The following is a 231,233-nucleotide window of genomic DNA, read 5'->3' as shown; positions in this document are numbered from 1 at the left end:
ATAGTGATGATGATGGTGATGATGGTGATGATGGTGATAATGATGATGGTGATGGTGATGATGATGATGATGTGGTGATGGGGATGTCTGATGATGTGATGGGGATGTCTGATGATGATAATGGTGGTGATGATGATGATGGTGGTGGTGGCAGTGGCAGTGGTAATACAACTGTAATTACATATAAATGTTTAGGAAGGAAATGCTTTTGAGATGACAAAGATGATAATAGTTCTGGTTATGATGTGGTGGTGGTGATAAAATGATGATGCACATGTAGCAATGATCTATTCTCTCTCTCCTTCTCCCTCTCTCTCTCTCTCACCCTATCTATTCTCTCTCTCCTTCTCTCCCCAAGTATATTTTTTTCCTTTTTTTTTTCTTTCATTTGCTATTGGAAGGTGATTCTCTGTATTACACTTGTATTATCAGACTACAAAGTAGCTTGAATCTGAAATCTTGAAAACCCATCCCTCCCTCTCTTTCTTTCTAACACTCTCGCCTGACAGTAATCATGTGGTATATTTAAACAGTTAGCATTCATGACTCGGAAGCTTGCTGTTTTGTTCCCTTTTCATTTCTTTAAGTTTTTCATTAGTGATTAGTAATACAAGTGTACCACGTACTGCAAAACAAGAACTCTTTCAGTGCAGTTTAAGTTTTGCAAATTTCGCGAGAGCCAAGATTCGTGAAAATATTAATTAAATGCATGCCAAATTCTTGTCTACACTGTATGCATTGAATGCCAGGGGCAATTCACAAAAATTCCATGCCACGAAAAAGGCTGTTGGCTCCAATTCACACAAATTTCTTGCTTTGCCGTGTACTGTAAAAGTGGAAATTTTCACGCAATCCGTGCAACCAGAAACTAGTGCGAAATTAAAAGCACGCATATATTTTTGCGTGCCATATGTTCCAGTAGTTGATGTCTTGATTCCGCAAAATTAAAAACACATGAAACTCTTTTAACCCTGCTGAGCACAAAAAATTAGTTGCACAAAAATATCCACTTTTACAGTATCAAATAAAAAAATATCCATGTTGGAGACAAAGGCAAATAAAAAGCTATTGACAAAGCAGATTGAGGAAACAAAAACAAGTTTAATTTGAAATGGCAGAAATTCAATGCATAATATTTACGCCACATTAAATAACTCTTCAATCAGCCAATAGATATCTCCCCAAAACAAATGCTTAAAAGGAACATCTCATCATACTCGCATGCAGAATTACATTAAGTACGGTACTTTCACAGCATCAATGTGCGAAACAAGCACATACTCAACAGCCTTGATATGAACTGAATATTCTAATATACGGACACATTTCTTTGCCAATTACCCTATTAATTATGTGAACCACATGACATACATTGATACATAACACTCTTTGGACAACATCAGTGGAGGCATCTATTTGCTTTTCAAGCTGTGGCTAAATACAGTTTCCCAATAAAATACAAGTATCTTTTTGAAAAATAACAACAACAACAACACTGCCTTTGCTCTCTTGAGCCTCTCTGCATTACATACAAAGTAGAAGAGAAAAGAGAAATAGCTAAGGAAACAATTACAAATGCAGAAGTTCTCTTTCATACTATTTTGGTTCTTTGAAATACATGTAATTTAAAGCTTTCAACATCATATCTTTTATTGCCATTAAGATTTTATCACCCTGTTTATCTTTGGTCGTTTTTTCCACATTTTTTTTTTTTAATTGGTTGGAAATTTCCAATCTGACATACCACTCTGGTATCAAGTGCCATAGCCAGTTACACCTTGCTTAGCCTTTTGTCAAGGCCCTCTCGCTGTATGGTGAAGAGAGCCCAGTACTGCAGGAGGGCCTTGACCAAAGGCTACATCTTGCTGGACTGCAGGGCATACACAAATACTAACATCCATTTTACAATTAAGAAAAACAGCCACATTTTAAAGATACATACAAGCAGTGCATCTGCTCATTGTTCATCTCCATCAAAAGAACATAGTCATGATCATAATTACTTTTTTTCCCTCTCCTTCAAGGTCTGTCTGTCTGTCCGTCCGTCTGTCTGTCTGTCTGTCTGTCTGTCTGTCTGTCTGTCTGTCTGTTTGTCTCTTTCTCTCTCTTAATCTTTCTCTTTTCAAAATAGTAGCACATAGTTTTACTCTAAAATACGGGTATTTTACAACACTTCGCACATCATGGCTTCATAAACCAAGAGCACATAACAAAGCACTGAGCACAACTTTTTAAGTATGGTAATGGTGTACAAAAAAAAAGATAGAGAGGTGAAAATACAAAAACCAATCTGCAATAAACATATCATGCTAGGAAAATCACAAAACTCTATCTAAAACTATTAATAACAGATGTTTTACCATTAAAGGCAACACTGTAAGCAGTATAATGTACAAGAACAACAGAACATACAAAATAAGAAAACTGGCTTTGACTTATTGCAGTCTGATCAAATTGTGCTCTATGGTGTTCATGTATGGAGAGAAATCTTTGATCATTCTGACTTGTTAATTTCCTTGTTATTTCCCTGATTGTTTGGAAAATTTGAGCGAGAAAAGTAATGTTTTTTGTAACTGATATGAAAGCTGTCTGCTTATTAAAGGCACTTCAAAATTTAAAAAAAAAATTTTTCAATCTCATTTTTTCGATACTATGAAAATAGATACACTGTACAATCTTCTCCAGTTTATAAATCATTGTAACTACAAAGTATATCACATGAACAAATGAAATAATAGACTTGAAGTACTAATAATACACAAATCATGAGATTAATTTAAAAAAGCCTTTCATTTTATCCTGGAGTGTAAAATAGATACATGGAAAGAAATCTTGCTAGGTAAGATCTATGAAAGTATGTTTTGCATCATAGTATCATGCTTAAATGAGAAAAGCATGAAAGTGTTAATTGATTGTAACTTTCCAGTGGAAAACAAATTCATCTAGGCAAAAAGCCTAGCCAAATCAAATTTGAATTCATTCAGTAACAGGTCACACATGATTTCAAATCACTTGAAACTAAGATGGGCTCTCAAATTCTTACTAAGGACTGTGAACCACAGTCAGATCTGCACAAATCCATTTGGCCTTGAAATGGATCATTGTGAGTTTTTGTAATAGCATTAAAGTTTTTCACATACACTTAACACATGGGAAAGCCTTCTAAAGCACTAACTGGTCAATACAATTACCGAGTTTGTTTCTTACGAACAGAGCACCGCACTATTCAGACAGCTTGAGGCAGACAACTTTAGGTGATGGCGATTTCTGTTCACATTGACTCATTGGACACTTAACCCTAACTAGGCTGGGCCGGGGGGCTTTTTTTACCTTCAAGTCTCCTACATCTTTTGACATCAAACTTGCAACCCCTAAGTACATGTCAAACAAGAAAAATGCTCAAAAACATGAATTCTTGTACAATTTCAATGCAAATTGTGCTTACAGTCAAATTCCCCCCCCCCCAAAAAAAAAAAAAAAAAAAACATAATTATTTTTGGGCTTTATAGTTTAAAATCAATTAATAACATATTTTCATGCTTGCAACAAATTTAATCAGAAAAGAAATGAAAAACAAAAAGTTGAAAAACAAAGAAATACATAACAAATGTTGAAAAACAATAAAATACTTCTTCTTTTTTTTTTCTTGGCACAATCTTTTTTTACTTACATTTGCCAAGGACATAAGAAAGAATACTTACAAAAAAAAATGTGCCTGTATTCAGGGTTAAGTTGCCAGTCCAGCACAGCATTCCTGGCGTGAGTGTTGGACATGATTAGGTGACTGGGGGTTGGCAAGACTTTTGTTGTTGTTTTTAAAATGCTGGTTGCTTGCTGTTTATACTGGGGCAAGTTAATGGCCACCTTCAAAAGCACCTGGGTGGCATTCTCTCTTGGCACAACCTATAGTCTACATCGTTGAACCATGCAAGCTCATGCCTAGAAAGTCTACCAAATAACTTCTTCAAAAGTTGTTGTCTTTCAGTTGTATTCTGTACAGTTGTGTCCTGTACAGTTGTGTTCTGGTTTGGGCCAAAACTTTTTTTTTTTTTGGCAGTTAGCACCCATCAAATGCGTAGCTCCAAACTGCAAAAAAAATATGAAGAGTGTAAAAACCGATAAGTCCATTTTTGAAAATTTTGAAGTACGGTCTCTGTCATAAAGTACAAAATAATACCTTTTAAAATGATATATTGGTCACTACATATAAAGGTACATTTTTGAAGTTATGGTCAAAAGAAGCAAAAATGTTCTTATTATTCTCTTTATTTTTCTTGACCTTTAATCGCAAATATCTCCATTTGACAAATATGGACTTATCGGTTTTTGCGAACAAACTCTTCATATCCTGGCCAAAGTGCTAAGCTCAATGTTTGTGGAAGTGATGCCAACAAACTTCTAAACAAACGAAAATAAATTATGAGTTTCTTTCGGATCTATAAAAGGATTGGATAAACAGCTCATTTTGCTTTTTAAAAGGTGATCTGAAAAAAAGCACATCTCTTAAATGAAAGTTGGTGCTAATGTAATGAAAGTTGGCACTGATGTAACAATAGCTGCTCAAGAATCAAAGGGAGAATGTATGTACAAGGAATTGGCACGTAAACACACCTTTAAGAAGGGAGAGAGAGAAAAAAGTTTAGGCATGAAGTGTAAATGCATCTATGGGTTTTTTGGAATAAGAATTTAGCTAGGTGCAAATACATTACATGTGGCAAGAGGCAAACGAAAAAAAGAGTGTGTGAAACTAACGCTACTACGGTCACACTTTTCAAAGGATTGGGACTACCTAAGTTGTCCCACTGAATATTAGGACTTCCTGTTTGATCAACCACATACTGGAAAAGTGGAAATTTTCGCGGTGTTGAAATTTTCACGCATTTCGCGCAATCAGAAACTCGCGCGAAAATAAAAGCACACGAATATTTTTGCTTGCCATATGTTCCTGTAGTTGATGTCTTGATACCGCGGAATTAAAAACACACGAAACTCTTCTTATCCAGCTGAGCGCGAAGATTAGTCGCGCGAAAATATCCACTTTACAGTATCAAAAAACGGTTTCCTCACTCACAATCTGAGGGATGTCTATTAAAAGAACCATTCTCAAAGAAACGTGAATAAGTGAGCCATAAAAGTGGAACTGAACATACACACACACACACACACACACACACACACACACACACAAAAAAAAACCTGAGGAGGAATCAGAGTACCACATATAAAAATGTTAATACTGTAAACGTGGAAATTTTCGCGGTACATTAATTTTCGCGGATTTCGCGCTACGTTCGGCTAGCGCGAATTCAAAAACGCGCGAACATATCTTCGCAATTTTCTATGCACATTTTGAACGGCCTGGTGCGCTTCGTCGATGATACTGCTACGTAGTACAGACATGTTTACCCATATAGCAGTATCATCGCACGCACCGCATGCACCGAGCCCACGGCCGATTGGTGTGCTACATCCCCGCGACTACAGTACTAGTCCTACAGAACATGTATCGAGTAAAATACATGTACTACGTAGTTGAGCGCTTGTACTCGCACTCGCGCCGCTCGCTACGTCGCTTATCGTATGTAACGTACGCTGGCATCGCTGGATGAAAACAGCGACTGTGTATTAACCCGCTGCCGAGCGCGAATTTAAGAACCCGCGAATATGTTTTCGAGCCGCTCAGCGCGAAAAATTAATCGCGCGAAAATATTGACGTTTACAGTATGCAAAAGAGTTTTGTTCAGTACTGGATATCTGAACATATCAATACATACAGAACCACAGATGAACTCAGTCCAGAAGTTATTTAGAAAGGGTGCAGTACCATTTCTTCAGGCTCTTTCTAACATTTCCATCCTAAATTGTGTACTCATCTCTGTAGACATGACACACTACAGTCTACACAGTCACTATGTCCCTGCTGATTGTCAAGATTGTGCATTATGAATTTTAGCGCCATATTTACAAGGGAAAGAGCAGGCATACCTGCTTATTGTCAAGTTTGTGCATTGTAAATTCAAGCGTCATATTTACAAGGGAAAGAGCAGTATAATATGGCATACCTACACAGTCAATATATGTACCTGCCTATTGTCAAGATGTGCATTATGAATTCAAGTGTCATATTTACAAGGGAAAGAGCAGTATTATGGCTTTTACAAGGCTATAAGCAGCTGCCAAAGATACTAAAGCACACTGTATACCCAATGTCATTGGTTTTTTTCAATTAGCATATAGATATATGGATGAAAAAAAATCCTTTTTTCAGCTGACACATAACAAATAGGAAAGCACAAATTGCTGAAAACAATTTTGAGGCCTCTGTCACCACTCACTCCAAGCAATATGTGCAAGTTTTCAGGAGAGAGATTAAATTTCATTGATAGCCCAAATAACAGACGTCACACCACACTCATCCCACGATACTACATCAGATATTCTTCAGTAGAATATGATTCGTTCTTCATCATAAGTCTATCGAAAACCATCAGTCAAGTTTAATAATGAGAAACTGATGGCCCCCCAGTCTTTTCAAACTGTGAGATTTCAACAGACGTATGGGCGCACAAATCCGAGATGCTTTACACATCAAAAGACTTGGTCCTCAGTTTCTAATACCACTGATCCCATATCCTCAACAGTGAAACCAAAAGCAGGGCTGCACACTAACCCATTTTTTCTACTGGTCTTTAAAACCTGTCTGTCAGACCAGTAGGTACCCAGTTTTTCTATTTTGTACTGGTCCATTCCTGAAAAAGTTATACTGGTCCGACTGAGTTTTTACTGGCCCTGAGCCGTCGGACCAGTGCCAGTGTACACAGTTGCCAAAAGTGATGGCCCCACATATTGATATCTGTGTATGTCACTCTGTTGACGTGGCAGTTTCCAAGCTTTAACTTTAATGGCTTGCAGGAATAAGCACACATCTCTGCTTATCCTCAGCTGATACCACTTTAGAGCAGCTTCCACTACATTATTGTCACTGCAATGTATAAGTATAAAAGCCTGATTACAGAATATACACATTTCCATCACTTCAATAAAGTATAAGTCATCATTCCCACTGGTAAAACAAACCAGAAAGCACTTTCACATTTGAAATACTTGAGTGTGCGTATGCCAAAGTACAGACGTACACAAGTAATTTCAAGGAATACAAAAATATCACCCTGTTAACCTTTCAGCAATGAAATAACATTCTAATTCATTCATTCCCTTATATATCTGTAAAAAAATAACAAATGAATTCATCAGCATCTCTCTATTTCTTTTTTATCCATAAGAGCAGGAAAATCCCATCTTCAATTCACACTTAGTCCCATTCATGTGTTTTAGTGCACATGCACTGTGATGCCTTAATCAAAGACTGCTAGCAACAATTTTCATATGTGACATATGCACAGAGTCTACAGACCTAGGATCTCCACACTTGTGATACTCAGCCTCGCTGCATTTCATCCCATTCTTTGCTTGGTTTTCAGGATACTTCACAAGACTAATGCTTAATACAGATGCACTTGGCCTCTGTGTAGAAGTCCATGGATTCGTTGACCCCCTCGCGACCGATGCCAGACGCCTTCATGCCTCCGAAGGGCATGTTGAGGTCACGAACTAGCCAGCAGTTGGCCCACACAGTACCAGCCTGAGATAACAAACAGAAAAAATCTAATATGACACATCTACATAGCAAGAAATCAAACAAATTCTAGTCTATTACTGCTGTGGTTCAAAAGTTTCCAAACCAAACATTTTTTACATAAAACCACAAACAAATCATTTTTTGAGTTGTTGTCTCTACACAGTAATTCTCTTCAGATTAATTTCATGAAAACCAAATTTTGATCTCTGACCTTAGCCATCATCATTTCCTACCCTATACCTCATCTGCAACCAGCCTTTCTGATACAAAATCCTTGAAAGCAGCTTCTATGCCATATATCAAGAGCAGAGATGCGTAGGTCAGCAGAGCAGCTGGGAGTGAAAATTTTGTGGCATAAATCATCAATACTACCCAAGGGAGCAAATCAACAGAGTAGGGGGGAGGGTGTGGTCCCCCCTACAGTCAGAAGGACCTTTAGTCGGTTTTAAACTTAAAATTATGCCACCTGGTGATATGTAGGCCTACTATCTATATTATTCAAGCTTATTCTGACAAATTTCAAAAAAGATTGTTTGGTTTGGGGGGTTTTCTTGTTAAGGCACGAGAAAAAGTTGTAGGGCATATATGGATTTGATAAAGACGGATGAGGTGTGACTGTAACACCTGATGTGGGAGACTTGAAAGATCTAGAAGAAGACGTCTTAAATGTGCCATTCTTCTTATTGGTGGTACGACCCTCCTTCATCTTACCATGAGCTGCTGTGAGACACGGTGTGTGCGACTCACGTCCTTGGTCCAAACACACGCTGCTAGCCCATACTTAACATCGTTGGCTTTCTCAATGGCCTGACATAGGAGGAAATCATCAAACACAACACCATTATCAATACATGGGGATAGGATTCTGGTGGGGGGTGGGGGGAGGGGTGAATTGGCTGAAACTATGTATGAGTGAATGGAATGATCATGAATTTGCTATTTTTGCCTGTTCCAAGGTAGTTTTTGCTATGTAAATCATTCTTGAAATATTGTTTACATTCAGAAGTTGCTGCTTTATTAGAAGAACATATGAAGAACATATGAGTTACTACGAGTACAAGGTATATGGCATTGTTGGGTTTAAATACAATATGCAAGAGAAGAAAATTCTCTTTCTCATGCAGAATAATTACTGAATATGATACTTTTACAATTTCACATATAGATACATTTACCTTTTTCAAACAAGAAGCAAACTTCTCAAGATAAACGAAGCCCTAAATGTCCTTTAAAGGTCATATCAGGTTAAGAGCAGCTAGATCAAACTACATTATAAAATGATTTCCTCTATCATAGAATTCGAACAAGCCATGATCCAAGCCATTTTAAAGGTTAGTATTATTGCAGTGACAAATCTTAAATCCTTGCCGTAAGCAGTTCCATTATACATAAAATACTATTTTTCTTTTCTTTGTGACAACATTTGATGTCGTAAGTGATAGAATGCAGTTTGTTTTATTTCATTTTGTGGGGAAGTTGCCAATTTGGCTGTCCACTTTATCATGTGTATTTGTCTTTAATCAAAGGAAGGTCTACAACTTATATATGGCAACAAATCAAAATGAGCAATCTCACTAAATCTACTTCGCATCTCTTTTGTTCATGCTGTAGTTGCATTGCCAATTTGACTGTTGACTTAGTGATTTTTAGTCTACGCACCTCCTCTTCTGTTGTAAAGGGCAGGATGCAGACGACAGGTCCAAAGATCTCCTCCTTGACACACCGGGAATTCTGGGATAGCCCTGTGACGACAGTCGGTCTCATGTAGTAACCCTGTAAAGGATGGAGGCAATATGGTCCAAGCTTTGTAACAGGGCAGTGATGTGAAAGCACAGTACTAGATTACCTATATGATTGATGCATATTCATGCACATTCAGTGCGGCCTTAAAATTGAAATTGAAATTGAAATTGAAATTGAAGTCGATCAGGTTTATTGCCATAAAAAAAATATACATATATTTTTCAAATAAAAATCACAGAAATGCTTACTATGTGTTTGGTTGTGTGTCGTCTGAACAGTTCATGACAGATCATATATGTCATCTTTAAGACAATATATGCACATCCAGTTTAACATTTCCAGACCTGCAAACATTCGTCCATTCCAACAACAACAAAATTAGGGAGGTTTCTAGCTTTTGAGGGGATACTTGCCTGTTATACATATGCATAGAATTAAAAAAAAAATGAAATAAAATAAGTCTAAAAGCAGAGAGGCTCATACTTTTGACAAAATATAAAGAGATACCTCAAGTTTCAGGAGCCTCTTGCAGAATCAAGACATTGTAGCTCTTGTTTTTTCAGTTAACTTGAGATTCCAAAATGTATGGCAGTGCACAATTATGAATCAATGCCAATGATTAATTTCACATGAGGGGGTGGGGAAAGGATGTCCATCTGACTGCCAGAGACTCCAACCCAAAGCACCTTCTGATCTGGAGATTCTACCGCCCGAAACCCCTATCAAACGGGAGACTCCAAGTTGATGTGTGCGAAGCGCAAAATTCCCAGGGTTCTAGATACTCTCTGGTGCTATCTAAGGCTTATTTTTTCAACATACGATAGAAATAAGTAAGAAATCCTTTCCAACGGGAGACAAAGAGCCAGGGCGTGAGAAATTAAATCTCAAGCCGGAGAACAGGAGATTTTGCAAAAATGGGTTTTCCACGGGAGATCTCCTGTCGAAAACGGGAGAGTTGGAGTCTCTGGATTGCTACAGCTCTCACTGGGGTAAGAACCACCAGGAAAAGGGCCTCTTACCTTTTCTGAATAATTTTTATAGTGTTGTTATTGTGTTTAGTGTTGTTATTGTGTTTAGTATCTTATTTTGCTAAGTGTGTGCGTAAGTGCCCTCTTCTGTTTCTTGCATGTGTTTGTCAAGTAAACAAAGTATATAGTCAGATATTGAAAGGCTTCGATGGGGAAACATGCGGCTAACAATGGAACAGTCTGCTTGCATATTTGTGTCAGTAAAAAGCAGCCATTTGCTCACATTTTCGTAGCCTTCTGGAAGCGTCAGGTCGTCCACCCCTTCTCCGCAATGGACTGTGCCACCTTCCTCCTTGGCAAGGGCTACATAACCTCTGACCTTGTTGAGATGCTCCTGACTGATGAGGGCGCCAAGCTTTGAATCATTGTTGGTAGGTGGTCCAACAACCATTTCTCTGTTGAATCAAATTAACACACACACACATCATTTTAACTGCATGCATGGATTTAAAAAAACAAACTGGAAATGTCGCTACAGCGACTGGTGTATGCCTCTGCCATAATGCATGGTTCTCCTAATAGGTCTATAGTACAACGTCTTGACAATGTGTGATGACAGTTTCACACAATTGGCAAAATATTAAAATGACAGGTTTGCCACAAATGTGCTGAATGTTCACTTTCCTAGAACTAGATTCAATTGGATGAATGATTAAAACGTCAGAGTGCAGGTATTTGGGGGAACTGATGATTTTTACTTGACTTTTGACCCTTTTATAAGTTTATGCATTGAGTAATTTTCAAGGTATTGAGAAAAAGTATAATTTCAGTATCAAATAGTAAAATAGTATTATCTAAACCTGGCCTTTGACCTTTGACCTCACAGTTCCAAAGAGAATCACTGTTAGGTAGAACATGCATAAATATGTAAGTTTCATGATAATACCTTGAGTTACTTTTGAGATATGGAGGAAGAAGTGCAATTTAGCACTTTCACTTGACCTTTGACCTTTTGACCTTTGATCTTTTGGCAAGAAACTTCCCACAGAATATATATTGGGTTATACATGCATAAGTCAAGTTTAAAAAAAATCCTTCAGGCATTGCATAAACACAAGGAAAGTAGTGATATTTTGAGGAGTTGACCTTGACCTTTGACCCCCTGACCTTTGACCCATGACCCCAACTTCCCTAGATAATCACTGCCCATCAGTACATGCATATATACTAAGTTCCATGAAGATACCTTGAACCATTTGCGAGATATGGAGAAAAACATGAAATTTCAACCTTTTTTTCACAAAATAACCTGTGACCTTTGACCTTTGACCCCGTGACCCTAAAATCCAAGCAAAGTATCATCCCCCCAGGATATACCCTCATACCAAGTTTGATGCAAAACCACCACACGGTTCTTGAGATATCGACAAAAACAAAACAGGACGGACGTACGGACGTACAGACGGACAGGCGGACGACCCGAAAACATGCCGCCTCCGGCCACTTCGTTGGCGGAGGCATAAAAACAAACTGTTTTAAAAGTCATAGCCTTAAATCCTTCCTGTGTGGGTGTTTGTTTTTTTTTTCATCAATAATTCAGGCTGGAGTACTTTCTTTGCCGATTGGCACAGATGTCCGGAAACTAATTGTCAACAAAGAGAGATTACATGATCCCTCTAATCAATATAGTATCACCATGGTCTTCCTGCTAGACGAGGTATATGGCTACGCATCAGAGGGCCTGCTAACATTATAGCTAGATCAAGTTTGGATGGACAGCTGAATGCTGATGAATATGCTTGAGCTATGGGTTAACTAAATACTTAAACCAAACTCAAACAGGGATATCTTTCTGATGTTTTATTCTCTAGTCTATCCCCATTGTCGCCTTGGATTACATCTGTAATTTAAGGGATGGCATAAAACAATAAATTCTGGCCCCATAACAAATATCAACCAAATATCAAGAAACTTGAACTGCCATCAAAATCTTCCTCATTCTCTTGTGTGAAATACGTCCAATACATATGCATGGTACATCTACAAAGTCACTACAGTCGCCTTTATACCTTCAGAGATGCACAATAAGATTGAAGGATGGTCACACTTTCATTTGGTATGAATAGACAATCATTTTTAAAACAGCCGAAAAAAACGATCAAATTGAAAGTCTGCTGACGTGAATTCATAAAATAGCAAAAGTTTAAATTGATCTGTTTCAGCTGTTCTTCATTACACTTTTTCTCCAAATATGAGGCAATTTATGGCCTCCCCATCAAAAAAAAAAGGAAAATAGACTTGAACCTCTAGCTCTCACTCACCTGGCCGCGGCGACAAACTTCTCCACAAACTTGTCAAAGATGGTGTCCTGGACGTAGATTCGGCTCATGCACAGACAGATCTCCCCCTGGTTGATGAACCCCGATTTCACCGACGTCGGCATCATCCCATCCACATCCGCATCATCGAAGACCAGGGCCGCGTTCTTCCCCCCGAGCTGCACGCACGAAGAACCAGATTCCGCGAACACACGCAAACAAACACACACACACAGAGGAAGAGCACAAAAATGTTAACAATGTGTTTCCATGTGAGTTAGGCCACACAATCGTGACACAAATGTAAAGTAAAATTTCATGAAATCGATGAAACTGAAAGAATGAGGTGCAGAGTGCCAAAGTTGGTGGCAAAACACAAGAAGAAAAGAAAGACATTAACAAAAAAATGTGTGAAAGCAGACAGAATGGAATGCCTACCCTCAAAGGTAAGACCCTCCTCTGCAAAGCATCTTGGGAGAGAAAAAGAAAAGTTTTGTTGACTTGTTGTACTGCAAGATGCCATCTCCTGAAGGCATATCATCTGAATTGAGGTATCAACATCTCTGATTAATATGAATCCTCATTTTGAATTGATTGCAAAAGAAGAAAATTTAAGTGCTTCCAGAGCACAACTGAAAGACACTTTCAAAAAAATGAAGAAGTTTTTATCGCGGCTCCTCATCAAAGACAGGAGCAAGACTTGTCTTAACATGAAAGCTGTGACGATTCTGGAGGGGACTGGGAAAGACACATGACTGTGGATTTCAGAATGCCGGCAAAGGAGGGTGATTACCTTTAAGACGTAGGATTTATGAAAGATGACGGGTATAAGGGATACAAAAGGAGGTAGACTGTTTTTAAAAAAAAGAATCACATGTGAGCAAAACAAGTAGAGAGGAATCTGGTGCAGCACTGTAGAACCTTGACGAAAGAGGGAGCACTGTATTAAAAGGATCTGATGACCTTGTGAACTCGACCCTAGGTCGGTTAAGATGAACCTTACAGACGCCATCGCTGGACTGTGCATGAAATTTGCACTTCTCTTCATATCAGCATATAACATACACACACACATTATACAGATAAACATAATACAGGCACAGACAGACACACTCACATGCACTTGTATTTGCCTTCAAACATGACAAAAAGATAATTAATGCAATTTCCCTCTCCACTATTTCCCATATGGTGTACTTCAGACCAAAGTGTGTTTCAAAAGGAATACAGTAATAGACAAAAAGGAAGCTGAACAAAAGTTATAATAATGGTGAAGGTGAAAAAGACAAGTTTTGGACACATTTACCCCTCCAAAAAGATATTTAGGATTCAATTTGAATTTTTGACAATCTGACAATTTGGGCATTACTTTGAACACACTATAAACCATAGTTCTTAGTCTTTTTTCCCCATGGTTAAAGACATTTACAAAGACACAGACGTGCACATACAGAACACAGAAATAGTATACACCACAGAAACAGCATACAGCTGCATGCGTGTATACACACATTCACACACACACACACACACACACACGCACACATACAAACATGCAAAGAAACGCTCTACGTTCCTCTTTCCACACTTCTGGATGAGGATCACTATTCACGCTGCATCATATCGCGGGCTGCCGCCGGCATGGAGACGAACAACGGGTGCTCAAAGAAACAACAACAACAGCACTGCAGAGAAGGTTCAAAAACATGAAAGACAGGACAAAGACAAAAACAAAGACAAAAACAGAGACAGAAATACAAATTATTTAAACACCTTTGCTGCGGGTAACTGGCCCAAGTGCAGAAAAGCATGAACTGTAAATAAAATATATAAAAACAGAAAAAAAATATCTACATGTACATACACACACACATACGAGATTTCTGTAAAATGTGTCACATGCTGCAGGAACTAAAAAAAAAAAAGAAAAAAGAAAATAAGAAGCCCTGCTTCATCCTGATCTCTTTCCTCTCCAACTCTTAATTTTTCTTGGAGAGAACTTTGTCCTTCCTCTGCAAAAATATGACAGAAAGGACACAGAATATCAGGGGAAAAGAAGACACAAGCACATGAAAAACAAACAATTAAAAAAGGTTAAATCGCCAAATACTTGGCGACAGTCTTCCACGCTACGATTAAAGAATACCTCCAGTGATATTTTTTTGCAGTAGGGAGCGGAGAGCTCGGCGATCTTCAGGCCGGTGGCGGTGCCTCCGGTGAAGGAGATGAGCGGGACATCTGGGTGTTGGACCAGGGCTGCGCCAGCTTTTGGCCCATAACCATACACCATGTTTACCACCCCGCTAGGGAGACCTACACACACACATTTGTGTACAGATTTGCAATGTACAAAGCAAAGCGTTAAAGTGAGATGGCTGGTTAGTTCTCATAAGCAAAACAAAACAAAGTAAAAAATGCTTATGAAAAGAAAATAACTCCACCAAAAATGAGTCTCTCCAAAACTCAATATTCTAGAATAGATTCAAACTGATGCATTATCTGATTTTGAATACGATATGTGATTACAAATTAATGAGTCCATACTGAGTTGCTTCATATATCAAGAGATTTCACTGATTCCAAAACAGACAGATTGTTTTCATTCTCATAGTAGTAAATTGCCAGACTGCTTCATATGCAAACAAATGATTCATCGTCCATTGGTTAGCTGAACAGCAGAAACAACTGTTACATCATATCATATTTTCAGTTACAAGCAACAAATTTCTGCTGTGGTGAATGGTGAATACAGTCACATCCAACTTGAAAACACAGACCATTCTCAATGCTTTGTTCTGAGGGACATTAAAACTGCATTTAAACTACAAAAATTTCGTACGTGGAAATGCTGTGCTACATAATTCCACTGTGGAGCAATGATTGATGCTGGCATTCCACATTTTTAAAATCATTTTATATTTGAAGACTCGACCTCAGTATGAATTCAAACTTGTAAAACACACAATGAATATCAGTCTTGGCAGCATTGCACCAAGTGTTTTGTCAGATATTTCTTCTGACAAATTTGCTCTCACCCGATTAGACACAAGGTTTTAGTAGCTTAAGACAGTTTGTCAGAAAAAATATCTGACAAAACTCTTGATGAAACACTCCCATGAATTCAAGATGACTCAATAGAGCACCAAAGTGATGATGTCACAGTCCTTTGTTAGGATGGGTTGGAACAAAATTGGAGCACGGTTTATAGCAACAATTGTCTTCACAGATATTTGGGCCAGATGAGATTGTTTAGAACCAGTTTCCATAGCGATGAATGACTATGACATCATACTTTGGTACTCTACAATACAATGACGGAAAATTAGAGTATAGCATCTCTTTATTCTTGTTTTTATTGCATTCCTTTATTACCAATAGGCCTACATTATTCATTAACCTTTGTTGTTTAAATTTTGATAAGTTAGGCAGCTTTTGGTATGAAAATAGACATAAATCTTAAAACGCAGATTTAAAATGAAATATGTGACATCCATGAAAACATTTTCCATCAAAGGCAATTTAAACATCATGTTCGAAATTGCAAAGAATCTGTAGGAATTGCTGATTATAATGTTTGTATTGTGACAGCTACTTTTTGGTTCAAATCTTGGTACCGTATCTTTGGATTAACTTGAGGAGTATTTTGAATTTATTCAAACTAAACAGATGCTTATCTCTTGAAGGGAGGCAGTTGTCGCAGTGAACACCCTGTTGCTCGGCTGAAGCAAAGATCATAAAGAGCATGGAAAATGTGCACAACATTAAAAACAGTTTGGGCACACAACCACCTGTGGGGTGGGACTTGGATATATCACAGTCCCTACTTTTTCCCCCCACTGACGCTAGTTGTAGTTTGTTGCCACCACACTCAAATGTGCACAACATTAAACAGTCTGGGCACATGACCACATGTAGGGCGGGACTTGGATATATCTCAGTTGCCACTTTCCCCCGACTGTGGTGTCTAAGTTGCAGTTTGTTGCTACCACACTCAGCTTGCATCATCATGTACACACACATCATTCACATACAGTACTCATACATGACACAAACCATGTACACACATAAAAAGACACAGGCTCAATCGAACACTTGTAGCAGCAACCTGACTGCAAAGATTGTATGTAATATTTACAGAGCTGTTCAGCCCCAGGCAACCCTACACCCATCAAGTCCCAGAAGAATTTTGCAGCAAAAATCATTGTCTTCTCCTCATCAAATTGGCAACTCTAAACTTCACTACATATCTGAATTTATTGAAGAAAGATTAAAGGAAACTGGTTGATTTCATTAAATCCAGAAAAAAAAGACTTTGCCAATTTGAGATAGACATATCAACCTTGATTTTTGTGAATGTGGTCAATCATAAATACAAACAACGGAGAGGCTTTGAATATTCTGCAACCAAAACAAAAAATCGTATCAAATGAAAAATAATGCCTTCTTCTACCTTATGAATCACTAACACAGATGAGTAAGGAGGAAAAATAAGATAAAATAAAGGAACAACATCAAACCATATGGTTTCTGGGACTTGGTGGGTTGCGGTGTTACGCCACGATTTGATGTCATGCGACAACTGCCTCCCTTGGTACACGATGGAAGCCCAGATTTGACAGAGCAGCACGCATGCTGATTTTTCCATGCCATCAGTAATGCATGATTGTGGAATTTGACATTTCTTCTCCATCATAGTCACCCCTTCCTGGTTGGAAACAAGATTAAAGGATTTGCAAGTCATCGTTCCTGTGTTTTATATATGCCATTTTGTTTACATTTTTGTATGCACACGATGCCACATCGTGGCTCCATGCAGAAATGGGCTAAAAATAAGTGTCCAGTTTCAAGGCCCACCTCTTCTCCACCCAAAGCATGATGTATTAAGGATAAAATCTAACAATCTAAAGGCTTGTTTGGCTCTACCCCACTCTACATCCCACAATGCTTTGCAAATGAGGGCTTCCAACAATAAGAGTTACTACGAGTGGTATCGAGATACGACAAGCTACGGTGGACCCACGGCCCCAAAGCCTTCACCTGCTTTCTTCATGAGTGCCGCCAGCTTCCACGAGCTCACCGAGGTCATCTCGCTGGGTTTGCACACGCAGGTGTTGCCGGCGGCGATGCAGGGCGCGATCTTGAAGGTGAGCAGGTAGAGGGGCAGGTTCCAGGGGCTGATGAGGGCGGCCACGCCCACGGGGATCCGCATGGTGTAGTTGGTAGCGTTGACTTCCGACAAGATGGTGGAGCTGCCCACATGGAAGGAATGGTTAACTCTCTCGTTTAGGTATACCATAGGTAAACTGGCACTGCATACATGTCAACAATAAGGTAGAGGTACTTTGATGGTTAAACAGAAATGGGGTCCTATAAATTTTTGAGAAAAATAAAAGACTTGCTTAGATCTTATGATTGGGGGAAGGGAGATTATACATCATCTGTACAAGAATTATTAGATGGATTAACTTTTTAAGACTAAAATTTGACTACCAATAACTGACAAAATTACTTTTTTAATAAAACAGAACATGTGCTGTACATGTATATTTAATTGTCCACTCTGTCATTTCAGGAAAAGGACAATTTTTTGATATGTCTGCAAAAGTATTATGTCATCTTTTGCTGTACTGTCGGATTTTTCACAATATCCCTCCAAACAATTTTAACCCTAATCAGGCTGGGGGGGGGGGCGGAATCCGCCCCCCCTCGACGTTTCGCGCAATATCTTCGCAGCGCGATAAGCTCCCGCCGCGATGTTTCATGACTTTTTTCTTTCAAGTATCGCGCAACTTTTGAGACCAAAATTGTTGCGCCCGCGCGTACCATTTTGACACGATGCCCGTTCGAAAAAAATTTGTCAACCCCAAAATTGCTCCAAAACGTGATTTTGTGTACAAATCCAATGCAAATTGTGTTTTTTCAATTAATTCACATAAAAATTCATATCTTGACTTAGAATGGACGAAATTAATTTATTTTAGCATAATAAAGGTTCAAAAAATGTCTGTGACAAATTTTGGCCACAAAAGAAACAAAAACAAAAGGTCGAAAAACAGAGAAATACACAAGAAATTCAAAAAACAATCAAATACATAAGAAATCAATTTCGATAGATTTTTTTTTATCCTAAGGCTCTGGAGAATGATACAAGAAACATTTTAAAAAAGAAATTAGCTTAATTAGAGCATTAATATGTGATTTAGAGCCCAAAACTGATTTTATGCATAAATTACAAAAATATAAGAAAAAATTTTCGGAGAAAGCAACCATACATTTTGATAGTATACGTCGCGGGCGCTGCGTGTGTCGATTTTCGGCGCAATCACGCGTTCCATAGGAGAGATCTGAAGGGGGGGGGGGGGCGGAATCCCCCCCCCCAGATATAGCATAGCCAAAAAAGCCCAACCTGATTAGGGTTAACCCGTTGAAGACCAGTCCTGAGGATACTCGGGCAGGTGTCCACGGGGAATGTGTGTTACATAGCAAAGTCAGCCTGTCCTCAATGGGTTAATGCTTTGCATGTATATAGAAGTATCTTACAATGGAATATTCTTAAATACAGGTTGAGAGGTAAAAAGAAAAAACAGTCTGCTTTATTTCAAAATCTTCCTTATGCGCATACCTGTTTCTTGTGTGTAAGATGAAGGACGCAAAGAAGCGAAAATTGTGCACTGCACGTGGAATGTCAATGGCTCTGGCCAACCAGACGGGCTTGCCTTGGTCACGTGACTCCAGTTGAGCTAGTTCATCCAGGTTGGCCTCAATCACGTCTGCGATCTTGTTCATCACCTTTGACCTTTCAGCTGGACTGCTCCTGGACCATCTGCACAACATCCAATGAAATTTTGACAACCATGTAAAACTTTTCTTTCATTTTGAATTTATTATGTCACTATTTGTTGTTGTGATTTTTTAATGTTGTTTTTATTAGCACAAATTACAATCAATTACAACATTTACAAAAATCATTAAATGATTACAAATCGCACGAAGACAAAATGGTTACACAAAATAGAATGGTACGTCAACAAAAATATAATACCCTTCATTAACATCCATCACCTGAAGATAGATCTAATATCTGGAATAAATGTTCTCATGGAAATTATCAATTTGATTTGAAGAGATATTCAGTGTCCTTAGAAAGCGTGTGTGTCTTGATACCAAAAACATTTTGTAAATTGTCTTTGGTGAACAAGCAACTTTGTGATGTGTGCCACTTGTTACCTCCGCCAAGAAAGGAGGTTATGTTTTCATCGGTGCTTGTTAAAAGTTTGTATTAAACCATTTGTTTGTTTGTTTGTTTGTGTGAAAAATAACTCAAAACGTTGTAGACAGATTTAGATAAAATTTGCAGGAAAAATTGTTAATGACACATGGAACAAATGATTTAATTTTGGTAGTGATCTGGGAATTTTATGGACTTTACATAGATTTTTTTATCTTTTCGCAGATAAAGTCAATGGACTCGGGAGTCCAAGCTATGCGTATTTGAGATTTGCATATATATGCGCACTAAAGCGTGTGTTCTGCTTGGGTGAGGCGGCGTGCAAGTGGAAGATGATGTCGTAAACAAAAGGTTTCTATATTGGGTAATTGGGTGATTTTCAGCAGCATCGAGTGTGTGTATGTGAAAATTAGCTGCTTGGCGGAGGTCTGCGCTCTCAGAGTGCTGTTCTAGATTTGTTTTTTATTCTTGCCTGTTTCAGTATTAAGTACCGGTAGTTCTTTTTGGAACATGAATAAAGGTTCGGTTCTCAGTAAGATAGAAGATGCAGCATTACTGCCCATTACATTCAAATCTAAAGAAGCACTCTGGGAGCGCAGACCTCTGCCAAGCAGCTCATTTCCACCACTGATCTTGTTCTTCCACAGAGATCAGTGATTTCCACCCATACGTACGCATGCTGAAAATCGCCCAATTTCCCAATATACGTAGAAGTCTTTTGTTATGTCATCAACTTCCAGCTGCATGGCACGCCTCGCTCTAGTAGAAACTAAAGCATGCACTTTAGTGCGCGTATGCAAACCTCAAAAAATGTGCAGCTTGTACTCCCAAGTTCATTGACCCTACCAACCAAAGTATAAAAAATCCTTCATGAAATCCATAAAAATTTCTGGATCAGTACCAAAATTTAATTATCTGTTCCTTGAGTTATTCTCAAACTTTCCTTTAAGTTTCATCCAAATCTGTTCATAACTTTTTAAGTTATTTTGCACACAATCAAACAAACAATTAAACAAACAAACAAATAAACAAACGCCAAATAAAACATAACCTCCTCCATTGGCAGAGGTAATAAATGCAGTGAACTCATTCAACTCACAGGTATCCTTTCAAGGATTTACTTAACATATTTCTTTGTGTTTTGGACTGTGTCCTTACGAGCAACACCAACATCGTACTTACGACTTGAATGCTCGCTTGGCCGCTGCCACCGCCAAATTGACTTCTTCCTTGCCGCTGTCTGGAATTTTTGCCCAGGCTTTTCCCACCGAAGGGTCGTAGCTGTCCACGTGGCAGGACGTCGGAACGAATTCGCCGTCGATGAAATTCTCAATGGTCACTTGGATCTGACCGTTGGCCATGACTGATTGAGAGACTGAGATTTGTGGAAAACAAGTGGAATGGAGGGATGGGTTAAAAAAAGAAAAATGGAATCAGAACACAAAGCTCCAGTGCTACCTTTCGCTCATGTTGATAATCATAATACCATAGTACAAGTAAACTCGGCCTAGCTGGTAAACTCGTCCACTTGTAATGCGCATGCTGGGGGCCAAGTTTACCCGTACGGTACATATGAAAGTTTAACAAATCTGAATCAGGATCTGGATGTAGTGCAGTGCAGGACCTTTCGGTATAAGGCACCGGGTGAGAGAGGGCGCGTGGTACTTTTCTCGAATCGAAGATGACTTTTCTCAATCTTTGCTTTGCATACTTCAGAAAAACAATCAGGTGATATGCTATTGACAACTTCGGTGGGGAGTTGGTTCCAAGCCAAACCAGAGTTATTTTCACACAAAAAGGAATTTTTCAGTTGCTCTGTTTTACAAGAGTCTTACCGAGTAACACTTTGTAATATTTGTAGAAGATCTAACATATTTCTCTACAAGTACAAATGTTGTCTATGTTACAATCTTCGAATTTCTTTGCTGTAATATTTTGCTTTGGTCTTACTTTTGAAAGAAACTTTTCAACAGGTAGTTCTGGGACCAACCCCTCGACCACTTTGAAGAAGGATGTTAATCTCAGGACCTAGACCTCGACCTGGCGTCTCTAGGCAAGAATTGGCAGATTTAGTTTTTCCTGCTAAATCATGCTATTTTTTGTTTTTCTACAGGATGACACTTTTTGCAGTTACTGTTACTGTCAAAAATGCTGTCTGTGCCCATAATTCAATGCCATCAACAATTTGACCACCTGCTACAAGTAACTTTTAGATGTAGAAATATAGAAATTAGAATTACTAAAAACCTTTCCTGGCCTTATATTATTTGGACTTCCGCCCTGATTGAATTACTTTAACGTTAGTATAATACATTGAGGGACAGTTTGCGTACTTGTAGTAAACTAAAAAACTTAACATTAACGTCAGACATGTCATTAGACTGTGTGCAGAATTGTAGATTAATCAATCATCAAGTACATTTTTGGCTTCTTGACCGACAAGTAAAGAAAGTTTATGTCTAATTCCGCGAAAAACTTCTCATTTAACATTACAAAGTAACTGTTATAGATCTAAGTAAAGTTTAATGACATTTACTGGGTCAGTTAAGAAGGAAAAACTGACCCAGCAAATGTCATTACTATAAATGAGAAGTTTTTCGCGGAATTAGACATAAATTTACTTGTCGGTCAAATTTTTGGCACGTTAGCTAGAGAAATAATTGCAACTTCATCAGCACTCAGCTCATTTCTGATACGTATACTGCGCACTACGCCCGCCTCTAAAAAAGACAGAGCACACCGCAATAGATGTGAAAACTGCGTGAGATTTTACCAACGTATACACTTACCTATTATTCCGAGATAATGGTGTTGCGCTCAAAATGCGAGTTGTGCCTTGTGCCAGTTGTGGGGGTTAATTGTTCTTCCTTCAACCGATTATTTTATCAGCTAGTTTCGCTGGTGCATGGTGTGAGGTTCAAATATTTCAAGTCCAACGACGCTATGCCAGCATTAAATTACAGTAATTCCTATTACACACACAGCACGTCGTCATTTACAGCAAGTATTTTGTGGCAATTAAAATGATTTCCGAACTACAACGGAATGTCTCTTCACACGTAAACGTATAAAAGGCATGGTCTACATGTATGTGCTTCATGCTTCTCCCACGCCCAGGCGCACAGCAGAAGCCATGTACGAGTAGTTCTGTTGGCGCGTTTGTAATGACGTTTGGTCGAGTTGTTCGACCATAGCAATAATCGCCCCTAATAGCTCGCCACCCGGGTGCAGTCTGTCACCAAGTAGATCCTTTGCGGAGTCCAGTTTCTCTTTCAGACAAGAGAAGTGACGTTTTAGAAATACATTTTGTAGCAGGTAATTTGTAAGATATTTGTAATGCTATGTAAAGGAAATACCCATCAGTAATTTTGACAAAAAAGGATGTTAGATGAAAGGATGACAGTTCAGCGTACGCATTCGGTACCCTGTGATTCTTAGGATGAATGTCGATAGCAGAAGCCGATATATTTAGGGCGAGTTTAGATAGGCAGACACACAATTGGCACAAGTTACAAGAGCTGATCGTAGTATGGTACATTGTTGTGGAAGTTCGCGTTGGCAAATTGCTTCGATACGATTGGCTGACACAAAAGGTGTGTCAAGGGTGTGTTACTGGGCGCACCCAGGGGCAGGACCACCAGCAGGAAATGGAATGCACTCAAGGTCAAGGAGGATCCGGCTAACTTCCCATTTAATACCTTCCTGCATCCAAGGCATTACGGGAAGTCAAGTTGTAGCAAGTACATGTACTGTATTCCTCCGATGAATTTTAAGTGTGTACTGAGAGCCAAAGAGCTGAGTGAGGAGAAAAAAAATCTCTTTGACTGAGAGCCTATAAACGCTCATGGTTTGATTGATGTGCACGCACCACTATACAGTGTGATTATGTGAAGCACACACTACAAATGAAAGAAGAAGAAAACAAAAAAGGAGGAGGAGGAGAAGCAGGAGAAGGAGGAGGATGAGGAGAAGAAGAAGAGGAAGAAGAAGAAGAAGAAGAAAACCAAGAACAAGAAGAAGAAGAAGAAGAATACACTAAAGATTTAATGTATTTTTTTTGTTTCGTATCCCATCCTTCGTAGTCTATCTTCATTGGTTGCCCGTAAGAGCTCTTATCTGGTTTAAGATTTTGACCTTTGTATTCAAATGTTTTCATGGAAATGCCTCAGCATACCTCAATGAACTCATCAAGCCATATCATCCTGGTCGTATAACTGATTGCCCTCAAAATAAGAATTAAAAAAGTCCTCTCTGAATGGCGTAAGTGTCAAATCTAAGACATTTGGTGATAGGGCTTTTGGAAAAATGGCACCATGATTACGGAATAATATCCCTCTCAGTACTAGATGCATTACAGATTTTGATAAATTCAAATCTGTGTTCAAAACTCACCTGTTTGATAATTGTTAATTACATGTGGATAGAAAAATATTTGAAAGATTTCTTTTTCATTAATTTTGTACACGCATAGAGACTATCTTATGGTATTATGCGTTCAAAGAACCGACTATAATTATTATTATCTACTTTAAGCAACTTGTTTCAGTTCAGTCCTAAAATTGTCAAGAGGCTCATTAAAAAAAAATGAAAAGAGGTCGCACCTTCTGTTTCACTACTAAAAAAAATGCATGTGTTTTCTTAATCGACTCAGAAACAAGTGTAATCCCCCTATTTAGCTAAAAAGAAGCGTGTCCAGTCGTGTCTGGACACAATATACATTTTAAAGTAACATACACACATAATCATTCACAAACATACCTACGAAGTACAATATTTACGGTAAAATTTCTGGCTTCATCTTTCATATTTTTCATTTTTCTTTTTTTTTTTCTCTCATTTTATAATTTTTCTTCCTCATTATCATCTTCTTCTTTCCCGTGTTTCTTTTTTGGATACGAATTAAAGCTCACATTTTTTAGTTAACTCTGACAGCAACTACTTGAAATTGCGTGATAATTAACGAATTTAAATGCCTGCATTTCAGAGGGGAATATTAGAAGAGTTTGTTCGCAAAAAGTCCATAAGTCCATATTTGCCAAATGGAGATATTTGCGATTAAAGGTCAAGAAAAATAAAGAAAATGATAAGAAAATTTTTGCTTCTTTTGATCATAACTTCAAAAATGTACCTTTACATGTAGTGATCAATATATCACTTAAAAGGTATTATTTTGTACTTTATGACAGAGACCGTACCTAAAAATCTTCAAAAATGGACTTATCGGTTTTTGCGAACAAACTCTTCACTGATTGAGTCGTCAAAGTGGAACACAAGTTTGAATTATGATTAAAGAATAAAATCGCTTATTGTGTCAAATTAGTTTGAGTTGCCAAAGACAAATTTGTGTTTTTGCCTTTTTAACGGCGATCCAATTTCCGACAAAATTGTTTATTAGACAGAGTGAACTGAGCAGAGAAACCTGTCTATGCCAGGTAGTGTGTATATGATACAATGCTACGGTGTTTTATATGCCAATTTAATACTCAAAGCTGCACACAAAGGATTCACAGTACCGCTTCAGTGGACCAGATGATAAAAGCGATTATTATATTGCATATAGGCATATAAACATAAACGGGTTACATGGAAACCCCACAAACAGATAAAAGTCGTCCACTGTATATTTCATAGACGACAATGCATTGTTATATCGGTTTTTCTCTCTGTCAATCTGATGGCGGTCCCGTTTGTGGGTTAGCCTCTACTCACGCACGTATTAAACGATCCCACTTCATTCATTCATCGCAAAGAGCAGGGTGCTAACCCGGTTAATTGGTTCTTTATAATAACCCACCGACACAAGAAAAGAGGCGAATGATGCCGACCCCTCGTGGCTCGCCCCAGGTGACTAGCGATAGTCAGTAAACGGTATCAACCAGGCACAATGTGCCATACGCTTGAATGAATTGCATGGTTTTTTTCTCTTTACACAGATATCGTGAGCGACATGATCATTGCCATGATTGGTCTCTTTTTTTTTTTTCAAAAAATAAAAATAAAACAGGGATCCGTTTCATGAAGGCCTAGTCATCACATAAATGTCTTTACGTAGATCGCAGAATGGCCGAAGTCGCTCATTTTGTAGTTATGTGAGACTTTCGAAGAGACGGTAGAATCGTTTCTATGAAGTCTCTCATAAGTGTGTCTTATGAGCGCAACCATAAGAGTCTCTCGTATAAGACTTTCATGAATCGGACTCCAGGTCCCGTTTACAATCATGACAATGCTGCTGGTTGAATCCATGTATACCGCCCTCTCTAAACGGGAACTCAACAACAATTGCCATGTTTAGTTACAGTTTTATGATATTAGGAATTTACGTATTCTTAAAGGGGAAATCCAGTCCAAATACAAGTTAGTCTGATAAGAAAGAGTAAAATATTACGAGTTCAACGGTACAAATTTGATCGAAATTGGATGGAAAATAAGGACTTTATGATCTTTTGAAGTTTCACTATTGGGGGGGGGGGGGGGAAACAGTTCTTGAACAGTCAATATGAATATGCAAATAACGAAGTGAGCGTGTCATACCCTCACAACTTATATAGTTTGTACACAAAATTATGAAATTTCCCATTTTTCGTTCAAACGCAATTATGCCCGAGGCTCAAATCCTCATTATATCTCACTGATCACTATTCTAAAGCTATTCAACCAGTAATAATGTCATATTTCAGTCTTCAATGACAGAAACATTGAATTTTCGTCATTTTTTGTTCACGATTAATGGAAAATTGTAAGGGTATGACATGGCTAGCTCACTCATTTGCATATGCATATCCACTGTACAAGAACTATTTCGCAGAAATTAGCAAAACTTCAAAATATCATAACTTCCTTATTTTTCATCCGATTTCAGTAAAATTTTTACCATTGAACTTGTAAGATTTTTTTCTTTTTTATCAGACTAACTTATATTTGGACTGGATTTCCTCTTTAAGAATGTCACGCTTTAATTGAAAACACACAAATTTCATCGACTTGTTACTAAAAACATTCTCCATATAACCCTCTAGAGGAGCCTTCTACAGGCAAGACTTAGTGCTCTTTTGATATTCTTTACTATGACATTTTATGAAATTCTTTTCAGATTTGGTCGATATCGCTAAAATGTTGTAAATTCATTCAAGTTCCCATCTAAGAGAGGTTTATTATTTTACAAGCACTTAAAAACAAAATAACAAAAACAACAACAGTTTTAACAGTTTGCTAAATTTTCTACAAGTGATTACCGATGTATTCAATAGTGTTTGTATGTGTGCCTTCAAAAAAAAAAAAAACCGCAATTCTTGGGGTTATTTCGTCTTAAAGGGCTCGTATAGTTTTGGTTGAGACCTAACTTCAGGTTTTTAACATTTTTGGGTGAGATAATGAGAAACCTCTTATGAAATATAAAAGAGCATGTAATTCCAAGAGGAATTCAACGTTTATTTGTTGAAATTTGGTTATGAAATGGCTGAGATACTCAAAACAGAGCAGTACTAATAAAATGTGGGACCCACATTTTATTACATTCCACATTTTATTACATTCCACATTCCATCGACTCCAATGGGCCATTCCATCGACTCCAATGGGGGAGGACGTTTATTCGTAGCGCTCTCCGACCGACGGCCACCGCCCTTCGTTTTACGCTTGGAATGCAGGCACTACTCTACTGGCAACGTAACATGGATTAACAGAACTGCATTTCTGTTATCTGCTGATTTTGATAGTCCATATAACGAAGAACTCATCACTTCTGCAAATTTTCGTTCATTTATTTGAACATTTTGTTACGTTTACTCCCAACATGGCTGACCGCCCAGACCGCATGCCTACCCGTTCTACACGCCCGAAGGAGAAGTCTAGGGCACCACATGCCAACCAACCCGCCCCGCCCGCAAGTGATAGCAGCTCTCACAATGATACCACTGAAACGCCATGTGACGCTTCTAACCTAACTCTAGCTGACATTCAACGGTCTATTTCCCGCTCATCCGCTTCAGTCTGCGAAAAACTGGACGCCCTAAAGCTAGAAGTTACTGCAATTAATGGCAAGCTCACGGAACTGGAAGCCTCGGTTTCAATGAACTCCGATAAAATAATCGAAATTGAACAGAGGAAGCTTCCAGATATCGTGAACAAGATGGCGGACGAGATCTCCAAACTCAACGATAAGCTGACCGCCATGGAAATTCATGGCCGACGGAGTAACCTCCTATTCTACGGAGTAACGGAAACACCGAACGAACAAATTGACCGGGTTCTTCGTGACGCCTTCATTCATCTTGGGTTCAGCGCGACCGATGCTGATGGCATCCAGCTAGCCAATGCCCACCGGCTTCCTCGCCGCGACTTTGGTTCCAACCAGGCCTCTGGAGGCCCATCCCGCGACCCTCCCCCAAGAGCTATCATCGCCAGATTTGTGTTCATGCGTGACAGGAACCTCGTTCTCAACGCGTTCGAGACACGGCAGCGTCAACCGCGGGCTGGCGATGACCCAGGACTCTCCAACCGCAGAATTACCGTGCGTACCGACCTGCCTCCCAGTCTAAAAGCTCGGAGAGGTGAGCTCGCGAAGATTGCCTACGACCTACGAAAGCAGAAAGGTGTCTCTACAAAAATACTTCTCGCTGGAACCAAGGTTGTGCTAAAATGGAAAGAAAAAGCTGCGTCGGACTGGAATCTATATCATGAGTAATATCCTTTCATTTATTTCGTCTTTTTCATTCATGCATTCTGCACTTAAACTCTGCCAGTTCTGAGTTCTTATAACAATACACCGTGTTAGTGTTTTATACTCTCTGGCTATAATTGTATACAAAGGTGATGATGATACCCACATTATTACTGTTACAATAGTAAAAAGAAATGACTCACAACTTTGTATTGATAAATTGTATTTTGATATTTTACCGATATGTGCATCGGTTACGGGTCGGAGAAGTAGACCGACCGCCATGTTGTTTTAGAACCAGGCTTTGCTTGCGGGGGTTGCGAGTTTGGCGGCCTAGCTGCGACTCCATGTATTGTGTGTGTAGGTCTGGAGCCTTTCGGGTGATTTAAGCAACGATTAACTGAAGGTTTAATAACTGCAAGTTATTAGCATTATCTATTCGTTGTCTGTTTTTGCTCCTCTTAGAAAGGAAAGACTCCCATAACTTGCATGTTCAAGGCATGCATTTGTATAGTACATTTTTCTTTCACGCCTACCGGAGTATATTCCCTCCATGTTTTAAACCTACATTAACTCTAGCTGGAGCCTTCGGGTGATTTAAGCAACGATTAACTGAAGGTTTAATAACTTCAAGTTATTTGCATTATGTATTGGTTGTCTGTTTTTGCTCCTCTTAGAAAGGAAAGACTCCCATAACTTACATGTTCAAGGCATGCATTTGTATAGTACATTTTTCTTCCACGCCTACCGGAGTATATTCCCTCCATGTTTTAAACTCATGTGACATGCACAAGGTATAATGTAATGAGTCCCTTTTTTGGAGGGGGTTGTGATATTTCTTTTTGATACCGCTATGTACTACATAATGAATCAAGGTTGTGTTAAAATGGAAAGAAAAAGCTGCGTCGGACTGGAATTTATATCATGAGTAATATCCTTTCATTTATTTCGTCTTATTCATTCACGCATTTTGCACTTAACCTCTGCCATTTCTGAGTTCTTAACAATACACCGTATTAGTGTTTTATGCTTTCTGGCTATAATTGTATACAAAGGTGATGATGATACCCACATTATTACTGTTACAATAGTGAAAAGAAATGACTCACAACTTTGTATTGATAAATTGTATTTTGATATTTTACCGATATGTGCATCGGTTACGGGTCGGAGAAGTAGACCGACCGCCATGTTGTTTTAGAACCAGGCTTTGCTTGCGGGGGTTGCGAGTTTGGCGGCCTAGCTGCGACTCCATGTATTGTGTGTGTAGGTCAGGAGCCTTTCGGGTGATTTAAGCAACGATTAACTGAAGGTATAATAACTGCGTGTTATTAGCATTATGTATTCGTTGTCTGTTTTTGCTCCTTTTGGAAAGGAAAGTCTCCCATAACTTGCATGTTCAAGGCATGCATTGGTATAGTACATTTTTCTTCCACGGCTACCGGAGTATATTCCCTCCATGTTTTAAACTCGTGTGACATGCACAAGGCATAATGTATTCACATGAGTCCCTCTTTTGGAGGGGGTTGTGATATTTCTTTTGATACCGCTATGTACTACATAATGAATCTTACCATAAACCTGGATAATTAGATTTTAAAAATTTATTTTATATAATGGATTAAGAGAGGAGGGTGGGTTGGCTGTCGATATCTTCGAAAGAAATGTGTAGTTTGATATTTTTTGTCACTCTACTATCATTAGTGAAGTGCTCTAAGGTAGAGCTAGTGATGTACATGCTTATTTTTTCGTTTGTCTCTGCATTGATGTTTAAATGTTTCATCCTTGTATTCATTGGCAACGCCAAATGTGCACATTTGCCCTTAAGGAAGGTCACATGTTTACAATTTTTAATTGAACGTACCGAAGTGTCACCCGCACAGGTTGAACCTATGCATCCCTATGTTCTCATATTTACCTATGGAAAATTGTTTCATACATTATCCCACCTAGTGTCACATTCCATTCGCATTTGCAGTGCCCCAGTACTTCTTAATTGTTCACTTGTTATTCGCATTTCCGAATTCCATGCATTCACGCTGGTGTATTTTTCCTCCTTCTTGCATAAACATGTTTTTCCAATGTCGGCATCAACTGTCCAGGTGCATGTATGTCTCAAAGACAAACATGTTTACGTGTCTTCTACCATTTTGTGTCCAGGTCAACGGCAATATGGCTTGCCCAACATTGCTGTACATTCTGTTACATTTCCCAACGAAAATAGGATGAATTGCTTTGAGTTTTATCACAATGAATATGAGTAATGCTTTTGTAGATGTTCGGTCATTGGAAGGTGAAAGTTCTGTAACCATTACAAATAATGAGAACGGTGATAATTCTGACTTAAAACTTTTTTCAACCACAGAAACCGATGAATTAAAACTTGATTTTGATCCTAATGATATTCCACCTCACATGTTTTCTACAAGTTACTGCTTAGAAAAAGATGTCATTACATTATCCAATTCGGACCCAAATCAAATCTTTTTTTCTCATTTTAATATTAGGAGTTTAAACCAACATTTTGATCAACTTCGCTTATTCATTGATGAATTACGATTCACATTTGGTGTCATCGGCCTCAGTGAAACATGGTTACAGGAGGTGTCTCCTTCTTCATTGTTTCATATTGATAGATTCAAACTGATTACAAATAATAGACCGTGCAAGAAAGGAGGTGGAGTTGGTTTTTATGTAACAGAAAATTTAAACCATCGGTTATTAGAAGAGTTCAGTTTTATGACAGAATTTTTTGAAAGTATTTTCATTGAGATAAAAGTACCAAATAAAGGAAATGTAATTGTTGGAGAAATTTATAGGCCACCAAACTCTAATTTTACTGAATTCGGTGAATTAATCCACGGTATTTTGTCGAATAACTATTTCAAGAATAAATTATGTTTTCTTATGGGTGATTTTAATTTAAATCTTTTAAATTATGATAATCATAATTGCCAAGAGTTTCTTAATCAACTGTTGTCTAAGTCTTTTATTCCTCTCATAAGAAGACCTACAAGAATCACCGACCTCTCTTCTACTTTAATAGATAATATATTTGTTAACAAGTCATTTTCTGATATTTCGTCTGGTATTGTTGTTACGGATATCTCTGATCATTTTCCTGTGTATGCACTTATTGGTAGTATCCACCCTCTTGCTGACAGTGTGCAAAAAAAATCCGGTTTTCGTGTTATGTCAGACTCGAACCTGAATAGTTTTAGAGAAAGGTTGAAACTCGTTGATTGGTCGATTGTATATAATCAAAATGACGTAAATCTATCTTTTGATATTTTTATAGATATTTTGATAACTCAGCTTAATATTGCTATCCCTTGTCGTAAATTCTCTAACTCAAATCATAAAAAAGTACCCCGGCAGCCATGGGTTACAAAATCACTTTTAAAATCAATCAATAAGAAAAATAAACTTTATCATAAATATCGCAAAGTACCCACAGTTACAAACAAGTCCAGATATACTCAGTATCGTAATATCCTCACTTCTGCATTACGGTCAGCCAAACGGATGTATTTTATGAATCAATTCGACAAATGTAAATTTGATGTGAAGGGTACGTGGAGGGTGATAAACCGAGCGTTGAAACGTAATACTGATAATAACGTGCCTAGTTATATTCAAGAGGATGATGTTCGTATTGATGACCCCATAGATATAGCTGAAGTTTTTAATGATTTTTTTGTAAACATTGGGCCAAATCTGGCTGATAGAATTCCTGAAGCACAGCGAGAATTTCACTCTTTCCTGGGTAGTAGGAATATGGAATCTTTATTTTTTGTCCCAATTGTCGAAGATGAAATAATAAAGATTGTAGATAAGTTAAATAATAAAAAAAGTTCGGGATATGATGGAATCACAAACTTCTTGGTAAAAAATGTGATTCATGAAATAATCTCGCCTCTTACTTATATTTTCAATCAATCTTTGTCTACTGGTAAAGTTCCTCAAAAAATGAAAGTAGCCAGAGTTGTTCCCATTTTTAAAAAAGGGCGAAAAGACCGTGTCAATAATTATCGCCCCATTTCTCTTTTAACTTCTTTTTCAAAGATACTCGAAAGACTTGTGTATAAACGCACCCTTAATTTTTTTCTTCAGGCAAAAATATTTACTGAATCTCAATTTGGATTTCGGAAAAAACATAGTACAACTCACGCATTACTCAAGTTTATTGATAAGATAGCTCATGCTATAGATGATGTTTCTCACACTGTCGGTGTTTTCCTTGACTTCTCCAAGGCATTTGATACAATAGACCATGACATTTTACTTTATAAGTTAAATCATTACGGAATTCGGGGAAGGGCGCTAGAATGGTTCACTGATTATTTAACGAATAGAAAACAATTTGTAAGTATTCACGGTCACGATTCCCAACCAAAACTGATTTCTTGTGGTGTTCCACAGGGTTCCTTGTTAGGCCCACTTCTTTTTATTTTATATATTAATGATATCCAGAACTCCTCTAAGATTCTCTCCTTCGTTTGCTTTGCAGATGATACAAATTTGTTCTTCTCTCATCAAAATCCTGATGCGCTTATAAACATAATAAATAAAGAACTTGTTTCTGTCCAATCTTGGATTTTTGCGAACAAATTATCCTTAAACATTGATAAAACTCAGTATATGTTATTCAGTAATTCGCTACCTGTGTTACCTCTCTCTGTCAAGATAAACAACATTGATCTGTCACAGGTCAACAATACAAAATTTTTGGGTCTTCATATCGATAGTGATTTGTCTTGGAGAACCCATGTTAATTATGTAAGCAGAATTATTGCTAGAAATACCGGGGTTCTTAACAAACTTAGCTATTATTTTCCAAGTAATATTCTACAGAGCATATATTCAACTTTGATATCTCCCTATCTCAACTATGGGATTCTGGCGTGGGGAAATGCTTCTAAAAACCTTATCGATTCGTTATTTCTTGTACAAAAACGAGCTGTTAGAATTGTTAACCACACTGGATATTTATCTCACACGAACGAACTTTTTGTAAGTAATAAAATTTTGAAAATTCCCGAGTTATTTTATTACAACGTCGGCCTGTTTATGTTTCAATTTTCAACTGGCCAATTACCAGACGTATTTTCCCAAATGTTTACAAGAAATTATACAGTTCATGATTATCCAACTCGTCAACGTTACGCATATCACCTTCCACGTACCCGAACAATTTTCGCGAAAAAAACCATTATGTTCGCTGGGCCCAAATATTGGAACGAACTCCCTATGGAACTTGTAAGTTGTACCACTGTAACCTCATTCAAACGAAAACTGAAGCAATATCTTCTTAGCAGCTACATTGTACGGCATGCATAGTGTATAGTTCTTGTTACTCTTTACATGTTACCCCTTGTCTATCCCACCTTAGTCCGGCGGGATCCTAACCATGAACACTATTTTTGAACAGTCTGCCTATTGCGCAGTTCATGCACCTATTGTTCCACTCGGTTATCGAAACTCTCGCGCGTGACAGCTGTCGGTTACTATGGTCACACGGAATGCTTGGTTTTAGGACCCATGCTGGAATGTTACTCCTGAGCTTTCGGTATTGTTTACATTCACGACAAATCTCATTATCCCACCTTCTACTTATGTATTTATGACATACAGTTACGCCATTTTCTATACTCTGCAACACACCCCTTGAATCTCTGCAGTTGTTGCTCACTGCTGCAACATGTGACCTTTCAGCTTTCTGTTTTTCTGTATTTTTATTTAGTGATATATATTTAATTGGATTTTTTGTTTTGTTTGTTTTAATCGGTTTCCCCAGATATAGTTGGTCTTAAAAAACATCCGTACTTTAAACTTCCCCTAATCTGATTACTCACGGGACCTGCGGCTGTACAAGCTAATGCTTTTACGCAGGCCCCATCATATTTCTTTTCGCATTATGACCACAGTGTAATTCGCATGCATACAGACCTCATGTTTATACCAAATCAAACTTCTGTACATTCTGATGAAGTCTCATCTGAATTATGTTTTGTATAATTTTCTTATTTATATACTTTATTGTGATATATGTGAGAAATATGAAAATAAATTGAAATGAAATGAAATGAAAAATTACGATCGCTTTGTTTTACTTTGTTTTTGGATGTCTCAGCCATTCCAAAACCGATTTTCATCAAATAAACTTTGAATTCCTCTTAGAATGGCATGCTCTGTACCATTTCATAAGTGGTTTCTTGGTATCTCGCAAAAAGTTAAAAGCCAAATCCTCAGCTCCACCAATACTGTACCATCCCTTTAAATCGCCGAAAACTATGCTAACCAAAAGGACTGAAAGAGCTGTTATCTTTGCTTTATTTACACTAATATATAAAAACATACAAGACATGAGGTGCAGATGACGATAAAGTGATAGTTCTATTTGACAGATTGATAGATAAACAAACAGATAGGTAAGACAAATATCAGCTGGCTAGCTAAATGTTGACTGATCGATTAGAGAAAATATATAGGAAACTCCTACGTTGGTACTTCAATTGCAATAAGTGTATAAAATTTACGAGTCAAAGTAGAGAAAAAGGTCTGTATAAACTTTACGAAAAATATTGGAAAACACTACCAGAAATACCAATAACGTCCACTCAGCACCCCAAATTTCTGTAATATCATTCCTGTATATTCGCTCCGATTAACTATGATGAAAGATGAGTTGACGGATATTGATGAAAAATAGTATATATGCATTGTACATGTGTATAATTTTTGGATATATACAGTGCGTATTAGAAAAAAACCAAGGTCATCCAAATTTTGAGGGCTGCTATTTCATAATTATCAGCTATGGAGAGCGAAATATCGGTTATGAAGAAAAAGGATCGCTTCCTCCTTCTAGTGATACCTAATTATGTTGACAAAAACGTCGTGCATGACTGAGCCCACGAACTTTAAGACAACAATGACAAATTGCTCTTTTTTTTCCAAGTTTGAGTGTTATCGTGAAGGAACAATGAATATCTCACTGAATGAATGAGATTTATGAAAGTAGTCAAATTAACAGGCCAACCTGCACGACTGCAGGTTTCTTCTAACATCGGTGTCACTTGAAAGTGGGGTGAAGGTTGAGGCATGAAAGTTTCCTTGTTGTTCTTTAGTTATTTTGTCCACAAGGAGACTGCAAAAAAACAAAAACAAAATTGGCTTTTCAGCACGTCTCCTCCATTTCATGCAACTTGAATCTTAATAATTCATTTTCATCTACTTATGTGATAAGTAATATTGTTAATTTCACGTTTTTCTTTGTTACTACGTATATACATTGTTGGAAATAAAATAGAATGAAATGAAATGAAATGATATGAAAGTTGTAAGATCGCAACTGGTGCTCGAACAGGTTCGATTCCCACTGGTTCATTTTCCCCCGACATGTTTGTTACAAAATGTAGGTCAGCAAAAATAATGTAGGTTAGATTTATTTGTTTTATATTAGTGTCTGGGGCAAATTATTTGATGTATAGTGCCCCATTTTTCTCTCTTTCTCTTCTTTCTTTAAAACAACAACAACATAGGTCAGCATTTGCGATCTTACAAATTTCCTTTGCACATAGCAGAGGGCAGACAGATTGAAGAAAACTCAAAACCTCAATAATGTCACTTACAGCCAAAAATATTAGTAGAGAGGAATTTAGGTAGGTATATACACATTACAATTCCATAGCTTAAAAAGAATGAACATTATTCAGGCGATCCACTGTGAGATAAGTAATTAGAACAATGGTCTTCACATTTTTGGCTGCCACTTCTCTTCCAAGATCAGATGACAAGCAATAAATAATGGTAATGATATTAATACTAGTAATGATAATAATAGTAACAATAATAATAATAGTAATAATAATAATAATAATAATGATGATAATAATAATGATAATAATAATAATAATAATAATAATAATAATGATAATAATAATAATAATAATAATAACAATAATTATAATCATAATACAGGACTTTATATATTTTGCTGCCACTCCAAAAATCGGCTGACAAGCACAACACAGAACAAAAAAAGATCCGGGGGCCGGGTTAACCCCTTAAATCCCAAACAAAACAAAGAAAAACAAAAAAAGGAGTCCAAGGGGTTTAAACCCCCTATAACCCCTCTAGATCCGTCACTGGAGAGAGCGAGGGAGGGAGAGGGGGTTGAACTTTGAGCATGACAGCACGAGGCAAGGAAGATAACATCGATAGTGCCGAAGTTCACTGCGGTGTTGGAGGAAGTAAGCATTTAAAAACAACACGTGTACATTGTTCTACTCATTTTTTATTGCGTGTATGCATATTATACAGACATAATAATAATACATTTTCGTACATACCACAGCCAACTCTGCTATCATGGCTTAACGCTAAACGTTAGACTTTTTTTTTCGCCTGTCATTTTTATCTTTCGAGTGCAGAGGGTATCTTTAAAGCGCCTATATACAGCTGAAGGACAGTTTGATGGCCGATGAAGATACTAGTATCACGTTTTTGACCATGGACTGAAATGTTGTGATGTTTGTATTAAAGCCTCGATCTGCTCTGAGAGTAATGACATGGGATATGGACTTTTGGAAACCATTTTCTGGCATGGATCTTTATGTATAACCAATATAACATAATAGGGACCTATATCTGGATGTATTGTCTTTTGTGCCGAGTACTAGTATAATCCTTTCAGTTTCATTTTGTATATTACTATTCAACACTGTTACCAGGTGAGAATGACTAGTCTGCGTGGCTTGATCCTCAATGCCATACTGTATATCTATTTACTGTTTGATTTTTCATACTCATTTTCTCCCTTAGATGCATAGGAATTGGCGTTTGAATGAAGTATTTCGGAAACGCGTATTGTATAGTTTGATTGAAGACAGTGGTGCCACTAGGCAGTAACAGCACATTAAGTTTCCAAAACTATTGTATATACGCCTGAGTGTTTCTTGTATCGTCCATATTGAACATCCAGTTAGCGCAGTTCGATCATGCGCGTGGGATTATTAGGCCAACACGATCTGTCCAGGGAGGTGATCTGTCACACGGCGTCTTTAATAACCTAGGTTTGGGGCGCGTTCTGATCCGGAGTAAAAATACAAACAACAATCGGAAGATATACAACATTAAATCACCTCGGTTACAGACATATCGGATGTGGGCCGACTTGTACCGCGTCTTCCGGACTTCCTACGCATGTTTGCGAAGCGGATCCACGAAAGACATATAGCGCGAGAAAGAGATTGTCTTGGTTAGCCATTACGTGACATACTGATACACAATAACAGCGGACCTTGGCGTGTTTGGATTAATGCGGAACCTGCAAAACGGTGCGCTGTGAGTGTCCGTCTTCATTGATATTCTTCGCGTCACTATTATAAAAACTGATCCTTCTTCAATTCGTCCGAGTGTGCCCCTTGATGTGGCGTACACGGCGACCTCCTTCGCTGCTCACCGCAGATCCTTGAATAGACTGACAAGTCTTGTTTGAACTGGGATCGATTCCCTTTCATTGGTCACAAATCAGCAACACACATACGCAGAAAGAGGAGGATAAAAGGTTGTATCTCCCACTGTGATCGAAACGGCGGACTTCTTTCTCTGTCGCCGACATTGCGTTGTCTTGGAAGTTGAATCTTGTCTGATTTTTGTCTTTTAACGACGTTTCAGAGAGTTTTGACTTTCAGGAATCATGGGTGGATGCCAGAGCAGCGACCAAGGGATGGGAGGTAAGTTGGTCTTCCGTACATGATCGCCTGCCGACTAAATTTTGGCGCGCATTCTCTCTTATTCATTTAGAGCATCGTCTGAAGTATATCGTGTTCTCTGCATGTTACGGATAGTCCACAAGTATCATAATAGATAGCCTACTCTCTAAAAAAAATCGAGTGAAAATTTTCACTCTAAAAAGAGTGAATACAAAAAAGAGTTAATTTCGAATGAAATTGGAGTGAATTTTGAGTGAAAATGCTCATTTTCACTCATTTTGGAGTGACGTCAGGGATCACTCCAAAATCTTCGAGTAATCCCTGACGTCACTCCAAAATGAGTGAAAATGAGCATTTTCACTCAAAATTCACTCCTGAAGGCCCATTCTCAGTAAAAGTGTGCAAATACGGAATTTTGGTGTCGCCGACATTCCATGACCGTTTGCGGTTCCCTGAAACCTATTAGATACTATCTAAATGTTTATAATATATCACGAAGACATTATTTGTTAAAAATAAACACGATCAAATGCGGTTGTCTGCCTTTTTGTATAAAATTTTGCTGTTAAACTTCGTTAAGACCCCCAAAACGCAGTGTCGCCGGCTATTTTAGAATTATGTTTTATTGCTCCTCTCCGTCCACAAACACACTTTCCAAATATCATTTGCATGGACGATAAGCAAATCACATGTGCTAATCACAATACTCGAAAAGTTCCAAAATTTCTATTGACTTTTTTTTTTTGCCTTTTGAAACCTGTCGCCAAATTCACCGCCAGATACGTTACCAGTTTCTTTAGTGTTACAGCATTGCGAAAATAACAAGACTATGCACTGACCCTGAGTATATGAAACCCTGAGGATATACTTCATACATTGCAAGTACTTAGATTTTTTGTGCAACAGTTTTTTATTGAGAATACGGTACAATGTTTGAAATATCGGTTTTCTACATTTTTATTTGGACAGATACGTTACATACATTTCACGCCACCCACTGCGACAGATATTGCAATGTCAGAAAAATTGTATATTATACGCTACTCCTCGGAATGACGCATCGATTCAACATTAAAGTTTAGTACAAGTGAGAAATATTCGGTAGATATCGCTCTCATAATATCATGATCGACCATATACGTTACCACAGATACGTTACCGCAGATACGTGACCGAATTTTGTTCATTGGTCTTGTGCTTCCACGGGATCAAATCTGGTCAAAATTCATCCCTTCACATTACATGCTTCGTTTTGTTGGACCTCAGGATTATATTCTTACACCAAAAGGACAGGAAGTTGAAAAAGAGCAACACTTCCACATGATTTTTCTTTCTGCGTCAGTGTCTCACAACTTAATGCCAAGTTTTCCGACAGATACGTTACCACATAATCAAAATGCTGAAAAAAATTGTACATGTTTTGACAAACAAATCTTTGTGTGTTCACAAATTCCAAAGTTCTAATCTATAAAACCCAGCCACTCTCATATTCTATGCAACAACTTTTAATGTTTATTTTACAAGACGAAGCTATGATTCAGCATAGCAGTTTTTTGCTTTTCAGATTTAGCAGATACGTTACGTATTATTCAGGGCACCCACGGTGACAAATAATGTTATGTAAAACAAAGTGTTTATAAAACAATTCTGCATAGAATGACGCTTCTATAAAAAAATTAAAGTTATGTTCAAATGAAGAATATTCAGTAGATATTGCTCTGTAACTTCACCGACGGATTCATTTACGGTACGCCAGATACGTTACCTAACTTTGAAAGAGTAAAAACTAGTTTATGAAAAGCTTCCGAGAAAAGTTTCAGTGTTCTGTTGCATATTTATTCTAGTGTTTTTCAACATATGAAGAACTACTCAAGATTCATTGATAAGTTGAACAATTATTTATTCATTTTCATTAAAAGGGGTGAGCCAAATACGTTACCATAGATAAAACAACGTTTTAGTATATCAAGTTCATAGAGACTGTACCTACTTCCTTCTAAGTGCCTGCAAAAATATATTTTTTAAACCTTGTTTGCATTATCCATCAAAACTTAATGAATATTTATAGTCAGATGGATAAATACATTCAAACGTAAGATGAGAATATTCTGTGAATGAAGAACTCAGCTCTCATATCTAGGGCTCTTTTCCACTACATTTCATAGTTTAAATATTACGTACAATGTTTAAAATTGTTAATTTGGGCTTACATCATTCATATTTACATCAATTCATAAAGTAAATAACTAAACAGGTAATATTTATTAATTCATACACAACTAAAATTATTAGTTATATTTTACCAGATACGTTACCAAAGGCAATTCGATGTTTTTCAATAGTTATTTCCCCAGGAAAGCAATTCATATTTGTTTCCTGTGCAAATTCCAGATCGGATCGTTCCCTTTGCATGATTTGTGGCATTCAAAACTTTATTTGTAAGCGAAATTTGTTAAAAATACAAAGTGAGTCTTAAGGTTTTATTTTATTTCAGCAAAAAACATATTTCAACCTACCACACAGAAATAATTTCTACCAACTAGCAAGGGATGACAACGTCTTTACCTCTTGAAAAATCCCAATATCTTTAGGGGGGACAGATGTCTTTTCCTGAACAGAAATTGGATAAAAACAGTAAATTTAATTCAAAGTTAGGAATCCATTACAACATGTAAATTTGCGGTAACGTATCTGATTGGTGATCAAAAATCATATATGATGCTCTATTTCAATCCATTTTAACTCAATGAATGGCCATCATTTAGAATGTTCCACTTTTTGTTTCGTATTTGACTGGTTTTGAAGTTACCAAAAACACATCTTTGAATGTATTACTTTGTGGTTGATTTTTCGGTTTTACTCACGTGGAATTGAACACTTAATCTGAGAATGGCCCCCAAGTTCACTCGAAATTCACTCTCTTTTGTATTCACTCTTTTTAGAGTGAAAATTTTCACTCGATTTTTTTTTAGAGAGTAGATTGCCGAGACATTGGTTATTTGTTCATTTACGAAAGTATCAGTGATGAAACAACTTAAAAGACTCACGGGTAAATTTACATGTGTGCGGACTAAGTCGCTTTAGTCCTTTGTGTGTGTAATGGGGCAGTTATAGTATCGACGATTGAGAATGTGCTTCGAAACATTTTCTGTTATATTTTTATTCTAAATGTTTACTGAACAGTGAAAGTGGATTGCGTAACTCATGCACTGCCTATTATTGACAATCCTTGTCAATGCGAGGACATTCACACTGTGGTAAACTACGAATGTTCGCTCTCTTTTCTACTTTCTTCTCCCCTCCGCGGGTCTCTCTTTAACTTCTTAATAAACGAACAAATAATCAATCAATCAGTCAATCAGTCAATCAATCAATCAATCGATCGATCAATCAATCAAACAATCAATCAATCAATCAATCAATCAATCAGTCAATCAATCAGTCAATCAATCAAACAATCAAACAAACAAACAAAAAGATTAAAGTATAATATCGTTCATCTACTTCGCTTCTCTCTCCCTTGGTTTCATGAATCTTCACTTCTCTCTCCTATCTCATTATTAATTTTCCAACCTTCAACTTCCAGCTCTCTTCTGTCCCTCAATCGTTATACTATATTTGAAGAGTTTGTTCGCAAAAACCGATAAGTCCAGTTTTGAAGATTTTGAAGTACGGTCTCTGTCATAAAGTACAAAATAATACCTTTTAAATGATATATTGGTCACTACATTAATTATAAAGGTAGATTTTTGAAGTTATGGTCAAAAGAAGCAAAATTGTTCTTATCATTCTGTTTATTTTTCTTGACCTTTAATCTCAAATATCTCCATTTGAAAAATATGAACTTATCGGTTTTTGTGAACAAACTCTGCATTTGCCTTTCTTACATTCTTCCTATGTCGCTTCCCTCCTCAACTCTCCGCTTTCTAGTCTCTTCTTTTGCCAAGCCACGATCCCTTGTACACATGGTGTTATTAATTGCTAACGCAAATCTTTCTCCCTCAATATGTAATGTCACATTGAAATTATATTCGTAGTGGATTTGTTACGATCCATAGTAACAACAGTGTTACAACAGTGTTGTTGTTGTTGTTGTTGCTGCTGCTGCTGCTGTTGTTGCTGTTGTTGTTGTTGTTGTTGTTGTTGTTGTTGTTGTTGATGATGATGTTCTTGTTGATGATGATGTTGTTGTTCTTGGTGGTGGTGGTTCATTTCATATCCTTTTCCATATCCTCCCTGTCTCTCCGTTTCATCAATGCTTACGGGTTGTTGTGGGTTGCAAGATATGACTATCTAAAATGATTATATTAATTGCTATATAACATAAAGTCGACAACACAGACGTTGCAACTGATTGACAAATTGCCCTACATCGACGTAAATAAACACTGAATTGATCAGTGTTTTAGTAGTAGCCATGATAAAAAAAACACCTCGACGGAAGAATTTCATGAATTTGAACACAGACGTTGTTATGAATGAAACGAAACAAAACAATGTTGGCAATCCTGTCGTCATTACATGAGATAATTTATATTACTATAGAAATCTACTCATGATTTCTGTTTCTCTTTGAGAAAAGTATCTTTTCGTTATCTGCTTGGTTTGTTACAACTTCAGGGATCATAATTTTTTGGCCCCTAAACGACATTATCACTATGAAGACAAACTCATATCGGCTACGAGCTGACTTGAATGTCATACCGTGCATTGTTCACTTTTCTTGTTTTCTTGCTTTCCCATGCACAATCTTCACTGTTATTTAGAGTTTTAGTATTTAGGTTATGCAATAAATCCTCTCAACTCTCATCATAATGGGTAATAAGGCACTTTTTTACTTTTCCCCATATATTTCTGACTTAATCCGTGCAATAGATTGGCACACATGCAGACAACGCAGAAAGAAATAATTAATCACATCGGCCTTGTCTAAATGAATTCATAGAAACAAGAGGCTGTAGTGCAATCGTGGAGCTACTGGCTGCATGGTGCAATACAGTGCGTGAATGTGTCTTCATGTGTTTTTGAATGTATGTGTGTGTGTGTGTGTGTAGGTGTGTGAGTGTGTGTGTATGTGTGTGTGTGTGTGTGTGTGTGTGTGTGTGTGTGTATGTGTGTGTGTGTGTGTGTGTGTGTGTGTGTGTGTGTATGTGTGTGTGTGTGTGTGTGTATGTATCTATTCATACATGTTTGTGTGTTTTAGTTGTCATGGGGGAACTGTCCGACTCTCCGATAATTATGTTTCATAATCGAAGGTCCGACCCTTTCACGAAACAGGACTTTTACAATTCTGAATTTCTGAGAATCTGCTATGGTCACCTGACAAACCATTCTTCCTTTTGTCATCATCTTAATTGTTTAATCAAACATTTTATTAGTCCGATATTAGTCCGATTTTTTCCGCTTTCTGGTGGGGATTTTCAATACCATTTTCTTCTTCTTCTTCTTCTTCTTCTTCCTCGCATATTATATGCCTTAGAAGTAATTCTATTACATAACTATGTTTGGCAATTTTTCCCGTTTACTGAGAACGTGTTGTTTTATTCTTCTCTCTTTGAAAGTGTATATGTGACCGTGCACCACAAAACGAACAAAAAGTCGCATCCCATGATTTTACGTGAGGACTCAAAAAAAGGTGAAATGGGTCAACCAAGTCAATATTGGCTTTTTCATATTTTCTGAAAGAGCTATTCTTCTTTAACGTTTTTCTTAAGTTTGGAATCATAAAATGAATGGGAAAGTACATATTCAGCAGTTTTTCTACAACCTTTTTTTTTTGTAGAGAAGTGAGATCAGATATGGCTTAGAGGCCCCTTTTCATTTCTTGATAACCCTTTCCATACTCTTCACTTTCAAGTCTAATAACTTTTGAAGGGAGAATGTTACTGCTTTGAAAATTGGCATTACCCATGAACAGAATATGTTAATAAGGCATCTTTAATTTTAGCCTAATTTGATAATCTTTTCATAGTTGTTGCTCCGGTGGTTTACACCCTGTTTTTTGTCCCATTCATGATCGCGAAGGTAGCACGGTTTGGTGAAGATTAAACGCTTGAATAAACCCTGTACTTTAGAGCCTCTTTACTCGGTTCACACTTTTTTTAGAATGTGTGCTTTCTTTCCAATATTTAGATATGTTAGGAGAGTCCATTTGAAATGAGCTATGCATCATTTTAAAGCTTAGAGTCTGCTCTTTCAGAATCTGCCCTTAACTTAAAATCTGTGTCTGGCGACTTTTTGTTGGTTTTGTGGTGCAGGGTCACATATGCTCCGTGACTCCCACGAAGGAGATTGGTTTTGGAGCCGGGGACTCTTGAGAAATCATTTTTATCTTTTCGACAAATAACAAAGATGACAATGCAATGTTCATGTCATTTATACGAGAAAAGAATTCAGCCTTTACAGCAATCATATCGATCACCACAAAAAAGAAAAGGATCGGCTTGTCATCGTGTACATCGTGTGGTATTTTTCCCCTTTTAAAGTTACTATGTGCCATTGTAACCTGTAAAGATACAGAACAACGACAATGCAGTAACACCCGACGGCCAAAAAGGAGTGGTTCGGGGTAAACATCGCACTGGGTGATAATATTAACATGGTTAAAGTATTATTGTGTGAAAAGATACCAGAGTGATAATAGCAGTGCACGAGAACCCAACTTGAATGCGAGAGCTGAGAATGTTAGTGGCTATAATGTCAGAGAGTAAAATGTCAGAGATGTAAAAAAAAAATAATCTGGGATGAAAATGACAAAGTTATTGAAAAGTGTCAGAGTAGAATTTACCCTACCGAAGGGGGAGAAAGGGAGGGGAGGGGAGGGGAGGGAAGGGGGATGGGAGATTGCTATTAAAGATTGAGTATAAAAATATACTTCACGGCGCACCAAGGGATAAAGAACTCCCATGCTTCGTTCTCCAAAAAGGTTTTACCAATAATGCCCCCCAAAAGAATCCATTGTCAGTGATTCTACAACTTTGTCTTTATCTCTATCATCTTTCTCTATAAGTCTGTATAGCTTAGAATGCATCCCTGAGTATACTCGTAGCTAAAGTTCAAAATAATTCAAAAGAGAAAAGATTCTTTATTGATTGATCCATTACAAGATCACAATTGCACACAGTAACTTTAAAAGGGGAAAAATACCACACGATGTATGACAAGCCAATTTTGTTTTTATTTTTTTATTTTTTTTTTGCGGTATGATCGATATGGTTGCCAGTAAAGGCTGAATTCATTTCGCGTATATAAATGACATAAACAGTACATTGTCATCTTTGTTATTCGTCGAAAAGATAAAAATGATTTCTTCCCGGCTCCAAAACCAATTCTCTTTCGTTGAAGTCACGGAGCATCTCTACTTTTAAAGAGAGAAGAATAAAACAACACGTTCTCAGTAAACGGGAACGTGCCAAACATAGTATGACTTCTAAGGCATAAACTATGCGAGGAAGAAGAAAGGAGAAAGAAAATATAGGTATTTCAAATCCAAACTAGAATGCGGAAAAATTCGGACTAATTAAATTGTTTGATTAAACAATTAAGATGATGACAAAAGGAAGAATGGTACACACACAACCTAAATGGGTCAATTCCTGGCCTGACTAGCATTAAACTAGTCGAGCACGGTTAGTAAAAATTGCTATACGAACATGATGATAGTAAAATGCGGCAATGCAGCTAGTAATGCTCTGCTGGATTAAATCAGGCCATGGTTTACTAACCCAAAGCTAGTCAATCAAGTCTGACTAGCATAAAATTGTATGCTGTACTAGTTTGCAGTGTATACGCCAAGAATTAGTCAAAGTGGAGGAACTAGTGTAAAGCTAGTCGAAGTGGAGAAACTATCATAAACTCGTTGATCTTACGAAAACAGCCCATGTTAGTAAAACTGAAGGAACTACCGTGAACTAGTGAGTCAAGCTGGCAGAACTAGGGTGAATTCCAGTGAATACATATTTGAATGCATTTGGCTAGGCCAATAGAAATTGAGAATTCCCCTGTCATGTGTTTACTTTAAGCCAATCACCAGCCGCAATTTCCCCTGGTTTGGGCGCGGGAAGGTTTACCTGAGCGACGCGTCTGTCGCCTGTGCGTGGACGTACTGTGTGCATGTGTATACGATGTGCTGTGCGTGTATTATATGCACAGGATTTACGTGCTTGTGCAATCGTGAGAATCAGAGCCTGGATGTAATGGACGTGAGAAAATGTCTGTCTTCAAATGAAGTGGGGCGGAGATATTATTCACATTTTTGAAGGTAAGCAAACCATAGATCGATCTAATTATAACTTGTTGAGTTTTTCCAGTATTATGGGCTACTACCTCTCCGTAAACGACCATCTAAGTTACCTTACGAATAACCCCGGGCCAGGGACGCTCCTTGTAACGTTAGTGTACACAGTTAGCTATGGGGCTGGTCGCAGTTACCTTACCATAAACACCTAACAGCTAGAATCCGAGGCCGAAACTCAACTGTTAGGTGTTGGAATCTAATACTACAGTAATACTTTGAGTCTTTGTGCATGTTGGGATGGGGCTCGGCCTATTCGCGGACTATAAAGTCTTTAACTTTTTAACGTTAGAAACGCATTTTTCAAACAAAATAGAGTCTAGACCAGGTTATGATTTCCAAAATTAACAAAAATGAGTGACGAATGTAACCGTCATTGACATTGTACATTCGACATTGTAACTGTGTGAGGGGGCTACTTGTACTTTTGTAGGCACCTATAGAGCGAAGTTGAAAAAATGCCTCTCATGATACATCGATCATCAGGAGCTATCTTCTAATAGAGTTCTAAAAGTTCTAACGTTAACATTATGCGTTTCAGAAAATATTGGGACACACTAAACTCTGAGTCTAAATTCTCCAGAACGTTAGTCGTAGGCCTAACGTTAACTACTAACAGTGTAATGTTAGATCTTAGAGAAACTAATAGAACTAGACACGGTCTAGTCTACATGTACTTAAGTTGGGGTTCTACCGAGTTAGGGCTTACTCTAAGTCTAGCTGTAAAAGTCTAACCGTTGGCGTTAGTCTAAACAAGTCTCACAACCATTGGCGTTAATTGTAGGCCCTACTCATTTATTCTATTCCAACTAGAACAGCATTAACGCGAAATAGGCCTACTATTACTAACGGGTTAGGCCCAACTAGTATTAGTAGGTAGTCTAGAACTCCGGTTAGGTCCCCACTCACCCTTCACCGCTATAGCTGGGGACTTCTTTCAACCTCCATAGACTTTGCGCATTAGTGGAGACACACACGCAGAATGAGAGGGGACCGATATCACGATTTAGCCCTAGAACGTAGTAGAAGCAGAACCTAGACCACTGTTAAACATCTAGGGCCTACATTGAACGGTTTTCCAGGATAAGCTATACCCTAGGGCCTAGGTCCGGTTCTCATTGCGGTATTATAGACCTAACGTTAGGTCTACAGTGCAGTGGTATGAACTCTACATGGACTACAAGCATAGCATCATGCACACAGAGATGATCACTGTAAAGTATGTAGAGGGAGACGTCTGGTCGAGTTTAGACCACGGTTAGAGATCGACGTATATAAAGCTGTGCTATAATTAACCCTATTTTAACTGGGGGGGGGGGGGGGGGTCAAATTGACCCCCTTCTCGACATTTCACGCCACGATTCCGCAACGCGCAAAGATTTTGCCGCGTCATTTCATGACTTTTTTTCATTGAAGTCTCCCGCATATTTTGAGACCAAATTTGCGATGTCCGGGTACACCGTTTTGAAGTTACGCAATGTTTTGCATATGCATGTCAACCTGAAAACAGCTCAAATTCATGATTTCTGTGCAAATCCTATGCAAATTGTGGTTTGTTTGTTGTTTTTTTTTTGTTTAATTGATATAAATTAGATTATTTCAACTTTTAACCATTGAAATTAATCAGTTCTAATGTAGATAAGCTTGAAAAAGTGCCTGCAACAAATTTTGGAAAAAACAAAAAACAAACAATGAAAAACAGAAGATCAAAAAAACAGTAAAATACATGAAAAATTAACAAAACAATAAAAAAACAAAAGAAACTGATTTTGACTGCGCTATTTTTTTAAAAGAAAATTGTTTGATGTGTCTTGAGGAACTCTGACACAAAAATTTAGCAATCCTTCAGTCTTTTTGTTGGAGTTATATGTAAAAATATAATTTCATGCATAAATTTGCATAATTAATTTATTCAAAAATATAAAATCAACATTTTTTCTAGTGTATGACCGTGTAATCTTGTAGTTGACATCCGGCTCTATTTTCAGGCAAAATTTTGCGGCGATCGCGCGATCGGCGGCCGAGATCTGAAGGGGGGTCAAATTGACCCCCCCCCCCCCCCCGTAAAAACTTGGTCTCCAATAGCCCAGTTGAAATAGGGTTAATGCAATAGACTAGAAGCGTCTAGAAACTCTACATTGCTATTGAGTCGACAGCCGAATCACTGACACTGTGTTGCCAGAAGGTGATCTCGATTGATACGGTAATAAAAAAAACTAGAGATTGTAATTTGTCATCACTGACAAATTAAGGTGATCCGATCTTTTTTTTAATCAATGATTCGAGTCCTGATACTGCAAAGTCTCAGCTACAACATATTAAAATCTGAGAGAAATTCACCGAAGCATAAGTAAGATAGTGCTCGATAAAGAGAGTCATGTCAATCTTCACATCTAAAAAATTCCCTCCCATAGAGATAACACGTCATAGCGAAGATAGAAAAAGAAGTACATATGACCTTTGACCCCACTTTGCACAGACAAGATGGCATCTGAGCAAAAAGTGGTTATTTTATGAAATGATCCCTGTAACATGGTCTTTGCGTGTGCAAAATATGGGAAAGATAGGACATGTATTCACCAAGATACAGGATGAAACATTTATGACCTTTGACCCTAATTTACATACCCAAGATGGCGTCTGATCAAGTAGTTGTAATTTTATGAAATTATTTTCGTGACATGAACTAAACATGTGCAAAATATGAAGGTGATAGGGGCTGTTTTTCTTGAGTTATTGCAAAGAAAGTTGCAAAAAGAAAGAAATATTTCAATACATCAAAGATAAATTTTAATTTCAACCAAGTTTTTTCACGTGATCCCGACAACGTATGAAAAAACAAAGGGCACACTTACGATAGCCCTACATCTCAGCTACAACATATTAAAATCTTAGAGAAATTCACCGAAGCATAAGTGAGCTAGTGCTCGATAAAGATAGTCATGTCAATTTTCATTTCCATAAAAATTGCACTCCCATAGAGATTACACGTAAACTGGTCAAATTTGACAAGGTTACCTTCAATCCATTTTTTCAAGGTAATGTCGTCATCAAATCAAAATTGTTTTATTACATTAATGAAAGAGTATTTCATAAGCTATAACATATTGAAATTTGGGTGAAAATTGGCAAAGGATTAGTGAGATACGCTCGAGTAAACTTGAAATTTGATGACGTCATTTTGAAAATTTACTTTTTTTACTTTATTAAGAAATTTGATATCTTTTAGTCATTTTATCAGCATAGCCAGCCCATGAAATGACATGTACAACTCATCAGCTTTCAGAATATGTAAAGAAAATGGGGGGTCACCGTCCATCCTGACGAGTAAAATCCGATTTAAAATTGGCGTTTTTTTTGGCATAGTTGCACTGTGTATCCCCATTGACGCACGCGCGGAATTTTGAATTTGACGGGCCCGTATGACGTCATATTGAGTCGGATCGACTTGAAACTTGGTAGAAATATTCCTTGACATTTCGGACATCCGATCCGTGTGAAAAAATTGAAAATTTCTATTTCATATTAGCTGTGCGTGCGTATATGTGCGCGCGCGTACGCGTCCGTCCAATTTTTTCAATTTTTCAAAAAATGCTCCAAATGGTCTGAAACGTGTGCAAAAAAAATTTGAGCTGGATTTGAGCATACAAATATTTCAACGCGCGCGTACGCGCGCGTTTTAAGAGAAAAAATGAATTTTGAGAATATGAGTAAAATGCGCATAACTTGAAATATATGTGACGTAAATTTCATTGAAATATTTCATTCCATTAATGAGATATGCATGAAAATGTGTTTTCATATAATGACGTCATAGTGACGTCACGGTCGACTGATCACTATGATTTTACTTGCGCTGTCGTCTTTGGGACATGATACATATATGGTATGAGTTTGACATTGAGAGGCAATGCACTTTCTGAGCTAACCTCTGCACAACTTTTGAGGAGAAATAAAGAAGAAGAAGAAGAAGAAGAAGAACTAGAGATTGTAATTTGTCATCACTGACAAATTAAGGTGATCCGATTTTTTTTTTTATCAATGATTCGAGTCCTGATCGCAATAGGCATGACCATACAAGTTTCATCTGTGTTTAGAGACATTGGCCGTGTGATGTTTGCATTCTCATTTAGAAAAGGGAGTCATATCTGCCATCTTTGGTACCAAATTCTGTATACACTGAATAACGAAGATACAGCAATGAATACATATGACCTTTGACCCACCTTTGCACTCCCAAGATTGCATCTGATGAAATAGTGGTTATTTTGTGAAATGATTCTCGCGACATCGTCTATACGTGTGGAAAATATGGGAAAGATAGGACAGGTATTCACTAAGATACAAGATGAAACATTTATGACCTTTGACCCTAATTTACATACCCACGATGTTGTCTGATCTAGTAGTTGTTATTTTATGAAATAATGTACGAGACATGAACTAAACATGTGCAAAATATGGGGGTGATAGGGCGTGTTTTTCTTGAGTTATTGCAAAGAGAGTTGCAGAAAGAAAGAAATATCTCAATACATAGAAGATAAGCTTTAATTTCAACCAATTTTTTATCGTAATTCCGACATCGTATGAAAAAACAAAGGAAATGAAACGATAGCGCAAAGTCTCAGCTACAACATATTAAAATCTGGGAGAAATTCACCGAAGGGTAAGTGAGCTAGTGCTCGATAAAGACAATCATGTCAATTTTCACATTAAAGAAAATTCCCTCCCATAGAGATAACACGTCATAACGCAGATACAAAAAGAAGTACATATGACCTTTGACCTCAATTTGCAACGACAAGATGGCATCTGAGTAAAAAGTAGTTATTTTGTGAAATGATCCTTGTAACATGGTTTTTGCGTGTGCAAAATATGGGAAAGATAGGACATGTATTCACTAAGATACAGGGTGAAACACTTATGACCTTTGACCCTAATTTACATACCCAAGATGGTGTCCGATCAAGTAGTTGTTATTTTATGAAATAATGTACGTGACATGAACTAAACATGTGCAAAATGTAGAAGTGATAGAGGCCGTTTTTCTTGAGTTATTGCAAAGAAAGTTGCAGAAAGAAAGAAATATCTCAATACATCGAAGATAAGCCTGAATTTCAACCCAATTTTTTGACGTGATTCCGACATCGTATGAAAAAACAAAGGGCACCCTTACGGTAGGGTAAAGTCTCAGCTACAACATATTAAAATCTGGGAGAAATTTACCGAAGCTTAAGTGAGCTAGTGCTCGATAAAGATAGTCATGTCAATTTTCATTTCCAGAAAAACTGCACTCCCATAGAGATAACACGTAAACTGGTCAAATTTGACAAGATTACTTTTAATCTATTTTTACGAGGTGATACCGATATCCAATCAAAATATTGTAATATTATGTTTGAAAGAACATTAAATAAGCTACATCATACTGAAATCTGGGTGAAAATTGACAAAGGACTAGTGAGATACGGTCGAATGAACTTGAAATTTGATGACGTCATTTTGAAAATTTACTTTTTTTACTTTATTAAGAAATTTGATATCTTTTAATCATTTTGTCAGCATTGCCACCCCATGAAATGACATGTACAACTCATCAGCTTTCAAAATATGTACAGAAAATGGAGGGTCACCGTCCATCCTGACGAGTAAAATCGGATTTAAAATTGGCAGTTTTTTGGCATAGTTGTACTGTATATCGCCATTGACGCGCGCGCGGAATTTCAACTTTGACGGGCCCGTATGACCTCATATTGAGTCGGATTGACTTGAAACTTGGTAGAAATATTCCTTGACATTTCAGGCAGCTGATAAGTGTGAAAAAACGGGAAATTTCTATTGCATATGAGCTGTGCGTGCGTATATGAGCGCGCGCGTACGCGTCCGTCCAATTTTTTCAATTTTTCAAAAAATGCTCCAAATGGTCTGAAACGTGTGCAAAAAAAATTTGAGCTCGATTTGAGCATACAAATATTTCAACGCGCGCGTACGCGCACGTTTAAAGATATAGATGAATTTTGAGAATGTGAGTAGAATGCGCTTGACTTGAACTATATGTGACGTAAATTTGATTGAAAAAATCCATTCCATTAATGAGATAGGAATGAAAATGTGTTTTCATATAATGACGTCATAGTGACGTCACGGTCGACTGATCACAATGATTTTACAAGATTTGTCGTCTTTGGGTCACCATACATATATGGTATAAGTTTGACATTGATAGGCAATGCACTTTCTGAGCTAACCTCTGCACAACTTTTGGGGAGAAATAAAGAACTAGAGATTGTAATTTGTCATCACTGACAAATTAAGGTGATCCGATTTTTTTTATCAATGATTCGAGTCCTGATACTGCAAAGTCTCAGCTACAACATATCAAAATCTGAGAGAAATTCACCGAAGCATAAGTAAGATAGTGCTCGATAAAGAGAGTCATGTCAATTTTCACATCTAAAAAATTCCCTCCCATAGAGATAACACGTCATAGCGAACATAGAAAAAGAAGTACATATGACCTTTGACCCCACTTTGCACAGACAAGATGGCATCTGAGCAAAAAGTGGTTATTTTATGAAATGATCCCTGTAACATGGATTGTACGTGTGCAAAATATGGGAAAGATAGGTCATGTATTCACCAAGATACAGGATGAAACATTTATGACCTTTGACCCTAATTTACATACCCAAGATGGCGTCTGATCAAGTAGTTGTTATTTTATGAAATAATGTTCGTGACATGAACTAAACATGTGCAAAATATGGTGGTGATAGGGTATGTTTTTCTTGAGTTATTGCACATAAAGTTGCAAAAAGAAAGGAATATCTCAATACATCGAAGATAAACTTTAATTTCAACCAAGTTTTTTCACGTGATCCCGACAACGTATGAAAAAACAAAGGGCACACTTACGATAGCCCTACGTCTCAGCTACAACATATTAAAACCTTAGAGAAATTCACTAAAGCATAAGTGAGCTAGTGCTCGATAAAGATAGTCATGTCAATTTTCATTTCCATAAAAATTGCACTCCCATAGAGATTACACGTAAACTGGTCAAATTTGACAAGGTTACCTTCAATCCATTTTTTCGAGGTGATGTCGTCATCTAATGAAAATTGTGTATTTAATTTATGAAAGAGCATTTCATAAGCTACAACATATTGAAATTTGGGTGAAAATTGGCAAAGGATAAGTGAGATACGCTCGAGTAAACTTGAAATTTGATGACGTCATTTTGAAAATTTACTTTTTTTACTTTATTAAGAAATTTGATATCTTTTAATCATTTTTTCAGCATCGCCAACCCATGAAATGACATATACAACTCATCAGCTTTCAGAATATGTAAAGGAAATGGGGGGTCACCGTCCATCCTGACGAGTAAAATCGGATTTAAGATTTGCGGTTTTTTGGCATAGTTGCACTGTCTATCGCCATTGACGCGCGCGCGGAATTTCAACTTTGACGGGCCCGTATGACGTCATATTGAGTCGGATTGACTTGAAACTTGGTAGAAATATTCCTTCACATTTCAGACATCTGATCACAGTGAAAAAAATGGGAAATTTCGATTGCATATGAGCTGTGCGTGCGTATATGCGCGCGCGCGTACGCGTCCGTCCGATTTTTTCATTTTTTCAAAAAATGCTCTAAATGGTCTGAAACGTGTGCAAAAAAATTTTGGGCTTGATTGGAGCATACAAATATTTCAACGCGCGCGTACGCGCACGTTTTAAGAGAAAATATAAATTTTGACAATATGAATAGAATTCGCTTGACTTGAAATATATGTGACGTAAATTTCATTTAAAAATTCCATCCCATTAATGAGATATGATTGAGAATGTGTTTTCATATAATGACGTCATAGTGACGTCACGGTCAACTGATCACAATGATTTTACTTGATCTGTCGTCTTTGGGACACGATACATACATGGTATAAGTTTGAACTTGATAGGCATAGCACTTTCTGAGCTAACCTCTGCACAACTTTTGAGGAGAAATAAAGAAAGAAACAAAGAAAGAAGAATAAAGAATCAGTACAGATACAGAAGGTGATCCGAGAGGATACTCGGATCACCTAAAAAGAAGAAAGAATCCGTACAGATACAGAAGGTGATCCGAGAGGATACTCGGATCACCTAAAAACAAAGAATCCGTACAGATACAGAAGGTGATCCGAGAGGATACTCGGATCACCTAACTAGAGATTGTAATTTGTCATCACTGACAAATTAAGGTGATCCGATCTTTTTTTTAATTAATGATTCGAGTCCTGATACTGCAAAGTCTCAGCTACAACATATTAAAATCTGAGAGAAATTCACCGAAGCATAAGTAAGATAGTGCTCGATAAAGAGAGTCATGTCAATCTTCACATCTAAAAAATTCCCTCCCATAGAGATAACACGTCATAGCGAAGATAGAAAAAGAAGTACATATGACCTTTGACCCCACTTTGCACAGACAAGATGGCATCTGAGCAAAAAGTGGTTATTTTATGAAATGATCCCTGTAACATGGTCTTTACGTGTGCAAAATATGGGAAAGATAGGACATGTATTCACCAAGATACAGGATGAAACATTTATGACCTTTGACCCTAATTTACATACCCAAGATGGCGTCTGATCAAGTAGTTGTAATTTTATGAAATTATTTTCGTGACATGAACTAAACATGTGCAAAATATGAAGGTGATAGGGGCTGTTTTTCTTGAGTTATTGCAAAGAAAGTTGCAAAAAGAAAGAAATATTTCAATACATCAAAGATAAATTTTAATTTCAACCAAGTTTTTTCACGTGATCCCGACAACGTATGAAAAAACAAAGGGCACACTTACGATAGCCCTACATCTCAGCTACAACATATTAAAATCTTAGAGAAATTCACCGAAGCATAAGTGAGCTAGTGCTCGATAAAGATAGTCATGTCAATTTTCATTTCCATAAAAATTGCACTCCCATAGAGATTACACGTAAACTGGTCAAATTTGACAAGGTTACCTTCAATCCATTTTTTCAAGGTAATGTCGTCATCAAATCAAAATTGTTTAATTACATTAATGAAAGAGTATTTCATAAGCTATAACATATTGAAATTTGGGTGAAAATTGGCAAAGGATTAGTGAGATACGCTCGAGTAAACTTGAAATTTGATGACGTCATTTTGAAAATTTACTTTTTTTACTTTATTAAGAAATTTGATATCTTTTAGTCATTTTATCAGCATAGCCAGCCCATGAAATGACATGTACAACTCATCAGCTTTCAGAATATGTAAAGAAAATGGGGGGTCACCGTCCATCCTGACGAGTAAAATCCGATTTAAAATTGGCGTTTTTTTGGCATAGTTGCACTGTGTATCCCCATTGACGCACGCGCGGAATTTTGAATTTGACGGGCCCGTATGACGTCATATTGAGTCGGATCGACTTGAAACTTGGTAGAAATATTCCTTGACATTTCGGACATCCGATCCGTGTGAAAAAATTGAAAATTTCTATTTCATATTAGCTGTGCGTGCGTATATGTGCGCGCGCGTACGCGTCCGTCCAATTTTTTCAATTTTTCAAAAAATGCTCCAAATGGTCTGAAACGTGTGTAAAAAAAATTTGAGCTGGATTTGAGCATACAAATATTTCAACGCGCGCGTACGTGCGCGTTTTAAGAGAAAAAATGAATTTTGAGAATATGAGTAAAATGCGCATAACTTGAAATATATGTGACGTAAATTTCATTGAAATATTTCATTCCATTAATGAGATATGCATGAAAATGTGTTTTCATATAATGACGTCATAGTGACGTCACGGTCGACTGATCACTATGATTTTACTTGCGCTGTCGTCTTTGGGACATGATACATATATGGTATGAGTTTGACATTGAGAGGCAATGCACTTTCTGAGCTAACCTCTGCACAACTTTTGAGGAGAAATAAAGAAGAAGAAGAAGAAGAAGAAGAACTAGAGATTGTAATTTGTCATCACTGACAAATTAAGGTGATCCGATTTTTTTTTATCAATGATTCGAGTCCTGATCGCAATAGGCATGACCATACAAGTTTCATCTCTGTTTAGAGACATTGTCCGTGTGATGTTTGCATTCTCATTTAGAAAAGGGAGTCATATCTGCCATCTTTGGTACCAAATTCTGTATACACTGAATAACGAAGATACAGCAATGAATACATATGACCTTTGACCCACCTTTGCACTCCCAAGATTGCATCTGATGAAATAGTGGTTATTTTGTGAAATGATTCTCGCGACATCGTCGATACGTGTGAAAAATATGGGAAAGATAGGACAGGTATTCACTAAGATACAAGATGAAACATTTATGACCTTTGACCCTAATTTACATACCCAAGATGTTGTCCGATCTAGTAGTTGTTATTTTATGAAATAATGTACGAGACATGAACTAAACATGTGCAAAATATGGGGGTGATAGGGCGTGTTTTTCTTGAGTTATTGCAAAGAAAGTTGCAGAAAGAAAGAAATATCTCAATACATAGAAGATAAGCTTTAATTTCAACCAATTTTTTATCGTCATCCCGACATCGTATGAAAAAACAAAGGAAATAAAACGATAGCGCAAAGTCTCAGCTACAACATATTAAAATCTGGGAGAAATTCACCGAAGGGTAAGTGAGCTAGTGCTCGATAAAGACAATCATGTCAATTTTCACATTAAAGAAAATTCCCTCCCATAGAGATAACACGTCATAACGAAGATACAAAAAGAAGTACATATGACCTTTGACCTCAAATTGTACAGACAAGATGGCATCTGAGTAAAAAGTGGTTATTTTGTGAAATGATCCTTGTAACATGGTCTTTTCGTATGCAAAATATGGGAAAGATAGGACATGTATTCACTAAGATACAGGGTGAAACACTTATGACCTTTGACCCTAATTTACATACCCAAGATGGTGTCCGATCAAGTAGTTGTTATTTTATGAAATAATTCACGTGACATGAACTAAACATGTGCAAAATATAGAAGTGATAGAGGCCGTTTTTCTTGAGTTATTGCAAAGAAAGTTGCAGAAAGAAAGAAATATCTCAATACATCGAAGATAAGCCTGAATTTCAACCCAATTTTTTGACGTGATTCTGACATCGTATGAAAAAACAAAGGGCACACTTACGGTAGCGTAAAGTCTCAGCTACAACATATTAAAATCTGGGAGAAATTTACCGAAGCTTAAGTGAGCTAGTGCTCGATAAAGATAGTCATGTCAATTTTCATTTCCAGAAAAACTGCACTCCCATAGAGATAACACGTAAACTGGTCAAATTTGACAAGATTACTTTTAATCCATTTTTACGAGGTGATACCGTTATCCAATCAAAATATTGTAATTTTATGTTTGAAAGAACATTAAATAAGCTACATCATACTGAAATCTGGGTGAAAATTGACAAAGGACTAGTGAGATATGCTCGAATGAACTTGAAATTTGATGACGTCATTTTGAAAATTTACTTTTTTTACTTTATTAAGAAATTTGATATCTTTTAATCATTTTGTCAGCATTGCCACCCCATGAAATGACATGTACAACTCATCAGCTTTCAAAATATGTACAGAAAATGGGGGGTCACCGTCCATCCTGACGAGTAAAATCGGATTTAAAATTGGCAGTTTTTTGGCATAGTTGCACTGTATATCGCCATTGACGCGCGCGCGGAATTTCAACTTTGACGGGCCCGTATGACGTCATATTGAGTCGGATTGATTTGAAACTTGGTATAAATATTCCTTAACATTTCAGACATCCGATCAAAGTGAAAAAACTGGAAATTTCAATTGCACATGAGCTGTGCGTGCGTATATGCGCGCGCGCGTACGCGTCCGTCCGATTTTTTCAATTTTTCAAAAAATGCTCCAAATGGTCTGAAACGTGTGCAAAAAAATTTTGAGCTCGATTGGAGCATACAAATATTTCAACGCGCGCGTACGCGCACGTTTTAAGAGAATATATGAATTTTGAGAACATGAGTAGAATGCGCATAATTTGAAATATATGTGACGTAAATTTCATTGAAAAATTTCATTCCATTAATGAGATATGATTGAGAATGTGTTTTCATATAATGACGTCATAGTGACGTCACGGTCCACTGATCACAATGATACATTAGATTTGTCGTCTTTGGGACATGATGCATACATGGTATAATTTTGAAATTGATAGGCAGCGGACTTTCTGAGCTAACCTCTGCACAACTTTTGCGGAGAAATAAAGAAAGAAAGAAGAAGAAAGAATCCGTACAGATACAGAAGGTGATCCGAAGGATACTCGGATCACCTAACTAGAGATTGTAATTTGTCATCACTGACAAATTAAGGTGATCCGATTTTTTTTATCAATGATTCGAGTCCTGATCGCAATAGGCATGACCATACAAGTTTCATCTCTGTTTAGAGACATTGGCCGTGTGATGTTTGCATTCTCATTTAGAAAAGGGAGTCATATCTGCCATCTTTGGTACCAAATTCTGTATACACTGAATAACGAAGATACAGCAATGAATACATATGACCTTTGACCCACCTTTGCACTCCCAAGATTGCATCTGATGAAATAGTGGTTATTTTGTGAAATGATTCTCGCGACATCGTCTATACGTGTGAAAAATATGGGAAAGATAGGACAGGTATTCACTAAGATACAAGATGAAACATTTATGACCTTTGACCCTAATTTACATACCCAAGATGTTGTCCGATCTAGCAGTTGTTATTTTATGAAATAATGTACGAGACATGAACTAAACATGTGCAAAATATGGGGGTGATAGGGCGTGTTTTTCTTGAGTTATTGCAAAGAAAGTTGCAGAAAGAAAGAAATATCTCAATACATAGAAGATAAGCTTTAATTTCAACCAATTTTTTATCGTCATATCGACATCGTATGAAAAAAACAAAGGAAACAAAACGATAGCGCAAAGTCTCAGCTACAACATATTAAAATCTGGGAGAAATTCACCGAAGGGTAAGTGAGCTAGTGCTCAATAAAGACAATCATGTCAATTTTCACATTAAAGAAAATTCCCTCCCATAGAGATAACACGTCATAACGAAGATACAAAAAGAAGTACATATGACCTTTGACCTCAATTTGTACAGACAAGATGGCATCTGAGTAAAAAGTGGTTATTTTGTGAAATGATCCTTGTAACATGGTCTTTGCGTATGCAAAATATGGGAAAGATAGGACATGTATTCACTAAGATACAGGGTGAAACACTTATGACCTTTGACCCTAATTTACATACCCAAGATGGTGTCCGATCAAATAGTTGTTATTTTATGAAATAATTCACGTGACATGAACTAAACATGTGCAAAATATAGAAGTGATAGAGGCCGTTTTTCTTGAGTTATTGCAAAGAAAGTTGCAGAAAGAAAGAAATATCTCAATACATCGAAGATAAGCCTGAATTTCAACCCAATTTTTTGACGTGATTCTGACATCGTATGAAAAAACAAAGGGCACACTTACGGTAGCGTAAAGTCTCAGCTACAACATATTAAAATTTGGGAGAAATTTACCGAAGCTTAAGTGAGCTAGTGCTCGATAAAGATAGTCATGTCAATTTTCATTTCCAGAAAAACTGCACTCCCATAGAGATAACACGTAAACTGGTCAAATTTGACAAGATTACTTTTAATCCATTTTTACGAGGTGATACCGTTATCCAATCAAAATATTGTAAATTTATGTTTGAAAGAACATTAAATAAGCTACATCATACTGAAATCTGGGTGAAAATTGACAAAGGACTAGTGAGATATGCTCGAATGAACTTGAAATTTGATGACGTCATTTTGAAAATTTACTTTTTTTACTTTATTAAGAAATTTGATATCTTTTAATCATTTTGTGAGCATTGCCACCCCATGAAATGACATGTACAACTCATCAGCTTTCAAAATATGTACAGAAAATGGGGGGTCACCGTCCATCCTGACGAGTAAAATCGGATTTAAAATTGGCAGTTTTTTGGCATAGTTGCACTGTATATCGCCATTGACGCGCGCGCGGAATTTCAATTTTGACGGGCCCGTATGACGTCATATTGAGTCGGATTGATTTGAAACTTGGTATAAATATTCCTTAACATTTCAGACATCCGATCAAAGTGAAAAAACTGGAAATTTCAATTGCACATGAGCTGTGCGTGCGTATATGCGCGCGCGCGTACGCGTCCGTCCGATTTTTTCAATTTTTCAAAAAATGCTCCAAATGGTCTGAAACGTGTGCAAAAAAATTTTGAGCTCGATTGGAGCATACAAATATTTCAACGCGCGCGTACGCGCACGTTTTAAGAGAAAATATGAATTTTGAGAACATGAGTAGAATGCGCATACTTTGAAATATATGTGACGTAAATTTCATTGAAAAATTTCATTCCATTAATGAGATATGATTGAGAATGTGTTTTCATATAATGACGTCATAGTGACGTCACGGTCCACTGATCACAATGATACATTAGATTTGTCGTCTTTGGGACATGATGCATACATGGTATAATTTTGAAATTGATAGGCAGCGGACTTTCTGAGCTAACCTCTGCACAACTTTTGCGGAGAAATAAAGAAACAAAGAAGAAGAAAGAATCCGTACAGATACAGAAGGTGATCCGAAGGATACTCGGATCACCTAACTAGAGATTGTAATTTGTCATCACTGACAAATTAAGGTGATCCGATTTTTTTTTATCAATGATTCGAGTCCTGATCGCAATAGGCATGACCATACAAGTTTCATCTGTGTTTAGAGACATTGGTCGTGTGATGTTTGCATTCTCATTTAGAAAAGGGAGTCATATCTGCCATCTTTGGTACCAATTCTGTATACACTGAATAACGAAGATACAGCAACGAATACATATGACCTTTGACCCACCTTTACACTCCCAAGATGGCATCTGAGGAAAAAGTGGTTATTTTGTGAAATGATTCTTGCGACATCGTCTATATTCGTGTGCAAAATATGGCAAAGATAGGACAGGTATTCACCAAGATGCAAAATGCAAAGTCTTAGGTACAACATAAAATCTGGGAGAAATTCACCGAAGGGTAAGTGAGAGCTAGTGCTTGATAAAGAAAAGCATGTCGATTTTCACATTAAAAAAAAATCCCTCCCATAGAGATAACACGTCATAACGAAAATACAGAAAGAAGTACATATGACCTTTGACCTCACTTTGCACACCCAAGATGGCGTCTGAGCAAAAAGTGGTTATTTTGTGAAATGATCCTTGTTACATGGTCTTTGTGTGTGCAAAATATGGGAAAGATAGGACATGTATTCACCAAGATACAGGATGAAACATTTATGACCTTTGACCCTAATTTACATACCGAAGATGGTGTCTGATCAAGTAGTTGTTATTTTATGAAATAATGTACGTGACATGAACTAAACATGTGCAAAATATGGGATTGATAGCCATTGTTGTTGTTCATCTATTGCACAGAAAGTAGTAGAAAGAAAGAAAAATAAAGAAAAAAATATGTTATTTTATAGAAATTTGAAGGAGAAGCATAAAAAAATCAGAAAAAGATAAAGTTAGGAAGGGAGATTAAGACTAACTAAAGAAAAAGAAGAAAAAAAGTGTTTAAAAAAATGAAAAAAAAATATTGGCAGGGGTGAGCCTCGAACCAGGGACCTTAGGATTACGAGTCGGATGCGCTATGCAATGACCTATTTCATGCTCCATAGGCCCTGTGTATTAAGCAAAATGACGCTGCATCGAAGCCACGTGCCATTTTCAACCAAGTTTTTCGACGTGATGCCGACGTTGTATGAAAAAATGAAGGGCACACTTACGATAGCCCAAAGTCTCAGCTACAACATACTAAAATCTGGGAAAAATTCACCGAAGCAAAAGTGAGCTAGTGCTCGAAAAAGAGAGTCATGTCAATTTTCACTGCCAGAAAAACTGCTCTCCCATAGAGATAACACGTAAACTGGTCAAATTCTACAAGGATACATTCAATCCATTTTTACGAGGCGATGACGTCATCCAATCAAAATGTTGTTTTTACATTAATGAAAGAACATTTCATAAGCTACAACATACTGAAATATGGGAGAAAATTGGCAGAGGATAAGTGAGATACGCTCGAGTAAACTTGTAATTTGATGACGTCATTTTAAAAATTTACTTTTTTTACTTTATTAAGAAATTTGATATCTTTTAATCATTTTGTCAGCATTGCCTACCCATGAAATGACATGTACAACTCATCAGCTTTCAATATATGTAAAGAAAATGGGGGGTCACCGTCCATCCTGACGAGTAAAATCGGATTTAAAATTGGCAGTTTTTTGGCATAGTTGCACTGTATATCGCCATTGACGCGCGCGCGGAATTTCAACTTTGACGGCCCCGTATGACGTCATATTGAGTCGGATTGACTTGAAACGTGGTATAAATATTCCTTGACATTTCAGACATGCGATCAAAGTGAAAAAACTGGAAATTTCAATTGCATATGAGCTGTGCGTGCGTATATGCGCGCGCGCGTACGCGTCCGTCCGATTTTTTCAATTTTTCAAAAAATGCTCCAAATGGTCTGAAACGTGTGCAAAAAAATTTTGAGCTCGATTGGAGCATACAAATATTTCAACGCGCGCGTACGCGCACGTTTTAAGAGAAAATATGAATTTTGAGAACATGAGTAGAATGCGCATAACTTTAAATATATGTGACGTAAATTTCATTGAAAAATTCTATTTCATTAATGAGATATGATTGAGAATGTGTTTTCATATAATGACGTCATAGTGACGTCACGGTCGACTGATCACAATGATACATTAGATTTGTCGTCTTTGGGACATGATGCATACATGATATAATTTTGAAATTGACAGGCAGCGGACTTTCTGAGCTAACCTCTGCACAACTTTTGAGGAGAAATAAAGAAGAAGAAGAAGAAAAACAAAGAATCCGTACAGATACAGAAGGTGATCCGAGAGGATACTCGGATCACCTAAAAAGAAGAAGAAAGAATCCGTACAGATACAGAAGGTGATCCGAGAGGATACTCGGATCACCTAACTAGAGATTGTAATTTGTCATCACTGACAAATTAAGGTGATCCGATCTTTTTTTTTATCAATGATTCGAGTCCTGATACTGCAAAGTCTCAGTTACAACATATTAAAATCTGAGAGAAATTCACCGAAGCATAAGTAAGATAGTGCTCGATAAAGAGAGTCATGTCAATTTTCACATCTAAAAAAATTCCCTCCCATAGAGATAACACGTCATAGCGAAGATAGAAAAAGAAGTACATGTGACCTTTGACCCCACTTTGCACAGACAAGATGGCATCTGAGCAAAAAGTCGTTATTTTGTGAAATGATCCTTGTTACATGGTCTTTGTGTGTGCAAAATATGGGAAAGATAGGACATGTATTCACCAAGATACAGGATGAAACATTTATGACCTTTGACCCTAATTTACATACCCAAGATGGTGTCTGATCAAGTAGTTGTTATTTTATGAAATAATGTACGTGACATGAACTAAACATGTGCAAAATATGGGATTGATAGCCATTGTTGTTGTTCATCTATTGCACAGAAAGTAGTAGAAAGAAAGAAAAATAAAGAAAAAAATATGTTATTTTATAGAAATTTGAAGGAGAAGCATAAAAAAATCAGAAAAAGATAAAGTTAGGAAGGGAGATTAAGACTAACTAAAGAAAAAGAAGAAAAAAAGTGTTTAAAAAAATGAAAAAAAATATTGGCAGGGGTGAGCCTCGAACCAGGGACCTTAGGATTACGAGTCGGATGCGCTATGCAATGACCTATTTCATGCTCCATAGGCCCTGTGTATTAAGCAAAATGACGCTGCATCGAAGCCACGTGCCATTTTCAACCAAGTTTTTCGACGTGATGCCGACGTCGTATGAAAAAATGAAGGGCACACTTACGATAGCCCAAAGTCTCAGCTACAACATACTAAAATCTGGGAAAAATTCACCGAAGCAAAAGTGAGCTAGTGCTCGAAAAAGAGAGTCATGTCAATTTTCACTGCCAGAAAAACTGCTCTCCCATAGAGATAACACGTAAACTGGTCAAATTCTACAAGGATACATTCAATCCATTTTTACGAGGCGATGACGTCATCCAATCAAAATGTTGTTTTTACATTAATGAAAGAACATTTCATAAGCTACAACATACTGAAATATGGGAGAAAATTGGCAGAGGATAAGTGAGATACGCTCGAGTAAACTTGTAATTTGATGACGTCATTTTGAAAATTTACTTTTTTTACTTTATTAAGAAATTTGATATCTTTTAATCATTTTGTCAGCATTGCCTACCCATGAAATGACATGTACAACTCATCAGCTTTCAATATATGTAAAGAAAATGGGGGGTCACCGTCCATCCTGACGAGTAAAATCGGATTTAAAATTGGCAGTTTTTTGGCATAGTTGCACTGTATATCGCCATTGACGCGCGCGCGGAATTTCAACTTTGACGGCCCCGTATGACGTCATATTGAGTCGGATTGACTTGAAACGTGGTATAAATATTCCTTGACATTTCAGACATGCGATCAAAGTGAAAAAACTGGAAATTTCAATTGCATATGAGCTGTGCGTGCGTATATGCGCGCGCGCGTACGCGTCCGTCCGATTTTTTCAATTTTTCAAAAAATGCTCCAAATGGTCTGAAACGTGTGCAAAAAAATTTTGAGCTCGATTGGAGCATACAAATATTTCAACGCGCGCGTACGCGCACGTTTTAAGAGAAAATATGAATTTTGAGAACATGAGTAGAATGCGCATAACTTTAAATATATGTGACGTAAATTTCATTGAAAAATTCTATTTCATTAATGAGATATGATTGAGAATGTGTTTTCATATAATGACGTCATAGTGACGTCACGGTCGACTAATCACAATGATACATTAGATTTGCCGTCTTTGGGACATGATGCATACATGATATAATTTTGAAATTGACAGGCAGCGGACTTTCTGAGCTAACCTCTGCACAACTTTTGAGGAGAAATAAAGAAGAAGAAGAAAAACTAGAACCGGAATTTGTCAACACTGACAAATTAGGTGATCCGATTTTTTTTTTTTTAATCAATGATTCGAGTCCTGATCGCAATAGGCATGACCATATACAATGTAGGTTTTATCTGTGTTTACAGACATTGGCCGTGTGATATTTGGATTCTCATTTAGAAAAGAGAGTCAGGTCTGCCATCTTTGGTACCAAATTCGGTGTACACTATAACGAAGATACAGAATGAAGTATATTTGACCATTGACCCAACTTTGCACAGCCAAGATGGCATCACATTCTGAGCAAAAAGTGGTTATTTTGTGAAATGAATCTTGTAACATGGTCTTTGCGTGTTACATTCATATGCTATACAAATCAGCACAAAGTACACAACTGTAATGATGAAAAATGGAATGCACATAAGAAAGCCTTAAATGGCTTGTAAGACTGTGCATACCTAATAATGTATAGAAACAGATTTGAACTGAGAAAACAAACAAGCAAAAACATACAGAAACAAACAAACAAACAAATTAACATGGTCAAAATACATAAGGATATCACCCAAAATCTAAAAACGATACTTTCACATAGAACTTCAGTATAAACTCAGAAGAATCTTTTTATACTGTTTTTTAAAAATATTATGAAATTGTACATTAAAAACATGGTTCACGTTCAAATCCTTCCACAATACAGGTCCAGTATACCGTAATGAATATTTGGACCTATCATTTGAGAAAGACCATCGGTGAATCTGGTAACATGATCTAGTATAATGAGTGTGAAGATGTAGTTGATTCTTCCTGAAAAACAGATTTTAAGGGAGAAACCCTCACATCATCATGCACTATTAATGGAGTATCTGTATATAAAGTATCCGAGGTTCCGTTGTCTTCGACCACTTGAGTAATCAAACTATTACAAGGCTCAAACATTTGGGGGAAAAAAAGTAAAAGAAAAGAAGTGCAAAAGTTATACAGAAAATCAGAGATATACAAGTGTGTACATATAATTCAAAAAGAAAAAAAAATACACAAAATTCAACAAGTTACCCAATATCTGAGTGCCTATTTGGGATCAATTTAGGCCCATGTCAAAGCTTTCCAAGTCACATTTACTAAGGATGGTCTTCTTTATTGTCTTTCTGTTTGTTGCTGGCAACAAAGTTTGACGGCTGGGATGTCGCGATGTCGTTGCGGGGGGGCAACACGATGCGATCTGTCAAGATCATTGAGAGTAATGGGCACATCGAGCTGGTCGGAACAGAGCTGGCGGATGAGTTGGTCTGTGTCTTCTAGTCTGCTCTCTTTGACACCATGGAACTTCAGGGAGTTGCGGCGAGAATATTGCTCTGCTTCATTCATCGTCAGTTTGAGATTGTTGACAGCTGTTGCTTGATCATCAAGAGCGGTGGTGAGACGTTTTATTTCAGCATCTTTTGCTTTGAGGGATACTTCCAGGTCAAAGATGCAGCCATCATGTTGATCGGACTTCTCCTTGAGACTGGTGCACTTTTGCTCAACTAGGTCAAGGCGCTGGACAAACTTTGTTGTTTGTTTATTCATGGCTTTCTCAACAGCTTCTTTGATGGCTTTAAGGAAATCAGGACTCTGGATATACTCTCCAAAAGCCTGAATGATTGCTTCAGTACTTGTGGCTTTCCCTTTGCGGGTCTCCATATTGGGGTATCAGGTGCGACAGACAGTGTGACAGTAGTACTGGAATCTGGAGTGATGACTATTAGTACGGTGCTATACTCAGTGACGAACAGAAATGGCGAGGTCAGGCATACTGACTGCAGAGAAGCAGCCAGTGGACTGTAGCTGTATTAAATCCACATTGGCACTCTGAGACTATGATTGTAGAGCATAAGTCAATTCATCTTCACTTCGAGGTAGGTCTAATACTCTTATATATTGTCACGTGAAGAACACTTGTGATAGTCATTTGGTGATAATCACGGGAGGTTTTGAGTTCTGAGAAGATGAGGCTTAACTTCAGATGTCACATGAGATACTCAGTAGTCTACAAGCAGTGTAGCTAGGCGACTGAAGTACGTACAACTTGCTTGCACATAGCATTCAGCACCGCTACAGATATAACACGTATGCACAGTACACAGTTCAGTAGCCGTAGGACATGTATATGTAACAGTAACACTCAGTATCAGTTTATCCAAGCACACTGTGCATTGACATTGATTAAGTTCAGGGTTTCCACGGATATAAGGCTGAGAGACACAGGTCACTGTAGCAAGAGGGCATGTAATATTGGTCCTGTGGTGTATGCAATATCAGAAAAAAACTTACAGCAGATCGTCATTGTCACTGCAATTTCTGCATGATGAACTGGTGGTCCATGACACGAAGATGAATGTGTGGGACTATAGCGCGAAAGACTGTTGTTTGCAGCGGTGTTTGCAGCAGGGACAGAACCACAAAATTCATGTTCAGCAGGTCCAGATGCATGAAATCACAGATAAATCAGTTGCATTATGTCTTTAGCTCTCAGAATGTGAGGCAGAGGCACAGCGATGGCATGTCCATCCGTGAGATTGTGATTTTCTGGCATACATAGGCATACACAGGCATACATAGGCACACATACGGTTAATATGGTGAAATCGGTGAAATTCACCGAAAAGGGTACATGTACGTACGTGAGCTACTGCTCGATAAAGACAATCTGTCCTCCGTAGACAGACGGAAGGTACCGGTACCAGTACCTATTGCTGTGTGGATATTCTTAACCACTGTCTCTATGGAAAATTGGGTGAGGTACCTCACCCTTCTCGATTGCGTCTAATTCACTGCCCTAGGTCGGCAAATTTAAGCTTGTACAGTTAAATCAACTATTCAAGAATAGACTTCACACACCACATTAATGAATAATCCAACATTTCGGTCGAATTTTCAACGTAAAACACACATCAACCAGCCTGTTCCGTCGTCACGTTCAAACTTGTTTGAATGTAAAAAAGCTGTCAGAAATTTGGTTTACAACGACGTTTGATCTGTGCGCGATGCTCCACACAGGAGCCGGGATCATTGACTTCGGTGTGTATACGGAGGGGATCCGTGATACAGACCGATCTTTCGGTCAAGTATTCACCAAGATACAGGATGAAACACTAATTTACATACCCAAGACGGTGTCCGATCAAGTAGTTGTTTTTTTATGAAATAATGTACGTGACATGAACTAAACATGTGCATAATATGGGGGCGATAGGGGCTGTTTTTTTTTTAGTTATTGCAAAGAAAGTTGCAGAAAGAAAGAAATATCTCAATACATCGAAGATAAGCTTTAATTTCAACCAAGTTTTTTGACGTGATCCCGACATCGTATGAAAAAACAAAGGGCACATTTACGATAGCCCAAAGTCTCAGCTACAACATATTAAAATTTGGGAGAAATTCACCGAAGTATAAGTGAGCTAGTGCTCGATAAAGATAGTCATATCAATTTTCATTTCCAGAAAAACTGCACTCCCATAGAGATAACACGTAAACTGGTCAAATTTGACAAGGTGACTTTCAATCCATTTTTACGAGGTGATGCCGTCATCCAATGAAAAGGTTGTAATTATATTAATGAAAGATCATTTAATAAGCTACAACATACTGAAATATGGGTGTAAATTGGCAAAAGATAAGTGAGATAGGCTCGAGTGAACTTTAAATTTGATGACGTCATTTTGAAAATTTACTTTTTTTACTTTATTAAGAAATTTGATATCTTTTAATCATTTTGCCAGCATTGCCAACCCATGAAATAACATGTCCAACTCATCAGCTTTCAGAATATGTAAAGAAAATGGGGGGTTACCGTCCATCCTGACGAGTAAAATCGGATTTAAAATTGGCGTTTTTTTGGCATAGTTGCACTGTATATCGCCATTGACGCGCGCGCGGAATTTCAACTTTGACGGGCCCGTATGACGTCATATTGAGTCGGATTGACTTGAAACTTGGTAGAAATATTTCTTGACATTTCAGACATCCGATGAGTGTAAAAAAACGGGAAATTTCTATTGCGTATGAGCTGTGCGTGCGTATATGCGCGTGCGCGTACGCGTCCGTCCGATTTTTTCAATTTTTCAAAAAATGCTCTAAATGGTCTGAAACGTGTGCAAAAAAATTTGGAGCTCGATTTGAGCATACAAATATTTCAACGCGCGCGTACGCGCACGTTTTAAGGGTATAGATGAATTTTGAAAACACAAGTAGAATCAACTTGATTTGAACTATATGTGACGTAAATTTCATTGAAAAATTCCATTCCATTAATGAGATATGAATGAGAATGTGTTTTCATATAATGACGTCATAGTGACGTCACGGTCGACTGATCACTATGATTTTATAAAATCTGTCGTCTTTGGGACATGATACATATATGGTATGATTTTGAAATTGATAGGAAGAGCACTTTCTGAGCTAATCGATGCACAACTTTTGAGGAGAAATAAAGAAGAAGAAGAAGAAGAAGAACCAAAGAATCCGTACAGATACAGAAGGTGATCCGAGAGGATACTCGGATCACCTAACAAAGAATCCGTACAGATACAGAAGGTGATCCGAGAGGATACTCGGATCACCTAAAAAAATGGTGAAATTTGGTGATTTATATAATTGTGATGACCTATGTAGTAAAAAGGACTTTTATTTGCCACCACATTCGAGCATCCACACAGCTGGGAGAATACCATAGTGCTATTGCACTCCCATGTCATGTGTGGCAATCATCTAAGCAGTAAGAAATACGATGCATGCACTGTTAAGTGTTAGTCCACTGTGACATCACACTTCTAGCTGAAGATCAACGTGCTCACACATCATGGAGATCGATCCCCCTTTTAGCAGACGACAGCGGGTACTATATTTGAACATTGTTTTTTATGAAAGTTACAGGTGACCTTAGGCATTGAAATTTGGCAGAGATCATCTTTGGGTCTTTCTAAATATGCTGATCGATGTAGCTAAAAAGTAATTTCTAGCTTTTCTATTGATGCACACTAAGAATTTGTGTGGACAAAACGGAACTGCATATTGTCTTGTGGAGATGAGTTCTAAATCCATTTCTGAACATTGTGTTTTCATGCTTTCCTCCAGATAAAAAGACGTAACATGACAGTTCTTGGGGAGTGATGGTGATTTAAAGGAACTCGGTATAGGGGTCATCATTTGGAGAACGAAGACAGATTGATAGCTGTACAGTCTCTGTCACACCACGAGGGTGCAGATCACCAGATTGAAGAAGTACATGTAACAGATGTGGCCAACGACTAGCCATTGAATGCAGGGTTGACGAATGCTGGAAACACCGGGCCAACATCAGCGAAGGAGCCTCTGAGATATGGACTTCCATTGCACTAACCCTGCTGTAAGCTATTCTGTTGTTTTCCACGATGATTAATGAAGGGAGACTAGTTTGAAATTGATTCACATTTATTTTACATTCTAGAGTCTCAGTAATTACATAAGAGGCTACATTAAGAGACTGAAAGCTTTGTTGGTTTTGTTTTGTTTGAAGAAATGATTTTCAAGTATTAATTATTCTTCATGGAGCAGTTTTGGAGCTGTCCTCTCTGAAAATGAAAGCCTTGAGAGGTTAGTACTCGTATTTAAGAAAAATGTGTACTTGCTGTATCGACAGAAGTGAAAACCATGTTATGGTCAGTCTTATGTTTGTGTAAGTAGAGCTGAACGTTGCTTATGGCAAATATGTATATTAAATGATTTTGCACTTCAAGTTTATAATGTAAACTGGAGGGACCTATTATCCTCATGCCATAATTTGTATGATTTGTAAAACCTTTAAATTTTACTTATTTGCCCAGGAATTCAACACACACATCACTCCAAGGGGGAGGAGATACTTCAATAACTGATGGAAGGAGTTCTGACTGCTCCAAGGAGACACCTGCTTATCCAGATCATCATAGCATATTTCTTGTTGATAATGGAAGCAGAAAACTGTACAGCGTAAGTTCAATTGTTTGAATACTGGTCTGGAAAACCAGTTTCCCATTGTCATGTCTTGTACTATACATTTCCATGCAATATAGCACCATCTAATTTGCCTGTTCACTTTTGTTTTTGTCTTCTCAAATATAGAGAATAACAGTCTAAAATGTGCCCCCCCCCAAAAAAAAAAAAAAAAATAATAAAAAAAAATGAAGGGACCGGTAAGTATAACGTTGTAAATGAAGTGATGGTTATAGATTTAAAAATAAAGACTGATATACTTGTATGAAACATGTAAACAGAGTGTACCTACAAGACTCCGCGCTGACTTATTTTCTTGTTAGCCCCATTGGGCCACATGTAAATGATAATAGTCCTAATACTTATGATATAATTATAATAATGATGAATAAAAAAAATGGAAATTGATTTGCCATAAAGTTCGATGGATAATCACATCTTGTATTTTTCTACTAACTGTGCACATCCACACTTAACCCATCTGCATGAAATTTTCATTTGTATTAACTGATATTTGGTGTAAGAAGCACATGAATAAATGTACTTGAAACAGCGGTACTGAATAGCAATAGAAATTAATGCCAAGAAAAAAAAAAACATGAAAATAGTTCAGCCCCTTAAAAAGGTTGAAATGAGGGTCAATTTTTTGATGTTATATATTTGCTTCGTAGAATATGATTAACATTCTTCTTGCTTCCTTTTTAAATTCAGATACCCAAGTAGTGAGCAAAAGACGCGTTGAAGCCAAGGCAGTTGCGATGCAGTACCCCACTTTATGAGACACCACACAAGGTGCACAAGGATATGTAAGTTTATACTCATAAGTTTATGTGATCTACAACTTTTTAGCCCTCTTTAGCAGAAAGCTTAAGTGACATACATGGTATCTTATTCATCTAGCTTGCAAAAACTTGAACATTTTCAACTTTTCTCCAGAGATAGTGGACAGAATTCAACCATACTAGGAGTTGATCATCCTTGTTTAGTTAGGGGGCAAGGACCCAAAGTTGTTCAGGATATGGTCATGAGCCCCCCCCCCCCCCCCCCCCCCCAAAAAAAAAAAAAAAAAAAAAATGGCCTTTACAGGGAAATTAATTGCATCTATGTCTTAATTAAATCATTAGGCAAATATACAGGCAATGTGGGGGCTTTTGATAATCTTTGATGTACATGTTCATAGATGTCTAATAAATTTTGTGTGCAGATTGGTCTGATTCCATGACTTAGGTTGGATGTACGTAAACTCCAACGTAACGTAATGTAACGTAAGCTCCAACATGCCAGTTGCGCCGTTCATTTATTATAAACCTATTCTCGTTTTCTTCCATAAGAATGCCACTACATGTATTTCTACTGCTATCAGATCTTCATCAGTTATAGTCAACTCTGTGCCAAAGTGAAATTTGTTGAGACTCGAGAAAAAGCTTTGACCTACAATGCATTCTTATATTTCAGGAGTACCTGTATGACAAGGATCTCGGGATTCATTGAGTATCGTTTGGAGACCTTGAGGAGCTATGACACCACTCATCAACTCAGGCAGAGAGAGAGTAGTTGCAGCTCCCACCAAGCCCCTGACTGAACACAATTCCAACGTTAGATTAGAAGCCCAACGAGAAGAGACAGCTACCATCGGTGTATAGGCCTACGTACATATCCTTGCTTTTTCCTCTTTTGAGATACATTAAATGCTCCTCTGAAGTTGGAACTTACATTCTTGTTGAAGAGTCAGCCTCATCAGGCTCATCTGTAGTTGAACATGAAGCTGTTACCAGGACGTACTGCAGCACTTCAACACTAAAAGTAGAACAGGGCTCGTCGATGAAAAGAGTTTGTTTTGAAACTTCAAGCTGCCCTGAAAACAACCTTTATAGGGAAGATTTTATTTTTCCCAAACAACTGGCAGTATTCACCAAATATTGTGATGACACAAAACGATCCAAATTCTGTATGTTCATCCATGCTTCCTTCCATGTGTCCATCTGTTACAGTTTCAGTAACTTTTTTGAACTTCAATCGTAACCAAACTTGGATAATAGGTGCACTATGGTAACTTTCCCCTTATGACACACTTTGAAGTCACATGACAGGGTCAAAGCCTCAAAAGTCAAAAAACAAGGTCATTTGAGGTATAATTGTTAGTTTATTTTGGTTAACTGTTTCAAATTTTGTCAATTAGTGCTAGTTGATATTTAATTTGAATATTAGATGATCAAATATCAGTAACACAATAAACTGCCTTTAGTCAGAAACTGGCTTTCTGGTGAAAAAAAAAAATTGATCTATTTTTAGGACAGAGGCTGGTCGATCCATGTACTGTTTTCAAAATGTGGTCTTAACAACTGCTAGTGAAGTGGGTAATGTTCATTGTGTCTATTTTAAACTCAACTGAGCCAAAGGCTTGAGTGAGCTATTGCGATCTATTGATTACTTTTTGTTCGTCATGCGTCGTGCATAGACTTTTACATTTTCATCTTCTTCTCAAGAACTGGTGGGCGGATATCAACCAAACTTGGTGGGGATCATTCTTAGGGGGTAGGGACCAAAAGTTGTTCATGTGGAGCATGTGGCCCAGGGGGACAGCCCCAAGGGGAAAAAGGGGGTAATCTTTAAAAATCTTCTTCTCCAGACCCCAAAACAATGCAGTTAATATGTTATTTGTAGATCTATACATTTACCTATAAAGAATATAGTTTGTTCATGGAAAGACCCAAGTTTCGGTGGTGGGGGCCAAGGGGAAAAAACACATGTCCATCTTCTTCAAACCGGAGTCCAGATTTCAGTCAAACTTGGTTGGGATCATCCTTAGTGGGTAGGGTCCCAAGGTTGTTCATGTTGAGCATGTGGTCGGGGGGGGGGGGGGGGGGGGGGGGGCAAGGGAAGATGGGAGAAACTTTTGTGCTCCAGATCCAAAAGCATTATAGGCAAGATATGGTGTATGTGGATATCTTTATAGGTGAAGAATATACGTTCATGACAATGCCTCAATACCTATGATAACCTCCTTGGAGCTCGGGGGGGGGGGGGGGGGGGGGCAGAGGATAGGGCCCCCAAGAGACAGACTGTTTTGTGTACTAACATCGGTCTTGTACTAGTCTGATTTCATACCTTGATACCACCTTCAGAAATGCATCCTTTCTGTAGAAAATGGCATGATATAAAAAGAAAGTCAAAATCTGAAATTTTTAGAGAATTTGTTCCGTTTGTTGTATTTTTAGATCAGATTAATACATTACATGTACCTACATTTGTATTGGATGTTACATCACTGCAAGCCTCATTACATCTTATTCTTATGGACAGTAATGTGTTTGTGTGTGAAAGTTTATGAAATATACTCTGTAATAACGAAATTGTATAGGAACCACACACATTATCTCAATGAGTTATTACTATATGCCTATGTTATAATCATTTGTAGGAAAGCAACCAGAGTCAGATTTCTCTAATTAAATTCCAAAATACATGTACTGTACATTTAGTACACAATCCTTGGGAATGAATTTCTGCTTTAGTTTCAGACTTTGCCTTGCGGCTACTCCTTGACACAGATTTCGAGTTGTATAACCACATATAATTTATAGTTCTTAATACACTGTACAATAAAACATGCGTTATGAAGCTGAAATAATGAGAAGGATGAGAAAGACTCAAATCAAGTTTGTAGCCCATATTATACCAAAATTATGAATTATAATAAATTTGCTCTCATAGTGTTAAGTTGACTTGGTCATATGATTAAAGCTTTTGTGACTTGATTTGAGATAATTATCATTGAGAAATTTATAATGCATTTGGAGTTGGATTATTATACCTGTCCTAGCTGTAAGAAAAAACCAAAATCAACTGCCTAGTTCCTAGTATAGCAAAGTTATTCACATAATTAAAAAAATCGCTCCCATAGACTTTATGTGTACCGTTTCTCTCCCCTCTCCCCCTCACCTCCCCCGCACCTTCATCGTTTTTTTTTATTCTATCACTTGCCGTGTCACAATTTCATGTGCTTAATGAGCTCATATAACAATGAATCATAACATTTTTTTTTTTTTGGTCCACCCTTTTGGGTTGCAAGTTCAAGACACATGGCCATTTACGGGTTCAATTTTATATAAATGTTGTATATAAGGAGATATGCAGTTGTAGAGCTCGACTCTTGATTTATTTCATGCTTCCCATTGTGCATTGAGTGTTTTTATGTAACCCTGTATATTCATATGTTTATTCAATGCTGCAATTCAATTTCTTTTCAATTATGAAAGATTCATTTGTGATATTCATGATGCCTACATTAATTTGCTGCATTCGTTGGATGAATAAAATTTGAGATTTTTAACCTGATATTATTGCTTTTGTTTTAATGTATTTTCGTCACAGTTACATTATCTGCATACATGTAATTTCATTTCAGATTCATCTCCGAGACCTTGACTAGCTTTCGCTTGTCACGCATGCTGCACTAGGTTTGGTGAAAGCTAGTCAAAAGGGCCAGACCAGCAATAAGCTAGTCTAGCTGTTTGTACTAGCTCTATGTTAGTGTAACTTGGCACCATCTACACTAGTTTAAAGCTAGTCGTTTTCTAGTCAAGCAGCAATGACTAGCCTTACTCAGCATAGTCCAGCATCCATTACAAGTCTCATGCTAGTCCAGCAGTCATGACTAGCATGGAAATCCAAAGCTAGTAACTTAGTTCAGCAGACATGACTAGCTTTGTGCTAGTCCAGCACTCTTTGACTATCTTTTGCCTAACTAGTCCAGCAATCACTACTAACATGATGAGTAGTTTTATGCTCATTACTAGCTTGATTTCCCTAGTCCAGCAGTGTTAACTAACATCATGACTAGCATTATGCAAGTCCAGAAGTCATTACTTGCCTTGGCTTACCAAGTCCAGTAGTCATTACTAACTTCACGGTAGTCCAATAAGCAAGTCAAGCTAGCATTACTAGAATAACACTAGTCCAGGGTGACACCATCTGGACTAGCTTCTTATTAGTCCTGCCCACCAATTTAGGTTGTGTGTGTATGTCAGGTGACCATAACAGATTCTCAGAAATTCAGATTGTAGAAGTCCTGTTTCGTGACAGGGTCGGACCTTCGATTGTCTGACAAACATCAAAGAGTCAGACAGTAGACTTTGCCCCACTGAAGGGAGAGAAAGGGGAGGGGTGGGGAGAGGGAGAGGAGATTGTTAAGATTGAGTATAATTTAGATATAGGATAAAGAACTCCCATGCTTCGTTCTCCACAAAGATTTTACCAATAATGCCCCCAAAAAGAATCCATTGTCAGTGATTCTATACAACTCTATCTTTATCTCTATTATCTCTCTCTATAAGTCTGTATAGCTTAAAATGCATCCCTGTGTATCTGGTAGCTAAAGTTCGAAATAATAATAAGAAAATAGGTTTTATTGATCGATCTATTACATGGAATTGTTACAAAGACAGAGGGAGACTTCCTTTCATTACATTTTGCATGACAAGGCGAGCGTGACGCGATATCACTATTATGTGAAATCGTTTGGTCTCCATACTTCCGCATAGATTTAAGTTTGATTTTTTAAAGGAATCTTTGCTATTCAAATTCAACAAATTCTTCCGTCGAGATGTTTTCATTGCAACTGATTGACAAATCAGGAGGTCGTAGGTTCGAATCCTACTCGAGTATGTACGCCCATGAATTTTTTTATCATGGCTACTACTAAAACACTGATCAATTCAGTGCTTATTTACGTCGATGTAGGGCAATTTGTCAATCAGTTGCAAGGAATCTTTGCTGTTCTCTTTGCTCGACTAAATATTCAATTCATTTTCAATTCATTTATTTTCATACTTCTCATTTATGAACGTTACAACGGAAGTAATAATACAAGTTCTTTTACCTTGTAAACAATGTGCAGAAAACAAACAATATACATGATGATAACACACAGTAACTACATGACTGTAATTACGACTGGTCAAAATCGAAATGGGGTTGATCAAAGAGAAGTATGACGGGACCTACGGTACATGAAAGCTAGCTTGTTTGGATGTAGGCCTATAAGCCCCGAGTAATCAGTGTTTGGGAAAAAGAAACGGAGAACGGATAGAAGGTAAGACCAGATGATTTAGTGGTGCCAAGTAAGGAGGAGAAGAAGAAGAAGAAGAAGAAGAAGAAGAAGAAGAAGAAGAAGAAGAAATATACTAAAAGGTGAACCATTACTGTGACCGAGCTATCATTGCTTCCCGGAGTAGAACATGATTTGCATATAAAGCTTACTTTGGTATATACACTATAAACTGTTGTTGCATTAAAACTATCGTAAGGATTATGATCAGTAAGACACAAAAAGTGACATGTACAGCTATTAAGCCATTAATTGGTGCCTGCCGTCAAGCTCTGGATAGAAAGCGAGAGAGAGCTAGAGGGAAGGAGGAAGAGAGGGAAACGAAGTAGAATGTGGAATTGATAATAATGAATTCGGAGAGCCTGATTATGGCAAGACCCAAAATGGAATCTGCAGCGTGTTGACAAGAATGTTTGATCGGACAATGACATGTATTGTATTCATGACGCACCAGCTTCGACATGGAGTGAAGTTTCCCCTTAAAGGGGAAGGCTAGTAACTGATCAGTGGGAATCAGTGGAAATGCTGGGAGATGATTATTCCAATCCTTGATGGGATTCATTCAAGAGTTCATTGTATATCTATTGTTGTGTGAAAATGATTTGCTTCAGAACGGTCTCATATTCAAGTAATGTGCAGATTAATGCTCCGTCACTGACCAGGGACGCTAACATGGAAGCATTAAACTGCACAATACTTGAATATGAGACCATTCTGAAGCAAATCATTTTCACACAACAATAGATATACAATGAACTCTTGAATGAATCCCATAAGGATTAGAACAATCATCTCCCAGCATTTCCACTGTTTCCCACTGATCAGTTACTAGCCTTCCCCTTTAACGGATTGCAATGGATGTAGGCACCTACTTATCGCCTCGAAACGACTTTGGGCCGGAAGTAATTGGCTGTTGCGCGTGCATGGTCACCGCCTGCGCTTAGTTAAATGCTACAGTATATGGCCCACTGACATGACTGATATGGGTATGACGGTCAGCATGACACGCCCACCGGAAGTCGCACAATCTAGCGTATGGTGCTTCTGTAAAATGTTGACATGACATTGTTCTATTGCTAAAGGCAGAAGCACATCTTTTAGCAAAAACTATCATGATAATGACAAAACAAAGAATAATGTCACCATAGTTCATAAGGGGGGGGGGGGGGGGAGGCGCCGTACGGGGCGCCTAGAATAAAAGAAAAAAAAAAACTTAATTTGTTACGGGGCAGTGGCAATCGTACCAAGATTGAGATAATGTCATGTTATAATAATAATAATTGACAGTGCTTTTATAGCGCATAACACAAAGTGATAATGTCCCTATGCGCTTTAAAAAATGAAAAGATTATACAAAAACATACAATTCCAATTACAGTGATGGTACCGAGCTTCATGTTTGCTTACACTGTAAACAAATGCGATTTCAAGTCAGACTTGAGTCTATTTATATCAGTGATTTGTCTTGATTTCTTATGTAAATTATTCCATAAGGTAGGGGCATTAAAGACAAATGTTCGTTCTCCGTTATCCTATATATTGTTATCCTATATATTGGTTGTGCAATTCAGATTTAGGGCGGTGAGTTAGCTCAGTCGGTAGCGCGTCTGCCTCACGATCACTCGGCCCGGGTTCGAACCCGAGTCTGGACTGAGCAATGTTGTGTGTAGGCAATTACCGTCCCCTCTAACAAGAGGCAAAACACTCTGTCCCTCGGATAGGACATAAAATGGAGAAATGTATGAGAGAGTCACAACTCATGCACGTAAAAGATCCCGCTTCATTCATCCATCGTAAAGAGCAGGGTGTTGAACCCGGTGAAGTGGTCCCACCTCACATCCAACTGTACTCCATGGAAGACCAGCTTAACGTAGCTGAATATCGGGCTATCCCGCCATCTTCTTAGATGGAAATGAACAAACAAACAAACAAAGCATCTCTCAATCGTCTATTTGATGTTTTATTAACTTTATAATTCTCGGAAATCCCATAAGGTCGTTGCCAGGCGACCTCAGTAACAACCAGTTCATTGCGGATGAAACAAAAACAAAAAAACACAAAAAAACAACAACACACAAACTCAAACAGACGAAGGATATAGTTTCATTCCCTAAATGGACACCAATGCACCTTCAAACACCATGACTCACGCTGCATCCGCTTCATTCATTCGACCACATGAATTAAAAAAAAATGGAAATTGACGATCAACTAAACCAAAATAATTTGCCTATCTCACATGCAAAACAATTCTTTGAAATAGTCTACGAATCCTTAGAAATTTATTACTAAAAATGTCGCGTACTGACCGGTTCATGGAGGAGTTGTCACACCTGGTTGGTTTCACTGAAATATTTCATATAGTCCGACTTCGGACAATGGAAAATCGACATGCTCGCCGCTGATTGATTGTTGCCAAGCTGATCCTGACAATTGCTGTTTTCCACTTACCACCGGTACTCTTTTGATCCGAGTCAGGAACATGAGGCTCTAATGTTTATAGAAATGAGAATAAAAAATGGAACTGATCATATTTCATGGGTTTGATTGCTATGATTTGTGATAAACATCCCCTTCTCGCAGGCGGTCAACCATACACATTATTATGCTTGTTCCAGATTCCTAGGGATATCCTTTAAAGGATGGAAATGGGTTAGGATTTGACCCCCTAGCAAAGGCTTTTTGAAGGGAAATTTATAGACGCTGTTCTAATGATGCCACAAAGCCTTGCTGAGGGCAAAACACTGCGAACGATAATCCTTAACTGTTTAAATTAAGATCTACCAAAGATGAAACCCCTGCGTTTCTGCGTGGAATTACACTTGAAATGCAGGGGAGCTGTGCTGTTTCACAACATTCACACACACACACACACACACACACACACACACACACACACACACACAATGCAAACTTACAAAGAATGGAGGCTTGGGTTTAATCGGCTGCACGTCACGGGACTGACATTCACGAGTCATATATACAGCCCACGAGTCATACAACCCACGAGTTCGACACTAAGCAAAACAAGGCCCACGAGACCGACACATCTAGCCCCGTGTTGTTTGTCGAACTCGTGGGCTGTTTTTGTTTTTGCTTTTGTTTTGTTTTTGTTTTTGTTTTTGTTTTTGTTTTTGTTTTTGTTTTTGTTTTTGTTTTTGTTTTGTGTGTGTGTGTGTTTTTTTTTTTTTTTTTTTTTTTTGGGGGGGGGGGGGGTTACCTAGTGTCGAACTCATAGGAATAGACCTTTCTTCGCGTATAGTGTCGAACTCGTGGGCTGTATGACTCGTGGGCGTCGGTCTCGTGAGACTGAAGCGATGCTGCTGTAATAGCCAAGCGGTAACAATTTGCTTTACACTTGCAATTTCTTTCCATTTTCATTTTATTCTACAGATAAGGTTTAGTGTGTGTGAGTATGTGTATAATACACAGCACTTTCTTTATACTCTGCAATGTACATGTACATACAAGTACATTTATTGGTTACCGTGTGCAGGAAGGTGCACCCTGCCGTGTTTAGGTCTGTTTTTTGCTATGCTACCAGTTCGCGGGCTAGTAATGAAATCTCGTTCAGATTCTGTCGTTCTGTTATTTCCGATTAAAGAGAAAAATCGTCGCTATAAATAGTCATAATTGTGTAACGTAAGACAAACATACGCAGTCAGCTTCGACACTGGGAAAATAATTTATGAAGACGAATGATTCCTGTTTTCTGCCTTGTGGGATTTCTGGGAAATATGAAGAGCTTATACCTATTCGAAGAGTTGACTCTTCAACCCCCTACATGTTTGAACATACCTGTACATTCACACAATGTTGTATTATCATGCACGGGGACCAAGGTGAAGCAGCCACTCAACACTGTGGCATTCACGATGGTACGATCTTACAAGCCTTTATGTGAAATCAGCACCGAGGCCGTGACATAAAATTGATGTTTCAAACGAGCCGTGAGAGAGAAGGACACACACACTCACACAAAAAGAAAAGCACGAAAGAAAGAAATGTTTATTCCGAAAAGGTTCACTGCTTTTGGTGCAGGGACCGATTTGTTTAAGAAGCTTTCCCTCCCCACCCCACCCCAGCAATTGGCCCACTGTAAGAGGAATCTTAGGGCAGAAGAATGAAATCATTATAACCATTATATGCCTGTTGGTAACAAAAGACCAGGACATTCATATGGGGGAAAAAACTCATGGTGAAATAATTCAGTTATAAGAGAAGAAACACCGCAGATTTCGTGTCATTAATCGCATTCGTCTTTCGAGAAATACAGCTGGTTCTTATACAAGCACGTCTGTATAGAATGTACTGATTTCTCAAAACGGCAATTTGATGAGTGTTTCAGGCTGTTATAATTTATCATAGCTATCGTGTGCAGAGGCGCTGCTGTTTCCTCATTGATTATATTTTCACCACGGCAAGTCGACGTCGACCGAAGCCATGGACGACACCAAGTTCATTGATAACGTCGAAGGTAACGAACTTCCATGTGTCCTGCTGAACATACATACTTGTTGTTTGACATAGTATTTCACTGTATGTCATCAAATCATTCATATGGCAAATTATTTTTGCGTTTGCCCATTACGACAATGACGGACTACTTGAATTGTTTACCTGTTTTGGGTTTTGCTCAGATTTTTTTTTCTAAAATCCTATCGGAATTCCCAGATAATTAACGTCATAACACCATGTAGACAAAACGTGCACAAACCTATACATATGTGTATATAATACATGTGAGTTGCTCCAGCCGAAATTCCTAAAGAAGCGGGTACTAGTACCTAAAGGAACCTTGGAACCAACAAACTATAATCCAGGATATTTCTCTCTTGGATAGTGATCACAAGTTTTGGAGGCGGAATGACGCCATGTTTGTAGATTATCAACATCGGGCATGCAGGAATGTAAAATGCATGCCACTAAACATTTCAAAGCAAAACCTGGGGCCTGTTTCATAAAGATTGAGCGTAAGTTGCAATCATGCAATCGCAAATTGCGTCTCATAAACAACGTTGCGATTGATCGCAAATATAAACGTTCATTCTACTGAAAGTTACGCTTGATTTTTCTTGAAATCAAGTGTAAGTGTCTTTATGAAACAGGACTTACGCTCAATATTGAAATTACGCTCGATTCACCGAGTTGTGTTCAATATAACGAGCGTAAGATCAAACGCAGCTCTTAATGAAGGGCCCCGTAAGGTCAGTCTGAAAAAAAAACAAAAACAAAAAAACCGGTGATTTAAAATCCAGGTGTGCTGGATAGGCTAAGCAATGTCGTGTATACACGAAGCTCGAATTAGCTATCGATTAAATGATAAACTTGTTTGTTTGTTTTTTTCCTTTGTCTTCTGGAATAAATTTTTTTCCACACTCAGTCTTTAAAGAAGAGGTGGTCATACCTGCATTTTTGAATAAGATAAATTTATATGAAATTTCTTAAATGTTCATTTTTAAATATGTGAACGCTAGAGGATTCTTTCCAATATTCCCAATTCTATATCTGTGGAAGAAGATATGAATATGCTTCACCCTAAGTCTCAATGATTTTAATCGACTGTGTGCCCCTGAAGAGAGGTTTGTTTGGTTTTGTTTTGTTTTTGAAGGATTTTAATGCCACAGTGCTTCTATTAAGAGATATTATCCGCATTTTATATATTCCTCATTATCCATGATAGATTTTCATCATTCTCTGTTTTCCACATGAAAATGTTTGTTTTCTTCTCTCGAAAAAAAAAAGATTGTTATTCCGAAGGTTAATGATTCCGGAACACACAAATTCCCTGTACCTAGAAGAAGTTCGTTGATCCAAAAATGAAAAGAAGGTACTACAAAACTGCCCTTCGAAATAAAAAAATCTTTGTCGCTTTTACATGATAATGAACCTTCGAAATAACAGACCTCATTTAATTTTCGGATTAACTAATCTTCATAACGACGAACTGTACCCATGATTTTGAGTGTATTATCTACACGACATGTCAGTGCTAAATGTGAAATACTATGTAATATATAGTATGCCCCGTATGAAAAAGTACGGTTCGACACTGTAGAATTTGTTTTGTACGGTATATAAACTCTGAAGGGGTATGACTTCACACTATCTTTTCAACAAGATTTCCACCGTACCCATTGTGAAAGACGATAATATTACAATGTACATAAGTCTGGAAGATTTTACCACCTATAATTTTTGAAAGAATGACCATTAATCATTGGAATCAATGAATCTTTTAAAGATTTTTCAACGCTATATGCAGTCTAAAAGGAAACAGTTTCTTCACATTCATGATTATTGTCTCCATAGAAACTTTTATCCTATACCCTCTGAAAGAAGATGATTTCACACCGTATCAAATCATCTTAAAGATGTTTTCAAATGTTATACACTCTGAAAGAAGATAGTTTTATCCAACCTGATAAAGATTTTATTCGAGATAAGCTGTACATTCTTAAAGATCGGAAGATGATATCAAACTTTTTTTTTTCTACGAATGAGATTTCAAACTGTGTATATCTGTAGATGTTTTCTACACCAAACATGTACGCACTCTTAAAAGGGAATTTACCTCAGATATAAAATTGTGAAAGAAACTCAGACAACCCCTCCAAACTTGTGCATTTTCAAAGTTCCATTGCTGAATATACAAGTAAGCAACCTAACAACTGGTCCTGATATAATAGGACAATGAAAATAACGTCGAAATGTGAAATTCCACAACTTTTTTTGTCCTGTGTCGGCTTTTGATGAAATTTCCACGATTGATGCACGTGTTTTTTAATTGTAGGCCTAAGTCGTAAGTGTACCATGTAGTGCCAACTTGAATATACATGAACTGAAATTTATAGCCTTTTCAATCTTAACAGTTCCTTTCCGCGAATTTTGGCACAGAAATGCATGTACTTGTATCCCGTCTTTACTTATCGTTATACCGCTCATACACTTGAACAAACTACTTTGTGCTTCTATTTTTCTTTCGTCCGGGACGGGGGGACTGCAGTAAGGGGGGGGGGGGGGGGGGGAGGGGGGCGTGGTCGGGATGTCACCAGAGGCGACATACCAAGCGATCAGACATTAGGCGGAAAAGTTTGCTGAAGCTGTCCATAAGCTTCCGCGAAACAATCGAAGCTGACTCTCGCGAAGAGATTTGCCTTGCTTGCTGCGTGCCACAGTCGGTTGCAGAAGGCGTGGCATATGGAAAAGGGAAGTATATAATTTCACACACAATTACTATATCATGCATTATACCGATGAAAAACACATCTTTGACAAAAGATTTGATATGAATAGAGATGTCATCTTTTGTCTCGTCTATTCAAGATTTCCCTTCGTTCTTTCCTCTGCGTGCCTCCTGCGTTTTATAGCCTGCAGGAATGTTTGTTGTCTGGCAAAACAACGACGACAACAACAACACCAACACACACACACACACACACACACACACACACACACACACACACAAGAAACTCACAAAACAAAACAAAATAAAACAGAACAGAACCCCCCCCCCCCCCAAAAAAAAAAAAAAAAAAAGAAAAAGCGCCCCAAACGACTCCTTAAAGTGATTTCTGTGTTTTTTAATTTTGTAACAGCTTTCGGCAGTCTGTTTATATGCCATGATTTTGGAACTTTAGTGTAATGTGCCGGGTATTAAGAATTGAGAGGTAAAAATGTTATAGATAAAAATGAGATATTAGGTGAAAATGCCAGTGTTGGAAATGTGACCTATAAGAATGTTACAGGTAAAATCGACAGATGTAAAAAGGTGGGAGGATTTTAGAAATATCGAAGGAAAAAATACAAGGAAAGGTCGTCAGCGGTGTTTTGTTTTGTTTTGTTTTGTTTTTATGACATGATATCACAAACACCCATGACAAAACACATGAAAATGACTGCCGAGTACTTGGTCTCTTGTTGGTACGCATTAATTAATTTTTCGTATCATATTCAAATTTCATGCATATCATTTTAAACAAAGGTTGTTCTTGACAACTTGAGAGCTTGTCCGAGGCTTGTCCGACAGAGCGACAAGAAATATATGCAAACTACATGGATTCCAGCAATTGAATTTCATTTAAGGAGAGCGGATGAATGGAATAGCTCGACTCTATTTATGTTCCCTGAAAAGAAACATTTGAATACGTTATGAAAACGGTCTATATTGTGATTGTTAGTGGTATCAATAATTATGATGTTAAAAACAATTATGAACGACTCCGGGTGTGTTTCAGGAAAGGCGCACCAACGGATGCTTGGAAAAGGAAGCCGTTTAGGTCGGGCGCGAGGGTGTTTCGGGATGCTCGCTCACTTCCGATGTTGAAATCTTATCTCCCCGCGGTGCCTGTGGTAACATATTTATTTCAGATATACAAGCTACGTGTCTGGCCATGACGATGACATTCGTGGGCTGAAAAGACCGATTTCTTCTTCTTTTTTTTTTTTTTTGATTTTTCAAAGAGCTTTGTTACCAGAGCTAAAAGAAAAGCAAAGGCATGATGTATTCACATTAGATTAAGTTGATATCAAGGAGATATCACCATTTTTAAAGTAATGTAGTTCTCTTTACCTCTTGTTTAATACCGGGACTCAAAAACCACATTAGGCCTACATCTTTTCAAATCTAAGACTCCCGCACAACGTTTATACTTCCGTTTGTGATTCTTACATAAAATAGATTGCTGTCAGTAATGTGATTGTCAAATATCCCCTATATTTCCTGAACAACTTCAAGCGAACTTCTGTGAAAATAATTCACAGTAGAGATAAAATAACAATAGTGAAGAATTAGAGTAATGCTTTTTTCAGCTCATTTATTCTAGGGTAAAGAGGTGTGCAATAGTGTCCCCAGCACTGTATATAGGACAATGAAAACATGATTACGTTGTGTGTGTGTGTATGTGTGTGTTATTGTTTTTTTTTTCAGCTAAACTTGTTTTAGATAACAATACATAAAGCATTTTCCGTCAGTGTGTGTGTGTGTGTGTGTGTGTGTGTGTGTGACCTCTGTACATCAGCAATCTGGGATCTATTTGTCACAGAAAATGTGCATGTAAGTATATCTGTGTCTACTTGGGTGTGGATGTGTGTGTAGGACACGTGTGTCATGTGTACAATAACAACCGTACATGCACCATGGCAACCGTAGTTATCCGGAGAAAGTAAAAACACTAACTTCCGGTATACTTTCTACACGTACAATACCTCAATTTAACCACAAGACAGTCTATTGTATACTAGAGTTACGCTGTGTGGGAAGAGTTTATTATCATTATTATTAGTAGTATTATTATTGTTATTATTTATGTACTTTTTTATAAGTTGTCTAAAATACTTTTGTTTTAGGTACTTAAAGGGCCCTTTCCGAAGCTCATGGCAAAGTAGGGCCTACATTCTGCAGAATTAATCTGTCACCTGTCCATTCTTTCCCTGGATAGACTTGAAGATAGTTCCTTTAAGTGTTTTCATTTAAAACTGTGCCTTCAAGGTAATCTTCCAATTCAACTCTAAGTAATAAACTACAGCGTATATCAAAACACTGACAATAATGAGAAAAACGAAATTTCAGTTTGTATCAAAATCTTCACATGTAAAACCATGCATTTTAAGATGTCATATACCATTTGAGTTAGGAAAGTCATTATCGGCACAATTTACGATATTTCATGTTAAGATTGCCTGTATTAAATTAGATATCATTCATGTCATTGAAGATATTAGTTTAAATTTTGGCATTGCTTTTCTAATTTGCTTTATTGATTGCATTAACAATTGCCAGTATTTTCTCTCACTTTTTTTTTTCCTGACAGCGTACCGCTCAAAATTCAGGAGAGATGCGCTCAAGGCACACAATAAATACAGAGCCGAGCACGGGGCTCCCGCTTTGAAAATCGACAGCAAGATCAACAAGTACGCGCAAAAGTGGGCGGAGACCTGCGCGAAGAAATCACAACTAGCGCACAGGAGCGAGCACCAGTACGGGGAGAATATCCACTACGCGTTTGACTCCAGGGGCACAGAGAACATCACAGGTGGGTGTGGTTCTAATCTCCTCCACCCCCTTCTCTCTCTCTCCCTCTGTCTTGTCTGTTTGTCTGTCTATCTATCTATCCATCTATCTATCTATCTATCTATCTATTCATCTCAACCCCTCCACAAGCTTGTTTCTACATCAGCTGTCTTTTTCGGTCACAACATTAATCATAATAATAAATGGCAATCCTGTGTTATGATTTGGGGGAACGACGATCAGTGTATCCCCTTTCGTGAAAAAAACAAAATGAGCAAACATGCGAATGAGACTTTTTTTTTTAGTGTGTATGTGTGTGCCACTCTCTTTGTTACTCCTCGTTTAGGGGACTCATCCGTGCATTCTTTGTCTAGTTTCAAAACATTTGGCATGCAGCCATAAGGGCCTGCATCCTATTTTGAGTTCATCTCTATACAGCATGCACCTGCCATTCTAACATTTTGTAATAATTAATGGGCGAAATGCATGCGAGTGAACGTCATGACAATGTCGATGACCGAGTATAACAGCATGTTATCTTTACTGGAACGGAACGATAAAGAAATTAACAAATTCCAAGAATAAATCAACAGACTGGCTGTATTGACGCCATCTGAGTAGTCGTGGCCGAGCGGTTAAGGCGACAGACTAGAAATCTGTTGGGGTCTCCCCGCGCAGGTTCGAATCCTGCCGACTACGAGAAACTTTTTATCTCATTTTTTGTTTTTCTTCCTCCGTTTTGTTCGAAGTGTAAGAATGTCTTTTTTATTTCTCTTCATTGTATTTTTTCCCAAAGTTGACTCTTCCTGCAAAGAAACTATCGTTGCAACAATTTTTTTTTTGCCCGAAGACTCAAAATGTCCTTGTATCTTTAAACGATTGTTTCTCAAACTCTGATATGTAACAAAAATTACATATATCAAAGTGATTTCCCTAATCACAAATATTTTGTTATTACTAGAGCCCATGTAGAGAAATCACACGAAGATTTTCAGACAAAACAGATTATTATGATACTTTATTTTATTTAGCTGGTATAGGTTGACGCAATACATAACGCTTCAACAAAATCTTTTACACCTTTAGGAACATTTTGTATTCAGCTCCTGGCTCTTTCATATACCCAATTATCACAGTATAAAGAATAATTCGAGAAAGGTGTTTGGGAAAAAGCGGTTCAAGTTTCCTTTCAGACTAACAAAAACTACAATCCTTGACAGTAATGATTGGCGTGGAGCAAATTATAAAAATCTCATTTACAAAAGTTTTCTCTTCCTACATACTAGTATGCAGAATGATAAGACTCATCATTCAAATTTATGAAGTTCTTCCGTCGTGATGTTTTCATTGCAACTGATTGACAAATTGCCCTACATCGACGTAAATAAGCACTGAATTGATCAGTGTTTTAGTAGTAGCCATGATAAAAAAATCATGGGCGTACATACTCGAGCAGGATTCGAACCCACGACCTCCTGATCACCGGACAGGCGTCATCTCCACTAGACCACCGAGCTTTCGCCCGACAGCAAGTGTTGGTTCTAATCCTATAGCATGCAGCGGGTACTGCTTTTGTTATTCAAATTTATGAAGTTCTTCCGTCGTGATGTTTTCATTGCAACTGATTGACAAATTGCCCTACATCGACGTAAATAAGCACTGAATTGATCAGTGTTTTAGTAGTAGCCATGATAAAAAAAAATCATGGGCGTACATACTCGAGCAGGATTCGAACCCACGACCTCCTGATCACCGGACAGGCGTCATCTCCACTAGACCACCGAGCTTTCGCCCGACAGCAAGTGTTGGTTCTAATCCTTATAGCATGCAGCGGGTACTGCTTTTGTTATTCAAATTTATGAAGTTCTTCCGTCGTGATGTTTTCATTGCAACTGATTGACAAATTGCCCTACATCGACGTAAATAAGCTACTACTAAAACACTGATCAATTCAGTGCTTATTTACGTCGATGTAGGGCAATTTGTCAATCAGTTGCAATGAAAACATCACGACGGAAGAACTTCATAAATTTGAATAACAAAAGCAGTACCCGCTGCATGCTATAAGGATTAGAACCAACACTTGCTGTCGGGCGAAAGCTCGGTGGTCTAGTGGAGATGACGCCTGTCCGGTGATCAGGAGGTCGTGGGTTCGAATCCTGCTCGAGTATGTACGCCCATGATTTTTTATCATGGCTACTACTAAAACACTGATCAATTCAGTGCTTATTTACGTCGATGTAGGGCAATTTGTCAATCAGTTGCAATGAAAACATCACGACGGAAGAACTTCATAAATTTGAATAACAAAAGCAGTACCCGCTGCATGCTATAAGGATTAGAACCAACACTTGCTGTCGGGCGAAAGCTCGGTGGTCTAGTGGAGATGACGCCTGTCCGGTGATCAGGAGGTCGTGGGTTCGAATCCTGCTCGAGTATGTACGCCCATGATTTTTTATCATGGCTACTACTAAAACACTGATCAATTCAGTGCTTATTTACGTCGATGTAGGGCAATTTGTCAATCAGTTGCAATGAAAACATCACGACGGAAGAACTTCATAAATTTGAATAACAAAAGCAGTACCCGCTGCATGCTATAAGGATTAGAACCAACACTTGCTGTCGGGCGAAAGCTCGGTGGTCTAGTGGAGATGACGCCTGTCCGGTGATCAGGAGGTCGTGGGTTCGAATCCTGCTCGAGTATGTACGCCCATGATTTTTTATCATGGCTACTACTAAAACACTGATCAATTCAGTGCTTATTTACGTCGATGTAGGGCAATTTGTCAATCAGTTGCAATGAAAACATCACGACGGAAGAACTTCATAAATTTGAATAACAAAAGCAGTACCCGCTGCATGCTATAAGGATTAGAACCAACACTTGCTGTCGGGCGAAAGCTCGGTGGTCTAGTGGAGATGACGCCTGTCCGGTGATCAGGAGGTCGTGGGTTCGAATCCTGCTCGAGTATGTACGCCCATGATTTTTTTATCATGGCTACTACTAAAACACTGATCAATTCAGTGCTTATTTACGTCGATGTAGGGCAATTTGTCAATCAGTTGCAATGAAAACATCACGACGGAAGAACTTCATAAATTTGAATAACAAAAGCAGTACCCGCTGCATGCTATAAGGATTAGAACCAACACTTGCTGTCGGGCGAAAGCTCGGTGGTCTAGTGGAGATGACGCCTGTCCGGTGATCAGGAGGTCGTGGGTTCGAATCCTGCTCGAGTATGTACGCCCATGATTTTTTATCATGGCTACTACTAAAACACTGATCAATTCAGTGCTTATTTACGTCGATGTAGGGCAATTTGTCAATCAGTTGCAAAGACTCATCATGTCTGTGAGATAAAACAAACACAGATTGTGTTCCCAACTTATTTACAGTTGTTTGATTGTTGGTAATTGTTCTCTCTCTGTATCTATCTATCTATCTATCTATCTATCTATCTATCTATCTATCTATCTATCTATTTACCTATCTATCTATCTATCTATCTTTCTATCTATATCTATATCTATCTTATCTATCTATCTTATGTATGTATCTATCTATTGATCTATCTACCTATCTTATTTATCTATATATCTATCCTATCTTTCTATCTATCTATCTATCTACCTCTATCTATCTATCTATCTACTGTCTTGTTCCATTCTGTCGTAAATTATATCTGTGATAAGTATTTGTAAATAAGTAATTCATAAGTTTGTTCATTTTTTGAGTGGTTCACAACATACAAGCTTGCTTTTTAGTGGACCTCTCAGTTCTTTTTTTTTCTCAACTGAAGCATAACTTTGTACTTTTTTGGCAGTATGCATTCTTTTGTTTATTTGTATCATTTATCTATTACAAAGTCGAATGTTTATGTTTATGATGTAATTCCAAATATATTATGTTTGTTTATGTATATTATGTTTTGTTGGAAAAAGAAGAATGAAAAATAAATGAATATCTATCTATCTATCTATCTATCTATCTATCTATCTATCTATCTATCTATATCTTTCTATCTATGTCTCTGTCTATCTATTCATCTATTTCTCTTTTACATGTATAGGAGAGATGGCATCGAAGGCATTCTACGATGAGATCAATAATTATAACTTCTCAAATCCTGGCTTCACCTCGGGGACGGGTAAGTTTATAATCACCTCCGATTTGGGAAACCATTGTTTTCATCCAGCCTGATCAGAAACCATCGTAATCATCCAACCAAATCATAATGTCACTTCATCATTATCTACTCATCACATAGGTCTTCTAAACTGTTCATATTCTATAGACCGATCCGGGAGCATTCTTTCATGAAGCGCTTTGTCAGCTATGTTTTTTGACAAACTGTTATAAGCTAATGAAATCCTTGCATCTGATTGGCTGAGAGCAAATATGTACGACACAGGGCCGGCGCACTGTTTTCAAAAGTGTGGGGGCCCACTTCCGGGTTTCATGAGCTAACAAGCAAAAAAAAAAAAAAAAAAAAAAGGTCCTCAGCTCATCTCAAATTCAAATTCAAATTCAAGTTTATTCCGTTTTTCGACAGTAAAAAATAACATAACATACATCACTCTTTCTTCAGTGATAAGAATCGTACCAAAAAAAAACCAAACAAACAATCAAAGTGAGTTTAACAGAGTAAAACAGTACTTGTATACTTGCAGTAAAGATACATTACAATGCCTGAAGTAAATTAAAGTAAAGTTGAATATCAACGTACACAAGGCGAAAAACGGAGGGACCCACTGAAAAGACGAAGCTTGTAGAGTGTGGGCCCCTCAGGAGAGAAAGAATCAGTGAAAATATTGGTAATAATTATCGGCATCAGGACAGCAACGAAAATATCTGAAGCAACAACAGCGAAAATAGTTATAACAGCAGAGAAAAAAAAAAGTAGAGAGGAAAAAATGTTTAAAAACATTGACAAAATAGAATTAGAAATGGAAGCCCATAAAGAGTCAGACAGAAAAGGAAGAAAAATACAAAATGACAACATTAACATATAAACGGACATAAAACGACACTGGGACATCGACGAGGCTATAGTTAAACGCAAAAGACAGACTACGACAGGAAGTAAGACTAGCACAACGGAGATAACGATACACGAGGGCTGGACGATGGAAAACAAAAACAAGACAGAGACAAGACCGGACGGAAAACAAAAACAAGACAGAGACAAGACCGGACGGAAAAAAAAAATCCCTCATTATATAAGCGTATAGAGTGCAGATCCCGAAGAAAAATCCATCAACTGCATGACTAACTTAACCCAAAACTTTATTCATGAACTTGGCGGTGGTCAGCTAGTACGAGCGACAATGTGTAAACAACTATGCGGATTTTATGAAAGGGGTATCAAAATGAATAACGTGTAAAACTAATCCGATTCATGACAAATGTTATTGTAAAATCGCAAAAGATAGGCTTTTAATTTCCGTTTAAATGAATACAAAGAGGGAGCTGTTTTTATATCGTGGTTCAGAGAATTCCAATAGTTTGGACCAGTGTAGATAAATGAATTTTTCCCTAAAATTGTTCGGAAAAAAGGTAAATGAAATTCATTTGAACGTCGGGTGGGATAGGAGTGAAATGATTGGTTTTTAAGGAACATTGAATCAAAAATAGATGGAAGTGAACTGTTATTAAACATGTACATAAATTGACCTAAGTTGAATAAAAACAACTCATTTATTTTTAGTAACTTATTAGAAGCAAACAGTAAATTTGTATGTGAACGTGTAGGAGAATGACAAATAATACGGAGGGCTTTTTTCTGCAGTAACAACACTCTATTCAAGAGGGTCTGATGAGTATTACCCCAAGCCAAAATTCCATAATTCAAATAAGGCAGTATCAAAGTGGAGTATAACATGAGTAATGACTTTTGAGGAATATAAAATTTCAATCTGTTCAAAACACCTATATTACGTGAAATAATTTTACAGATATGATCAATATGTGTTTTCCAACTCTCTTAATTTCTAGGATTTATTTTTAAGTCCTAAGGATTTATTTCTTTAAGTCCTAGCGGACTGTAAATACAGACAAAACCTTAGGACTTAAAAGTAAGTCTTAGCTAGGATTTAAAAATTTAAGTCTATGTTCGACTTAAATTTCAAGTCTATAGGATTTATTTTTTAAGTCTTATTAGATTACATTTAAATCTTTCTTAGACTTGTTTTTAGAATAAATCCAGCTTGGATTTAAACGACGAAAGACTTATTTTAAGCCTTCCTTGGATTTATTTCAAATAAATCCATCATGGATTTAAACTCAGACTACTGAAAATGACAGCCAATTGATGCACTTTCTTCACATGTAAAGGTCTATTTATTTTAACAAAATCAAACTGATGCATTTTTCACAAACATCGATAAGTTACAAAATATACAGATGATTGTCATACACATGTAGGCTCCAGAAAAAATGAAATACGACATGATGAAAACAGAGCATATTTTGTAATAGTCTCAGATGGTCACATCTTCACATTCATGTTACTGATGCTTCTTTCACTGTGTTCTGTAAACAAGTTACTAGACGACTGGAACCTTCATTGCCAAATAGATTACTTTTTTTTCACTTTTTTTTTAAATCTTGCAAGATGACTCCATACGACTCGATTCACTTTCATTTTATGTATTTCTTTCCCTGGTGAGCATCGTTAAGTCGTAAGATGGAAACTATGAACAAATATAAGATTATATATGAATTCTAATAACTTAAATTTTAGAAATGATGCTGTGTAATAAACAATACAGCCTCCATTAAGTTGACGTTTAGATTTACACGCTTTGTACGTCCCATGCATGCAATTTAAAGAATTATTTGATTTTTTGGAATGATGCTTAACTTTCCTTATTGTGTTATAAATTTAATCAAGAGGGAAGTAAAGGCCAAAATTAGTGTAATCAAATTAGAAAAGAGAAGAAATTTCCCTACACAGAATGGTGTAAAGACTATGAAAATCAGCTACGAAATAAGGAAGATATGCCTCTTTTCAATTTCACACATTTCCAGAAAACAGATCTTGTCCAGTCTTTATGAACGTCCAAATGAGGGAATTGATGATGTCATTCCTTCAAAATATTTTTACACTTTTCACCTGCATGTATTTGCACATTCATACGGACTAGTCAAGAAATGTTTTCTGAAAACGTGTTACATTTCCTTATTTCTTACCAGACTTCCCTAATTTTTCCACTATTCCGTAGGGAAAATTTACAATTGAATCCAAACTGTATTACATACAACAGTAGGGAGCAAGATCTATGTAAACTCTGAAGTAAATTCACCTTAAAACATTAAGAAGCTCAAATAACAATTAACATTCTAAACTTACTTCTAAAATTCCTTGAATATCGATTGTCTGAAATGGATTTACATAAGTACATTTCCATACTGCATTTTGGTAGACAAAATGTTTGACAAAAGAATATACAAATTCCTGCTTAATCTATTGATATTTAAGAATCCATCTCAACTGATGACAGGGAACCATCTCAAGAGACTGTTCAAGTGAGATGGACCACTAGTTTCTTAATTACTTTGATGTCATATCTCGTAACAAAGCACTATGTTGAAGTGATGCAATCTGAATTTTAAACTAGAATTATCACTCATTGTGATTGATATACCCCCACCCACAATTGAGGGAATTAGCTCAACCAGGATTATTTTTTCTTACTTTTTAATAAAGAAAAAAATCACCATGGCAATGCACTGTTCCACCTCTCAAATCAAGTGCTCAAAAACCGAGTGAGCAAGATAAATAAACTGACGATTTCTATGGTTTTTACTAAAAATTGTGTAACCATGGCAACACAATGTTGGACATTAAGAAAAAAATGAAGTTTGCACAACTATAGGCCCTATATCATAGCCGTCATATGTGCCAAATTTCAAGCTAAATGCTAAAAGGGTGAGGGGTTTAATTGAATTCACATTAGTGTATCATTTTCGTGCAAAATATACTGTTACCATGGCAACACATTTTCCACACTGACAAAAGATTTTTTGCACATCTAGGTAATGTAGAGGTAACATGTGCCAAATTTGAAGCCAAAATGCTCTAAACAGAGACAGGAGAATCGAAATGTTTGTATGATTTTCATTGAAAATGCACCGTTACCATGGCAACACATTGTTTAACAATGATGAAATATGAAGTTTGCATATTTCTGAACTACAATGGTTGCATGTGCCAAATTTCAAGCCAAATGCTCAAAGACTGAGGGAGTTACCTGAAGCCAAAATATTTTTGTATGATTTTCATTCAAACTATGTAGTTACCATGGCAACACAATGATCAACAATGACGAAAGGTTAAGTTTGCACATGTACGTACCATAGTGGTCAGGTGTGCCAAAAATTCAAGCTAAATGCTCAAAGACTGAGGTTGTTACATGAAGCCACAATATCTTTGTATGCATTTTAGTGAAAAGATGCTGTTACCATGGCAACGCATTGTTCACCATTGATGAAAGATTAAGTTTGCACATCTACATGCTAAAGTTGTTGCATGTGCCAAATGTCAAGCCAATTACTCAAAGAGTGAGTTAGCTGAATCCACAATATTTTTGTATGATTTTCATTCAAAATATGCCGTTACCATGGCAACACATTGATCGACACTTACGAAAGAATACGTTTACACATCTACATACCACAGTGGTCTTTTGTGCCAAATTTCTAGCTAAATGCTCGAAGACTAAAGGAAGTTAGCTGAATCCACAATATTTTTGTATGTTTTTTGGTTTAAAAAAAGCTGTTACCATGGCAATGCATTGTTCACCACATTGTTTCCATATCTATATACCATAGTGGTCATGTGTGCCAAATTTCAAGTCAAATGCTCTAAATTTGTTTAAGGTGCCCATCTGCCCTGAATCTATCCTTCCTCGTGGGTTCAAGCACATACTTTGGCTGGAAAACCAAAGTTTATTTCTTTATAAATAGAGAGTTTCATATTAAAGTGTTTAGCCACAACGTCATAATGAAAATAGCAACAAATCAGCGCTCAATAAATGTGATGGACAATGGCTCAACAACACTGTGGGAGTGATGAAAATTAGGTAATCGTTGAATAATTACAAAAGTGTTCAGGGGAACTTAAACTTTCTTCTGTCAATTTAAATCAATGCGGATCTGGCATTACTTTTTTTTTCATCATCAACCAGACATAATATACAGAAAACAAGCCAAAGATGAACAATAAATAAATTGAAACTGGACATGTATAAAAACTTGAAATATTGTTTAAATGTTCACGTAGCAATGCAAATGCAAAAGTGAGGCACACACATACATGACAGCACCTCTAAAGGAAACATTGCGGCATTAACTTTCCTTATTGTGTTATTTTCATTTAAATATGCACACAAAAAAAATTACAAGGAAACTTTACTACAACCAGGGCATGACAGACATGCTTCTTGTGTGCATGGATTTGTAGCTCAATATAAATGGAAAAGTGAGGCACACATAACATAACTCAATATCCATGAGTCAAACATTATGCATGATAGTATCTTCAAAGGAAACATTGCAGCATTTTACCTGTGTTACTTTGATTTAAGAATTCACCGAAAATTAAGAAAACTTTGCTGCACATCAGGGCAAGTCAGATATGCTTCTTGTGTGCATGGGTTTGTGGCACAATGTCGGAAAATCTTACTAGCATCATACACTGGCGTGTTCTTGAAGTTCGTGGCTAATGCCCAGAACGAAGCCCTCACTTGGGATTGTAGCAGTACATGAATATGCCGCCACAAAATCAAAGAATGCTTCAAGCACCCAAGCATATTTGACGATGAAGACACAGTGGGCTTTAAAGAGTCAGTCAAATTCTTGCTTCCGGTCATCTCCAGCCTGGACTTAGTATGGTCTTGTCCAGGATGAGAAAATACTGGATGTACGTCTAGTCACTCCCTTATCTGACTAAGCAGGGCTGGCTGAAGGTGGCATCTTTAGCATCACTGAACTTCGCGCTTCTCGCTCGTGATGTATACGTTTCGCGCGGATCAACTTGGCGTTTCCCGTTTGCTAGGGCTTTCAGGTGGGAGAATCTCCAGATCAGAAGATGCTTGGGGCTGGGGTTGGAGTCTCTGCATCAGCAATGCCATGAACATTGGTTCCTACCTGAAAAGAGATTAAACATGTATAGCACTACTGATATTTCGAACTAAATTTCACTTGAATCGTTTGAGCAAATGACAAAGGCTACAATTATTGTCAAATAAACTTTGCATCACATAGAGGGAAGTTAAGTTCTCAGTGAGAGGGCACTCTGGAGGGAAAAAATATTAAAATATAATTTTACATATTGATCTTAAATACAATGTACTAATAACATATTCATCACATAACTTTTAGTTTGTGATGTACAAGTAAATATTTCTGATATATTTCGGAACATATTATTTTAAAACATTTTGTCTCATCTGGTAAACCTCAAAGCCTTGAAAAAAATTCCCAGAAATCAGATTACTTTTTGCCATCATCGGGGTGGGGCCTACTTGATATTTACATGTTCCAGACTCATAAGATATTTGATGTACATATTATTACAAATCAATAGAAGTCAGCATGCATTTTTAATCCGTAATTTAATGAATTTAAAAGAAAAATGTCAAAACACGGTAGATACCCCTACACAATACTCATTGCTGAATGTTCTAAAGTTTGTTTGAGAAGAATCGCTTCAAAAACACTGATATATCAGAGAAGAAAACTTTGCATTTCTCACGACAGCATGAGAAATTCAGACTTTTAAATTCCACCTGTTACTGAGTACATGCAGATTCTACACGAGTCTTGCTTTGTAAGATACGAAGCTCAAATATTCTTCTCTAAACATGAGCTGGTACTTAAAAGCCCAATGAAACATGCATATTGATAATTCTCAAAATTGGAAGCTCAATGATTTGATCATAAACTGATTTCAAGTCTATAAACATTAAGCATATACTGTACTTACAGGCACATAATCATTCTGCACCAGGTACTGCTGGGCATCCCTCGGGAGCACGAGAGGTCCTCTCCCTTTCTTCTACATGGGGATGTTGGGTCTGTGAAGCATCGCTGCAAGTAGTGACATTCCACAAAATTCCTATAGAATGGAACACAATACAATTTTTTTTTTCAACTTTAAGTATTTCACCCATTCTCTTTAACATATTAGATATGACGTATTGTATCAGCTCTGACAATCCCTAACATTCAGTTTTCGACTTATTATCAATATCAGTCTATGAAGAGCAAACTCGTACACATTCACTTTCCTGAAAGGTGTAATAGCAATGAAGCATAAACAAATGAGTAAGTTTTACTCTTACACTTTGGACAGAAATTGCTCCAGTAATTATAATCAATGCCACAAGATCTATGAGGATTGGCGGAAGGACTTACTGTCTCCATCCATGTCTTCACATCTTCTTACGATGTCTTGCAACTAAGGGTGGTTTCGCTTGGCAAGTGCAAGATTCTATTGACGTAAAATGGCCCCCATCTGTTCACCATCTCCTGCACTTTTCTTGGTACAACTGGGCAAAGTCCGCATTGATCTGAAAATAAACACAAAAACTGTGAAATATCAGTGATAAGGAAGTGGAAAATGAAAAACAGAAATGCTTGACAAAAAAAAAAAGGAAGAAAACAAATATGCTTCGGGGGTATAAACGGTCGCCATAGACACATTTCTAGATTTTTATGTAATTAATCATTTCTTATTGGTCTCGAGGGTTGTATTTCATGCTGGAGGAAAAAATGAGACCGATATCTTTGATTTTTGTTTCAGATGTTATCGTTAAAATCAATTTTTAGAAATACCAGGGATGTCTTGCATTAAAACACCAAGAAGGGATATTCCTGACAGAGTACTCCTTGGAGTACAAATTATACAAATAACAGGTAATTTGCATTCTCTTTATCTTAAAAAATATTAAAAGTGAAAAATAAAAAAAGGCCTCATATATTGTAAAACTTCACTACATTCTCTCACTGGTGTATGTGATGCTTAATGCATACATCTCAGCCAGAAGTGTAGATCTGTAGAATTTTTAAGTCTAGATCCTTCTACTCAAACACAGATCACCACATTGATTATGCTACAAAGAGAAAGACTGGAGTAGAATACCTTTATCCAGGTGCGAAATCTTGTTCCATTGTACGAGTTAATCCCATACATTATTTGTTTCATACAAAGCCTTCAACAATAACACTAACAGACTTACTAGTTCAAGAAAGAGTCTTGAATTCAGTGCAGAAATGGCAACCATAAGGCCTAGGTGTCCAGGCCTACTACTGAGTGGTAGTAATAATAGTAGAAGTATTTTCATGGAATGCAAATCAGTAGCACATTCACATTACATACACATGTACGCAGCCGAGTGCAAGTAGCATTGAAGTTGATTATTCCAGTAAAATGAGTGACATGATGCACGCTTGAAAGTAAGAGTGTTGAGTGCACACGCCAAAGGTAATTGTTTATTGTGACATCAGACTCAGTAGACCTAGTCATGCAATGGAACAGAAACTGTTTATTAATTGTAGTTTGTACACCCCCTATTTTAATGTATTATGGGAGTCAATGGAAATTGGTGATGTCAGCCAATATGGCCCATGCGATAGAAGTTTTTACAGTTCAGAGCTTGACACCACTGCACTGGCATTGCAACATTGGCGCCCTAAACCCTAGGGCGCTCATCACACAGGGGGCTTCGTGTTTGGGCTGGTCGCAGTTCTATTGTAGCGCCCATAGGGTCTACGTACTATTGGTGGCCTAAACACAACGTTAAAAATAAAACCCATCTAACAGCATATGCCCTACATTTTATCACAGCATAGTGGGGCATGATAAGGCCTAGAACTGTGCCTTTCTACATAGAAATTGATAAATTAAACCTTACAAGAGTGTAGGAAGGGGTGAACTGACACTAACTTGTTACTGTTACTCAGTGTTAGACGACCGTTAGGCCTACGCTACAGTAGCCTGTTATGCCCATAGCTTTACCTTTCAGTCAAGACACCAACATCGTAAATCATTAGGTAGAATGGGCGCTTTATAAGAGTCCCTGTATTATTACACTTGTACTTGCAGTTTCACCGAAATAGAGCCCCCACAATACTAGTATAACGTTAGCCTACATGTAACTTGTTACAATGTTTGGATAGACACATTCGTCATATAGCCATGAACAGCTAACGTTAGCACTGGCGCTTCAGGGATGGACAGCGCTGTATACAGCGGCAAGGCTCAAACTCGCCAAAAATGTAGGGCGGTTAGTGCACATCTTAACATCTTTTATCTTTGGTTACTGAGTCCCAGAGTTATCAAACACATTCTTAAGCATTCATACAGTAATATGCTCACCTTTAAGCAACTTGGTCAAGCTTCCGTCAGATCATGCCCTCAAAAAACTCCGGCCTGCATGACTTCTGCCTTCAAGACCAACTCAACTGTTCGAGTCAATAGCGTTTGTTTGCAAATGGTCGATGCGATGGTAGGTACAAGTACTATAGTACATGTACAATGTACATATTGTGCACTGAATGTGTGTGTATGACTACGCTATCTAGCATCGCATGAAGCAAAGTGACGGCCAGCGCCAATTCCGGTTTTAGGCTGTTCAAGATAGCGCATGACGTCATTTACAAGTCATCTGATTGGCTGAAAGTTTAAGTCCTTGTTAGATTTAGATTGCGAACAGGGGGGCGTTTCATCAACGAGTTCGTCGGAGTTTTCACCGACGAATTTGCTATCAGCCAATCAGACCAAGGATTTCATTAGCTTTTAACAGTTGTCAGTGTAAATCCTTGCGTCTGATTGGCTGATAGCAAATTCGTCGGTGAAAACTCCGACGAACTCGTTGATGAAACGCCCCCCAGCTTCGACACTCAATAGTCTGGTAGGAATGGGGGGTCCCCATGCACCCTCCGAACACATTTTTTTAACTTACTTTTTTGTAACCCTTAGGGTGTCTAGTTAATGAATTTTTTTGTTCCCAAGAAAAAATCGTGTCCCATGGGGGTCATTGGCGGCCATCTTGGCAGCCATCTTGGATTTTCAGGGAAAATCATGAATTTCCATAACTTTTGAACTACACAGCATACAATTACAAATAAAGCATTTATTCAGGATAAATGTGACATGAGGAATCGATTGAAACGATTATTTACATGATTGAAGAAAAATTGAAACAAGAAAAGCCAAAAACTATGACAATTTCAGTGTCATTTACACCGAAAAATACCCAAATAGTTTTACTTTTGAATTACATAACATCCAGAGACAATTAAAACATTTCTTCAGAGTAAATACGGCACGAGGAATCGTTTGAGATAGTTATTTACATGATTAAAGCAAGTTTCATACTAGAAAAGTCCAAAAATGCAAGAAAAATTTGTGTCGTTTACTCTAGAAATTGACCAAATAGTCTATATACATAGTACATGACAATCTCAGACCTCATAAGAGTGACTGACCACTTTGTCTTAATAGTCTTGTAGTAAAGGGGGATCTTCATACACCCTCCTTTTTGGTATCCCTTAGGGTGTCTATTAAATGATTTTTTTTTTTGTTTTCACGTAAAAATCGTTTCCCATGGGGGTCATTGGCGGCCATCTTGAATTTGCGAGGAAAATCATTAATTTCTATAACTTTTCACATTTCCAACAGACAGGGACAAATAAAACATTTCTTCAGAGTTATAGCATGAGGAATCGTTTGAGATAGTTATTTACATGATTAAAGCAAGTTTCATACTAGAAAAGTCCAAAAATGCGAGCAAAACCAGTGTCGTTTACTCTAGAAATTGACCAAATAGTCGATGCATGACAATCTCATACCTCATTATGAGTGACTAACCACTTTGTCTTAACAGTCTGGTAGTAATTGGGGGGGGGGGGTCCCATGTGCCCTCCTTTTTGTATCCGTTAGGGTGTCTTTATGATGATTTTTGTTTCGTTTCCAAGTAAAAATCGTGTCACATGGGGGTCATTGGCCGCCATCTTGGATTTGCGAAGAAAATCATTAATGTCTAGAACTTTTGAACTTTCCAACATACAAGGACAAATAAAACGTTTCTTCAGGGTAAATGTGGCATGAGGAATCGGTTGAGATGGTTATTCAAATGATTAAGATAAGTCTGCAACAAGAAAAGTCCAAAAATGCAAAAAAACAAAACAAAACAAAAACAGTGTCGTTTGCTCTGGAAATTGCCCAAATAGTCCATATAATATACATGACAATCTCATACTAGTACCTCATAAGAGTGACTAACCACTTCTGTCTTGAAGGAATGGGGCATCCCCATGCACCCTCCTTTTTTGTATCCCTTAGGGTGTCTATTGAATGATTTTTTTCAAGTAAAAATCGTTTCCCATGGAAGCCATTAGCGGCCATCGTGGATTTGCAAGGAAAATCATTAATTTTCATGACTTTTGAACTTCACAACATACAGGGACAAATATATCATTTCTTCAGGGTAAATGTGTCACGAGGAATTGATTGAGATGGTTATTTACATGATTAAAGCAAGTTTGATACAAGAAAAGTCAAAAATATGAAAAGTTTAGTGTCGTTTACACTGTAGAGTACCCACTATATAATCCGTTTATATACATGACACAAACTACTTCACAAAAGTGACTTATCACTTTGTCTTTGGATCATAGCTCAGATCTGGTGTTTTGTATCAAAAAGAACATTCAACATTATCTTTAAAAATCAACTCCAAGCATTCTGACTTCTCACTTGTTGAAATCAAATGAAGAATGTAAGCACTATGGCAATCCATATGCAAATACCCCTAAAATAGCAGATCAAAAGAGATGAACATACAGATTTTGATCACAACATGTGAAAGTGACCGTTGATAATCGACAAAAATAGAATCTAAAATGAAATTTAATACTTTTTGTGTGCATTCTATTTCACTTAATTTGCATATATGAAGAGTTTGAGTTGGGGTATTTTCATGAAAACAATCACTCTGCAAAGATGCTCTGCCGATTTCAACAATTTAGGCGCCAAAATGTTATCATTAAAACTTATTGAAGATTAAGTTAAAAGTGATTCATTCAAACGTATTTGTTCAAAGCCTTTCTGTCTGAAAATAAACATATGAATTTCACTTGACAGCCAGAAATCCACTCTGTGAATAGAGACTGAGCTATATCAATGTGGATTGCGGCAACTGATTTTGGAATATTTGCATACGAATCGCTGATGTGCTTACATATGTATTCTATTTCAACAAAAAGAAATTTAAAATTGTTTGAAATTAACTTTTCTTTTAAATTCTTTTAAAAGTTGTCTGATACAAGACAAAATATTTAACCTTTGATCAACAGACTTATGTACTGCAGTATGTGTTTTCCATGAAGTATGGACTTAAAGTATATCGAGAAAAGTAACACAATATGACTTCACTTTGTCAAAAGTATTCTGAATTCTCATCCTGTGCAATTATACAAAACACAGAAGCGGTAAGCGATATGATAGCTTTTGGTTTCACACTTCTGTAATTTCTAGTCATCATCAAAACGATCATTGTAATTAATGTCTGGCTCATCCTCTTCATCCTCCTCCATCTACGCAGTAATTTTCTGAAGTAATCAATGAGGGAAGTAGTAAGGATAGGGCCAATTAACCACACCGGGTCCATGATACCGAAGGCTGTCTTCTGCCACCCTTGTCCACGATCAAAGGGGTTAGCGCGCCATAGGACTGGCTGATCAGCTCGCTTAAAGATGGCAAGGTGGTGGTTCACACATTGACAGTGTTGGATAAGGTTGCCTCTGCCAGGTGGGAGCATGGAGAAAACCACCTTGGATTTGGTCATCAGTTGCTCGCCCTCTCCCATCATCTGCTTCAGCATGATGCTGCGGACGCCATTAATAGACTTCTCCCGGGCCTTGTTATACATTGGCATGTGAATGCTTTAATGTCATCTGTCACCTCTGGCTCCACAGACTACCCATCACCAAGATTTCTGAGAAAAAAAGCAAACTAACATTGGCACATAATGAAGTCATATTTTAAGATTTCAGTAGTGTTTATTATGATAATACTGAGCAAGTTACAAGATTTCAGTAAAATACTTCTGGAATTATGATATCAGACTACTCTCACATGAATGCTATGTGGTACATGGGGTGGCTTTGTAGATTCTTTAGGGGTCCAACGTACCTTGCTCAACCCTTGAAGGTACTTAATTATTACATCTTCCCCGGTAAACACATACAGTCCAAGTATTGTGGTACAGTAGTCAGCTCATTTTGATTCTGCATTCAATTTCACTGACATTTACTATCTGGCAATACTTGACAGTCCGTTTATTAAGGAAGATACTACATTGTAGAAGTGAGGGCGATGAATTAAGCATGGAGCAAGGGGATCGAAAATGTCTGTGTCAGGAGTCCTCACAAAAGCTACCTTGTACCAAAGCTTAGGGGCGCACTTGAGGTAGAGCACGACCCTGGTGTCCGTCTGATCCTCCTGGTTAGACAGCCGCTCATGGATATCGCTTATCGTCTCCTGGAACATATCATTGTGTAAACAAAAGGAATGTAACAGAAATCACATTCTCTGAAGCTCAAGTGATTCCTGTTACATTATTTCTATTCACACAATGATGCGTCTCAGGAGACAATCAGCTCTATCCATGAGCTGCTGTCCAACCAGGAGATGGACACCAGGGTAGTGCTCTACCTTGAGTATTCCACTGAGCATGGGTACAAAGCACTTGTGGTGAGGACGCCAGACACAGACATTTTCTTGATCCTCTTGCACCATGCTCACTCCGTTACTCGCTCTATATTCCTTGATGAACGGATTTTCGAGCATTGCCATACAGATTGTAAATGTCGGTGAACTGGCATACAGAATCAAAGGGAGCCAACTACTGTACCACAATACTTGGACTACAAGTGTTTACCGGGGAAGATGTAACAAGTGCCTTCAAGGGTAGGGACAAAGTCGGACCCCTAAAGAATCTACAAAGCCACCCCATGTACCACATAGCATTCAGGTGAGAGTAGTCTGATATTATAATTTCAGCAATATTTTACTGAAATGTATTAAATTGTTCAATATAACATTTGATAAACACTGCTAAGATCTTAGAACATGACTTTATAATGTGCCAATGTTTTACCCCCCTCATAAATCTTGGTGATTGGTGATCTGTAGAGCCAGAGGTGACAGATGAGATTTGAGCATTCGCATGCCGAATGTATGGCCACGAGGCCTGGGAGATGTCTATTAACAGCAGCATCATCCTGAAACAGATGGTGGGAGAAGGCGAACAAATGACGAACAACTCCAAAGTGGATTTCTCCATGCTCCAACCTTGAAGAGACAACCTTATCTCACACATTTAATGTGTGATCCATCGCCTTATACCATCTTAAAGAGAGCTGACCAGCCAATCTTCTGGTGCTCTGTATTGCATGACCCCTTTGATTCTGGATAAGGATGGCAGAAGACAGCCTTCGGTATCACGGAGCCAGTGTGGTCAAGTGGCCCTATCTTTCCCACCTCCCTCATTGACTTGCTTCAGAAAATTACTTAGGAGATGAAAAGGAGGATGAAGAGGATGAGCTAGACATTGATTACGATGATGGTTTTGTTAATGACTAGAAATTACAGAAGTGTGAAATGAAAAGCTGACATATCGCTTATGTCACAAATGTACACACTAGTAGTTATGTACATATTATGATGTACTGTATGCATGGTTGTTTTAATGTGAATGTACACAGGGTGACCAGAGGAACATTCTATTTGGTATAGATATAGTACATACAGGCTGACCAGATTAGTGGAGAATTTTCCAGGTGGTATACAATGTAGCTACAGTACATGCATGTGACAGGAAATGCATGTACATTATAGCTCACTCAATCTAGAATGGTATCTCACCCAATCTAGAATGTTCCAGGAAGTGCTTACATATTTGGCTGAGTGATGCACTGTCCCTGTAGCCCAATGTGATTGGTAGTTATTTTTAGTAGGCTGTTATGCACATAGTTAGGCAGTGAGTCAGCTCGGATTTCTAGAACCGTCTTGGACTTGCTATTATATACAAGTGTGTGGCCCCAGGTTGGAGAAAATTACAGAATCTTCAAGAAAGGGGTGAATGGATAGTATTGTAAGAAGGGGAAATTCTGAGGTAGGCAGAGTACCCAACACCTCTTCTCTGAGAGTTACGTCACTTCTGGCTCTGAAGCGACTTGTTATAGTCATTCCTGTGTTACCAGCTGACCTGCTATACAAACTGTGTTTGTGGAGATTAGGCTAGGGAGACATTTTGCCTGTAGAGAATTATTTTGCCTTCATTGGAGATAGACTCCATATTTTAATGTCAACGGACATTGCTACGGCAAAGCTGTGACGGGCTGGATTCCTAGCTGGATATTATTAAAGTGAATCATCATTCAACGCATCGACTAGACGCGGTCGTCATAACGTTGGATTTTTGTACGTATTTCGCTGTGGACATGTACCCTGGATATACTTAATGTGGACTACTATTGTAACCAGCGCCTCTGGATTTACGTCGGAGGAATCATTCATCGGTGAGTCACAGATCATTCATCGGTGAATCGCGGATCATTCATCTGTGCATTGAGCATCGTATTTGGACATTTCCAGGAGATTACATGAATTTTGTGATTTGAGATTTGGCTGTAATACATGTAAGTGATTCCATTACTGATACATAATTGTTTATATTGATTATTATTGTACTGATGTTAAAAACGATTACGATTACCCACAATATCACTGTTAATAAACCGCTTGAACATTAGTTTATTGTTTCTTTTTTCTTTCTCAGAGTGATTTTGGTCGTAACACTTACCGCTTCTTTTGTTTGTACAGTTACACAGGATGAGAATTCAGAATACTTTGGCAAAGTGAAGTCATACTGTGTTAGTTTATTTTTTCAATATACGTTACTTCCATGCTTCATGGAAAGCATATACACACGTCACAGATGTAATCACCCTGTCTTCTGATAACAGCTTAAATATTGTGTCTTGTATCAGACAACTTTTAACAGAATTTGAAAAGAAAAAAACTTAATTCCAATCAATTTGAACTGTATTTTGTTGACTTTGAATATAGAATGTAAGCAGAAAAGCGATTCATATGCAAATATTCCTAGATAAAAGTAGCAGCAATCCACATTGGTATAACGGTCCCTTTACACAGGGTAGATTTCCGGCTGTCAAGTGAAAATTTGCTCTTTGTTTTCGGACGATAAGCTTTAAACAAATACATTTGAATGAACTGCTTCTATAACCCAGCCTTAAATAAGTTTAAATAAAAACATTTTGCCAGCTACATTTTTGAAATCGACTGAACATTTTGTGTTTTCATGAAAATTTTTCATATTTTTGGACATTTCTTGTATCAAACTTGCTTTCATCATGTAAATGACCAGCTCAATTAATTCCTCGTGCTACCTTTCCTCTGAACAAATGTTTTATGTGTCCCTGTATGTTGTGTATGGTTCAAAAGTTGAACTATTTTGGTACTTTCCGATAAAAACGACACTGAATTTTTCATATTTTTGGACTTTTCTTGTATCAAACTTGCTTTAATCATGTAAATAACCATCTCAATCGATTCCTTATGCCACGTTTGCCCTGAAGAAGTGTGTTTTATCAGTCCTTGTCTGTTGGAAAGTTGAAAAGTTATAGAAATGAATGATTTTCCATGCAAATCCAAGATGGCCGCCAGTGACCCCCATGGTAAACGATTTTTACTTGGAAACAAAAAAAAAATCATTAGATAGACACCCAAAGGGATACCAAAAAGGAGGGTGTATGAAGATCCCCCTTTACTACAAGACTATTAAGACAAAGTGGTCAGTCACTCTTATGAGGTATGAGATTGTCATGTACTATGTATATGGACTATTCGGTCAATTTCTTGAGTAAAAGACACTAGTTTTTCTCGCTTATTTTTGACTTTTCTAGTATGAAACTTGCTTCAATCAAGTAAATAACTATCTCAAACGATTCCTCATGCCGTATTTACTCTGCAGAAATGTTTTCTTTGTTATTGTATGTTATGTAATTGAAAAGTAAAACTATTTGGGTATTTTTCGGTGTAAATGACACTGAAATTGTCATATTTTTAGGCTTTTCTTGTTTCAAACTTGCTTTAATCATGTAAATAACAACTTCAATCGATTCCTCATATCACATTTATCCTGAATAAATGCTTTATTTGTAATTGTATGCTGTGTAGTTCAAAAGTTATGGAAATTCATGATTTTCCCTGAAAATTCAAGATGGCTGCCAAGATGGCCGCCAATGACCCCCATGGGACACGATTTTTTCTTGGGAACAAAAAATTTCATTAACTAGACACCCTAAGGGTTACAAAAAAGTAAGTTAAAAAAATGTGTTCGGAGGGTGCATGGGGACCCCCCATTCCTACCAGACTACAACTTTTAATCGAAGCCACCTAAAATAAGTCTTGAAGACTTAAAATATTTTAAGTCGTAAGAAAGATTTAAAATTTAAGTCCTAGAAATTAAGAGAGAAGACAGTTTATTGTCAACAATTATACCAAGAAATTTAAAATCTAATACACTTTCTAAATTAATATCATCTAAAACTATGTTAGAATTTAATACTTCGACAGTATTACTGAAAAGCATATATTTTGTTTTTTGAAGATTCAATGATAATTTATTAGCCCTGACCCAATTAGTAACTTTTAACAGTTCTGTGTTAACTTTTTGGACTAAAATATCAACATCGTTGTGAGCAAAAATAACAGTGGTATCATCTGCAAAATGAATAAAAGAAAGTATTTCAGAAACAGAAGAAAAGTCATTGATATATACTATGAATAACAACGGTCCTAAAAGACTTCCCTGAGGAACACCACACTTGACATCTCTTATAACTGAATTATTATCTTTAATAGTAACAAACTGTTTCCTATTACCTAAGTAACTCTTAAACCACTCCAAGGCCTTCCCACGTATTCCATAATGCGATAACTTATAAAGTAAAATGTTATGATTGATTGTATCGAAGGCCTTGGAGAAGTCCAAAAAAATACTAATTAAATGAGCGTGGTTGTCAATTGCGTTAACCACGTTATCAACGAAATGAAGAATTGCATGAATAGTGCTATGTTTTTCTCGAAATCCAAACTGAGACTTTGTAAAAATTTTATGCAAATTAAAAAAATTAATAATTCTAGTATAAATTATTTTTTCTAATACTTTAGACAATGAAGATAATAAAGAAATTGGGCGATAATTACTGATATCCAGTTTGTCACCCTTCTTATATATTGGTATTACTTTCGCCAATTTCATTTTATCAGGAAATATACCATGAGAAATTGATAAATTAAAGATATGAGTCAAAGGGTCTGCAATTGCAGATATGACTCCTTTAAGAATACAATTATCAATACCATCATAACCGGAACTGCGCTTATTTTTAACAGAAGAAACAATATCAATAATTTCATACCTATTCGTTGGAATAAAAAAAACAGAATTTGGGTTACATTGACCTAAAAATTCAGTAAAATTTTGTTTTGTGGCCGGGATATCTTGAGCAAGCGATTCACCTATCTGAGAAAAATAAGAGTTAAAAACATTGGCAATATCAACAGAATTGTTAATCAAATTATCATCCGATTTAATCTGATCAATCTCTACTTTTTTACTCTGTATATTCATCGCCCGGTTTAAAACTTTCCAGGTATTTTTAATATCAAACTGAAATTTTGACAACTGTCGTGAATAATAATTTTTCTTCTCAAAACGTAAAATTCTGATTAGTGTATTTTTATAAGATGTGTATTTCCTTTTCGATTGATCAGTATTTTCCATTTTGTATTTATAATATAAACGATTTTTTCTGTTAATTGAGCGAAGAATTGATTAAGTTATCCACGGTAACCTAGGAGTCTTCTTATAATCCATTCTTTTCTTTTGTTTAGGAATTATATCATCCAAAAAACAATTCAAAATATTCATAAAATTGTCAAAAGACAAATTAACATCGTCACTGTCATATACTCGTGACCAATCTGCATTATCAAGAGCGGCATCAAGACTGGCCAACTTTTCAGGGGACACTCTACGTTTAAATAAAGGAAATGAAGATTTGGAGTCATTAACAAGCGTTCTCAAAGTAAAGGAAGTCATTATTGGAAAATGATCCGTTATATCTGAAAGAATTATAAAAGAGTCGGGGAGGGGTAAAACATTACAAAACATATTATCAATGAGAGTAGCCGAATGATCTGTAACCCGAGTCGGTTTGGAAATTTCATTTCATTTCATTTTTTATTTCATTTCCGGCCAAACCATATAATATGACATTGCATATACACAAAGTCAGTACAAAGTAACTTTTACATGTCCAAATGAAATTTAAATACATGTCATTTGTTCACATGAAACAAAAAACATATTTTGGTAGAAGAAGTACAAGGACAAAATGTGACTGAATCATAACAAAGAAAAGGTCGGAAATGGAGGGGACTGCTAAAAAGCCAAGCTTGTAGAATGCAGTCCCCTCGGAGTCGCTTTATAATAGTAATACACGAGACATTTTAACATAATCCACGGGAACCAGAACACAAAACGAGTACGCACTCAAACGCACACACATATAACACAGTAACAAAGCAGCTCTCTTACATACACGTGGAAAGGATAAAAAGGAGATAGAAAGGGACAGGAAGACAGAGGGAAGGGCAAAGGAGAAGAGTATTGGGGGTCGATGCAGGACACAGGAAGTTGTTTTCATATGAATGATATAACATAATGGTTATGAAATAAAGTAAACAAAATAAAGGCGTTAGCAGCAAGAGAAATCAGTTAGGAGCTTTCAGAATGCAAATCCCCAGTAATATAAGAATTAATAAGCATTTTCTTTAATTTTAAAGTAAAAGTGTTGAAACTTAAAGATTCTTTTATACTGCTGTCAAGGGAATTCCAGAGTTTAGGTCCAGCGAAGGAGAATATAGACTTTGCAAAAATTGTCCTAGACAGTGGTAAATGGAATTCATTGGTTTGTCTAGTGGGGTATGAATGTACAGTTTTATTTTGGATAAACATAGAGTCAAACACCAAAGGAAGGGAGTGATTCATTAATTTGTACATAAACTGACCTAAATTCAAACAATATAAATCCTTAAATTTTAAATTAATGAGGGGCAGAAAGGAAGAAGACAAAAGCGTTTCGAGAAACTCACTTGAAGAATGATCATTTCCTGATTTCAACAAATCAATGTTATAATCGGCAAGTAAAAAACAGTCCTTGTTTCGAATTATTGGATTTTTTGCCAAATCTGCAATATAAGTAAAAAAATCTACAATATTTGAATTGGGAGGTCTATATATAATTCCAACTACCACATTCTTACATCCTGGAATACTAAGTTCAATGAAAAGAGATTCAACGGTACTATCCATTCTGCAGATATCGCTGTGAATAACACATTTAAAAGAACTTGAGACATAAAATGCAGCGCCACCTCCACTCCTGTCAGATCTGTTATTAATATACATATTATATCCGTCGATAGCAAAAGAGTTTTCAGACGACGCGGTTAGCCAAGTTTCACTCAGACCAATGACAGAGCATGATTGAGTGTGATCAGATTCTAATAAAAACTGTAACTCATCAAAATGCTTATTTAAACTCCTTATGTTTAGATGCAGCAAAGAAAACGTGTCTTTAGAAAAACTATGATACATATCTTTACATTCATTAACAGTTATATAATTACATAGCGGGTTCTGAATTGAATCATCAAAATCATAAGTAAATTCAGGAGCTGATGAATTCAAATTATCGGCTGCGAAATTATCATAGGGAGTTGCATGTGTAACTGGTACTCCATCAACTAAATCAGATTCGGATGTTGTGTGTCTAAATAATTCAAAAAAATCATCATTCGACATAGAATGAAACGGTGCATTTACGAAATCAGCCATAGTAAATAATGATATGGTCTGAAATAGAGTTCTGAGTTACCAGCAAAAGTGTGAAGAGGAAGCGTGCGATAGAAAAGGAAAGCGGCCAACAGGCAACGTGTGACAAAGCACGTGAACAATTCGATACACGTAGCAATGTGCAATGCTGGCGTAGGAGTCTTGATGTAGGGATGATCGCTTCGAGGAAGGTGGAGTGGGAGTAAGAAAAAGCAGAATGGGTTGAACGAGAGAGACCAATAATGGCGAGGGAGACAAACACAGAACAAATAGAACAAGTAAACGAAGATGCATGTACAACGGGTGTCTGGGTGGGCATCCAAACTGAAAGCAAAAGACATATATATAGAAAAAGTTGGGCTGAAAATAAAGAAAGAAAAGGAAGCAAATAACAAAACTCAACTGTTGGAATGAAAGAACATATCCGCCTCGACATCATTATCAGGTATAACATGTACAATACAGTTACAGAGCCGAGCTAAACTGTTGCTGTCACCGAGCCGTGCATCTCTTCCGGGGAATGAGTTAATTACGTAAATCGAGTATGTTGCCCTACTTTGTCTAATAAAATAATACAAACGTTTTATGAACGGTATACATATGCATAAATTATCCTTGAAAAGCGAAATCAGCAGTGTTTTGTAAATCAAAGCCTGACATTACCCATACAGAAATACAGAAGGAAAAGGAGAGAAAGGGAAAAGGACGAAGAAGAAAACGAAAAAAAAAAAAATGACGGAAGGTAAGGAGGAAAAGAAACTAACAAGAAAAAGAGAAAGACTATGGGAAACTTGTCGGAAGACGTACATGCATTTATCTCGTGTTGAAAAACACATTCCACAGCGAGTGGCTGTCAACTCTGTATGAAACCGACACAAACAACAGGTGACTGTTATGGCGCGTGTGAAAATATGCATTATGTATTGAACTTAAGAACCTTGTGAAATTCACAGTACCAGGGTATGAAAGCAATGTTGCACAGCGATAGTTGGGCAATTATCAGTGCATTGCACTCAAGAGCAAGATTAAAAAAAAAAGACAAACAGACAAAAGTATGCATGCTCAAGCTTGACAAGGTATGTAAAGAACAATGGAACCTTGACGCCATGCTATGTCGTAGGAGAAATACAAAATCTTGGGCATTATAACGCCAAACGACGTGGCGGATTAGGTCCAATCTGCATAATTTAGTAAGGTCATTGCTTTCCTACTTACATAAGGCCAAATGTTGGCAAGCTTCGCTTAACATTCATGGACTGTAGCGAGCTAGTGGATACAATACTTTTTTTTTGGGGGGGGGGGGGGGGGGGGAGGGAGGGGTCTTACAAAATGCACCGGACACACACAGCCACATAGAACCTATACACCAAAGAGATGCTAAATCACCGCAATACCACAATAGCAAGACACTTCGGTGTATGGGTGTGTTAGGTCGACATTGCATCAGACAACGCTAACTTGGTAATTGGTAGCATAATGGGAACTCGACTCCATGGCGCGTCAAATTTAAACCAGACCTGCTCATTATAACTATCGACATAAGGCCTATTGGTTAGGCCTTCTGAGTTTCAGGAAATGATAAATACATCTTCAGATTCACTTTATGTGGAAATAACAACTCAGACTTGAAACACGAATACGTGTATGTTCGTGGTGAACAAAAAGAAAAAAGAATAAGTGGAGCTCAGATGCACCAACTAGGCAAAAAATACAAAAACCCTTGTCAGTCATTCTGACCTGCCGAAAAAAAGAAAAGAAATTACCGAAGCTTCCACATTCAAGTTTGACCTAGCAGTGTAGGTAATAAACAATACAAAATTTATTATTTGAGCATACAGTTGTATTGATCGAGGTAATATCTGTTCTTACTTGTAGACTGGGCAATGCAGTAAATAGACTTCATATACTGACTGCATCCTCTGACGAATAAGCATAATTTACACACCTCACTTGGTATGTAGCATTAATGACACAAATGAAGGGTGAAATAGTTATGAAATCATGCTATGGAAGAAAAACGAATTGATATATGGAAAACCGTATTCAAACCATCCATGTCCCATATATATATATATATTTTTTTTTTTTTCAGAGAAAAGCCAAAGGGTTATCATGTACATCCTTGGATGAATCGATTCTCTGTTCAAGTCAAAACTTTATATAAATGAGAAAAAAATTCAAATATAATTCAAGTCAAAACTTTATATGAAAAAAAAAATCTTTTAGCTTAAGGCAGTTAATTTATCACTGTTCTGGACTGCAACATTTCCTCTATACCCATAACAGATCACAGAAGATGAAATCTGTTCTTACTTGTAGATAGGTCAATGCAGTAAATAAACTTCATATACTGTCTGCATCTTCTGACGAATAAGCATGTACTACTGTACAAGTGTACACACCTCATTTGGTACATAGCATGTAATGACACAAATGATGGGTGAAATAATTATCAAGTCATGTAATGGGGAAAAATGAATCGATACATGGAGACCATATTCAAACCAAACATCTCCCATATTTTTTTTTTCCAGAGAAAAGCCTAAAAGTTATCATGTACATCCTTGGATGAATCAATTCTCTGAAATCAAAACTTTATATTAACCACTGTACTTGCCTGAGAGAAAAAAACTATTTTCTTTTGTAAATACCTTAAAACAGTTAGTTTGCTGTTCTAGACTACAACATTTCCTCAATACCCATAACAAATCACAGAAGATGAAATCTGTTCTTACTTGTAGACAGGTCAATGCAGTAAATAAACTTTATATACTGACTGCATCTTCTGACGAATAAGCATATTTTACTATACACACCTCATGTGGTTTGTAGCATGTAATGACACAAATGAAGGGTGAAATAATCATCAAGTCATGTAAAAGGAGAGAATGAATTGATATATGGAAACCATATTCAGACCAACCATCTCCCATATCTTTCTTTTTTTTTTTTCTCTACCCGTCCACTTCCGGGTTTCAGCTGACAAGCAAAAAAAAAAAAAAAAAGGTCCTCAGCTCATTCTCTCCCCTCCCATTGTAGTGCCTCTTACATACTTCCGGGTTGAAAAAAGTGTGGGGGCCCAAAGTGATGACACCTTATGTATTCCTTTGTATGGTGCACAAAAAGTGTGGGGGCCCGAGCCCCCACGGCCCCCACGGCCCCCACGGCTGCGCCGCCCCTGCGACAAATTGCTTCATGAAAATGTCGGACAAAACGCTTCATGAAATGCCTCCCCCCCCCCCCCCCCCCCTGATTGATTGCTGTTTCATAAGTTATACTGTCGATCTATTTCATCCATAACGGGCCGGGGGGGGGGGGGGGTTATCATTCTGCGCCACATATGTGTCGCCTCACAAATGACACAAGCGTTCCACATAATCGTAATGACGATACGAATGGCCATATATAGTATGCAATAATGATGATGATAATATTGATATTAATAATAATAATAATAATAATAATAATAATAATAATAAGAAGAAGAAGAAGAAGAAGAAGAAGAAGAAGAAGACGACGACGACGACGAAGAAGAAGAAGAATCATTATTATTCTTCTAACATTATCATTATGACTATCATGTATATCACCATTACTAGATCAAGAAAATGAAATACATTAGAAGTGGTATCAACATCCTACCGGAATGACTGTCAGTATTATCTTCATCCTCATTGATTTTACGTTAATAACCATATAAGTGATCTAGTGTTGTTAACACTATTATCTGTCATGTATGTCGTGTATTTATTCATTCATGATGTATTCTTGTTACAATTATGTCCGTTTTAGAGAGCCGAACAGACGTTTTGCTGTCATTAATTGTGTCACTACATAGTTTGTTGTTGTTGTTTTTTTCTTGCATCTTTCTACCTGCTTTTCTTTGTTCCTAACTGGCAGCATGATTATTATCATGACTAATCGTATGTCAGCATTAAATACATCATCAGAGGGCTACGATCAATGACTCGTGACGCTGGTCTCTGTGGGTAATTGTCTATATACAGCCTCGGATCATGCTCGGCAGTGGAGCATGGTTCAGCAAAAGCGTCCCGACTCGTGGGAGAGCAATACTCCGAAGTCATATCATTATGAGAATGGTTGTCCGCGGCTTAAAGGAAAACTTATCTCACATTTTGCGTTCCACTGAATGACGTTCGTGAGAAAAGAGTGAAGTTGGGGAAAAGTAAACGATGAAAGTGCCGTTGCAATCGGACAAACGTGTACAAAGTTATGACTTATCAAATTTTGACACGTTTTTCCTTTCACGAAAAAGAGATTACTTTTTACTGTCTCACAACCCTTTCTTTGCAGTTTAGACATGAGAATGATACGAAAAGCACCGCCTTTGTCAATTATACACAATTGATCTATATATCTCGAAATATATCTCGCAAACTCGTTTTCACTTAAATCATTACAGTTTCAACCCAACTTGTTTATTTGGTGTATACAAAAGTGATTTCTTTATCTCAAATGGATTTAAAAAGACAAAGAAATCTGGTGCCGCTCTGTATCATGTGCGAAAGCCAATGAAAAGAAGCATTTTGTGTGATGTTGTCACCTCTTCACTGAATTCCCATATTGCAATTTTGCCGACAGTATGCATTGTTTTCTACAAAAACATATTTAGCGTTAGAAGTTTCGTTATTTCTGAGCTTCAGTTTTATCCGACTTTACTGAACCTTATTTCATTGTTCAGTTTATTTGATTTTTTTTTAATGTTTATGCATCCTGTATTTTGTAAAAGCCATCTTTAAGCTATATTTAAGATCCTTTTTATCATGCTCTTCGCACGCTCGGGTTGTTTCCGGTTTCTTGTTCTTGCTCGGTTGAGCAAACGACGAGAATTGTGCACTGCAGCCTGTCATGAACGTTGATAATAATTGCAATTGGCTGGTACCATGGCAACGTCCGAGAGCGAACCAATCAGCTGTGACCATCCATGCATAATCAGCTGGTGACAATGTAGTTGCAAATGTTCGCGGGTTGCAGTCGTTGTAAGCTGTTTAGTCCATGCTCTCCAAGGACCACCTATTCAAAACATTATCATAGTATTGTAGCATAGTGCACATACAGTATAAGGGTGAGACTATTATACAAACGTTACAGAAAGGTCGCAGGGATGTACAATAAGCCAGCTCGGAGTTAGCTCGTGGGTACATTAGTGCGAATGACCTTTCTTTTTTTCTCTCTGTCGGTTAGGGGCACTTCTCTCGTTTTCAGAGCGGCATATCCATAAGCTTTATGTAACAATTAATAGGATTCATCAGTCCTGATTAAAAAAAAACCAACAACAACATGAACAACAACAACTTTCGTAGACAAGATGACCAAAATGATCCGTAAATTAATACTAGGGGAAAGCATCCATTTCATTATTTTGCATTGAATGCATTAACAATCTCTTTCTATTGATATTGCCAACTACCACTTTCGCTGTCAGGTGGATGGACTTACAAGCTGAAGCAGCATTTATAAGGATGACATGAATAATCATTTCATCACAGATGCTTATCCCAGTGAATTTAAAAACAAGCATGCGTGTATAGGTAAGAATGACTTTTTTCTGCTCATGCGCAGAGTGGAATTGCGAACTTGCTCGTAAAGTTTATCATGGTAGCCTACTCGTCATCATAAGATTCACTGTAGTGTGTGTTGGCTGGCATAATAGATCATGCGCGTCTTCAGGAGGGCGCTTTCACAATAAGCATGACAACACAGCATAGCATTTCTAAGTCACGTTGTAATATGTAATTTGAAGTACAATCAAATCTGTCTATAGCGTTTGACTGGAATATTGCCCTTTTTTATGCTTATTGTCGACAGGTCACTTCACCCAGCTGGTCTGGAAGAGTAGCCTTAGGGTGGGCATCGGAGTCGCCGTCAACCCGCAGAACAAGAACCAGGTCTTCTCCGTCTTCAACTACGAGCCCGCTGGGAACGTACAGGGACAATTCCCGGAGAACGTACTCCAGAAAAAGTGATCACGAGAACAACGCTCACACACACACACACACACACACACACACACACACACACAAACAAACACACACACACACGCATGCACTTATTGTACTTAATCCTCTACTTATTACATTCATACGCACGCAAACACGTGGAGGAAATAACTAGTAAAATACAACATGATCTCTTCAAAAGAGCTATATATACACGAAAATCATTTTCTATTCAAAGGTGTGAATAACATTCCTTACTGTGTTTTAATGAGAGAACACACTTCGCCCTTTCGAGTGAATTTAAAAGTTTGTATTGCATATCTGCTTTTCTTATTTCTTCTTGTTTCCCGTAGGGAAGAAAACGTTGTTATGCACACTTTTAGGATTTTTATTATGAGAGCGATATATACTTCTAGTCATGTAGATTTCATATTCAAAATGTGTTTGTGATACTTCACGAGAAATACTCTGTCTAATATCTGAGTATAGTCCTTTTTATTCTATTGTACGAAGTACTATACAAGCATCAATTAAACGATTTCATTGGTTTGCCTACCTAAAACGGCGGAAATGCACGGCGTTGTCTGAGGTTGGGTTGTATTTAAATCAATGATTATAATGTGCTCAAAGATTTTTGAAGTGTCTTTTAGAACTGAATATGTTTTATCTAGGCATCTATACCTTTTGACGAGAATGTACGGCCAATAATGTAGATGATGAATGGTTTACTACAAAATAAGTAATAATTTGATCTCTTATTAAGTTACCTTGAATGATTGAATGCTTGATTTGATAGTGAAATAGAGACTCTTGTTGCAGAATGCATGCACGTCCTGCCGAGTGACTCCTGTCAGGGAAAAATGCAATTTTCTATGAATGTACAATCATTCAGAACTGCAGTTCACGTTATATGCGCCAATGAGAATGGCGTTTCCACCGATTAACCAGGCGATATTCTAATATTGTTGTGATTGTCTTCTTATGCTATCGTTTTATGATCGCCACATACCCTTGGTATCGTCCTGAATGTTAATCGCGAGTATTAAAGAATATAGTCCCACGTGTACATCCAGATAAGGTGCTAATGTTGGTTCTAGGTTTTAAGTACAAAATGTTGGGCCCTTCTATGACTGCCAATCAGTCGTTCTTTCTTTGTCCAAGATCTTCCAGTTTTGATGTTGTTATTGTGTATTGGCATCTCTTATTGTTTACCGTAGTCATTCATTACTACTTTTTGGTTTTACTTTGAAATATCTTTGTTTTACTTAAGATGTACAGACCCAGCTCTGCATGTGCTTACAAAATACTATGACTGCATGATCTATAGGGTAGCCGTTTCAATGTCATTTTTCTCAACTTTACCAATTTACGCGAGAAAGATGTTCTTTCAGACGTATAGAACAATCAGTGTAATGGCAAGGCTGTTCTTCGGGTGTATTGTGTGGATGAATGCTGTGCTTGGATGCATGATGCCTTATACTGTTGTGACGTTTTAGATCTTATGTTGTCTGTAGAACAGTTTTGTACTTAAAGGGCTGCCAGGATGTACACGGCAACATCAGGGAGGTGAAAAAAAAAATCAGGGAGGGAACTGTTGTCCCGCAAACATTTCAGTAGGCGATGATGCCCTCCTCCATCGGGAGGCTTTTAAATTTCCTTGTCAGGACATGGAGGTGTAGACATGACTTACAGGAAGCGTCATACAGAATCATGGTGACGTATAGTAGCTTTTTGGTCGACGTGGCGTGTTGTTTCGGCTGATGTTCGTTATTCCGAAGATTCGTTAATCCGAAATCAAAATAGGGTTCGTTATTAAGCTAAAGGTTCGCTATTCCGAAACACACAAATACCGTATACGTTGATGATGTTTGTTATTAAACCCGAAGTGAAAACGGGTCGTTCATCCGAACATTTGCGGCCTTATTTCGAAGGTTCTTTATTCCAAAGGTTCGTATTACCGAAAATGAAAGAAATTGCTTATAAATATGCGAACTTTCGTATAGTGATGAACCTTATTTCGTGGATTAATGAACCCGCAGAAAATGAACATTCTTTCATTATCGGATTAATCTTCGGAATAACGAATTCTGTTTCATTTTTGGATAAACGAATCTTCGGAATAACGAACCTTATTTCACTTTTGGATTTCCGAACCTTTCGGAATAACGAACTGCAACCGTTGCTCTATGGAAATAGGTCTGTAGCTGTTCTGTTCAGATCTATATACCGATGATGCCACGGGTGGTTAAGATATATGTAAAGTGTTATTCATGACACTTCGATTAATTCGACTTTCTTTCAAACACCTTTGGAATGGAATAATGTGCCAGTGATATAGACCTAAGTGTTAGTCATGTTTTGATTTTACCGGATTGCACTGTCAGTAATATTTTCGTGAAACACATCTAATATCAGTGCGGCTGTAAGTTTTGTCTGATATAAAACAGAAGAATCATTCCATTATATTGACAATTATGATCATGACATTACGAAATCAGTTTATCCTCGTTTGCTTTAGTATTTAGTATTGCCCATTGCACCAGTAGATCAAAACTTCATCAACGGGAGACAGAACGTCTTCCTCTGTGATATTGCCTCTGACGATTCTTTACTTCCGGTCATCTTGACCAGTCAAGAAATATGTGCTTCCAGGTACATTTTGTGTGTAAAAGTCTTCGTATACAGTATCACAATCGTTCCCTGGTGACTTTTACATTGTAACATTATTTGTCGGATTTCTGTTCATGGTAAGATAAAGAAATCTGTTGCAAAATTGAAGAGCTTGCTTCCAAAAGGAGCTAAATCCATCATTTTTTCAATGGATTTGGCGCCTTTTGGTTGAAAGCTCTTCAGATATATACTGATTTAAAATTTAAATCTCAAGAGTTAGCAAGATCCCCGTTTCACGCAAGGAGCTATAGGCCTACATACTTGTACAACCTATACTATTTCGTCAACTGATAAGCAGAAGGGCGCTATTGCATTCTAAGATTTGAGCATAAATAAAAACGAAACAATCAATTTTGATGAAATAAAAACTGTACTTAATAAAAAGTATTGTTCCAAATATCGGGTAAAATAATGCCTTTGTGGTTTTTGATTTTTAATATTTTACTGAAAATGAAAATAGTTTGAAATTGACACCACAATGTAGATGAGATCGACCTCTACACTTCATAATTATGATAACAACAACTCAATACCCCTTAAAATTGCGATAACGCCCTTCTTGTTTTCAGCCGATGATGTTGTAGAGCTTGGCAATGTTAAAAATTGTCTGTGAGCGGTTCAAATCCTGCTGTGCCAATTGCCATTATTGTATGAAGATTTTGGTGTTTCTACATGACTTAATGAAATAATATTGCAACACATAATGTTAATAGTTATAATCTCTTTGGGTGCTTGCCTTCCGTTGCCATGGCAACAGCCACATCCTCATAGCTCAGTATCTTAAAATGTATCCATTTCATTGTCTTTATGTATTATGATAGATGTACAATGTATTTTGTATAGTACAGTAAGAATAAATGTAAATAGACTGCTGTGCCAAAGTCATGGATATACACATGCGTGTATGACTTTGGCACAGCAGTACTCTTCATGTTAAAGGGGATGGCTAGTAACCGATCAGTGGGAATCGGTGGGAATGCTGCATGAGGGATGATTGTTCCAATCCTTGTGGGATTCATTTAAGATTACATTATATATCTAATACTGTTGTGTGAAAATCATTTGCTTCTGAACGGTCTCAACTCTCAAGTATTCAAGTAATGTGCAGATTAATGCCCCGTCACTGACCAGGCACGCTAACCTGGAAACATTAAACTGCACATTACTTGAATATGAGACCTTTCTGAAGCAAATAATTTTCACACAACAACAGATATATAATGTACTCTTAAATTAATCCCACAAGGATTGGAACAATCATCCTTCAGCATTCCCACTGATTCCCACTGATCAGTTACTAGCCATCCCCTTTAAGGCTAACTTGAACATGGAACGGAGTTGCACATTATTGTTGTGATAATACACGTGTTTCGCCAGATCACGCATATCTTTGCGCGTTCACGATGTAATTATGTATTGAAACTTAACCACTGAGATATAATTGTGTTCAAATCATCATTCCAGAACCACTTCCGTGTTACTTGACATTTTTGTCAATACTTAAACGACTATTTGTATAATCTCTGAACCATCCCAGACACATGACGTCATCATACAACACGGGGTCAATAAAGTCGTTTGGTATATAAACATATTACTCTGCTTCAAGCGTCTTTATTTACATAGTTAAGATTCTGTACAAAGAGCAGTATGAGCTTGACTGCATATAACACATGATCATAGTTACAATTCACAGTTCTGAAAAGGACACATGCAGTCATTATTATCCAGACACCATCTTCAATACGAAAGTCGGAGCAGACAAGACAGTGTAGGCCTTAGTATAGTTGCTAGCATAGACACCTCGTTCTGTGTATCGTAGTAACTTGCTTAAAGGTGTTTGATTTGGTGAACCATTAAGAGATAAACACAGTGACGTATGACTCTGGTATGCCAACTAATCACCGTTCTCTGCGAATGCGCACAAATTGTCTACCCTAAAATGTACACCTTTCTGCCCCTGTACGTGCCTCATAGAGCGTCTGATCGGTCTATTTCAGGATGGGACGTGCACGAGTCATTTTGCACAGACGTTATCAAATGAACTTTCGTCTTTGAAAAGAAAAGATGTAAATATATAAATTGAATATTTGTGCACACTACGAATTTTAATGAGACTGTTTTGCGTTTTCTTCTTTTGCTTCCTCTTATTCTTCTTCCTCCTCTTTAATAATTCAATGATAATAAACCTTTACTGCTCACAAACAATGATTATATGCAATTTAGCACATATTCTTCCCTTACCATCTTCGTACAAACAATTAGGAGTACGCATCAATAGAATATCTATTTCTCTCTCAATTTATGCTCGCGGCATCGTTTAAGCTTCTTATTCCTTCCACAATGCAGTGCTTACAATGTGACTCAAAACATGAAACTCTTTCAATATCCAGGAGACTTTACCCCCGTCCGATCCTCCGTTTCAAATTTTCGTGACTGCAGAAGCAATCACCGAGGCCTAATTAGCATGCAATCGACAGTTTGCTATGATATTGTGTGCGTGTGTAACGACACGTCATTCATCCGCCCTTGAAGCATTTACTCCATTCGATACTCAGACGATATTGACTCAGTTAAGCCATGCCTGGTCAGGTTGCAAGCATTCGAAGTTAATGAACTCATCAAAACTACATAAAGTGATGAACGCATGGATGATGCCGTGTGGTAGATGACTACAATTTTATGTAAGCTATACTATGTGTGTGTGTGCTTGACACAGGCAGTATATTGTACTACGACGTGTCAGCACATAATGATGTTGAAGGTGCCTTTCATACCACGTTACCTTCCTAAAGCCGTTAGGTTGCATGCTCTTAATTGGTCTGAATCTTTCTTTTTTTCGGGGGGGGGGGGGGAGGGGTGGATTATTGATGCCTTTACAAAGAAAAACATGTATGTTGCAGCTAGTCAACTAAACAACGTTTAACATCGTGTAAGTCTTTCACATCTTTCTGGTCTCCTAATAAAGCAAAACAAAACAACCTCAATTTTTTTTTATAAGGCCTTTGTTTTGATATTCGTTAACTAATCTATTCCCCCGCACCCTTTTGTCGTCGTTCATATCAAAATGATTTTGTTATTATATCATAAATGACCTCGTAAAGGACCATGACAGAAAATATAAAATGGGTTTTCTGAAGTGTGTGCTCCTACTATACCTCGGCTACCAAAGTAAGAGTGCGGCTCCCGCGAAATTGTGCGTCGTCATTCTAAACTGCTCCCAAAGTTTCTCAAACAGTCAAAGAAGACTTGAATTGCGTCAATATAAATCTGCAAAAAATAATTAACTCAGTCTCACATGGATAATACCGCTCTGACTCTGCACAAATATGATACAAAGTGTGTAATTATGATATAAATACGTGAGTGGTAATGGTCGTCAATTAGTTTGCGATGAACCAGACTTCATTGTGGCGGTTGAAGAAGGTGAACGGGCTGTCGTAGCCGGCAGTGAAGTAGTAAGAGCTGTCGTACGTCTGAGAAGCGTCGAGCGCGTCGGCCAGCTCGGAGGCGGCGGAGATCCAGTCGTTTTGCGAGGCGAAGCCACCAAACGACCTGGGGTAACAAGAACCACGCAATGACTTAGTCAATGATCACGGTAATAATGATTGATTTATTGCATGCTACTGCAGTATAGGAAGCAAAATGGAATGACTTTTAGAACCACACATTAATGACATTACTGAAATCACAAACTTCGAGATAAGAGTGTGATTAGGTCCTGTATAAACAGAAGACGATTCTCTATATAGTTAACAAAACGAACGCACCCCCCTTTTTTGCAAGAGTAAGAAGAAGTTATATAATAGCAGTGATGCTAACTTCGTTCATCGACTGCTCCCCGACCCGGTTAGTCGGCAACGAAATAGACGTGAATTAAATATTGAATAGTAAATTACATGAAACATTGAAAATTGTTAATGTGAAATGTAATGACGTCAGGATTCCTATACAAAGCAGTATTGAATAAAGAAGTTTATGTTTTTCGGCAGGTGTCTGAAGCATGAGTACAAAAGAAAGAAAGAAAGAAAAAGATCAGCGAATTCATATTTAACGAATATGATTATGATTATACCGACATTGAATCTATCCATTTTCGGTTCTACCGCATAGTTTAAAGCGACACCAGCCAACACAAGAGGGCGATCTTTCACTTCTTTGAGCTCTGCCAAGTACAATTAGCCCCGTAGGCTATCGTAAGTAGTGATGTATACAACAATACTTTCACAGCGTATGACGGAATTGCCGCAAATACCATACATGGAAGATGAATAGGAGGGGGAGGAGGAGGAGGGGGGAGGGGTAGGAGATGATGAAGGGGAAACAAGAAGATAGCAAAAGAGGAGGAGCAATTGGGGGGGGGGGTTGACCAGGTAGAGCAGATGAAAGAGAGTGTGAGGCAGGGGATGAGGAAGAAAAAAATTGTGAATAAGGCAGGCCTAGAGAATGAGGAAAAGTTTATAGGAAATTACAAAAGATGAAAGGACAGTGGATGATGATGAGAGGAAAGACAAACAAGTCATAGGAGAAAGAGAAGGAGGGACAAAGGAAGAAAAAATGGATGGATAACGAGGATAAAGGCATAAAACGCTAGAGAAAAAGAAACAGAGGTCGAGGAAGAATAGAAAAGAAACAAATAAAGTGCTTGGATAATGACGAAAAGAAAAAAGAACAAGGTGCAGCACAAAGGGGAGAAGGAGGAGGAAGATGAGAAAGAGGAGAAAGAGGAAGAGGAGGAGGAGGAGAAGAAGAAGGAGGAGGATGAGAAAGAGGAAGATGAGAGGAGGAGGAGGAGGAGGGGGATAAGAAGGAGAATGGTTGGGATGAGGAGAAAGAGGAGGAGGAGGAGGAGGCCGGAGGAGGAGGAGGAGAAGAAGAAGAAGAAAGAGAAGGAGGAGAAAGAGGAAGAGGAGGAGGAGAAGGGGGATAAGAAGGAGAATGATTGGGATGAGGAGGAGGAGGAAGAAGAGGAAGAGGAAGAGGAGGTGGAGGAGGAGGAGGAGGAGGAGGTAGAGAAAGAGGAGGAGAAGGAGTGGTAGGAGCAAGAGAGTGATTAGAAGGGGAGGTTTATAGAATGGTTACAATCCAGTGTATTTAACTCACTTGACGTAAGCTCTGGAGGCCGGGTAGTTGGTGAAGAAAACGGAGGGATCGCTGGGCTGAGGTGGGTTGGACTGGACACCGAAAGGCACGAAGAAGTGGATGGTGAAGTTGCTCTCACAGGCGGGACCCTGGCCGGGGATGACTCGAGTGGCCACCGGGGCGGTCATTTCAACCTTCTCCTCTGTAAAAGGGATGAAAGTCAGACATCAATTGAACAGGAAGATATATGTGACGTATATACGTCATTGATATATCTATCATTATCATCAATATTATAATAAGTTATTACATGTGTATATGGTAAGTAACCTGTTAGTAGTAGTAATGCATTTTTTGAGTAACATTTGTTGAGTACTTGTAGCAGTATCCCTATTAACATTATTATGATATGCCTACTATATTAACTACTAACAATTATTATCACCATTACATTTGTATCATGAACATTTATATTAAAATTATCATCTTTGTCACTGCGATCATTACTATCATTTTAAAGACGCTCTTATGCTTTTCACACATATCATCACATGTTTTCAGGGGGAAATATAGTTTTGACGATGATATAGTTACTATCCAGTCTTCTTTATCCAGTTTTAAGGCATAAGAATTCTTCCCGCCATCATCTAGATAATATTAAACTTCTTTGTTTTATATACTTCGTATGCTTTTGACAAGGTATATAGGACCTTCGTATCTTTGCATATTTTTGTCATTGAATTTCGTAATCAATAACTAAAGAATGGAATCAAGTGGAAAAGATAAATTGATGCATGATGCAATCATCCGCAACAAAACAAAACACAACAAATTCAAGTTGTAGAGGGAGACAAAGTGAAGAAACTCGCATCGGAACCTTCACCCCTCTGAATAATATCTTTCTTTCTTTCAAAACAAAACAGGTAGTATGAAACAGGATGCGATTGGTATGTACAGACGTAATAACAGATAACGAAGAACTGTTATACATTTGATCTGTAACAATTGATGGCAGTTCGGATTGCTTTAATTATTTTTTCACAAGCTTACTTCGGTCATTGTGTCCGTCGATGTAGTGGAAAAGTTTGTCGAACCCCTCGCTCACTGCGCTTTCGTAGTTCATGCTCATGATTTCAGTGCTGACCCACATTGAAGCTTCATACTGGCGTTCCTCGTAGCCCTGTAAGTACATAACGAAATTCGATGTTGGGTAAAAGGCACATCTAAGGAGGTTTGTTTGTGGATTCGATTAGAACGATTATTACCTCTGCTGAATAGATCACTTACGATTAAGAACCTCGTCCCAAAGTGGAATCCGGAAATCGCGATTTTCGTTGTGATTATGATTTAGCTCATTATTTTCTTTTCAATCCGTCCTTCCTTAAGAGCATTCGGTTATGGGGAAAGAATCCTTCTTTTCTGTCTTGTCTATTATCATTGACTTTCTGTCGAAAAAAAATGTATATGACGCAGCTACACAAAGAAAATGCTTTGACAAAAATATAATGTTCAAAGTATTGCACTTTCTCTTTTTCTCAGTAACACAATGACTTTGTGAAACAAAAATTGATATCGGTTATACACTAACATGTTATATATATATATATATATATATATATATATATATATATATATATATTATGTATATTTATTCATTTAGATATATATATTTCAAATATGATAATCTATAATATACTACATCTGTATATTACATTATGTAGTGTATGTATAATATTGCATTACAATTCAATTTTGTAGTTATTGAATCGAACAAAAATCTAGCGGTGATATTGAAAATAGATTTGAATTGAGTTGAACTGTAAATCACAAAACGTACAGGGGTGTAGTCACAAATCAATCAAAGAGCGTTCGCTTTAATTCAGATATTGTTGAGTTCAGTAAATCGTACTTACTTCTCCATCGTTGATGACGGTGTATCGGGGACACTCGAGGCCCTTGCACTGCCTGGGGCCCGACTCGGACCGGGGCTGCAGGGGGGTCTTGGCCTTGGCCTCGACGGGAGCCGGGGCCTTCAGCTTGATCGCGTGGCAGAGGTTGACGGAGAGGACGACGAGGAGGACGACGCTTGCGAGAAGTCTTGCCATGGTGATATCTTGAGGATTTCTCTGTTATGAGCATAAATCATGATAGATAAAAGTGAATGTCCTTTTGGTGTTGTGTTTGAGGCTCTGACTCAAGTATACTATAATATATATATATATATATATATATATATATATATATATATATATACATATATATATATATATATATATATACATATATTTATTTATTTATATATAGTAATGAAGTTCCAGAAAGATACGCATGAATAATCTTGGACATCAAGATGTTTCACCACAATCATTTAATTCTTATATTGACCGCAGCAGTACAAAGGGATATTTGGTATAATAGGTCTACTAAAGAGGAGTAGCATATTATGACTGTGCTTAGAACTTAAGCAACGAAGAGGCTATCCTGGGAATTGTATATATAGGATTAGATTTATATACGATCATTCCATGATGTATGATTCTCATTACAAGTTCGAGCACCCTGCTCCTACAGGGTGATAGGCAGCATTACTTCTTAACAAACATATTAGAATACTCCGGGGAATACCCCTTAGAATACCCCTTGGTAAAGATATTAATTTCGTTCCTCCTATGAATCATATGCCACATCCATGTTTCCATTATCATTAATTTCAATATATATCTCAGAAAGTATTGGGGCCCGAGTGTCACCAAAACAATTAATGACAAATCTTGTTCATATAACAAAAAGTGAACAAATTCGTAGACGAACACAATAATAGAATGATAAACAAAGAAGAGCATATATCACAGACGTTAACGAAATAGTGAATTAGATTTTAGAAATACACTAAATAATAAATGATCAACTCACATGCGAGAAGCAAAGGATATGCTTGTGATGTGCGATGTATTCTGCTGATGTTTCTTCGCCGTTCCTGACCGGACAGATTGTGTTGGACCAGGTCACTCACTGGGCAATTTATATAGTATCGAGAGCTTTTATTTCATAACCTCTGTGGATAAAACAAAGCATAACTGGACGAGCCTTGACACATAGTGCTTCCTTAAACTAACTAAGCCTATTCCCAAACAGATCGTGTTTACATATCTGATGAGTTTGAGTGGGAGTGTCTTAGCTAGGAACTCCACAAACAGTAACTAAAACGAACAGAAAAGAAAGATCCTCGTGTTTCGAACACGAGTTAAGAGTTGAATAATCAAATGTTTATCCATTAATCCTTGCTTCACGCGCTCGGGCATGAGTTAGCCGCATTATTTTGTTTCATCGATGATCCACTTTGAGACCTTTAAACCGGCAGGTTAACAACCTTTCAAACAAAGACAATGGTCGGGCCAAAATTTCTGCAGGAAAAGAAAAATAATTACATCATTGCCTGGCTTCTTTCATAAGCAGTATTATTTCAATGCTGATCGGGTCTTGCCTGCCTTCACAATTCCTATATCAAAGTCAATTTGAAGATCATTCAGTGTGATGGGAAACAAAACACATAATAATTATTAATATATCCCAGTAATTTCTTGCTCTAACTCTCTGCTGGACAAACTACACTGTAAAAACATCGGTGTTAGATTTAGCACCATGGGTGTTAAATCTAACACCGATCAAGTGTTAATAGAGGACCACACCCACGGGTGTAGAAAATGCATTGTGATGGTGTTGAAAAATGTTCACTTGGCACTTCGTGGTGTTAATTATTTGACACTGTATCTGGTGATATTTTTGACACTGTGCTGGCGTTAATTCAATAATGACACCGCATGTTGTTGATTTGATATCGCTGGTGTTAATGTCAATGGTATAACACCCGTCCAGCTTCAATAGGAGACCACACCAACTGGTGTTACTGTGGTGTAAATGTGTATACATATTCTTTCAAAAATCAAGTACTTTATCGGAAAATTCTTGATCGTCATTGTTGAAGTTCAAAATCAACAAGGAATGCAGTTACTAAGAAACTCTTCAAAAAACAATTTTGTATTTTGAAATGACACCCGGAGGTGTTAATCTAACACCATAAATGAGCACTGAAAATTTAACACCAGCTCGGTGTTTCATATTTAACACCGGACTTTTTGCAGTGATATATGACACGAGATCTTCACATTAATTTTGAAAAGTTTGATTACAAAACCAGTTAAGCGCCATTTGTTAATATTTTAAGGTAAGTTCATCATCAGATAATGTAACAGCAAAGTAAACCAATTTCCGGGGATACCTTGTACTTGTTACATAACAAGAAATATTCTTGAAGTTGTGATTAAAAACAGCCCATGTTTTCTTATCATCTTCGCTGTTTTTTTATCAGGTTTACTCGCAAACATATCAAATTGGCAGAAATGGTGTTAAGTCGTTTTGCGATCAAACTCTGCATATATTAATGACTCTTCCTATGAGACTCGTATATATTCTTATATTTGTTTATAGTCAAGATTCACTTATGATGTCAGTCTCCCGTATATTTTTCCCTCCTTCTCACATGGATTAAGATTTTTTTTTAAAAATCATGGCTTATCACGATACTGCACAATATTGCTAATGCAGATATCCAGCCGGCCTCGTTATTAAATACAAGTCAATAAGAATTGCTGTGGAATTTTCAAATACCTTTGTCACAAAAATTATTCCAATCTGCTGTGTATAGAGGCATGTACGTGTGATAAGTTTGCTGAGATTAAAAGTGACGCGTGTGAGGGACTGACAGTGTTCCCCTGCTATTCCCAACTTCTTCTCGAGAATCTAGGCTATGGAAATAAACTAGGCTATGAAAATAAAATAGGCTATGGAAATAAACTCTAAAATGAATTGTATAAAGAGTACATTTCATTTACATAAGTTCTCTAGTCAAAGAAGAAGTATGATAATGATGATGATGATGATGAAGAAGAAGAAGAAGAAGAAGAAGAAGAAAAATACTAACACATACATAACACAACAAATATCACAACAAGAAAGGTATCAACTTTGAATTACCGTATTTATTTTTTTTTATTCTCCTTCAGCGAAAATACCGTCACGTGACAGTCATGACGTTATGGTGGCTGCAGCGAATCCATGGTTGATAGTGTGTTTACAAGAAATTAATTTTCTTTTCAAGCTCATTGCAATCGTTTGAAGAGATTGTTTCTATAAAATCAAATTACAACACAACACAACAAAAAGAAAAACTGTGAGTAATTATGTTCAATAATCATAATATCAAGGAGGGGGGGGGGAATCATCCATTATGAAAGAAAACCCAAAAGCAAATCAAAATGAGCTTATGTAATTGTAATCCTAGACCTCGTGATTTTTGACGTCAGTAGTGGGCTATCAGATTTGAACAAAACATGAAGTGTATTGAATCATCAAGGCCTTCTGTCCAATCATTATATATAACTACAGGAATCGAAGCTTAGTACGTATCGAGCTACGCAAGGGGGGGGGGGGGAGGATTGTGGTCCAAAGTCCACACTCAATTCATTTGGATCCAACTTACACAAGATGAAACAAACACATCACAATACACAAGATAAAACATATGTAAAGATAGATCACATATTGAATACATTTATCTAAATGTAATTCTGTTGATATGTTCATATTGGCTTTGGTAACTATAGAGTATAGAATCATCAAAGAAGAAAATGACTGATGTTTCATGATCATCACAATCAGACGTAATTTAGAAGAACGTTGGGATGTGCATACAAAATGGACATTGCTTTTTCACACGTGCAATACGAAACAGCGATGTATATAGGCCTACCTATACCAAATGTATACTATACGGATATACAAATGGGAGTGTGTGATTATTTATTATGTCGACATCATAAAGAATAGGTTTCTTGGGTAAAGGGCCTATGTTACTGGAGGAGATATCACCGTGACTCGTGCGATTCCAACGAACTCCCCCCTACCCCCCCCCCCCCCCCAAAAAAAAAAAAATGGCTCCGCACTCACGGCGACTCCAGCGGCAACTTCCCGAGACCTCCACACAAGGTGACAACTTATTTCATTTCATTTCATTTATTAGGTTTCCATGCACACAGATCATACAGTGTTGTGTTTACAACATCCATCAATGACAATAAAGTAACACAAAAATTATAAGTTATAAGTTCAGTATATACAAAAAGCATTTACATAACACAAAATCAATTAAAATTACTCTGGGTACATTCATAATCGGAAGTCGCAGGGACATCACCGCGACGCGTCGCGACGTCTCCAAGACGTCTTTTCAGTTTCGAATCCGTCTCCGCGACGTAGTTGCTGGGAGGTCGGCATGGTGTCTCCGCATAGGTTGCGGAGACATCTCGAAAGATAAGACAAGTAGTCTTCGCGACGTGGCTGCGTATAATGAGACGGCGTCTCCACGACGCGTCGTGGAGACGTCCGTGATATGCTGATAGTCTCTGCAACCAGCGAGACGAGTCGCCACCAGGGTCCAATTTCTTCAAAAAGTTGATATGATAGCAACTCTTGCTGGAATGGCAGTTGTCATGGTAATGACAAGAATCCAGCTTCCATGATTGGCTGTTGCTATGGGAAGTTGCTATCCCAGCAAGAGTTGCTATCCTAAAAGTCTGGTAACAATAGCTGAGATAATGGCAGTCACAGATGATGATGATGGTGATGATGATGATGATGATGTGATGACGACGATGATGAAGCTGGGTACGATGGTTGTTATGGTAATGACGCTAGATAACACTTCTTCTAACCCAATTCATCCATCTCAATATTTTCCCTGTCTCTCCTGACCCTCTATCCATTTAATCACTTCATATCTGTCTCTCTGTCTGTCTGTGTACTGTGTCCCTATTATACTATGTACAGGCCTAACATGCATATACGGGCAATCCGTATTGTATGCATGTATTCATACCATGTCTTTTTGTCTAGTGTGCCATCTTTTCTTTTTCTCTCCCCCCCCCCCCCCCATTGATGTGATGCAGTGGTCATCATTTGTGATTATTACCTATACGAGGGAGTTTTGCGAGGCAATTCCGGTTGTTATTTTGCAGGGTTAAAGGTCAGGAGTTGTTATTTTGCAGGGTTAAAGGTCAGCAGTCAATATGCTTTTCGCCACGTCGCTGCGTAACAGTAACAGTATAAGCAAGCAGTGCAATCTTCCGGTTTGGGGAGGTGGGAAGAGAAAGAGTGGAATCTCTCTCCCCACCTCCGATCGACCACGAAAAGAAAACATTCCAGGACGTCCATGGTGTCAGTTACACGCACCGCAGAAGAACGCTGATAAATCAACTCATACATGGTCGACCACTTACAGCAGCACTAGGCAATGACTAGTCCATTTGTGATCAGTAATTGCACAGTGACCATCAGTTTTACAACTCTCAAACTTTAAACAGAGAAGTAAAAATAAAGTGTAAGAACGTTCAGAAGTTTGAAGTTTGCCTGTTACAACTACATGTATCTTTGAAGTTGGAGTTGAATGATATACATTGATGAACAATTTTGCAATTATTCAACATGTTGATGGTCTACAGGTAGTCAAATGTGGCTTGATCTGTATCATATAATTATAGTGTATAGCCGTATTTACATATTTCCTTAAGTTACCTAGGGGATAGGTAATAATTATGATATTGACTGGCCTTTCTTTCGGGAGATACCAGATAAATATTGCCCGCACTGAAAACATATTGCCCTCGTCTTCGACTCGGGCAATATGCTTTCAGTTTGGGCAATATTTTCTGGTACCTCCCTCAGGGCCAGTCAATATTATATAATTATTACCTATACGAGGGAGTTTTGCGAGGCAATTCCGGTTGTTATTTTGCAGGGTTAAAGGTCAGGAGTTGTTATTTTGCAGGGTTAAAGGTCAGCAGTCAATATGCTTTTCGCCATGTCGCTGCGTAACAGTAACAGTACACACTAAGAAATCAGGGTTCAAAATTGAACCTCTAGGCGTGATGCAATAGCAGCACCCCTTTTCCCTCAAAATTTGAACCCCTGTCTAGGGTTCAATTTTGAACCCCATAAAAATGAACCCTCTGAATTCAAAACTGAACCTCAAGGTTTATTTTTTATGGGGTTCAAAATTGAAAAATTGAAAATTGAAAATTGAAAATCATAAAAATGAACCCTCTGAGTTCAAAACTGAACCTCAAGGTTTATTTTTTGCACCCAGGCAGGTTAAAAATTGAACCTCTGAAGGATACATTGTTCAACCTCAAGGTTGTAAAAAGGTTCATTCTTCCACCCAAAAGGGTTAATTCTTGAACTTTTCAGATATCAAAATTGAACCCTTTGCGGTGCATCTACGCTCCCTGGTTTTTATTTTTCCTCTTTAATGGGTTACATATATACTTTATATATACTTTATATATATATATATATATATATATATATATATATATAAAGTATATTACCCATTAAGGAGGAAAAATAAAAACCAGGGAGCGTAGATGCACCGCAAAGGGTTCAATTTTGAATACATGCATGTATTAAATAGATATATATATATATTATATACAATATTACATACAATATGTATATATATTATATATATTATATACCCTGCTGAAATAATGGAGATGTTCAAGCTTAAAGTACAGCACATTGTTCAGAGTTGTTCAATCAAACACATACTCCTTAGCAATGCCAACACATACTCCTTAACTATGCCACCACCAATTCATTGTACATGCTGCTCATACTTCATGTCTGGCACACACTTTGCACAGAGAAATTAAAACATATCTGCATCACAGATGATTACATTTCACGTTTGTTTAATAAAGTCTTGGGATGATAAAACACGAGGAAAATTAAATAAAGAGAAATTTCCCATTTTCGTACATTATCTAAGTACAGTTCATCATTTGGTACATACAAACTTGTCACTTTCATTTGTCAAGATGGATGCATTTCTGCATTCACACAAAAATGCACATGTATTAATTTCATAGGCTAGGTTTTCATCATTCAAAACAAAGAATTAAGTCAAATCAAGTTTTTGCATTATAATGTAATACATGTACAATTAAGAAAGTTAAATACAATACATGTACATAACATATACTCATATAGTAATGGAATACAATGTATATTTAAATTTTGTAAATAAGGGAAAACAATATTCCCTGATGAAAAAAAAAATGTATCAAACATCTGTCACTATATTATCATTACATCATTTCAATTCCCTATAAGAATTTCTTTATGACAAAAAATAAACATAAAAATCTCTCCCAGCAGAAAAAATAAATGAAACATTTGCAATCCATGTGCGTTGTGCAAAAAGTACACTTTTATCATCTAAAGAAAGCAGAGCTGTTAATTCCAGATGTTGCATTTGCAAGCAGTTACAACACAGTGAATTCAGGTAAAAAAATAAAACAGTTGAATAAAAGGTATACATGTACATTACAAAACCTTCATGGTTAGTTTCCACATGCATAGAAGGAAACAAAATGGCCACAATACTTTCCAGCTACATGTATATGCAAATGAATGAAAATACTTCATAAATTAAAGATTAATATCTAGAGACCTTCAAAAAAGAAGGATCATTAACAAGTAATCAAAGCACAGTACACAAATATTGGTAGGATTTCCATGAACACATCTTTACATGGCTAATGTTTACATACTATAATTGTAAAGGTTAGTATCCTCACCTGTTACATAACAGAAGGAAAAGAAGGATACCAAGTTTGCTGAAACTGCAATAAAATAAATAATCAACACCACGAATACACACACACATGCCAATTGTGACAAGCAAAAAAGGAAAAAGGACCCCCCCCCTCCTTCCTCTAACAGCATCCAATTAACCCAAAGTATGGGGATATGTCTATTCCATCGATATAGGGATGGCATTTGTAACTAGAATCACATTGTACGAGATATGATAGAAGAGAGAGGAACACTCAGAGATAATAGTAGGATAGCATAGGCAGGATAGGAGAGGCATAAAACAGGAAGGTACAGGAATTGTCCAGCTTTATACAGAAAGCTTGAATGATACCACTGTACTACAGTGTAATTCTCAGTGCTGGCTCAAGGCTAAAATTCATCTTCCACCCAAAACATCATAATGCAGCTTATATTCATAAGCAAGAATGACAAGAAAACCAAACTACTCTAGCTGCAAGAATTTCTATAACAACCTCGAGGATGATAGTACTGTACAAAGTGTCAGCATACAAAACAATACATTTTTTTAGTGTTTTAGTCATTTAGGCAGAGGATGATACACAATGCAAAGCAGATACAAGTATTAACTCATCATGATACAAGTAGCCACAGGGTTGTAACTCTACAGTGATTTCTTTAAAATCATTCGATGAAGTGTTCTTCACAATACAATATTACCTGCCAGTATACCACACTGATTTTATCATGAAGACTGTTTCAGACTGTAGTTGATTGCCCTGGACAAAGGTTTCATCATGGATGCATCTGTAGAACTGAGTGAAGTTGTAGCGATTCATTCCACGAAGACAGCTGAAGAAGGTGCCTCAGTCATGCAGAATACCTGGGGGAAAACAACAACAACAACAAAAGTGTTACACTCTCCTCTGTATAGTGATGCAAAAATGTACAATATATCATACATTTATTGAGAAGATTAATTTCTGGGAGGAAGGAAAACACAAAATTGAACATTTCTATGGGTTGCACTTTCCTGACAAATCACAAGTACAACACACTCTACACACCCTCTTAAGCTTAAATTTGATTGTAGGGTAACAATCTCAAAACAATGTTATACTACATGTACAATGTAATTCTAGAACTTTAATAGACCATACACTCTACACTGAAAATTTGAAAATGCTCTGCCATCTGGATGAAATATATGCCAATGAAGAACAGGTGAAGTCAAAATTACTTGTGAGGGCCATCAACCCTCTCCATGAAAAAGGTCATACTGATCATGTACCGAGTTTTCACATTCAATGCAAAAATGCAGATTAACCTTGAACAGGGAACAACTGTTGATTGAGAGAAGAGAGATGACCAGTCCAGTCGTATACTAGTACTGGGACAAACGTCTTGTCCAGGATCATCCTCCTTTTATGTTGATGCAGTGACTGCATCAGCAATTCGGTACAGCGTATTTGGCCCAGTATACACTGGACTCTTGTTATAATGAGGTCCTCAGGGCCTACAGTTTTCTTTTGTTTTATCAAAGTTTTGTTGCAACCAAACAAGTAAACAATAAAGCAACAAATGTAGAGCCAATAACATTATGGCCTCAATTTCAATTTTGTTGTAACATTATTTATCAGAACAGGAGTGCACTGTGTGTATGTATAAAGACTGATGCATTAAAGAGTTCCATAAATAATACATCTGAACATACAATGCAAAAAAAAAAAAAAAGAAATGAGACACAGCAGTCTCGTGATCAACTCACAGTATTGTTCTTTGGCAGATCCAGTACAGGTCAGTTGCAGGTTAGGTGGCAGCGACATATGGCAGCAGACTTTTCCGGACTTTGCGAAATGTTGGCAAGGTTTCTTTCTTCCTTGGCGTTGTAGTGTTGCGATTCCTGCGTTAAATCTATTAAGCACATGTACAAAAGTAAACCGAATACATGGTATGTCATCTTTGATAATCCAACTAAAAAACAACAGTAATGTAGAGCTGTGCAAGAAAGAATTGGATGCTATATACATGGCCACAGGAACCAGGGGGACTCGGGCCCCTAATTTTTCGGCACAATACAAAGGAAAACATTATAATTGTCCCCACTTCCGGTCCCCATCCCCCCCCCCCAACTTTCTTTACCCGAAAGTGTGTAAGTGGCACTAGAAAAAAATACATGTAGATAAAAACCTGGAAGTGTGAGCACCATAAGGATCTGTTTTTGCGCTGAATACTTTTTGTTTTGTTTTGTTTTGTTTTTTGCTTGTAAGCTGAAACCTGGAAGTGTCACCAGAAGTTGCATTCAAGGCCTTTTTTTTTTTTGCTTGTTAGCTCATGAAATTAGGAAGTGCCCCCCCCCCACTTTTGAAAACCTTCCGCCAACAGTGATACAAAGACTCTGCATGGCATACTGCAATTAATCTTACAAGATTAACCATTCGATCTTTGCAACTCTTACAGATAATTAATGCTGCATTTGCAACATTCATAAGAAAACAGTTTTTATATCAAAGGGAGCAAAAGTGCATTTCCTGGCCTGCAGAGAAAACTCACCTTTGCATTGGTGTCACAAGCAGAGAAGAAGCTTTGACATCAGGTTTCATACCGAGAATACTCCCAGGGAGTAGGATGCAGTTCAGCGCAGCATAGTCCGTAATGAAACAAACAACATCCTTCATTTGCTGTAAGGACAAGGATGCTTCAAACACCTTTGACCTGAAGAAAGAAAGAAAGAAAGGGGAAAAAGAAAGAAACTTGCAATGGTAACACAGAAATTTGAATTTATATTGAACTGTTCATGTGCAGTAGGCCCTATAACAAATCTGCAGGTAACAGTGCCGTTAATGCGATACAAAGCATAAGGGTCTGAGTAACGTACATTTGTTGTACCGGTACGGGTAACAATTGTAACCTCAAATTTACCACCACCCACCAGTTTAATATGTAGATGAATGATGTCTGCACAGCGCATGGTGATGTCAATAGGCTATTATATCGATTGCTCACACTTAATACAATTTACTAGTCTGCTACATGACGTACAACGCTGCTGGCAACTTGTATTTTGACTTCGAAATCAGTATAATTATGATCGACTGTTGTTCACCATGTCCATAGATATAAAGTTTGGGCCATAAAGTTTATACATGTACTGTAGATCTACTTGAAATATCTTTTCTTTTTTTTTTTTTTTTTTTTTTGGATAATCAGTACCGGTATCATCAGCTTCACACTCTTGCCACACTGACACAGCTAAACCTTTTAGTCTAGCTAGTCGGCCACTATATACCGTACAAGAAACGTTATTATACCAGTATAGGATTTTACTGTACTCAGTCTGCACTACTGTGGTACTTGGTACTGACTGCGGCACTGTGCAACCAAACCCAAGTAAGAAGGAATTTCTTTCACACTGATGATTACTAGCTGTACCTCCTCTGCCTTAGTACAGTTTGATGCACACTCTCTCATTCAGTGTTTCAATCACCGGTATCCGTATGATAGCGTATCATGTGTGTCACCGCCGACCGCGACTCTCACACAGCTTATCATGCAGACTGTATCAGGGGCATGCAGATATGACTAGTGACAGTGCGCGATCGAGTCTTAGTCCCATACACAGTTGTACACTGTGGGAGCCCGAACGCTTCGAGTTCGGGCAGGTCGCAGCAGTTAATAGCCTACTGACTCTGTAGACTGTCTCATATAAGCACATGCAATAGAAGACGAAACAGTATCACAAATCACTATACATTAAACTACCATTAAATTAAACAATGCAAACTGTTTTGCCTTATTTCTTGTCGATAGTCTCACTCAGAATGCGTGAGACTTGGTAACTCTGCTAAATGGCAGTAGCAAGCAGTAGTAACCGTAAAGAGGCCCGTATTACTTCCCATTTATAGGTCATATGATTTTGCATGTACAGTGTATTAATACACGCGTGAACGTGGTAACAAAGAACGGCACGACAAACGATTGAAATTAGGCCTATTACCGAAGAATTGAAGGATCTAGCCGTACAGAAGCAACCCAAATATGTCATGATTTACAAAGTGATCATTTACTCACCTTAGTCTTGTATAAATCAGCAAGTCTTGCAACGAAAAAGCCCCGCTTCAATGCAATTGCACGGGAGTTCTAGAACGAAATGGAAGTGAACTGTCGCGACGCTTTGCTTTGTGACACGTATACACATACTGTACAGTATAGCTAGCTCGCTGTATGCCTCGATCGTCTTCTCTGATGTGAGTGATTGGTTAATTTCCGGGATTGGCGTGTTAGTCTTTGCTCACGTACTGTTTATGAAACTGGCATGAACAAAAAATGCTATTTCATTTTATCAAACACCAACAAACATCTTTATATTGATCGATTTGCAATCTTAAAGATGAACATCATCCACAATTCAAATCACTACTGATACTGCATTACAAATCATAACATGTTTGAACGCAACACTATGATCTAGGTTTTTGTAGCAGACTAACTCTTCTATTTGGAGACGTTCAAAAATTAAACTTTCTCAAAGGTGAACCCCATTCGGAGTAAATAGCACCCATAGAAGTTAAATATTCAACCCTAGTCCACGCAAGGGTGCATTGGGTCAAATTCAACCCCAAATTGAACCCTGATTTCTTAGTGTGTATGTGCAAACAGTGCAATCTTCCGGTTTGGGGAGGTGGGAAGAGAAAGAGTGGAATCTCTCTCCGACCACGAAAAGAAAACATTCCAGGACGTCCAGGGTGTCAGTTACACGCACCGCAGAAGAACGCTGATAAATCAACTCATACAAGGTCGACCACTTACAGCAGCACTAGGCAATGACTAGTCCAGTAATGTGATCAGTAATTGCACAGTGACCATCAGTTTTACAACTCTCAAACTTTTAACAGAGAAGTAAAAATAAAGTGTAAGAACGTTCAGAAGTTTGAAGTTTGCCTGTTATAACTACATGTATCTTTGAAGTTGGAGTTGAATGATATACATTGATGAACAATTTTGCAATTATTCAACATGTTGATGGTCTACAGGTAGTCAAATATGGCTTGATCTGTATCATATATAGTGTATAGCCGTATTTACATTTTTTCTTAATTTACCTAGGGGGATAGGTAATAATTATGATATTGACTGGCCTTTCTTTCGGGAGGTACCAGATAAATATTGCCCGCACTGTAAACATATTGCCCTCGTCTTCGACTCGGGCAATATGCTTTCAGTTTGGGCAATATTTTCTGGTACCTCCCTCAGGGCCAGTTAATATTATATAATTATTCGGTGATTTGACTTTTTATCTCGAGTACATTTCGTATCTATTTCATTGTATAATTTTGATTATGCCTTTCACTTGCTTCTGTACATGATTATTATCACTTTGTATTAAGTATACTTTTCTTATTATTCAGATATGGAAAATAAATGAAATGAAATGAAATGAAATGAAATGAAATGAAATGAAATGAAATACCTATAGTAATGCGCAATTAAACCTAACACCAATATTTAAAGTTCACCCATTTATAGTTTTCCACACATTATAGAACCTTGTAAACATTCGTGTATTGAATTGAATTGAATTGAATTTATTCATTTCATTTTACATTTACATTTACATTACATTTTATATTGTATTTTTGCATTTTCATTTACATTGCATTACATTGATGATTACATTTTGACACATAATATTACAGTAATATAATAGCACGAATTAACAGAATATAGAGTTACTATACAAAACGGAAATGGGGTGACCCAACTAAAAGCATAGCTTGTAAAATTTGTAGGTCACCATTCAACGAGTAATATTCATAATTATGTACAGAGTGACTGAGAATATAACATATTATACAGACTCCTGAAACATATTTACATAACTTATACATATATACATCTTAAAGATAGTAAAAATGAAAGAGAAAGAGAGGGAGAGAACGAGAGAAATAGAGGAAATAAAGTGAGAACCATAGGGGGAGAGAGCATGGGTGTATGCAAGGGGGGGGGGGGGGTCGGGAGGGTCGTACGACCCCCCCCCCCCCCCCCAAAAAAAAAAAATTCAAAAGGTCCACTTTTTGTAAAAGACATTTTTGTTTTTTGAGGGCTTTTTACTCTATATAGGCCTACAACAGGGGAAAAAAGTGACCGGTGTTCCAGCAAATTGTCAAAAACCTCGTAAATTTCGTAACTTAGTTTTAATATGCCATAATTTACCTTATTTCTAAGCCGCACTGCCATGCCGAAAAAGTCACTTTTGTATGCACCAAATGGCCCCATTTTAAGATACAAAATTCAAAAACTCCCTACCGTGGGAGGGGGGACACCCCCCTCCCACACCCTCCCCCCGCTCGGTCGCTCCGCTCCCTCGCAAAGGCAAAGGTCCAAATATTTTGATTACGACCCCCCCAGAAAAAAATCCTGGATACACCCCTGGAGAGGAGGAAGAAAAAAGAAAAAAAAAGAAAGAGAAGAATAAACAATGGAATTAGAATGAATAGGAATTCCACATGAATGATATACCATATAAAAAATGATATAAGATTACCTTATTGGGTAAAAGTGTCCAGATATTTGGTATAGGATTATAAAAAACTAGTTACATCGTAACATGTATCTAGTAGGCCTAAATTTTAGGCCTACTAGAAAAATAGAAGTACATTGTGCTCCACAACAAAAAGGATATTAAGAAGGAAAAACAAAACAAAACAATGGAGAAATAGACGCGCGCTGCCTGAATGATACTGAGGTATGATTGTGTTCCGTATTCCATGCATACGGTCTAGTAGACAATCAATCATTACTTTATGATTTTTGCAAGAGCGCCATCTCTCTACCACTGACAGAGAAAAAAATAATAATTTCCAAATTCCCACGATAACCTTTCTCCAGAATGTGTACGATTGCTAAATTTTGAGTCGTCCTAACTAGCTAGCCAAAACATGTGTTCGTTTGTGGCTATTATTTCTCAATCGGTCTTGATTACCAAGTAAACGATATCTGTAGTAGCGCTGCTTGTTGTGTTCTATTCAACAGAACAAGGAGCAAATCTAAACAAGCGAGCCGTCGACGTGATTCTGCATCGCAAGACCGTCGCGACGGCCATCGGTACAGTGCAGTACGTAGTGGTGTCGCTGGGATTGTGCTCACCTGCCCTGGGAATGCCGTTTATTGACAAGATTGTGCGAGTTTCGCTTCTGCATTGCCACTGCACTGACTTTCATCATCAGCACTGGCCATTATGTGTATAACCCATGCATCCACACCAGCGAGGTTTTTTTTTTTTAGAACCCGAGGATACATTGGCCATTGCAAGATAAAAATATCACCTTGTCAGTAGAAAGGTAAGCCTCGAACCGCTTAATTGTCATTAATTTAACTGTTGTTGAGACACTGATCTGATGACTTTTAATATTAACGTTACATGTTGTAGCTTGGCAAGCATTTTGTTGGATTTGGATTAAATTTGTTAAATCAAATGCTTTTGTTTTTCAGTGATCATTGAGTTCAGACTTGAACTTAAAAAGGCGTTTTTATTGCCTCGACAGCTTCAGCACAAAGCCTATTCCAAGAATTTACTACTCTCTGGCTGAAATAGTTTAACAACTGTACTAACAGAGGCCTAACAACATACAAATTGTAGTTAGTTTGAGACCTTCCAATTTATAGTCTACGACTTAACTAAACTTAAGTTATGACCGCGAGTAGCTGCATTGATCATTACTGACATTATTGATAACATTAACTAAGATAACAGCTGAATCAAAATCTTCCATATCATGCAAAATCTTGTTCAAACACTCAAATCATACCTGCACATTCTTGTTGGTAGATCTCTACTCTAACTGTAAGGGCTGGAATCCCCAAAGACACTGTCAGAAAATGTTGTGTGCATGTAACATTCACAAATTTTGCAAGGAGCGCTAGCCAGCATTTATGAAAGCAAAACCGGAATGTATGCAATTTAAAGTTTGGTCTGTGCGATGCATGGAATGCCAGCGGCAATTCACAATTAAGTTTTATGCCGCAGAAAAGGCTTTTGGCTCCAATAAAATTCATGAAAGTTTCATACCGCAATATTTGTTTTACAGCACATATCCGAGCTGGAAAAACCTTTTCCACTCCATCTATCCCCATGCTACCAGTAAAAAGGTATACCTGGTAACCATTATTCACATAGTTGGAGAAACTCATTTTTTGTCTTCTAAAATGGACACCAGTGCACAAGAAATGTGTGAAATTTAAAGCTGTGATTTTACTATTTCAGTTGGGTAATGACAATATCTGAAATATTAGTTGTATAGGTTGTTAGTTTTATTTATTAGTTTTTAGGTACCGGTAGTGTATGCTGGAAGTATCACAATCTCAGACTGAGCTTACCTGATTGTGGTTGCTAAATGCTGTTTTACAATTGATTACATCAATTGCAATATCATTAGTTCATAGCAGTATCAGAGCGTCTTTAACGAATGGGAAAGCCACCTGTTATATCCAAAGATTAACTCTCTATGTGCCATGGTGGAACCCCCCCTTCATAAATTCCCAAAAAATTCTCGGATAATTACCAAAAGTTAATTGTTTGTTACTTCTGTCATTCTCAACCTTTCCTGCAAGTTTCATCTCAATCCGTTTACTACTTTTGGAGTTATTTTGCACACGGACAAACAACTAACGAACGAACGAACACACAAACCAACGGTAACAAAAACATAACCTCCTCCCTTGGCGGAGGTAATAATGACAAATCATGTGATCATGAAGGTATAGAAACTTGCATGGATTTTTGTTTAAATGATAAAGGCTTCAATTTCAGGTAAAGTCTGCCCTTTTTCTTAACTCCCAGTTTTGTTTTGTTTTGTTTTGTTTTTCATTCATTTTTTTCCTCCCTCCATGGTCCAAAAGTGGGGGTGCAGGTTACACACGGGTGGGATTTATACCGGAAAATACAGTTAACTGTACTGTTCCTTGTGCCATAGAAACATAATTTCGTAGCCAATCAAAGCCCAAGAAATCATTGATGCTTACCACTTATTGGTAAATTTACCATCAATACCTTTATGCAGCATGGCCAAGCTTGTTTGGCATAACACTGTATATAATGCAGTGCATATACAAACATGTACAGTGTAGTGCATTTCATCGATTTGGAATTCCACGGACGCACCCAGTAGTGCACCACACTTGTCTACTGTAAACCCCGGATCCTCTACATTGCTTTAGATGTACCCTGAAAGGTTGCAAACTGCTTGTATGGTTGTATAATTCCTCACATACTTAGAATGTGGTTTTTGGACTAGCAGCTACAATCAGGGAGGTGAGACGTCTCGCCGCCCTGCTACAATGAACCTGTTATCAGGAAAGATTAAATCCAAAAGGGCTCTAAAGTGGCTTAAGTGAAAGTATTTAGGTAGTGAAATCGTCCCAAAGAGAGGATACAGTGTGCATTTAGTGGTAACGATTATCTTGTGCCTCAGCAATCACTGAGGGGTCATAAGATATACTTCAATGCATTGTGAACTTTGTAAAAAAAAAAAGTCCTCAAAGAGTGCAGACCTCTGCCAAGCAGCTTATTGTTACTCTTACTTATGTTTGCTGAAAATAGCCCTGCTGTATTTCCAAATGATATGAATTCATTCTGCTACCTAAAAGCTTCCCACTGCACTGCAAGTGCAAGCTCAGTGTACGTACATGTGCAGTACGTACAAGTGAATGCGCACCTCAAATATGGGCAGCTTGAATTCCCTTCTTATTTGGCACGGTTTCCCAATGATAAAGAATTCTTAAAAAAAGAAATCAAACAAATTTCCTGGATTCAAGATGATGATCCGGATTGCTTATAATACCAAAATTGAATCATCTGTTCTTGGTGTCATTATGAACTTGGGACTATAAATTTCATCCAAATCCATTCAAAACTTTTTAAAGTCATTTTATAAACGGACAAACAAACTTGAATCAACACGGAAAAATTAATTGTAACCTCCTTCGCGGAGGTAATTACAGACTTTGTGCATAAATTTGAAAGTGCAAAGAGTGAAGGTTTTATGCTGTACAAAGAAACCTCATGTACAATGTACAGCTGTATGCAATGTGATGAAACAGGCTGCAGGTGCTCTGATGGTGATGGATCAATAATCAAGTTCTATACCTCATTTGATCATTCCTCAATTCTGTTTGGCTGGCTGAAATTGAGTTCAAAAATTCAACATTGTCTGTGACTCTATTTTGATTGGTATTCTGAAACAGATGTGTACTGCTTTTATTTTGAGCAGTGTTGATAATACATCAGGGGGGTTCACAGTTCCACTAATAGCACACAATAAGTAGAAAAAGGTCATTTGTACAATTAGGCATGCTGGTTTTTAAATGTATTTAATTGTGTTTGCTGGGATTTAAGCATCTATGATGTAATTCGTATCATCTGTATACGCCATAGTGAGTCTAAATTTTTTTGGAATCGGAACTTCCCGCTGATTTCGCAAGTGGTTAAATTCGCGATGATGGAGTACATTTGTGTAATACCGAACGGAGAAGCGTGCATGTCACATTCATATCGGGATCAGAGTCAATATTTTTGCATGTGGGCAATTCCGTGAAAAATGTTACCTTTCCTAAAAATCATAAATCTATAATAATTTGAAAAATATATGAGCTACAGGGACAAATTTAGTATCAAATGCTAGAGTTTGTCTAGCTCTTTCATTTGAGTGGTATTTTGATATAATTAAAGTGTATTTAGGCATTCTTTTCTTCAAAAAACCCATTTTGGGGCACTATTTTTGATAATTTTTGTAAAAACACACAATCTTTGACTCTCATTATTCCATATTCAGAAACACTTCAGCATTTGTTTCAAAGTAGATCATGGTTAAGAATGAACCAAAAAACACTAAAATTAGCCTTTCCTGAGATATGGACTGTGTTAAAGTATGAATATTGGGACTTTAAAAAGTGGACAAAGTTGTAATGTCCGTAACGCTAAAAATGTAATGTCCGTAACGCTACATTTGTGAACCTGTAGAGTAAATGCTGAATTTGTTGCACACCATTATCAATCTACAACTTAAACAGGACCAGAGCACTCATTTCAGAAGAAAATTACTTTTACTTAATGCTCTGATTCACAAATTTCTCAACATATCCACATGGAGGTAAATAATCGTGTCCAAAAAATGTAATGTCCGTAACGGCAAACGTTTTGTGTAATATCTACCAAATGATTTATATTAACTGATCAAAACTCGGACTGTTGACATTTCAGGATGACTGGGTTAGACTAAACCATGAATGGATTAAGAATGATTGTGCTGAGTTGTTGGAATAAGCCCACAAAGTCACCAAAAATTTTCTAAATGTAATGTCCGTAACGCTGGAATTGCCCATGTCTTTCAATTTGCGAATTGCCTATGACTCACAAAATTCGCGAAAATAAAAAACCTCCCGAAATATTTGGCATATATGTACAGTAAATAAGCACTTGCTATCACACATCCACCTGACAGCAAGCCTGTCATTTGCCAATTTTATACTAATGGCTCAACACTATTTGTCTGGTGGCCTATTCTGGCCACTTATACTTTAAATCTGAAATTTAGTGGCCCAAAAAAGATATGTAGTGGTTCGAAAGAGAAGCAAATAGATTCTGCGTGGCTGTTGTTGAAATATCTTTCAAGGTGGTAAATAGTACAACTGTAGTATAATTTGGTACCGGTAACCCACTGCATAAGATTTATCAATCTGCTCTCTAATATTTTCTGTCAAGTTGGATTGGAAAAATGGAATCTGCCATTCAAAGTATCTGACATCACCTTGAATACAATGTAATGAAGTGAAAAAAAAAGGTTCTACCAGTTGTTACTTTAATAAATGCCAAAGGTTGCAGTGCTTCCTATTGTTGGATTGGGTCCACTTGATATCGGTCGGCATCGTATGTTACATGCGAAGTATTGCAGCACCAAGTCATGATTGAAGAGGCATTTAATTAGAGACCTGCTTGGACTGACCTTATCAAATTTATTAATTGATATCCCAATGGACGTATTAATCAACCACCATTTGGCTAATGCTGATGAAATGCACTGAGCTTAATAGAGAACATGTATCACTTTCATTATTCGTGAATGCTTTTGTGGAAATTTGAAGTTTACATGTGATGTGAGGTTTCAAAATCAAAGTGGATTTCTTTACACTTGTGCTGTCTTTGAATATCACTGTGAATATTTTGCTCTTACTAAGTTTTGTGTGTGTGTGTGTGTGTGTGTGTGAAAGGGACAGTTTTGATAAAAGGAATGAGTGATACTACGTGTATAATGTGGGGAATAATTTTCCTGATATCACATGTCATACATTGCTGTGCATTTTGCATGACTGCTAGACTTTCATAAATGTAGGATTCGTACCAGGTACTTATGTTTTGTTTTGAAATGTTTACCAAATATGACTATTTTGCTATCAATTTCAAGAAGGAAAATTATGCCCTGGTATAAATGCGTCTTTTGTAAGCAAGGAAGATTTCCTGTGGCAAATGCAGATTGAATGAATACATCGTATTAAGAACTGAAAATTAATTTACAAGTTTCAAATATTTACATTCTACATTTTGTATCATTTAATGAATGTTCAGCTGTTCATTTTGTTTGATTTAAATTTTTTTTAAAAAGTATTTCAACTTTGAGCATGGAATGACATTATTTATTATGAGAGTATTCAAGACTAAAACTAAGCAAAGTATAAAAGACTCTTATGTAATTTATCTCATAGGTTTTGATTCATCCAGGTAGTATGATAAGAACACGTATTTAATTAAATCTGTCCGACTGGACTTACAATACAGGCCCGAATTCACAAAGGTGGAACAATTGAAACCATGGTTTAAACCATGGACAATTTGTATGGAGCGCGAAGTGTCGCATGGCCTATTTCGTTACGAAATCAGTCATTTCATCGACAAAATGACCATTTCGTTGGGTCATTTTGTCTACGAAATGATGATTTCGTCGACGAAATGTTGTTGTTTTGTTACGAAATGACTGATTTTGTGACGAAATAGGCCATGCGACACTTGGCGCTCCATACAAATTGTCCATGGTTTAAACCATGGTTTCAATTGTACCACCTTTGTGAATTCGGGCCATAGTGTACATTGTACTTGAGCTGAAGAAGTGATTGGAGGAGTCACAAAACTGTTCTCTCTCTGGTTTTCATAAACCGTAAGTCCAGTCGAACAGATTTAATTACATGTTCGACTCCTAATGTTGCATAATATTCTATACAAATATACCCTTTGATTCTACCTTTTTAATCTTCTGCAGACATAAAAATTTGCTATCTGCAGCAAAGATTACTCGCTGGAAAGCAGTAATTTGTTGAAAGTACAAGTTGCACACCTTGAGTTGAATTGTATCAGTCTATTATCAGTTGACTTTACAAGATTTAAAGTAATGAAAACACTACAAAATTATATCTGTTGTGTACACAGTATTTGGTATAAATCAATGCACATTTATCCAGGAAAATGCATTTAAAAGACAGCATGGTACTCAGGTGCATTTAAATTTTATGTACTCAGTATACAGTGTACATGTATGTATTTGAATTACATCAGTGGAAGATGTGTAAGTACTGTACTCTGTAGCTAGTCCTACGACTTTTCTGTTACAAACTCACTGATGCATGCAAGTCCATTGGCAAAGAACTTATATTGCCTTACCCAATTCATTTACACTAGATTTAGCCATTTTTCTGCTTTACACAATGGGGTATCTTGTGTTCAAAGGTGTTTTACATTGTATATGGATGGATCTCACCAAAAGTAATTCATTTATAATGCAGCGTGAGTTTTGTAAGATTCCATGTTGAAGGCATTATAGGAGATACATGTATATTTCATCTGCTCTTCCAAATATGCCCTCAAACATTCCGGTTAGCATAAGGAAAGTGCCTAGATTATATTCATGTTACTTGCCCAATAATGAGATCTAATTGCCCCTGGCTAGGGGGCACAAGGTTTTTTTGCCCCTACCCACTCTGTACTATCACTCTGAGTATCTCTATCTTGCCAGGTATTTATGAAAGGGACCCACAGTTTTGTATTTAAAAAAATAAATAAAAACTTATAGGCCTTACTTTTTCTAAAATAGGAAGCGAAGAAAGTCCCCCATTGGCAAATTCAGATTGAATGATTGCCCATTGTACATGTATGTTAAAATACTGTACGATGCACCGGCTTAGAGAATACATGCACAACTTATCTTACACTGTACAATATCCAAATCTGCATTGCCTCCTTGTGGGATTAATACAGATCAGTAGTGTAGTTCACATGGCATGCATGCATTTCTTTCCCTGGAAGCATTTGATGGAGGTCGTAGTATTTTTTCATTGGAAAATCTGCTTTCAAAAGTCTTGAAATGCACCCGAGGCATAATTTCAGGGGTAAATGTATTCTGGATATATTCCGAAAGATCTGCTGAGTACAGCAGTGTTTTAACAACCGTTCAGAAACAGTGTGTGTGTATACGAGTGTGTGTATTTCCAATAAGTGTGCATACATCTTGTGAGAGAGAGGAGAGAGAGAGAGAGAGAGAGATATTGGACGTCAGTGTCGCACAAGGTAGATTGTCACAGTCGCTCCGAACTCCATAAGAAGTGTATGTGAGATATGTAATTGTCTCTCTCTACCTAGATGTGCGACAGTGACGAGTGTGTGTGTCGCACAAAATTGCTATGATGTGCCGAGTGGTGCACACTTAGTGCTAGCACTGCGCGCGCATCGATAAATTCAAATCTACTCTGGATGTTCGCGCTAGCTGGGACTCGACTAACACTAGTAACGGCTGGGATAATGATCGAGAGCTACTGAAAAGGTAAAGATTCGCCTTGATTCGGAAACTTAACTAAATAGAATGAATTAAGATTGCTTTGTTGACAGCATAGGTGCAACATTTAGCGAAGTTTATACCAAGAACGAGTGAGTTTTAACTAGTAAAATCGACCATTGTTTCCTCGATATCGTAGTAGATCTAACGGCCGGTGTTAGGCAAAATTAGTATCATGTCCTCGGCCAGTCCCATACATGCACTATTTTGTATTTGGGTATTTTCTTTTTGGCGAACTCAATTGAATTGAACGGACGACTCGTCCCACTTTTTCGCATTTTTGATTAGCCAAATTCAGTCGGAAAATTGATGTGGTATAACGTTTTACAATTTACTGACAGTGACAGTGCAATGACACTCATGTCATTGCCGTTGCAAATTGGGGACATTCATTGGCCTGTAACGTTACTACAATACTAGTAACGTTAGTGTAATGTTAGAGCTTCTGTAAACAGTTAATGTTCTAGCTGTAACGTTAAGTGTAACTTAGAGAGCCAAATACGAATGTAATTGAGATCAATGGCAAGCATGGCAATCAAAGTAAATGATTGTACACATACGCCTCCCGTCCTAATCTATTCATAGCCTACATTACTGTCATTAGCCTGACCAGACCGCTGTGCTTCGCATAGCCTGGCCAGACCACGTACGTACCACTGTGCTTTGCACAGCTGTCTATACTATAGATTAGAGCTAGTCTCTACAGTCTAGAGCGTCGAACTAAAGAGTATTAGACCCTAACGACACGTTACTACAGTAAACCTCGCATGAGTCGAAGCTCTCGGGACTGACGAAAATGCGTCGACTTAAGTGAACTTCGACTCTCGCGAGAGTCGACTTTTTTTTCGACTCACAGTTATGTACATGTACATTTGCATGCATGTGTGTGTGTGTGTGTGTGTGTGCGTGCGTGTGTGTGTTGCATTCAATTTAATTTGTCTGTTCTTGAAGATAATGTTCTTATTTTGTTCTAAATTGAACATGGAATTTGTATCAATACTAGTAGTTACTAGTATTTTGTAGTAAACGTAGTTCTGAGAATGTCTGCGCTAATGTGGCAATGTGCATGTGCTATGTCTATGGTGCAACATGGGTAGCCATCTCTGTCAACCTACCCTGAGACAAACACTCTCCCAGGCCCATCCCACCTGCATTGAACAAAACTACTAGTATACAGCCAGCCCACTTGGCCTGTCACTAAAATATTAAAGCAGCGAATTGGTTGACCAAGGAGTTCTGGCTTGACATGGATAAAGTATGGATGTGCTGTGTGTATGGATAAAGTATGGATCGATGTGCTGTGTGTATGGATAAAGTATGGATCGATGTGCTGTGTGTATACATGTATACATCTATTGTGTATGTATTCGACATGCGTGCGGAGCGTTACGGTGAGTGTGCACGCTTACCTGCAGCAGGTCAGCGACATGCCGATTTTTTTGTTCTCCTCTAAATGTAATGAGAATGCCAGGCAAATCTTCTTCGGCTCAAGTGATGTAAACTACGTGTATTTTGTACACAAAGGGACTGAATGTTTTACTTCGACACAGCCGAAATTCGACTCTCGTACTTCGGCTTATCCAAATATTTCTTAGAGAAAATACATGGGGAAAAATCGGGACTTTTTATTTTGCTTCGAGTTAAGTGATTTTCGACTCACTCGACGTCGACTTATCCGATGTTTACTGTATATAACAATGTTTAAACGTTGTAAACGATCATCACTTTTGACGGCAAAATCACATGAAATGTCTTTTGTTTTGTTTGATTTTAACAACAGTAAGAATAAGATGATTATTACCACTCACCTACAATGCTACATCGTATTTTGCTGATGGTTGAGTTGAATTTGGTGTTTTGTTGGTATCCAGACCTCATTGTTGAATTTTTCGGAGTAGATTGTGCGATGATTCACAAAATCAACGAACTACCACGAACACTCAACCGGAAGTACTGTGGTAACATTTTACGTATGGTTTTATGATTTGCAAAGTGGTCTCTGCACTCTAACAGATGCATAAAAGGTAACAGATTTTACACAATTAATATATTAGACAGATTTTGACATGATAAATGACTTTTTTGGGGGGGGGGTGGGGTTTGCTTGTTCTTTCTTTGTTTTTTGATCCAATATTTGTTTGCCCGTGCAGATGGAAGGAAACATCATCATAGAAGGTATGATAGGTAAGTGTGATCAATAAGTACATACGTGCATTTTGTTGAGCATGTTGAGCTTGGCTGTTGATTAAGGTGTTTGTTTGTTTGTTTGTTGTTGTTGTTGTTTTTTTTTTGGGGGGGGTTGGGATTTGATACTTGGTTCTGCCATATATATACTCCCCGAAAAATGTTGATGCTTGTCAGTGTATACTGTATGTACCCCTTAAAGGGGATGGCCAGTAACTGATCAGTGGGAATGCTGGAGGATAATTGTTCCAATTCTTATGGGATTCATTTAAGAGTACATTATATATCTACTGTTGTGTGAAAACATTTAACTGCACATTACTTGAAAATGAGACCATTCTGAAGCAAATAATTTTCACACAGCAAAGTGTAGTAAATGGGTATGCCTTTTAAGTGTATACTTTATTTAAAGCCCAAACAAAGTTCTGGTAGGCCTGCAAAAGTTGTCAAATTTCGCTCCCAAATGTGAACGTATGCTTCGGAAATGTGCAGGATAAAGATGTTATTACAAGATATTCGATGGGTAACGACGAAAATGCGAAATATTAACCAAAAAGGTTCAGTCTCAGAACTTACCCGAACGGGGTCAGGCTAAACTCGGACTCGGGGATAACTCGGCTTCGCTTTGACGGCGGGATGAGTTGTAATGGTTGTCCCTCTGATTGTACAGTGTTGTCCTGTGGGAGCGGCCTGTATAAACTAGCGCTTCGTGTTCTGGCTACTCGCAGTAATGGTCCGAGTTGCTACAACGCGCGCATCAAAAACCTCTTTTGCGCGCAAGCAAAATTAGTGTGCGCCTATCAAGCACCTCTAAAACAATCAAAGGCCCTTGATAAACAACAACAAAAACTCCAAAGACCGCGTCTCAGCAACTGAGGACCGCGCGCTGTCATTTTTGTTTCAAGCGTTTTGTACAGGACTACGTTAGCACGCACTTTCCTGTCCATTCAGTTAGGCCTCATTTGGTACTTTGCAGTGGCCAGTAGAATGTGGCGATCACTTACTGCGTGTGAATTGTCTGAAGTAAGGTCGAATTTTTCCCGAGACCGAGTTAGTCTGGAACCTTCTGGAATAAAAGTCGGTTTTCCTGCTATTATTATTTTTCTCAAAATACTCCAAATCGACTCATCATTCCGGCAAACCGCGTCAGCCAGGTAAGTTTCTTAGTGGACTCTTTCGATATATTGCAAGTAAAAATGAAATGGTGCTAGACGGGTTCTCCAGCACTTACCGAAACTTAGTTTTCACTTTAAATACTTGAAGTGCTTGTGTGCTGGGATGGCAGCTGGACTGAAGCTGGTATTATACTAGTCCCAAGGACATCACTCAATGATAGACAGGTGTGATGTATGAGGATTTCCCATTGCTATTATTTCTTTGTTTTACTGGTAATGATAATGGAAGTAATTATTGAGCACAATAAATGTTTTTTATTGTTTTTCTTTTTGTTATAATTTCTACAGAGCCAGAAGACAAGGAGAAAGGTGGAGGAGGAAATGGTAATGCCATTATTTACACAAGACATTTTGTCCACAATTTATTTCTGTCCACCAAAGTGTAGTAAATGGATATCCCTGTTAAAGATAATATAAAGTTTTGTTACCATGGTACCTCAAAAGTTTCCCTGAGTTTCCTTAGTCTTAGTTTGTGTTTCAGGTTAAAGTACCTTTCATCTAACTAACACTGTGAGAATTACTCGCCCCAAAGTGCTCTCATGTCTCAGTAATCATGCAATTAATGGTTTCGTATCAGAGCAGAGCGGGCTGTGAAAAATTCGAACGAGCCGTTAGTTTGACTCGACGTGGTACCGCGACAATGAATAACACGTAAAAAAACCCGCAAGTTATAATCACTATAGGCCCCTTGAAATCTGTATCTGCAATTTATCAAGTAGGATGATGTTTTGTGTGTGACAAGGCATATCTATCAATGCTGAAATGCACTTGGATGTGTTAAATATCTTGACTTCAATCATTGAGCACAAGAAATGTTTTTTATTGTTTTTCTTTTTGTTATAATTTCTACAGAGCCAGAAGACAAGGAGAAAGGTGGAGGAGGAAATGGTAATGCCATTATTTACACAAGACATTTTGTCCACAATTTATTTCTGTCCACCAAAGTGTAGTAAATGGGTATCCCTGTCAAAGATAATATAAATTTTTGTTACCTCAAAAGTTTCCCTGAGTTTCCTTGTCTTAGTTTGTGTTTCAGGTTGAAGTACCTTTCATCTAACTAACACTGTGAGAATTACTCGCCCCAAAGTGCTCTCATGTCTTAGTAATCATGCAATTAATGGTTTCGTATCAGAGCAGAGCGGGCTGTGAAAAATTCGAACGAGCCGTTAGTTTGACTCGACGTGGTACCGCGACAATGAATAACACGTAAAAAAACCCGCAAGTTATAATCACTATAGGCCCCTTGAAATCTGTATCTGCAATTTATCAAGTAGGATGATGTTTTGTGTGTGACAAGGCATATCTATCAATGCTGAAATGCACTTGGATGTGTTAAATATCTTGACTTCAATCATTGAGCACAAGAAATGTTTTTTATTGTTTTTCTTTTTGTTATAATTTCTACAGAGCCAGAAGACAAGGAGAAAGGTGGAGGAGGAAATGGTAATGCCATTATTTACACAAGACATTTTGTCCACAATTCATTTCTGTCCACCAAAGTGTAGTAAATGGGTATCCCTGTAAAAGATAATATAAATTTTTGTTACCTCAAAAGTTTCCCTGAGTTTCCTTGTCTTAGTTTGTGTTTCAGGTTGAAGTACCTTTCATCTAACTAACACTGTGAGAATTACTCGCCCCAAAGTGCTCTCATGTCTTAGTAATCATGCAATTAATGGTTTCGTATCAGAGCAGAGCGGGCTGTGAAAAATTCGAACGAGCCGTTAGTTTGACTCGACGTGGTACCGCGACAATCAATAACACGTAAAAAAACCCGCAAGTTATAATCACTATAGGCCCCTTGAAATCTGTATCTGCAATTTATCAAGTAGGATGATGTTTTGTGTGTGACAAGGCATATCTATCAATGCTGAAATGCACTTGGATGTGTTAAATATCTTGACTTCAATCATTGAGCACAAGAAATGTTTTTTATTGTTTTTCTTTTTGTTATAATTTCTACAGAGCCAGAAGACAAGGAGAAAGGTGGAGGAGGAAATGGTAATGCCATTATTTACACAAGACATTTTGTCCACAATTCATTTCTGTCCACCAAAGTGTAGTAAATGGGTATCCCTGTCAAAGATAATATAAATTTTTGTTACCTCAAAAGTTTCCCTGAGTTTCCTTGTCTTAGTTTGTGTTTCAGGTTGAAGTACCTTTCATCTAACTAACACTGTGAGAATTACTCGCCCCAAAGTGCTCTCATGTCTTAGTAATCATGCAATTAATGGTTTCGTATCAGAGCAGAGCGGGCTGTGAAAAATTCGAACGAGCCGTTAGTTTGACTCGACGTGGTACCGCGACAATGAATAACACGTAAAAAAACCCGCAAGTTATAATCACTATAGGCCCCTTGAAATCTGTATCTGCAATTTATCAAGTAGGATGATGTTTTGTGTGTGACAAGGCATATCTATCAATGCTGAAATGCACTTGGATGTGTTAAATATCTTGACTTCAATCATTGAGCACAAGAAATGTTTTTTATTGTTTTTCTTTTTGTTATAATTTCTACAGAGCCAGAAGACAAGGAGAAAGGTGGAGGAGGAAATGGTAATGCCATTATTTACACAAGACATTTTGTCCACAATTTATTTCTGTCCACCAAAGTGTAGTAAATGGGTATCCCTGTCAAAGATAATATAAATTTTTGTTACCTCAAAAGTTTCCCTGAGTTTCCTTGTCTTAGTTTGTGTTTCAGGTTGAAGTACCTTTCATCTAACTAACACTGTGAGAATTACTCGCCCCAAAGTGCTCTCATGTCTTAGTAATCATGCAATTAATGGTTTCGTATCAGAGCAGAGCGGGCTGTGAAAAATTCGAACGAGCCGTTAGTTTGACTCGACGTGGTACCGCGACAATGAATAACACGTAAAAAAACCCGCAAGTTATAATCACTATAGGCCCCTTGAAATCTGTATCTGCAATTTATCAAGTAGGATGATGTTTTGTGTGTGACAAGGCATATCTATCAATGCTGAAATGCACTTGGATGTGTTAAATATCTTGACTTCAATCATTGAGCACAAGAAATGTTTTTTATTGTTTTTCTTTTTGTTATAATTTCTACAGAGCCAGAAGACAAGGAGAAAGGTGGAGGAGGAAATGGTAATGCCATTATTTACACAAGACATTTTGTCCACAATTCATTTCTGTCCACCAAAGTGTAGTAAATGGGTATCCCTGTAAAAGATAATATAAATTTTTGTTACCTCAAAAGTTTCCCTGAGTTTCCTTGTCTTAGTTTGTGTTTCAGGTTGAAGTACCTTTCATCTAACTAACACTGTGAGAATTACTCGCCCCAAAGTGCTCTCATGTCTTAGTAATCATGCAATTAATGGTTTCGTATCAGAGCAGAGCGGGCTGTGAAAAATTCGAACGAGCCGTTAGTTTGACTCGACGTGGTACCGCGACAATGAATAACACGTAAAAAAACCCGCAAGTTATAATCACTATAGGCCCCTTGAAATCTGTATCTGCAATTTATCAAGTAGGATGATGTTTTGTGTGTGACAAGGCATATCTATCAATGCTGAAATGCACTTGGATGTGTTAAATATCTTGACTTCAATCATTGAGCACAAGAAATGTTTTTTATTGTTTTTCTTTTTGTTATAATTTCTACAGAGCCACATGACGAGAATGGAGGAGGAGGAACTGGTAATGCCATTATTCAAACAAGACATTTTGTCCACAATTTATTTCTGTCCACCAAAGTGTAGTAAATGGGTATCCCTGTTAAAGATAATATAAATTTTTGTTACCTCAAAAGTTTCCCTGAGTTTCCTTGTCTTAATTTGTGTTTCAGGTTGAAGTACCTTTCATCTAACTAACACTGTGAGAATTACTCGCCCCAAAGTGCTCTCATGTCTTAGTAATCATGCAATTAATGGTTTCGTATCAGAGCAGAGCGGGCTGTGAAAAATTCAAACGAGCCGTTAGTTTGACTCGACGTGGTACCGCGACAATGAATAACACGTAAAAAAACCCGCAAGTTATAATCACTATAGGCCCCTTGAAATCTGTATCTGCAATTTATCAAGTAGGATGATGTTTTGTGTGTGACAAGGCATATCTATCAATGCTGAAATGCACTTGGATGTGTTAAATATCTTGACTTCAATCATTGAGCACAAGAAATGTTTTTTATTGTTTTTCTTTTTGTTATAATTTCTACAGAGCCAGAAGACAAGGAGAAAGGTGGAGGAGGAAATGGTAATGCCATTATTTACACAAGACATTTTGTCCACAATTCATTTCTGTCCACCAAAGTGTAGTAAATGGGTATCCCTGTAAAAGATAATATAAATTTTTGTTACCTCAAAAGTTTCCCTGAGTTTCCTTGTCTTAGTTTGTGTTTCAGGTTGAAGTACCTTTCATCTAACTAACACTGTGAGAATTACTCGCCCCAAAGTGCTCTCATGTCTTAGTAATCATGCAATTAATGGTTTCGTATCAGAGCAGAGCGGGCTGTGAAAAATTCGAACGAGCCGTTAGTTTGACTCGACGTGGTACCGCGACAATGAATAACACGTAAAAAAACCCGCAAGTTATAATCACTATAGGCCCCTTGAAATCTGTATCTGCAATTTATCAAGTAGGATGATGTTTTGTGTGTGACAAGGCATATCTATCAATGCTGAAATGCACTTGGATGTGTTAAATATCTTGACTTCAATCATTGAGCACAAGAAATGTTTTTTATTGTTTTTCTTTTTGTTATAATTTCTACAGAGCCACATGACGAGAATGGAGGAGGAGGAACTGGTAATGCCATTATTCAAACAAGACATTTTGTCCACAATTTATTTCTGTCCACCAAAGTGTAGTAAATGGGTATCCCTGTTAAAGATAATATAAATTTTTGTTACCTCAAAAGTTTCCCTGAGTTTCCTTGTCTTAATTTGTGTTTCAGGTTGAAGTACCTTTCATCTAACTAACACTGTGAGAATTACTCGCCCCAAAGTGCTCTCATGTCTTAGTAATCATGCAATTAATGGTTTCGTATCAGAGCAGAGCGGGCTGTGAAAAATTCAAACGAGCCGTTAGTTTGACTCGACGTGGTACCGCGACAATGAATAACACGTAAAAAAACCCGCAAGTTATAATCACTATAGGCCCCTTGAAATCTGTATCTGCAATTTATCAGGTAGGATGATGTTTTGTGTGTGACAAGGCATATCTATCAATGCTGAAATGCACTTGGATGTGTTAAATATCTTCTATCATTGAGCACAATAAATGTTTTTATTGTTTTATCGTCCGTCCGTCCGTTTGTCTGTCCGTCCGTCCGTAATGAATTTTGTGGACAGGGTAAACTCTCAAAACCTTTTGAGGTATCCTAAGAAACTTGCATGTATGTGTATTAGTGGATGAAATTGTGCCTATCAGCTTTTGGGTGCACATGCTCAATGTTAAAGGTCAAGGTCAAATACTGTAAAACGAGGATTTTTTGCATGCCTTTTAATTTCACGAATTTCGCAAGCACCAAGATTCGCGAAATGAAAATGCACACGAAAGTTCTTGTCTACACTATATGCATTGAATGACAGTGGCAGTTCGCGAAAATTTCATGCTGCAAAAAAGGCCATCGGCTCCAATTCCCAAAAAATTCATGCCGCGAATACATCATGTTTTACAGTACATAAAATTTCACCATTTTCACCATATCTATGCAATGCCTGAAGATATTATCTTGAAACTTAGTGGAGGAGGAGGAAATCGTAATGTCATTATTTACACAAGATATTTTGTTAACAATTTGTTTCTGTCCACCAAAGTGTGATAAATGGGTATCGTCCACCAAAGTGTGATAAATGGGTATCGCTTTTAAGTGTACATTTGTATTTATTTCTTGAAGTGTGTGTATGCTGGGATGGCAGCTGGGCTGAAACTAGTATTGGACTAGTTCAAGGAGCTCGTTATTTTTATCATTATTTTTGTTATCATTTTTGTTATTATTATCATTATTATTATCATGACTGTTCTTATTATTTTAATTAATTTCTATGTCTCTGAAAAGTAGATGGCTATTTGGGACTTTCTAGTACTTGCATAGGTAGTTCCTTATCTTGCTCTAGTACTTGCATAGGTAGTTCCTTATCTTGTCAGTTTCAGCACATAGGAAGTCGTCTACATGCATCAAGATAATGCCTTCCATCTTCCCAGAACTGTACCATCTGAACAAAACTTTATTCAGCTCTGACTGTTAGCATTCAAGCTTCACTAGTTCTTCTCTGACACTGAGATACCAGTTGCGAGATGCATCTTTCAAGCCATATGCTGTCTTGTTGAGTTTCCACAGGACTCCTTCTTGACGTACTTCTGTGGGGGGTGTGACATAGATATCTCTGTCCATTTTTCTGCCTTGCAGAAAGGCCGCCTTGATGACTATGCTCTCACACTTCCATCCTTTGCTTGCCGCTATCGCCATGGCTAGCCTGAGTGCGGATTTTGAAGCAGTTGGTGAGTCAGAAGGGACTTTGTCTTGTTCCTCAAATCCTCTGACTACCAACCTAGCCTTTACTCCTTTCTTTCCATCAGGCATTGTTTTCTCAGAAATCACCCATCTTGTGGATAACGTCTGCTGACCAAGATCCTCAACTTCATGGTACACTTTAAAATCATTCCAACTTTGAAGTTCCTTCTGTTTGGCCTCTATGACTTCTGGTTCATTGTGATGATTAGTAGGTATGAAGACGACATTGGCCTCTTCAGCTTGTCCTCTTTGATCAGTGTCTGTTGGTTGCTCTCCTTCTTCATCAGGCATCGTTTCAAATTCAACTTGATCAAGGTGAATGCCGTATCTGTGCTTATCTGTATTAGTCTCTACGTCGACATAATACTTGTTTCTTCCAGTAGCTTTACCTCCTCTACTCAGGATTTTTGCTTCTGTCCACTCTGTTGTGCCTGGATGCCGATACTTTATGTTTGCGTTCACTTTGGGTATCAGCACTTGTGCATTCTCCTCATTTCTCATTCGATCAACCGGTTCAATTCCATCTTGTTGTTGGACGCTATCATTGTCTCTTCCTTCATTTGTCACAGACACATTGACATCATCTTTGTTGTGATTTTCTTCCACAGATTCGCTATCATCCATTTCTGCCAGGACAGTCAGTTTGCCACTTCCAGTTTGTTTGATTTGAGTGTCATCTTTGCTTCTGTTGTTTATCATGTCATCTGAAGAGGCAGTGTCATGATTGCTTTTGATCAATTTACAGGATGCCACTCTGACTAGTTGACTGCCATGTCTGATGAAGACAATCTTGCCATCCTGTCCTATCACTTTTCCCGGACCTCGCCACCTGTTACTGTCATCGCGTTTGTAGTACACACGTTCACCAAGTTGAAACGGGACTTCTGGAACTCTGATGTTGTGACGAAGGGCTCTGCGAATCCGCTCGGAAGCTTCAGACCTTGTGTATGCTCTTCTGGCAGCATGGAGGGCATTCATATGTTTTGCCACAGCTTCACTGACTTCAACATCTTCTAGTGCTGGTGGGCAACTGTTCAAGACTGAAGGAAGGTTTGGATTTGTCCCCAAAACTAGCTGGATTGGGCTAAATCCACTCTGATTTTGCATGCAGTTCTTGGCATTGACAGCCCATGCAAGGGCCACTTCCAGGTTCATCTGAGGGTCATCTTCCATCATCTTCTGCACACACACATCCACAACATAGTGGTTTCTCTCACAAATACCATTTGACCATGGCGAGTATGCTGCTGTGGTGCAAACTTCAATGTTGAATTGTTCTGCCAACTCTCTGTATTCGGCATTGTTGAACTCTCCTCCATTGTCAACCAGGAATTTCTTGGGTGGCCCGAATCCGGCTGCAATCCACTCAGTTGCGATGCTCTCTACTATCACCTTGGGTGTTTTTCTTCTGATCACTTTGCTCTTACTGAATCTAGTGAACAGGTCAATGAAATGCAAGAAGTACACTTCGCCAAACTGCTTCAGATCCATGGCTACCACATCATTGAACTGTCTAGCCAGAGGCAGGCTCACTGCAGGGCGAGGTGGTGTTTTCTTGTACCTCTTACACACCTCACATTTGTTGCTGACCTCCTCAATGAGGGGGGCATAGTCATCATCTAGAGCATCCTTCATGATAGCTTTCAAGCTTTTTGCCGTGGGGTGAGCAAACTGGCGGTGAAGTTTGGTGATCATCTTTTTCTTTTCTTCCTGGGTTGTCTTTTCTAGAACCATATTCACCCTTTCAATCTGCATCTCACAATCTGTCAGTGGTAAGTAGTAGTGGCCAGATGAAGTGGTATCAAGGTCTAGCTTCTTTCCATTGACTTCTAGGGTGTCATCAGCCATGTTCAGAGTGAATTCCAACCGTTTCATATCCGGCTTACTGAGCAGCAGTGGAATGTCACTTTCTATCACATCAGTCACAATTGTTGTCTTCTGACCAGCAATGGTGCATGGAAACTCCATCCGTTCATCTGATCTGACCGTACTTTCTCCTCCAAACTTGAACTTAGTATCGCTGGCTCGAATTTTCACATGCATCTTCTCATCTGAGGACAGTGAAGCCAGGTATGACTCTTTCCATGCACGTCCTGTGACAGTTTTTGTGCAAGCACTATCCAACACGGCTGCATGAGCTGCTTCTGTCATAAGCACCTGCTTGTCTTCATGAGAATAGTCTTTGACTTTGTATGCTTCTTCATTTTCAGTTTTCATGACATTTTCTGATTTGCCTGAACTGTTGTGAGGGCAGTCCTGTTTGAAGTGCATGATAGATTCACACACATGACATTTCAAGAAGTTTCCATCTGCATCACATGGATTTTTCGTCACTGAACTTCCTTTTAGTGTGTTGGATCCTTTTTCATTTTGTGATTTGTTTCTCTCCTGTCCGTAGTCATGTCCACGTCCTCTACCAGGCTGATTTCCCCATCTAGGCCAGCGACCTCCTCGTCTACCACGATAACCACTTCTACGGGCTGTACCTCTTCGAGTATAGTAGGCTTCTTCTGACTCGGTGTTGAACACAGCTTCTTCCTTGTATGTTGTGCCTCTTTGTTTCTGCATCGTCTGTTCCCCAAAGAACTTTCGTAAGGCATTTTTCATCTGTTGAATTCATACATCTCCTCCTTCTTTGAGTAGTCTACCGTAGTAAGAACTATCTGCTTATCCTTTTTCTCCAAACCAGCACTGTCAATCAACTGCATAGCAAGAACAACCTCTGGCAGAGTGATTCCTTCCTTTTTGAGCTCTTTCACTCTTTTCTCATATTCATTCAAGAACTGATCCATGCTTTCAGTGTCCTTTTCTGTAGATTCTTGTATGAAGACCACGCTTCACAGACCACACTGAGGTCATCCTTTTTGTACCATTTGTCTAGTACACCAAAGATCTGACTGACTGCATCATCATCATTTATGGAGGTCTCTCCATTCTGCATGGCCAGCCTCACTTTCTCGTTGACTCCCTTGTCTGTAGGAAGAACACTGTACAACAGGAAACCCCGTCTACGTTTTTCCGTCTTGTTGAATTGAGTCCACAGTGATACATCAAACTTCCAATCTTCGTATGAAGTGGTATCCACCTTCTATACTGGTGGGGCCACAAAATTGTCCTTTACCTTTTCAGCCATGTCTACTGTTGATTCTGTCTACCTGTTCTCGTAATCTCGCTCTGCTACCATGAAAAGTAGATGGCTATTTGGGACTTTCTAGTACTTGCATAGGTAGTTCCTTATCTTGTTCTAGTACTTGCATAGGTAGTTCCTTATCTTGTCTATCTCTAACTACTGGCATACATTAAGCCCCACCAGACCTGCAGAGGGAGATAACAACAAAGAACCTTATTAATAAAGCTAATCCTAACAGTCTCTGCCAAGAAGTCGCTTGAATCATTAGGTTTTCGGATAGTCTGTCCATTCATCCTTCGTCTGAGATAGCCTTATAAATTTTGTGGACACCATTACTTGAAAAAAAAACAAGTTAGATCAAATCATCCTAGTTAAACTTGGCCCAACCATCTGACACCGTGCAAAGAAAGGCGTCAGCTGGTTGGGGCCTCACCATCACATCAGGTATCCACATCACAACTACAAAACTTATAGAAATGTATACGTTACCTGTAGAAATTCATATGTTACTCATGTAAAGTGCACATTTATATTACAGAAGGTACATTAGTCTAGACAGCCTTCGTGATAAGTCCACAGAACAAAAACAAAGGCACTTTCTAGTGCAATCCCTGACCGTTCAGGTTCATCGTTGCAGAATTCAAAATGCCATGTTGACCACTCTAAAAATTATGCACACTCGTGCGTTGCTGGAAGTGCAGTGATATATTGTATGAGTACCTTCTTCGGTAGCAATATGGTTGACAGCGTAATACCTTTGAAAGTGCATTCAGATTGCGGATGAACTCTGATAATCAGATGTACATGCTGCATGTAATCATCATTTTTTGTAAGTTTTGAAATGTGCATTGAAATCATAGCTATGCAGTGTCATCAATGAAGATTATATTTAATGAGTTTGAGGTGACGAAAAGAATGATGTCAAGTATCAAAACTCAATGCGATCGTAAGATTCGTGCTGAACTTGCTTCGTGTTGTGGGCCATTCTCGTACAGCCCTGTCGCTGTTTATAGGCCTACAGTGACTAGGCTGTGTATTTTGGCATGAATATGTATGATGAGTGTGTGAAGTTGTACGTATGGCTGAACATGTTTATAGTCAAAGGTCAAGGTCCCATGCTGAAAATTTCACTATTACTTTTCCTCCATATCTATGCAATACCCAAAGACAATTCCTTAAAACATGTTTCCCTGTGCTGCTACATAAAGATTCAGCAGAGAGAGAGTTTAATATCATGAGGTCAAAGGTCAGGTGAAAATTGTTTGATTGGCTTGACTTCTATCATTGAGCACTACTGTACTTATGAACTCCTTTTATTTCTACAGAAACACCAGAAGAAAGTGCCATCACTGGAGGAGGACGAAAAGGTAACGTCATTATGACCATCACTGAGGGATAGACATGTTAGCTCTATAATTCACCATTATTATTATTTTTTAATCATTATTTTTTACACTATTTATTTGCAAACTTCTGCCTCTGAAAGATGTTGTAGGTATTTGCTTATATTCTGAAGTCAGATCCCCCCCCCCTTCTAAGTGTAGTCTGCTCAAGTCTTGGTGAAGTCCAGTGAAGTGAAGTAGCATATATTTGTGATTAATGAAGTCCTTTAGTGAAAAGAGGCTCTGAGATAAGAAAAAATAAAAGGGCAAAATGATTACCCCCATCACTCTGACATAATCAAATAACATACAGATATTGGTTATTGGGTATTATTATACTGCAGTATATGTCATTCAAACAATTCCCTATGGATTGAATGGTGCATCCTTATGGTGTGATATATTCTTTTGAAGATCAAGAATATAATTTGTACCCAAAATATTTTGTCTTCAAGTTTACGCAGAAAAAATGACACTAGTGAATATATTTATGTTTTTAGAGAGGGTGTAATTTATTTCATAACATTTGACATTTAATATTTTATTAATGAATGCTTTGGAAAGTTCTGTTTCAGACTTTGAGTAGTAGGTTCACCTTCAATTATAAATATTGCATGTTTTCTTACAAGGGAAAAAACGACAGAGGCAGACAATCTCAAGGCCATGTTGCCTCTGTGGCAAGGACATTAGCCGCATGGCTCAACATCTTAAGAGAAATCACGCAGAGCTCACTCCAGAGGAGCGCATTGAAGCTAGAAACCAAATGGTCAAGACGTATGTACTTCACTTCTTAATGTAAAGGGTGCCTGGCAGCATCATAAAGTCTGTTTTGATGAATATCTGTCGTGAAATATTATACCAAACATTCACGGAAAATATTACAACTGCAGTGTGTGAGTAGTTTGTTATACAGTATACATGTCTATGGTATTTTCACATGAAGGACTTATTTTTGTGAATTTTGCAAGTCGGTTATGGCAAAAAATTCCCTTCTGGTTCCATGTCAATTAACACCTAATAAAAGCTCCATTGAAATCTCATTCTTAAAGAGACTTGTTGATTTTTCATTTTTTGCATTTGAAAAACTACAAATTAGTTATAATGAGGACAAAGTTTCAGAATTTGTGATGATTGGGATGAAGTATAAGAATATTTTCAGAATTTAGAACAAATTGCAATGTCGACAAGGATGATGACATGGCAGAGTCACCATTTAAGAATGCATGAGTTGGGGCTCACAGAAGCAGAACAAAAGGAGAAGACATGCATAGCTCATGCACAGGTGAACTTGCAAGCGGTATTATTATGGAATTACACTGCACTACATTTCTGAAATATGTGAACCTCCTATGTCATCATCCTTGTTCAGTGTAATTTGTTGAAAGGACAAGTTCACCTTCATAAACATGAGGATTGAGAAAATGCAGCTATCCAGAATAGTAGAACATGTCAGTGAAAGTTTGAGAAAAATTGGACAATCAATGCAACAATTATGAATTTTAAAATTTTTTGTGTTGGAACTGCTGAACGAGGAGACTACTACAGCTTGTGATGTCATATGAGTACAACAGTATAAAGAAAATGTAAAGAAAATTCAACATATTTTCTTTTCTTTTTTTGGCATACAAAAGAGCATTTGAATTGCCTCGTTCTAAAGGTAGGGAGAATGATATTACCCATTACATATGTCGGTAACGAGTCAAGGGAATGTACTTTTTTTGTCAAAAGATGAAATTTTGTGGAGTTCTCTTTATATTTTCCTTATGTTGTTGTATGCATGTAACATCCTACACTGCAGTATTCTTTTCATCCAGCAGTTACTGCACTAAAAAAAAATCATAACTTTTGAATGGATTGTCCAATTTTCCTCAAACTTTCAATGATGTGTTCTATTAATATTGCTAGATTTTCTCAATCCTTATGTTTATGAAGGTTAACTTGTCCTTTAAGATTTTTCAAAGTTTTGTTTAATGCTCAAGAACCATAATAAATTCAACAAATTTATGCACGGAGTTGTCGATTTATGTACTGCATGATGTGAAATTATGGAAATCGTCTGGAATGTCCCTTGAATGTTTTGATATTGTAATGAGTCTTCACATAAACACAGAAGGTTGTCTCACCTTCTAATTTCAACTGATATTTCATCTCAATCAATAAATTGTAACTTTTTTGACATTGACATCATTCAAGATTCATAGTATTTGAAAGTAGGTTCACCTTCAATTTGATTCTAAATTAAACTAATTCTTATTAAATCACTCATTGATATCACTGTAAGAAAAAACAGGTACCAAAAACATATAATATAGCTAATTTTTAGATTCTTTGTTTTACCTACCTAAAGGCAAAAAAAAAAATGATAACTTTCAATCTCAGCTTCCTGTCTTGAGTAATCATGTTCTTATGAATGAAAAATAACCAAGAATGCCAAAAAAGGAAGAAAAAGAAATATTAATCATTTTTGTAAATATGTTGGCATACCACCACTATTCCAGTGCATTAGTCTAGGGAGATGATTTCATATCATTTACAACAACAACAACAAAAAACTCACTACCTGAAGCAAATTTTCTTTTCATAGGTCCATTTATGCACCTTGCTGTTGTTCATTTTCCATCTGTGAAGATGGCTAGATAGCCCATATTCAGCTACACTAAGCTGGTCTTCCATGGGGTCCAGTTGGATGTGGGGTGGGACCACTTCACCGGTTAGACACCCTGTTCTTTGCGATGAATGAATGAAGCGGGATCTTTTACATGCATGAGCTGTGACTCTCTCATACACGGGACCTCCATTTTATGTCCTATCCGAGGGACAGAGTGTTTTTCCTCTTGCTAGAGGGGACGGTATGCTTACACACAACATTGCTCAGTCCAGACTCGGGTTTGAACCCGGCCGCGTGATCATGAGGCAGATGCGCTACCGACTGAGTCAACTCACCTCATCATATCTTTTGATAGCACATTGTGCCATCTTAGATGCTTTAATAAATTCCGCCTCGAAGTGATGCCAGAGGCATTATGTTTTCGGGTTGTCCGTCAGTCCGTCTGTCTGTTCTTCCTTCCGTAATCATTTTGTGGACAGCGTACACTGTAAAAAACTATTAGAAGTATCATAATGAAACTTGGCATGTATATGTATGAGTGGGAAAAGTTGTGCCTATCAACTTTTGAGTGCACATGCTCAAGGTCAAAGGTCAAAAGGTCATGGTCAAATGCTCAAAATTTCATTATTTATCCTGTATCTATTCAATGTCTAGAGTTATTTTCTTGAAACATACATGAACTGACGAACAAAGATTCCCCAGAGAGAGTTTTTGGTCATGAGCTCAAGGGTCAAAAGTCAAGTGAAAATGTTAAAATTTCACTTTTTCCTCCATATCTCACAAATATTTCAAGGTATCATCATGGAACTAGGTATATATGCATGTACTGACTTGCAGTGATCATGTAGGGAATTTAGGGGTTAATAGTCAAAGGTCAGGGGGTCAAAAGTCAAGGTGAACTCATCAAAATGTCATTATTTCCCTCTTATCTAGATGCAATGTCTGCAGGATTTTCTCTTGAAACTTAGGGTACAACATTTTTTATGCATATATTAGTCAACGCAGCTTCTCTTGCAAGTTTCTTGCCAAAAGGTCAAAGGTCAAGTGGAAGTGCTAAATTTCCCTTCTTCTTGAAACTTATAAAAGGCTCAAAAATTTGGGTGTAAATCCTCAAATTTCCAGATACCTGCACTCCATAGACAATATAGCCATATTCATCTAATTAAACCTAGTTCACGGAAAGTGAACATTCAATGCATTTGTGACAATCCTGTCATGTTCATATTTTGCCAATTATGTAAAATTGTCATTACACATTGTCAAGACATTGTGTTATAGACCTATTCAGAGAACCATGTATTATGGCGGAGGCATACCAGTCGCCATGGCGACATTTCTAGTTTTTCCAACATTGGAAAATGATGAATTTTTGCCTTTAGAAATTTTGACTGCAAATGGTACGTCTATGATTCTGTGTCTATCATATCAGTCTCAATGATTAAAGTTGACTCAATACATGTAAACTATGATAAGTTGACATTGAATTGCATCCTTAAATATTTTTCTCCTTTCATTTTGGTTGAATAGTCAACCGATTTCAAGAAGAACAGGGCCGATAAAGCTCTTTAAATGCCCTATGAAAGGGTGCACGGCAATCGTCCAGAGAATGGACACTCACCTAAGCACACAACACGACTTAGCCAGAGGGTCCGCAGATATGAAGGGGCATATAGCTGCAGCAACCCATCCAACAAAATCTGGAGGTTCAAATTTCCAGCAGTTGTTATTCATGTTGCAAGAAAGTCAGCTCTTACATGTATTAAAACTGTTGCAATCACCAATCACAGTATTTCTTTGTTTTTTAGCCTGCAGCTACCTTCCATTGAATTAGATTGATTCATTTGATTGATTGAATTATAGCATATTTTCCCAGCATTTCATGCCTTTCTATGAGAAACTAACTGTGTACTGCTGCTTTCTTGCATAAAGAATACATTTTTAGAGAAGATTTGGTTTATTTTTTATGTATCATCAAGAGAAAAAAAATAATGAGTTCTTACGACAAATTATTTATTAAGAGAATGATCAGTTATTAATGATTCTAAGAATATATATGTATATATAGATGTATATATATACACATATGTGTATGTATGTATATATATATGTGTGTGTATATATATATATATGTACATATATACCTAGGTATTGTGAGTATTCATTTGTATCATTGAAAGATAGCATTAAATGCTTACCGTACTACAGTTACAACTGAACTGAGTTTAGTAATGGAATATGTAAAAGTTTTTCTTTTGCATAAATATCAAAGTACAATTTCCTCTTTGCATGCAGTTAGGTGATAATGGACGAGGAAGAGCTGAATATTGCAATTGTAAATGAAATAATTCTCGTAAAATTATGCTACTTATGTTCTTTTGACAAAAATATGGAATTGCTAATCATTGTGTTAAACCTGCTGAATAGAAATGGAGAAAATAATTCAGCAATTTCAACTGGATCTCATGGCGAAATGTGGGAATGACGATAGTGCAACCGTGCGACAGCATGTGAGTCAGTTATCTGCCATGGCTGGCGTCGTTGGAGGATTAAGAAACATCTTTACCACAGAATCCCTGACAACGTAAGCACTATTTTTTTGTCTAAACGTGTGTTAAATTCCTCGCAGGTGTCTGAAGCCACCAAAAAACCCAACAACAATACGTAATATCTTTTTCTTTTTTCCATGCATTTTTAGAATAACCTTTGGCTATTTTTTAAAGAAGTATGAATGACAAAATCCATAACATGGTTTTCACAACAGTGTTTACTGACCCTGAATTACCTTTTGTTTGAAATTAAGTATTTCTTTTTCTTTTTTTTTTGGGGGGGGGGTATATTTTGTATCCTTTTTAATTGTGCTTTTGGGGTTACTTTGCAATTTCTAAAGATTGTGACAAATTTTGTGCAAATCACCACAAATGTCTATATTGCTTATAACTGATCCAGTAGCACCACTGATCAAGAAAAAAAAAATCTTGGCGATACATTTCCCCTTTATTACCTTTAAGAAGAAATCCAGTTCCAAAATAAATTTGGGTGATAAAATGAAGTGAATTCTTCAGAGATTTATGAGAAAAGAGAAGACTAAAATCTCATGAAAATAGGAAAATTATGAAATTTTGAACTTTTGATAATTTCTCTGAAAACGGTTGTTGTACATAGGGTATAAATATGCATATGAGTGAGCTAACCATGTCATACGCTCACTATTTTCCATTTATTATGTTTAAAAAGATAGTGGTCAGTTAGATGTAAGAAGATTTTAGTCTTGGGCATAATTGCGTTTGAATGAAAAAAAAAAAGTGGACATTTCAAAACATTATGTATGAATTGATATAGTAAGTTTAGAGGAAATGACATGCTATTTTTCCATTTACATGCATATAGACTGTTCATAAACTGTTTTCTCCAAAAGTAGTGAAATTCCAAAATATCAAAACTTTCTTATTTTTCATCTGATTTCGATTAAGTCTATACCCTTGAACTCGTAACACTTTTCTCTTTCTTATCAAATTAATTTGTATTAGGTCTGGATTTCCCTTTTAAGATTAAATGTTTTTGTTACAATTTATTTGCACCTTCACCATCCTCTAGAGGATTATGCTATTCGCTTCTTCTTAGAGCAAAAGGTACCATGAAATTTGTAGATTTCTCCACAAGTTTATGTTCATACTTGATAAGAAAAAACTGTAGTAAATCTATCATCGCATCACTCGATCAAAATGCAAAATTTAAATAGGGACCATCTACATTGTGCACACTGAAGCATAAAATGATAAGAGCCAATGGATTTCTCACGAACTTGGCTCAAAAAGGTATGTGCTAGTTATAGTTTTTTTAAAGTGGAACGTCTTTTTTGTTTTGTATATATACATTATCAGCAGTAATGCTAACTTATTCAATGACTAGTGCTTTCTTTCTCAGCAACAAGTTCAGGGCATACTTTAAGAAAAGAGAATGTTTGCATGCATTTCAATTTCATCAATGTTGCGAGAGCCATGTTTCACAAAATTAGAATTCATGCAAAATTCCCTACTCTACATACATTGAATCCCAGTGGCAATTTGAGAATATTGATTGTGTTTAACAGTATGGAAATTACATGAAAGGTACAGTTGATACTCCATTATGTAAAGTGAAATTACTCTCATTATTGATGTCCATTTCATGTCAAGATCCATTGTTTCATATGATTTAACATCAGTTCTTTTTATGACACCTAAGCATAACGAAGCACATGTGGGCCCAGAACTATGCTCCCAAGACTAAACACAAGTACTATGACACACTCTGGAAATTCGGGAGCTTTGTGGCCACATATGTAGGACCTGCAGTCTTCCCAGGACTGGACAAAGAGGACGTGAGGGCTATCCTCCAACAACTCCAAGGGTACAAAGACGGTTTGAGAAGGGCAATTAAGCAGAGGGAGGCAGAGGTGCGCACCAAAATCGCAGGTACACCTGTTTTTGAGTTCCCTTAATTTTAAACACAGATAAGAGTATTACACAGTAAAAATGGTGATATTCTCTGCAGTGGAGATAATGCAGTTTAAAATTCTTACAAAATAGTCACATAAACATGTAGGTACATGTTGAAAGTACAGTAAAACACTGTCTGTAGCGGCCATCGAAGGGAAACAACAAAAGTGACCACTGTTGACAGGTTGGTGGCCACTTTGAATTTCAACATCAGCAGGAGGCCGCCATCACAGACTGGTGGCTGCTGTGGCAGTTTTAACTGTATACTGCACACTGTGTTGTGTCATAGTACATTGACTTATTAATTTGATATTGTGAGGAGTGATGTCCAATGTGAATGTATTTGCTAAACAATAGCATGGCCAGTATCCTAACATGTTTGTGAAGGGTCATTGGTTATATTTCTGTTGCCATGTCTGGGTCTCATCAGTTAATAAACAAGCAAGCAAATGAAAGGCCTCCTGAGTAACTTCTGCTGCCGCTTTCATGGGTTTCTTCAGTTGACAAGCCCCCACCCCCCCCCCCCCCCAAAAAAAAACCCAAAAACAAAACAAAACAAACAAACAAACAAACAAAACAAAAAAATGACAACAACGACAAAAAAACGTAGGCTTTACCTGTGCTCCCGGTGGAAAGTTTCTCAGTTAGTGAAAACATCGCTCTGGTACTTGAAATTACCACTTCTGGGGTGAAAAGATTTTTTTTTTTTTTTTTTTTGGGGGGGGGGCAATGTAAGCGTCTATGCCTTATGTATTCCCACTCGTGAAAAAAAAAAGTGACTTTTGCAGTGAGTTTTCCATTGTCAATGTATAATACAAGTTCTACCCCCATATTCCACAGAGCTTTCTCTCGATGGTCACGTAATATAGAAAATTAAGCAAAGTTGATTAATCAAGCCAAGTTTTTGCTTAATTACAGCCATCCACTGGAATGAATCGGAGGCAATCTGGTGAATCTGACTTGTGTTGTACGACCACCAGGTCAGTGTCAGGCATGATAGGCCTGAAGCGATGAGGCAAAAATGTCGAGTGAGGCTCATGCGCAACATGTCTGACACTGACTCGATAGCCAACATTTCAAGCAGAAGTTGGATTCGTCAGACTGCGATCTGATACACTTCGATGGGTGGCTGGAAATCGCTAAATTTGCTTCCGATGAGTTACCTTTAAGAAGAAATCTTTGTGGAATGGGGGTACCAAGTTCTTCCTTGACGTTACTTCATATATTATTCATTTTCCAAATTTGTTATAGTGACCAGCATAGTGGTGACCCATAAGCAGCATAATTTTCTTCTTTTTTGATGAGAGAGAGAGACACATACTCACAGACAGAATGAAAAAAAAAATGTTAAAGAGAGAGCACTCTGAGGCCTCCACTATAAGCAGCTCATGTCCAACATTGATCTTGTTCTCCAAAATTAATGGCAGACATATGCCTGTCTGCATTTACACACGTCTACATGATGCAGAGAAATGATTAAAAGTAGTTTACCGTTTAATAAACATGTATACCTTAAATCATCTGTCTGAAGAAGAATGTAATTGACTTTAGAATGGAACTCTTTTCATTTTAGATGACGTCCTAGATACATCAGATGTGGGGACGTTCAAGGCAAAAATGAAAATGAAGGCCTTGGCTGCCATTGGTGAGAGTTATCTACAGTATCACAACTCATTTACATTCATAATGCTTGATTTACAGGTGGAGCCTTGAGGAGTCTGTATGTCACAATAATCTGTCTTTTCATTTTTATATTTCACAACAAGGTGCTTTTACTTTTTTTTTCTTTGTGCTTTCCTCCAGAATGAGTTTGAAACTATCAAATACAATTGAAATACATTGATAAACACTAGGTCAAATTTAGATTTCTATCAAAATGCATGCTATATCCACACGAGATGTTTGATAATGATAACCAAACTCCAGGAATTACATACTTGTGGTTAATTCGTTGATGCACATCTTTAAACTTGTGTTGAACTTCTCATGTTCTACTGTATTTCTTTTAGATAAGATCCGATCAGGTGAGGTAGCCTGGGCGAACCAGGCTGCCGTCAGGGATTACTTACTCATAGACCTCTACACTGTCAATGCACAAAGGACGTGTGTCGGTATGACAGCCACCCTGGACGAGTTCAGTCATAGAAGATGCATTGATGGCAAAATTTGTCTGCGGGTATCTTGAAACTTTTTCTTTTGCTAATAGTTTTCATGACGGTAAATATAATTGTGTCATCATTCAAATGAGTGTGTATCATCTCTGATGGACTCTGACTCTGATTAGATTTTCTGTCTTCATGTTTTGAAATAGGTCACATTATATCAATGCCATCATATTACACAAAACTTGTTTCAGTTTGAAAAATATTGCAACATTCCTGCCGAGCCTATCTTACATTATGGACAGAGTGACATTGTCCCTCATAATATTAGGTGGGATAGATTTGATTGATAAAGGAATATTTTCGGAAAGATTACAAGAATTAACCTGTCAGGTACTGTGAATTCCCTCCCAATTTAAACAAAGTCCATTGGACCAGCAGTTTTCTTCATATCACAATTTTTTTTATCAAAAAAATGATAAAAGACATATTGAATGATGCTCCAGCCTCGATCTATACTTTTGTTAATCGGAATGCATTACAATCATGTTTGCTATTATGGGAATGAACTACAATAGCATTTCAGTGAAGGTTTTGTTCAGCAAACTGCATGGGGGGGGGGGGGACATTTTCAAAAAAGGCTTCGGGTTCAACATACATACAGAGAAGTGTGAATACATAAAGTTCCTCAGTTTTCAGACATGAAGGTTTTCTCAAAGTGAAAAATTTACATGCAAAGGCCACATAATTTTGGAGCCGTACATTTTACGCAAGTTTCTATTAAATTGCACTTAATTTTTGCTCTACATTCCTTAATGAGATTGGACGGTGTGTTAATCACATGTGAACTTTTCACAATGTAAAACTTATTATTATTATTTCCTTCCATTTATGAATGTTTGTATGATGTAAATGAGCCTATCATGACCATCTAGATTAAAGACCACAAGACTTCAGCCTCCTATGGACCGGCCAATGTCTTTTTTAGCCGGGAGGCTTCCCCACTCCTGGAGATGTATGTGGAGGAAGTTAGGGAGCTCACACCGTCCTTCTTCCATAAGGAAGGCACGGAGCCACTTTTTCTCCATTCAAACGGAAGGGGCGTTAAAGACGTCGGTCCCATTCTCGACACACGCTGGTCAGGCATGGGGTTTGCTGGAAGGTTTTTTCCCCGCAATCTCAGGAAAACGGTGTCAACAAAGGTAATAATTGCATTTAAAACAAATGTCATACAAAATATTCATCTGGTTATCAATCAATTATTTTTTCTTCAAAATGCACATGCTCACCAATGTTTACATTCAAATTAATTAGTATAACTTCATGAAATTCTTTGAACAACAACATGAATTGAGTCAGTTTACTTTGATCTCGCCTTCAAGACATAGGTACCATGAATCCATTGAGGGGGACGGCAGCTTGCTTCCATCCACTGAAATATCAAGCGGGCAAGACAACTCTGCTTTTGACTTGTCTACACAAGAGTTGTGATAATCAAAAGTGACTGTATTTTGCTTTCAGCCAAACTGTGGTAAAGTGCCTTAATTTATCACTTTCTCTTGCAGGATCGATGGCCAATGTCACTACTTACCATCTCTTGTATTCACCTTTTATTCTCATTTCCATCTTTGCAGAATTTCATTCCGATGTTCATTTTCATTTTTTTTTTCTATGTAATAAATTAATAGACATTTATACATACATGAATGATTAGGTGAGGAATGAGCGGACTCCTACTGAGGCAATTAGGGTCGCTCAATTCATGCAGCACTCGGTGAGCACACAGGCCAAGTACTATACGGCCCTGCACACCCCCCAACAAAACTTCGAATGCAGCGAGATTGTGGAGAGCATTTTCCGGGTGCAGGTAATTCCAAGCGTTGTCACTAAATATGCATGGACATATATTCACCCAGAAGGCTTAGTGTGCTTGCATTTTATTAATCTATCAAATTTGCTTGAAAGGATAGTTAGCTGTGGAGCAGAATTTGAAATCATGGAATTATCAAATTACTTTGAGTGAGAGAAAAAAACTATTATCAGCAATTTCATATTTGAAGATCATGCATAGTTTAGAGGATTTTAATAGCAAGAGTACTTATACAAACACAGCAATCAGATGTTGATGAATATTGGATTGAAATTAAGTTGTCAATGTCAGAAGTTTTACATTCATCTGTCATAACATTTCTTCAGTGGTTGATATGAAGAAGTTTGTGATGTCATACCAACTACACTTTATTTTCTGAAATATGAAACAGGTATCCAAAGGCTTTAAATAAACAGTTTTTATTGTTGCACAGAATATGAAACATATTTTCTGAAATGAAAAATTTTGGCCCGGTTCCGGTTGTCATATGTAAATTGAAAATGCTTAAATACCTGAGTACTTCCTCTCTTAAACAATTTAGTCATCTATCTAAATGATCTACTTCAAGGAGAGTAAATACTCAATACATTTTTGACAAACATGCCATTACAGTTATGTGAAATTGTTGTCTCATGTTTTGAGGATATACTCTAGACCTATTAGGAGAACTATGTGAGGCATACACATGACAGTTTCAATCGTGAAATTTGTAATTTTTATTGTGTGTTTGCATGTTGTTTTCATTATATCATAACCTGTTCAATTCTGTTTGAAAATTGATATTCGGTATCATTTCCATTCCTTTTTGTTCATCTGATCATTATTGTTCTTTTCAGTTTTACAGGAGTTCTGTGATCCACATTCTGCTCTCTGTATCTCAAGAAGTGCACAAGTTCAGAATTGTTTCATGGGTTTTAAGTCAACCCTAAATGCATTGGCCAGAACTTATACCATTGTTGATTTGGGTGAGATAAGGAGAGAGGGGGTGGGGGGGGGGGGGGGGTGGGTTGTCAATGTCATTCTTCAAAGATCAAGGTGAGTGTACTTCATTAATTTTCTTGTTAATTACTGATACATTTACATCAGACAGTATTGATTTCGTTAGCAGGACTCCAGAATTGCTGGGGTCAGCTTTAAAGCCAACTGATAACATTGGTATGTAGTGACAGTCACATTTCATTATTCTTGATTTCATCTTGTTTTTATAGATTTGCATGATTTATTATGTACACAGATATGCTTAGATTTTCAAGAAATCTGCAAAATATTAGAATGTGCAATCATATTTTCCATTCTTGAGCACACATGGGATTATTTCTGTTATTCAAAATAGTAAAAAGTTGGCCAAATGATGCTTTGAGGTATTATGGCATATTTAGAAGAAAAAAAAAATCTGATAAAACTATATTTCGGCTTTTGGTATATTTGTGCATTGCCTAGAAAGGCATGTTAGTATGGCGACTAAGTACTTAACTGATTGATGACAACTGGTTGACAAGCTATTTGTTATTTTATTCCCATTATTACCTTCTTTGTTTGTTAGTATCAATAGAGAACATGTGAGTTTCATTAACCAATTATGTTCATTTCTATTCATCACATGTAGAAACAAATAGTATCCAGCAAAGCGTGATCTGTAGATCATAAGAGCCATCACATATAAGGTTTGTATGGCACCATATCAATCACTCTTGGAATGACATCAAGTTAACTACAACATCAACAATGGAGTGTGATCACACCCAGTCAACGCAAAAGTATGATCACGCCACCAGTGATTGCCACCATCGTAACGGTGTTACCACGCCAGCAGCACTTGCCATCGTCATCAGAGTGTGATCATGCCAACAAAGCTTGCCATTGTCATCGGAGTGTGATCCACCACTAAAGCTTGCCATAGTCATCGGAGTGTGATCACGCCACCAAAGCCTGCCATCGTCATTAGAGTGTGATCACGCACCCAAGCCTGCCATTGTCATCACAGTGTGATCACGCCACCCAAGCCTGCCATCTTCATCAGAGTGTGATCATGCCACCAAAGCCTGCCATCATCATCAGAGTATGATCACGCCATCAAAGCCTGCCATATTCATCGGAGTGTGATCCACCATTAAAGCTTGCCATAGTCATCGGAGTGTGATCACGCCACCAAAGCCTGCCATCGTCATTAGAGTGTGATCACGCACCCAAGCCTGCCATTGTCATCACAGTGTGATCACGCCACCCAAGCCTGCCATCGTCATCAGAGTGTGATCATGCCACCAAAGCCTGCCATCATCATCAGAGTATGATCACGCCATCAAAGCCTGCCATCTTCATCGGAGTGTGATCATGATACCAAAACCTGCCATCGTCATCGGAGTGTGATCACGCCACCAAAGCCTGCCATTGTCATCGGAGTGTGATCATGCCATCAAAGCCTGCCATCTTCATCAGAGTGTGATCATGCTACCAAAACCTGCCATCGTCATCGGAGTGTGATCACGCCACCAAAGCCTGCCATCTTCATCAGAGTGTGATCATGCTACCAAAACCTGCCATCGTCATCGGAGTGTGATCACGCCACCAAAGCCTGCCATTGTCATCGGAGTGTGATCATGCCACCATTGCTGAATTGGCATCATTATCAAAGTGTGTTCATGCCACCAGTGATTGTCATCGTCAAGAGTTTGATCACGCCACTAGCATTCACCATCCGGAGAGTGTGATCATGCAAGCTGCGCTTGTGTATCATCATAAGAGGGTGATCACACCAGCAGCAGTTGCCATCATCTGGAGTGTGGTTGTGCCAGCTGCACTTGCCATTGTCACATGAATGTGATCATGCTGCCAGTGCTCACCATCATCTCTGCATGGTATATAATATATATGATTAATGAATCACATTGATCTTTCATAGGTTCTACTTTGTCTTTATCATTTTATTCGCAACATATTTACTCCATGATAATTACAGGTAATATATAATAAAGAAATCATCATGGCATCCTCAGAATTTCTTCTAAACATGTTGAATTTCCTTCAAGCTTTGTGCAGAGCACCTCCATTTCATTTACACTAGAACTCAATCTAATATAACACAAACTGTTCACTTCTCAAAGAATTTTTGTAATAGAGCAACAAGCAACCTTTACAAAGTTTCATCATGTTTGATTACTCTAATGGTACTTAAAATAATGTAGATACACATTTCTTTTGTCACAATTGAGTGACAGCCATTTCTTCTTGAACGAGCTGGTTATTGTGGGGACATGTTGAAGAAAATCAATTTATTTCCTCTTAGATTTATTGATGTATCAGTAATTCTGATACAAACAATATTGGAAATAGGTAAAAAAAAATGAGGGATTAGACAAGCAATATTAAATGGACTTGGTTGAGATTGTGATTTTATTTGAAGACTGAGGCAATTGTTCACTTTCATGTTTGTGAATAGTGACACATAATTGAGCAGTTAATTAGCTTGTATACAGTGGACTCCCGTTATAACGAAGTCCTCGGGACCGGCAGTTTTCTTTCGTTATATCGAAATTTCGTTATAACCGAACGAATAAACAATAGAAATACATTAACTGGATAACGTTATGGCCCGAATTTTCACTTCGTTATAACCGGAATTTCGTTATAACCGTGTTCGTTATAACGGGAGTGCACTGTATAAGGGAAATACAACACTATGATTTCATGTGTACATTACCTTGAAGTATTGAAATAGACATTTCTCTCTTTTTTTCCGCTTATTTTTTTTTTTTTTTTGTTTCAACAAGTGTGTCATCAAAATGTTGGGTTATTTCTTCACTACAGTGTGCTGCAGTGATATGCTAAAGTGACATTATCTCCTGTAATGGTAAGTATGAACATGTACATCATAATTTCTTCAATGGGGTGATTTTGTAATGTATAGTTCTGGCCATGCATTTTGTCGAAATTTCAACAGTCCATTCAATTTTCTTTTCTTTCATGTTTATGAATAGTGACACATAATTGAGCAGTTAATTAGCTTGTATATAAGGGAAATACAGCACTATGATTTCATGTGTACGTTACCTTGAAGTATTGAAATAGACATTTCTCTCTTTTTTTTCGCTTATTATTATTTTTTTTTTTGTTTCAACAAGTGTGTCATCAAAATGTTGGGTTATTTCTTCACTACAGTGTGCTGCAGTGATATGCTAAAGTGACATTATCTCCTGTAATGGTAAGTATGAACATGTACATCATAATTTCTTCAATGGGGTGATTTTGTAATGTATAGTTCTGGCCATGCATTTTGTCGAAATTTCAACAGTCCATTCAATTTTCTTTTCTTTCATGATCCTGAAATTGTGCACTTCTTGACATACAGGGACGAAATGTGTCCTGTTAATGATCTTTGTATTTTTGTTTTTGTTTTTATTACTTTTAAATGACATTTTGTTCATTCTGCTTGGGAATATCAGGTATCCATTCTTCATTTATCGACAGCTTGTATAGTTACTCCCTCTTTTTCTGCAGGTCATGGCAGCCTTCGAATCAACTTGCACTTTCAGTATCTTGATTCCAGACCATTAGCAAATCCGTTTATCTTCTTCATTATCGTCAAAAACTTTAGCCATCTGTTGCCCCATGAGGCTTCATCTGAAAGGTTCTCTATGGACTTGTCCTCTTCGTCTATGTAACTTGCTTTAAATCAAGATCAGGAAAATACAATGTATAAATATCTTCCAATTTATTGCCGTGTGATATTTCATGTTATCCAACATCGTATAACTGTGATATACAAATATAGATGGACATATTGATGAAATGTAGTCTTTTCTAATATTGCAACATTGACACTTGAAAATGCATCTCTAAGTGACTTTTTTGGAGATTAACGTAATCCTTTGCTAAGGCCCAATACATGCGGATTGGATGAAAGGTAGAGGCCAGACTAACAGCAATCATGGTCCTCTGACTTGTTAATACAGTCTTGCAGATTAATAAGAAATGAACACAATTCAGCATGATGCAATTCCTGAATATGTTAACATAATTCATGATTTCTATGCAAGTTAGATTCAAAGGTACCAGCTGCTCCGACATCCAGAAACTCTCACCATGTGTGACATGAGATATCTAGCATAGAGAAGGGACTTAAAGACTTCTGGCACTACCAACAGGTTAACACCAAGTATGAATCTCATCTATGTTATGTCATGATTTCTGCAGGTATATCTGTATATCTTCAAATTCTTAGATGTGGTTGCAACAGGTATAATGTGAAACATATTTAGGAAAATACACTATGTACAATATCATTAATCAGATTCAGATTCATGAGAAGTAAATATGTGCGTACATATCAAAGATTTCTGCAGGGAGATGATTATCCTCCCCCCTCCCTCACCAATTTGGAAAGTCATATGAAAATGTCATGATTGTTGCATGTGTTTAACACATTTTCTTCCTTTTATACTTGGGCTGTTAGTGGTCTCCAAGTTCTACAAGGGGCTTGCAATACTTTCTGTCTTCAATATAGAGGTAGAACTCAGCATTGCTGCATCTCAACAAGTTGTAGTCAGAACAAATTACATGTGATTACATTCTTTTGATTTGGTAGGTCATCATGGTTTGAATGTGCTCTCATCAAATGAATGGTCTCCATCATCATATTACATGAACAAGCTCTTGTTCTACCTATAAATATGGGCATTATCACATACTTTTTTATTTTGAGCTCTAATAATTTTGATTCTAGAAACTCATTTTATTAGTCACAGTTCTTTTCATCAGAATTCCTTTAAAGCTCCTTTGTGAGAAATTTGAAAACATTTCATGAATATCAGCGTAATGAAGTCTAATGATGTTTAACATAGTGTATTAGCAATTTCTCTTCCCATTCATGTTATGTTGCAAAAGTGTATTTATTACTCTGTTTGTTTCCTAATTCAGCTAATCTTTTTTAATGTTTTTTATTCCATCAATTTTATTATTATATCCAAATCAAATGTGATGACAGATTCAAGGTTGAATTGCCTAACAATGTTTCCATTTACAAAATAATAAAATAAACGGGAAAAGTTGTAAATTCCATAATGATTTGTCATTGTAATTAAGAAGTATATTCATGCATGGAATTCTGAATCCTGCACCTGCTAACCCCTTTGAGAGTACTCCCCGGTATCATACAAGACTGGGCTTTGTAATTGCAAAATCATCTCATCTTCAACTGTTAAGGCTGTTACCATGACTTTGATAAACAGTCATTTGTATTTGTATTTTTTTAATTGAGATTATAGAATAAGTTATATCAATGATTTGTCATGTAATTGATATATTTGATATTGCTTTTTTGTTGATACATTTTTTTTTTCATAAAGATTACAGTTACACCTAATTTATTAATGTTTAACAAAGGCAGAAATTTTCCATCTTTTAGTGTTGCATCAAGAAAGTTTTTGACTTATTTTCCTCAAAATTGTACGAACATCAAACTTAGCTGTGCAAAACATTGTTGATTTAATTCATATTTTCAGCCCAAAATAATGTCAAAATGATTCATTGAAATTCATGAGATATGCAGATTGATTTATACTTTATTGTAACCCTACACTTAATGGATGTTTTGGAAGCAGAAAAGAATCCCTTTTCTTAAATAGCATTGACTCACTGTGTGATTAAATATGTATAAACAAATTAAAAAAAAAATGATTGTGATTGCTGATAATCATTCCATTGATGAATAATGGTCATACGATACTGACTTTGCTGCCATACTGTAACCTGTGAGAAGTTCACACTTTTCTGCTTTGTGATGTGTTAATTTTAGCATAGTATTTGCTTTTGGTTGAAGTTATTAACTTGTATTTTTATGCCTCTTCCAGAAAGTGTCGCCAGAGGCATTATGTTTTCGGCTAGTCCATCTGTCCGTCCTGTCCATTTGTCATTTTGTCCATACTCAATTTGTGAACAGCATAACAAAAAAAAAAAAAAATGTTTGAGGTATTCCAATGAAACTTTACATGTTACGTACAAAGGGACAAACTTGTGTCTCTCAAATTTTGGGTTGACATGCTCAAGGTAAAAGATCAAGGTGAAATGCCCAAAATCACATTATTTCTCCAATATATATGCCATGCTTCTAGGTGTTTTGTGAAACTTAGTGTATATACTTTTACTACCAAATAAAGATTCTCAAGAAAGAGTTGAGGGTCACAAGATCAAAGGTCTATTGAAAATGGTGAAATTAATTTTTTTTTTTTTCATATCTGACAACTGTTTCAAGGTATCCTCACTATATGCTTTTACTGACTGGCAGTGATTATCTAGGGAATTTAAGGGTTCATGGGTCAAATATCAGGGACAATGCTATTTTTTTAAAAATACTGAAATTACATTTCTTTTTTTCTCCATACCTTCAAAATTAATCCATGCATAAACTCATACAAGAGTCTAGTAAAATTCTGGAAATCCCCAATACCTGCACTCTTAGACAATATAGCCATTTATCCAATCAAACCTAGTTGAAAGAAGGTGAACATTGAACACATTTGTTGCAAACGTGCCATTTTAATAGTTTGCCAATTGTGTGAAACTGATATCACTTTTATTGCCAAGACATTTGACTATAGACCTTTTGGGAGAACCATGCATTATGGCAGAAGACATTTTCATTTTATTACATTTTCTATTTCTAGTGGTGTCACATTATATATGTGACCATGCATCACAAAACCAACAATAAGTTGCACACACTGATTTTGTGTTTGGACTGAAAATAGGTGAAATGGGTTAACACGGCCAATCTTGATTTTTTAATATTTTCTGAAAGAATAAGTCTTCTTCTGCATGAAGCATGCTAAAATTTTGGATCATAAATCAAACAGGAAAGTATGGTTTTGGGGTTTTTTGTCTTCTATTTCTGAATCCTCTCTTACCTGGCAACTTTTTGTTGGTTTTGTGATGCAGGGTCACTTATAGAGAGAGAGAGAGATATATATGATATGTTGTTTGTTGTTAACAATCTAAATAAAGTAATACTAAACAATTCAGATTTGTGTGAATTGTTAACCAAATAAACATCAATTCTACTTTCACACAGCTGGTGTAACCGTGGTATATCATATAAAGCAATGTACATTCATTCTTGCTTTGGAGACTGTTCAAAATATCATTTCCATTGAAATTCCTTCAGAATGATACTTTTATCATGTCATTTGAGGACTATGCTGTCATTGAAAACAAACAATATGTCCACGTTGATTTATTTTTGTCTTGTTGTCCGTAATTGTAGGGGATGCATTATTTCTTAAATGCAAAACATAACTATTTGTGATTAGTACTTAGTAGATTTTCATCTTGTGATAAATTCTTTCAGTGTCCATGCAACTTAGATTTCAATGATGCCATGTTTAACTTTGAGTGTTTGATATTTATGAAGAAGAATTTTTTTCGACCTTCTTTTCCTTAAAAATTTGGGACGCATTACTGACTATCCCATTCAATGTGGTGCATTATAATGTTTCGCAATTTAATATCAAGCACTTAAAAGTTTTTATTCATTATAGGAGGAAGGAAGCAATGGGAGATCTGCTCAAGAGCAGGTAACAAGACACTCTTACGTGTAAACTAAATTCCTGTTTTAACACACATGATAATAACAAAATTCTGGTTGCAATGAAGTGATAATCCTGGCCTAAATATTGTATGCTGTTTTTTTCTTTTCATTATGTATTTAAACAGTAATAACATTTAGATGGAAGTAACGAAAACTGCGGGTCGCAAGGATTTACTTGAAATGGGAGCGCTGTACAAGTGTACTATGTTTATGGGTATTGATTGAGCCAACTTTTGGTTACCCTCTTATGTGATAATTGTTTTGTGTGATGAAATGAAATCACACAATTACTTAATGATAATAACTGTGAAGAATCATGATTAAATAGATTTCAGCGAGATACATTGTACCTGAACTTGGACTTGCCTGTAATTTACTGTCAAAGTCCTCTCACACTTTGCATGATGAAGCAATGAGGTCACTGAAAGTGTCATAAATTGAAATAATAAATGCAGCATTTAATAACATACCTTTGCACATATCTCTGCTGAAGTTGAATCACTGCTGATGACAGTTTTCTAACATGCTTTTTGATTTTTTTTTTTTTTCAGATATCATCGATCCCAGATTGTGTCCCCCCAACTCCCCCAAAACTCTTGCCTCGTCCCCATCAGGTAAGTTTGTGCAATTAACTTCAGTTTTTGTGATATATTCATTTTGTGAAATCCACTTTAATAGCATGTGGTTATTATTGCATCAGACATATGCTGCTATTTTCAGTTGTGCTCATAGGTATGCTTTCCTTCAGGTGTACATTACTTTCATGTAAGAATACTGTATTTTTCTAATGAGATAGCATAATGCTGTATAGTTTCTTCATAATGATCATTACTCCAGTGAGAAATGAAATTAAGCATTATTAACTCAAGAATTCAAAACTTCAATTTGCATATCTGTTTTCCATTATGGCTTTAAAAATATTTTTAACATATAGCTTAGAATAATTCAGATTAAAACATGCCTATCTTGCAATTCTTTCATATGGCCCAGATTACATTTGGTGGTTTCTAGTCTTTGCATATTATCCATAAGCAGTTCAGTTTAATATTTACTGACATCTGCCCTTAAAAAATTGACCGGAGTTTTATCACATATGCATGGAAAGTGTACTTCTCACTACCTTTGTCAGTTATCATTTTATTTATTTCTGCCTACACGAAGGTAAAGAGGCAAGTGGCATGCTCATCTACACAGGTACACCACTGAACCATCCTTCATGCCTTGATTCAGTGTCAGACTTTTGAGTACAGGATTTGTAAAACATTATCTACATAATAAAATTGAAATCATGAAAAGGTGGAGAGAAAACACGATGTTTGTGCTAGAAATTTTATGAAGAGTTGAAAAAAAGTGGTAAATGTGTACATTACTGTTATTCCACAAACAATTGTGTTACTGCACCCACACCTACGCACACTATCTCTTTCAAAGCTTTTCATTACAGAGTGTTGTGATAATGCTTTCATGATTACAAATTTAAAGAAATTAAAGATTGATATTGAGATAAGTTTAATAAACATTTCTAGCTTTTGTTATTCAATCACACTTGCTGGAGTAATTCAAGTGATGTGCATTGAATTTGAAGTTGGATAATGGGAGTGTTGGTTTGTTGTAATATGTCATAAACAAGAGCCATGAAGAATGTACGTTTTCTGGTTAGAAATTATGTGCCTCTTCTGGAAAGTGTCAATCCATTAATACATTCTTAGTCACTGAATCGGGAGTATGTAGCTTTGTTGTTGTTGTTTTCTTCTTTTCAAATACAGTTGCTATCCATGCTCTGTTGTATTACATAAGCATTCATGAATTATTCTTTCTTACCCACTTCACCAATATTATAAAGAACCATTTTATTTTGAGGCCCGTAGAGAAAGACTAAATTTCAATTTCATTGGCCTTTTTTTACGATTGTAGGAACGGCTGCACCCTGCAAAATCCCGCAAGGTAAAGCTTTAACATATAAAATCAAGTAGAATTGTATAAACCCATTTTATGTGCAACGTTTACACGCCTGACTCAGTCAATTGTGCAGCAAATTTGCATGTTGTGCCCAAATTTACAAACCTGCCCAAACAGATTGGCATAGTACAACATGTAAGCGTTTCTCTTGATTTCATTTCAGTCACTTGCAGCCTGCATTTTTTGCAGTGATCAACTATCGAGTAGTGTTCCTTATTGGATATACATGTGCATTCTATAAGTTCCTGTCACAGACTTTTGTACAAATATATTTTCTCTTATAGCATGATTACGCTGCTGTCTCCAAATTACTTGGCAAACAGGATGTTTACACCATGCTGCTTAAAAGAGATAATTTTAATATACAATGTATTTAAGCATAGACTGACATGAATCAGAAAGAGATTGAATAAGTATTGTATACAGTTTTGTTTTTGTTTTTGTTTTTTAGTAGGTAATGAACTAGGCTTTGGCAACATCTTCTGTTATAGTGCAACCTTCTTACCCAAAAAGAAATGATGCCCAACATATCAATCCACACTTGGAATTACATAGCACCTAAAAGGAAATACTGTAGACTTTCGAAGATGTTATCACATATCGTTTCTCTATGAAACATTTCTTTTATCACTGGCATTGCCTTGCGCCCACCTTGTTGTCGGGAACATGTATCAAACGTTCCATCTTTAGGGTTTGAAATGCTATTTTGGGACTTAAACCTCCCTTAGTAGCATTTCAAACCCTTCGGGTGGAACATTCGGTATGTTCCCTCTCCCACCAGTCATCATCTATAATTATAATGTCAGCTGAACATTTTGACGAGCATACATGTACATCTGATTGAATACTTCAATTTATCTTCTATTCGGAATGGTAATTGAAATGCACTATGAACTCTCAAGCATGTGATTCTTAGTACAACATCAAATGATATATACATCTATTATGTGTTTTTTATTTTTTTTTATGGAAGCCTAATGATGATGATGAATGGCTGCCCCAAGCCAACTCCAGTGAGGTAAAGTATATTTAAACTTTCACATACTCTGAGGTTACATTGACTCACATTGTGCTGAGATTTAAATGAAATATATCTTGCCTTGTGAATTTAAATACAATATGAAATGTTAAGATTGTAGGAAAATTTATAAATGTATGAATGTGCTTTCTCATTTTTTTTTAGTCCAAAAAGTGTTAGACATCAATACTTCCACCAAATATATATGTATACCTGATTGTCAGCTGGAGTACCCCTCTTTGTTTTGATTGATGAAAATAATGTACTCTAAATTGTAACATGATTACATACACATTTGTACATCATGAAATGACAACCTTGAATTATATGTTTTCGTTTTCATGGAAGCCTGATGATGACGATGACGAATGGCTACCCCAAGCAAAGTCCTATGAGGTTATGTATATTCTGAAATAATTGAGGACCAATGGGTGACCAACTTTTTACATATGTGTGACCATACTGTATCTAACTTAATATAAATTTATCATTATACGCACTGTGTGTCCAACAAGTTAGAACGGGACCCTCCACAGTGATCACTTCAGAAGTAGTGAATTAATCCAAATAAATTTCCAAGGATAAAACAAACTTATAACCCACATTGGAAAAACAAAAAAAACATCATCCAGTTTTATTCCGTAGTCAAAGACAAATGAGAAGTTATGTAGGGCATGTCAAGAATCTCTTCCCTCTGAGTTCTGTCGATTGTGTTCACACATTGATATGCAGTCCCATGGGCATCCAAGTTTTAAACGTTGAAGAAACGGACCCATGGCATGCTTTACAACAATCCACATTTCTCTTTAAACACTTAACCAAATTGAATTATAGAGTTTCTGCAAAATAATTGATAAGATGTTATATTTTTAGACCTTGAAATATGATTCACACAGTTACATCAAATTGAAATGAATCAATATGGAATCCAATTTTAAATTGGGTGAACATGCTGTACATGTTTGAATGATCTGGTTTGAAAACATAGCACCAACAGTCTATAAATTGAAAGGTAAAATTCCATTTGCTTGGCCTTGCCAGTGTTTGAGTTATGCATTCAGCTGCACAGCGGAACTGGGTGGGTTGCTGTTCATTCTCATACACCAATGTTAGATGGACGTTTCAAACTTAAAAATGTGATATTCTTTCAAGAAATAAATTTTTTAGCTTTGCAATCTAACTTCTAATTTAGTAGAGGTGAATGCACGTATGTTTGTTTAAGCTACAATGTTTGTAATTTTATTTGCAGCTGTTAGTTTGGATCATTTTATTATGTTATTATTATGTTATTAAAAAATATTATTGTCCTGAAATTATCTGAAGTGCTATTGTTACCATAAATGTTGGATGAATTTTATCTCTGATTTTGCTGTATTCCCTGTTGATAAAATGAGCAAAAGTCTGACATTTTGTCATTGCTGACAATGTAGTGAAGACACAGTATAATTTGTGCCAAGTCGTTACTTCATTTGAATTTACACTTCATGTATAATATACCATTTACTGACTGATCGTCAACCTGATGCATTTAAGAGTCACAACGAATGTAACCAACCTTCCAGTAAGTAATTATATACCTAATGCTGTTCTTTATTTTTCTTTTACATGAAAGTCCTCCAAAGAAACCCGCTCTGGCCTAGGTCCTCGCAAAGTAAGTCAGTGTACAGTAGAGCTCCACATTTACTTATTATTATGTAATGTACTTACATAATTATAATGTAACATCCCTAAAAGGGTATAGGGGCTAAAATAATGAAAGAATGATGAGAAACAAGTCATTGATTGTGGAACCAGCATCTATGCATGGAATGGCACATTTATTGGTCTCATAAGAAGTAACAACAGACAATTTAGTATCAAGAAATATTAGGAAATACAGTACTTCAGATTAATCAATGTGTAACAATACAGTGGGGGCGGATCCAAGAATTCCATGAAAGGGAGGTGCCTTTACATAATTGAAGAGGGGGTGGGAACTTGTTATCCACCACTTAAACAGTAATGACTATTAGACCTAACACAAACTTAATCATGCATCAGTCTTCATTTCCACACATTAACTCACCTAGGCTAGGTGTAACCATATCCAAATCTGTTGTAATCCGTGTTTTAATCTTGTATTTAGCATGACACTTGTAATGATTAGTCACTGTAGTATCTCAATGTCAGGAGCTGTAATTCTAGAAATCTCTTCATGATTCAATTCTCATTGCCTATTCATGAATGATATAGTCATGATATATATTCCAACAATAACTTATTTCATACACATAACTTCCTGCCTGTGCTGAATTCTCATTAACATACAATTCTGACATTTGTTCAAGTAGATCTGAATAAGAAATTGCATAAAGATTTTTATCGATTTGAAATGTAGTGTAATATATCTGGTCTTTTCCTTACATGAGTGAGACAATACGTAACATACACTGTTTTCTCTCATATAGTTAGTCTTCATAGTAGAATACAAAGCTGAAACTGTGATTGGGTATGGTTTTAAAAAAAAAAAAATATATGCCAAAGAGAGTTGTTTCTAGGGACATATAAGCATCCCTTAGATCACTGCCGATGAAATTATTGCAGGAAGACATTGCTGCCAAGTACATGTGGGAAAGAGTAGTTTCACCTTCCAATATGCTGTGCTGTTGGATGCAAAAGTGTACATGCCATGTTGTGTTCTACTGTGAATTAGCATATCACTTACTACAGGGTTATAAAGTCTGAATTAGACAGTGGAAAGCATCAAACAGAATGGGTATAACATGAGGTGAAGGATACCATATGACTGATATCAATGGAAATGTAGATATGAGCTCTTTGTTTAATTCAAAGGTAATGACAAGTACTGAGGAGCAAGCTGTTGTCGCACGCATTAGAAACATTTGCGACCACAACAAAGCAAAGGCCCCGGAAAACAGGAAATCATATGCAGATCTTGTGAGTGTCTTTTTCATTCACTTTGTTATTATTAATGTCAATTTGATAGAAATCATAATAGTATTTGATAAACTTTTTTTCTGGCTGAATTTAATTTAATTTGACAACACGCAAAAATGGACTACATCTGATTCTCCTATGATAGGTCCATTAACCTGTTAAAACTTATCTTCTTCATATATGTAAAAGGTTAAAATTCCATACATCAAACTTCTATATGCATCCACTACGAAGTTTCACTGGAGGAATTAATTTATGGGTTGTCCATCCGTCTATCCGTCCTTAATCAATTTTGTGGACAGCATAACTAAGAACCTGTTTGTGGTATCCAAATAAAACTTGACATGCACATGGGTCAGAATTTTGAACGAAGTACAATTGAGCCAAAACAACACAAAATTCAAAAAGTAGGAAATTCTCCAAATCATTTATCTTACCTTAAAGAGTATAATTCAAGCTTTAATATGAACCCAATTATACTTTTCCCAGAGGAACAAGTTTTTATTCACTGCGGAAGTTTACCATGTCCAGAGGTGCGAACAACCGTGAGGAATAATACTGTACATGTGCATTTGAATACCATCTAACATAGCTTGCAACAATCTGATTCAGTTCAAAATCGTAACGAAATATCTTATGGGACATTTGTATGTGCTGGTAGAATATTAAGCTTATACTCTTAACCTGTACTTGATGGTAGACAACTGATGACTTAACCAAATTTGTCATTTCTGCTGAAATATTACTCTTCCGCTAAACACTTTCTCCAATTTACAAGCATTTTACCTCTTATTTCACTATCCCATACTTTAATCCTTTACTCCTAAATGATAAGATACTTTTTCACGATGTATCTGATCAAGGCAGTCTCTATAACCCAACAAACATAGCATAGTTTTCCTCACAGAGGTTTGCATATATCTCATGGACGTTCGGCACAAACAAGATATTGAACTATGCAGTTCTCTTGAGTTGGAAATGCATTCTACTCACAACAAACAGCGATTTCATGTTAAAAACAAACTCCTCTGCAAAATCGTAAATAATTATTACCAGTTCTCCATTATAAAAACGTTTTTATCATTCCATTCTGAGGAATCAAAGAAAACACTTTTTCCATCTCTCGTAAATGAACGTACAAACATATGTGTAATCTCAGAGATGTAGTGCATCCTTGAGAATGAATATATTTATCACAATTTCGTAATCACAAAGTAGAGATCCCGGTCCTAAATTTGTTATCTGAAGTCTACTATGCCAAATTTGCTTATAACAAACATGGTCACAGCTAATTATGACAAAGAATAGACATAGAAAAACAAAAGAAATGTGCTCCATTATCGAAATACGAAGTTTAGCTGAGGAGGGCAAACGAATACGTTTCAATGTGTATAGGAAGAAATCCCTCTGCGTTTGCTCCTGTGTGTTACACACTGTTGCCGAGGAGAATTATGTTATTATAATTAATCAGAAATGATATAAGGCTCGATACTCCGAAGTTTTGTCATAACATGACACAATGAGTCTATATAACTTGGATGGATGTTTGCGACTTTGATATCATACAATGTGGTTCGTTATAACATACATTTTGTAGCGGGTCATTTCGGAGGCTCGCTATTCATGTACGGTTTGTCAATCCGAAAATTGATTAAGGTTCGTATAATCATGAAGCTTTTTTATTCGGTAAATGATAGGAATCGCTGAAGGTTTGTCAACTGGAACATGAAAAATCAGGTTCGTTTATCCAAATGTGGAGAAACAAATTAGCAACCAAATCCTAGGTATTTCAAAACATCATAATAACCATTTTCACCTAAACTAAAATCATTATATTGTTCAGTAGCTGAGTAGCTGAATTGTAATGTAAGCAAATTGTTTTGATCTTTGCAGATGCTGCTCGTCTACAAGTCCATGAAATTCACAGCCCATGTATCCCGCAAGCAGTTCATGGATCGGTGCCGCCACCAGAACTACAAAGAAAAGTATTATTACTAGTATTACAAAGAGACAACATTTTCCCTTGAATACTACTCAAATAATTCCCTGGGTTTCTTTTATCACCCTTTTTGAATAGTGGTGTTACATTCGCAGTTCTCCAAGACATCGGAACAATACCACTGTCTAGTGACTCGTTGAAGAGCTCCGTTAAAGGTTGGGCTAGTTCTTCAGCTAATTCCTTGAGCACACGATTGTGTACTCTGTCTGGACCTGGTGACTTTGAATGGTCTAATTTCGAAAGGTGCTCCTTGACCATTTCTGGAGTAACTATGATGTTTTCGAGAACTGACTCGAAAGATCTGTCTTCAAACAAAGGTATGTTGGTTGAGTCCTCTATCGTGAAGATTGACGCAAAAGACTGATTCAGAACATCTGCTTTTTCTTGGTCTGATTCTGCAAGGGATCCATCAGATCCGGTAAGAACTCCGAGGGAAGAACTTAGCTTTGTTTTGCTCTGTACGTATTTCCAAAAGCTCTTTGGATTGGTTTTCACTTCCTCAGCTAGTTTTTGTTCGAAATTCTTTTTCGCTTGTTTCACGATTTTAGTAGTCTCATTTCGTATTCTGTTGTAGTTGGCTCGTGATTCCTCGCTCCTGCGCTTTTGGAATATATTCCACGCTTTATGTTTCCTTTGTATTGCAGCTCTAGTCTCACTGTTCAACCATTGTGGTTTGCGGGTGTTCTGCTTGTACTTAGGGACAAACATCTCAGTGACTTCCATGATGGTTGTCTCGATGTGAGCACATCTAGTTGAGGTATCTGAGCCAGGAGGAATGTCGAATAGTCTGTTGTCTCTGACATACTTCCTCATTCCCTCATAATTGCCTTTAAAGTATGCATATCGTGGGGTGGTTCTGAGTCTCGTAGGATGTACGTCTATTGAAAAATCCAATGTCAGATGATCACTTTTGCCAAGAGGGGCGTTCAGCTCCCAGTAATCCACTATGTCGGCTTGGTCTGTGATTAACAGATCCAGGATGTTTGCCTGCTGACCTTGTCTCTTTCTTGTTGGCCTGGTTATTAGCTGGTTTAAGTATAAATCGTCTAGCAAATCCAGAAACTGTTGGGCAAATCTTGATGAGCCTGTCACCGACTTGCTGTCCCAGTCAATCTCCGGGATATTGAAATCACCAAGCAATACCATATGAACATAATTCCTTGACAGCTCAGTGACATTTTGAAGTAAGTGTTGAAGAAGCTCGTCGTTCTCGATTGTGCTAGATGGGCTTCTGTACAAACATCCGATTAGAACCATTCCAGTTGCTGTTTCCAGTTCGCACCACACACTTTCCTCAAAATCATGACTGGAAAAGTCGATTTCCCTTGCAGTTATATTTTGCTTGACATAGATTGCCACTCCTCTCCTATGCTTAGAAGGTAGAATCAGATTGTAGCCTGGAATTGATAATTCACTGGCCTGCACTTCATGCTGAATGTTTTTAGGATATATCTCCGTTAATGCAATGACATCAGGATCAGACTGAGTAATTCTGGCCTCCAGTTCTTCTCTCTTATTGAGCATTGCATCCACATTACTATACAAACATTTAAGGTGCTCAGGTGCATTGAAAGCAAAATCACAGGTGCCATCGTGTGAAGGTGCTGGTGCGTGGTTAAAAACAATTGGAATCTCCGTAGATTTACGTTCTGCGAAAGGAACGCGACTGCGTGGTGTCGCCTTCCTTCTTTGGATTGCTTCTCTTCTTTACCAGTTTGTCATTTGATATAATCCATGTATTGTCTCCTTCACTTTGCTTTTTCTTTAACTCTTTTACAAGTTCTGCCCGTTTGGCTCTTTCCTTCTGTGTGCGGTCAGGCTGTACATAGATACCCCTCAGTGCATCTGGTGCTTGGCGTAATCTGCTTGATCGTCGACACAAATCCTCACTGCTAGAGTTATTGGGAAACTGAACTAGGACAGGGCGAGACTTTGAGTTTTCCTCCCATTTTCCCAGTCTTTGCACTTTTTTCACTTCGGTTTCGACACTCAGGAAATTCAGGACAGTAGAAACACAGACCGAGTCCTCATCCATCCTATCCTTCGCAGTTTCTTTGGTCGATTCTGGAATGCCATGTAGTATTACATTCTTTCCCCTTCTGTCTTTCTCTCTTTCTTCTTCCAGTGACTCATTGACTAGAGATTGCACCGTCTCCGATAAATCTGTGGTGCTGACTTCTTTCTTTCCCATTATATCCCTTTTGAGCTCATGTAGATCATTTTCCAATTTTGTACATGTTGTCTCAATGCTCTTCCAATTTGAAGCCATGTCTTCCAGCCTGCAAAGCCTGTCTCTTGTTTCACTCAAGAACTTTTTACATCTCTCCTCAACTACTTGATCAGCTTTAATTGCTTCCAGGGCTTTTTGTTCACATGTTTGACAAAACCAATGGGCTGCTGACACACTCTTGAATAGCTGGAAGTCATTATCTGACAATGCACAACATGTTGTACAGTACCATCTTTCACATCTTTCACATTCAATGCTTGTCTGGTCAGTATCTGAGAATATATGGTTACAGGATGCACAACAAGTGTCGACTACGTCTAAATCTGCTTCTGGTGCCTTAATGCTTCTTGTATAGCTGTTGGAATCTTTGCGGCTCTTATTCTTTGTCACATTTGAGCTAGTACTCCTCACCGGTTTACCACTTGGTTTAGTACTAAGCTTTGAGTCTGTTTGATTTGCGTGTAAACTTCCAAGTCCTGATCCAGTGTCACCCTCTAGTTGGGGGGCACTGTGTGACCTCAGGCTATGTGAGTGATCTGGGCTTCTACGATCCTTCGGTCTACCTCGAGTTGGCCTTTCCATGGTGCTTAACGTATATGAACCTCGTACTTTGTGGTTATAAATTTCACAACCAAATACAGCTCATTCGGCCAATGTCTGTATTGTGTGAGGTCACAAAGAGAATAGCGCCTTGAAAAATATCACCGGTAGAGCCAAACATGCGTGGATGTACTCACGTACAGTCGGCCTTACCATGCATGGTGCTTAAAATATATAACCAAATACAGCTCATACGGCCAATGCCTGTAATATGTGAGGTCACAAGGAAAATAATGCCTTGAAAAATATCACCGGTAGAGTCAAACATGCGTGGATGTACTCACATACAGAGTCCAATGTAGCCACAGGTAACCCACCAGCATGCAAGCGTGTATTTGACTTGCACTGCATGCACGCCTTTCACCTTGCACACCTTTCACTGTGTACACGATGCAATTTTAAAATCCGTTTGAATCCAACACATCCTCCAAAATCAGGTCCTGAAAATGATCCCAGAAGTGATATAAGGTTTAACAGTTGGCGTCGTATTCAAAGAATTCCAGAATTTGCCTTCCTTCAAAATGCTAAAAAATAGATAAAAAATCCACGCTCGGAGCATCGCAAAATTTCATGTCTCTCACCGCACAGCGCCCTCTGTGTCCAGATTACATTTTCTGGGTAAATTTCATGTGGGAAATTGTGAGGATGTATACTTTTTAAAAGTTTTTAAAAAAATTTTTAAATTTGCTTCTTATACAATAGTTGCCAGTTGAGCCTTTTTTAAGCTACTTTTTGGCCATAGTCTGCAGGCCTAATTTGGAAGGGACAAGCATTACTGACAGACACTGTCACCTTTTGTGGAAGATGATGACTGAGTTTCGGTGAAAAAGTAACAATGCCTCTGCAACTTGTTCATCACCATCGGACTGATTTACATCATGAATGCACCTTTCAATTGTTGATATTGGTGTAAACTATATGCATCTTTAGGATCAAAACTAGCAAACATTTGAATATCATCAGCGTAAATGTGAAAGTGAATATTGTGATTCCTGATGATATCACCCAGTGGTTTGACATACAGTGTGAAAAGTAAGGGTCCGAGAATGGACCCCGGAGACGCGCCATATTCTAATGGATACTTATTGGAACTTTCACCCCAAACACATACTCTAAAATGTTTGCCTGTCCGGTGTGATCGAAACCATTGCACTGCTTTGCCAGAGACAAAAAAGTCTGAACACAATCTCTTCAGCAGTGTGCTATGATCAATTGTATCAAAGGCTGACTTAAGATCGAGCAAAACCAATATAATACCCTGTATATTTTGGAATGCCTTGTAGAAGTCGTACTCAATGCGCAGTAAAGCAAACTCGGTACTATGATTGCGCCAAAAAGCAGATTGAAACTGTTCCTTGAAATCCTGTGTCCAAATACAAATTAACACATTCATTTCATGCTGTGTATTGTATGATTACAACAATTATCATTATTTGTAATGTAATTTGTAAAATATGCAAATGAACTTAAATAATGATAGATACCTTTACATAGTGTTTCCATCTATACTATGCTTCTCTAGGTTTCAGATTTTTTTTTTTTAATGTCTATGTAAAATGACAATGTATTTCCATCATCCCTTTCAACCTCATTGTGTTGATACATCAACCTGAAGGTGTTGGAATAATAATTATTAAAAAATCTGAAGAATGAATACTTACACGTGTCTCCTGTCAGGAAATACTTGCATTATGTTATTTCTATAGTCTAATTCATTTCTACTTTGTTGAATTAATACATCACCCTGAAGGTGTGGAAATAATAATTGTTAAAAAAAATCTGAAGAATGAATATACTTGCATTATGTTATTTGTATTTTCTAATTTCATTTCTACTTTTTTGTATTGACACATCAATCTGAAGGTATGGGAGTAATGATTATTAAAAGAATCTGAAGAATGTATATAAACATGGCTCCTGTCAGAATATACTTGAGTTATGTTCTTTCTATTTTCTACTTTTTATTTCTACTTTGTTGTATTGATACGTCATCCTGAAGGTGTGGAAATAATGATTATTAAAAGAATCTGAAGAATGTATATATGTACACATGTCTCCTGTCAGAATATACTTGACTAATGTTCTTTCTATTTTCTACTTTTTATTTCTACTGTGTTGTATTGATACATCACCCTGAAGGTGTGGAAATAATGATTATTAAAAGAATCTGAAGAATGTATATATGTACACATGGCTCCTGTCAGAATATACTTGACTTATGTTCTTTCTATTTTCTACTTTTTATTTCTACTGTGTTGTATTGATACATCACCCTGAAGGTGTGGAAATAATGATTATTAAAAGAATCTGAAGAATGTACATATGTACACATGGCTCCTGTCAGAATATACTTGACTTATGTTCTTTCTATTTTCTACTTTTTATTTCTACTGTGTTGTATTGATACATCACCCTGAAGGTGTGGAAATAATGATTATTAAAATAGTCTGAAGAATGTATATATGTACACATGTCTCCTGTCAGAATATACTGTAATTATGTTCTTTCTATTTTCTACTTTTTATTTCTACTTTGTTGGATTGATACATCACCCTGAAGGTGTGGAAGTAATGATTATTAAAAGAAAAATCTGAAGAATGAATATGTCTCCTGTCATGATATACTTGCATTATGTTCTTTCTATTTTCTTCTTTCATTTAACTTTCTTGTATTGATACGTCAACTTGAAGGCGTGGGAATGATTATTCAAATTATCTGAAGAATGAATATGTACACATGTCTCCTGTCAGGACATACACATGTTGTGACGAATAAACTGTAACATTCTAATGAGTAGAGTGGCAAAGAAGTAATAATATGTCAGAACGGCATATCTTAGAAATATGGAAGGGCTTAGTATAAAAGGCCAGGCACTGGAAGGACAAGTTGACTTTTATATACATGAACAATCAGTGAATGCAGCAATACTAACAGAACACTGCTGTATGAGAATACTGGTACAGTATCACATATTTAGAACGAATTGTAGGAAATATAAAGAGAATTCAACATAATTCTATCTTCAAAAATTAAGCACTCCCTCCCCTTTTCATTGACATATGCCTTTTTAAAGAGGCACATCGTGTTCTTTTATCATACATGAAATATTTGAAATAGTTTGCATTTCCTTCATATTTTGTACACCATCCTACACATGTGACATCTAAAGCTGAAGTAGTCTTCTTATCCAGCAGTGACTGAGCAGAAGCTGAAAAAAAATCATACATGTAACTTTTGAGTGGATTTTCCAATTTTCAAACTCTTACTGATGTGTTATAATAATATTGCTGTATTAAATTGTTATCAACATTATACCGGAATATTCAAAACGTGCAAAACCATACAAGTGATAACAGGTAGACAACAACACAAGCTATGTAAAGATGTATAAGGATAAAAATGTCTCAAGATGTAATTCAGACAAACATGTATATGAAGGTTGTCTTGTCCTTTAAAACTGGTAAGATCTAATCATTCTACAGTACTGTATTTCAAAAACATTACACAGAGAACATACAGCAGAAATGATTATGACTAGGGGACACGGTTCAATGATGGCTATCCCAATGTCAAGCAAATGAGTTTTAAGTACAACCATCATCATAGAACTGCAAAGCATTGTTTTATAGGAACATGGGGAAGACATATTTATGAGTGGAATGTCTGTGTGTTTGTATTTTGGGGTTTTTTACATTCATGACAATTAAAGCTTGTAGGTATTGATACATGCACATATACATAGCTCTACAGGCTGACAAACACAGCTCAATCATGACTTGTGCAGATCCATGAAGACTATCCACTAATGTATCAAAGACTAACCTATATGTATACACATATGTTGTACAGAAAGTATCCCCCCCCAAAAAAAAGAAATATCACTGAAGGTAATCACCTTCAGTGATACCCCCGCCCCGTGACGACAGTCTTACCCAAGGAATGATCTTTCCTTGATCTTCTGCCATTTAAATGCCATTAACATGGCAACGCAGCTTCCGACACGTCCGAAAAATATGTCTTGCACATCTTCCCACCAAGACTATTGTGTGTGCCACATTTCATAAGCTTTTGTCAAAAACTGAGGAAGTAGTTCAATCCACAAGATCTTTCCTTGATCTTCCGCCATTAATACGCCGTTACCATGGCAACGCAGCTTCCGACACGTCCAAAAAATATGTCTTGCACATCTTCCCACCAAGACCAATGTGTGTGCCACATTTCATGAGCTTCAGTCGAATACAGAGGAAGTAGTTCAATCCGCAAGATCTTTCCTTGATCTTCTGCCATTTATATGCCGTTACCATGGCAACGCAGCTTCCGACTAGTCCGAAAAATATGTCTTCCACATCTTCCCACCAAGATCAAGGTGTGTGCCACATTTCAGAAGCTTTGGTCAAAAAACAGAGGAGTAGTTAAATCCGCAAGATCTTTCCTTGATCTTCTGCCATTAATATGCCGTTACCATGGCAACTTACTTTCGGGTACTGTCAAAAAATGCGTCTTGCACATCTACAACCAAAGGCACACATCTGTACCAAGTTTCATGGAAATTGGGCAAAAACTGAGGAAGTAGTTTGCAACACAAAATTTTCCATCATTTTGGCTCATAATATGTGAGCTGTTACCATGGCAACATACTTTTTGTCACTGTCAAGAAATGTGTCATGCTGACCTATATCCTAAGACAAACATTCAATATGAATTCGATGAGAATTGGAAGAACACTGATGAAGCAGTCTTGCCATGAAGCATTTTGCCCTATATTTTACCAATAACATGCCATTACCATGGCAACGCACTTTTTGCCACTGCGGAAATATGTGTCTTGCACATTAACATATTCAGATGAACATCTGTACCTAATTTCATAAAAATTGATCAAAAACTGTGGGAGGAGTTCGCGACGCAAGATTTGTACCCATTTTGCCCATAATATGCCGTTACCATGGCAACATACTTTTGGGTACTGTCAAAAAATACGTCTTGCACATCTACAACCCAAGGCACACATCTGTGCCAAGTTTTATGGGAATCGGTTGAAAACTGAGGAAGTAGTTCGCCATGCAAGATTTGCAACGGACCGACCGCCCGACTGCCCGCTGATTCCTATATACCCCCTTCAAACTTCGTTTGGCGGAGGTATAAAAAAAAGGTAATCCAACTTTGGAGGGCTGCCATTTCTTAATTGTCAGTTATGAAGAGCACAATGTTTCCAATGATACCTAATCATGCTTTACAATTGTCATACATGACTAAACACATGGACTCTAATGACAATGACAAATAGCATTCTTTCGAAGTGTGCGTGCTATTGTGAAAGAACAATGCATTCTTCACTGCATGGATGAGATCTGCCAATGAAAGTTGCAAAATAGGTCAGCCTGTACGAATGCAGGTTTGCGTTTATGTTTTGTGTTTACTAGGTTTTCTCCTAACATTTTATGGTCCATAACCTTTAACATGACCTTTTGTCCAAAAACTTGGTTGCTCCCACAGAGGCCAACCCATTCAATCCATTTATCTCTGCTCATATTCAGCACATAGCTCCCAGTGGCAAACCATGTCTTGAATATGAAGAGAGTAAAATGGATAATGGTTTCGCCTTAATGGGAAGGACCAAATATATCGACAACATGGCCATGTTGAAGGTTATGAACCATAAAACGTTGGAAGAAACCCTAAAACACAATTTTGCAGTCATGCAGGCTGATGATTTCACCACTTCCACTGACAGATCTCATCCATGCAGTCAGACATGCACTGTTCTTTCACAATAACACACACACTTAGAAAAAGTGTGATTTGTCATTGTTGTCTTTAGAGTCCATGTGCTCGGTCATGCATGACATTTGTCAACATAATTAGGCATCAATGGAAAGAGAAAGAGTCCTCCTTTCTGTACAACCAACATTGTGCTCTTCATAACCGACAATTGAGAAATGGCGGCCCTCTATAGTTTGATTAACTTTTTTTTTAATATGCTCTGTATTATACTCAACTAGGTTGGGCAGTAATTTGACATTTTGAATTCTTCAACGAGTGTGAGGTGACTTTAGGAATTCCAGGAAAAAGAATAGAAAATGGGTTGGATTATAGCTCTGTATGAATTAAAAACATTTTATACCAAGTTCACACACAAACACACACACACACTAACGATCATTCTGAAACACCAATGACATGCAACATAATCACTAGTGACAGCATGAATAAACACAATACATCATGATGGTTAATGTTTTTGTTTTATAGACAATCTTTACACTAGAGCTGTATCAAAAATCTTTAAAAAAAAGAAATAAGACAGAGACCCGGGATGATTTTGGTATCATTGTCTTCTGCGGAAGATGCTCTTTCTAATGATGTCAAAAGATCACTTTTAGAACGCAAGATACTGAAAATCCACCGTTCCGCTTATTTTGGGACACCTGGTATATATCATTGAAACACATGATTTTCTTATCCAAGTTTATAAAACTACTTTCAGCTTGGAAATGCAACCACCTATTACAAGCAGATAGACCTGGGGGGCATTTCATGAAGCATTTTGTCAGACAAAGTTGTCGGAAAAAATTTGCTCTCAGCCAATCAGATGCAAGGATTTCCGTAGCTTGTAACAGTTTCTCAGAAAAATATCCGACCAAAACGCTTCATGAAATGCCCCCCTGGTGGTCGCGAGGGCGCTGTTGGGTGATAATACTAATTACTGTTTAATAGCATTGATACAAATATTGCCAAAGTTGAGCTGTCATCAAGAGTAAAGCATGTAGGTGTTGCTGTAGAGGTAACATTGCCTTCGTTGTCTTCTCTGCACATCACGCAGACTGTAGTGATGCCAGGAAGAACTTTGCTAAAGCTGTCATCCCCCTCGGCCGAATCATGAGCCGAACTGTGATCCGACCACCAACTGCAGTGGGACCGGACTTCTCCAGAATTGTGGAAAAGGATCAAAGCATAAGTGCTGAAGAGGAGTCAATAGCTTCTAGGTCTCTACGGCAAACTTGCTCTCTATGCCTACATACGCATTTGACTATTAAAACCAACAGGTCCATGTGCTTTTAACCCATTGAGGATGAGCTGATTTTGCTCTCAACATGCATTTCCTGTAGACACCTGCCCAAGTATTCTCTGGACTAGTCTTATATGGTTAATGAAGAAAACACTCATTTCTAGTGCAATTGTGTAAATAAAGAGTAATTAAAGCAATGATTACATTGATACAGAAATCATACAAAAAAAAAAAAAAAAATGCCACTGAATTCAAATCTGCATGACGATTATGCACTTTACCATCGTGAAGTAATTGTCTGTTTCAACAGGTTACAGATGTCCACAAAATGGGTCAGATGCTTAAAATTTTTCATTTGTTCCACATAAATGCTTAGATCCTTTTGTTTATTCTTGAAAATTTGGTAAACCTACATCAAGCAATTGCTAATTGCTTTAAGTGTTAAGAATGGTGATGTCAACACCATTCATGGGGAAAAGGGCAGGTTTTACCTATTATATTATTACAGTGCACTCCCGTTACAACAAACACTGTTATAACAAAATTTTAAAAAACTTCTGGTCCCAAAATTATCACCATTAAAGTCTATAGTACAAAATTTCCTTATAACGAACTCGATTATTGCAAAATTTCCGTTATAACGAAGTTTTTTCCGAGCTCCACAGACAAAGAAAAACAAAAGAAATGTGCTCCGTTATAACGAAATGGGAATTGCTTTCGAAAATACGTAGCAGAACAAGCATATATAGCGTCTCTGCATGGGTGAACGCTTCACACCACTGTGAGTTCGCTCCTTGTGTCACGCACAGTTTCTGAGGGGAACTTGCGTTTATTATTGTAATACAGTTATCCCATCACATTTCACATAGCTTTTTAGTGTATGATGACTATTCAGCAAACAGGATATGATATATATACGTGATATCCTTGTTTTCGTTATATATTGTATTTGTTCGGTTATAACGAAATTTCGTTATAACGGGAGTGCACTGTACAGCTATATGTCACACACGTGAGGACAACCTTTCCTGACATAGGGGTATAAAGTAGACCGCCACTCCTCCACCATTCAACTTCAACCTCTCTTCCTACTCCTCCCATTTCTTTTTATATTTTGACATTCTTCTTGTTCCTCTTCTCCATTGTCTTCACTTTTCATAACTCGAGTCTATTAAAAGTACTTCAAATACTTCTTTTATGCAAACATTTCTAAGCAGCTGCTTAACTACTAGCGCTACAAGCAAAGCCTTTTCTTTTTAGCAACTGCTTCTCAAAGCACAAAGATTCATGAAATGGCTAGCGTCAGCATCTGCTTCATTGTATGACTATAGCTCAAGCTGTTTTGTGGTCCTTCAACATGATTATCATGATAGGATTATCAACATCATACTGATATTTGTGAGCAGATGATAAGAAGCATATTTGGGAAGTGATCCAGGAATTTTTATGGATGTTGAATATTTTGACAGATAGGGTCAATGAACTTGGGAGTTCAAACTTCAAGATGTGCATACACAAAGTTTGCACTTTACCATGCACTTTTCAGCATGTGCTCTGTTCAAGCACAGTGCAACCTAGCTAAAAAGTGATGATATAAACAAAAGGCTCTGATATTAGGAAATAGGCAAATTCTACAAATGTATAATGGGTGGAAATGAGATGTTCAGTGGAGGTCATTGCTTTACGAGTGCTTTTCTTGTTAAAACTGTGGCCTGTATCACAAGTTGGCTGGATCAAGACATACATAATATGCATAAAGAAGAATGCAGCTGGGATTATATTGCATATATTATATGTATAACAGATAAGCAATTGATTTTGTCTTTAATATCCTAATACTGCCTTTTGTCACAGCATTTGTGTTGGTTTATCATATATCTGTGATATTTTTATATACCTGAAGTACACATATTACCATTATACCAGAAATGGAATTTGCTGGTAAGCATCTAGATTGACAATTTATAAAAACATTGAAATTTCTTTAAATATCATTTCTCTTTTAATCACAAATTTGTTTATAAGCAAGAGACCCGGGGGTCACATGCTCACCTGAGTATCACAAGATCACCTTCCATGCATTCTTGCAGACTCTTACCTCAGAACATTGGAAACTTATGGTCGGGGTAGCTTTGAGAATGGGGGCATGGTGTCCATTTATAGACATTGGATTATGCAGCTTGGGTAAAAAAAAGTTAAAGCCCTATCACTTTTGATTAGAACTAGAGAAAAATATCATTTAATATTCATAAATTTAGGAGGTTTGGACCCCCTGGGGCCCCCAAGGAAAGCATGGTGCCCATTCAAACACTCTGAGATCTTATCCCTATGGGAATGCTACTTGACAAGTTTGGTGAAATTCCATTATGTTGTTTTCAGCAAGAAGACAAAATTTTAGGCCACATTTGGACCCCTCCCATCCCATCCTGCTTCCTTGGGTCCCAAGGGGGGGGGGGGGGGGGGACCCCTGATCTCCCATGAACAAACTTGAAACAACAGTCATCAATATACTGACTCGATGTATTAACTTAGCTCAATCACTTCCAGTTCTAGAGAAAATCTGTAAAGATTCCTTACAGGAGGTGGGGGGGGGGGGGTCCCCTGAGCCCCCCAGGTGGGGCATGGTGCCCATTTGATGGAATTGAGATTCTATCCCCCTAGGGATGCTACCTGCCAAGTTTGGTGGAAATCAGTGATAGGGTTTTCAAGAAAAAGATGAAAATTTAAAATTTTGGTCCAAATTAAGGCCCCCTGGAGCCCCCAGGTGGGGCATGGTGCCCATTTGATGGGAATGAGATTCTTTCCCCCTAGGGATTCTACCTGCCAACTTCGGTGAAATTCACTATGGCATTTTGAGGAAAAAGATGAAAATGTACAATTTGGGCCCCATTAGGTCCCCTCCCCACTCCCCTCCCCTGGGTCCCAAGGGGGGCACCCCTGATTCCACCATGAACAAACTTGAAACTACAGTCATCAATGTACTAATTCATAGCATTAACTTGCCTCTATCACTTCTGGTTCTCCAGAAGAAGATTTTTTAGGATTCCTTAATTTTTAAATTTATTTTTTATTTTTTATTTTTAAAGGGGGGGGGGGGGGGGGCATGGTGCCCACTTGGACAAATTGAAATCCTATCCCCCTAGGAATGCTACCTGCAAAGTTTGGTGAAAATTGGTCAAGGGGTTCTCAAGAAGAAGATGAAAATGTAAAAGTTTACACACGCCGCACGCCGTACGAAGAGTGATCGCAATAGCTCACTTACGAGCTAAAAACAACAACGAAACACAATTTCATAACATACATTGATCACTCTAGATGTGAGTAGAAGAAGCTGCAACAGTATCTAGAATCCAAACTTTCCCACCATTCATCAGGTTGATAGTTTCCAGCTCGTAACGTTCTTTCATTTTCTTTTTATGGTAATCTGGATACATATTGTATACATGTCATTCTTTGCCTGCCAACTATTACGAGTGTGCTGATGTGCTAATGTGCTGATCTGTAGGATGATCTTCCTCAATCTTCTACATGATCAGAAGTCCATCTATTTGAGCTGGAAGATTGTTGAGGCCATGTTGGTAGGAGGCACATCCTGCACTAGTTCCAATCCAGCCCAACTCAAAACCCACACAGGACTGCTGATGGAAAGCACAATCAGGGAAAATGACTTTCAAATGAGGAAACATGGTGGATTCCACTCCAAACTGTGCCCAGATAAGATCCTGAGAAATGGCAACTTCCGTGATGCTTTGAGATCCACAGTGGACTCGTTTCATCTGTCAAATAAAACATACCTGATTTGTTAAAGGGATTTATATAGCATCTAATAAAAATGAAGCTATTAGATTAGTTGGATACTTATCAGGTTACATGCAGTTTTAATAACTAGTTGAGGACGGACTGATATTGCTATAACATGCATTTCCGAAAGACAAATGCCCAAGTATACTCTGCACTCGTCTTCAATGGGTTAAAAGTGTGAATGCACGCTGCTGCTGTCAGACATGCAGTTTCGTTTTAGGAATAATGGGCAATTGATATCACTGATTTAATTTATCTCCTGTGTGAAATTAATGAAAAAAAAATAGATATTCCACAGCATAGGTCTGATGTAACAATAAACAAACCTTTGTCATGCTCATGCAAGTTACAAACACACATACAGTACTTTCACTTATTAATGTAAACTTCAACGGATCAGTTTGCTTATGATTAACTACATGACTGAGCTACTCACTAAACTTTCACCAAAAAAAAAAAAAAAATGGTTGCAATTTCTTCATATAATTCAAGAATCTGAGTAAATTGCATCAGTTGATTTGCCAGGTGTTAAATAAAACAAATAGTGTACTGTATACGCTATAATTTTTGCGTAGAAAAATTTTCGCGAATTGCCGCTGTCACACATTTTCGCGAGTGGTTAAAGATAATAAAAAGTTTTGGTACCTCAAAAGTGTCCTTGAATTTCCTTGTCTTAGTTTGTGTTTCAGGTTAAAGTACCTTTCATATAACTAACACTGTGAGACTTACTCGCCCCAAAGTGCTCTCATGTCTTAGTTATCATGCAATTAACTGCGATCAGCAGCCCCATACGCATAGCGACCAGCAGTCCCATACACATAGCGTAATCGAGCTTCGCATTGTAGCATTCAGGATCATGACAGATTTAGTATCGCAGGGTAAATGTCAACTTAAAATCCCATAAATTCTTCAATTTGAAGACTTACCAATTAACTTGAAGTATTGAAAACAGGCTTCGGGCAACGTTTGGTTCTGCCTATAGTCCCTTTCTGTTCGAATTGATGACTGAATGTGACTCGGTCGACAGGACCTTAGGAGAGCTACATACAGTACACTGAATACTACAGCCAGTGCATGCGAACATATCTGTGCACACAAATTTCAAATCCATGAACGGATAAGATGTTTGTGTGCGCATGCGCTGGCCATGGTATCCAGTGTATGTAGCTCTCCCAAGGTCCTCTCGACCGAGTCACATTCAGTCATCAATTCGAACAGAAAGGGACTATTGACAGAAACAAACGTTGTTCGAAGCCTGTTTTCAATACTTCAACTCAATTGGTAAGTCTTCAAATCGAAGAAATTTTTGGATTTTAAGTTGACATTTACCCGCGATACTAATTCTGTCATGATCCTGAATGCTACAATGCGAAGCCCCATTAAGCTATGCGTATGGGGCTGCTGGTCACAGTTAGCTATGCGTACAATGGGCTGCACGCTGCTGGTCGCAGTCAGTGGTTTCGTACAATATTTATCGACGCTGGTCAGCGTCGGCTCTGGTACAAAACCATTATTGCATGATTACTAAGACATGAGAGCACTTTGGGGCGAGTAATTCTCACAGACAACGTACTTTAACCTGAAACACAAACCAAGACAAGGAAATTCAGGGAAGCTTTTGAGGTACCAAAACTTTTTATTATCTTTAAATTCGCGATTGGGGGACCAGAGAAAATATGAAGTGGCACAGAAAGTGTGAATTTTCAACTTAAGAGCAAATATGAATGATACTAGTTATACACTGTATGAAAAAGACTTACCAAACTCTGGAAACTAGTAAGTTAGAATTCAACATTTTTGAAGTGGTTAAGTCCATCGCGCTAGATTTCAGACGAGTGGTCCCCTTGCGATAATGGATTGGCTCTCTACAGTATTCGTAAGCAAATGTGGACATGCATAAACAAGCCTAGCCAGTATCATCTGTTCGGTAAGCCGTGACATGGTATACTAGTACTCAAATGTTCGTATCATCAAGGCATGGGATTCATTTTGGAAGGTAATATTTTCGTGTGTTATTAATTTTGAGAATAGCTCCCGACTCACGAAATTCGCGAAAATAAAACCCCCGCGAAATATATAGCGTATACAGTAATCAACAGGTGGAAAAAAAGTTAAACAAGGTGATAGATGAGGCGCATGATTCAAGTCAGCTTCACCTCGTTGAACAAACCTCCTCTACCTTTCACCCTAGTGCATAATCTTGCACTACACGTTAGCAACCTTTCACTGTTTTTATACTGATTAATTTATCACACACACATGCACACAATAAAGTTATAGAATAAGGGTTTACCTTGCTATCAACTTGCTGCAGTAGTCCAAGCTAAGACACTGGATGTTGGTATGTAATCCCCTTTTTCTCATTCACACAGTCAAGCAACCACTCAAGGCAGAGTTTGGCCGATGCAGCACGGTCTACAACTGGATTCAAGCTGGCTGCACCTGCTGCTACCCTCCTCTTCTATGAAGGTGTCATGTCCACTACAGCTCCATCTGCTTTCATTAGCAGATTCCCCATAGCCTAATGAAGATCAATTACATGAATCATGTTAAATTAAAAGAAAAAAACAAACAATAGAGACATTGAAATGACATCAGCTTCACTTTAGACCCATCCTACAGGTAATCTGAAACAAAACATAGACCTTATCTACAAAGGAAATATGAACTGACAAACACTTTGTTTGACCTGATCATCAGACTCATTTTCTTTTCTCTCACTTTTTCCCTTATCATTCTAATCCCAAACTTTAAATCAGGAATTAATTTAATTTTGACATCTAGCCTGGATTGAAGTTTAGAGTTTGGAAAGTTCACAAATAGCACGAGACATGAAACTTGTCACTGAAGACGAGTTGGTGATACGCTGGGTTGAAATTAGATAATGGTCATCCGTGATCGACAACGAAAGGAATGTGAATATGAAACATTATCTGAAAAGTGTCCTGCAAGCATCGATCCCCCCAAATGCCTGCATGCGAAACAGTTACTCTAACCACTCGGTCACGGAACACATGAAAATGGTAAGACAAAGAAAAAAAAAAACAATGTACAGATACAACAGGGGGAAAAGTCAATGCCCACTCGACAAACGTTGCCGCGTGAACATGTATTCTATTGCTAGACGGAAATGTGGCCTTGTAACGACTGATGTCGGTATGCCATTTCTGGCAACTGGGGAAAAATATGTCCTGTAGACATAACGCGTAGTCGAAGCAATGTGGTATCCAACACAAAACAAAGGGATATTGTGTGTGTGTGTGTGTGTGTGTGTGTGCGCGTATAGGTGCGTTTACATGCAAACATGATTTCTACATGGACGAAGGTGTAATACACCATTGAAGAATAAAAAGTAAAAGATATAAGTATTTTGTTTCTTGCTCTTGTGGGGCTCGAACCTGCACGTGTGCAACCTCACGTCTCTGAGACGTCGCCTTTAACCTCTCGGCCATATGTTTCAACGAGAAAATATGAGGAACGTAAGCTTACATGTGAAAGATGAATCAGGAATCATTTCGTCCTCACTCCATTCTCCTTTTCAGTTTTGAGCTGCAAAATTGTCAACCTGACGAGGAGATTTGAAAAAATAAAATGCATGATTACTGCAGCCTATTGTCTCAGCTACAACATACTTAAGTTTCAGAGGAAATGGAGCAAAGTCAGCTGAGGTAAAGGCGCTTAAACGTTGTCAAGTCAATGCATGGTTTAAAAAAAAAAAATCACCTCCCATAGACATAACACGTAGACTTGTCTGATTTTGAGTCTTAACCTTTAATCACAATCTAAAGTATGATAACGTCATCAAATTTCAAAACCATGACATGAACTTAAAAGGCAAATGTTCAAGGAACAACATATCTGATTTCTGGATAATATTGAGCTTAAACAACAGAGATACGAGCAAATGAATGTCAGAAACAGTACCTCAAAAAAAATTAATTCTACTTTTTTAATTTCAGATGACGATATGATGACGTCATTATGTATTCATGGAAATATTGATAGTTGAAATGTTATTTACAAGTCATTGCTTTTGTAATATGCAATAAAAACAGGGTGACCAGACGTTTTAAAGAACTATGGCGAAATAAACAAAGACATGTTTTTTTCACAATATTTGCACATAAACGTATGCGTGGAATTTCAACTTTGATGCCAGTGCATTCCTTTGTTATATGTCAAAATCGATCGGAGATCAATGGATATTGTTACTCAAGGTATCAGCAATCCAAATCAGTCAAAAAAGTGCATTTTCATGTCACTTACGCGCTGTGCGCGCAGAAATGCGCGGACGGAAATGTACATGTGGAATTTCTTGAAATGCTTACAATTGTCAGAAACTTTGATATTTCCCATTGGGGAGTCATTTTGAGCATTTTAAAATTTTGACGCGCGTGTACGCTTGCGTCATGATGACGTTGGTAATTAGCATAGAAAAGGAAGATCAAGCGTGACCTCAACTTTATGTCCACCGAAAATTATACAGAAATGGCATTTAGTTATGAAGTTATGTTCGATCATGTGACATCATCCGAAAATCACAAAATGGCACCTACATGACGTCAGAGATATGTTATTGTCATGAAAATGTTATTGTGGCTAGATATTGTCATGAGATATGTTGACTGAAAACTTCAAGTCATTCCGTAATGTCATTGTTGAGATATTCATGATACAAACTGTGTCAGAAATAAAGAAAGAAGAATAAAAAAGAGAGATTTTGACCATCACAATAGGTTATACGCTGATTGCGTATCACCTAATTAAGGCAATCAACAGCCTGTATTGTCTTGTAATGAGGTTACAATCAAGTACCTGTTTCATGCAGTCTGCATCCAGTGACAGCTCTTCTTTTTCCTCGGGAAGTCTGCGCACCAGCTGGGAGTACAGGGTGAAACCCTTGCTCTGGTAACAGTCTGCATAGTGCTGCCACGCACTTTAGGGCCATGACCCTGACCAGTTCCAAGGGACTCAACAGTGCAACTAACAAGGCAGGTATGGCTACACAAGGAGAAAGGAAACTAAATTGTCAATCACACCACAAGTTGGGAGTCATGAGGGATATGAATTCTCTAAAGTTCTCATTCATGGCTCAGCACGGAGGAAAACTTTTCCAAGATTGTAGGCTCTGTGTCACTGTTGCATTCAATTACTTCCAAGTCACATGTATTAAAGATTGGAACCAGTTATAAGTACCTGCAGATGTTAAGGACAGTACCACTGTTACTAGATTCAAGATTATGAGTAAATCACATCTACTCGATAGACTGAAATAGATTAGCAATATCATTCTATAAAGATGTACAGTAGTTACCGCTACAGAGGAGGCTCGGCATGTTTATTGTGCCAGACATTTGTCATCAATTGTTATTTTCAAAAAAGATAAAAACCGCCCTGTTAAGTGTACTTCATTGGGACTAATGAAATCAGTTTGTTTTTACCAGGCCAAAGATAAGGGTCTGTTATATTGGATCTATACTTTTTAATTACCGATTTTGATCTGTATAATGCCCTGTGTGTGCATCTGTGCAGAGCTACCAAGTCTCACACATTCTTTGTGAGACTCAAGAATTTAGGGGCCATTTCATGATCTCACGCATAGGGCGATATCTGCAACTTGGGCCTATAATAATGAGCATAGCTCAAAAGATTAAAGTGATAGTTGCAACTGAAGGTATATTCCCCTTTTGTCTTTCAAAATTTAAAGTAAAAAATAATCACTGAAGTGTGCACCTGATCACACCATTAAGAGCTAAAAATTGAAAAAGCTCCCTACCATAAAAATTGTTTGAACTTGGCATTCCTGTGTGCATGTGCGTGTATGTGTGTGTGTGTCTGTGTCTGTGTGATCACTTGATGCTCTAGCACATTTCAGATATCATTGACTGGATAAGATGTCTGTGTGCGCATGCGCTGGCCGTCAATTCAGTGTAGCTCTCCCAGGTTTCTCTCGACTGAGTCACATTAAGTCATCAATTCGAACAGAAAGGGACTATTGACAGAACCAAACGTTGCACGAACCCTGTTTTCAATACTTCAATTTCACTGGTAAGTCTTCAAACTGAAGAAAAATTTTCTATTCTAAATTGATATTTGTCCGCGATACTACCCCGTCATGATCCTGAATGCTACAGTCCGCAACCCCATTACGCTATGCGTATGGGGCTGGTAAAAAGCGCCTATACCACTCAGACCTTTGAGTTATGAAGCAAGCCTTAAACACTTGAAATTGCCTTCATTGGCATAATAGACAGCATAGAGCCGATATGGTACAGGTCTTTAAGATTGTGAATGGGATTGATGATATGAAGTCTTCAGAGTTTTTTCTCAGTTGGAGGAAGGACATGTGGTCATAGTGTAGATTTAAGATACTGAAGAAACATGTAAAGACAAAGTCCAAAGTGAGACAGTGCTCTTTAGTGAGTGGAATAAGTTGCCATCATTTGTAGTTGACAGCCGATCCGTGAATAGTTTCAAGTCTAACCTAGAGAGGTTCTGGAGTCAAGACAAGAACAAATACAACCCAGATGGGATATTTTTTTGTCCATGTTATACTGCACAGCGCCTAACTAAAGTTATTATTATATTAATGTGATGTAATGATGACACCAAGGGGCAAATAAGTTAAGTCTAACTTTACGCCCACATCCAAGGTATGTTATCCAAGGTATGTTATACATCAGGCTTACCCCTATTATCATGATTAATTACCAAAGTTACTTGTAGTACAGTACTCTCCGCATAATCGGGTAGGCTCGGGCAGAGCGTTTCTTACCCGATTAAGCGGAGTACCCGATTAACAGAAGAACACGTCTCATTCACATTTGACACACACAATGTGTATATGCATTGTACACTGCACCGAACACCTACACTGTATGCTTAACATACGTGCTTGCACGGCACATTATACATACATTACACTTACTCAGTCAGAAGCAATAATTTACACTCTTTTATGGACAAATGTCTTCATAAAACTTTGTGGTTTGACTATAGACTCCTCGCTTACGTAGAAAATTTGACTTTCATGATTTCTTAAAGTGTTATATCTGTGATAAAATGTGGGTAGAAAGTAGATTAGAAGAAAAATTATTTACCCATTTATGCGGAGAGGCAACCCATAGTTATCAGGTAATTTTAATGTGCATTGGAACTGACTTTGACATTTCTACCCAATTAAACGGAGTACCCGTTTAAGCGACACCCGATTACGCGGAGAGTACTGTAGTACTTCTGCAGTAGTATTCACTGTCACATAAGCCTATTCTGTAAGTATTCAATGAACTACCAGTAACTTGTCTATTGGCTAAGTAAGGCATATTACTTATTAGGGTCAAGGAATCTAATGGTTTGTAAGACAAGTCTTGGTATTCCAATCCTCTTCTTAATCTCAATTCTTATTTTCGTTAGAGTCTACTTTACACAATTTAGTTTGCATATGGTTAAATAGACATTGTCATTGCTACTTTACTTACCAGTGGCGGTACCAAACACTACACAATGACATGTCACGATACCGCGAATGGCGCGATGAGTGTCATCATATCCATAGTCATAGCTAGTGACATTGTCAATTGATCGATTGTCACTGGTTAAGTGAAAGTAAATTAACAGTCAGATGTCACTAATTCAGTCTCACGAGATCAAATCAAAACGAAGAAAAAAAATCATTATTGGAACCACAAGGCACAGAAAGACAACTCCAACTTCAAAGACAGAATACAGCTGCGACGGAAAGTTGAGTAGGCCGAAATTAATGAACAGGCGCATGTCAAGTCATGGACCACGAATCACGATCGCGATCGTTGCGGTGCAGTACCTACCTCATGCCTTCGCCAGCGCCGCCGGGGCAGCGTCGGCTTATCGACGCTCCAGCAGGTCCCTCCCCGTAACGTCAGTCGTGCACTGGCCAGCTTCCACGTCCATATTTCGATGCAGAAGTTTATCGTATCATGATATATTGTCAGATTTTTAAAAAGATATGAAATTCCCGTGTGATTCAATGATATTGAAACTTCGGAAAAAAGTTCTATTCCTACTTCTAACGCGAATTAATAACAGTAAAGTCATCATCTATTCAGAACGCTGTGAGCTGAGACGGCCGTTTCGGCTGTACGTGTACTGGACTAGACTACTACTACTGTTCAAAGTACTACGGTTGGTATACAGCACAGAAGCATTACACATGGACCATGAGTGGTCAGTAGATGGCGCTAACCTGAAGTCTCGAAAATCCACAAAATTTTACATAATTTAAATGAAGATTACAAACCTAAATTTCTGAATAAACCAAATGAAACACGCAAGAAAATAAACCAATAATCTCAAATCAATGGTTGGCATTCTCAAATAGAAGAAACCAACGTTTAAAACAAAATACACAAGCATTCAAACATACCTTTCACAGTCACTTCTCCATAGGTTTAGTACACAAACTCCCTAGAGATGCTATATTAGAAAACCTTGATTTTAAAGAATTTTAAGTTTAATTTGGATAGTTTTTGAAAACATCTTATAAATCATGCAAATAATAATTGCTTCTAATGTATCTTAAATCCACACAACGAAAAATAAGAATTTTAAATGCTTTTGAACAAAGTGAATTTGTGCGACGCATACAATTAGCCTGAAAATCTCTCCCCGACAAAAAAAAACTCCCTCTCAAAAAACAGCTTTTAAAAATTCAAAATAAGGTAAAAACTGCTACAAATGAATGAAAACTGATCAATAGTATACATTTTTGGCAAATGAAATGATTTCATGCATTTACAAAACTCCTATCCAGAAAAATCAATAAATTCTTGAATTGGCTAGTAACGCATGATTTCAGTCAAATTGTTTGTGATAAACATATAGGTTCAAATGCGTTTTCTCAAAAAAGTTGAAAGGGAGTGCATTTTTAAAGAAAATTTCACCTATGTAGTCTAAAAGAGCAAAAAAATCTGCATCTATCTCTCTTTACATGATTACAATTCACTCAATATTAAAAAAGTTATGAAAACTCAAAAAGTGATCCATAGTCTTTTGTGCGACAGTGACGTTAGGCAGAGAGAGAGAGAGAGAGAATAGGCAAGGAGCTACAACCTGTATAGTCCCGTAGGGGTGCGTTTAACTCGTCATCCCTCATCTTGCAGTACATCTCATAAGCGTTGCTTCCATAATACGGAACAGTGTGTGCACACACGTAACTTGGGGGGTGATGTGAGCGAGTGTATATCATCAGCCAGTGCTAGCTGCGTGTGGCCGATGTGTAATACGTAATTGACATTGCATACATGTAGGAGCATTGGGTCGAAATGCCGCCGCGCCGAACAAAGGCAGCGTGTGGGTGGCATCCGGCAATAGAATGTCCTCATTACCGGGACAAGTGCATTGTGTTGCAGTTTGTAAACAAAAGCGTTCCGCTGGCCTGTCTCCGGCAATCGACTTGCGTGATGCACGCCTGCAAACTCCACTGAAGTGGAGATGCTGAGGCCCCGTGAATATTAATGATTCCAGGAGATCTGGATGCAGGATTCTAGTGTTAATGCTGGCTTCAGTGGCTTTATGCACTGCTGTGAGTGCATCATGTGAGTATAACATACATTACAGACCTACAGACCTGCCTACTGGTCTTTGTTGGTAAATATTATACTTTTCCACCATGCCGCAGTTCTGAAAGCACTTATTGACATGATTTTGTGGACCTTATGGCCTGAAGTCACGAAGGCGGCACAGATTCAGACCATGGTTTAAATGCATTTTTTTGTGTGTGTGTGCATAAATAGCACTGACAGATTGCGTACCCCAATAGACGTCCAATAACCAATGCATGTTGATATGCACATGTCACTACACCTATTTCAGGCTCATTTTAGACCATGGTACAAGTTTAAACCATGGTCTAAATGTAAACCACCTTCATGAATTTTGGCCAAAGTGTTAAAGTGAGAAGTTCCATGTACAATGGATATTGTGCTGTTCATTATTCAGGGAGAAAAGTCACCTTGCAGTAATAAGCTCTCATATGATACAGATTACATACACCCATCACAATCTGTATATTTAGGATTGTGATATTTAGCAACATGAAAAGAAGCAGAACTTACAATGTTTGCGTAACTTGAGGTGTCTTCATAATCTTTTTCAGATAATAATTTTCTGACTTCAACACATATTGGGAAACATGGAGGAGTTACCTGTGGCTGGTGGTGTTGAGAGGGAGTTTCATATTAAATTCATGTCATCATTTGCATTTGTAGCTGAATGGCAATATCATCAAACAAAATCAAGCAAATACTATGTGAATTAGTATCCCCATACTTTCGTGTGAAAAAGTGCATATTTAGATACATGTAATTGTTGTTGTGTTGAATACCATCTAAATCTGCTTTGGTTTCTTGATCTATAGTGTCCTATTCATGTTTATATTGCTTGATTATTTGTAAATTTGTTTTCACAGATGCACACTTGAGGTATCTGTTTTTTGTTTTTGTTTTTGTTTTTTTTTTCCATTTTGTTTTGTTTTGTTTTGTTTGTTTGTTTGTTTATTTGTTTGTTTTTTGGCGGGAGTAAATTACTTGCACTTTTAAAGTCAGGTTTTGAGATTTTTTGTTATTAATTAATTGAATCTAGATATATATATATATTTTTTTTTATTGGGGGGGGGGGGTGGTCTAAATGTACGTGTAGCTGTACTAATGATTTCTCTTACCAGAGAATGTTCCATCAAGTTCGAAGTATTGCTTATATTGTGTCACATGGTAAGCAGTATGCTGTACATTGTATTTTGTACTTCAATTGCATGAACTGTGGGAGCCAAGCTGTACTACAGTCATTGTTGCTCATACCCTTCGTCTTTCTCCATTGTCCCAACTGCAGCATGTGAACTTGTATGATCCCCTCTCCCAGGCTACAGGGAGAAAGAAAAATCTATTTTGTTTTGTTTGTCTCAATCTGTAGCTCAAAGGGGTCCTCTCAGAGGCTTAAAGAATGGCCCATTGTATAGGAAATAGCCTTTGTTGGACTCTCAAAATGCTCATTATGTGTCTGTTGTGAATGTACAAATTTACATTGTAAGATGCCACCCAAGCTCTGTGTGTATAACATGTACTGGTATTGCCATTGTTTGTTGAACCTGACAAAAGGACTCCACACCTCTTCCCCTCCCTGCTCTCCATTCCTCCTCCCCCACCCCCTACAAACACACACGCACACATGCAGTCTACATTTGCTGTGCAATTGTGCACTCATACAGTACCTCCCCATCCCCTGCACATTGAAGTATTTCTGGGCATTCGATTTACCACAAAATTTACAGAAGGAGACAGTATCCGTGTGAGTGGATGGGGTCAAAATCAAGGATTCTGGAATCTTGTCCCAGGTTGGTGAAGTCTTGACAAGTGCATCACATTCTACATAATGTTGTTCTCTTTGTTTGTACGTTTGTGTGTGTGTGTGTGTGTGTGTGTATGTCTGTATCTGTTATGTGTGTTAACTTGTAAGAATTGCTTCAAGGGGGTTATAAATTGGTATTCTTTAAATGTCTGCACGTGTGTGGGTAGATAAAGCAGCAGTTCAACATCTGTTGATGGATGGTTACAATTTATACCACGTGCAGAGTTACAGTATATATGCCACTAAAACTAATAGCTGTCTACTGCATTGTGTCATGCCATTGATGAATTCACTGTTCAAATGAGATTTGTGCATAATTACCGGTATATCATCTGTTGTGAATAGTCCATGTGTAAAGATGTGATCACTTTGAAATATACTGGTATTACCGCATGTCATGCAGATGGCGTACTTGGGGATATCTGTATTTAATAATGGATCTGTTAACAGTTTTTTGCGTGTATGAAGCTGTGTGTATATACATTGCAACTGTGTCCTCGAAATTTAAGTGTCGTTTCCTTGGAAAAGAATAATTTTTGTAGTGGAACAGACTACGAGGAATACACATTGGCTAATGTGTACATATAATGCTTTGTATAGTTTGCTGTTTGCTATCGTGGTGTACACCAGACATACACACTGTATGTGGGATACCCCTGTACATAAATGCAAGATACATGTACATGTGCAGGTTGTACAAATAGGTATCATGGTGGAGAAAAAATTGTCAAAGTGCAAAATACTAGAGTTTTTTTTAATTTTTTTTATTTATTAGTGGGACTATTGAAACTTCAGCACAGTAGATTACAATAAAGATTCTTTTGTCCGTAGTACTGATTTACACATATTTTACCACAGTCCTTTTTTTCTCTCGATAGGTAAAAGCATTTTCCCCCCATAGTTTCTTGGTCTGATACTAAAAAAAAAACCCAAACCAAACCAAAACAAAACCTAAAAACCAACTGTCCATTGTTTACTTTGTACCTGTTCAGCTGGATATATGATATCTGCGTTGAGTGTTGTGATAGGGTGTACTCAGTACCGTGAAACAACGAATGTTCGTGTGCATTTAAATTTCGTGAATATCGCGAGAGCCAAGATTTGTGAATTATTAAAATGCACGTGAAAGTTCCTGCGTACATTAAATGCATTGAATATTAGAAGCAACTTGCCAAAATTTCATGCCGTGAAAAAGGCCGTCGGCTCCAATTCGCGAAAATATCGTGCTTTAGAGTATAGGCTGTACAGTCAGTCCCATAGGGATCATACATTGTATTTTTCATGTTTTTTTTTTTTGGGGGGGGGGCTCAACATATCTTCTACATGACATGTGTTTTATACATATTGATCCTTCACTTCTTTTACACTTGTACACTTGTACTTTGCACACAGTATGCCTTTTGTGCGTTGTGGTGTGTGACAGTGAGATAGTGTGTTCATCTGTTTAAATCATTCTTTAAAAATGCACAGTATACACATCAGCAAGGATTTTGTGGAATCCTGTTAAACAGTGTAAATTACTGATGCAGCTGCTGCCACATAGTCTGTCATCAGCTGGTGAGCGGCGGGATCGATCAATCGCCGCGACGACGATGAACTCTCATTGTTGTCGTTTGTTTTGCAAACTGCATGACATGTTTTTTAAGTGCCTTTGACGACGAGCACAATATACACGCTGCTGTGGCCCATTTGTAGTCTCATTCAGTGATGGTGGCAGGTTATTGAAAGTACAGAGTCTGCAACGTGTTGTACAGGGGTCTTACAGCAGTAGTGCAGTGCTAATCATTCAAGGCAAGAGGAGACTCTGTTGCTACAGATCTACAATAATAATGTGATTCTCACTATTGAACTTTGTTTTATAGTCTTCTGGTTTGGTATCATGCGAGACTGGAAAATGTCTGCCTTTGTTGTTACTGAAGTGTTATTTCTCGTTTATTTTTTTTTGCAATTAACGGTGAGTGATTAACAAGGATATTCTGCAAAGTTTTGATATTATATTAAGGCTAACAGACCTTCTGCGGGATCCTTGTTTTGATACACAAAGGTGACACAAGGCCTGAGTAAGGTCCACTCGCAAAGCATAATGCACAGCGTAGGTTTCAGACAATGCAATATATTGTAGTAATGCCTCCATTTCATTTCTCTTCCCGAGGCGGTTGGAGGTTAGTTTATCTTCAGCCTTGCTTACATTTAAACATAAGATTTTATGTCTTATTGATACGTAGGCTGCAACTGATGTAACATCAGTCTTTCAAAGTCTGTGTCGACTAATGAGTGATGTGATTTAATACTAGGTAAGTCTTAGTTCTGTTCCTCTTTCCACATGTTTCTTACATCAGCTCTGAAATATTGTATCATGTAGTCTTTGATCTAAGAATATTTTTGTTTTGTGTTTGTTTTTTTAGTTTGTAGAGGAATCAGTCATTAAGGTAATTTCAGTCATATTCCATTTCAGAAATTATATTCTAAATATTCAACCTTTACATATATTGAAGAGAGAGAAAAAAAAAAGCGAAACAGAAAAGTAATTTCCTCCTTTCATCCTTAGTCCCACACACAGGTAACTTTTGAAAAAAGAAAAGAATATAAACTCCAGGAATCATTGCCCCAACAAGACAGTACCACATAATACAGCACTGGCCATCTTGTCTATTTATGTGTAAACAGCACCACATTATTCTGATTACTGTAAGATGAGGAATGTTCGCAAGCATTTTAATTTTGCGAATTTCGCGAGAGCCAAGATTCGCGAAATTAAAATGCACGCGAAAGTTCTTGTTTACACTATATACATTGAATGTTAGAGGCAGGCAACTCAAAAATTTGATGCCGCGAAAAAGGCCGTTGACTCCAATTCGCGAAAATTTCATGCCGCGAAAATATCGAGTTTTACAGTATTGGGGGTAGCCCACTGCTTTCAAGAGTCATGTCATACTACCATAGTTCACCCGAGTTCACGTGTGAACGGTCCAATGGCTGGCCATGAGCTGGCCAAGAAGATTACAATTGTAAAGCCTGCCTCTTGTGGGTACTTGGCCCTAGCCTACTTTATTAACCCTCCTTGTAATCTTTGATACCCCTTTAATGCTTCACTTAATAGGTAATATGTCAACCTATATTCAAACTTGTGAAGAATGGGAATAAGACAACAAGGTTGGATGGTTGTTTAGTATATAGTCAGAGATTTGCCTGTGGTTTCTCTGATGCCTGATATGGGCCTGTGGCTATACAATATCTCAACCAGCACCAAAGTACAAAAGGGCCATAACCAATAGAAGCTGTTACACATTGACAATGCTAGTCTCGTTTCTGGGTGTTTGCTATTAATTTTCAAAATCAAAGTCATGACGCACAGATCACATTGCTCTGTGTGGATGACATCCGAACTTGAAACCATTGCAGCCTGGGACACTTTGCCACAACTCTGTACTTGTGACATCGTTTTTCCAACCTGCCTTGTCAATCATGCAGACAAAAATACAAAGGTCTGGAACTGAGGCTATAATCTATTGTGTGTTCCAATGATTGATTAAAGGGCCTTTAACTACTCCTTTGTTTGTGATGGTTTTGTGACAGCCATACTGGTAGTATATTGAATTGTGTAGCACCTGTGTCCTTTAATCCATTACAACATTGTATGGAAGCATTAAATTGATCAATTCTCCTTCTTGTGGTTATAGTACACTTTGCCATCTGGTATATTTTTGTACTGATTGACTAGTGTGGTGCCTTGTGTGTAATTCTCACAAATTGCCACTGGCATCCAATACATCATAGTATACTTGTATGCACAAGAACTTTGTGAATTTGTGATGGAGAATCATGTTCACAGAATGGGAAATGAGCATCATCCCTTTTCAAGAGAATATTATTTCCCTACTGAAGAGATGATACATAACTGTATATTGCATCACATATATCTGTTTAGTAGTGGAGGCAATATTTTTTGAGAGTCATACGTATTGGAAAAAAATTAATGCACACATGAAATGTATAACATTTCTGTTGAGGGAAGGCAATGTTTTGGTGTGCTGTTCAGCTGTTCATTTTTGCAAAGTATCCATCCATCCATTCATCCATCCGGGAACTTTACGCAAATTATTATGAAAGCCCTGCAAAACATATTATATTGTGTAGCTACAGTACAATGTGCGTAGACATATCAACCTTGACTATGAACCAATCAACATCTCATGGGGGGGGGGGGGGGGGGGGGGGGGGGGCATTGTGAAGAGGCATGGAAATGTAGCACTAGATACCATATCCTATCAATGATAGTAATGTGTGGTTCAATTGATTGTGGTAATGTCAGGGTCGGACACATCCAGCTCAACTGATCATTTAACATATTGTACAAAGTTTGTGCTGCAGAAAGTGGGTCACTGTGGCGCTAATCTAGTATGGTTGTTAATTAACTCTTTAAGTGCCATGTTCGCATGGCCGACTCAGTCGACAGCGTGCAAGTTTGCATACTTTGCTGAAATAAGGCACATTCCTGCCCAAACTGATAGATAAATTGCCAAATGCCTCGGTATAATGAAAGCTTCACTTATGATTCCATTCAGTGGTGTTTCCTACAGGTTTTTCAAGTAATTTCTAAATTTCAGCTGCGGTTGTGGTTGCAAAAGTCACGCCTCCTAGACCTGAGAAAGCATATACACATTGTAGCATAGCCACTGCTGTATTGGCCATTTGCGAGAGAAGTTATCATAGCTTTGTCACAAATTTACATCGCAGCAAAGCTTGGTATTTTCTCTCCAACTTTTCTGAATGCATGTCTAGTGTAAACATTTCTATAACAAGTGACATGGCTTTGAATACTATAAACAGATGTTTCCCAAAAGTGCTCATGCATTGCAGTCTTAGAATGATATGGCACACAGGGGATTTACCCCGTGGCACACGAAGAGTTAATTGCCGGTCACTGTCCGTGGTGACAGTTGGTGTGGGCCATCACTCTGAATATTTAGATGACCAGAGTCAGTGATTACGCAAGATTGGTTAGTATATAAATAGGTCTGTGTCATTCTGAGGGCAACAAGCATGTAAAGCACTATGAAAAAAAAGGTAAAAAAGTTCAAATATGATATGCAGCAAAGGTATATTGTATACATGTTGTAGAAGCATCAAAAGCTATTCAACAGGTTGAATCTGTGTACAAAGTACCTGAAAGGATGGTTGCATGAAAGGAAAGTGTGTATAGAAAGGCTGTCTGAATAGTAACAATACCATTCAACGCATTGTTTTTTCACAATTCAGTTTGCAGCATTTACAACATGCTCATAGATTGACTCGTTACGCGATTCTGGCAGTTATGGCAGCATATAATACTAATTCCTCATTAGATGTAGAATAGAGTGACCACATAGAGTGGTTTGTACATAAACACAAACTCGCACGTAAGTGTTCACATGTAAGTGTTCACACTTGCCTGCGTTCATACTAGTTATCATTCTGTATAGCGAACCTTCGTGTAGATGGATCCTCTTGTGCCGAATTGACACTTTTGTGTGCAAAGTTGCCATGCATATTTTGGATACATACATGCCTGAATTAATAGCTTTGAGCTGCCATCCTTGATTGCCGAAAGATGACTGACTCTCTCCCTGATAGACCCTCCTCTCCCCCTGACCTACATTGTAGATCCAGGTAGTCTGATATTTCAGACTCTAAAATGTACAGTTGTCCCCTTCTGCTTTGCATCTTTCTTTAGTCTCTCGTCAAAATATCATTATTTTAGAAATTTTTCACAACAAATTAAACGGCATCTCTCGTTTACATTGCGTGTATCCCAATCTCTAGAGACCAAAACCAAGTCAGCTGACCTGTTGTTCATATTTTTCTTTTGAGCTATTTTTATAGCCATATAGTCTCGCAAAATATGCAGTTTATGAGTTATTGTTATCTATTTATTTCATACAAACTTTACAGAGTTGTTGTGGCATGTCACTATTGTTAATAGAAAAGGTTTTTGGTTCCAAATGGCTGCTTGTGCAGAATCTGTTTTCAAAAGGGAATATTATTTGTTTTCAATGGTGCCCAGTTTTTCAAACCCATCCGTATTGCCTACATAGAGCTAGGGCGAGAGTCAAAAGTAATAACTGTTGGTCTTTTTTGTATTGCAGCTTGAAGCTACCCGGTCCTGTCCCGCTGGCAGCCAGCTTGTACGGCTTTGTGTGCGAGGGATCTTACTATTGAAAGACGAGAAGGCCTGGGGTCCCGTCTCCCGTTGGTCCAATTCCTGATTCTGCAAAAATATGGTGATCAGCCCCAAGTGATGGCCAAGAATTGTACAGCTGTGATAGCGTCCACCATGAGTGTCACTAGGTGGACTGTCTGACCGCCACATACACAGGTGTGTGGAAGAACTGGACAATTATTGGCATTTGAAGACATTTCAAAGGAGTACATTTTGATCGAGCAGCTTGGGAAAGTCAACTGAGGAAATTCGACGAGTACACTGGGATTCACTTTTATACAGTACTGTACCTGAGGTAATCATTGTATTTTTGTGATACATGTACAATGTAAAATTTATTTTGCTATTGTACAATATTGTACATATTCTTAAATAGAAATGTACTTGCACTAATTACAAATTTTCTGTTGACTTTGAACCTCTCTTTGGCTTAAGAATTAAATAAAGGATGCTGATAAAGTAAGTTAGTTGTATCTCAATACGTTCATTTTCAAAAGATCAATATGTGATCAAGATGCTACAAATCTATAAACCTGCTACGCAGGGCAACAAGAATGAATTGAAATTTGCCCATTAAGGTACAGCTGTATGGGGCCTTTGCAGAAATGCCGTTCATGTGTATGTGGCAAGTGGGAGAAAAAACATTTTTGTCTGTGTGTGTGTTATGACCTGCTCATGGGTACCTAGTGATGAGTGATACTATTTTTTTTTTGCAGTATTTTGAACCTTTTTCCCCCATAATATAGGCAAATTTCATGGAAAATAAAATTTTTCTCAGTTGTATTACTGCACTTGTCTATTGCAGGAAAGGTAGCCATACTGTTTTCCACCATAAATGAGACTTTTTCAGCCCTCACAAAACTGCAATGTTGTTTACAAGGTTGGCATTCTTGGGTACAAAATCTGTGTCAAGATTTGCACACAAACAAACCTTGTATCTTAAAGTGTAGATGGTATTAATATCTCTGCAAAACAGATGTATTGGATGAGTCACAGTAGCCTTTGCAATGAAAAGCATGGAATGTCTGAAGAGATGAGACACACGGAGTATCATGTAGTTAAACCACAATTTCCTCAGAGGAAAATATTAAAATACAACCTTGACATCATTTCACTGGTGTATTCATGGACCCAAACAGACACTAATATGTTTGTAACTGAAGCAAATCACCTACATTGTTGTACTTTTCATTATTATGATGTTATTTGCACCACATGAGAAACTATTCAAATCATTGTTTGCATCCTGAGGATTCTCTCCAGATGTACAAAAGTTCAAGTTCAAGTTCAAGTTTATTTAACCAATTCATTAAACATTTGACATTCAACAAAAGGATACAGCATTAAGAATAATGAATGGTTTGGGACCCCAAAAGAAGCAGAGCTTGTAAAAAAGGGGTCCCGGATAAACATATAAAACTAAACAAAACATACTAAAGTTTTAAACATAAATTAACAAGAAGTATAATAGTAACATATTTACATAGGACAGATGCAACACAAGCACACACACACACACATACATTCAATCACACAAACATGTGTCACAAAAATGCTCATGCACATACATGTAGTTCACATGAAATTGCAGAAAAAGCTATTTTACTATACTTTTAAATTCAGCTTCCCTGATCAATTCTTGTTTTACAAATTTCCCTCAAGATAGATTCGACATGTACGTTTTAAGTTGGATAGTGTTGAGGCTGACCTAATTCTCAATGGCAAATTATTCCATTCTCTAATACAACCATTATCCAACTTGGATTGCTTTGATAATAGAAGAAAAAAAAAGTTCATATTTTTCAGCGTTTGAAAAATACAGTGTTGCAGATCTCGTGCAAATCATATTGCTGACAGCTTCCAAAATACAACCTATTGTACATCCATTTCAAACTTTGATGTACCATGCTTTGACATCAACACTGGCATAGAATGCAGAAGAAAACAATTCCAAGAAACATTCATTCTCAGTAATGACTATTACGTGATCCACTATTCCGGTTTGTTTCTGGTTGGGTTTTTATCATTTTTTTCCCCCTGATTTTTCTGGCTAGAGAAAAGAACATACATGATTTATTCTTGGTTTAAAGCAGTTAGCAATTTTTTCTGCACCATTAGGGAAATGTGCTATTTAATGTGTGTACCTGCATTTATGTCCCGACAAAATGTGTTCATCTGCTATTGTGAGATGGGAGACTCATAAAAAAAAGCAGCACAGAGCATTGTTCTGCAGTTGAATGGTTACAGCCTCAGAGGGACACGGGTATTAATGCATTGCTATCGTCATTATGTAGTGTGTATTAAAGTTGCATTGATTTGGAAAAAAGAGGGCATATGTAATAAACTTCAATCATAATGATTTATTTTTGGCTGGGATGTGATAGGAGCAGCTGTTGTGCGAAGAAGAAAATCAATGAATTGTTACAAAACATCTGCGTTTTGTAATAATGACTTTGTGCATATGAAATTGCTACATTAGATCAATATTTTTAGCACATCAACATCATAGGTTTGTCAACACTTTGCAGCACAAATTCAAGTCTACACTTTTGCTGTAGTGTAGAGGATTTATGCCTTGCACAGTTGAGCAGTAAAGAATTATGAAATAGTTATTCTTATTTTAGGGATAAAAATATGGAGAGAATTCTGCAAAATTTGATATTTTTTAACCCTAAAAGTACACATTCCCCCAACTTCTTACTGACATACAGTTGTATAGGGTGAAATTACTGTAAAACGAGGAATTTTCGCATGCATTTTAATTTCGCGAATTTCACGAGCGCCAAGATTCGCGAAATTGAAGTGCACGCGAAAATTCTTGTCTACACTATATGCATTGAATGCCAGTGGCAGTTCACGAAAATTTCATGCTGCAAAAAAGGCTGTCGGCTCCAATTTGCGAAAAATTCATGCCGCGAATATATCATGTTTTACAGTATTCCCCCCTGCTTTCTGAAAGAGGTAATGCTCTTTTATAATGTTCATTTATAATGCTAGAATATAAAAATACATTAAATTTTATGTTAATTTTCTTTACATTGCTTTCCATACATGATGTCAAAAATTGTTGAAGTCTTCTCATCCAGCGATGGCGGAACCAAAACTTTAAGAATTATTGACTTTTGAACAGATTTTCCAATTTTCCTCCAACTTTATTCTGGTATGTGTTCCTTAAAGGTATTGTTGCATTCACTCAATCCACATACACATAATTTGGTTTCATTCCCCTTTAAAAACTCGAAGGAAATTTCTAAGCTGAGGCAGACTTTTGTTAATCTTTGTTGCTTTGAAACCACATGCCAGTGAAGTGAAATACATAATGTGTAGCATGGCTATGATTCATATTCATGCGCGCATACTGATACTGGTGTACAGCGTATACTGTGCATAAAATACTTTTAGTGAGACATTTAGTTTGACCTTGAATTGTAGGATTCACTAGGGTAGATAATGATGGGTGGAGTGTCTTATCAAAAGAGTAGGACTTTTATACAAGAAAGTTTAAAGTACTTTTATACCACAGGCTACACAAAAGATTGCTGAACTATATAATAGTCTTTTGATCATTGTACTGTGTTTAATAGCAGGGAATAATTCCCCATTACAAAATTGAAAAGCACTAATAGCTGATGGATGTTATATGTACAGCTGTATTTTGAACAAATGGTAGGCCTTATACAATTCCGTATGAAAAAAAAAAATGCTACACAAGGGCATTTTGTATCTGCAGTTATGTCGAAAATGCATTGCAAATTGCTATGCGATACCTTGAAAAGTATTCCCTGTTCAAATGGATCATGTGTAATCTGCAGAGAGTGAAATATGAGCCGTGATGTAAACCTGACACATCTCTTCACATGCATGTCAGCCTGGGACAATTTTGTATTCCCGGGAGGTTTAAGGAGTTAATTCAAACCAACTTGCTCTCACTACACTCCGTTTAGGGAACAATGTTTCGTTGGTAGCAATCCCAGTTTACTGTTTAGTAGCGATGACATTCACAATGTAACCGAACAATTCCTTTGCCTCTTTTTTACCCCCCTCTCTTTCCCCAGGGCTGTCTGAGATTACCAGCTGTTGTCAAAACAGTCTGGCTGAGTCATAGTCCAATCTTACACGCAGTTCTGATTTCATTTGACATGATATTGTACAATAGATTTTACGCTTGGAGTTACATGTATGTACTGTTTCGAGTGACTGAAAATAAGGTTTTATGCAACAGCAGCAGTGGGATAACAATCTCATTGTGTACATCTTGTCTATCCTTTTATACAGGTCTGCCATTGATTATATCATGTAGTATTACATCCAAAGTGAATAATAACTACGGTGCAGGCTTATAAAGTCATGACCTTCCGTTGTTGTCTCGGTGTTTATATAAATCAGGTATGCAAAGCAAACAAATCCATTTTGCACAGTGCAATATTGATTTCTTTTTAAATAGAGACATGTACCATACGCACACGTGTTTTCAAGACCACACTAATTTACTGTCAAGCCAGACCTTTTTTTCCTTGCAAGAATCTTACACTCTTTGTAAGGATCCAAGATTTGTGAAAGTAAAGTGCACACGAGAGTTTGCATGGGTATAAATGATGCGTCAAATGGCAGTCGCCAATTCGCGAAAGTTTGATGCCGCAAATAAGGTCATCTGCTCTAATTTGTGAAAGTTTAATGGTGCGATATTTCTGGTTTTATAGTAAAGTACTCATACTTGAACTTGAGACCTTACCTAGCAGACTTGCTCACATTTGCAAACATTTATTTTGTGGATACAGTTCATGCACTGGCTGCTTCACCTGTTACTTAAAAGTTAAACATTGATGCATCATGATAAAGTAGCAAAGGGGCCACTGTTTGATTACTGAGAATCACATCTTTGACTCACACAAGGGTTCCTTGCTTGATATTTTAAAGGGATGGTACAGTTTTGGTTGAGTTGGGTTTTCAGGTTTCCAACTTCTTTTGATGATAATTATTGAAGATCATGAGAAATTTCTTCTGGAATGTGAAAGAACAAATAATTAGAAGAGAAATTCAATTAAAAAAAAAGAAAATTGGATGTTAGATGACTGAGATATCCAAAACAAAAGCAATTCAAGTTTTAAATACATGTCTATGAATGTCTCAGCCATTTCAAAACAGATTTTCATCAAGTAAACTGAATTCGTACCCTCTGTAACATTTTGTAAAGTGAATTCTAGGTATCTTGCAAAAAGGTATTGGCTGAATCCTCACCTCAACCACTACTATACCATCCCTTTAAAGTTAACATTGATACAGCTATTAAATTGTGATAAAGTAGCTGAGGAGCCGTTGTTTGATCGGTGAGAATCACAGCTTTGATTCATAGAGTTCCATGTTCTAGGCTGAGAAAAACAAAGGTTCTCAGTGAAAATGTATGAAAGAATTAATGACTTTGCCCTTGGATAATTGATGAATAGATTTTTCGAAGTTTGATAATGTATTGAATAGGATGTCTTACATGTATGTGAACAGTAAACATCTAGATGAACAGCTCACATATTTAAAGGCAAAAGTGTGTGAATTTTTGCTAGAATAAACTAATGATGCCTTGTGTACCTTTCCATTATTCTTTTCTGTGCGAGCTGAAACTTTGCTCCCGGGTCAAAGAGCGTGTTTTTACTGAGCGATGAAAATTCGAGGTGATGCCAGGCGATGCGAGGTGATTCGTGGTGATTCGTGGTGACACCTCGAATTTTTCGTCAGTAGAAACAGATCGGGTAGTGGCCGGCCGATGCGCGGTGATACGAGGTGCTCCATCGTCCACCTTCTGAGGTGGTCGATGGGCGGTGATGCGAGGGACGATTCTCAGTAGAAACACACGGGGTAGCGAAATTCGTGGTGTACCGGAAGTCTCAAATTATTGGGAGCTTTTGCCCGCGCTTTTCAAATCGGTTCATCGCACACTCCGACATTTGTGTACATGCACAGTAACCGTAGTTTCGCATACATCATGCCTTGTACGAACTCCTACTAAATACATGAGGTGGTGGTACATGTGTGCATTCATCGTTTATTGTTTGCGTGCCCAACAGCCTACTTATTATTACTCTGATTTTTACACTACGTTCATTTTCCCAAAATATCGTATCGTCTGGAAGTTGTAGATTCCCTAATTTGTTTTCGCTGGAATACTAACGTTAGTATGCCGCAGCCTCTAACGTTAGACAGCATTAACTGGACCCTAGACCTGCGACGATTCCTAATAACCAAGTGGCAGGAAATCTTGGTGAAAAGTATTTTGAATGGAAAAACTAAACGAAATTCAGTTGTCTACCACAAAATGGCAGTCGAGGCAGCTGACCCAATTTGTGACCTGAAAAAACGTGACTTTTGGATTCACCGCATTTTGCGCGTCACCTTCTGTTACCGCATATTTTATCGCTCGGTAGAAGCAGCTTGAGTAGTCGTAAAATACGACGTGACGCGGGAGACAGAATTTGCGGTGATGCGAAGTGATGCGAGGTGATGCGAGGTGCTCTCAGTAGAAACACGGTCAAAGTTTGTGCATGAAAGCCTGGTGCAAAGGCTAAGGTTTCCACTTCTACAAAGTGTGTCCCCTTTCTGCCCTGATGTACCCATGGCACTGATTGCAAAGATTGAGGTGGAGATGGCAAAAGATAGAGGTGAGATGTGTGGAAGCAGGTCAGAGGATGACCTGCTGTATTTCCATGACTTTAAAGGGACGTTATAGTATTGGTTGAGGTGAGGATTTAGCTTGTAAATTTTTGTGGGATACCTAGAAACCACTTGATGAAATGTTACAAAGCATACAATTCCAAGAGGAATTCAAAGTTGACTTGATGAAAATAGGTTTTAAAATTGCCGAGTTATCCAAGGACAAAGTAAAACAAAACATACTCTACATACCAGGTACCAAATAAAAGTTGAGTCTCACCTTTTATTAGGATCACTTCATTATACCCCTGCCAAACGAAGTTTGAAGGGGGTATATAGGAATCAGCGGACGGTTGGGCGGTTGGGCGGTCGGTCGGGCGGTCGGTCGGTCGGTCGGTCGGTCGGTCGGTCGGTCGGTCGGTCGGTCGGGCGGTCGGTCGGGCGGTCGGTCCGTTGC

The 231,233-nt window shown here is 37.5% G+C and overlaps 3 protein-coding genes and 1 non-coding gene across 4 annotated transcripts; 2 read left to right on the top strand and 2 right to left on the bottom strand.

Moving 5' to 3' along the window:
- Positions 1 to 7,228: 7,228 nt before the first annotated feature.
- LOC139735634 (2-aminomuconic semialdehyde dehydrogenase-like) lies at positions 7,229 to 21,257 on the bottom strand. Its single transcript, XM_071646383.1, has 9 exons — positions 21,079 to 21,257; positions 19,291 to 19,491; positions 17,706 to 17,917; positions 14,815 to 14,981; positions 12,672 to 12,847; positions 10,634 to 10,805; positions 9,299 to 9,412; positions 8,351 to 8,446; positions 7,229 to 7,642 (listed from the first exon to the last, which is right to left on the bottom strand). The coding sequence occupies exons 1-9, from the start codon at positions 21,255 to 21,257 to the stop codon at positions 7,496 to 7,498; spliced, it is 1,464 nt and encodes a 487-aa protein (XP_071502484.1). The 3' UTR covers positions 7,229 to 7,495.
- Positions 21,258 to 38,161: 16,904 nt separating this feature from the next.
- On the top strand, positions 38,162 to 118,882 carry LOC139735642 (Golgi-associated plant pathogenesis-related protein 1-like). Its single transcript, XM_071646391.1, has 4 exons — positions 38,162 to 38,295; positions 87,563 to 87,784; positions 91,836 to 91,913; positions 118,594 to 118,882. The coding sequence occupies exons 1-4, from the start codon at positions 38,259 to 38,261 to the stop codon at positions 118,749 to 118,751; spliced, it is 495 nt and encodes a 164-aa protein (XP_071502492.1). The 5' UTR covers positions 38,162 to 38,258; the 3' UTR covers positions 118,752 to 118,882.
- Positions 88,380 to 88,461, top strand: Trnas-aga (transfer RNA serine (anticodon AGA)). Its single transcript has one exon. It is a non-coding gene; the product is annotated as a tRNA-Ser (tRNA).
- A 5,895-nt stretch (positions 118,883 to 124,777) lies between the features above and the next one.
- On the bottom strand, positions 124,778 to 128,581 carry LOC139735646 (heme-binding protein 2-like). Its single transcript, XM_071646396.1, has 5 exons — positions 128,495 to 128,581; positions 128,390 to 128,437; positions 127,527 to 127,656; positions 126,498 to 126,678; positions 124,778 to 124,949 (listed from the first exon to the last, which is right to left on the bottom strand). Exons 1-5 carry the CDS (start codon positions 128,579 to 128,581, stop codon positions 124,778 to 124,780), a joined length of 618 nt encoding a protein of 205 aa, XP_071502497.1.
- Positions 128,582 to 231,233: the final 102,652 nt, after the last annotated feature.

The sequence above is a fragment of the Diadema antillarum genome, unplaced genomic scaffold (genome assembly GCF_040938485.1).
Source record: "Diadema antillarum isolate AM-2024a unplaced genomic scaffold, OU_Dant_1.0 seq00000589_RagTag, whole genome shotgun sequence".
Taxonomy (NCBI): domain Eukaryota; kingdom Metazoa; phylum Echinodermata; class Echinoidea; order Diadematoida; family Diadematidae; genus Diadema; species Diadema antillarum.
Note: the sequence above shows the minus strand (reverse complement) of the source record. Positions and strands in the feature narration are given on the sequence as shown.

What these genes read in the sequence shown, in the direction of transcription:
- LOC139735634 (XM_071646383.1), bottom strand. Translation starts at nt 21,257, where the DNA reads ATGGCCAACGGTCAGATCCAAGTGACCATTGAGAATTTCATCGACGGC. An exon ending in GGCACTCATGAAGAAAGCAG is followed by an intron (nt 14,982 to 17,705) that starts GTGAAGGCTTTG and finishes GTGTGTGTGTAG; the next exon opens with GTCTCCCTAGCGGGGTGGTA. An exon ending in GCAAAAAAATATCACTGGAG is followed by an intron (nt 12,848 to 14,814) that starts GTATTCTTTAAT and finishes TCGTGCGTGCAG; the next exon opens with CTCGGGGGGAAGAACGCGGC.
- LOC139735642 (XM_071646391.1), top strand. Translation starts at nt 38,259, where the DNA reads ATGGGTGGATGCCAGAGCAGCGACCAAGGGATGGGAG. An exon ending in CAGCGACCAAGGGATGGGAG is followed by an intron (nt 38,296 to 87,562) that starts GTAAGTTGGTCT and finishes TTTTCCTGACAG; the next exon opens with CGTACCGCTCAAAATTCAGG. An exon ending in TGGCTTCACCTCGGGGACGG is followed by an intron (nt 91,914 to 118,593) that starts GTAAGTTTATAA and finishes TATTGTCGACAG; the next exon opens with GTCACTTCACCCAGCTGGTC.
- LOC139735646 (XM_071646396.1), bottom strand. Translation starts at nt 128,581, where the DNA reads ATGGCAAGACTTCTCGCAAGCGTCGTCCTCCTCGTCGTCCTCTCCGTC. An exon ending in CCGTCATCAACGATGGAGAA is followed by an intron (nt 127,657 to 128,389) that starts GTAAGTACGATT and finishes ATGTACTTACAG; the next exon opens with GGCTACGAGGAACGCCAGTA. An exon ending in CGACGGACACAATGACCGAA is followed by an intron (nt 126,679 to 127,526) that starts GTAAGCTTGTGA and finishes TCCCTTTTACAG; the next exon opens with AGGAGAAGGTTGAAATGACC.